Source organism: Psittacula echo, assembly GCF_963264785.1.
Source record: "Psittacula echo genome assembly, chromosome: 20".
In the NCBI taxonomy this organism is placed as follows: domain Eukaryota; kingdom Metazoa; phylum Chordata; class Aves; order Psittaciformes; family Psittacidae; genus Psittacula; species Psittacula echo.
The window spans coordinates 1793956-2082313 of NC_137756.1; the positions used below are offsets into that span (position 1 = coordinate 1793956).

Sequence of the window (288358 nt, forward strand, 5' to 3'; positions counted from 1 at the left end):
GCCTTCTCAGGGCTATAAATATCAGCTAAATTTAAATAATTATCTTAACCTCCGTGCCTTATTTATGCAATGTAGGGGGGGAAAAATGTAGGACCTCCAAAAGACTTCATCTCAAGAACTTTAGCATTTTGGATTGCCTACTGGAATGCTCTCTCTCTGTTAGTCATATGGTAAACTGAGGGAAACTATTCTTCTAATTTAGATGTTTGAGTTGCCAAATGGCAAGAAATATAAATATCCCCATTTTTCTTCCTTTTAAGCGCTTCCCTCAGGATCTCTTTGAAGTTGGGGATAATGTGCTATTTTAAAAGCAGCAGGATTAAGCCTTTGGCAAAAAAAAAAAAAAAGGCAAAATTACAGAAATAATATAAGAAAGAATAAAAAATGGAGCTGGCAAATAATTTAGCCATTTTCCTATGTGTGCATTTCAACCACTTCTTTATATATAATTAAATGGGGACATTTGGTTGCATTTTCTATCAAGCCACTGGTTTTTTGTTTGTTGGTTTTTTTTTAATCTGTCCTTACTGGAATTATCAATTTGGAAAAAAAAACCCATTTTTTTTACACAAAAAAAAATGTGGGTTTCATCCTGAAATTGTCTTCAAGTTAAAATAAAGGTCAGTGAGGGTATCTACAATATAAACTCATCAATTTCAAAGATCATAATTAGTGTCTTTATAATCTAGAAGTTTAGAAATGCTTAGAAAAATTTAGAAACATTTGAATTTACTTGGCTCAAATGAAAAGTGCTGGTTTGGTTCTTGTTTCTGAGATTCAGAAATGGGAAGGGAAGGGAAGGGAAGGGAAGGGAAGGGAAGGGAAGGGAAGGGAAGGGAAGGGGAGGAAAGAAATAAATAAAAAGTCGGGCTCTTATCTAAAGATTCATTGCTACTGTACAAGAAACTGAAAAAAGGTTACTCAGTAGCCTATCCTATCTTAAGTTAGGAAAAGTGTTTTATACTGGCATTCACTGAATAGCATAGTCAGGATCTTAGGGGGCTTCAGAAGAAGAAATGAGGACAATTTTAAATGTTTTTTTAAGAAGTGTATGCTGCAAGGGCTGACAAGCTGATTGGGGTTTTATGGCTTGAGTAGCTCTACATTCTCTGCTGCTGGGACATCACTGAGGTATCATTTTTTATTTTTCATTAAATTGTAGCATTAATTTCTGGGTTGAATTCTCTCATTTTTCTCATACCCAAAGTTTGTTGACTCGCTGGTTTTCACACTGTTGGCTGTCCAAGCTGCACCTGACTTCCCTGAACAAGTCTGGTGTCTTGGCTTCATTGAACTAAGTGGCAATCTGACTTTTCAGTGAGAGCAGGAGTTCCTGTATTCACAGCAGATGTTGTAAATAGCCCTGAGGGCAGTCTCCCTTAAAAATACAAACAGACTTCTGTTTCTAACATGCATACCAATAGCCTGGAAGCTTATCAGAGTTTGAATGGGCTGTGGAGGGATCTCGCAAGGCAACAATGTCAGAACTTGCTAGTTCAACACTTCCTCTAGTGATTTCCAAAGAAAGAGATGTACAAGCCAGGAAAATACACGGGTTAAGCACTGTGCAAACTGTGTGTGTTCTGACATCAGCCAACCCCTTTGAAGTGTTAGTTCACAGAACTTGTTTCTTTACTCTGTAAGTTTAAGCATCATTTCTGGTTAATAGGCAGCTTAAGCACTCTGATGGTGATAGATTTTTGAGATAGTTGACAACAGTTCTGCAACAGAATAGTCCTCTTCTTATTTTATTTTAGGCAACTGTATAGCATTGATTCGGAGAAAACTCCAGGAACAAACCCGCCAACGCAGTTTTCAAGTTGACAAGCAGGTATTCTTTATTGCGGCGCCAGGAGACACGGGGGAATAGCTGCTCCTAACGGGTGTCCCCGTATTGCTACACAGGCCATCCTTCCATAGGCACTGGGCAAACATACATATTCATGAGGCTACACATGAATTACATCATTTTCCAGAAAGTTTCCCGCATGCGCACAAAAATGTGGTGGTGGTCTTTGAGAGTCGTTTACTTCTTCCAACAACCTTCATAAATTCTGGCAGTCTTTGAAGCACCAGCTTAATTAACATTACAGACATAGCAATCATCCTATCCTTCTTCTTATCAGTTAGTTTAACTACTCATATCCTGGACATCTGCTAGTCCCCCATACTCCCCAGGAGATGTTTACCCCAGCTTAATGGGTTCATTAACACCACAAACATAGCAATCATCCTGTCCTTCTACCTATCAGTTACTTTAACTGCGCCCATCCTGGACATCTGCTAGTCCCAGATACCCCCCATCCCCAGGTCCTGTTTTTCTAGTCTCTTTCTTACACTTTTTGTACTAAGGTCCTAAGGACCTAAAACTATGTCAACTACCTTCAAGCACCTCAGTTATTTTCCATTACAAAGCCATCAAACTTGACTTAGAACTGATTACGTTTTATGCTTTTGTGCCTCCTTGTCTCAGCATAAATGTCTTTTCAGGAAGACTTGGAGAGCATCAAGAAAAATTAATTTCCTTATCAGGAAGATAATATTTAAAAAGTGTTGTTTCTAAAAGGGCAGACGACTCAATTAATGGCTGTTATGGCCAAAATACTTTGTATTTGCCTCCATCAAAACAGTGGAAGAAATTCAAGGGGGGAGTGGGAAGGAGATTTGGAAAGGATAGAAGGAGCCAGGCTGGATGTGGTTCTAGGAAACCTAATCAAGTTGAAGATGTCCCTGTTCATTGCAGGGGGGGTTGGAATTAGATGAGCTTTGAAGGTCCCTTCCAACCTAAACCGTACAATGATTCTATTTTTTCACATCTCTAACAGTACTACATGTATTGCTTTTTAACTTTTTCCTGACTACAGTATTATCTCTTCAAAGAAGCAGAGTTACTTAAATCTTTCCTGTATGTGATTTTTCTATTCATACCACTTGCAAGCAGATTTCCTACTCAGCTTGATTCTCTTTCCTCAGCCACATCTGTTGAGTATATGTAAGATTAGTGACATTGGTTTTGTTCAGAGCATTAACCAACATGTGTACAAGGCCTTCCAGAAAGTTGAGATACTGAACATTGCTGCAGTGATATTACATTTATATTGGGTTGTAGTAAAAGCAACAGAGAGAGATTGTTTTAACAAGCTCTGTATCAAAACCAAACACCTGCTCTTGATTTCCTGGGTTTGAGTTTGGTTTTTTTTGATAATTATTAACAATTAATAAGAGGTTCAGTATTATCTCATTATCTCATAAATAGTTTTTTCAGAAGTTCATAATTTTGTTAGACATTGGCATTGTGCCCATGAACATAGAAATTCAGAAGACATTTTGGTGACTTAAAATTGTTAAGCTAACGTCTGAAAGAGTCCTCTGGGAGATGTCTGATTGTTTGGCATGTGCTTATAGTGGTGGATACCTACTTCAGGTATTAGGCCTTCAACAGTGAATTATCACTTCGGAGAAGTCTCAGAGCGTGGAAAGTGGACAAGCTCAGCCTTGCTCCTGCATGAAAGTACAGCTACCCATCCCAGAGTGGGAGCCCTGTCCTACCTGCTAGGGCCTTCCTTCAGAGAAGGGCTTTTTGCCTTGACCTTACCTGGTGCTGATCTGGTACCTAAGACATCAAAAAGGGCAGAGGTTTTTAGGCTTATATGGTTAATCCTACCAGCCACACGCTCCTAACTGTTGCTGAGCTGGCTGTGTATTGAGTGGATGTGACACTGAACAGGTCCGCCTGTTCTGGAAGGTATATAGGCTGATACTTGTTTTTCTTAGTTTAACAAGAAACAAGATTGTTATAAAAATTCCATCTTAGCCTTGTGGAAAATGTAGGAATGATTGTGTCAACAATCGGGAACTCCTTGTGACCATTGTACTTTGTGTGAGATATATAGAAATGATCCTGATATTTGTTTATGTCAGCACAATGATGAAAGGAAAGAAGAAACAAAGGAATAATCCATTTACTCAACTGCTTAAGTGCTAGCATGGTTGAGTGACCAAGAGACACATCCTGTTACAGGATGTTGTGAAACTTAAGTACTGAGCAAATAGACATACAAGGTGTGGAACAAATAAAGCTAAGACTGTGGTTAAGCTTGTAACAAACGTCTCCCGGTTAATACATTACCAAGAAGGTCGGCAACCTCCTCTAAGAAGTTTCTTCACCAAAAGGAAGACCTCAGCAACAATGAAAAGAAGCCACGTCGGTATCCGGGTGAAGAAGACAAGGAGATTGGTTGAGACCCAGGACCAAGAAGTATAGAAGACTAAACCCCAAAGATCCCGGTGTGCCCCTTGGGTGGAGCGGAGGCTCCCCAGCGCACCGAGCGCTGCTTGCTTATTGCCTCTTACCCTTAATCAATCTGAATAAAATATTTGGAATCAGTCGTGGCTAAGACTGAATTTTTATAACAGCCTTAATTTGGTTTAATTAGTTTATTTACAATCGATTAATATTTAGAGGCAATAAGCGAGCAGCACTGGGTGCGCTGGGGTGTCTCTGCTCCACCAAAGACGCACACCCACAATCTTTGGGGAATAGTCTCTTATACATCTCGGTCTTGGGTTTCAGCCAATCCTGTTGTCTTCTTTACCCGGATGTCCACGTGGCTCTTTACCATTGTTCTCCTCCTGTTTCTGGGGTCTTATCTCCGGGTGAAGAGACATCTTGGTAATGCATTAACAGGAAGATGTCTATCATGGGCCTAACCACCATCTTAGCCCCCACACATTCCACTCCTTATATGGTTATTTGCTTAGTGCATAGAGTTTGCAACATTTCCTGGTTATCTAAACCCCCCTAAAGCAATCAAGCGATAAAACGAAGGACAAGGCCTCTCTTTATACAATAGCATGATGGACCAAAGGACTTATTCTCTGGTTTCTTCTTCCCCCTCACTGTGATATTGGCAGGGACACATAGTACAAAAATCACAAAAGGTTTCAATTCCACACGAAGCACAATGATCCCTACGATTTCTAAATTGTTGACACGAATCACTCCTGTGTAACTCACAAGATTGCTTTGGAAAAAAAGAAAAAAAGAAAAACTTACACATTAACATTGTTTTCAATCATTTAAGTTGCATAGTTCCCACTCCAGAAGCTTTGATCATGTATAATCCTGTTGAGAGGCTGAATTGTAATCAGCCTCACATACATTATATTGCAATGCTGTGGCACTAGTGCATAACAGAATTTTATTTTCCATTAATTCATTCTTTGCTGGAAATATAAACACTCTATATGCTTAATAGTAAAAAAATTAATGTTATTGCTTTTTAAAATTGCTTGCTAATGAGAATTTTTCTTGCTGTTAAAAAAAAAACTGAGTGATTGAGGACCATCTTTCAAATGCTGACATACCTATTTTCAACACCAACAGTGTTGAACAATCAAAACAAAATCACCCCAGACACTGCTTTTAGTAAAAGCAACCATGTTTTTAAACTGATCAAAATGGATGTTTATAGCATCTCTGGAACCAGGACTGAATTTAAAACAGCTTCTTGCTGAATGTAGGAACAATTTTGTATCTATTCCAGTGCAGCAGAGATGGCTGTGCAAAAACATTGGTGGAACAAAGTCATTTTCTAAGGAAAAAGCCTGTCATTCTAAAAGAACTGTTTTTAAGTAGGGAAAAAGAAAAAAAAAAAAGATGGTAGGAAATTTTGCGTTGACCTGATATCACTTTGCTTTCTCTTCTGGGTCTGATTTTCTATAGCACCCACAGACTTCAGTTGAATAAAGAAGAATGGCTGTCATCTCTAAGACTCGGGACCATGCATTGTAACTCCCATCACGGGCCTGTTGAAAGAGCATGATCTCATTGCCTGACAGCCTGTATCAATAGGAGAGACCATCAGTGGAAGAAGAACACAGTGAAGAGAAAGATGGTTGGAAAAACTTCCAGCACACTGCATGTGCATTTGGTGGTCTGCATCCTGGTGGGCCATGGATAGGGCCTGGCAGAGCCCTGGTATACCCATCCCTTGCAGTGTGTAAGGCCAGGCTGGACAGAGCCTTGGGCAACACAGTCTAGAGTGAAGCATCCCTGTCCATGGCAGGGGGGTTGGAACTGGATGATCTTAAGGTCCTTTCCAACCCAAACCATTCTATGATTCTTTGAAGGGGCACTCCTGACTGCTGCTGTATGGGACACCCAACCTACCTGGCTCTGCCAGCACAGAGGGGGTATTTGTAAAAGCTTCTATATACTAAGATGAACCACTTAATTAGAAAGATCTACCAGTGCAACTGTATACTCCAAAGAAAGAACTGAATTAATTCTGTTACAGGTTTTACAGAACATGAACTAAATCTTGATTATCCTACCTGCAGCTTTCATGTAATGAAAAAAATATTTACTAAACTAATGATTCTGTTTTCCATCATATTGGAGAAAAGAGATCAGATATGCATATGTGCGCATATGTACAAGTATGACTAAATAATCTTCATCAGAAACTATCTTTCCATTACATTCTGGTAGGGTACAGAAATACCACATCTAAAAATATTTCATTTTATCCTTCTGATGTCCTGTGGTGGTGTTCTGAGAGGGAGATAGAGAGCTACAGACAGCCATGGGTATATTTGTTATAATTATGTTCTAATTCTATGTTAAAATCACAGAATCACAGACTGGTTTGGGTTGGAAGGGACCTTAAAGCTCATCCAGTTCCAACTCCCTGCCATGGGCAGGGACAGCTTCCACTAGTTGTTCCAAGCCCATCCAACCTGGCCTTGAACACTGCCAGGGATGGGGCAGCCACAAAAACATGGACAAATAAAAGGAACAGAAATTCAATTTAGAAAAAAGTTTACCTCCACTTAGTTGTAAATAACAATACATTCACATCACCAAACCTTCTTTGATGGCAGCAGACACAGTAACTGATAGAAAGGTGTCCTTGTCGGACCACTCAGAAGGGAAGTCATGGGCCGAGTGTGTCTGATTAATGGCTTGAGGTGACATACTTCCAAAATGATCACTTCTGTTCCTAGTTGAAGCACCTTAACAGGAAGGTATCTAATACTGATTTGGTCCATGCACTGTTACATTTTGTCTCCAGGGCTGTCAACCTGACAATGCTTCGTAAGTAGTTAATTGTGATGAGGGAGGCAGGGGAGAGAGAAGTCTCTGAGAAAAGAAAATCTCCTGCATTTATCAGCTGATAATGCATTTTATTTCTTTGGCAGCATATTGGGATGTTTTTCCTCCTCTTCCTCCCAGCCATTTAGATTTTTTTTGTAGCAAGGCTTTTTTTCACTTAAACCAATACTGGGCATAAGAGCAGGAAAAAAAACCCAAAAACCAAAAACCAACAACAAAAACAAACAAACAAACAGAACACCAACCAAAAAAAAACACCAAACCCAGTATTTAGTTTGCAGGCAAAGGTATCATCTACTTTCCTTCTACACAAACCTGCTGAAGGTATTGTACATAGCTAACAGCGTGCTTACAAGGACTAATGTTTTGAATTAGTTAACTCCTGTTCCCACGATGCTGCCTTGGCTGCCTGTCTGAAGGGGGAAGCAAACAAAAGAGAAGTGATGTTAAAGAAAACAACATTTTGTTCATTATTATTTATACTGAAAACTGAAAATAAATTGAAAATATTGCAACACAAAACTGTGCCTTTAAAAAAAAAAAAAAAAATCAGTGAATTTGTAGTGAAATTGTAGTGCTACATCCTGAGTTTTTGCACAGCCAGTGAAGTTTTATATGAGACATCTAATTAATATACCTATTGGAGATGCCCGGGTGTAATTTAGGAAACCATATATTCCCAGCACACCACTGAGAACAGTATAAGGAATTACCTTCTCTCCTGGTTTGATTTCCAGCATATCTGCTTGTATGTACTGTGCACTACTTCATTATGCATAAATATATATTTTTTCCCTACAAGCAATCACCACATAATACATACAGGGTGCAGACCTTAACCATACATAAATAAATATCCCCAAAGGGCTTGCTACTGAGACTGTATTTTATGATATTCAGAAATACATTCTCATGCTCTTTTGTTAGATCTCTAATTTCATTATGCATCTAAAACATATGGGAGAAGGAAACAAGTCAGATCCTCACACAGTAAGAAACCCATACATGCCCACAGCACATGGAATTAAGGGCACAGAAAGTCACTAGAAAGGTGTCCAGTCACTAACAGTTCACTCGTCGTACCAGCATTTCCTAGCAATCGATCAGGCATGAATTGTAACTTCAGAGCAACCTTCTTTACTGCACTGCTTAGCATTTTGTCCTCAGTACCACAAAGTTGGTTCAAAAACTGAATCATAAATTATATCAGTTCAATCTGAAACAAATATATTTGTGGGGCTGTCCAGCCTGGAGAAGAGCATCTGAGTGGAGAACTCAGAGCAGCCTTCCAGTATCTGAAGGGGGCTACAAGGATGCTTAAGAGGGGCTCTTCATCAGGGACTGTAGTGACAGGACAAGGGGTTTAAACTGAAACAGGAGAGGTTCAGTTTGATATAAGGAAGAAGTTCTTTACTGTGAGGGTGGTCAGGCACTGGAACAAGCTGCCCAAAGAAGTGGTAAATGCTCCATCCCTGGCAGTGTTGAAGGCCAGGTTGGACAGAGTCGTAGGCGACATGGTCTAGTGGAAGGTGTCCCTGCCCATGGTAGGGAATTGGAACTGGATGATCTTAAGGTCCTTTCCAACCCAAATCATTCTATGATTTTATGATATTTAATCCGTTTTCCTTGCTTAAGCAAAAAGGTCATTTGCACATAAGATATTTTGGTTGATCTGGACTGCTCTCAAAGCAAACCAGACTGCTCTCAAAGACTGAAAACTGAAGTGGATTATTAGATCTCACAAACTAGCAGAAGGAGGAACTGCTACCACCTCTTTTATCCTTTGATAGCTCACACTATAAATCTCATCTCCTACAAGAAAGTACTTATCTACAATTCCAGGAATTGTGGCTTAAAAGGCACTCTGGCATGCGGATGGTGAAGGAACTAGGAAGAAGAAGGGCTCTGAAGCTTTTCTGTAGTAATGGATGAATAGCGTGAAAAGTTGTGAATAGTTTACTGCTTTCACCAGGACAAGTGGAGCAGAGGGCTCTAGTCAGTTCACTGTGGTTGGTAGCTTTCACCCTTTGCCCCTGTCAGTGCACATGTGGTAGAGTGTTGCTGCAGGGTGGGAATGCTCTAGCCCTTCATTCTGAACCCTATCTGGGTGTCTGGTCCATCACACAACCAACCTCCCCCCTGAAATGCAGAAAGGGCAAAACACAGTCCTGTCATATATGGGGTGCCTATAGCTTATGAACCCAAGAAGTGTGTTTGAGCTCTGCTGTGAACCAAGTCAAGAATTTTATCTTATTTCAGCAGAAAACTGTTGTTTTGTGCATTGTACAATTATGACCACACATTGATGTATGCTATAAACTGCAGATATCAAGGAGGGAAGAGAAGCCCTGTATAAAAAGACTTTACAATTACCTTGCTCATCTGCTATACTGGTGTTTGGAATAAAGATGAAGTACCAAGCATAAAAGACTTAGAGTCTGAAAGAATGAGGAGAAACAAGTCTCCCTGGTACCCAGAGCCTTGTTTCTAAGGGTAAGGAAATTGAAATATGTCTGCTAAATTCTGTCCTTGTAACCTGGAGGTCTAATACAATCCTGAAGCACTGTGAAGTGGTACAGCTGTTAATAAGGTGGAACCTCAGATTGAAAATACGTATAATATGAGGACAGGCTATACAAATTGAAACTACATCATCTTAAAATGAGCTGAGAAGGAAGGCAGTGGTGTAATTAATGTACTCACATTCTTTGAATAGAATAAGTGAGGTCGACTCAAGTTGCTATGTTAACCACCAAAAAAGTAAGCATTTAATTGTTAATTAAATAAAAAAACAGAGCAGATGTTTCTAAGTACTTTTTTCATGTGCAGACTTACAGTGAAATAGTAGCCTTACCAAACACGGGAAAAATTACTAGCTCATTCAGGAAAAAACTAAAAACAAAACACAGAAACAACAGGCTATAGAAAGAACCTGCATAAATGCTTTTTAGATGCCTGAATTACAGTCATTATAAAAAGGCTTTTCCAGATCTCATTTTGCCTTTAGCTTCCATAAATTAATAACATACATTCTGTCAGAAATAAAACTATATTGAACACTTGCCTCAGAAAACATAGGTAAAACATGTTTCCTCAGCCACAAAGATACAGGCTTTCAATGTACTGGCTCTAAAATAAGTCTGTGAAAGTATATTTTGTTTCAAGCATTCCTGTGTATTTTACATTAAAATCTCATAATGCCATTAATTTCCACTTCTGGAAAAGATAGATACATTCTTCTCTAGGAGTGATTGTAGTTTCATGGAACAGTGTCATTTTCAGGACAGAAGAAAGAACATATTGGTGCTTTGATGACAGAGTAGATATTGAGTTTAAACACAGCAGGTTAGCAAAACCTCTTGGGCTCCAAAAGAACAGTGAAGATGAGATTTTAAGGGTGGAGTGGAATTTCCCTGACTTCTCCACTGTCCCTGCATGAAGCATCAGAAAATGTTCCTTTTGGCTCACATAACCTACTTGTACATCTGAACAGCAACAATAAACAATAAAACCAGCAAATACTAAACATCAAACGCTGTTTGACAACTGTCTTCCAGTTTTACCTAACTGCAGGTAAAACAGTTTTTCCATGCAATTAGGTCATGTAGGAAAGGAAGAATGCCAGTGGCATCTCCTTCATGTAACTCACTCCGATGACAGCAATTTTTGTCAGTCATACTTCACAGAATGGACAGTGGTGCTTCTTCCAAGAGTTTGAGTCCTATGGTCCCATACTGTAGCACTGCCTCTGTCATTGTTGGCCTTCCATATCATACCCAACACCACTGAAATACAGAGAATTTTCAAATGGCAACTAACTTCCTAGAGTCTTCTCTGAAAAGGAGTCCTCCCTTCCAAGATTAGTCATGATATTCTGACATGCAGAATACTTGGCATACACATAGTGCATATATTAGTATCAATGCCAAAAGAACAATTCAAACTAGTCATTTGAAAAATTAAGTTCTTAAACTTTCCATTTTTCCCCAAGATGCAAGCCAAAATGTTCTGTTGCCTGAAGGGGATGAAGAACATCGCTGTGATTATTTTATTTCTCCAAACAAATACTATCTGTCAAGTATTAAAAGTAATTTCAAACAGAACCTGAATACCCAAAGGCACAGCTTTATTACTGTGCCAGAGAGCTCTGCTCAGGCCATGCCCTTGTATGCTACTAACTAGACTTTTTTGGCAGCAAAAAGTGAGTGTATCTTCAATATGTGATTGACACTTGGCTCAAAAAGCCTCATCATAATGTAACCATGATGGAGTCTCCATCCGTGAAGATACTCAAAAGTGGTCTGGACACAAGCCTGAGCAATGTGCTCTAGGTGACCCTGCTTGAGCAGAAGGGCTGGACAGGGTGACTTTCAGAGGTGCCTCAACCATTTTGTGATTCAGTAAGGGCCCACAGTAAAATTATTAAAGGCTGAATAGGCTTTAGTACATCACAATAAGTACTTCCTAACACATTTTTCCCCTATAGGCTGCATGCTTCTTCATTTACCAGACCTTAACCTGTGTCTTTCTTCTCCAATGAATCTTCATGATTGCACCAGGGCTGTCTGCAGGGCACATTTAGGTTGTATGAAAGAAACTATTTAGTAGATGGAGGCCATTTCAAACTTGAGACTCCCCATATGGAGTTTAGTACCTTGACTCCTTGACTGATAATTTTAAAGTAATTATTCTGATGGATAATATTTTTCAGGTTTCTCTGTAATAGTTTTTCTATGTGTAAGTGATTTCCCTGACTCCCTTTTGAATGAAGGTCCAGTGGTACCTTTACCTACAATTACAAGAGTTGGTTATGTGCCACCTGACCCTTAAATGGGATCTATTTCTAGCTCTCCAGGGAAACCAGAAAAACTCTCCTTTGCCTTTCACCAAAGCAACTTGGAAAACAAGGATTTCCAGACTAAGATTCGATTAAAAAAAATAATCTAAATTCATACAATCATCAACTATGCAAAGTCTATATCCTGATTCTTTATGTGAATACCTGCTAATTAAAGATGAAAGGCTCATAATATGGCTTTCAAGTAGGCATTGAAAACATAATTTGCTTTCTTAGAAATCCATCAAGAAAACATCAAGTTCACATTTGCTGATGCACCTGTCAAATGTGCCATAGATATAAACCACTCACTTCTGATAGCTTTCATCACATTGTGTTTCAGGAATGCAATGCAATGTGATGTTTCTGATGCTGTATGGAAGAGCAATAGTCACTTCAACACACTTCTAGCAAGCAGCTATTGAGAACAGGAAAGTGAAGATCCAGGCTGAAGGAAAGCCATGAGCCTGTGATTCTTTTAGAGGGTCCGGAATGTTTCAGTTCAGATGAAATCTGCAGCATTGCCACTGTTTTCTTGCCCAGAAGTAACTGATTTCATATAAACAGAAGGCAGCTTCACAAAAGAAAAGATTTAGGATTTTCAGGATAGGGTTTATCACTTTGTTCCATGCCATTAATTATATATATATCACACATCTGATCTGACAGTTTGATAGTGCTTTATATCTTTGGTGAATCCTTTCCCTGGGAGGAAGGAAAGAGAAATTAAAATCTTGCCAGTTAAAATTTAGGAGGAGAACTCACTTGCCAGGATAATGGGGGTTTTGGTGGTTTTGGGGTTTTTTTTTAAGTCTGTACACTTGCTGACCACAATTTCCAAAGTGAAAATCTGTGTCTAAAACTAGGATCCTAACCTCACACTTCAGAAATTTCAATAAGAAGCTTGTGAGGCATTCCAGCCCATGGAAGGGGAGTTGGAACTAGATGATCGTAAGGTCCTTTCCAACCGAAACCATTCTACGATTCTATGTGATGCCAAGCAGGGAGCAATCCCAGAACATCAGAGCGCTGCTAAATGCCATGCAGTTTGAAAAATCAAGCTAGCAAATTGCACATAATACATTTTCATGAAGATATAGTAGTCAGAGAATAGAGTTGTGGTTATCTTAGAGGAGGATTTTGATTTAGATGCCAAAATTGAGACACAGGAAAACTTGCTTCCCACCTCACTTTCCATCTGTCTACAGTTTGAAACTTCACCTGTAAAATGGTAATAACATATTTTCCTACCATTTCTGCTAAGCTCAGAAGGTCTCTAAAGACTTAGTGACTATGAAAAACTCATGCGCTCAGACATTGCTTCAGTGTACACTGTAATAATATAACACCAGGCTAGGGAACAGATACTAGTGCGAAATGCCGGCTTCTTAAAAATCAGACCTCATTATCAGAACAAAAATCCATGTTCGTTCATCATCTCCTAAGCCCTTCCTCTGCCCCTCCCTGCACTTTGTGTTTGTTGAGTGCTCAGTGCTTAGAACTGGACCTGCAGGCTCCAGTACATTATCATACTGCCTTCTTCCACCCATACAAACAGTAAGTGAAAGAATGTGATTTTGGTGAAAGGATGGCTTTAGCTCCTTCAGTTGTATTAGGACCTTAAAACTGAGGAGAATTTAACATTAGGACTTGGCCGAGCGCCTTCCTAGCATGTCACAGAAAGATCCTCTGTCGCAGCCAATTTCAATCTTACTGATTTAAGGGAGAGTTTTTAGGCTTCTTAACTCATCTCCCAAGAGTACCATCTACCAATAGTAAGCTTGACGATCAGCAGTCTCCTGCCCTGTCATTCTGATTGAAGTACATCTCCCTGGCCTGTGCTCCACCTCTCCTGAAGAACAGCATGGAAGCTGCTCAGTACCATTGCCAAATTCCTGCTTTGCGAAGCATGCAAGTTAGCACAGGCGGCAGTCACTCCTAATAAAAGTTTGCACTTCTTCTGTGCACCTTGAAGCCTTCTTTTTGCCGCATCTAGCATCAGCCTTCTGTACCTGACCCCTGCTGTAGTTAACCAGTATCTTTTGTTTCAGCAGCTTCTCCGCTAATCTCAGGTTTATGTGGAATTGTTGTTGACAAGGTGAGACCCTTTGTGGAGCTGACTGCTGCAGAGGACCTTTAGCTTAAATGAAAGTGACAGCACTTCAGCAGGACCTAAAATAAATTCTTTGGCAGAATATAGATTCAGAAAGAGAAGTAATTCTTGCTGCTGTCATAAAACATTGCTTTTTTTCAAATCTCAAGACTATGAGGCACCATCATGACTAAAGCAATTGCTAGCACCATCTACCGGTACACACACTGAAGTGAAACAATAAAGGGGGGTTTATTTTCTTAGGGTGGAACTCGAAAGAAATTAAAGAAAAGAAAAAAGTCTGTGATCATCTTTAGACGTGCACTAGTTAAGGCCATGCTAATGACAGCTCCCTACCAGCGCTGGCGGTGAAGGAGCCTGAGGAGTGAACGACAAGGTAAAGTCAATTCATTCCCTCCAACCAAGGGATGATACTTTACTTTCAGTTCTGCCTGCAGTAACAGAAAGTGTGGCTCTTCTGCTCTCCACTTTTCCTCTTACTGGAAAAACTGCACTAGGACATGGTTCCACAGGAGGGTAGGAAGAGCATCACATTTGAGTGCTGGAAATACAGAATCCTGACGGAGGACTTGTTTATCTGAGAGGAACTCGGAATAGGTTGAGTTCTGTCAACATCACAAAGGAACTGGGAAATAGAAAAAAAAAGAAAAAACCAGACTGTGATTCACTTTAAGTCTGATACAAATATTATCAAATAGGAACACCTTATTTTACTCTGTTGGGAATTAAAGCAAGCACTAGGCAAAGTGTATTGACAGGGAAGTTTGATATTTCATAAAACCTTTTCTGATTTAACTGTAAAACTGCCTTTACTCAGAGGGATGGTGGCCTGGTTGATTTAGAGATATTAAGCACAGACTCCTGGGTTTTTTTGAGCTTTAATGTTATTTGAGTCAAAGGAACATGCAGATAAATAGCATATTACTTTAAGAAATCACCGTGTATTCCCCCATTTGTCATTGGTACTGATTGAAAGATAATTGGATTAGGTTCTAACATCTGAGGAATAGATTAACACCATCATACCAAATCAATTTTGGTTGTGTTCTCAGCATAAATGAAGTTCAGAAGAGGGCTTTTAGCTAGACATTTAATTCTGATTCTTCCACCTGACAGTTAAAACAGAGCCAGATCAAGATGACTTTATGCTCATTTACAGATTATCACAGGGGATCATATAGAAGTCTATCAATACTTATGTAAGAACACGGATGAAGTATTCAGACTCACAATCAGACATGTCAGGAAATGCTGAAGTCACAAAGCCCTTGCCTCACATTTCTTCCCAAACATCTCTACTTTAACCTACTAAACGAATGACAGACTGAATCTGGTCTTCTACCTACACATGAAGACGTCTGACAACCAGCCCCTTTCTTGAAGAGACTATCCCGTTTCAGGCAATGGTTAACAACTTTCAAGCTTCCAGACAATGATGCTGATTCATGATCACTTACATCTTCAGAATTTCCTGCTCTCCTTTAACGGATAGAGGACAGAAACTACAGCTAAAAGCCAAAAAAGCAAGAGCTGGTACAAATGTGATATAATACAGTAAAGTCATGAGCCAATATCTGCTGAACCAGCCAAATTGCATTGCGGTGAACTATTTGAAACCATAAAACCATCAGTTCTGAGAATGTGTTCTCTACATCAGTGCCCAACACCAAATACTGCCAAGAAGTCTTACCATATTTCACTTTAAGTAGCCCAAATACTTGGGAAGCTTTCTCAGACAGCATGGACCCCCTCTGCCTATTTTCGTCAGCTGAGATCCCAACTTTGCTCCCACAATTCATTGCATTCACTCATTATGACATTATGATACTTCAAAGAAATTTTAACCAAAAAGTGGTGGTCCAGTCCATGGTTCTGTACAGCCTTAAGAAACAGTCCTGGGAATCACCATTCTGCTTTATTCAAGAGACAATTCTCCTTCCCTCAAGTGATATGACGTTTGTAGAAGAAACCCACCTTTCAGATGACAGTTTTAACAGATGTTGATTTAGGACTTGTGATGAAATGACTACTCAGATCTAAGATTGTAAAATATCCCATCCTTCCTTTTATGTGCAGAGTATGTATCAGTGCCATTGTCCTAAAATGGAGTCCTGACTGCTGAGATACTAATGTCAGCAAGATCCAGGCTTAAATTTGGAGAGTATATCAGTAAATCCATTTAAACTGCTACAGAACTTGTGTTGTGAAGGCACTGCCTATGCCTCACTCTTTTTTGCACCACTAGCACCTCTTGGCTTGCTGATCACTCTTGAACCTAGTCCTGAAAGCTCTGTTACCAGTTTGTGCTTGGTCAGTGCTCCTACACATAGGTAAAACAACCTTGCTCCACATCAATCCTTTCACTTAATCCTTTTTCCCTTCACCAAGTACCATCAGACCTCTGTTACCTTCTAGGTTGCCCTTCCCTGGCATGCAGTGGGGCTTTGCCTTTGTTTTAGGCCACAGCCACTGGGCTTATAGATTCAAGGCCAGGCTGGAAGTGGCTCTGGCAGCCTGATCTAGTTGAAGATGTCCCTGCTCATTGCAAGGGGATTGGACTAGATGAGCTTTGAAGGTCCCTTCCAAACTAAACTATTCTGTGGCTCTATGAATTTTCATTTAAAACAAAATCTTTAAACTTTCTTTGATGAACACATACAACTGACCCATTTCTTCCCATGCAGGAGGGCAAAAGACCATCTCATGATGGTGACAGTTCTCAGCAGGTTTATGTTGGCTGTAACAGCTCCCACTTGGGTGAGAGAACAGAATCAAGTAAATTTACATAAAGTAAATTAGGAGGCATTGAAAGCATCTTAATGCTTATAAAGTCGTCAAAATTCAGGTGCTGAAGTCTCCTTTTCTAAGGTGACTTGGTTATTAGATGCCTAGTTATTACACTGCATCAGTAGGACTTACATACTCCTGAGAATTTCATGGAATAACTTTCTTCTGTTACAGCAGCACAGGAATGTTTATAAATTGCTCCAAGAGCCTTAAATAAAAGGACCTGTAAATATAGAATACATTATTAACTCTCATTAATTCATCTCATAAACTACCTCTGACCCCCTCCTGATGTCCTTCTTAAGTTGCTGCTGCATCTAGAGCTGTTTTTAGTTACAGTTGGGATTGGTGTTAGAGAAAGTGCAAATTTGAATTGCCTGGCTCTGAAAGGAAAAGAACAGGCTGTTCACAGGATTTTTATTTGTGGTGTTATGTATTTTTATATATCCTATAAACATCAATGAACAAGCAACTGTTGACTGTCAGTCTACCTTCTGGTTAATGAATTTGCTCATTTTAAGCTATGATCCTTTACATTTTCCCTCAAACCCTGTTGCCTGAACTATTAATTAATTTTGCAACTAAAAAAATTCTTCAATTAACTCATCTGCATCTTTATTCTTCTTTAACTATGCAAAGAGTGCTGGACACATACCAGAGAAACAATCTGCATTTCAGAAACAGAAAATTCATATTTCTTTGCTGTGAAGTGGAATAGGTCACATTAAAATTAACTGATTAAGTAAATCCAACAAAAGCAATGACATAGGGTTCAAGTGTGTTTGATTAATTGTAGCTGCTTTAAAAACAGTCTTCTTCAAAACATGATTTTTCTTCAAGAAGAAAAAACCCACAAAACCTTGAGGGGAAGATTATCCCTTATTTGATGTAAAAGAAAATATTTCACAGTAATCAGTTTTCATCATCTTACTAATGAATAAGTCAAATTCATTTCAGGAACAGATTAGACTGTCCTATGATGTGACATACTATGGAATGCTATTAATGTTTTGCATTGCAGTGTTCATTTTGAACTACCGATACACTGTTGGCAGCACTTTAAATGATTACATAGTAGGGATGTGTTTATATATAGTATGTAATCACCTCAAATGCTAGGATTGCAATATGAATAGGTAATAATAAACCTTCCTTTTGATTACATAGGTCTGCTTAATTGTCTGAACTTTAGTAAATGAAAAAAGAAAACCTCTTGAAAATGGGCTGTTATTATTTAAGGTTAATATATTTTTTATGGGTTTTATGTGCATAGTATAGCACTTTTGGGGTGTTTGTTTCATTTTGTTATTCAATTTGGTTTACTATTTTATTCATTGATTTCCCATAGGAATGTTTGTGCTTATATACTGCCTTTCAGCCAAGGCTCATAAAGTACTTAACAAACATTAATATATTCTTCTCATCACTTTTATTTACATTTCCCTTCTAATGAAACTATCATAGACTAGCTGTACAGAAATTACACTAAGGTAGTAACAGAAGTAGAAGACAGAACATGCACCAGAAGAAAAAAATCAAAATGACTGTAATGAAAGCCCAAAATACCACAAACCAGGTAGCTTTTAGTTTGCCCTTCCAACAAGAAGTAGGACTGAGAACAATATGGATGATTTAGGGCTGAGCCAACTATGAAACAATCAATCAGACATTAGTCTAACCTGTTCTGAAAAATTTCCAGTTATGGAGACTGTCTAGGGAGAGTGCAGAACCTGTGCCTTCACTGAAATACTCGTACTGTTAGAAACCTTTTCTCCATGTCTAATCTAAATGACTTGCTTTGGGTTTAGCTCATGACTTCATGTCTCATTCACTCGGATATGGAGAAAAATTATTCGCTACCTCTGAGGCAGTCTCTTCTGAATTTGAAGGCAATTATCATGTAGCACCCATATCTTTTCTTTTAGATGAAATAACACAAGTTCACTAAATCTTCACCACTAGTCCTTCTCATTGTCTTCACTTGCCATTCTCCAGCCTCATCCCCAGTGAAGCACAATGTTGGAAATAGACATAGGATTTGACCAGGTACCTTCACTTGTCCTGCAGGGCATGTTTCTCCTTGTGCATCCAGTGGATGCTTGTACTTTGCACAAGAGCTTGACAGTGTTTCCACTAGTGATGCTCACTCAGGCCTCAGTTTCTTCGCTTGCAGATCTGCCACCCAACTTACTCTGAACTGACACAGCTGGCAATCATTGTACACATTCAGCATCTCATATTTGACCTTATTCAACCCCACTCTATGCTTCAGACCATTTCTCCAAATTATCAAGTTTTTGCATTTTTGGCTTTTTGCAACAAGCCTGAAGCCGCTTGGGGTGGCATTGCCTGTGTATTTACTAAGCATAGCCTTTGCCCCAACATCCAAATTCTCAGTGAAAACAATGAGTGCTGCTGCAACCAGTGTACATGGAATCCTGCTTGATAGTTTGGCAGTGAATCATTGATAATCTCTCTGTAAACATGGCTTTCCAGACAGCCTTGTATCAATCTTAGGGCACTTTCAATTACTGGGCACTTTTCCCAGTTTACTTTTGAAGCTGCCATGTAGTACATGAACATGTGCATGTACATGCAGAAGGAAAGAACACTGGTTACTTCTGCTATAGCTGCTCTATTCTTTCATAGAAAAAAGTTGATTTGAAACTTAGGTAATCTGCTTTTCTGCTTTTGACACATTTGTTGTTTCATACTTTATTGGCTCTTTTTTTGTTCAGTTTCATTTTCTTTCCCTTACAAGTGATTTGAATGTTTTGTCAGTATTTTTTTCCTGGGAAGGTTGATTGGTCTTTAATTCGTTTGATTCTCCTTTTTTTTTTTTTCTCTTTTAGAGATAAAGATTGCATGTGCCCTTTTCCAGGCGTCTGGCACTTCATAAATCCTCCACACTTTCTCAAAGATAACCTTTAATGGTTCCATTTGATTCACCTCGTTCTTAGATTCCCAGTTGTTCTGGTTCAGCAGTAGCAGTCATTTTTTCTACTTCTTAGTAGCTGGTGCAGCGCTGTGGTTTTGACTTTCGACCTGGGGACAGCGCTGATAAAGCCGATGTTTTCAGTTGCTGGTCAGAATGTTTACCCTGACCAAGGACTTTGTGAGTCTCATGCTCTGCCAGGGAGGAGGGGAAGCCAGGAGGAAGCAGGGACAGGACACCTGACCCAAACTAGCCAAAGAGGTATTCCATACCACGGCACGTCATGCTCAGGGATGTAGAACTGAGAATACCCAAAAGGGCTAGAACACTGCGGGGTGGGGGCAAGATATCGGTCGGTGAGGTGTTGTATTCTCTTTGCTTGTTATTTCCTTTATAATTATTATTATTGGTGTTAGCAGTAGTGATTTGTGTTATACCTTAGTTATTAAACTGTTCTTATCTCAACCCGTGGGAGTTGCATTCTTTTGATTCTCCTCCCCGTCCCTCCAGGAGCGGAGGGAAGAAAGGTGGGGGGGGGAAAGTAGACCGCGTGGTTCTAATTTACGGCCTGGGCTTAAACCACGACACCAGTGAAGAGACCAAGTCCAACCAGTTTGAAAAATCAAACCTTACATGGTTCTGTCTGATGACTTCTTCTCCTGCTACAGCCCCAAATGCTGCCTTTTTGCTACAGGTAATGTGTAGCTGATCCTTCCACTGACAGTTGAACTCTGATCCATAAAAAACGAAGTGGTATGAAGCTTTCTCAGTGGTACCTATCAATAAAATTGCTATCTAAAACAGTAGACCAGCACTCTTCATCATCATTGATACTCTCTCTGTTCCTTCCTGGCATGTCTTATTTTGTGACCTAATGAAAAGGCTGACTACTGCAATAACCAGGATAAACTCCTGCAGAAGCCCACTTGATGTGTTCTTCACATCTTATATGATATGATATATCATTATTAAACCAGACTTATCATCTTAAAGGGCTATTTGTAAGATACAGAAAACCTCTGGGCATCTTCATAGTCCTTCCACTTCTTGTATGTGACTGTTGCAGAGATACAGATTTGACAGGAGGCTCAAGCAGTTTCCAGAAAAGGTTCTTTAACCAGGGGCACTCACCACTTTCTTTCTTGACATTTAATAGAGTTCACCTACGTGATTGCAATATATACGGTAGTGTGATAACACTTGACATCAGAGGAATTCAAGGCACTTTCCACATGGAACTTTTTAATAAGGCAAAAGTAAGTAAAGTGACTTTCCTGAGGTCATCAGGCAAGTTATTGGCTGAGCCAAGAATGCAGTCCAAACCTCCCAAATCCCACGCCAATGCTCCATCATTATGTCATCCAGCTTCCCATATTATTAATGCTCAGCCTAAATATATTCTTGTAGCAATTGATTTAATGCCATTAGTTTCAGACAGCTAATCCAAAGCTCCTTTAGTTATCCAGCCTCCAGGGATTTACTGGAACAGAGAACTTCAGAACTTCAGGACAGAGATCCAGAAAATAACATCATAACTTTTTCAGTAGCCTTTTTCAGGCTACTCTTTTTTTAGTTGAAAAGTCATTTCAAAGGGAAATGATCACCTGCAATTCTAAATCCACCACAAAGCAAATCAAAAGATCAACACTGAACTGAGTACGTTTGGATCAGGCCCACAATGGTTTTCTATGTTTCATTTTCAGACTGTAATATTCAGTAAAGATATATGATAGTAATTAATGGGATGAAGTCAAGATAATGATCGCAATACATGAAAAGAGAATTAAGTAAAAAATCCTTAGAGTCTTAGAGACATAACAGGAGTAGGTGGAATTGGAAGCTGCAGAAAAATTACATTCATCTACCCCCTCTTGGGCACAAGAGCAGATAAAGTTTCCGTGTGAATAATAGAAATAGACCAGATTAGAAGAATGAGAGGGAGATAAAGTATCTTCACATAAAGATATTAAAAGGACTTTGGAGTGCCTATGTCCTTTGAGAATGTCTGCAAGGGTTCAGTTCAAAGATCTCTGAAGATGGCAGAAAAGTTAGAGAGCTCAAAGAAAGTTACATCTTCATTAATGGTGTGTGTGAGAACATAGGGGAATCAGGACAGTGACAGAAATACCTGCTAAGAGAAAGAGCAAGAGGAGGAATAGAAATCTTCTTATCAAGCCACACAGTCTTCTATGCTTTCGACTTTCATAATCCATCATGTTGAACTAAGTGGAAGAGCTGAAGGCAAATATGCTCCTCAATCTACTATCTCAGATCTGTATAGAGATTACCCCACTCAGCTGAATTTCTTCATGGTGTAGTTTCAAATTGCTGTAGCTTGCAGAAAGCTCTGCTTTTGCTGAGTGTCCTCAAGGATTGTATATCAAATAGTGGAATATTCTCTTCTTTCCTTTTACGTTGCATCTTTTCTTCATAGAAATCTGGTTTCTCATCCAGTTAGACTTGTTGGTAGTCTTTGAATCAGACCTCATTCCTTATAGTGCTTTTTAATTGTCATGATGTAACAATGGCAGTTACGGGGGGTTATATCAATGAAATCTACCATGTTTTTTTTACAATTTAGAATAAATTATTTTTATTATCTTTGCTCCAATAAGGATGTCAGATTGCTTTACGGCAAATCTAGGAACATAACAGAGAACAGCAGGAGAATGCCTTGTGCTTCAAATACTCATGTACACAGATAACATATAGAATGAAAATACAAAATACGAAATCAGTGATTTAAAGAGAAAAGTCAAAAATTGCAATAACATAGAATGGAAAAATAGTACTTTATCAGTTCTAAGCAGAAATAGACCTGAACAAAAGAAAAAAAAAATCATCCTACCAAATTTGCATCAGGTTGATGGCACAGTTTTACACGGATATAGAAAGACTCTACATCTGAATTTTCCTTTATATTCAAGTTCAGTGTCCACCAAGCATAATGCATTATACCGTCCAAATAGTCTCAGAAGATCTCAGGTTTGAAACGGTACATCTTAGAGATGTAATATTAGAGAAACAGCAGATTTAACAAAAAAAATTTCTCATTAATCATGTTTTGTACACTATAGCTACCTATGCACCCAGCTGAGATTTAAATGTGCACATAAGCACGTATATACAAGCATATTTAACATATACTTTTCATGACAAAGCAGAAAAGAAAAGCCAGTGACTCACATTCGGGCTGCAGAGCAGGTTTACATGCAACTCTCTGAAATCATTCACAGGGGATTTTCATCTGTAGGCAGAAGGCAAATACCTGTCAGTACAAACCTCATGTGATTGATATCTCAGTGCCTGAACTCAAGCTCTGAATCTCCAATAAATTGCTCATCCCACATATAATACACTACTGTATATATACGTGCCACGAACCCTGTTTGAATCCACTGCTGCTTATCAACATCCTGGTCTCAAATCACAGGAGCAAACATTCGCTTCATGCACCCAACTGCCAGGTCTGAACTTTGAGTATTTCAAGAAAACCCTTATAAATCTCACAGTAATCTGCAGCAGGCACTGATCATATTGCAACAGTCCACAGTCCTTCAGGCCTTAATCCTTGCCATTTCTACTGTCAGCCCATCACCAGCCTAACCTGCAACATCACCCTTATGGCCCATCCAAGAAAAGATAAATATTTTAAGAAACCTACTTATTCCTTTCTAAAACAATATGGTATCTGCTAACTTTATTCATGTCTCCCAGTTCTCTGTAGCTGTATTTTCCAAATCAGATTGCAGTAAAATTGTCCAATGAAATACTTCTATCAGACTTGACAGTATAAACTTCTAACCATTTGGTTTGTTTGCTTTGTCATTTTTCACCTTCAATAATGAGAAGCAAAAGCTAGGGAAAGTCACTTATGTTACCTTTTTGGACAAAAGTAGAAAATCAGCTGGAGTTCCTCACTCACTAAGCTATATTGCCTATGCTAAGTTCTGATTATAGAAGGGGGCACTCTAAGAGGTTTAAGAGTTTCTTCAACTGTTCTTTGTTAATAGAAAATTAATACTACAACAGGCTTATGTTTCCCATTAGATGAGTTGAGTCTAGTGATCATGGAATTAAAAACATAAAACAGACAGGAAGTATTTCTTTTCTTTGTGAATATGTTTTTTTCTGTGATTCAAGTTTATTTTTGACTCACAGAAAAGGACCATTTAATAAATTGGGTTCTCTCAAGACCAAATTTATTAAATGATCCTGAGAGAACTCAGTGCATCTGCTGAATAGATCCTTTCAAACAGCAAGCCACTGCATATCTAAAGATACCTACACTTTCTACATGTAGGACTATGTTACATGAACACAAACTGCTTATTTCTACCAAGCTGAAAAAATTGTAGCATCAGCACTTTGACTTGTGTTCATGAAAGGAAAATTACAGGGACAAACTTCTAATGGAATTATCTAAACTGGGATCTAACTGGGGGGAAAAAAAGAAAAAAAAGCTGAAGCAACCTTTCTCTTTTGCAAGTGGCATTTCTAAACACCATGAGTCTTTTCAGCAATAGAAAATGGAATCATAGCTAAAAGCTTCCTTTATGAATTACCACAGCACTTTTTCCTACTGGAACATCTTTATCAGGCAAAGCTGCAGAAATGTTCTGATTATACTAGTTCACAAATCTTTATCATTTTCCAAAAAAAACATGACTCTCCGTTACCTTTGGCTGAACACAGTGAAAGGACACTTAAACAGGGAAATTTAGGTTAGATATAAAGCAGAATTTCTTCCCTGTGAGGGTGCTGAGGCACTGACACAGATTACCCAGAGAATGTCATGTGGCTGCCCCATCCCCGGCAGTGTTCAAGGCCAGGTTGGACAGGGCTTTTAGCAGCCTGCTCTATGGAAGGTGTCCCTGTCCATGGCAGGGGATTTGAACTGCATGAGCCCTTTCCAATCCAAACCAGTCTGTGTTTCTATAACTTACACACCAGGAGAACAACATGATGACATTTGATGATATTTCAGATATGCTTACTATAACAGCCAGCTGGGTGGGATTTGTTTCTTTAGATAAACTTTCACAACACGCACACTTTCTAATACTAAGTCTGAAGCCTATAAATCTGTGAGAAAAATCATAAGGCATGTACACTTTCTAAAAAAAACCCCACCGAAACCAAAAAAAAAGCCAAAATCAACAAAAAACTAAACAAAAACCAAACAAAAAATCAACACACATACAACCCCCCTAAACTTTAAAGAATTTTCCATATTATTGCTACACTCTTCATTGGCAGCTTCTGATAGCCCAACAGTAATCTTATTCAACCAGAATGGATTTGTTCATAAAATCCAGGACAGTCCCATCACACAGCTAACAAAGCAGCTGATGCTTATTGTAGTACAAACAGAAGTTTTTACATGGGGCATCGTGAAAAAGTTTAACTTTCAGTTCATTAAAAGTTGAAGAGAATAGAAGAGAACAAAGAGATAAACATTAAAACTTACATATATTACATCAGGTTTTCTCATGTTTCCAAGGAGGTAACTGCCTGAGGACTTTCAGATCTGCTTCACAGCATTAGCACTTCATAAGTAGTCCTAGAATTCTTTGTTTCCATTTAACTTCAAAATGCATCCCCTGATGGAGCATCTCCTCTGGTAAACAACATCCTGATTTTATTAGTAAAACATACCAACCAAAAAAGTCTCTGAACTTTTCCACTGACATCTGTACAATTTGTTTCATGTTGGAAGGACAAATACTTTACAATGACAGGTATTTTTAAAGCTAAGTTAAGGCCTGACCTTAGTATATGCCAATGTAATACACATTTGCAAACTAAATTATGAAAGCAAAATTCAGTAACTGCATCTCCAAGTGCCTGATTCACTCTTTGATGTTTAGAAACAAAGATTTGTAAACACAAGTGCAGAACTGTGGCCAAAACATTGGCTCACATCAAGAAAGTCTTTATTCTTCTGAGTATTTACTCCTTGCCTAACAAGTCAGTCCAAGGATTTAATGTTCAAACAATATGTCATCTGCAGTATAACTACTTCTGCGTTAATAGCAAAGTATGTCACGTCGTGATAGATTTAAGAACTTAATATATTCATCCCTTTTTGTTTAAACAATAGACTGGAGCATACAAGGTTCTGACACTTGTTATTTCTGGCAAAACACAAAGGTTTACAAATGTTAGTTATGTGCAGTGAATTAAAATGCAACAAAGTGCTGAAAATTTACCCAAAGTATACAAGAATATGTGAATAAATGGTTGCATTCTTTTATCTATTCACTGACTTTTAATCCTCTGATTTTTCTCATCCATGCTGTTACTGAAGGAGTCATTTATTGAAAGCTCATTTCATAGTGAAGACCAAAACTATTAAGAAAGTAAGTGATTCCTTCCACTACTTTGAAAGACAACAACTTGACATGTCATGTACACTGCCTGAATTTAAAGACAGTCAGTTTGCCTTTCAAAGGAAGGCTGTGACAAAGCTGTCTTGACATAACGTATCTTTTAATTGCCAGTTATAATAATCATGAGATTAAATATTCCTGGCCTGGTTCTACTGACTGTATTTAACATAAAATGCATCAGTCAGACACATTAGAAAAATCAGACTCCCAACTGCCATTTATCTGGAATACCAAATCATCTGGTAATGCAAATAAAAACACAACACATCACAACTTGTAGCTCAAGCTTCAGATGCATTATAATGGGATGAAATAACAACTGACACATTTAAGTTTGGGATAGTTCTAAAAATAGTTAATGCTGCATACTGTAAAGAAATATTAATAGAACAGACCACTTAAGTAAAGTACCTGTGCTTTTGATCACTATAATTTGGCATGGTATACTTGTATATCGATATATGTCACCTATGACACATTGGTTTTCTCACATGGAAGCAGTCTTTTTCATTTAAACTGCAGTTCAACTCTTAAGGGGGTCCTGATAAAAAATGCTTCCTTTTCTACAGATTTATTTCTACGTCCAGTTATAGCTTATCTTTTACACTGTTGAATCCCTTCTTTTTCCCTCCTCACTGTCATGGTTTAAGCCTGGTCAGCAACCCGGAACCACGCAGCCGCTTGCTCACTCCCCCTCCCTTCCTGCCCCTGCTCCCGGAGGGATGGAGAGGAGAATCGAAAGAATGTAACTCACACGGGCTGAGATAAGAACAGTCCAGTAACTAAGGTATAACACAAATCACTGCTGCTACCAACAATAATAATAATGATAAGGGAAATAACAAGAGAAGAAAATACAACCGCTCACCACCCGCCAACCCATACCCAGCCTGACCCGACCAGTGATCTGGGCTTTCTGGGTAACTGCCTCCAGTTTATATACTGGGCATGACGTGCTGTGGTATGGAATACCCCTTTGGTTAGTTTGGGTCAGGCATCCTGTCTCTGCTTCCTCCCGACTTCCCCTTCTCCCTGGCAGAGCATGAAATGGAGAAAGTCCTTGGTCAGATTAAACATCACTGAGCAACAATTAAAAACATCGGTGTTATCAGCGTTGTTCCCAGGCTGAAAATCAAAAACACAGCACTGCACCAGCTACTAAGAAGAAGAAAAATGACTGCTACTGCTGAACCCAGGACACTCCCCCCATTTTTACTCTTACAGCAAGCACAGAACCAGTAGAGCAAGGAGCATGGAAGCAGGTTACTTGTCACCAAAGCCATCAAACCTGTTTATTATGATCAGAGTAATTATATTATTATCCATGTTAGTGTATTAATGAATGATGCAAAAGGAGACAATGACTAAGTTGGGCTCTCAGATCTTCACTTAAATTTCCATGAAATAAGCAAACAGTTCTGTGAACAGTAAAACTGTCAAAAGCATGTCCCTGTGGATTTATTACAACTATAAGTTGTGCAAAAGTTCAAGCTCTCATTGAGCTCCTCAGGGGTAAGAGTATTTCTGTGTGGATGGTCCGGTGTCTAATAAGACTTGAACTGCCAATAAGCTCTCTCCTGTATTTGGATGCCCATTTTCATTGAACATGATGCATTTTGGAGGCAACATCAAAGTTACGGAACTGTAACATGCCTTACAAATTATCTTTCAATAGCTGCTACTACATAAAAGAACAAGCTTTACTAATAAAGCATCCATACACTGCGGATCCCCCACCCCTGCCATTTCTTTCCCAAATAACATTTAATTTAAGACAAGTCAAATGCTTTCACAGACAGTTGGGAATTTGAAGAAGACATTTTAAACTTATAAAAGCGTAACAGCACGGAATTACAAATCACAACATACACCTTGGGCATTCAGATATTCAACAAATTAGTTTGATCAATTCCTTATGCATTTCAATAAAACTTAATTTCCTGCAACTACTGTACATGATTTTAATTCTCACACACTATAAAACACAGTCCAGGCAAAGCTACTGTTGTCTACATGATTTCCCAGTAATTCATGATAAGACTGATACAATAATTGAATGTTTTCTAAGCAATTACGTTTAAGCTACAAGCATATGAGACTACTGCAATGAAGTGTAAGAACTCATAATCAATTCTTTTCCATAGAAACACGAAAAATAGATCTTTTTTGAGAAATAAAATCCAAGGAGAAGAAACCCAAGCAGTGCAGGTCCTCACTGAAAGCTGACCACATGTATGTAATTTTACCACCAAAAAAAAAAAATCCTTTCAATCATTCAGAACACTGAATAGCATATTCTCATCATTTCAACTACCAAACTGCAGGAGTTGAAATGCAGGTGAGGCATCAAAAAGCTGATGCCCTGGTGATGACCATGTCAAATCTACAACTTTGAGTAATTTCTAACTTTTTGGTGCTACTTTACATAACATCAGCACAAAAACATTTTCCAACAGTTACTTAGACCGAAATGCCTCAGTGGAGTTATTCCTAACATGTACCTCTGAGACTCCTGCTTCACACAAAGTGTGATGTGGATTCTGATGATACGATATGAGCTTTTCTAGCTGATTTCATTTCCAACATGTTGTCACTGTTGTCAGAATGAAAATAATTTCCCACTGAATCCATGCTAGGCCCTTCTTTTGTCTTCAGAACTTAAAAACAACTAGATAACATTTTATACATTGGAAGTGACATTTCACTGATTTAGGAATATTAGTAACAATATTGACTTAAAATTTCAAATAATATATATATGAAAGTATGTGTATACCTATTTTAAAGTGTAGAATTTACACTCCTACAAGGGTGAATGACAGAAAATTACATGCCTACGCATATAAATATATTGACCTCACAGCTATAGTTTTTCTCCACAGCTAGAACACCCAAATGCAATAAATCCATTTATAATCATCCTCCAAGCAAGAGAAAAGTTTCCCATAAATGTTGTCATTTGACCTTTTCAGAAAAGGTCAACAAAAGGCCATTGATCTCTCATTGGATTTCGATTACACACACTCTGAACCAAGGATCTGTACATTTACTGCTCTCATTCATCACACAGTGTTGATTACAGGAAACATCCAAATTCTGACATTTCAAAGGTCAGTTTGCAAGTTTTAAAAATTCCCCTCCATTATTCATTTTACTGCATGCTCTGTTCCCCAAGTAATCAGTTAGAAACACAAGTTTACTACTTGAACTAAATAATTTATATCAGAAGCTCAGATTTGAGTGAAATTAAAACATACTAAAATGAAAGATAACTGATTACGCTAGTTACTCATCAGGGAAAATATTTTGCTTAAGATAAATATCTTTAAGTTTACACAGCTGTAGGGATGGTTGCAGTTTTTTGGGGGGAGAGGGGTTTGGTCTTCTTGGCTTTATTAATAATATTCTAGATAAAGGTGTGACACCAAACTTGAAAACAAGTGGTGGATACAGTTTTAACTTCTGAGTTACCACACTGCCATGTATAATGTCAGTAGCATTACAGGTCCCCAAATTCCTCGGGTTCAAGTTCACACTCAGGTGACGCAGCAGGCACATCTAATCAGCTCCTACATTCCGTTTCAACTTTCCAGTGAAACACATACTCTTTTCAAATGCTCATAGATGTCTTCTCCCATATGTTTTAGTCATTTGAACTAGAAAAATTGTCATAATTGCACATCATCGTATTACATACAAATAAAGAACGTATCCAAAATCTTAATTTGGTGTTCCATTGTGATAATAAAGTGAAATTGTTAGTTCTGAGCATTAACATGATGCTCAATTTATTAGAAAAGGGGAACACTCACCTGCAATTTATTTCTTTTTTAACGAGTCTCAAAGGTACTTGCTTCCCTTACCAAGAGTAATCCTGGTATCTTTGTACAAAGGTATTTCTAACCGAGCTTGAAAAACTCACAGGTGCGCATTTTCATATAGACACAGCTACTGCATTAACCTATAAAATGAACATTAGTGGCTTTTTATGAGATTATCAACAATTTGATATGTGCAGATACCATTCAGTACATTTGCAAGATCACCTCCAGGTTTTCTTTTACCCTCACCTGTCCTGCCCGCTCTGGGGTTTTGCCACAAAATTATACTGCCCTTTTAATTACTTATGGATATTTAACTCCAAGAGAAAGACTGAACATCTGAAATGATAGGTCCCTTGCTCTACAACTACTTCACATAGATGAATGCTGTACAACTGTTCACTTCAGTGGCACTCTTTGTGCTTTTTCACATCAGTGGTCTATACAAACCCTGGTGAGCTTCACTGACTTACATTAACCAGGCATTTATATGGATCTCAGGGGGAATTTTTCTGTTAGAAGAAAAGCTATGGGCTGGGGTAGAAATAAACCTTTCTTAAACTTTGAGAGTAACAAACATGAAACCTAATATACTCACAATATTGTGTTCAGGAATCCTAAAGCATTTTGTTGGTGCACATTTTAATAGGCTGAACTGACCTGTGTCATTACATCTTGACTTTATTTTCAGCATATTACTATTCACTGAGGTATATTTTGGTAGAGTATATGGGGCATCAGGGGTTCGTATTTTGCAGTGTTGCAGAGTAATGATACGCTTAATCCAGAATAGCTGAATAAATACCAAACCTCATAACTCTGGTGTTGTCCCAGGACTGCAATAACATTTGCCCTTTCCCTTTGGAATATTTGGTCAGTACACTTCAAAATGCATAACATAGATACGCTCAGGAGTGGTGTTATGACTTTTTATGTAGGAAACAGTTTCTATATCAACATTTCATATTGGCTGCCATTCCTGAAAGCCATTTTGATTTGATTGGAAAGCACACAGTTGAGGTCCAGAATCACTAAAATCTCTCAACTGTTTTAATGTCACAGAAGACGGTAAGAACCACAAAGTGCCTCAACTGAAATGGCACGTATAAAAGGTTGCATCTGAACATATGGACTCACAGATACAGGATTAGACCTTTGATGTGCGCATGTAACTTGTCCACTATAAGGCATGGAAGAAATGTCCCTGCATTAGTAAATTCCTACATGTTAGAGATCAAAATAAAGTAAATCATGTGCTTTCTATTCCCACAGCCCAGACTTTTTTGACTTGTATTTTTTGGAGAGCTACTGCGTGTCAAATGGCTGTGCTTGTTTAAACCAAGAACAGAACTGGTCCCTCAGGTTCTTCAATTTAAGAAGTGAAAAAACACTTTTAAATTACTTCCTTCTCCATCGTTTCCATGCCCTGCACTGATGATGTTTTTTCCTGCTTCGTAATTCAAATGAAAGAAGGGAGAATTCTAAGCCACAGCTGGCAGGATATCATACTCCATCAGTCTTTTTCATACAGATTAGTAATATTCTCTCATGTTTTGATGGGATGATCACACTTCCTTATGCATCGTGAGAAGCACTTTCACTAGACTGAATTTCGACTAGTGCTGTATGATCATTCAGGAAATGCTATTAGGAGTTCTTTCATTTCTCTGTGCTTCACACATACAGTAAGGATACAACAACACAGTAAGGAGACCATGTGCTCTTCTTTCCTCCCATGAACTGTCCTTTGCTTTCCTCCTGCACCGATGCATACAGCCCAGCTCAGCGCACGAAGATACAGGGAAAAAAGAACAGATTAGAAAGGAGAGAAAATGAAAGAAGCTATATTTTCTACTTGCAGATACCATTTTATCCACAGATTATCCAGGATATACATACAATATTTTCTCGATCCTCATTTAGAAATATTTGGGATTTTGTAGTGTTTGCAATGTTGTCTAGATTGCTGCTAATCTTTACAATATACACAAAGTTAGGCAAACGCTAATAAGCTATACCTTTGTTACGGTATACATTTCAGCAGTTTATTTATTCATAGCATTACAACTCTTAATTATGCATTAGATTAAGCAGTACCTCAATACTCTTTGAAAAGTTAACTTCAGAATTGAATGGGGCAGCTATATTTTGCCTGAACTAATTTGGCACATTAAATGTAACTGAGCAATAGAAACACTTCCTACTTCTAGTATTCTAAGAAGAATCACAAATGCAAACAACCTGAAAGGGCTGTTTTATACTCACTGCAGTAGCATGATGCATTTCTTTTTATGACTTAACTCAGTCCACTTCATAAAGTGAATTAATTTGTGCTGTAGATCTATCAACTGTCTTGCATTGTATTCTACATGAAAACTACTGCTGTTAGCTGAGTAACATTTTTCTCATGCTAAAATGTACTTATGTACTAAACTGTTTTTAAGGTGTTTTCGTTAGCATGTTTAATAGGTATTTGCTTTGATCTCAATTATCTACAGCAGAAGGAGTTCTTTGGAACACCATGCCTCAGAGGATGTATTACAGACGAAAACAGAACAGGCACTTTAGTGTCAGCTATAGAGAAAAGAAAAGAAAGCAGGCAATGTTATAAAAAGGATAAAATGCTCCGAAAATACAAAGCTGTCTGAGCTATCTGTTATCCTTGTTCTGTTTCACAGAGTTCCATTTCACTGTTATTACAATTAGGACAATTTGAAAGCCACGTAAGTACTTTCAAGATACACAGCTGTAAGATGCAACCAAATAAAGATGGAACAAAAATCCCAGTTCTCCAAATAGATACAGTGCAGGTCTCAGCTGAAGTACAGGTCGTTACTGGTTGTATAAACCTCAAATCTGAGTTCTGCTAAACAGTGGAATGTCTGGATCTGGACCTATGTCTGAAAGTCTAATTAACCACCATTTCCCTCTCTTGCATGTCATGCAGTGAAACTAGCTACCCTGAAAACTGACTATAGGAAAAGACATTTTCATATTCAATGGGGTGTCCCCCATGTCTCTATACAGAACTGAATTTCTGATGATTTATGAAAAACACATCTTATTTTCAAACAGCAGTAAGTACCACTGAGATGATATCCTCAGGAAGGAATGGGCTAGACCCTCAGGAATACAATTTATTTTTACTATTTTCAAAATCCTTACTGGTCTAATAAAATCCCTGCTTTAAAGCATATATATAAACATCGGCACTTCAGAAAGCTTTATTAAAATCCATGATGCACCAAAGCTCTCAGAAAACTTTAATTCCCTTATATAAGCAGAGAATTTAGCCTAATATCATCACAAAGAGGAATTTACCACAATTCAGTATTATAGAAGTTGCTGGCAGTTTATAAACACATCTATGTATTGTAAATCCAGAGTTGCTTTGTGTTGGAAAAAGCCTAACTTCTTTCAACCATTCCAACACCATTTGTTTCAGAATGGCCTTTATTTAGAATAGCACAACAAAATGTGTGCTATTAGAGAAGAAAAAAAGTTCTTATTTTTTAAATTCCTCTTTGCCATAAATGAAGTCCTCATAAGAACTTCCTGATCAGAAATCGTATGCCGAAAATCCATTCTTCATAGCCAGAAGGCTGTACACAATTCTCTAATTGCATTTATGCACTGATTCAGGACATGACAGCTGTATCCAGCAGTTATAGTCGGCAAGAATCCTACATGCCACTTAAGTTCAGTTCAAAATTTCTGTTTGGTTTGTTGTTTATTTTTTGTTTGGGTTTTTTGTGTGTGTTTTTTCTGTTTATTATTTTCTTCCTTTTTTTTTTTTTTTCTTTTTTTTTTTTTAGTTTGAGAATAGGAACTTTTTGGATTCCTTCAATATTGCAATCCCAGGCACAGCTATAGGTTGGGCAGAGAAGAGATTCAGAGCAGCCCTGCAGAGAAGGACTTGGGGTGTTGGTCGATGAGAAAATGAACATGAGCCGGCTGCAGTGTGCGCTCGCAGCCCAGAAAGCAACCGTATCCTGGGCTGCATCAAGAGGAGCGTGACCAGCAGGTCGAAGGAGGTGATCCTGCCCCTCTACTCTGCTCTCCTGAGACCTCACTTGGAGCATTGTGTGCAGTTCTGGTGTCCTCAACATAAAAAGGACATGGAACTGTTGGAACAAGTCCAGAGGAGGCCACGAGGATGATCAGGGGACTGGAGCACCTCCCGAATGAAGATAGGCTGAGAAAGTTGGGGCTGTTCAGCCTGGAGAAGAGAAGGCTGCATGGAGACCTCATAGCAGCCTTCCAGTATCTGAAGGGGGCTACAAGGATGCTGGGGATGGACTCTTCATCAGGGACTGTAGTGACAGGACAAGGGGTAACGGGTTCAAACTTAAACAGGGGAAGTTTAGATTGGATCTAAGGAAGAAATTCTTTCCTGAGAGGGTGGTGAGGCACTGGAATGGGTTGCCCAGGGAGGTTGTGAATGCTCCATCCCTGGCAGTGTTCAAGGTCAGGTTGGACAAAGCCTTGGGTGCCATGGTTTAGTGTGGGGTGTCCCTGCCCATGGCAGGGGGTTGAAACTGGATGATCTTAAGGCCCTTTCCAACCGTAACTATTCTATGATTCTATGAATAAGCAATTTTGAGGCAGGTACACCCTCCACTCTACTCTATATACAACAGAGAACTCTCAAGCGTAACAGAACTTGCCAGCTATCAGTTTAGCCAAGGTATTAGCACTCTTTACCAGCAAACCAAGTGTCAGCACGAGCTAAAGCACTTCAGAGATTATTGCGCAGGATAGTCTTTCACAATGCTGACAGCAGATAGATTAAAAAAGACTCAGCATATCTTTCAAACTCAACTACTGTGTAACTCTATCTATTGTACACTCTCCTTATGCATTTTCTTGTTACAGCTTTTCATCTTGTGAATCAGACTTAAAAAGCTTTGAAAAACAGAATCAAGCTGAGGCCAAAGGTGATTGAGCTTTGAAAGATGAGAAGATTTTGGTTCCAGTGAGGGAAATTCCAAAATTGTCTTTAATGGAACTATGATTTCAGAGTTTAAGTACCTACAACATTGGAAACACCAGTAGACTTAATGTGAACTTTAGGGTGGGATTTGAATCTGTGCTGGAAGGTTTTTTGAGAACATAATCTATCTGCCCTCCTGCTTCTTAGTAAGCCAGAAACATTGTCAGAATTGCTTTTTTAGTGATCCTTAAGAAACTGTTCTTTCAATAAAACTCTAAGTTCTAGGGTCTAGTAGCGCAAGTGTATATTCAGCTGACTATTTTGCACTATGTGACTCGATTTCAGCATCAAACCAGGATAGTTATAATTGCTTTGTCACTGAATCAGGGTTTACATCTGTAAGAGTTTCATAACCAATTTCAGAAGACTACGAAGAGAAAGATCAGATTGTGCTGAAAGACAAAATTGCCAACAAGCTTTTTGTGTTGTGCTTGTGGTCTTCAAGTGAGAGGACAAGTAAAAGGAACTCAAACCACAGAAAATTATATGGTCATGCAACACAATCATACGATTACAGACTTGCAGGCAGGCAGCAGTACCTGTGCCTCACATATGCCTGTCAATACCGGTGTCATTTCTGAGCTATGAAGAATTGTTTAATGGCAGGTTAATTTCATTTATTCTTATGCTGCCTGCTATTGTAAAGGAATAGCAGAAGGTCTGAAGTCAGAACGGTGAGTTACATTGCCTGGGTTTTATGCATTTTGTATATTTTTTGCTGGCTGGAGAACTGTGGTGTTTCTTATGTTTCAGCCTTGTTACACTCGTCACCGAATGTAGTAGTCTATATTCAGCTATTCCAAGAACAAGGCATACTGTTCACTTTCATCATATGGCCATATCTGATACAAGGTGTCTATATACTTTGGCTTTCAATTCTATTAAAGTTAAGAATAAACAACCCTCTATAACATCCCCTCACAGTGGGAAGAAAATTACAGAGCTCTGCAGAGCCGTTTTCGGGAGATGGTGTGCATCCTTAAACCAGCCGTGCTCAGCAGAGCCTTTGACATTTGCAGGTCTTGACCATTTCAAGGGTACTCATGGACTGCAGTACCACTGTTTTCCATTTTTATTAAAGTAATTGACACAAGCATAGATTCACGTCCTGTCACTTGCTGTTCTCACAGCCTTTGACTGAAAAAGAAAGACTCAGGAGTACAGCATCTCATTTGCCAGGAAACTTGTAGAATGGCAGCTTACTTTCAGCTTTTCCCATATTCTGTAGTTTGATTGTCATCACTTCAGTTTTATTTTTCAGCTTGCTTAGGGATAGACTCTTCACTAAAACCAAAACCATTCTGTAATCAAGGAATCTGACTCTAAAACAGTGGTTTACATTTAATGCTTGGTCTTTAAATGCTCTCAAATCAAGATAGGAATGTAGTCCATTAACTTATGAATCATTAGCAAAATAAAGACCAAGGTACAAGTAACTAACATTCAAAATTAATAGCTAGTATGTTTTTAAGCAATTTATGCTATGCTAATCTAAGAAAAAATAATTTCAAATTTTTCAGATTTTATGCCCTGAATGAAACAAATTGTTGAAGAGCAGAGAAATGCAAATTTCTCATGGACTAAGACCACACAGAAACTTTAGCCAAAATAAATGAGAGACATGCATTCATGAAGAGGGTTTTAGGACGGAAGGATGGGCATGGCCTTAGGACATTGACACCATAACAAGTAGAGCTCAGGATGACACTGATGCATTTTAATTGCAAGAGTTGCTGCCTGCTGGCATGAAACATTTGCTCTTGTGGAGCAAGAAACTGGCACACTTTTGTTTTGCCTTCTATCTAAAAGGCCCACCACACCCCGAGCTCACATTGTACAGAAGTATACTTAAAACTCCTACACCATCTTACCTGAAATCCACAAAACCAACTGCACCTCTCATCACTTTTTCTAATCATTCCCACTGCTTGCTTGTCTCTAACTGTAGATGTTTCTGTTTTCTTACTTCACTGGCTCTCAGAATAATCAAGACTGCTTGGCAGCCTCCAAATATTTGCTTTCAAAGTAACCTTGAGGAGTTAAAAAGTAAAAGCACTGACATTTTACAGACAAAGGACTTTTAAAACTTTCTACAATGATTTGCACTGAGCTTACCGAATCCACTGTCTCATATGATTGACTCATTGTTTCCCTCCAGCTCCATCAGTAAAAATGATTTCCAATATCTTTCAGAACAGAATACCATGTCAGTAGGACGCAGTCAAACACAATGACTGTGAATAACTCAATACACTAAATTGTTCTTGCACAATACTCTTTGCCCTGCAAAAAAAGAGGCGTTAGAGTATCAATGTAATAGTGCAACCAGAAAGGGAGAAATGGTCTGGAAAACTCATTTACCTAAGAAATTGTAACAGGTGACCTTTTGTTAGATCTAATCCTGTAAGAGCTATCACTACATGCATTCATAATTCTCATTAGCAATTCCTCATCTGAATAAGGGCTATCTTCAGTAAATTATTGCACTAGGCTCAATGACTCCCTAGAAAGTGTGAGTGAGAACAGAAATGATAAATACAATGGACAAGCCTTGAACACGTCCAGGAGTCAGGCATGTCCAGATGTCACAGGACTCTCAGTGATTTTTATTAGGAGCATTTATGTGCAGCTTTCCAAGAAAATTTAAGTAGGGAAGATGAATGACATGGTAACAGATACGTGCAAGGTTGGCATTGTCAATCTTTAGCAATTGGAAGGAATAGCACAGACATACAGAAAGAAACAAAGGTAGGTAAATTGGGGAAAAATTAAGGGGAAATCATGAGCTGAAGAGAGAAAGCTCAAGAAGCATGGTAGCGACAAACAGTAATTTGAAACATACAGATTCAAGGATAGAAGATGCATGTCATGAAGTTACTGGGGAACAAGAGCACCCTGTAACAGTGCAAGGGAAAATGAAGATTCCCTCTTTCCAAAATTGTCAAAGTATACCTTTTTGCAGTCATTTCCTCAGGGCTTTTTAGCATGTTATGTTGTAACATATACAGATATTACTTCTGTGATTTCAGTGCAACCCTCAGTAGCCTCCCAATGAAATCATTTTCTCTATACAACAGCAGCATCACTCACTCAGTGACTGCGCCAACAACTTCAGCTGGAAACAGTTTTCATACATAGCCAAATCCAAAATTCCATTGTCAATATAGGATTAAACCAGCTAGCACTGTTTTGTTTCTCCAAGAGCTTGGTGTTACATCAAAGGGCTTCCTAGTAAGTGTGCCAACTTCTAAGAAAAATAGATTTCCATTCTTCAAAACAATTGCATGTTATAAATTCATCTTGTCCCAAGTCAGCTTATATTATTTTTACAGTGAGTCATAGTCATTATTGATTATTTCTCCAAAAGCTTTGAACATTTGTTTATAATACAGCACATACAGATAGATACATACAAATATTATTTGCTTTTGTTTTTAATTTTTAGATTTCAGAGTATTTGGTAAGAGAAAACATCATTAGTGCTGAGGACCTTCTTGCTTTGCAGCTTTCTGGGAAACTGTGTATCAAGCCTTTCTTTCCTTTGGATTTTTTTGAGGGGAAGGAGAGACTGAAGAAAGTTTTGCTTGTGCAGGAATAAAGGCATTTTTCTATTATGTTTCCAGCATAGAACACTCCTAGTAAGATTTCATGGAGATACAGTATTGTATTTTCTAAATTGACTATTCAGGCTCCTTCCAAAAATCATGATATTATTTGCTACTTTCCTTTAGTTTGACTGTATACTGTCTAAATTAAATCATGTCACTGATGATCTTCCAGCCCATCCTGGTATTTTATACATACTTGAGAAGCAATTTCCGTGGAGTTTAATAAAAGCATCTGCACATAGAATCATAGAATAGTTAGGGTTGGAAAGGACCTGAAGATCATCCAGTTCCAACCCCCCTGCCATGGGCAGGGACACCTCACACTAAACCATGGCACCCAAGGCCTCATCCAACCTGGCCTTGAACACCGCCAAGGATGGAGCATTCACAACCTCCCTGGGCAACCCATTCCAGTGCCTCAGCACCCTCTCAGTAAAGAATTTCTTCCTTAGATCCAATCTAAACTTCCCCTGTGTAAGTTTTAACTCATTACCTCTTGTCCTGTCACTACAGTTCCTGATGAAGAGTCCATCCCCAGCATCCTTGTAGCCCCCTTCAGATACTGGAAGCTGCTATGAGGTCTATTATTTAAGTTTATAACAGTATTTCTATATATTATGTATTCACTCTTTGCTATGTGTCCTTTTTAGCATTCAAATGAATGCCTAAGTGGCAGATCGGTTATCCTGCAAACTCATACAGACCAGTTTTCTGCCTTCAGCAGCGAACATTAGCAAACTATGCATTAATGGACTAATATCTCAGGTACCATACCTAAAAGTACCTCCTGCAGCTGCTTTATATAGTATTACTGAAGTGACAGAAAAAGCACAAATTATTATGCTTTTGAAAATAAGATGCTATTGACACACACAGCCCACCAAAACATCGACAAATCTCAGACTCCAGATGTCTGCGTATGTTGGACCTGAATATAATCAGTTGGCATGGTTAGGCACAGGGAGAGCAACTCAGAAAAGCTTTGGGGGTAGCAGATAAGAAATACAGTAATTCCACAGAAAACTTAGGGAAGCTTAGTAATACTGAATACTGGCAATCTGAATACACCCACACATAGAATCACAGGATGGTTTGGGTTAGAAGGGACCTTAAAGCTCATCCAGCTCCAATCCGCTGCCACAGGCAGGGACACCTTCCATTAGACCAGGTTGCCCTGTCTAACCTGGCACATGTATACACACTCCCCCCAATATATGTATAGGCACATATATCTTATAGCATCTTGAAACAAAAGAAAAGCATTGAATCCTACAATCACATGAACCAGCGCTGTTATTCCAGTTAGTGGAATAACATAGGCATAAGCCCACTGTTTGACTACAGTTTCCACTAATAAAACTGCTCCCAATGCAGATGCCAGAGTGCTCAGAGCTGTTAATAAATACACCAAATTAGAAAATGTCTCTATATGCACAATGCATCTGAGCTAGCCAGATTAGAGGATTAAGTTTCCCACTGCAGCAGTTCATATTATGGTGACACAGAAATGTCAAGGATAACAGAAGTTACTGCTGAGGCATTTGAAAAACTGACATTAAAAACCCGTGACTTTAAAACAAAACAAAAAGTAATAGAAAGAGTCACAAATCAAATCAAGCAAGACACTGCAGAAGTAAATAGACCCTGAGTAGGAATTATTCAACTGAATTGAAAAAAGCTATTAAAAGATGAGGTCTTCCACCGTTCTGTGTGACACACCAAAAACAGCAGCTCCATTTTCCAACCTGCAGAAAGGGACATTTAAGATCATTTTCTACAATTTACCTCTTAGTAATTCAAGGGTTTCCACCAGTTACTTGCATCTGAAGAAAGCTGCAGCATGTGTCTTTGTGAGAAAACTCGTTACTCATTTTGCTTTCGAAAGACTGGGGGGGAAGTGTCCTCAGAAAGAAGATCCTGGTGTAAAACAAGTCAAATCGTCGAAGCACAGAAGCCTCTCGCTTTGAAACCTTACCTCATTTCCTAAGAATATCTTCCTGTTTGTTTTCATTGTGGTTACCATAAAACCAGTATTTGTTCCACCTTGCAATTATTTTTAGCAATAACTGTGCAATATATTGCACACTAAGTAACCACATCAGCAGTAAAGAAGCCAAGACTGCAAGTTTTGGCATTTTACTGCTGCCAGCCACAATTAAAAACATGCAGAAGGAGAAATGCAATTACAATTACAAAAAAAAAAAAGGCAAACAAACCAAAGAAAGCTCTGTCATTGCTTCTTAACTCTTCAATTTTATGTCACATCGTTCTTGCTAGTGCCCTGGAGGATTCTTCTTGTTTCCTATTACCTCCTCACTGTGTCTCCATCTCCTAATCGACTAATGCCCAGCAATAATCTCCTTCCTTTATATTCCATTTCACATTACGTCTCTTCTTGCTTTATTTCTTATGCCACCATCTCCAACTGCGTTAATTTTCTGCTCGCATAATATCATGGTTTAACCCCAGCCGACAGCTCAGGCCCATGCAGCTATTTGTGTGAGGAGCAGAAAACACCTTGGTTCTGTGTAAGCACTGCTCAGCTATGACTAAAACACTCCTGGTTATCAACGCTGTTTCCAGCTCAAATCCAAAACACCAGCTACTAGGAAAAAAACTAATTCTATCCCAGCTAAAACCAGCACAGTAAGTTAACTGATTGATAAATCCTACCCTCCCTTTTCCTTCCGAAGTTAGTATTTATCTAACCAAGTTACACCTAAACCTTTTGTTTAAGGTTGGAAGTAGAGATTATGACAGCAGTCTGCGTTACATCTCTGGTAGATACTTCGTTTGCCCTTTAGCTATTGCTCTGTTCTACGTTAGCTAGATGGTGACTTTCATTTAATATTGGGATTAGAAAACATAAGATAAAACTAAAAGAATTACTAGAAGTTCACATTCAAAAAATAGATCTGTCTATCCCACAATTTATGGAGAGGTTTTCAGTTCAAAAAAGTGGGAATTTATGTCTTTTAGTAAGTTAATAAGAGAGTATAAACAAGATAACTGATGTCTTTCAACTGCTATAGCCTACTCTGAATTTAATATTTGCTTTCGGTTTAGAGCTGGTGTTTCAACAGCTCCTTTTGCATTGCTGAAAATAGCTTTTGCAAAAAAACATTATGCTTGAACGGTTATTAGCACCGTAAGTGATATAAAAAACCCTATATGAACACTATAATGCTATATAAACTATTATCGTGTGATTTAAACTAACATTGGAGACTATTTACCATATTTCTATAACTAATTTCCTTCAGACTCCTGATACAAGCAGCTTCTCTGCCTCATCTCTCTCCCCAGTCTCTATTGCTGCTCTTTTCGCTGTAACTTGCACAGTATCATTCTTTTATTTCAAATCAAAACCAATTTTGCTACTCTAATTCCACATACACAATAACCATCACATTTTTTCTCTTTTACAACTTTGTATACTCACCGGGTAGTGCCATATTATAACAAAGATTCAGGCAGCACTGTTCTGTCCTTTTTATCATTTCTCTGCAATGAAATATACTATTAACAGTCTCACTAGTCTTTTGTGGCCATATAATAAGGTGGGATTTCCCAGCGAATTATAACTAAATAACGTGCTCTTCTGGGTTTCAATCTATGACTCAAACGCTTATATTTTAACCATGTTTGCTAGGTGTGATTTTAAGTTGTCCCATATTGTTTTATATGCTTGGGTTTGGGGTTTTTTTAGCTTTTGTGTAAGTTAGATGTATTTTGTCAGTTGAGCTGTCCCTCAGCAGGACACCCATTGCTTAAAATGAAACAACATCAGGCTCTATGTTAGAAGTTCATTTTAACCCACAATTTGAATTGCTTTCTTTTATTCTACTGAATAAATGGGTTTTTTTTCCATTCTATACCAAGGCTTTAGAAATTTTCCTGCAGACATGGCAAATTGCTGTAGGATTTTTGTGGCAGCCTGATTAAGGCTCTTTCCTCCCTTGCAGCCTGGTGCATCAGAGCTGTATTTTAACTCTTGTACATGAAGAGTCACAGCTGGGGATGCAAGCTGTATGGGCCAGATGCCTCTTGGCCTTACTCAGCAGAATGACTGCCGACTTCAATGAGGTTTTTGCTCAGTTAATGAATGTAAAATGCAACTCGATTTTACTATGGTTTCCGTTAGGGCCCTGAATATGCAGGCACTTACACATACACTTTATTTTATGCATATAGACCCTGATTTGTTAAGGTAATTAAGCACATGCTCAACTTTAAATACACAAGCATTCTCAGTGAAGTCAGTGAAACAAAGAATGCATACAATTAAGTGAAGACATGAGTGTTTTCAAGGTTGAAGCTGATTTTCTTTGTGTAGGTAACAGAGAACAGAGGTAGGCTTTTAGGACCTTTTCTCTGTGCCACTACAACCTATAGGCAAAGCAAAAGGGAAATCCAGGACTTGACAGGTAAAGGCTGAAAACAACTCAGCACTGTCTGAAAACTGTCTGAAATATATCCAGATGATCAAAGAAAGAGTAGAACACACTCCTAAAAAGGGAGTTATACTTGCCTATTCCCAGTTATTGCTCATAAGCCATACATCAAACTGTTTGACCTTAAAAATACTTGACAAGGACAGCAGAGAGCTATCTGTCCAAAACTTATCTTCTACAGTTTTCTTAGTTTGCTGCTAGAGATTTCCTGGACTTGGACAACCAGCTTTGAAGGCTCATGGCCAAAATTGTGTCCCTGTGAACAATACAGGGTAGAGGGATATTAGTGGGAGCAGAGGATATAGCTTTGCCAAGCTGTCTTTGTCAAGGCAGGCTTATCTGAAAGACTGGGGAGAGCAAGCTCAAAACCACTTCTACACAATTAAACCAAGAGCTGCGAGCACTTTTCACCCCACATTCACTGTCATAAGGACCTGGTGACCATGCCCTTCCAACTGCCAACCTCACTGCTGCCTGCCATCTCACCTGCCCACTAGGCTCTCCAGTCAGGGAGGCATTCATGATGCCTTCCAGCATTTTACTCTGCAAGTATGTGGCAGTTTACAAGCAGGAGTTGCCTTTACTGCAAGTCCATCCAGACAGGGTAGGGCACAACAGAACCTTGTCCTTTATATCAAAAGTATATATTTCATAACTACTTTGTAAGCTTTTTCACTCTCACCACACATACAAGCAGGATCTGATATTAACAGGGTATTAGGCTGGTCTATAGACATCTTTGTATGAGTTTGTGTGAGCTAAGGAACACCCGAGTTACTCTGGATATCCACTGATAGAAACTATCTGATTGCAGATAATTTTGCTCAGCTTAGTCCTCGGAGATAACCTTCTACCACTGCTATCCTATTCAATCTTTCATGGACAAGGTATATCATTACTTTCCTCACCTGAAAAGATTCCAGCTAGAAATATCTTCCAATCAAAACCAGCTTATTTTTCCAGCATGATGTCATCTCAGAATCCTTTGTTTTCAGAAAGATACAGACAAAGGATTTAGATACAGGGATACTGGGACAGATTCTCCCTGAACTCAGAAAAACAATCCTAAGAGAGAAATCCACCTATAGAAGGAATGAGCATCAGAAGATCACAAGCAACACACAATTGGTATAACCTTTACCATAGTCATCACCTTTATGGCTGATATAAGGACATGGTTGAGATGACAGGGACCTCCGTAGGACTTCTGAAAGCCTGGTAGCCAAACTTTGTCCTCACAGCCCTGTAGGATGTATGCCATTTAAAGCAACATTTAAGCTGCTCTAACAGCAGAATCCAAGTGGCTGGGGCAAGGAACTCTGCTCAGCTCCTTTTGTTTCCATTCTTTTGCAGTTGCATATAAATACTGCTCTGGAAACCACGCCATTACTGTCCAGTAATCACACCTTACTATGTGCGTCACAGAGACCTTCTCAGCCTGACAGGACCAAATAGACCTACTTTTTCTTCTGTTCTCAAGTTTGACATACTCTTCCAATTAACGCCCTGCCCTGGTCATGACCTGCTTACAAGTAAATCTGGTCAGAAGCTACGCCAGCATAGTTTCATACACTCCAGAAAAGTTACTTTTCATTGTCTGGCATGAGAGCCCTGTGGTCACTGAAATTACACTAATTTCAAAAAAGAATCAACCTCCAAGTGGAAGTCATTACAGAAAGCCTAGGAAATGTAAAAATGGATACGAGTAATAGGAATTAAGTTCTCTACATGTCACGTAGGTGGTTACAGTTTGTAATGATCCACTCCTAAAACAAATTCCAACTAGGATGCAAATACAGTGAAAAAAAAGTCAACTTATTCATGCAATTATTCATCAGTCTAGAGGAAGCCTCTCTTCCCAGGCAAGGTTGTTGGAGAAAAACTACTAGAATCCTTCAGCAAACAATTAGATAATCCTGTGGGGAATGATGCACAACAAAGGTAATGAGCCACCTAGTTCTTACTGTCATAATATAATTTTCCTGTTGTCCTTACAGAAAGACTCTGGGGAATGTAATACATAGCAGGCACACAGAGACTCAAAATATACTCTACAGAAAGCTAGCTGGCCTTTTGATACCACAGGTCCCTAATGTATAAAATAAACCATGTGTATTTAGAAAGCATAGACTTCATTACGGCCATCACTTAAAGTTCCATTTGAATTTTTAGAGACAGGTATACACTAAATGCTTTTCTTCACACTGGCACTCTTGGGAGTTGAAGAAAAAGCTTCATACAACCAAACAGAGACAACACCTTACCAGCAGCTGGCCGGGAGGTGTCTGTGTTCCCACTATGGGCACACTCGTCCCTGGCAGAAGGGGTCTGGAAGAAAGGGAAGCATTAGCCTCAAACTCTGGACCCTTTAGTGGGAGTCTTACTCGACCCACCTAAACCTTGTGCTATCATGAATTTGGGAAAAGCCTGGCTAAGTGAGAAGGAGCAAAGGGGTTCGGTGCCTCAAGGCAATGCTCAAGGAGGGAACAGCCACAAAAAGAGTTTAGTCTGCTAGTATGTTTGCTTATTGCTAGTTTGCTTGTTCCTTCCTCACACAGTGCAAATAATATACATTTTAAGACACCTTCTACTAAGTCTGAACATAAATGATTTACTCCATCGCAGCATTTATTTTTCCATGTACAACAAACCCATATGGCAAGTGATTTGTTGTGATAAAGTGGAATTTGAAGAATGTACCTTCAAAATTCAGGGTCTGTTATAAACAGGCATCAGTACCTAAGGGACAAGAAGCAACAAAATCGTTAGTGAAGCACATCAAATATTTTATGTACGGCATAAATCAAAACCTAATGACAAGAATGAATTCTGGATCCATCTTTTCCTGTGATTGGTTAACCATCACTGTAACTTTCATGGCTTCAGGATATGACTACAGTACTCTGCCTTATTATTTAGACAGTTTTAGTAAGGAAAAATACAATACATTACATTTTAAAAGACAGTATAACTGCAACATAAATATGCATAGATATTCGTATTTTAAGTAAACCCAGAGAGGAGTTTTAAAGATATACCAAAATCACATCTCTAATGGTTATATGTGAGAAATGACAGAGTAAAAAGGTAATTGGTAGTCACCCCTTTATTTCATTTTATGTAAAATAATTATGTATTTTCTGTGACTATCATTTGTCATGAGGGATAAAAAGGGAAAAGAAAGCAAATTTTATTTCTGAACTTACAAGACAAATATTTTTGATGAGCAAAACAAACACCTGCATTTCACTGATGTGTATAGCTCATCAGGATTTGATTCAGTCTAAATAGAAACATTTATTAACTTTACTGCTTGCCAGTATCTTTTCATTGCAATTGCAGCACTGCTAAAGTCATCCAAGCTCTGAGAAAGCTTGTTCTATGTCTCTAGGTCACTAAGCACACCATGGGTCTATATTTCTTATAATGGTACCAGTGCATCTCAGTACATTTTTCATGAAGCAAGTTGCTTAGAAGTTATCTGTACTAACACTGGTCTGCTGTGCTTGGAGAGGAAGGCTGAAGACTGACTGTCTCTAATGGAGAAAAAAAGAATTCCCAAAGAGGGAAGAACTCCACCGTTCCTGTTATGGATGGACATATGTAGCACTACTCATCTGTACTGATTGGATTTTGTATCCTTCTAATGTTTGAGACATGTTCAGCTCTAGTGGAGAGTGGAATTCGGATTTAATGTTCTGACCCAGATTCATTTGCACATGTGTTACCCACTGCCTTCAATGAGCACATGTGGGCATATGAAATTTTATGTAAAACAAGCTTGCAAGATTCAAACCTGACATTTGATTATTTTGCAGCTGCCAGTACAAAGCAGGCATTTTTGTGCACTAGAAATGCAGTAAAAATGACCTAGCTTTAAGCTTAAAGAGATTAATTCATTATTTAGGTACTGCTTAAAAAATACCTCATGTTTGAAAGATGATTAGCCTCTGAAATAAGCAAGTTCTCTTACATAAACATTATTATGTGCTATTTGTAGGAGGTTTGGGGGGGTAAATCTTTTGTTGACAGGAAACTGTCTGAAAAATTAAGTGGCTCACCACCATAAGGCAACAGGGACTCAAAGCTCTTATTCACATTATTGCCAAATACAGTGGAAAAGAAAGCCCCCTGATTGCAGTACATAGGCTCACAGAGTTATTATCTTTGACCTGTCTAAGTTAGATTTGAAATGGCATGGAAGAATAGTTCAAGGAAATGGAAGCATAATTGTTCTGTCAATTATATTTCTGACTCTGACAATCACACAAACATTGTGAGAAGCAAGTTCTTCAGCCCATCCCATTATTTTTCTGTTTTGTTTTCTTTCTGGGAAGCAATAATTATGTCTTATTTGCATAATTCACTATAAGGAAGAAAACCACATTTTTAATAGAACTGGTAATTTCTGATTTAGTTCACTTCATAAATGCTCATCATCAGTTGCTACAGCATTAGGAATGAGGAGGTCTTGAGGGCTATCTGGCAGACCACTGCCTATGAGATGCTTCAGCGTTATTCTCCACATAACTACATCTATGACAGTGACAATGCTCTCAGGATAACCCAGCACTTAACTGACATTCCATAAAAATGAAGCATGCATTTCAAATTAATAATGGGGTTTGATCTAAGGAAGAACAAAGCTCAAAACACTTAAAAAGAGAGTGCTTATTGAAGCATTATTTGGGAAAATGTTTTCCTTCACTGACAATTAGGTTTTAAGTAAAGCAATATCAAACTTTCTTTGCAACAGAATACGTTCCCTTTCCAGTATTTCCCTTTTCTAACAGAATCTGGCTTTGCTGCCTTAAAAAAGCCCAACAGTTTGAACTCTGCAAAACAAACAATTCTGAAATGCTTTTCAGCTGTCTCTAACCACATGTAGATACTAGAAGACACAATCAAAATAGTTAAATAACAGCTAAATGAAAATATTTTATACTTTCTCCCATGTCCTTATTTTCTGCTTGCTCTTCAAAGGCATTATCTAAATATCCACTAGTTCAGATACTCTCAAACAGTAACATGATTTAAGACTATATAGCCCAATGTAGATTGACTGCCGAGTTCATTAGTGAATTATTTTAACTGGCAATGAACAATATTTTAAACAAGTAATTCCTAAAATTAGTAGCAGGCAAATTGAATACGTACAATATCAGAAGAACTTCAAGTTCTTAAACTTGGAAGTACCACTTACTTCTTCCCCCTCATCAGCTGCACATGCCAAGGGCCTCATTTGGATCAACTTCAGGTCTATAATGCATCTGCAGCATTAGCTGCCTCAGCCAGACCCAAGAACCACTTGGCTTTATGGAGTTTCTTAGCCATTTTGAAAAGCTTGCTACTTAGTTTTCTGACAACTATTCTGATTGCTGTAAGAATAGGTCACACAATTTGTTAATACATAATATTCCCTGCTTATTTTCGATTCAGCACTCTTGGGATTCACAGGTGAGCCTATGTTACATATCACTAACATTACTACGATGGAACCCTCCATGCAGCAAGAGACCATGCATAGAGATCAATGTGCAGGACTCCTGAAAATTTCATTAGACAACACTATAGGAAGAACTATTGCAGTTCAGAATAATTCTGACTTTTGCAGTTGTAATTTGTGTCCAGTTTCATAAGCCTGACATCAGATACAGCTACACTGTTACTACCAGCAATGTTTTGTGGGTAAGAGGGAGCTCTCTATGTATTGTTTTTGTTTTACTAATTTTCATCTCCCGTGGAAAACAGTCATGAACAGGAAAATCCTGTATTATAGAATTATAGAATGGTTTGGGTTGGAAAGGACCTTAAGATCATCTAGTTCCAACCCCCGCAGGGACAGCACACACTCGACTATGTCACTCAAGACTCCATCCAGTCTGGCCTTGAACACTGCCAGGGATGGAGCATTTATCATCTCTCTGGGCAACCTGCTCCAGTGCCTCACCACCCTTACAGTAAAGAATTTCTTCCTTATATCCAATCTAAACTTCCTCTGTTTCAGTTTGAACCCGTTACCCCTTGTCCTGTCACTACAGTCCCTAATGAAGAGTCCCTCCCCAGCATCCTTGTAGGCCCCCTTCAGATACTGGAAGGCTGCTATGAGGTCTCCATGCAGCTTCTCTTCTCCAGGCTGAACAGCCCCAACTTTCTCAGCCTATCTTCATACGGGAGGTGCTCCAGCCCCTGATCGTCCTCGTGGCCTCCTCTGGACTTGTTCCAACAGTTCCATGTCCTTTTTATGTTGAGGACACCAGAACTGCACACAATGCTCCAAGGGAGGTCTCATGAGAGCAGAGTAGAGGGGCAGGATCACCTCCTTCGACCTGCTGGTCACGCTCCTCTTGATGCAGCCCAGGATACGGTTGCTTTCTGGGCTGTGAGCGCGCACTGAAGCCAGCTCATGTTCATTTTCTCATTGACCAACACCCCCAAGTCCTTCTCTGCAGGGCTGCTCTGAATCTCTTCTCTGCCCAACCTGTAGCTGTGCCTGGGATTGCTCTGACCCAGGTGTAGGACCTTGCACTTGGCATGGTTAAACTTCATAAGGTTGGCATCAGCCCACCTCACAAGTGTGTCGAGGTCCCTCTGGATGGCATCCCTTCCCTCCGGCGTATCAACCGAACCACACAGCTTGGTGTCATCGGCAAACTTGCTGAGGGCGCACTCAATCCCACTGTCCATGTCACCGACAAAGATGAGAAGATCAAAAACCCTACTGAAAATGTCCCTTTTTCATGCCCTTCATACTCGTACTGATTAGACAGAATTTACTGAGGTTTTTGTCTTGTGATGCCTAACATCTTTATGTTCTCAAAAAAAATCTGTGGGAAGGCAGAAAGAAATCCACAGAGAACAGGTGAAATACTGTTGAAAACGTTTTCCAGCTCACCAGGTCTCATTTATTTCTTTTCTCATTGTTTGGGACAACTTTGCTCATTGCATGAAAAATTTAAGGGCTCACTTTGACCTTAGCAGCAACTTTCTTAAAGATTTCTTATTGCTCCTGTTATTTTAAATCTTAACAAGTAGCTGAACTCTAATGCCTTTCTCTCCACTAATATAAAACCCAGAATTATCTGCCAGTTGGTTTAAGGATTTGAAATTCTTAAAGGATTTGCTGTCAATATTTCATAATACTTTTGGGAACTAAATCCCTTAAAAAAAATATAGACTATCCCCTTCCGCAATGAAATCAAATAATATAAATACTTTGCTTGCCATCCTTTTTGCACAACTAAATAAATAGACTGGAGTTCACAGCTCTGTTTCCAGCTCTCCTTTGACACAAGCAGTGCCTGAGACTTGAAGTTGGAAGTCTGCCAGAGCTTTGAACTGCTCCTTTTTCTCCTGGCTGGGTGATTCAGCACTTACTATTGAAGGTAAAGAATTACAGAGAAGTGGTTTGCTTCAAAGGCTGAAAAGAGGGAGGGTGTAGGTATTTGGCTGGTTTGGGGGGGTGTTGTTTCTTTGTTGTGGGTTTTGATTGTTTCTTTCTTTGGTGTTTTATTGAGGTTTTCCTGTTTGGTTGGTTTGGTTTGCTTGGTTTTAACACACTATAAGAAAATGAATCTTTATCCCTTGAAGGCATGTCTCTGCCCTCCTTTGGGCTCCTCGGGCTTTTTGGTTTTTACCTTTATTTAAAGAGTATATGTAGCATCAGATAAGAAATGGGAGACTGGAACTTACAAAAATGGAAACTTTTCCAAGGAAATCCAATAAACAGGCATTTATGATGCAGACAGTTCTAAGCCACCTTGTTGAGCACCATTAAATTCACCTTTACGCTGCTAATCCACCATACCAAAACAGCTGAGACATGCCAGCAAACTGAACCACAAAGGAGTTTCTGCCAATATACCCAAGCCTCTAAAAACTAGCTTAGTGCCTTATTTTTATTTTACATCTTTGACAGACATAAACCAAACTTATTTGGTGCAGTATATGCAAATGCGTTAGCAAATACTGGCGCCTTTCAGATTTCAAAGCACGTATTTTCTTGTGCTGTTTTTCACATAGTCTAGCCTCAGATAAAGGCATCAGTAATTTTGACTTGATTACACTATAATTATTCAAATATCTTTAATTTTATACTCTGGACTAATTCCCATATCCATTGTTAAAATTAAAAGTGATTGTTATAGATAATGTATCTCATGTATTTCGCCTAATTGTAAAATGCAGCTCTTGAACAACAAGAGCTATGACAACAACAACAATCCCGTTTAAAGGCAACTTTGGCAATATAGCAGTAATTATTGCCAATATAAACTACGGCAAGCCACCATAATTAACAGCAGAGCAGAAGAACAAGCTGGCAAGAGTTAACTTTGCCCTTTTTGCCTAGTTTCTGTTTCTTCCCCATGATCCAATAGACAATGTTGAAACTTTGCCAGGGAGCTCACAAAGGAAGCCTCTAATTTATAAAGCTCTGCAAAATTCAGGCTATCTTCCAAGTAAACATAGTGTGGTTGTCTTGTACTGAAGATCCTGCAGCAACTGGGGCACCCAGCACTGCCGTGCCTCATGCTGCAGCATCATCTTCTCTACTAAAGGTATGCTTTCCTTAAAGAACCTTTCTTGTTGGTAGAGTCTGGCTGGATACAGAAATTGAGGACAGGGTGGAGGGTAGAACAACACACCAGAAAAAGCACAGCTAGGATGAATGAAGATGAGTGACTTCTTCCTAGATCTATCCCCCCTCCCCAAATTGGAAAGAGAACCAAGAGACAAAATGTCAGACAAAAAGAGTACATGGAAAAGATGAGAGAAGCGTGAGAATGGTCCAAAAAATCAAAAAGTGGAGACCGAGACAATAGAAGAAATGGCAGAAAAGGAGACAAGAAAATACAAGAGGGGAAAAGTTAAATGTGGGAAAAGGAACCCCATGCTGAGACGAGGAAAACCAAAGGACAGGCAGAGACATAAAAAAGGATGCATGGATTTAATATTTGTCAAACACCAACAGAGCTCTGAGTAAGAGCTTCAGGTGCAATGTACCAGAATGAAAGAGAGGATGGAAATACTAAATTAAGTGATGAAAATGAGAATCAAAACCAGTGTGAATAAAGAGCGCCATTAAGTTTAAAAGATCTTTGGGGGAAGATTGCTTTTTATTGCGTGCTCTTGCAGAAGCCAGTAGAATAGGATTTTTAGTATAAACTCCTCTGACTGCTCTTTCAGTTCAAATAATTAACAACAATAGCAGTCGAAATAACTCATAAGACTAATGACTTTACAAATGATTTTGTGCAGTTCCCAAGGGTAAGTGTTCCTTTCCCTCAACTCGCTACTCAAAAACCACCAGAGAATTTAGCTGCTTCCCTTAACAGCTCATCTCATCTTTCTCCTTTCTTTATTTCAGCTTGAATTAGGGACCAATTAATATACTTTCTACCTTATAAGTAGAGCCAAAGAAACACTCTACAGTCAGCTCTGTGCTGAAGTTGACTGTGTGTTCTGTTAAATTTGCAATGAACGCCCTTCTGCTAGCACTCAGTGCTGCTTTTTCAAAGCCAAGTATTTTAGATAGGTAAATAACAAATGCTGGATTGTCAGATATCTGGAACATTGGCGTTTTACGAGGGATATTGCAGTGTCTGATTACCACACTACAGTGTTAATATCTCTTTTTAAATGTATGCCCTCAAGAAAATAAGTTTCCCTACAATCACATTGGATCGCTAACTTATACTTATGGACCAGTTACAGCAAAGCATACTCACTCGTCCTTCATCCTGATGGAAGGAACACACATAAAGAGGGATGATTTTTTTATCAAGAACAAAACCCCAGAGAATGAAAGCCCAGAGGGTGTTACATGGTCTGGTTGCAGACACAAGCCATGCTCCGAGTTGTCTTGATGTGAATCCACTCCAGTCTAGAAGCATGCATCCATGCTTTCAGCACATGCCAGAGGCCCTACCTTCATCAGATGCACCAGTGTCTGCAGTGGTCCACCCAGTAGTACTGCACTTCTACCAGCGAACTGTCAGTTGAACATAGGAACGCTCCTATACATCTGCTATCCACTGCATTTGTCCATGCTCCAGCTAACCAATAGCACTATATGTTGAGAGAAAAGGGAGAGCTGGATAACCTTAGTGTTGAAAGCATTCTGCTATCCTTCTGTAAGCTCCTTTGAGTTTCTTACTTTCTTGATTTCTAAGCAAAAATATTCTTCAGGTGCAATTTCTAAAAAAAAACCCACCAAAACCAAACCAACAACCAACCAACTAACATACAAGGCAAACAAAAAATGTATCATCACTTTCTCTTACAGCCCATCCAAACTAAAATCAGTGGACTAGCCAGGATTTCTTTCCTTACACTTGTGCCCCTATTGTGCATGTGACTATCTTCCCAAATGCCGGTTTCAAGATGGCACTGTTGTACTTGATCGGTGCAATTTTAATTTCTGTAGCTGAAATAACTGCAGTTGAAATAAAATCAATAAAGAGTAAAAAACGGGCAGGGAGGCTGCTGGACTGATCTTCTCCAGGATCATTCTCCACAGTTCCCTCCATCCTTCCTCCGAGATTATGGGATTACCTATTGACCAATATTCAGCGGGAAAAGATTTTCCAACATTGCGGTATCTCAATTCTTGAAAAACTGGTGGGCATATTTTAAGAGAATCAGGGGAGAAAACTAATTCATATCCCCTTTGTAGTGATGGCCTGCTACTGAAATTCTACCCTTCTGCTAACTGTGACACCAGCACACATACATTGTAGAGGGGGTTATTTGCTGGCAGAGGTAAAAAAGGGTCTGAAATTTCACCAACCCTGTTTATAAGCAGAAGCTGAAACAGTAGATAGGATATCAATCTGTAGACAATTTCCTTCACTTAGACATGAAGAAATTTAGAGGAATGCCACTGTGGTGAAGGTCAGTGCCACCTTCACTGTTCTGGGGCCCCTGCCACCACAAGCGCTTCTTGGAACTTAATGCATGCACTTTTAAGTCACAGATTCATTATTTCTAAATAAAACCTCACCACTATCTCTAATGAACACATGTTTGTGCTAGCAGCAGCTACATTGCAACGATATGAACTCTTGCTAGTGTGCATGCTGATCAGGTCTCATCACATTTCCGTGAGCAAGGCCCCTCTGTAATTGCAGTTTTGTTGTAAATCCAATAAATAATAATGCAACATGAAATTACATTTGCTCTTTATGCTGTCATATTGCATCATAAATTCATCTGGAATGATTTGTCTAGTCTCAAATTAAAGGACCCACTCAGCAAGCTGTTCTCCAGTTTTTGCCTTCTGTATTCTGAATAGTATGCCCTAATACTGTTGGAAGAGCTAAAACTGAGCTGGGGAAGGGAGGGGAAGGGAGTGTGTTGCCTAGGAGGTAAAATATCCTCACATGTTCATAAAAAAAATAAGTGAAAACAACAAATCTGCGTCAACTTTCCTTAAATAACAGCAAATCACACAAAGGCAGGCAGCAGAGACAGCTGGTCCTTATGGAAATAAGGAGGAGAAAGATTAAAAAACCAGAAATCAGCATTCTTGAGTACTGATATGGTTCATTTTGTAAATTGTAAATGTCTCTAAATAGCTCCTACAATGTTGGACACTGCTTTAGACAAACCTATGACAGAAAAACATATCCATTTCCTACATCAAGAGAAATACGACTCGTAGCAGCTTCTGGCAGTACTAACATGAGCTAGTACCACTTACAACCCAGCAAGTAATTTATAGCTAATCCGGACTGACATTTCAAGGAGCACCTTTCAGCAAGAGGGAGGAATTGCTCAGTTTGAAAAATATTCTCAATACTGGATCTGCTTCCTCACTTGCAAAACTACTTTCTGATGCAAGCCTCCAGTGCACAATTGATGTGACACTGAGTCCCAACAGCTCCTGACAGCTCCCCACATCTACCGCAGGCAGTAAGGAAGCAGCCTGTTGTCTGCTCGACAGAGGTTCAGCAATTAACAATTCATTTTATCATGCAATATTAACAGCTTGTAATGACAAAAACCAAGCTGAGCAGCAGCAATGTGCATAGCAACAAAGCAAAAACCAAACCTGCAACACTCAGAGGACTGATTCTGGTTCAGTCTTCTGATTCTCAGAAGACTTAAGCTGGTTTCTTTGGAAAAGTGGAAGATGTTTACTGAGAGATGAAAATAGGGAGAGGGACGTAGAAAGGCTGGAGCCACAGGAGCTGCCTCTCCACATCTCTTCTGGGATGAAAAGATGCAACTGGTTTGAATTCTTTGAAACCAAACACCAAAACACATCTGCACACAAGACAAAACTGGTGCAGGCACCAATCCAGCAGCTCCCTGCACATACCACATGGCCCAGCCATGGTAAAGGTACCATGCACAGGGAACACCACCATTTCTCAGCCCCTAGGGCTCCCCCCCTGGCAGAGAGGTTGCCAAAGGGACCTGCTGGGGGAAAATAAATAAAGTGGGAGTAAAAGAGCTTAGCTAGTTGGCTCACTAGGTGGCATCACTTGACCCTTAAGCAGAAAATCACAAGAAGGAAGGGACTGAATATGCTACAGATCACAGAATCACAGAATAGTCAGGGTTGGAAAGGACCTTCAGATCATCCAGTTCCAACCCCCCTGCCATGGGCAGGGACACCTCACACTAAACCATGGCACCCAAGGCCTCATCCAACCTGACCTTGAACACCACCAAGGATGGAGCATTCACAACCTCCCTGGGCAACCCATTCCAGTGCCTCACCACCCTCTCAGTAAAGAATTTCTTCCTTAGATCCAATCTAAACTTCCCCTCTTTAAGTTTGAACCCGTTACCCCTTGTCCTGTCACTGCAGTCCCTGATGAAGAGTCCATCCCCAGCATCCTTGTAGCCCCCTTCAGATAGTGGAAGGCTGCTCTGAGGTCTCCACGCAGCCTTCTCTTCTCCAGGCTGAACAGCCCCAACTTTCTCAGCCTGTCTCCATACGGGAGGTGCTCCAGTCCCCTGATCATCCTCGTGGCCTCCTCTGGACTTGTTCCAACAGTTCCATGTCCTTTTCATGTTGAGGACACCAGAACTGCACACAATGCTCCAAGTGAGGCCTCACGAGAGCAGAGTAGAGGGGCAGGATCACCTCCTTCGACCTGCTGGTCACGCTCCTTTGGATGCAGCCCAGGATACGGTTGCTTTCTGGGCTGCGAGCGCACACTGCAGCCGGCTCATGTTCATTTTCTCATCGACCAACACCCCCAAGTCCTTCTCTGCAGGGCTGCTCTGAATCTCTTCTCTGTCCAACCTATAGCTGTGCTTGGCATTGCTCTGACCCAGATGGTCGTAAAGGCTTCACTTGTCTCTTGGTTTCTATCACAACTACTTTTTCTTTCTGAGTTTGGCAAAGGTTTTAATAAACTATTGATAGGGGAAGATGTTTCTGGGAGTTCTCTCTTCAAGCTGAAACAGCCAGAGGCCTGAAATGGGGAAGAAGTGGCCAACCATCCTCCAATCCAACAAACACCAGCAACAGGTGAGGTCAGCTCCTCAGTGGAACAAAATACACATACAGGGGGTTAACATTTACATATAGCTATCCATATAGGATCACTGCAGGTACAGAAGCGCCCTTTTTCAACACACAGATGCCGATTTCCTCAGCCCACTCTAAAGCCCTATGAGCATTCTCACCTCATTTCACATACTGAACTCTTACTGTAAATTATTCATGCAAACCAAACTGAATGCAAGTGATCTCCCCTGCAGGTAAGGGAGGTGAAAGACATGCTTGGGAAGGAAAAGTTTAACTGATAGACTAAACTACTTGATGTAAACACTTGTCTCCATAGATTATATTATTTAATCCTGTTGATATTTGCATGGTGATAGCTGAGGTTTACGCTTTAATCTGCCTGAATTAGAGTGAATAAACTGGGTGATAAATCCTAAAAAAAAAAATCAAATCAAGCTGGATCTCCAATACCTCCAACATCACTGAATTTATTTTTTTTTTTTAGCACTGAATGCTATTTTGATTAGATACTTGCCCTTTTCTCTGAATTCCATATTATACCAAATTCATTACGATGATTGCTATAACCTGCATAGCCCTAATTGCAAAAGCTTCTTCAATAAAACTCTTCAGCTGTGTTTCTGCCAGGTTCTGTAATAGCATCTCAAGCAAGACCCAGAATGGGAGATCACTTTGCCCATCCGATCCCTGCTCCACTTCTAGTTGAGTCAAGGCCACACTACCATACCTGGTGAAGGCCATACAAATGATATAAAGGAAAAGACCCTGACTCAAGAGAGAAGAGAGCAATAATCTTTGAAAAACCTACGGAGATCATTAATAACTTATTGCTATAAGATATATGGAAAATGTCTATTTTCTGTTGCCTGGGAAGGAAGAAAAAGGTGGTGGGGGGGAAGGATTCTGTGAATACAGTAGATATTTCAGTTGGAAGAAATCAGAGATATAAATAAAATACACTTTCAGAAGGAAAAATCTTAAAATATTTTCCCTGCAAGTTAGGTCAGATTTATTTAAACAATTTCTAGGCTAACTCAGCTGCCATCAGAAAAGTTACTTAAAATTAGCATTCTAAATCAAATCCTGAAAAAGAGACAGAAGGCGGCCTAGTCCTGCAGCAGTGCTGCTTAGCAAAGCATTCAAAATTAAAATCAGACTATCAAATGCAAAAAGATAAAGAATAATGCACAGTGATTACTTTTGTTCACTGCTTCCAGCTTTGCTCTACAGATATCTACAGATATAAAACATACTTAAAATTCTGGCACTCTAATATCTTTTACATTACTTCCTGTGTATAGTGAAATCTTGGGTATGTTTTCCTAAGCGTAACTGGAGTGTGGTAGAAAGTTGAGCTTGAGTGACAGTGACAGGCTTAAAATTATAAATGTAAGATGCTTTATATACAACCAGTGCATGAATTTTATCAGGAAATAGTAGGCTGTATACACCTCTCTCCTTTGCTGCACAGATAAATCAGCAGTGCTCTTCCTAAATCTTAAAATCAAATAGCTAAATAATCCGTTTAATTTAGTAATGCCTGAGGCTTTAATATGTGAGATTAAGAGACATGATTTCTGAATATTAGAAGAGCTCCTAACAAAAACCACAATTCTGCATGCCTCTGACTTGGTTTTACTCACCATCACGTTATTTAACTTTGTCCTTTTATACTGTGTGAGAGGAAGATGCTTACCTGTTTAAATATTGCTAAAGCTCCAGCTATACTGAATATCTATTTGCAGGTCTCCCAAGGGATTAGAAACAAGATGCTCGGACGACGGGAGCACTTCTCTCTGTTCACAAAGACCACACAGATCAGCCACATGTCATTCTCTTTGACACAAATTCTAGTGTTGCTTCTAGCATAGGAGATAAAATAGAAGGAAAGAAAATGGTGACTTGTCTTTTATTAAAGAAGTACTAACTTAAGACTTCTCAATTTCTGTTTACTAGGGGCGCTGGGTATTGATTCTACTGTAGGCAAGGCAGAGTCAATGGGCTTCAGGATTTGACTCAGCAACAATTACACATTGAGAAGCACATCAGTTGGGTTTTTAAAGTATTTTTATAGTTTTGGTAAGAATTCCAGCATTCCACCCTATTGACTTTTGGCCACAATTGTGAAAGAGCTTATCCTCCAAATCAAGCAGGCTCTCAACATCTTCAGTCAAAAACCCATTCAACTGTATTGCTGTAGCACTCTTGCTTCTCACCAAGGCTTGTTAGTTTAGACAAAGCTTGTGCTGATGTACTACAGTTTGCAGTTTGGATCAGGTCTGCATCTGAATAGCTTAAAATGGAAGCCCCGCAGCAGCCTAAAAAGTTAGTGTTTGAACTCCGGATGTGAACTTGGATCCCGGTACCTACGTCTGTTAAAATAAATACTAAGTGGCCTATGGCTGTTTTACCACCAAAATCCAACAGGCACAAGAATGTAGGTAGGTTGGGATTAAATTGAATCTGATAGCATTTCATTCACATTAACACTGCATTCAGGAGCCCACAAAAGGGAGAGTTAGAAACACAATTTTCAGAGATGTAAAATATTTATAGACTGTGGTTTCATGATTACAATAAAGCCTATTGCACTTTCAGTGCATCTCCATTGTTCAGGTCTTCAGCTCTATGAGGACTTTTCCATTATTAACAGGAGGTTGACAAATAACTTAAACACTGTGAGCAAATTGCTGAAGTGAGCCTATATAACCCTGGGAGGAATTTGTGCGTGCTCTTCTAGATACAGTTTGACTCTGCCTCTAAAGACTACATTATTTCCTCCTTACTCATCACGTCTGGCTCTAAAGCTAAGTCTGTGTAGCTTACTCAGAAATGGAGTAAAAGAGAATATTGAAGCAGGATCTGCTGCAAGGGATTTAAGCCTCTGTAGAACTTCAACAACTTCTCTCAATTCCTCAGTGTGCATTTTTCCACATCACAGCTTCTCAGAAGTTTTGACAAATTGGTGAGCACATTTTAAGAGAATCAGAGGGGGAAAATAAGTTCATGCCATCTTTGCACTGCTCTGTTACTAAGATTTTCTCTTACTGTGATTTCTGCTAATTTTAACCTCAAAATATATACACGTAGATTTGCAGGGGGTTTTTGTTTGCCTGCTTAGGGCTTTTTTTGCGTAAGAATTACAAAGTGTATGTCATCAACTCTGCTCAAAACCAGTAGCAATATCTTGGGCTATTCCACAGAAAGCTGGCCAACAGCATTTTGACCTTCAATTTTCAGCATCAAATTAAACCCTTTGATTTTGTATGTGAAGGGCAACATCAAGAACAAATAGGCTGACCTTTTATCTATCTGTGCAAAAAGCAGTCTTCTATTTAATTGTAATTAATCATTATTAAGTGGAAAAATAGCGATGTCTTGTCTGACACCAATTATTAACATGAAGAAATTGCTGTCTAGAGGTAGAAAGTAACTGGGTTTAAACTACGAACTGCAAACATACTATACTGGGAACCGACCTACCTTCTGTAGACACAGCTTCAAGCAACTCTTGCTCCTTACAAGAGGCACAGGTGCTATATCCCACTTTGTCAGATGCTGCAATAAAGACTGCACTTCTCCATTTACAGGGATTAAGCAAAGTCATGGCTTCCCTAAGTATTTGTTTCTGTTTTCAGAAGTATTTACAAGGACAGGGGAGCTATTATACAAATGTGTATCAAATTTAACTGATTTCTTCAGAAAAAAAATACAGAATCTGTATATTTCTAAAATCCATTTCTTTTGAAATGTTACCTTCAGATCAGAGCATACAAATCACTTTATTTCAACCCAAAGGAAACCTCGAGATTCTGTAGCCAAAAAAAAAAAGCCACACCCAACAAAAAAGCCCATTGCACCACCTGCTGGACACTTAAACCACAGCTGTCCGCAGGGACAGGCTGCTTACTTAACACTCTGCTCTTGGGCAGAAGCACTGTATGCAGTAATAGCCAGCTACCAACCGGCAGTGTATCGTGCAGACAGCAGGTATAAACCATTTGTACACAGGTTTTTAAAGTCTGAATGTGTCCAAATTAGGGCTTAGGAAATGGATTTTACAAGTTCACTGGAAGGTCTGGGACAATTTAGATACATTTTTAGTGCGATTATGTCACAAAAAATGCTGGGTCCTAAAACCAAGAAAATATTAACCCTCGAAACCTTCGGGTAAGTTGAATCTCAACAGGATCCTCAATGTGAATCCTAAATAGGCCATTTGGCTATACAGCCTGAGTAAAACCCCTACTGACAGGGAGTTTATTTGGGTTTTCCCATTTGAAAACTTCGGCTGATTTCTAGTCCACATTTTGATGCTGGCTTTAACTACAAAAGCCATATATGCCTCAGAAATGACGCAGTGATGCACCGCATCAATCTATCACAAACACCCAAACATCTTTTCAAAATGACAGCAGGGAAGAATGAGGAATATTATTCTTTTACATTTAAATTTACCTGTCTTATATTTTGGTTAGCAGCTCATTTCAATAGCTGTGTAAACTCCTGGCTAAATAATTCATTGAATGGTGCTAAGTAGTGTCTTGCACCATTTTTCACTGTCAATAGTACCCCAAAACTACATGTCCTTTGCTCTTGGTGAGAGGGGCTCTGAACAGGGAGAAGAACACCCTACCTGGCAATCCCAGACTATTCTAGGTATCACTGAAAATAACCTTTTCCAGCCACAGCCTGTAATTTTACCCACTCACAATGCAGCTGACACTGTTGCCCTGGATTCCTCCTCCTTGATAGAGAATAAAATGGCTGAAGTCAAACACGAAATACTATGCTATTTCAAAAATCTGCCTGGTAATTCAAAACCCAGGGACAATTGGACTCTGCAATAGCTCTTCTGCCCTAATGACACTTTAAAATCCTTTCCTCCCTCCAGCCTCAGCAGCAAAACCAGCTTTAAAACATTTCTGCAGTTTTAAAACAACAATTCTGCAGTTTTCAGTAGTTGACTGATTCCTGCTGAGCATCTCCTCCTTCAGTTGCATAAAGTTCACAGGCAGAGAAAGAGAAGGTAAAGCAAGAACCATGCAGGGAAAATTAAAATCCTGGCTCACTTTGCCACATGCAGACAAGGCAGTCATGAAAATCAGCCCGAAAATTCAAGTTTCCATAATTTTTCAAATGCACCCTTGAGAAACTCCATAGTAACTAAATTGTTCATAGATCTGCTGGAGCTTATTAAGAAAACCTATGTAAGCAGAAACAAGACCTCTCTGTCAACTGCTTTATCTCAGCAGAGAATTTGTTGGGTATGGGTCCTAATTGCCTTCTCCGTAATTTAGTCCTGACACCAGCTACGTATATGGAGAGGTCTCCAAAGGCAGAAAGACTACTGCTGCTGCAAGTTCTGCAGCTTCCAGGGCTTACAGGACTGAAGGCACTCAGGAGGGATTTAAACATTCAACCAGAATTGTACAGCAATTAATCAGCAGTCAGGAAGTGCAGGACCTTTAGGAAATAAACTGCATAGAAATATGAGTGGATATGAGGCGCTGGCACAGGGTGCCCAGAGAAGCTGTGGCTGCCCCATCCCTGGCAGTGTTCAAGGCCAGGTTGGACACAGGGGCTTGGAGCAAGCTGTTCTAGTGGAAGGTGTCCCTGCCTGTGGCAGGGGGCTGGAACTGTGTGAGCTTTAACGTCCCTTCCAACCCAAACCATTCTAGGATTCTATGAGTGATTATCATTTAAAGCACCTTCTATCTTGACATCCCTTACATGTAGATCAGAATCCTTGGGTACAGCTTAGACACTAATATGATCCAGGTAGAAATCGTAGCCGGACAGAATAAAATACAAAGGAGTTTTGGCTGCTCTGAGCTGACAAAGGATCAGTTTGGGCTTATCAAGTACTCAGCTGGGAGGCGGGAGAACTGGGCTCCCCATTCCTGCTACTGACTTAATGCCCTAACCCAAAGTATTAGGTCCACAATGAATTTCATTAGAAGTCACATCGCTGTGGATACAGGTGTGAAACGCCCCACTTGGCTCTCAACATGTGGCACTGTTGGTGGAAGACAAACTTAGAGCTAAGAACAATGGGGAAACACACAGAATTACAGCTCTACTGCACGCAAGTGCATCCCGAACTGCCCAGGAGAGACTTGAGTGCCAAACACTGCCCAGCTATGTGATATTAATTTTCTCACATATTATGGGATATTAATTTTCTCACAGATTTGCCCTGGCTGCTTGCCAGCAGTTCACACACAATTTCCACATGGGTTTCCAGACTTTCCAGTCTTCCTGTGTTTATCTATCTATACATATGTGTCTAATCTCAATACACTCAGTAAGTGCGATCAGCAAAGACCTGGAGGAAAAGCCAGCTTCCAGAGGCTGCAATACACACAAAGGAGATCCATGCCATTTAAAGATGAAGTCCATCGTAAGATACGGCTGCATTTAGCTGTAATTCTCCATTGGACTTATATATTTTATGTATGTACCATACATGTGTGTACATTATGTATATATTTGTTTTTAAACACAGAACTGGTATTCTCAGCGGCAGCACAAGAATTGCTCATCAGCTGACTTCTTCCAAAGGAAAAGTTATACTCAACGGCACTCAAAGACCACTGAAATAATGCGAATTAACCAAGTGGTTCCAGAAGGTAATTTACCAAGTGCTTGGTCCACATGAGGGAACGGCAGGTTTGGACCCTGTTTCATTGCCGGGGCAAGCGTACACTGCCACACTCGACAGATGGCCAGCAACCAGAACTACTGTTAGAACCCTTTCAGTTATGCCTTGGCTGTCTCTAACCTAGGGAAAGCAGGTTTATAAACGTGCAGTTACAATAAATCACCTACTGTTTCATGAGGGAACCTCTACACAAATTGGCTGAAGAATGATGCGGAGAGGAGGTCATATCACTAGAGCAGTGTCAGTGATGCAATGCCATCTTCCACGCATCAAATCACAGAATCATAGAATAGTTAGGGTTGGAAAGGACCCCAAGATCATCTAGGTCCAACCCCTCTGCCATGGGCAGGGACACCTCACACTAAACCATGTCACCAACCCACAGACATTCGGATAAGCACCTTATTCTGTTTTGGGATATAAAGCCATTTCTAATCACCCACTAAAGTATGGCAAAACAATCACGGCAATTAAGATTAATTACTCTGTTAGTGTGAAAAACGCTGCCCTAGACATTTATGTAAAAGCTTAAAAACATCGAAGATAAAAAGCTACTCAAGAATCCTCTCCAGACAACAAAAACTTCCCTTTTCTCATCCAGCAAATCAACTGACTTTCTTCCAGAAATGGCTTCCCATGCTGCCATTATTTAATCCTCAAGGTTACATGATTTAGGTTAAAAGTACCAACAGATCACCAGAAGGAAGGAATAAAAATAGCACAGAAATGGTATGTGCTGTTCTCCTGAGACTCAAGAACACAAAGGAAAAGGACAGAACCTTGCTGTCAATTGAAGCAAATATATATATATATAAAAGAAGGAAAAGAGTGGCAGAATCCAACCCTCTCCACTCTCCAAAGTATAAACTTCCATCCTCACAAAAAAACAGTTCTTGTAAACAGATAGGCTTTTCTTTAACAGAAACCCTGGCAGAATTAACCTGCAGATTTAAGACAGTGTAATTTTCATCGTTTCGGTGAAGAGTGGGAAAGAATTATGAATCATTGCACAAAACGGTTAGTATAGTCTGATTGTCCCATATTTAGATCAGGAAACAACCATAATAAAAACCGCCCCGAAGTAATCCCTCCCACAGAAGCCCTTTCTGTTGATGCTTACCATTTGTTCCTCTTGGAACACCCAGCACCCGATTTACACATAACATTTTTAATATACATTAGAGGTGGTCGCGCACCCCTCCAGGTGTTTGTAACATCTTAAGCAACACAACATCCATAGTGGCTACCACTCGTTCAAAGTCTCTTTTCTACTCAAACCACTGATATCAAAGAGGCAACAACTGTGACTCCGTCAGTAGTTTAATATCTGGTTTGTTCTGATTTCCAGAAGGCTGCCTCTCCTCTAGTCTCACAGAGAGGGAGAAGACAATAGGAAGCCCAAAAGAGACAGCAGCTGGAAACAGACCCTTTCTGCTCTTCAAATGTAAGGTGTATAGTAAACAAAGGAAATCTTCTTGTTGTTTCTACAAGGTAGGTCAGAACACAAAGGCACTGTGTTAAGATCTGGTTTTCACTCTAATTTTTCACAAGCAGGAGCTTGCCTCACCTTCCTGTGCACAATGAGCTTCAGGAAAGGCATATGGTGTTCTTGATCTCCAGCAGTGAGAGTCCATGTTGTAAGCTATTGCTCCCACCAGTCACCTTAAATTACACAATGAGCATAGAAGAATTTGATGATGTCTTCAATATGTTCATGCATGTGTAGAGGATTCTGAGCATAAGGAGCAGCCTGCTGTAAATCCCCCAGAGAAAGTCCTATAGAGAATTACAGGCAAACGCAGCCTTAACTGAAGTAGCTGGGCTTTGACCTTCACCTTTAAACACCATGAGCCTCCTGACCATGCAGTAGGACCTTGGGAAATTGGCTGCCCTGCAAAACAAGTCTGTGCTGATCACACTCCAAACACCAGAAGGCTGTGCTGCCATCCAGTGGGACCTGGACAGGCTGGAGAGTTGGGCAGGGAGAAACTTGATGAAATATAACAAGGGAAAGTGTAGAGTCCTGCATCTGGGCAGGAACAACCCCAGGTTCCAGTATAGGTTGGGGAACGACCTGTTAGAGAGTAGTGTAGGGGAGAGGGACCTGGGGGTCCTAGTGGACGGCAGGATGACCATGAGCCAACACTGTGCCCTTGTGGCCAAGAAGGCCAATGGCATCCTGGGGTGTATTGGAAGGGGGGTGGTCAGTAGGTCGAGAGAGGTCCTCCTTCCCCTCTACTCGGCCCTGGTGAGACCGCATCTGGAATATTGTGTCCAGTTCTGGGCCCCTCAGTTCAAGGACAGGGACCTGCTGGAGAGAGTCCAGCGCAGGGCAACTAAGATGGTGAAGGGAGTGGAGCATCTCCCTTATGAGGAAAGGCTGAGGGAGCTGGGTCTCTATAGTTTGGAGAAGAGGAGACTGCGGGGGGACCTTATTAGTGTATATAAATATATAAAGGGGGAGTGTCATGAGGATGGAGCCAGGCTCTTCTCAATGGCAAACAATGATAGGACAAGGGGTAATGGGTATAAACTGGAACACAAGAGGTTCCACTTAAACTTGAGAAGAAACTTCTTCTCAGTGAGGGTGACGGAACACTGGAACAGGCTGCCCAGGGAGGTTGTGGAGTCTCCTTCTCTGGAGACATTCAAAACCCGCCTGGACACATTCCTGTGTAACCTTATCTAGGTGTTCCTGCTCTGGCAGGGGGATTGGACTAGATGATCTTTTGAGGTCCCTTCCAATCTCTAACATACTGTGATACTGTGATACCTTACTGAGCACCCTGCTTTGGTCCGCATCTAACTATGCCTCACTGCTGGGTACAGCACTTTCAGTGCAGAGGAAACAGACTGATAACAAGTTTCTGTATATGAACAGGGCTTCGCCCACTTTCTGTTTGATTTTGATTTAAAAAAAATACTTGCCATAGCTACACCAACAAAACAGGATTCACAAAATGCAGACGAGTGCAGGTACTTACTTGCATATGATTGCACTGAAAAACACTTTGCTTTGTGTGTTGAATGCATTTAAAGATTACAGGCTTGCATTCAGGGATAGTGCAGAGCTTGCTAGCAAGCACGATCATTCAAGAAGAAGCCTGGAAGGAAATAGTAGGAAATGCTATCTTTTCTTTTCTTTTTTTTGCAGTATTTTTACAAAACAGAAGACAATCCTTTGGGAACATCCTGAAATCCAAAACTGGATGGAACTTCCCTAAAGATTAAATCAGCTTTTAGATGCATACACACTGCTGGCTCTGGCAGCTCTTCACAAACACCTAGAAGGATAACAGCCCTCACTGAGGGGTTTTAACCATGTTCAGACCAGATTTTACAAAACAGAGTGCAAGTTCAGAGCAAAATCTGTTCTGAGATATAACCCTCCAGATAGCAGGTTTGACTGTTGTCTTATTTGCAGCAATAATTCACAAAAGCCATTTTGCTCCACTGATTCGTGGAACAAGGTCAGAGACTTCAGAACAGGTTTTCAAATAGATGAATATGACCCCTGCACGCTCCCCCATGGCGATACTGAGTGGAGGATTTCTCTGCTAGTTACAAGTCATTGGTGAGTCAAAGCAGGTGAAAGTTGTGCTACTGAGGAAATGATACTTGCAGGAAGCTTTTCATTTGTTGGTGGTATTTCACAGATATCCAGATCACAGATATTTTCAAGACAGATGCGCACATCGGCAGCAGGAAGGATGAGCCTCAAAGATGTGTTTGCAGCTGGTGCACACTGACACTTCGATGCTGCTGCGGTCTTCTACCCTCCTCGCTTAAATCATCAACGTCAGAAGGCAAGCAAGCAGCACACAAAATGGAACCCTTCCAAATTGCCACTTCTTTAAGAACAACTGCAGTGGATGAAGCCTAATCCAAATGACCATTTAAAATTAAAACCTAAGTTCAGAGTGACAGACCAACCTCTGCATGCCACAGGTAAGATACACGTAGGTAACTTTCATTTTTCCATTTATCATTATGCCCCACTTCAGTTTACCATTAAAAAAATAAAACAGAACACCCACAGCGTGTATCATCAGCATTTTTCCATCACAAAAATAAGTGCATACTCAGGAGAGCGAAAAATGCGATCAAAGGCAAGGCAAGCTGTGGTGAACACTGCTGTGGTAGGTCAAGCTGGTCCACTCCAGCTACCCACCGTGTGCGCTGCAGTGCCCCCCAGGCAGAGGCTGTGCAGTCCCTTTCCCGCAGCAGAGCTTTTGCACATCCCTGATGAAGCAGCTCACATCAAAATGCAGAACTCCGAGGTAGATCATGTCTGCTGTGGGGATGAAAACACTGCTTAAAGGGCAGTAATGTCTCAAACGGCTATAGCTGTTCAGTCAGTGAGCATGAGTCCTAGATCTTCAGACTGTATCTTGAGGATTAGCCCAGCTTTACCACTATATTGTCTGAGACAGGTTAATTCACCTATTTATATGATTTTCTTTCCCCCATCCCTTCTGTTCCTCTCATCCATTCTTGATTTTTGCCACGGGCAGAGGGATGGTGCATCCCTCGGTCTGCTTTGGCCTATAACTAAAAATTCTTCATGGCAGTTGTCACAGAAGCAGATTTGGAGGCAGCAAAATGAGTGATTATCCCAATATGAATATTTGTTTGGTGCTTTTAAGTATAAAAAACTGCTTAGAAATTACAGTGGTCACAGCCAAAAATCAGAAAGTATACGTATTTGTAACCTGGTTGCCAGGATTGCTACTAGGAGTCAGTGGACATTAAGTGATCCTCAGACCCTCTGCTTACGGTACCTCCTGCCATAAGTGGATTTGTACCACAAGAAGCCTCCTGAGAGCAGGAGCAGCCTTCTAAGCCAGTCTTTTTCTTACTTTACTGTTCCAAGATTACTAAAAATGTAGTTTAGTGCCTTCTGAGTCAATCCTCTGGTACCCAACATGAATGGTATCCACTTCATTTACTTCCAGTTTTCTCTGTAGAAGGGAGGAAATTTGGTCAAAAAGCTACCTATGAACTCCTGCGGCTGAGTTCCAGAGCGTGTTAAAGAAACAGCTAACAGAGAAATTCAACCATGAATCTGTTATTTCACTGAGTTACCTGCATCCAGTTCCTTGGTGGTTACAAACAGTTAACATTTTAGCTGAAAGGGCAACAAAATTCAGAAAAGCATAGTTAACAATATCACCATGGGTATTTGTTCTCTGAATCGGGGCCGGGGGGGAGAGGCAATGCAAACTCAACTACTCATTTTGATCCAGGCAACATCCACTGTGTTTCTCTCTCCCTAAATACACAGAAACAAAAATAAATGGCCCTACTGGCCAGTGCTTTGCCTATTTTCTAAGGAACTCTGAGACTAATAAGTCACTTTCAGACAAAAGAGACTTGGGCTGCAGGCTTTTTCAGCACACACAAAATTACCCTGTTACTTCTGGGATTTGGTTAAGGCAGCAGCCTGCCTCTTTCTATTTCTCTCTTCATTTTGTTGTTCCACAACAAACAAGCAAGCACCTAGCTCAAAGGGCTACTACCGATCACAGTCTCTTTGGAAGGAGTGAAGCATGAGTTGGAGAATGATGGATCTAAAACCTCTGATAAATACCAAAAAAGAACGGGAAATACCATCAACAGCCCTCTCCTGAGGTCTTTCTGTAGCTAGTAGCTCTACCTCAAGAAGGCTTACAAACACAAAATCCTTGTGGCAAGTCTCCCCTTCACATATAGGAAGTTTCATTGTGGTTAGAAATATACAGCAAAATATCTTTTTGCCTCCACCGCCATGCCCACCATTTAGTGCCAGTTTTAACCAGGCAGCCAAAATGGTTTCAAAAGTCATTCTTTGAGCTTTTCCACTGCTGTTGGAGAAATTTCTCTTGCCTGATTGCTGTGCTGCTTCAGGGCTTCTCTCCAGTTTGACTGAGGCCATAGACCAAGCACTCACCCTCTGCTTCAGGGCTCTAACAAGCTCATGGTTTCACAGTGTGACCACAGATGCAGCCAGCGCCATATCCCTTTTGAATGCTGTTTGGAAAATAACAGTGTCCACACTGAGGTCTTATCCACTCTCTCTTAGTTTAAAGGAACCCCATAACAGCAGCAAACTACAGATCCAGCAATGAATAGCATTTTCATAGAACATCAAGGATGAAACGCATTACAACATGTCATGGAGAACAGATGAAACTGCTATAGATCTCTGATCTATCTATATATATATTAAAAGACTGAAATACCTTCAGTTTGCCCAAGAAACAAGCAGCACCCAAGTTCTTATTTATCTACATTGACTGGAGAAAAAGCAAGCTGGATTTTGTGTTTCTGCCTCTTGAGAATTCAGGGATTAAGCTACACTGTGAAGAAGAAACTCAGCCATCTCAAAGTTTAAAACTAAGGAAGGTTCCACCTTTTCCAGGGTAAGCTTATGCCAAAATATTTCAAGTCTTAGAATCAGAACACTGGGTTTTGCTGTGGATTAGTACAGTGAAGGAAAGATGCCCACCACAGGAGCTTTAATCTCTTTTGCAAACTGCTATCCCTACACATCCCACCTGTCCCAGTTCCTGTACAGCCTGGTGGGAGAGTCTGCATGGAACGGAGTTCACTCCATCTTCACGCACTACACAGGCTCCTTACTAAGCAAATTAACACCACAAACCATTTGGCCAGTTTAGCTAATGGGAAAGCTACAGAGGTCATAAAGTGAGGAAGAATGATCCTAGTGCGTCTACTTGGTAACAGGCCACAGCAGATTCGATTTCAGTAATAGCAAGAGTATTTTAGACTTAGATTAAGAGGCTTTCATAGCCTCTATATTTGCAGCACAGAACATGGGGTGAATTGATTCATCTTCATCAAATTGTAGGTAGTACAGTGAGCAAAAGAGCAGATAACCTCAATTTAAAAGCTGATTGTTTTTCCTGGCCTTATTATAAACTAGTTACTCCTACTCTGAAAAAAACATGAGATCATTAGCTGTCAAACTTTAACAAGAATGCCTTATAGTACTCATCTACTTAAACATTTAATAAAGTTCAATTAAAATCTGTCTGCCTGTTTCCTGTACCTGTGCTAATGCAGAGCAAGCATTTGGATGTCTGCTCACACATGCAAGACGGAAAACGAGCTTTGGGAAGAACGGCTGTGGTATTGCATCTACAAGCATTACAAATAAATTCCAAGTAGCTGGAATTTACTACCCTCCAGATTAAGTGGGCAGAAACTACGTAGTGCGAGTTCCATCCTTATTGGGAAAAACATCTCTCCAGCTTCACTATTCTTGATAACCCTTGATACTCTCTGACACAACACTGACTGAACTGGCTATATGTATTCTGCTCTTTACTAGTGATCCAAGCAAAGACTAGAGGCACTTCACCACAGGTAGACCAGGAAGCTCAGTTTTGTTGCTCTTACTTGCTCTATAAGCAAGCCATACAAGTATGACTGTTTATCAGTTTAGTACATCATAATTCCTGGCGAGGCTTTTGCAAGGCTTTGGTCTTCTCAAACACATGAGCACTTACAGCTGTTGAGCTTAGATACTCTGCTGTAACTTGTTTTGTTTCCACAGCTCGTCAGGGTACAGCATTCATAAAAACGGGCAACCACATTACATCAGAACAGGGAAGTTCTGCAGCACACAGACTAGTCTTTGGTAACATTCAGCATCTCTGGCCCACTACACTTATATATAAAGCACTTATATATATAAAGCGCTTATTTCACTATAAGGTCTAGGAAAATCATCCTGAAGGTCACTACCCCTACAGTGCTGAAGTTCAGGTATCATTGGCCAACAGCAGCTAAACGGTAATCACAGCGCAGTGCAATTATCAGTAACATTCATCATAACCCAATCAAGCCTTTGATTCCTTCTCAAACAAAAGGAGGAAGGAAGCTGACCAGCTTCAAACTCAGAGCAAAAGCTGCAGAACTGTTTCTGAAAACTCTCAAACGGTGATTCAGGCACAGACTTCATGCAGGATGCAGGTTCTGTTAACACTTCTAGAAGTTTGTCTGAATTGCACAGAATCAGATCTTCAAGCAAAGGCATAGGGCAAAAGCTAAGCGACTTCTTTCCTCCATTGTAAATAAATTCACATTGTTGCCTAGGCCCCTGTAGAGATGTTGCAATCAGCATTGTTTAGTTTCTATTTCTAGTTTTCACAGCCATGTTTAGTTCCTATTTCTAGTTTTGACAGTTCTCCCCGCAGCTTTGCTGACAAGCTTGTCACATTTCCAAGAAACACCTCAAAGGTAAGCCTTATTTATTACAAGTTACCAAAATTCCATTTAATGAAACGGAACTGCCTTGAGTGGCACAGATAAAAATTCTCCAGTTTCATCATGTCTGCTTTCCTATTCCATTTTATGCTACATTTACACTGTAAGTTATACCATTGTCTTTAGCATGCCACGTGTAAAAGCCTAAGTTGTCTTTTATACAGTTTCTTTGATCCTTTTCTACCAAAGCAGAACATAAAATCTGAAAGCTGTATTGCTCTAATTTTTTCAAGCCTACAATGCAGACAAGTTTGTTTCTTACCTGTTAACAACAAGATCCTTAGGAATTACATAACCAATTTACTATCATTAGTGCCATAAAATAGTGACACAAACTCCAACCTGAACGAATAGTTCTGCAAGGTCATCCCCACCATACATCTCAAAACGGAAGAGAGAAACCCTGGACTACGAGACAGAATAATGCAGATATTCATATCAGAATTCACTTCCCCCCCAAGACAGAGTCAAAGTACCAAACTGCAACTATAAAGATCTAAATATAGCTAGTTTTATAGCTCTGACAACAGCCTCTGCTCACTCTGTTGTATCACTCTCTACTGTAATCTGCATGTTCTTTAATATGATTTCCACCTATTACATTTTTGTACATCAGTCGGTTTTAGTCAAGCTGGCAATAGAAGTGGAATTTGAAGTAAATTGTTTTTCAAAGTCACTATGGCACCCCAAGAATAGGAGGGGAAAAATGCAGAGCGCAACCCTGTAAGATTTCGCTTCATTAGAAATAAAGAAAAATAGTGGTTGATCATAAAAATACCAAGTGAATTGACATCTCATTGAAGCAAAATTGCCAGAAACATGAAAGACTAATTTAAGTGTTAACATACCACATATACACTGTTTACTATTACTACAGGTAAGAGTTAAAGGATGTTCACAGTCTGGTTGTCTGTATTAAACCTAAGGCAGCTACTTTGGGATGTCAGTGTCCTTCAGAAAACAGCTACAGTGAAAACAACTGCCCTATTTTAAATCAAAGTTACTTGAAACCAAGAAGCATAGTAAATAAAATCCTTCATAGCCCATAATCTTGACCAGCAGACAAGTAATTTTGGAAATTAAAGACGTTTACCTTGAGTATTTCCTTCATTCAGAGACGTTGTTCATGAAGTATGGATTCTCAATTTACCCACAATATATTTTTGCATTGCTTGAAAGACCCTGGAAAACAGAATAATAGTTTCAGAAAAAGACACCACGCCTAAGAAAGAAAAAAGGGCATAGGATAGGATAAAATACTACATTACATTGCTCTAATTCTGGGCTACAAAGTAGCATACAGAAGTGCTGAAGGGCAGTATTTTAATAGTGTTAAAAACAACAGCTATAGCTTTCCTTGACATGTTTCCGGGCTGCTCAGCATGGTCTGTTCTTTATTCATGAAGCAGGTCACCTTTTTGTCCAGTGCGATAAAGGTTATAGGACAATTTCTGGACTCCTACGAAAGCTTTCTTTACCAGTAGTTTTGCATCTAGAAACTTCTAGATATCTAGAAAGGGACATCCTTCCAGAGCCATAAGACCTTTTGATCTCCTAGATTTATGTATTTGGTTGGTGAACTGTTAACTCTAAACTACTACTATAGCAGTCAGGAATGTCATCACTGCCTTCTGAAAAACAAGACAGAAAACAAAAGTCAAGTAAACTCCATTGTGCTAGGAAGATATGGTAGACAGCGAGATGTACCATAGGCACAGAACATCACAAATTCTTTCTCCACATAGTCCATCACCTTTCCACTCTAGCTTTCCGTTTTCTTCTGGAGTTTTGGATTAGGACTAACCCTTCCACAAGAAATACTCATAAAACAGCAACAATGATATGAAAAGGGAAAGCAGGAAATTAAAATTTGCAGTCACATCTTGATAGCTCAGCTCTTCAATTTGTAATTCCTACTTCTCCCCCCATCCTTGTCTACACATAAATTATACACATATTATGCATGTAATTATGCACATAAATTATAATCATTAAATATTTTTAATTGCTGTATCTGCTTCAAAGAGACAGATATGCTATTAAGTATGCATGACCTCTCTCCATGTAAGCAAAGTATTTCTCTGCTCTGGAATTAGCTATAAACACTTCGAAATTGTACTGCCGAGTGAGAGAATGGCAAGTGCATGAGGAAAAAATTGAATAGGTTTGAGGACGATTTCACCTGCACAGAGCAAACAATATGATTGCCACACAGCATGATTTGTTCTAGATACTTCCCAACTAAAGCTCCGTATCAAATATTCTGGAAACAGATCCACTCACTTCTGTGCCACCCCGTTTTACAGCTCACTGTGTGATCTTTAATCCATCCTGGATCTCCCTAGTTATTCACAAAGCTATTTAGCAAGAACAACGATAAATCTTTCCTTTTAGAGTTTGCAGATGCCATTTCCCCGTAGGGCACCATCAGCAGTGTACAAGGACCTCAGGGGTCAAACCCTGCTCGCACAGGAACCAGTGTTTTACCAATTATAAGTTTCAGTGGCAGCAGAATTTCTTCTGTATTTAAAAAGCTCTGTAAGAGTTTGAATAAAGCCAGTATTCCAGGAAATATTACCGGAACAGCTGAAATTAAAACTCTTTTTCCTCTCCCTTTACATTTGGTGCCTTTTACTTGTTACAATGGTACCCCCTTTATGCTACATCACAAGTGCTTTTGTCAAACAGCATTGGTATAACCAGTAGGACTTATGTGGGGCCATAACTTTGCTGGTAAGCATAAGAAAAAGTTGGTCTTCCGAATAGAAGTTAAAAAAAACCCAACTAACATTTTATTCCTTAGTGCTGCATTATAGAGCACAAATTATTCTTTGAGTTGTTTTTAACCTCATGGAATATATTTTAGAGGTATCACTTTATATTTTAAGCAACACGAGATTTTTGTTTAAAGTTCATTTTCTTTACATCACAAATGAAGACTGCCACTTTTCTAAATGGGTAACTGTTGACAAGAACCATTTAAGCTGTCACACATGCTAATAAATAGCCACGCACTCTGCAGGCATTTGGAAAAGAAAAAGAAAGAAAAAGATAGATGAAAATGCTCTTAAGTGATAGAAGCTGAGCTGCATAAATAGGAATAACTTGTTTCCAAGAGCAGGGCAGCGCTCTAAATAAGAGTACAGCCAGCTCACAAACACAGTGGGACAATCACATACTGCGGTGAAAGCAAGGAGTTCAGAACTGGTATAAAGCTCTCAAGGACAACTGGAACTCTGCTGACGCAACTTTCTTACCTTGAAGGCATAGTCTGAAGAACTGACCTACAAGAGTTCTTGAAGCAGCTCATGGTACTGAAAATTTCTGTCCATTTTTATTGTCTGCTGCTGCCAAGGAGTGCATCACCTCAAAAGAAAAGTGCTGCACAATATGTCCTTCACCATAAAATCAGTACTTGTTAGTAGTAACAAGTACCTTTATTATTCACAGGAATTTTCCTTCCGATGCTTTTAAACTGCAGAGGATTAACTTGCCAAGCAGTGTCTTCAGTTTCTTTTTTTAGATTTCAATTCTTAAAGCTCACAGTGGTTGTAGCTGATGAATATACAGTAACAGTTTTCATTTTCAGAACTAACATCAGTTTGCTGCACCACTGGTTGAAATCCAAGCATTCAGTCAAGCTTGTTTCCCCTGCTGCCTGGCTTAGCACATGTAATGAGAATTATGTCGTTCACTTTCATGCCAACTTAAATACATTAGATGCAAGAATAACAGAGTCAGCACTATATCAAGACAGACAGCACTGCAGAAAGTAATCCGATGCGTTCTTACCCAAGTGGCATTCCAACTCCAAATGTTAAAACTAATGAACTAGAAAGAGCTAATGATAGAATAGAGTTTGCTTCCGCAGTTTAGTTTTTTGCTTAGTTTAAACTGTTGCTGGATGCATTTAAGAAAGTATTTCCTTGAGAACACATCCTGTTCCATACAGTTTCGGTATTGTCGTAGCATTGCTTAAGGAGGCTTTGTCACCTTACAGTCAGATTGCAAAAACACTTGAATTCCAACAGAAAACACTATCTTTTCACTATTTTTCATTAAAAACTGCAATCAAATCTCTGCTTTGCGTACATCATTTTGCAAACATTTTCATATCTGGAAACTACAAAATAGGTCATCTTTGCACATGAATGCACGTAAGTATATGCAAGTTTTGCATTGCATTACTAGCACAGTGCAGCAAGAACAAAAAATGAAAAACATTTTATGTACTTTCTAGTTATAAAAATATATTTCAGTTTATCTAATATTTGATATTTTTTTCTGTTCAGCAAAGCATTGATGCATAGCGTAAGGTCGAGGTATCCTGTGAAGCCTACACTTAAGCCAACACTATTTAAACACATCTTCTAAATGGAACATATCCCCAAATAATTTCCTCAATAGAGATATCATAAAAACTTGCATACTCCTTCCTTGAATTGGGACCCTTATCCTCAGACTGGCTGAACATGAACCCGAACTGATCATTGCCAAGAAAAAGTATTACCCAGGACCTGCTGTCAGGCTGTTCTTCCGTACATGTTTAAACAAGAAATAAAGAAATAGTTGAGCAGTACTCAACATATTTTTTCAATAGTCTTAAGGTATAAAATGCCCTAAAGATTTTATTAGTATGAGAATATATCAGAAGAAAACCCACAATGAAGTGACATAGCAAGACAACACTGCATTTTAATAACTGAAAGCATTCAGCGAGTGTAACAAACAGTGCTAGGTGGTCAGTTTGCTGCCTCCCCAAGACGCTCTTCCTTGTGAATCACCATAGTCCCAAGTGCCACCTTCCTCCTCTTTCTTTTTTGTAACTTTTTTCTCTTCGATTTGCTTTGATTCTTCTGCTCTAAGTTTTCTTAGGACATAAAGCAGGGCATAAGCACCCATATGTGGATGAATGACAACTTTATATTATAGGTCGGTGTGGAATATATATATTTTATGTATTATAAAATATTACTTACCTTACCTATATGATTAGTTTTCCATTACGAAGGGTAGCAGGCAACTGGGATAAATCAAATCTAGATAGTTTCACTGCTCACACAGGAACGGGTGCCTCTGTGCCTTGCTCCCCTGCAAGCCCAGTAAGTGGAACTTACTACTTTCAGCACAGCATGAACATGTGAAGCCAATGCTATCCTCAAATGTTATTAACATGACACTGGAGAGAATAATCCCTGGTGGACAAAGGTACCCCCACAAAACCAGCCTGATACTCCCAGTACTTGCAAACCGGTTAAACCAGGTATGAGACAGCAGAACATAAATCCTATTTTGAATTACAGATTTTCTGTTTTCTTGAACATAAAGACATTTTAAAATATAATAACTTAAAACTTTGTTTTGATAAACTTACCTTGTATTTCCATGAACAGAAGGGTTCTCTTTCCGGTACAGAAGGATGGCAAATTAAAGAATGAGCTGTTCAACTGCATTACGAGATGTGGGACAACCTGACAGACCATTAGGTAAGTACTACTTTACTTTTCTCGAGTAAGACTGTTTCTGGTAGGGAAGGATTTACAAGTGGAAATTACAATCAATTATGAATTAATTAAATACCTGACTTCTGATTTGTGCCAAAAGGAGACTTTCCATTTTAAAACAGCATAATACATTTTGTATTTCAAACACTAATAATTCTGTTAAAGTTTCCTTGATTTAACAAGAGCAATTAGAGATGTGCACGTGGTTACAGGGATATGACATCATTGGTATCACAGAAACATGGTGGGATGGCTCCTACGACTGGAGTGTTGGAATGGAAGGTTACAGGCTCTTTAGAAAAGACAGGCCTGGCAGGCGGGGAGGGGGAGTTGCTATTTATGTTAGGGATAGGCTGGAGAGTATGGAACTCTGTCTGGGGACGGGTGAGCAGTCGACAGAGAGTTTGTGGGTCAAGGTTAAAGGGAGAACAGCTATAGGGGACATTACTGTGGGGATCTGTTATAGACCACCTGATCAAGAGGAATCTGTGGATGGAGCTCTCTACAGACAGATAGGAACAGCCTCACGCTCGCAGGCCCTTGTTCTCATGGGGGACTTCAACCACCCTGACATCTGTTGGAGCAATGGTACGGCCCAGCACAAGCAATCCAGGAGGTTCCTCGATTGTGTGGAAGATAACTTCCTTCTGCAAGTAATAGAGGAGCCGACAAGGAGAGGTGCCATGCTTGACCTCGTGCTCACCAACAGGGAAGGGCTGGTTGGAAATGTGACGCTCCAGGGCAGCCTTGGTTGCAGTGATCATGAGATGGTTGAATTTGAGATCCTCAGCACAGTGAGAAGAGCGTGCAGCGAGCTCACTGCCCTGGACTTCCAGAGAGCAGACTTTGGCCTCTTCAGGAACCTGCTTAGTAAGGTTCCATGGGATATAGCCCTAGAGGGCAGGGAGGCCCAAGACTGTTGGTTGATATTCAAGGATCACCTGCTCCAAGCTCAGGAGTGTTGCATCCCAACAAGAAGGCAGTGCAGCAGGAGGGCCAGCAGACCTCCTTGGATGGATAAGGAGCTGCTGAGGAAACTTAGAGGGAAAAAAGAGGCTTATAAAAAGTGGAAGCAAGGACAGGCGACATGGGAAGAATACAGGAGTGTTGTTTAGGAAGCTAGGGACCAGGTTAGGAAAGCTAAGGAACCCAGGGAATTACAGACCAGGCAGTCTGTCCTCTGTGCATGGCAAAACCTTGGAGCAGATTCTCCTGGAAGGCATGCTAAGGCACATGAAAAACAAGGAGGAGGTTGGTGACAGCCAGCATGGCTTCACTAAGGGGAAATCCTGCCTGACCAATTTGGTGGCCTTCTATGATGGAGCTGCAGAACTGATGGACAGGGGCAGAGCAGTTGACGTCATCTCCCTGGAGTTGTGCAAAGCCTTTGACACTGTCCCACATGACATCCTTGTCTCTAAATTGGAGAGACATCAATTTGATGGGTGGACCACTGGGTGGATAAAGAACTGGCTGGATGGCCGCACGCAAAGAGTTGTGGTCAATGGCTCGATGTCCGGCTGGAGACCGGTAACGAGTGGTGTCCCTCAGGGATCGGTGTTGGGACCGGTCTTGTTCAACATCTTTGTCGGTGACATGGACGGTGGGACTGAGTGCGCCCTCAGCAAGTTTGCCGATGACACCAAGCTGTGTGGTTCGGTTGATACGCCGGAGGGAAGGGATGCCATCCAGAGGGACCTCGACACGCTTGTGAGGGGGGCTGATGCCAACCTGATGAAGTTTAACCATGCCAAGTGCAAGGTCCTACACCTGGGTCGGAGCAATCCCAGGCACAGCTACAGGTTGGGCAGAGAAGAGATTCAGAGCAGCCCTGCAGAGAAGGACTTGGGGGTGTTGGTCCATGAGAAAATGAACATGAGCCGGCTGCAGTGTGCGCTCGCAGCCCAGAAAGCAACCGTATCCTGGGCTGCATCAAGAGGAGCGTGACCAGCAGGTTGAAGGAGGTGATCCTGCCCCTCTACTCTGCTCTCGTGAGACCTCACTTGGAGCATTGTGTGCAGTTCTGGTGTCCTCAACATAAAAAGGACATGGAACTGTTAGAACAAGTCCAGAGAAGGCCACGAGGATGATCAGGGGACTGGAGCACCTCGCGTATGGAGACAGGCTGAGAAAGTTGGGGCTGTTCAGCCTGGAGAAGAGAAGGCTGCATGGAGACCTCAGAGCAGCTTTCCAGTGTCTGAAGCCAACCTCAGAGAACCCATCTGTTGCTCTCTTTACGGTTTTGTATTTGTCCCCCCCATTTTTTTTTCTTTTAGCTGACACCTTGCCCAAGAAGCAATCCTGTAAGAGTACTCAGTCCATTGAGTAATGAGGTTCTGTGTGCCCTCATGGTGATGTAGAAGCAAAAAAGAAGCTTGCACCACCAGCACCTGATGAAAGTCAATATAAATCAAAATTACATCACTAAATTTATCACGGTGTAAAGGGGTAAATGCACACACAGTTTAATTACTTGGCTGAATTTGGTAAAAAGTTCCTTTATTTCAACATCTGATATCCTAATTATCACTCTCACTCTATTTCCAACTTTTTTTAAGCACAATGTGAATTTCAGTTTGATTCCATTTTTTCTCTCTGCTAAGGGATACAGGTAGGTCCTGTAGTCCAAAAATCAATCTAATATCACCGCTATTAATAGAACCTAAATCTTGAAGTCAATACAGCAATTTTAGAGTACAGTGAATTAGATTTTTGAAGCCACTATGACAGACAAATTGACACTCTTTCCTCCCTCATATTTCTAGTGGATAGAAGCAAGATTAATGTGTCTGTCCAGAAAATCCCAGGGAGAAAAATGTGCAACTGCAGGCACTCAGTTGGTAAGACTACCCCCAACTGCACTGGTCACTCAAGCCCTAGCGTCCTTTTTACATTTCACAAAGTTCTCTCACCCTGGGAATTTTCTGGAGATCTTCGCTCAAAACCAAGTTGCCAGTAGAGACCACATGAAGTCTAGCAAAGATCTTTGCTGCAGACACTACTTTTGAGGTAATGGGTCTAAATGGAAACAGGGGAAGTTCAGGTTAGATGTAAGGAAGAAGCTCTTCCCTGTGAGGGTGCTGAGGCGCTGGCACAGGGTGCCCAGAGAAGCTGTGGCTGCCCCATCCCTGGCAGTGCTCAAGGCCAGGTTGGACACAGGGGCTTGGAGCAAGCTGCTCCAGTGGAAGGGGTCCCTGCCTGTGGCAGGGGTTGGAACTGGATGAGCTTTAAGGTCCTTTCCAACCCAAACCACTCTGTGACTCTACAATTATAATTAGACACATTTGGATCAATACCTGATAAAGTCTCTTGCACTGTTTCAAAGCACCAGGACACCAGCCTATTATATTTTGCAATCATCTCTACCAACTTCCAAACCCATGTGGCCTCTTTAGAGGTCAAGGCCTGCAAAGCTCCTGATACACATGCATACTTTGCCTTTGAGGCTATACAGAAGATAAGTTTTTTCCTACTGCCAAAATGCTGACTTTAAGCTTACACTCCTTATCCTTGGGAAGAAAATATATATAGTGATTTATACACATTATTAAAAACTGAGGAAAAACGAATGGAAATTTTGATGTATTACCTCTATTTGTCACTGAAATCTCAATCCACCAAAACATTCCTACCAAACTTATGTTTTCAGAACATTACTAAATCTTTTATGCAAATATTGGGATATGTATCAATTTTGTCAGGTAACATGGGCATTTAAGTCTTAATCTGATAGTCTGTTAGGAGGGAAAAAGTAAGCTTTCTTTCCCCTCACTTACAGAAGCTGTATTATGCACTTAATATTTCAGACACAGGAGTATTTTTCCCCTCCTTTGTGTAACACAAGATTTCTTTGTTCTCTTATTGAGAGATTTCTATTGTTTCTGCATGAGAGTAGGACTTAACCTTGATGTACCTAATATCTGCTACTGCTCTGGGACATACTAACCCCCCTTTGATGTCACTATTCTCTTCTTTGCTATTATTCCACAAAAAACAGCTGCACTGCAGTGACACTTGTGTACAGCTCTCAATTTTGAGCTGGTAAGAGATGTTACAGCATTTTAAGATGACAAGGTAAAAAAGTAGCACAAGAGCGTTATTTCTGCTCCTCTCAACAATCTTGGCTCTTTGCAGATACAGAGCAAGTACAAAACCTGGGGGGAGAGCAGGACCTTCCATATCTGTTTATGCAGCAAAAGAGAAGATGCACTAATACAGCCTTAACCACAGGTTTCTAGCAGAAGCTACCCAGCACTGAGTTCTCTCAAAAAAGGAAATTACTAGTTTCATAGCAACATAGTAGAAAGTGAAGAACTCTTTCTTTTACATGTTATCTGGCCTCCATAAGTTCTGCTGCTCCAGATCTACCACACAACTCTGGAATCAGTCATTTAATCTTCCAGTTTATCCATTTCCATTTGGATAAAATGAAGACCCCATTTTCCATCAATCTCACATTTCCAGTTGTGCAGGGCAGTACCTACCTTCTTCCAAAGTGCATATATAGTGCTTACAAAAGGCATTATGACAAGAATGGGAGTTTAAAAATCAGTACAATCCTGGGTTCTAGACAAAATTCTCCTGCAAGAGCAAGATGCTTTCCACATAATAGAGAAACTCTGGAAACATACACTTCTGTGGTAACCTAAAGCTTCGAGGCCATCATCTTTTACGATTCGCTATTCCAATACTTTCTCTTCCCACATGGTAACGATCATGTGGCTTTTTGCCTACCTGGAATGTTGGCAGTTAAGACATATAAAAAGAATGTACTGGTTTATCATATGAATCGCCAGGTATTGGTGTCTCTTTATATTGATGAAGGCTTTTCCCACTGTGCCAAGGTCAATCTGGGATATAATGAGAACAGCTGTGATCAGTGACTCTGAACACTGACACAGCACAAAAGGAAAAGGCTTTACAAGCCCATTGAAGTACCCTTAAGAAAGGGATAAATGCAACGCAACAGTGTGCTACATTTTTCACTCCAGAACATTTATTTGTATTCCACAGAAAGCAAAAGTATTCCTTTTGAACTTCAGCATGAAATAAATTGGGAAGGAAACTGTTAGACAAAAATAATGGATAGGATAGAAAACTGATCAATAGAATCATAATCAGCCATTCATAATAACAGCATGCAAGTTAATAAATGTTCTTTTATTTTGCAACTAGCTGAAGGAAAATATGTTCCTATTTAATCCCAATATACGTGGAACTCTAGATCCTGTCTAAGCAAGCACTCTGACCTCATATGCCTGATCAGGTTGCTGTTTGAATTTGCTGCAGTAACCCGTAGTAATTTATATTCCTTTGAAAATGGCTAGGTTCATATTCTCCTTGTATTACTAAACACAAAGTCTGTAACACCAGCTCTAACAGTGCTGGGCTAGAGTTGGGAAGTTAAAAAAAAAGGCAAAGCAACAAAACACCAACCAACCAACAAAAGCCCAACCAACTCCCTCACCCCCCCAAGCATTTCATGTAAATGTTAAGACAGTTTCAGAAGTAGTTCTGAAAACTTGAGGCCTCTTCCATTAGCCTGTGAACTTCACAGAAGTTTACCCTGCTTACCCTGAATTTTCTTTTATGTCACTAGTACGTTTGTTTCTATGAAGTTACTAAACTAGTAAAATACTTAAATATATCCAAAATTCTTTTAACATGCTGCCAAATTCACCAACTAGTTAAGTCCTGTCATTACACAGCTGGAGATTTCAACTTTAAGATGCCCACTAACTTTAGGAGACAAAAGTTTGAGAAAACATTATTATATAAAACATAACAACACTTCAGAAAAAATATAATAAGACTTCAGAAAATAACAATTAGATTTATAGTTGAAGTAAAATGATTTTTAGGCTCTTAGGGGCTTCTGAGAATGATTACAATACACTCTGTAACTGAAATTTCAAATGCAGTTAACAGGAAATGATCAGTTAACAGGTCAATGATCAGTTCTACCCAAAAATCAAAGTCTCTATAGACTACTTGGAATAAGTTTTGGGGTTTGGGTTTATTTTTAAGAATAACAGTTTTCTACTCCTATTGACTGACTTGTGTGGTAGTGTTCCTCAGGTTTTTAATACTGTATCTTCAATAACTCATTCCTGCCATCAGACTGCATCTTCAGGTTTTTCTGCCCTTCATGCATTACAAAAAATATCATGTAAATTGCATCCATAAATTATTGCACAAGTTCACAACAATATAGCATTTAAATAGAGAGGAAAATCTCATCATCTTATGGGGATCATCATTCATGTTCAGTAACAATATTTGACCTGAAGCCAACAAAGCAACTGCCAGATGTTATTTACACTGGTAGCTCAAATTTCAGTGGGCTAAAGTACTGATGCAGCAATACTGCTGCAAGGAAACTTGTAGAGCTTCAGTATATGTTTGTCTTTAGGAGAGAAATAGTGGGGTTTATGTCTAAAGAACAGGTACCACAGTCCCCTTTCTTTTAGTTCTCCAACAACATTGGCACAGCTTTCAGTGGAACCAGCCTCTTCCAATTCACAATGGAGAATTCTTGAGAAAGATGAAAAAAATCTAACAGAACCTAGCACAGAAATTGTGGAATCAAATCCCTACACAGATTTTTTTTTCCAGCTCAAAGAGTTCACACAAACTGTATGTGTGGTGGTTCCAAATCCATCCTACAGGGACTCAAATGTCAGCAATTCCAGATGGTTGGAGGATACTCACCAAACCGCTTCCAGCTATTAAAAAGAAATCCTTCATCCAGCAAATAAAGACCTAGCACAGAATGCCAATCAAAATCATGCTAGGTGAAGAAAACACTATTTTTTTTCACTACAGGCATTTACAGCATTGACCGTATTTCATGCACTTCCCACTTAACACAGTTCAGAGGTGGTAGATTTTTCAGAAACAAAGGTGGCAATTTTTATCATGCACTTTCATTGTACCGAATAAGGTCAGAGGAAAAATACTGAGAAAACGCTCCTAAACCATTTCTTACTCTCTTCATGCTGTGATAGGTTTGAAAGCAAAGGACAAATCTACTTAACCTCGTTTTTGTTCATGCAGGGTGTTAGAGTTCAGAGATGAGATAAGTGCACTGTTGTTATAGTTGTATGTCAAAGTTACATTTAAGTCAGTTTTAAAGTTTTCAAATGCATCTGCAATGGCAGAACATATCAGAGCATAAGCTTCCAATATCTGGTGCACTTTACAGTATCCAGTGATAAAACATTTGTACAGTAGAAAAGTTTCCCAATCACTTTTTCAGACAATTCTTCATGCCTTACAAATTTTGTTACCCATTTTTGAATAAATTACAATGCTTGACCTAGTCTGTCACATTACGTATTCAGCTGACGACACCCCCAGTATCTGGCATACACAAATAACATTTCTCAAGGTTCCTATAGAGTCAGATGCCACAAAGTCTTCTTGAAATGAAGAAGCCATGCAGCTGTTCCTGCATCAGATTTTGATATGCTATTACAGAGCTTTAATTCATCCAAATAAACTTCTTTTCATCTCCTGGGGCCCAGAATGCCAGCTGCCGTAACTGTACCGTGACTAGTAAAAAGTTTAACACGTACTAATGTCATTCTTGTAGTGTCAGGACTTGGACTCTATGATCCTTAGAGGTCCCTTCCAGTGAGATATTCTATGATTTTATACCTTTCAGGATCTTTTCCAGTGGCAACTCCATCCACAGCTTGGAAAAAGCACAAAACAAAAGTGAAACACATTTCAGAACTCAACTAGTAAAATGCTCAGGGAGGACTAAATGGTTAAAGCTGAAAAGACAATCATTACCATCACCTACTCCATTAAAGTAGTAATTTTGCAGTTAATCATTGTATATTACAAGGATAGTTGTCTCTAACAAAATAATTAAAAGTGCATTTTAAACAATTATGCAAGTGTCTGTGAACAACATCAAATTAATTGTTAGAAAGATGCTTTAAGCCTTTATAGTCAAGATGTACATTCATCCTACCCCCCTCCTACAATGTACCTGGAGTGAAAGCTGTTAGAAACTTGTCATTCTAAAGAGCCCCCACATTCACTAGAAACTGGAAAGCTGGCAAGCCCAAGTAAGTGCAGAGGAATAACAATGTCACTCTTCTCCAATTTATCATTAGCAAGAACAAAACCTATACTATGCAAGTTCTGTTGTTAACTCAGTCATCTGAAAAAGATAAAATAATACTAGTCTGTTTTCCAGCCTGTGTATAAGGTTGACCTCTACACAAATCTTACTTTATGACCTTCAATCAGCAAATGAACATTCTCGTATGTTCACAAGCACAATTCAATTACAAAGAATGAGAAACTGTGGCACCTAAAAATCAATAGCCCATTATAGTATCCTATGATAGGTAATTTAATCTATTGAATTATGATACTACATGCTATCATATAGCATGTTTGGAAAATACTGCAGGCGTTCGTCCTATTTCACTGAAGTCAGCAGCATGATCTTATCCACCAATGCAATCCTACACAGCAAACACATTTAAAAGGAGAGCTAAGAGCACTCAGTGAGAAAGCCCAGTAAGTCAAACTACTTGCCAGCTGAGAAAGCATTTTGTGCAAGTAAAGTTTTATAACTTCATGGAAGCAAGATCTGACTTCTGCTGCAGTCTGGACTGCTGAGCAGGAGGCTGGAAACTGACACTAGCTGAATTTTATAGTGCTTTGTCATGACAGCGGCTGCTGCAACCATGATTCCTTCAAACCAGCTACATACTTAGTTGCCAGGAGAACAAAGGAGTTTTGGCAAAAAACCAACTGCCAGTTAAGCAAGCAAACTGGCACTCAAAACCTGGGTTTAAAACTAAAACAAAAAAACCTCGGTTACAACTAAGATTTTCAGCTACTCTGATAATCAGTTTGGACTATCTTGAGGCTTGCTCTAGTGGGAGGTGTCTCTGCCCACTGCAGGAGGTTGAAACTAGATGAGCTTTAAGGTCCCTTACAACCCATTCTGTGATTCTACGAAATAGTCTATTAATAACTACTGGATAAACCACACTACAGAACTAACATTTCCAAGATCTCCAGAGATATTGTCAGGTTATCCCTACTTCATGTATTCAAGGTTATCTTGTTAACACCAGCAGGCTGAAATATCCTTGAAAAGTTAAGAGTATTTTTTGGAACTTAATTCTGCTTCAAGGGACAGATTCCTACAGGATACACAGGGTTCCAAAGGCAGTGGAACAAGATGCTGACTACATAATTTGACATACAAAACAAAGTAAAAAATAATTGAAAACCCCTGGTTTTCATACTGAAGATTCAGTTCATCCCTACAATGACAGATACGCTCATAAACTGATTTCTGCAGTAAACTATACCAAAATCTGATGCGATAAACAATTGAGCAAAATAAAACAATGACTGTTCAGAGCAATTCCTTACTTTCATGCTGTTTCTAATCAGAAGATTCTCCAACTAAACATACAAAAGGACTCTAATGAACAAAAACCAGCACTTCATTAGAGAAATCAGAGTTCTGAGGTCACTTTAACTGCATCTGCTTATATCAGAAAAACTCTTTACAATGAAAGTTCACCTGCAGAACTGAAAACCTTGAAGAATCAAGATATCCACTATACAGGACATAAGAATTTACAGCTTCTCAGACACTCATGATTTCAGTACAAGTTTTACTTGCAGAAAATTGGAAAATATTACTCTGTTGATAGCATAGCTTATATACATTGCACAAAAAGACTTGAGTCAAATGATTCCTTATTAGGAGGCTAAAAATGTTTTACAAAGTTTTTAATTACACATTTATTTTTCAAGGCATCTTCAACTGAACTCTAATTTATAAACTCTAACAGAAGTTTGACAGTCATTACTGCTTGCACTTTGGTACTTGCCAAGAGACGCACCACATTAACAGAACACCTTTTATTCTTGTCCAAACAATTAAAAAAAGGCCTTACCACATAGACATAAAGTTGCTGGAGGACTGATGTTACAAGAAATGTAGAATATTTATTCTAGAGCCTTCTCACCTGCAGTCTGAATTGCAGTAAACCAACCCCTGATTTCAAGTTGTGTGTAAGCAAGTTTGTTTTCTCTCACTCAACAACCAAACAGCTTTAAGCAGTACATTTTTGCAGGCTCAGTGGTCTAGTCACCTACAGTCAAACTAAAGAAAATTGATGCAAGTCTTGTTTTTTTAACCCATGTACTCAGACAATCAGAAAAGGCAATTGAGTTCATCCAAAATGGATATTGTGGTATTATCTGCTAAAATATCACTTGATCGATTTCCCCATCTCAAGATGATACTTTAAACAAGTATAAGAACTATAATTGAAGGAATATTAAGAATTCTGCATTACTCCCAATTCAGATATTTAGTAAACTCATCTTCATCTTTTCTTCTTTTATTACAAGAACACTTCAACTAGGAGACATTTGCGCACTGCTTTTTTCTCACTGTTCATGAACTTCTTGAAGTATAATTAAGTTACTATATTCCATTCAGTATCAGTTAAACCTCCCACTAAAAATCTGAAGAACTGCCACACGGTGGAGGTAGATACCTACAACTTGCAATGAGAAGCACACCATGACACACTAACATTCAATCTTTGCCTTATGTCAGTGTACATGAATTACCCAAATAAATATAATTTTGAAAATTACTAGAAAGCTAAATTGAGGATAGGTGGGAGGGAAAAATGAGGACAAAAATATTCCCCATCTCCAAGTTTAAAAGTCTCAAAAAAAAAACCAAACCCAACAACAAACCCTATTAAAATTGTAGTGGAATTACCATTGAAACAATAAAACAAGTCCTTCTCAAATTTAAAATTGTGCATACCAAGTGAATTAGATCCCTGAGTAAAATGCTTGTGATTAAGACAACAGCAAAAAAAGTATTTGTGTTTTAACTAAAGCTATAATCCTATGAAAAATGTTGTCCACAGTCTTACAAGAAACCCCATACATCTGAAACCACAACAGTTTCATGAGTTCATTACTTCACTAGCTGAAGTCCTCAACTTTGGTTTTAATGTAGATCACATCTAGTTACAGCTAGAGGGGAATCCTTCCTTATTGCAAAGCAACAGGTACATAGTTAACCATTAGGAAGAACTGGATTTTTAAACGCAATGCTAACTAACAACAGTAGCTAGCCTTGAAAAGGTTTAGCTGAACAGCTTCCAAGTGTTTCAGAGATTCTTCACATATCCTCCTCAATATCCTCTGTCCTTTCACACATGGCCCCTGTACGTTCATATAATAACAGGTTGTTATAAATCACAGGAATACATTGCAACAAAGCTGGGCAGTGGTTTGTGCAGTGTGGGACTGTAATATTCTCATACTTTGTAAACTCAAACCATCAATACCAGGGTTTAACTAGTGCTCAGCACTAAGACAAGATACGAAGTCCTAACAGCAGTCTTTACCAGCAGAAGCCATATGAAGATAATTGCTTAATGATACTACCCAGAAGTAAAGTTTTATTTGTTCTAAACTTTCTTCTCCTTCTACTACCTCCAGAGCAAAATAAATATTCATTACTCTCGAGTGCTTCTACTCTACAGGAAGCTGCAATGACCTATTAGTAAAATCATTCCTAAAGCTAAAAGAAACAAGAGACCAAAGTAAACATTGGAAAAAACCCACAACTTAGCACAGTTGTGGTACGTACTGGTAAAACAGGTCAGCTAAACTACTAACTTGGCTCCAATTCCTTCCTTATGTAGTTAGCTTCAGACTTGCATGATCCAACTTCAATCAATCTTCATCACTGAATTAAATCCAACACACATCATTACAAGTCTGAAGCACACCAGAAGTGTATTTTGCAAAGCAACTAAGCAAAAAAAATTTAGCTGAACTACTTATTTTCTTTCTGAAGTCTTCTGCATGAGAAATATTTTTCACCAAGAAAAAGCCAAATGTATTCTGAGAAAAGACATTCAGGTATTCATTAGGTCTGGGTAGTTCCCTTTGATCAAAAGCAAATGGATGAGTAGCAAGCAGTATTTCAATAGCATCGGTCAGCAAATACAGTAAAACACATCTCAAGTCTCTGAATCTGCCTGTACATAGGTTACTTCTAAAGCATACAATTAAGCCAACTGCCCTGATGCAGCAACCTGACTTCTAAGTGCTTCAGGGATTTTTCTCAGGACCATCTCTAGCCTAATTCTGTAAACTGGATGTTCATTAGCACGTGAGGACATTAGGTATGCTCCTGGAGTAATCTCTCACTTTCATCACAGTAGTGCAGTTGAGGAACCTTGAGAGAACCATGGTTTGCTTCACACTGCAGTGATATGACTACTACTGAATTCACCTGACCAACATACCACTGACCCCAACTAAAATGCCGATGTTGACCCACACTAACACAGTCACAAAAAAAGTAATAGCTGCATGTAGTTTCCCAAGTATTGGAGAAAAAATTGCTCTCTTACCAGATCACAAAGAAACCTTTATCTCAAAGGGTATGAGCTTCAGACAAGACCTTGGAGAAAATTTCTTAGAAGTCTTGAAATGAAAGTAGCTCTTGTCACTGACATGTTGAATCTTTCTATTCACCTATTTCAATATGTCAATGTTTTCTGTCTTAACTTGTAACAAACTGTAGCATTCTAAGTACACACTGCTATAAAATACACATGAAGGTGACATTTAAATATCAGCTAGTTTTAACACCGGTTGGTATTACTTCAGGAAAAATCAGCAGCGTCTGCTGTGCTGATAACACTTTAACATTAGGCAGCTTCATACTTAAGAGTACGGTGAATAGTTTTCCTAATAGAATTCATACTAGTTTAAAAAACAACCTAAGAAAAACTTAACTTTATTCAGCTTTATTAATAAAACAGAGTGAAAAGGTTGCTATGACATTTAGAACATTATGCCAGAGATAATTATAAACCAGCAATGAATCCAAATAAAAATATTTAAATCACATGTACTAAGAACAGTCCCTGTCCCTGGGAGCCAGTTGTGCACAGTGTTCATCCTGTAAGTAGCCCATTGTCTTTCCAGAAAGAAAACCCCAACAAAATTACAGGTGTCAGTAAACAGAGCTGCCATTTTAACATTTCCAACTTCCTGGGAAGTTATTTACAGAAAGTAATCACAGAGGAGAAGTCAGTGCTGACATTTGTTTCTAAAATCATGCAATCAAAGCACAGATGGGAAAAAAGCACTTATATTTACACTTACTTGGTGTTTAAAACCATGTGTACATTGCCATCATTTAAAGTGCAAGCTACATGTCTGCTGAATCAACTGAAGGCATATCAGGTGAGACGTATGTTAAGATACTGCCACCAACAGTTATACAACTAACCATGGATGCCAGTAGCATATTTGAAACCCTGACCAACTTAGTGTGTTACTTCCTCTTGTTTATTACCAGCCGAACACATATTCCATTGCTTTAGATACAATACTTTCATCTTTCCTAGGAGTTTGTCTGTCAGAAACCACCTAGAAGACAGGGGGGGAAAAACGAAGAGAGAAAGAGGGGGTGGGGAAAAACAAACAAACAAACAAACAAAATCAGTCAACATATAGTTAATTCTTTTTATACTATCCTACTACCCAGGTTGGTTTTTTTTCTTTTCCCAAGTGCTTCTCTATTTTGACAAAATACGTTCGAAAGATTTTCAAAACCAGCACTTAAGCACTGGAAAACTGACCAGTCATTAATGTATAGAGTTTTATTATTTTAGAGACTGAACAGACTGAGTTTGTACTTGAACCACATCTTTAAGGAAATGACAGGAGAAGGCTAAGGTCACGTGTGTACAGCCTCATACAACTAAGAGGAGATAGCACAAAACCACATGCTTCCATTTCCCTTAAAATACCTGATAGTCACTAGTGGAAGCTTTATATGCTGTTGCAAGAGGTCTCATTGTAGAAATCCTTGTAGTATTATTTGCAAGTTGTACCGGTGTGCCGACAGATTTTGTAGGTGAAGTGAAAACTGAAGATGTTGAGGATATAGAGCTTCTTTCAAAGTTTTCCATCACACTCTTAAAAGAGAGGGATAACTTAATATAAACAAATACTAAAAAAAAAAAACCCCACAAAAAAACCCCACCAAAAACGCCCCACACTATTTCATGTTCATTATCTAGAGTTATCTATTCTGTCAAATTGTTTGACAGAATACGTTCACATCTCAAACCAAGCAAAACCACAGGTAAATTGCCTGTCAGTACAGAGCACACAAGTATACACCACCACTAAGCATTTTCCTTGCTGCAATCGTTTATATGTTGGATTATGCCATTGCAAAGTAGTGAAAGTTTGTAATCTGTTCACTTCCTGTACTAAATGTCAGTCAAGTTTGAAAGAGTTTAGAGAAAATAAATTGCAAGACTTGCAACAAACTTCAAGTAGTAACATTTTTCAGGCCCAGTTTAACTAAGTAACATAACACCATCTTTCTAAATACTCCCAAAATATTTCATCTGATGCACACAGGACAGTCTCCAAGCCTTTACCAACTTACAGTTTTTTGTTCAGATTCAACTCGCCAACAACTGTCACCCAGTCCCCTTATCAACTGCTAGAAAAGGAGTCAAAATGCTTCATTTTGTAAACTTATGTTTAGAAAAGAATGCATGTAGAATGAGAGAGGCAGCAAGCAACTTCATGGGAACCAAAAGTTCCATAAGAACCCAGAGAAAACAAGGTGGGAAATGACAACCAGCCTGAGGAGACCCTATTCACTACATTTTGACTCAGTGGAGTACAGCATTCAGCCTAAAGACAGCAGAAATTCAGAAGTACATCTGGTAGGAGACAGCTATTAAAAATATAGCATAGGACACCATATAATCTGAGAACTATAAATGACTGTCACTTGCTTAAGATCATGTACATTATCCAATATAAAGTGCTTGCAAGAATTAACAGTCAGGGCATTATTAGAACTAATAACTCATGATAAAATTAGACTGACACACAGACATGTCTACCCCAACCACTACTTGCAAAAAAAGGACATTTTTTGTGGGGGCAGGTGGGAGAACAGGATCAGAACTGTCTTGCTAACAAAGTTTCAGTCTGATGTACTAAGATAAACTGAAAAGCCAGAATCAGATAGTCACATAAAAGCAGAGGGACAGTTAGGAGCAATAACAATCTTAATCTGCCATCACCTATCTATTGCAGCCCCTAAATGATATAAATTCCAGTCTGGAAAACTCTCTCAATTGTCTCCTATGTTACATTTTCACTTCATCTCTTCTACAACAATATAATAATGAGCACTGTAATTAAGGAACACAGAGATTTAGAATAATGATTCTTCTCAGCAGCAAATCTTGCCAAATACTTCAGAAAAACCTCATGTAAGGTATAACAGAGTATACCCATATAAAACTGAAATACCTATTTTTGCAGTTCAAAAATTAAAAAAGGCCAGGAAAAAAACCAAAGAGGAAGTCCAAAAGGAGAGTGCTTTATTTTTAAATACAGGCAGATGTTAACTTACTTTATCTATACACGGCTTGACCCCAATCATGATAGATTCACCAAAAATTCTTCCATCTTTGCTTAAGGCTTTCCGGGCTTGAAGCTTAGACTGGTATCGAATATGCATCCAGTTTCCTGTGTTGGACATCTGCATGAGATTAAGTGAAAATTGTCAAATTTAGCTTTTTAAAGAATGAGCCAGAATGGTTTCAGAAATAAGTCCCAAACTAAGACATACCACGTGCTTTAATATGTTTCCATACTGAGCAAACTGTAGAAGAATATATGAAGCTGATGCTTGAGGAAATCTGAAAGACAAAAAATAGTCAAAACCCAATAGTTAAAGAATTCTGGTTCTAAACTGTAACCTTATGAAGGGTTTTAGAAATCCAAAAAAGACCAGTGTTAATGCCATTTTAGAAGCAGTAACTTCAGGAATATCATCTTCCAGGAATTTTCACTTCACCACACACCTCAACAGTAGAATGGTGCCTTTCTAACTTGAAAAAACTAACCTGTAGTTTAAGTTAGAGTGCTTCACTAAAACATATGCATTTGCTGGCTTTAACCACAGCTGTATTCCATGCAGAACCTAGGAATGCCAGACAACAGCAACATCCCTGTACTTTCCATATGTTATAAAGACTTCACTCATGTTTTTTCTAACACTTTAGAAATCAACTTACCCAAACACAGTTACCCATGTGTCATCAAGTTGATCTTCTGAAGTCAGGGAATCACCCTGAGTGTAAAAAGGATCTAGCTGAGCAGGAGATAGAGTAGTCTTCCTAGGCTGCCCAATACTTGCAGGACTGAACACACTTGAAGCTGTTACATTGAAATGGTATTAACAAATTATTTTTGCAAGACAGATAGACTCAAGAGACTACAGTGAAGGAATAAATTTAGCATCAAGCACTTTTCTTGTATACGAAAGAGTTTGGTGGAGATAAATTGCAGACAGACAAACAGTAAGTCAGCCAAACTTCACATCTGCAGGCATGCTAGTCAGTTTTATGACCAGCACCATAGCTTTTCCTTGACCTCTGAACACTAGCAACTTAATACATAAGCCAAATAGGAACAAACCAGCACAATTAAGCTTACAAGAAGCCACAGTTTCATGTACAAGGAAGGAAATCTTACGAAGACGGAAGACAACCCATCAATTTCAGCTGCTTCACTCAAGTACAACCACCTCTAGGCTCAGTCCAACGACAAATTTAGAATAAGGAATAAAATGACTGAAACTTAGTCACATGCATATTCCTTTTGAAAAGTTAATAAATATGCAGCTCCTTCACAAATTAGCAAGGAGTTGATGTCCTAGAACAGTGATGATTTTTGTGTATGAAGGAAAGCATTACAACAGTAGATGGTACATCGTGACAGGACATCTACCTGTTCCAGGAGTTGATGGCATAGCTCCAACCAATGGGCTCTGTGTTAGAGAAAAGCCAGCCTGTATTAAAATACATAAAGTAACAAATCATTCTTACAGGTACACGTATCAGATCAGAAAAGACCATTTTCAGGTAACTTAAGCATCAGGCAAGAATATGAACTTTTTGCTTTAAGTTAGGAGTAACTTTTAAGGTAAGAACAGCCATTTACATGTATATTTAATACAAGATTATTAAGTTATTGATGAAAAGTTACTTGACAACGTTTTTACATCCTAGCTTAAATAGGCTTAAATGCAAGTATGTGAGACAGCATGGGAGTGTAAACCAAACTACAGAAGGGAAGCACCACAAGCAAAAGGATTCAGGGTCTGTCTGTAACATTTATTACCTCACAAGAAAGAGCTATGGTATACAAGAAGAAAGCTTGTTTAGGCTTAGGGCAAGCTTTAGGAACTGAAAAATCCATTACCTAACACCAACCACAAATACTTCATGAAACCAAGTAGCTTTAGGTATCAATACCTAGAAACTTGATAGTTTAATCTTTTCAAAATAGATATCTCATTATTGCAGTAATACAGCAATTCACACATTCACATGCATCCTGACGGAAAGCATGCCACTATCATTAGTTACCAGTGTCTGATTTTCAATTGCCTAAAGGACTTACAAATCATAGGAGTATATTTCCCACTTGTATTCCTCATCACTAGACTTACTTTCCCTCTCATCCACTTAGTGAGTGCACTGAAGGAAAGTATGCTTTCAGGTTTAGCTACTAGTGGTTATTTTGTTTTTAAGATAGGATTTCAATATTCAAAATACTTTCAGTGTATTTTTAGCCCGAATCATGGCATTTCCTAGATATAAGATCAAACTGGAGCACCTGTAGACATAGCAACAGGCATTCTGATAGCTGCTCTTTTTTTCCTTTTCAAGTATCCAGTCCTTTAAGACAGTAGTGCATCCTGTCCTTCACAGAGGACTTGAACTTTCAGAATAAACTTCTCAGAAGGCAACAGTCAATAAAAAGACTGCTCATTCAGTGAAAGGCCTCCTCCTTGCATCAAAAGAATCATATTCACTGAAAAAGAACCTACTAACAGTTGTTTGACTTCTCGGCTGAAGTAAGTTATTATTAGACTGACCTTTTAGAAATCTTACTGTTACAATTTCAAAATTAACCCCACCTCTCTACCCAAACTTTTATTAGATATTTTACTCAGCACAAAATTACTTCTATTTCAGTAAATGCCTCTATTGCCCAATAAACAAAAAGATAACACATATTTGGATCCTTCTGGTAATTAGCAGCCCAATAAATTTGTAAGAATGCAAAAAGCTGCAACAAGTCTGCATTTGCTATGTAGAAAACACAGCAGAGGCATGATTCGCATTTTCCATTAACAACAGGAGATAGCTTCACGACTGCAGTTCTCATTCAGACTGCACAGAACAGGCACACCAAACACCCAGACTAAGCAATTTCATGATTTGAAGACTCACCAGTCATTTTGCTACAGCAGTTTATACAACTGAGTTAAAGAATTCTCTGAAGCATTAAGATATGTCACATCTTCTGCTAAGAATAGGCCACTACTGAACCCACTTACTGTTCTTCTTGAGGTCAGAGGTGTTGATCCAAGTCCAGGACTAGATAATTCATCATATATACTTCTAACTGGTGGAGCACCACTTTTATCTTTATGCGTAGGTACCACTGGGTGTGGGGGAGATCCTCCTGCAGTCAAAAGAAACAAATTCAGAGCATGAGAAAACTTGTAATCTTACTCCACTGCTACTTGCTTTGAAACTTCAAAAGTAAGTTCAACTGAAAGCTGTTAGTTGTTTCACTGGGGGTTTGCAAAACTATCTGGCATACCAAATTGTTCAGGTTTGAATGTTCTACATAAGAACATCATGTTTGTGTCAAACTGCCTCCTTACTCAGTATCATCTAAAATTTTTATACCTCTTATTAACCCAGCACATTTATAGCAGTAGTAAATGCACTTGTTATTACTTACACGCACTTGCTATTTTTACAAAGCTCTGAGCATAGCTACATCTTCCTATTTCAAGGCGGGTTAGTAATCCATTTTAATTGTTTCAGAGACTAACTACTCCGTAGCAGAGAGGCAAAAGCAAGGTTTTTCAGACCTGAGACCTTCTACATGCTGAAGAACCATATCAAAACGCACACACACATTGCACATGCTGTCACATTCCCACTGTCCAAATCCCTCACCTTCCCATGTGATTTCATGTTAAATAAAAACGTAAGATCTTAAGAGCAGTGACAGGATGAAGTTAAACCAGCTCTCCCATTTTGTAAACTTAGGGACTTCCAATATAACAGAGAATTAAACTGACTGAAAGATCGTGACATACCTCTGAACTCCTTGTGTGGGTTCCCCCAGGAAAAAAAGAAGGGCAGAGGGAGAGGAAGTAGTCTGGCTTAAAAGTTTCCACTTGCAAAACATTTGAAATTAAACTTTTCCACAGTACTTCTCAATTCTAAATTCTGAGCTTCAAGACTCCCCTTGGATGTTTTAACACATCCAGAAACTGCTACAGCATATCATAAAGCACACACTCATCGAGGTTTTCAGTTTAAGTGACATACTTAATCACTCATTTTGGGAGACTTGTGTTAGTATCGTACTGGTTCTCCCTTTTCTAGAACTGATACTCTGAGGCTGTAATGAAGCCTTTCAAAAACAGGTGAAATTCACATGACTATTTTCAATTTCATAAATATTTACTTAAGAGGCTTGTGGAGGGGGGGAGGAGGAGGAAGTGGAGTGGAGCAAACAACAACAGGGGACAACAGGGGAAATTAACAAGAACAAAAAGCAGGAAACCAACACCACCAATCATAGAATAGTTCAGGCTGAAAAGGACCCAGAAAGATCAGCAAGTCCAATTCTGCTTGAAATTGAACGAAAATATCTAAATTATCTTGCAATACTTTAAACTTCAATTTCTCCTTTAAAATTACTAGCACACTAACACCACGAGATATATAGATTATACCAACTGATTCAATACAAAAGCCAAGATCACCCATCACATGAAATAAATCAGTGAAGCTGTTACCTATTGTCATGGTTTAAGCCCAGCTCAACCTAGGACACCTACTCACTCATAGTTCTCAGAGAAGAAAAAAAAAAAGACATGTAATTCCACAATTCAGAAACATGGATAAGAACTTTTTCTGTTTGGATCAGTTGGGTGGTTTGAAAGAGATAAGCATCTCCACCTAGGAAATGTCACTGCTCCAGCCCAATTACAGCAGACATCAAGATTGCAAATACAACCACTAGACAGTAATTAGTGAATAGTTTTAGCTTTTCTCCATCTGGTTTTTAGAAGTCTGACAACCTTACTGACTTGTTAGAATTCACTGCAAATAAATCTGCAGCTGGCACAAGGTGCATTTAGTTTGCCAGCAGACATCCCCCTTTTAACCTAAGAGAAAACACTGATGGTTGCATGTACAATCAACTTGTCAAGAGCTGTATAAACCGATTTCATATTAGGCGAGATACATATTGCCTGTAAAAGTAACTTTTCTTGATACCCAAAATGCCACGTTTAAAAAAGTTATTAAACTTAAGCCTACTTTGAAAAATTTTGCCAAACTCCACTGAATACACTTGAGTTTATCACTTTTTTAACGAGGTCATTGACAGCAAGTTATAAGCCTACAATAATTCAGGTCCACAACAGTCACATAGAGCAATAAGACAAACCAAATTTTACTTTCAGGACAGGACAATTTCTCAGGCATCAGCAAATTCTGACCTGTAAGTAGCGGAGACCTCATTTCCATCACGCCGGCTGAAGGGCCGGTTAAAGCGCGCGGCTGCGGAGTCACTGGCGCAGGTAAATCACCCATCAGGAATCCAGGAAGAAACTGAGCACTAGCTCCAGGTTTTGGAGATGTCGGGGAGCCGAGAGTCATCGGCTCAGCTCCTGTGTTAATGAAAACAAAGCTGAGAAGCATGGAAGGCGCCAAGTCACTTAGCCTTTTCCATTGCTTCAACAATGGTCTTATTAAAGAAATGTAAACCAATAAGCAGTAAATGACTAAGTTCTAAACATTCATTTTCCAAGCGAGCAAAGTTTATCACAATCCTACGCTGTTTCCAAATACAAAAACTCATACGGCGAGAGCTCTGTTCTTAAAATATGCTACTTTGGTTACGGCTGGATTTCTGGGCCTGAGAAAAATTGCGGGTTTGGCGTTGTTCAGGAGTGCTTTCAATGTGAAAGCAATGAGGGCACGGCCGGGTCCTACTCCGTCCCCGCCCGGCAAACGTGCTCCACACGGCACCGCGGCCCTGCCGCCACCCGGCACCGGCCGCATAGTTAAGCCACACGTCCCCTTTTCGCGTTCCCTTCGAGGAGGAAGAGCACCCTGGTCCCGAGCCCCATGACCCACTTCAGCCCGGCAGCGTCTGGCCCTCACCACCTCACCAGGCCGCAGGAGCGCAGGCAGCCCTGGCAGGAAGACACGGGCAACGGCTACCTGAGGCGCCTCGCGCCGCCCAACAGCCGAAGGCAGGGCACGGCAGCGGGAAGGTGGACCGGAGGGGCGGCCCCACTCACCTGCGGGCGGCGGCTCCATGGTGAAGGAAACCACCGTAGACCCGAAAGACGGGAAGAGAGTAGCGGCGGCTCCGCCAGGCGCTTTCAAACGCTACGGAACTTCCGCCCGCCGGCACTTCCGACCCGCCCCCCGCCATCTTGTGAGTGGCGCCGCGGGAGGGGAGGATTTTACCTCTCTCTGGGTAGGCGCCTGGCGGCCGGCGCTGGGCCGTACGGGGGTAGTTACACACACAGCTGAACGCAACCGTAGCAGTCGTTACGAGTGTTGTAAAAATCCAGTCTTAGCCACGACTGATCCCAGACATTTTATTCACATTGTCTAAGGGTAAGAGGCAATAAGCAAGCAGCGCTCGGTGCGCAGGGCAGTCTCCGCTCCACCAAAGACGCCCCTCAGTGTTGTTTCCCGCTACATTTACCCTCTAACGTTACACCCCTATACATATTCATGACCTATCCCCGCTTCGTATTATAATGAGCTAAAAGGCCCTTTGCACATGCGCAGTGCCTCCCCGTGGTCACCGGCGAGGGTCTCACGGTGAAGTAAATGAGTCTTCCTCTTGTGAGTAGGGGTCTTCAAGATGAAGTAAACGAGTCTTCCTCTTAAACTTTTCACCTCTGGCACAGTTGGACGCCCCAGTGGTTACACAATTGGCTGAAACCAGCCATATCTGTAATTCTTCTGTTAACTAGCAAAGATTTAGAACAGGGTGACCTTCTGGTCAGGGGCAGGCAAGGAGCATCTCAAGCTAGCAAATGTTTGCAAGGCTCTGTCTGATCAGTAGAAAGGATGGTGGGAAATGCTATACTTTAGAAAAACAATTAACTCCTGTTTAGTGGGGGCCCCTAAATTCCACAGACTTAAAGTGCTTTCACTCTATTTTTCCCAGGCACTAGCGTTTCTTCTATCAAGCCCTCCGTATCAGTTTGACACTTACACAAAACTCAAATTCATTCACTCAATATCAACATTACAAAACCTACAGCCATACAATACACAAACTTTACTTGATCAGCAAATTGAACATTTAAGTTTATTACACGAGTGCTTGTCCTTGGTTATTCCTACGGGCTGAGAACTCACAAACCTGCCGCTGAGGCGAGGCGGGAAAGCTTACAGGCCAGGGAAAGGACCGTCAGCCATTTCCATGGTGTGGACAGCACAGAGCCATGCATGCCTGCAATGGAAACGCAATGACCAGTCCCCGTGGAAATGGTGACCACAGTACAGTAATCAGCCACCCTGTAACCTAAACCTTGCATTAGCATTTATTAAGAGCAATTTATGATCATATACAATGATAAGCTGCAGTTCCAACTAGTGCTAAAAGGAGAGAACACTACCAGTTAATGAAACCATGCCTAACAAATCCCTTCAGTACAAAAAAAAAATCCAAACACGGTGTTCTTTTTAATTTATTGCATATTAATATGTCAAATAATTTGGAACTGGCATAAAGGCCAAAATATTAGCATCTTTTACAGATACATTAAAACCAAACCAAACCATGCCATCTTAATACAGTCATTCCAGCCAAAGACCTGTCAGGAGGGTCAACAGTACCAATGCTATGATGTCTGTGCTTTATATTTGATATAAAATGGAGGGGACAGCAAATTAATCACAGCATTACGGAATTCCAGACTAGTTTGGGTTGAAAGGGACCTTAAAGCTCATCCAGTTCCAATCCCCTGCCACAGAAAGGGACACCTTCCACTAGAGCAGGTTGCTCCAAGCCCGTCCAACCTGGCATGAAGATCAAATGCAAAGAAAAGGCAGTAGCAGTGAGTCAGAGATAGGTCATTATAAACGTATTTTGTATCTCCACCAAAATAATCTACTAAAAATCCCTGACAGCCTGGTGCAGGCACTTTGGAAACACCATGTTACTACATTTCAAATCACTACTTAATGAGAAATAGTAAAGACATGAAGCATTAAAGCATCCTACACATTTTGGGCATCCTCAAAAGACCATCTGTTTTAATTTCCAAAAACATTTAATGGTTACACAAAATTCAATTAAATATTCTTTAGTTGCAATATAAATTTAAAATCCAATATCAAGGTACTTTATTGTATCAAGATTTTATTTTCTAGCTTTTACAACCAACTACAGTGGAGACATTTGGTTTAGTATTAAAGTGAACAGGACAACTTATCTCAGTTATTTTATTTCCTTTCTCTATTTCCTGCATTTTCTGATGGGGTTGGAACTAGATGATCTTAAGGTCCTTTCCAACCCAAACTGCTCTATGATTCTATGGTCAAATAAAAAACCAAAAAAACAAAACCAAAAAACCAACCAAAACCATAATTCTGGGTTTTTTCTCTAATATTTCAAGGAAAATTTAACTTTGTCTTTTTATTAGTCCTCAAGGCAGAGCTTGTTCTTGGCCAAAATCACCTCTGAAGTCAGTGGAATACCATTTGGCCTTCAGACTACATGGTGAAAAAAAAGGGGTCAAAGTGGGGTAAGAAAAAAACCTAAATACGTAAAGGCTTTAAAATGCGTATGTGAAAGGGAACTGCAAAATGACATATTAAAGTACATCCAACATCTGTTACTGTATAGTCAAAGCAGATTGTTTTGCTTCTCCCTTTTGATCAGTTGTGATCATTTATGCTTCCATTGGCCTTTATATTCTGTTCCTGGTACTTGTGAAGCTGCTCCATGAAGCCGGGATTTGGACAAGCCGCAGGTCTTGCACTTTTCACCAAGGAAAAGGCTCTAGCAAAACTCAGTCTTTCGGAATTCATTAGAAAACCAATGACTACTGCCGCTGCACGGGAGACTCCTGCATTACAGTGGACCAGCACCACACCATCCTTCGAGAAACAAATGAAACATAAGCTGGAATATTCATTAAGCAGACAGCAACAAGTATTAGAAACAATATTTAAAGGTCTATTTAGACCTACTAAAAGCTCCTAGCTGAGCTCAGCGCAAATATTTACACACACCAAACACAAATATACAAGCCCCAAAATAAGTATTTTTCTAACCAAAGCCACTTTATAATCACCCAATACTTCAAATCTAATTCATAACTTAGAACTAAAAAAACATTCCTCTGTGCCTTTCCCCAAGACCTTGCAGCAGCCCCTTCATGTAAAAGGCAAACTGCAGACAGCTGGGATACTAAGATACCTGATCTAACTGGCTGCCAATTTTAAAATAGATTCCATTAGCAATAAGGAAAGAAACTTGACTGGTTTTGTTACCAGATTAAAAACATGGCAAGGCAGCAAACAGCTAGGAACAGAGACAGGTTTTAGAACATCTTGTAGTTTCATGCTTCTTGAATACTCTGAAGTTCTTCAGTGAAGGCGCTGGATAAACAGGATCATGCATGGGAACAGAAAAATCAGAAAAGATAGGGTGTAACTTGCAACAAATCTCTACCCCCCCGTCACACCGCTGGTACACTGTAGCAGCTGGTACAACTAGGGTCCTTTAACCGAGGGCCAAGGTGCAGAATCCAAAACTACTGAATCTCCCACAAATTCACAAATGTTTCTCCTGGGGTTCTCATGAATTATCATGAATTATTCAGGCTTCTCATGAATTATCTATAAAATTAATGGATTTCTCTTCAGCATTTCTCATGCAGTCTTTGAGACATCTGAATGACTCTAAAAAGACACTGCAAGCGTCTTCATTAAGAAATAATGGGTGTGAGTTAACCCAAAGACAGTGAGACTGACCTAGTGTGGTTTAGGTGACATTTCCAAGGCCCAGGCTTCCTGTTTGTACATCAGATTGTGTCCTGGAAAAGGCCTGGCCCAAACTCTCTGCAACTGCCTCTCTCACAATAAAAGTCCCCCAAGCCCCTAGCACATTCATATTCTGAAGAAAGATACCGAAACATGACAAAATGTGCTCAGACACTTGAGGCTAAACGTATATATTCAAGATACAAATAGCCTGCTCTGTCTGCCCTAACAGGCACAAATTATTCATAGGGCATTTTACCCAGAGGTAAAAGAGACCTTATAACCACCAGGGTTTCTCTCCAGGAACTTGATGGGTTATGTTACAGACTGAGGAGTTGCAATTATCTAGTATATTAACAAACACACGGAGCAGAAAATGGTTCCTGCTCCAAAAATTTTTCCATTTACATAATAACACAAAAAAGTAAGAAATTGAGTGTTAATCTCCTTGTTGAAGAAATGCCAAGCTGAGACTAGAATGACTTGCTCAAGTTAACACTGTAAGATTATGGCAGAGCTAGGAGCTGAATCTAAGCTCCTGCACCCCAGCACAATGAATGACAATACCACCCTTTTTGCAATGGAAATCACATCCCCCCCCATTTGCACTGCCTGCTGGAAATTGTTACCCTCATTCCCTTTCTTACATTCACAGGGGCATGCTTCCCAGTCACACAGACTACAGCAGAGCAGACAGCAGACTCATACATGTTATTTCAACTACCTGAGGAAGTGCCAGTGGTGACGTGTAAATCTACTATCTCCTTTATAATAAGGACATGAAAATGATGACATTAGAGATTATATTTATGCCACTGCTAATGAAGCAAATTATGAGGCTTATCCACTGTAGGTCTGGAGTAGTTTTTAGTGATCTAATGGAAGTTATTTCAGACATGCTATAATCAAAATCAATTATCTACCAGTGGCACTCAGGGTAAAAAATAAGCACTGAAAGTAATTATTTTTCTTTTCACAGTTAATGCTCTATTCTCCTCTATCACATTTCTTTTAAGGTTGTTCCGTTTGTTTGTTTTACTGTTCTGTTGTACATTGCTGTCCTGGGTTCAGCAGTAGCAGTCAATTTTCTCCTTAGTAGCTGGTGCAGTGCTCTGTTTTTCAACTTTAGCCTGAGAACAACGCTGATAAATACACTGATGTTTTTACTTGTTGCTAAGTAATGTTTACCCCAATCAAGGACTTTTCAGGCTCATGTTCTGCCAGTGAGGAGGGGCACAGGAAGCCAGGAGGAAGCAAAGACCCGACACCTGACCCAAACTAGCCAAAGGGGTATTCCATACCACAGCACGTCAAGCTCAGTATATAAACTGGGGGGAGTTACCGGAAGGCTCAGATCGCTGTGGGGGTCGGGCTGGGTATCGGTCAGCAGGTGGTGAGCAACTGTATTGTGCATCACTTGTGTTTATTGGTTTCTTTTCCTTTTCTCCTTTTAGTTTTATATTCTCTCCCCTTGTTATTCCCCTTGTCATTATTATTATAGGTGGCAGCAGTAGTAGATTTTTATTATACCTTAGTTACTGGACTGTTCTTATCTCAACCAGTGGGATTTACATTCTTTCGATTCTTCTCCCCATCCCTCTGGGAGCGGGAGGGGGAAAAAGGAGGGAATGAGCAGGCAGCTGCGTGGTTCTGAGTTACCGGCTTCGCTTAAACCATGAAAATTGCCAACAATTATATAGTGATATCCATGCAACAGACCTCAAAACTACTGAACATGAATGAACATGGGCAGTAACATAAAATCAAATTTAATACTGAGAACATTTATCTTCCTTTGATAAACTCTGTTGTTTCTTTATACAAAGATTGATTTGGCATGTAATTCTTAACTAATTTTGCATTAGATATTAATACAAAATAAAAGTGAGAAACAGATTGCAAATATGTCATTTATCTATTTACTGGGAACTCCTTGCTCTGATCCATGTAGCCCAATCTTTGCTTACCCAGAAATTGTCCATGGTCTTGCAAGAACCTCTGAAGATTCAAGACCAAGGGTTTTTTTTTAACAATTTTTATATAGAAGGAAGCAAAATTGCCTTCCACCAGAGAAAAGTTGATTATACAGTGGTTATACACAGTGAACAAAAAGCCTCACCAAAGAAAGAAATTAAAAAGAAGGATAAAGCCTTTGGTGAAGAGCCATAAACTAATGTAGTTCCTTAGGGATCCACTTTACAGTGGTGCTAGGGCTTTTTCTTTAGGAGGGAGAGACGGAGCAATAAGGAGAGATGTTCATGAATGAGCCAAGATCTCTTCCCTGGAAGAACAAGATTTTAGAGGTTTTATAATTTGATATTAAACAGAAAGATAAAAAAGAAATCCTTTATTCACAGCACTGTGATCTGACATGGGTAATGGAAAATCTGCCTGCCAGTTGGGAGCCTAGAAGGTGAGCTCTGATCAATATCAGAATTTTACCATGATGTGTACAGACTTGAGCAGTTACCATTTTAGTAAAGTCAATCCTATTACAACTACCAGCTGGCAGTGACTTACTGAACAGTACAGGCTATATTTGCATTCTCAAATTCAAGTGCTCACATACTCCTTCAGTAAGTTAATGATGTTCTAGTAATGATTTCTCATATATCGTGTTCTCTCATCAGTGAGCACCTCTCCCTCCCCCATATAAGGAAATGAAACAGTAGTAGCTCTTCATGATTACTTGAAAAGCACTTCATGATATAATTTATCATAAAGTCTTTTAACACTATTTTAAGAAAGCAAATAAAGTGATTCAAACCATCCAGAGATCTGTCCCCACATACTACTATTACATGCTTTGTGAAGTGATCCTGGAGGCCATCTATTCCATCAATTACCTGCTCTTTCACCCAACTCTCCCATTAGAAAACTATTAACATTGCTATAAAACTTCTTAGGAAAACTCCACAGCTTACTAAATAGTAACTGGAAAACAAACATCAGAGGCAGAAGGCAACGCTACGCAGTTATGAATGGCAAGTCTCATTTTGAAATGAAGTTGAAACCGTAACTAGAAACCTTGAAGAGGTCATTAAGTGACAATGTGGATCACATAGCTTGTAAATAATAAATGAGAGAAGGAAAGAACATTGTGTGACACCAAGAAAGCTGGGGCAAGATTATCTGCTTTTATCCACACCTACATGAATAATGAATATGGTAGATATGGTGGAATAACATGCAATAAGGTTTGGTTGTCAAGTCATAGTTTTGATACCAAAGCAACATTTGTCACAAATTACACAGTAAGCTGGAAGAATAGAAGTCAGGGATGGTCTTAGTAATAGACAAGTCTGCCAAGCAATCCCAGGAGTGCCTTCACCCCATTCCCTAGAGGTCATGTCTTTTGTTAGCAGTTAAATCCTAGGTTGGCTCCAAGACCACTTAACGTTCTCTGACAGTCTTGGTACGTAATTGTATGTGGATTCACAACTCAATGGATGATCCAGGGGAAAGCACAAGAATGGCAGACTACTGCTGACAAACCACACAGATCTGTAAAAGCCCTGTTAGGCTTGCTTCTAATTCAAAACAACATCCCCAATGGACAAATCATAGAAAGTCAAGTTTAATCTTTTTCCTCTGTCAGATGCAGTAACTTGGACTTAGGATGTGATTTCTTTATCTAAAGTCAGCCATTGGTCTTACTGTATTAAGGAAGCATTTCTCTAAAACATGTAAGACAGTCATCCAGCACAAAACAGTGCTGGAGAGAATGGGGATTAAAGCAGTACCACATCTCTACAAAAGCTTAGAAATTGCTTGGATTCTCAATTTAAAATTTAAAAAGGCAGTGGCAAAACTATGATTTTGGTACCACACTTTCTTTTGACAAAAGAAGCTGCTTTAGCTTTCAAACAGCGTAATACATAATCCAAACAGGATAACTACTAACATCAATAATTGATATACCATACCTGTACCTTGGCTTTCTCAATAAACTCAAAACACTCTGGGAAATAAGAGATAATATCAGTTTCTGGGAGGTCCAGAATAGAAATGGTCTTGTATATAAAGTCATCAAGGAAGGCATTTTGGACTCCATATGCCACATTTAGAACATGAGTAACCTGAGTCAAAAAAGGGAAAAAAAAAAAAAAGAGAAATAGGCATTTTCTGACAATAGCAGGCAAAATGAGCAATAGCAAAGATGAATTCTTCTTTAGGCATACACAGACTGTACCTTACGCAACTGCAATGTTCAGTTTTACATACATATGCTGTCTATGGTATGCTTTTCTCCATGCAAAGTTTTAAGGCATGTTAACATTCCTGTAATAAATTTCAGTTTCTTTGGGTTTTTTTGAGAGGAAATTAAAAGATTTGCGCTCAGCCAAACACAGACTAAAGTATGGATTTTCAACAGAAAAGGGAGTTCTCAGCACACAGGTGAAAAATAAAAGAGAAAGCAACAGGAATGAGAGCACAGACCACCCAGCAATCCCCCAGATCTCAAGCCTGCCCTAACCCATGAGCTTTCACACTCTTTCTGCTGAGGAACTAACCAGTACTTGCCAGTGCAGCAGAAGGATTTCAGAGTAAACTATATCTGCGCTTGTCAGGTGAGACCACCTCTGGCCTCCTGTCATCTTTGCCCTGTTCAGGCTACGGCCAGGTCGTGGGTTATTTTAACTTACAGTGAAGTGACACTTAGATGGCACCAGATGCCAGACTGGTGCACTCCCTGTCCTGCAGCAGCACCGCTGTCCGAAGGACTTATCACCCCGTTACTGTAACACAGAAGAGTAAGAAGACCAAAGTTCGGGACAGACTTAGAGCTGCTGCTTTGTTTTCCTTGTTTCACCCCTCCCCACAAGGCAGGGAGGCCTGACACTGCTCGGTGTCCCGAGCTGAAACGCCTGCCCTTAAACATCTCTGAACGGCCAATACTCTTACAGCAAAGTATTCCAGCTTCTGGTGAAGCTCGCAGGCATCCATCTCCCTGCAAGCCAGCAGCCTTTAACAAATTAAAATGTGATACAATTTTTCTTAAGGATATTTCAAGACTTTCTAACTTAAACGCACCAACAAGCACTACGCGAGAGGCATTTCGACTTCCGTGTTAACGTTACCTTATGCTTTTTCATCGTCTCCAGGTCGTGAGCAGCATCCTGCGACCCTGGGAAGAAAGCGCGCCGGTCGCTACGCCGAACCACACTGGCAGGCCCCCGGGCTCGCTCCCCGCAGCGAGCGCTGGCTCTCCGGGGCAAACGAGCGGCGGGCCCGGGCCCGGGGCCCGGTCAGGAGGGACGAGGCGCGCAGCCGCCGCCCCCCGGCCGCACTCACCCAGCAGCAGCCAGGGCTTTACGACGCCGACCTGCAGGTCGGCGCTGAGGTCCTGCACATAGCCGCTACCGCCGGGCGCCGCCGCCGCCTCCTCCTCCTCCACCTGTAAGCAGGCTCCGCGCCACGTCTCGATGATCCTCCTGCCGGTCAGCGTCGTTACGCGGGTGCGTTGCTTCCGCAGGTTGTCTCTGGAGAAGCTGCGGATCTCCTGGGCGAGGGAGTGCATCGCCCAACCACAGCCGCTCGGCCACGACTGACCGCACGGTGCCGCCTAGGCCGAGCAACACCAACCTCCGGCCCCCGCGCCAGGCGAGCCGCGATTGGCAGAGCGCGGGCAGTCCCCATTGGCTGCCGGCCTCTCGGGGGCGGTGCCTCGGCGCGCCGTGGCTGGGAGCGCGGGGAAGGGGTCCTTCCGTGGTGGCGGTGCGGTGGTGTTGATCTCGTCTTCGTCCCCATCCCGTCCGCATTTGCTCATGCTCTCAGAGCTGCCGCTGTGCACAGAACCCCCTGCGAGGCGCTGGGGCCGGTCTTGTTTGTGGTGGGGTCAGTCGCAGATTTGTCACTGATTTTTGCTTAGCACTTACAAGCCCGGGGGAAAGTTTTGGGTTCAACTAAAGCTTTGGGAGGGGGTGAATTTATATTTTTAAATTATTATTTCTGGGGGTTTGGTGTGCCAGCGAAGAGCGTAGCAGATATCATTAAAGCAGCATAGGAATGAAAAGGAGGCAAGGTGAGCCTGTTTTTCCTTTATTCCCCAGCCACTGAATCTTTACATTTACATGTGTTCTCTATCAAGTGCTGTTTGTGGTGTTACACAGCTAGCATATGAGTATGGGAATTTTTTGTTCGTGGAGTGGAAAGGTAATGCTGTTAAATCGTGCCTTATATATAATCAGAATTAAATACAAATTATGTGTTGGGGGTTTTAGATTCCTTCATGCTGGTTTTGGAATAAAGATGTGTTACTACAGCACATCCCCTCTGATGTTATAATATCTCTCAAAGCTATGCTGGCAGGGTATGATGACTGTGAAAGGATCTTGTGATAGTTGCTAGAATGCAGTACAGAACAAAGGCACCTTAGTTCCGTGTAAAGAGGTCTGCAGATGCATTGTCAATTTGAGAAGCAGAGGATAGTGTTAAGAACGGCAAGAGCAAAAGTTTTTTCAGGAATGCCAGAGACAATCTTCTGATGGGAATTAGACATAAAATCAAGTTCAAATGAAAAAGGCAGAATACCCTACACACTGCCTGGAAAAGCAGGAGTCTAAACCAAGAGATAAAGTCAAGGAAGATGCTTAGGGCAGGGGGAGGAACAGAACAGAGATGTTGGCTGAATCAGAGATCAAGGTAACAAAGGTGCAAAACAGAAGCTCCAGGACAAAACATAATTCTCAGTAATCACTTTGTGCAACGAAAATGAAATTTTAAATGCAAGTAGGCATTCTTGTAACTTTCTTTATGGTACGTGTGTACTCAGTAGCCTCTCAAAGTGGACTGTGGCTCATAGCAGTTAAAACAATGTAGAAGTTAAACCAAGTTTAAGAAGTTTTTGGAAATGTCTAATCAATAGTTTTGGTGTAATGGATCCAAAGAATGCAACGGAGACCTTTAGGTCCATGTTAAGACAGCAATTGCATAGAATTTCATGGCTGGTTTTCAGGCTGCCTTGGCTTGCTACCACTGCCCATGAGAAAAGCCAAGAAAAGCAGGGTATCCTGCAGGAATGCAGGGAGCTTCACGTGCCAGGAAATTGGCAAGGCCTGAGCAGAACTGGCTTGCAATCCAGGCCCAGAAGGCTGCCATTAGAGTAGCAAGGCTGTGGGATGTGCTTTTTAACCACCTTCTGTCCTGTACAAGAATGGGGGGTATGTGTGAGCATTTACAAGACTAAGCTGTGACAGATCTGTAAGCTACTTACCATTGAACGTAATAATACAACTATCTGTTGTTCCTTAACCTCTGAGGAAGAGTCTGCAATATGTGTGGACACAGAAAGGCAGCTGATCCCAAGGTAATGGATTATTCTCTGTTAGGAATGTTTATCATTGTTATAACTACCTTAAACACCAGGGGTCCCTGCTGGACATGAAATCTGTACTACTGTTATCTCTGAAATCCAAATATTCTGTAGATGTTTATATGCAGAGTTAATACATTATTATTAGTGTGTCCATATCATGAGTATTAGATCCAGCCTGAATATTCAGCCACTATTTTTTTGTGATACAGGCGTTAATATGCTACTGTTAAATTGTTCATACTTTCCATCACAAGATGGAAGAGAAGATAATAATGAGAGTAGAGTTTGAAACTGGGATCTCAGTTCACAGATAAATGCTTCCTCTTGCATGCTTTGCTGAGGGTAGAAGATACTTCTAAAGATACAGCAGGAGCGAGATGCTGCCTCCTCTTCATTAGCTGAATGCATTTATGGTATTGCTGGATCTTCAGGGTTTGAATAAGCTATCTACCAATGCAAACGCAGTAGAGTTTAAGTAATTTTTAAGTTCAAGGTTCTTCTGTTTCGTCTGCCAAGAAATTCAGCAGAACCTGTTCTAGTGGGCAAAAACTGTAACATGGGCACTAATTATTACAGAAAGCAGCTCATACACACTTAGCTCATATGATGATACATTATCTTTCTGTTGCCTTTTGTTTCCTTCCACTATTCATTTTGGTCCAGGTACTGCCTGTAATCATCTCTGCAAAAGAGCTAGCTTTTATGAGAGAAATGGTAACCAGACATTGCAGACAGCTGACTTAGAGAAACCAGCCTTGCACTCTGAAAAATGCATGTTGAAGGGTTGAACTTGATAGGAAAATGCACCAAAAATTGAGTCGATGGCTTATGTCAGTAATTTGACTGAAGCAGAGACTCAAACCCTAATTAGTACGCTAATTACTTCACGTTTCAAACTGAAGTAACCAGATGACTTTGAGGAATGAGAGAAATGGGGTAAAAATCAAAATACTGTCAGCTAATATCTAACTAATAATACAAGCCTCTGCTGCAGACTGTATGTTCATTAGCTGAAAATAACTGAGAAGGTTAAAATAACTGTGTGCAGCAATTGGTCACAGGGTGACAGTGAATCACGAATATAGTGTTGGTGATGAGAAAGGCAAGCGTGACCATAGCATGCATCAAGAGGTATTTAAAATAGAAATAATGCTATTGTATAAAATTCCAGTAAGCCTTTTCGGAAGTGCATTGTGCTATTTGGGGATGATAGTATCTAAGGAAGATGATGTCATACTTGAAACAAGTGCAAAGAATAGCTTAAAGCTTAAATTGTTCGACTCTTCTCAAAGCACTCCGTGGTACTTGGACCCCTTGGGACAGGCGGCTCCTGTCCATACTGACGTGAGTGGGAGCAGCCTCCTGACTTAGTAACTAATTCTCCACCATTTGTGCCAACACACATAAAAGCACTTCTAGCAATGACTAGTCTGCCTTATACAATCCAGAATGTGCCCCACACAGCACGGAGGCCCCTACCTGACAGAGTCTAAGCTCCAGCTTTGCAAAGCTGTCAAGATGTGGTGCCTACTCCTGCTGTCTTTCCTGTTTCTGAAAAAGCAAGCAGTTTGGAGGCACAAGCTCAGGATCATTCACACCCTAAGCAGCAGAGCAAGATGGTACACAGAAGCATGGCTGGAGCCTGACATGCTCACATTTCCCTTCACAGGCATTTTCTTGGCATGTGCCTGTGCTCCATGCCGTTTCTCTCATGTAGAGAGGTTTTGGCTGAAAGACAACCATGCGTTTGTTCTCATCCTTGTGTTTTCCACCCTTTAGGCTTGTCTGCTTGTCTTTAGGCTTCTGGTGGGCACGGAAGGAATGTTCTAGAGTCAAAGCAAAGTGAGAGTTACATTGATGGAGAATGACTTGTCCTCTTTTCCGCTTGGTTATGTACCTTCATCCCATATCCTCAACAAGACTGCAGATACTATCTCTTTCATCCTGATACCCAGTAACGTGCCTGGAGAATCTTTCCTAAGTGGCCCCCTAACTGGGAAGTGAAACATATGACCTTAAAAAGCTACCAAAGTCTGGACAAAATCTTGGAATATCTTTTTTATGGGTAAGGATGAGTTTGTAGCAAGGCCTCTTCTGGAACTGAATATGAAAAATCCACAAGGGTTCTCAGTTATGTGTGCTGAAATCACTACATCCCTGAGGTTTTTGTCCCCTAGGATAGCAGGAAGTAGGGGTGAAGGCAGGGGCAAATTGTTAAGCGCATGGCATTTAAAAAGTGTTGGCATAGTAGCTGGTCCAAATGGAGACAGTTATGGGAAGCAGGATCATGCTGAAGGCTGTGTACAGAAGTTATCAAAACAAAAAGTTGACAGGGCATTCCTGTACATACTGCTGTAGTTACACGTACTGTGACCTGTTTGTCAGTGAGCCCAGCTTCAGTGTAAGGTGTTGGTCTGTTTCTGGGTTTCTGTCACTGCCAGTTTGTAACACACGAGATGCTCTAGACACATTCGCTAAACAACGCACCTTTACTTGTGTGTGAGAACAGGATGAGGCCAGAGGTAGTAGGAGTCACCTTGATTTTTTTGGTGTGCTTTAGTTCTGCATAATTGGGGTGCTCATTTACTGCTGCAGAGGATTTTCCATTGTAAGAAGTAGTATATATGCTAAGCACACATTTACATATTCTCTCTTCCCATACCTCTTTAACATACAAATCGAAACATCCATTAAAGCTACGCTTCTAATATGTATGCTTCTAACATATGTATAATATTCTAATGTATGCTGCATCATTCTTACCGGTTTTACCTATGCAGTGTTTCTTCAGCTAAGAGCAAAGGATGCATCTTGACCAAGCCTGGAAATAAAGACAGTTCCTCAAACCTTTGAGTCTATCGCTTGAGAGACTGAGTTGGTGATCTGCCTCTGACAACATGCGTAAGAAAACTCAGTCCATGCTGCAAAAGGCATGTGCAAGAGGCCCAGTGGTTGCTCCTAATAATATTGGTAAGTGCGTGGACCTCTTCCAAACACTACCTTCTATCCCTGGCCTGAAGGGTAGGCAGCTTCTCTTTATTTTATTTATTTATTTATTTCAGGCAGCATTGTTAGCTTGCTCTTACAAAGCTAGCCTGAGCCAGTGGTATTTCCACTGGCATGTCTTCTCATATTGCTGCAGGGAAATCTCCCCAGAGGCCAAGCACAGCCATGGCCCTATAAACACTTATCAGGACGTTCCTGTCTGCTCTCACCACACTTCGTGAGTAATCCATGCAAATGAGCAGGCTGATTCACTGATCTAAAGATGTATAGTTTTATAGTGTGTCACAGATCATGCTGAATAATGAGCAGTGAGGAACAGGGTAGAAGGCAAACCTGAAATGTTTACTAAATAGCCATAGGGAGTATCCCTGGGGATCTGTTGGTGTGAGGAAGATCTGGCACAACTGATGTTTGTGTTATGTAAATAGGATGTGAATTCCACTGCTATTTGCACTCAGGTTTCTCTTCTCCAGGAGCGCTTCGACTTGCTTCAGTGCAGTCATGTCTGAGTGAATATATATATATATATAATAATATATATATATGCATAATGTTAATGTGCTCATGAAACTCGGTGTAAAACCAGGTATGTTAGCTCAGTAGTAGGAACACAGGCAAAGTTATTCAGGGAAAGGAACAGTCTAGTAAGAGACTACAAAAATGTGACCCATTTTAACACAAATGTACACATCCAGAACACCTTCCACTCAGGCTAGCTGCTCTGTGAAGGAGTGATGGGTAGTTCAACAGCTAGCATAGACCATCAGTCACCCAGGCAGTTGTTCTCCACCATTTCTGTGTTATTTCATTTTCAGGTTACCTTCACTTCAGAAAAAAAAACTACTTCAGATGAACTTCACAGTAAGGCCTGAAAAGAACCTGTAAGGGTCAGGACCTTTAAAAAGATAAGAGAAAAATCTGAGCTTTTCAAGAGAAATAGGTGAGCTTCTATTATCCCTTCAAGTCCTTTGAAACCCAAAGTATGTTTTTCTTTCTCCTTTTTAAGGGGCAGGGGTGAAGTAAAAGGTAAAATTATGATTTTTCAATGGCTCACCGTTATGACTGCTCACGATTTGGCTTTTTATCGGAACACTCAAAAGAGCAATTTCCATTTTGCAGTGCAGCTTCTAGAAGCCTACTTCTGCACAAATGAAATTAATCTGTCCCCCAGACTTCCTGTTTCTCTATAGATTTATTTCAGTGGTCAAAGACATGAAAGCTACTTTAGAACAAAAGTCCCCAGAAGTTTCTCTTGCAGCAAAGACCAAGCCTACAACCTTGAAAGTTAAAGAAGGTAAAGTCAAAGTTTGTTTCAGAGTTCTCGTAGCATCTTATGTGTAGCTTTTGCTTATGTGTGGCTTCCACAGGCATAACAAAATATTGTTACAATTTGTACCAGGATGCATAGTAAGTTTTTCTAGCTTCACAAAGTTCCAGAAGGAAACCATTAGACCACCTAGTCAGGATCATGAACCCAAGGCAGTAGGAGAATTATTTTGTATATGAGCCTAGCCTGACATGGAAGTAGGACCTATTCTTACTGCTTACCATGAAGAGATGCCTTCTGTAAGTAGGGATTAAGTTGAAGTGGAACAAGCATCAGCATAGCACCTCATTTCCCAAAAAAAATAATAATATTGGAGAATACAGTTCCTCTGCATGCCCTTTTCTTGCCTTAGCATACTGCTAGTATTGCATTCATTTGCTTGCTTGTGTGTGGGAAGAAATTCCCTGCAGGCAGAGAAGGAAAATTAAGCCATTTGTGCCCTATCTCATTCTGCGTCTATAGCCTGATGCAGCCAGCCCACGGCTCTCTAATAACTTCCGTCTCACTAACAAGGAGAGATCTAATTTTCCTTTGCCTCTCAAAATACCAATCTATCAGGCAGGAGCTGACCTATGTTAGTTCTTAAAATTCCTATATATAAGACACAGTTAAGCTTGAGTGAGCCTTTGCTTACAGAATCCTAAAAGCTTTAATGGGTTCAAAAGGCAATGGACATATTCACAGAAGAGATCAACAGGTATTAAATGCAAGACAGTGTCTCTGGCTCATAAAGTCCCTGAGCCACAACTGTTGGTGTCTGGGAATACATTCTGCAGAAGCAGTGGAATGTGCTTCCCTGTTCTGACGTTCTTCCTTAGTGTTCCATTCTTTGGCCACTGGATAGAGACACGGTGCTGAGCTGGATGGGCTTTTGGTCTGACCAAGTTCCTCTGTTTTTATTTTCTTTCTGGTCTAGTGAATAATAAAAATGAGTAAGCGTAGCATTATAAACTTCAAAAGTTCCATAAAATCACTTCATATTTAATGACATAAAATCCCTGACCAAAGAGGCTGTACCTGTGAACTGTAAGAGAATACAAATTAGAGGTGACGGAGTAAAGCCTTATTGGTCAATATTACTCATGATACTACCATCATAACTAAATTTGTGATGCTGCATGTGTCAACAAAGAAAGTGATACTGCTGGCATTTATTTTTGCTGTGAGGACTGAGATAGATGCATCTATCATTATTTGAGGGATACTTTGTCTATAAAAATCTACAGTTGGCCTGTTCTGTCGAATGTAAACCTCAGACTTTTAAAGGGAACATTTTAGCTTAATTTTTACTGTAATTACTATTCAGGATCCCCACTGACTGGTAAATTAATTCCTAGAAACAGTGCAGGGGAAAACCTTTTATTCTTTGGGTGTTCCTTGGATAAAATTTTCCTCCCCTAAATATAGGGTAAGTTTAAGGCAGAGGACTTCTTTCCTAATCTTTGCTGGATGGACTGTAAAGGCTATTGCATTTAAAGAGGTACATGCTATTCCCCTGGTTTCTGCTGAGAGGAAGAGAGGAGACAAAGAAACCTCTAATAGGTTATTTTTGTACATTCATAACTGTAGCAAATCATTAGTCCATGGTGCTACTCCATTTATCTATGAGAAGTTTAACAAAGGCTAAAGTAGAGAACACATGAGCTTGTATGTGACTGCCAGAGAAGGCTCTGTAGATAGATGAAGACACGTGGCCAACAGAAGCCCCACAATTTTTCTGTGTGCAGGACCGCCTTGATAGCTCTTGTTTGACTAGCTGGCATCTTTATTCCAGCATCAACACACAAGTTTCTGACCACATCCCACTTTCAAAGAGAGCAGAGGTCATTCTTTGCACACTGATCACTCATGATTTAGCCTAGTGAGGGGGCAGTTAGCATAGGCTAACTCATCTGTATGTTAAAGATTTGTAACCACATTAGGCATCCTGTCTCTATCTAGGGGCCTCACAGACGTCTTGAAGATCACTGTTGGTTCTTCTTGACTCTTCAGCCTGTAAGGAAATTGCAATTAAAATGTGCTTTCTAATCTAGGTGGACTCCTAATCCAGTGCCTTTTCTGATTTCAGGATTTATCAGGATGTTTTTAAAGCTGGCGATGTAACCTCTGCCTAGAAACCTAACTTAAGGTCAACACCCATACCAGATCAAGACCTTAATTTGGTTGAGTGACTCATTCTGCCAGCCCTCCTAAGCTTTGTTTCATAGCCAACAAGAAAACTCTTTAATCCATTTGCTTAATGGTCTTTGCAAGAGTTAACTGCAATCCTAACTCTGAAACTACACAATTGGATATAATCTGCTATCTTGCTTCCACCTCTGTGTGAAAAGTAATCACTGCTCCAGGCTGAAAAAAAGACAACTCTTAGCCCACCAGGACTTTTCTAAGTTTAATCTCTTTACCCATGCTGATAGCTCACAGGTAACCAACTTTCTTCCTGCTGTCACAAACTTCCGTAGCCACCAGGCTGACATTTGATTACTGGTTAGTCATGAACCTGGGACACACCGAGAAAGCTAGCTCTTAAGTGTTGCTAGCAGCCTCCTTCTCCAGTGATCAAGGCTCATTTGCACAGTGTCAGACTAGAAGTTCTGGAGCATGCTCATCATACTGGTCCCTCCAGTATGAGCAAAAGTGCTCATGCATTCTCAGATGAGCAGGTTTCTGCAGCGAATGAGAAAATCACTGCTGTAGTAGTCACCTTCTGTTTCAGACTCGCTTTGCATAGCTCTTTGATGTTACCCTATCCAATGTTCAGGTTCTCTCAAGTTCAAAGGCCTGGTATCTCTGAGCAACTGCTGTATGTCGTATACAGCCTCAGCTAGAAGGACTTAGAGACATGCACAAAATTGAACAGGGAGGTGGCACACAGGTGAACTTGCATGCTAATGAGACAATAGATTAAAATACCTTTAGAGAGGGAAAAAGGAGAACATGGGAAATGGCAGACCTACTGGCTTCATGACAGATTAAATAACGAAAAAGGTTTGGATTAATCAAGACAATTATAGATTAAAATATAATGAATCTGTCAGCTAGGTTTAGTGGGGATAATAGGTCTTTTGAACCTGTTGTTGCTTCAGATAAAACTAAAAGTCTGCCTGATAAAGGCAACTGTGTTTGTTCAATGCTATTTATTATTTTTACAGGTGATCTAAACAATATTACAAACTTTGTGTGGTAAAGTTTTCAGATTCTGTGCCTTTACCTACAAGTTTAACAATGTAAAAAATATTTATGAATTCTTAACAAATAAATACTATGGCATGACCCAAATAATTGTGATTATGATGACCATTTAAAAAGTCAGATCTGTGCAAGTAACAGTTTGGCTTTGTGTTTTGAATTGTTTCTACCTGAAAGGGAAATATTAAACAAAATGAGTCTGTAAAAATTGCTTCTTGGCTTCTGCTGGCCAAAGGGGCAGAAGTTATGCAGTGGACTGTGCTACATCACTTACGGAGAGTGCAGCTCCTGATAGCTGCCTTTCCACTGACTGGTCATGGAGTTTTGCATAGTCCCCAGAGCAGAAGAAGTTAAACCAATGCAGAAAAAAATGCACACAGGAAAAGTAATGTGTGTAAGAGAAATACTTCTACAGAAATGTAAGCTTGATGTGTGGTAAATACTTAGGATGCAATACAGTCTACTCTGCAGAAGTAAATTGTTCATTACACAAGGTAGCAATGCTAAAAAACTTTATATCCCATTTGTGTCCTTCACTGAACACTGAGTAGTGTTGATACATGTGTAGCAACTTGGTGATTATTCTAATGAAGCTTCTCAAATAGCATTTTCATTACTGTCTGAAAGCCCCATAGCACATAGCACGATTAAACCCCAAAGGGACCAGAAAGTTTTTAAAAGGACCAGACCTGAGCTCCACCCCAATCTAAGTGCTGTTTGAAACTTGCCCTAAACTCTTACGTCTGGAATAAATATAGAAAGCTGTTTAAATGTTAATCATTAATAAATCATCAAGCCAATAGTAGTCGTGTCTTTTAAAAGTAATTGTCAGCCTAATTCTTCCCTTCGTTTAATTTTGCCACACCTATAAGAGCTAAGCTGTTACTGACAAAGCTTGTATTTCCACTTGGTTGTTATGCCTGCTGCTAGACTGGTGAGCCCAGATTGTACAATGCAGACGTTTTTACAATCTAAATTAATCTTCCTGCCAAAAACCTATATGTCCTCCTGCAGTTTCTACATAAAGTTGTAGCAGCAAAAGTAGTACGACAGCATGGGCTTTACCCAGCCACCATCAAAATGATGACGAAACTGTTGACTGCTTAATTACATGCATTCATGTTAACAAAGTTTGCCTGGGTGATGTCTGTTTTCTGTTACTGAGATTTCTCCTTTCACATTTAGCAAAGGTTTCCAAGTGTTTTTGATGTGGTTTCTATGGAACCTAACTTTTCAGCTATACCATATCTTCTCTAGATGTGCACATTTTCTCCTTCTAATAAGCAGTAAGTGTTTAAAAGCAAGAGGAAAAAAACCACATGCTTTGTAGTTCCAAGCTTGACACCAGTCCTTACTCTTAGATGTGCAAGATGCTACCAGTTAGTTCATCAGCAGTATCTTGTGTCTGCATGGGCAGTAAAATCTTCTGTTGCTGAGTTTTGATCTCTCTTTCCATGTCCTTATTGGAGTTGAGATGTGGTGCGCCTTCCATTCCTAATCAGGTCTTGGTACTTTGCTGATACCTTTGCTGAAAAGCCCTCACTTCGTAAAGGGTGGTAGGGGAAACTCTGTACTTGAAAACATCTGGTCTACTGGTCAGGCTCTACATAAACAGATCATTTTTTGGCTTAATGTATCTGCTTGCATGTTAGAAGATACTCTGCCTAATCACATTACAGTGGTGATTCAGATAACCTATTTAGTATTAGGCCTGTATGGCTGCATAGGAACAAAAATTGCTAGCATCAGAAGTTCTTGTTTACTGATATTGATCCTTTCCCTATTCCAATATTCAATATGTTTTCAAGAAAGGCAGCTAACTGAGCACCCACCATTTGCATTAAAAAATTATAGCAACCAGAGGGGCTCCTTATAATAAGATCTTGTAAACAGCCTCATGAATAGTGTGGGAGTTAAAAACAGGATGCTTTGTCGTTACTACAAAAGAGAGAGTAGTTTTTCCCTTCTGTGCCTCAACCTGTTACCTGTGCAGTGCAGAGAGCAACTGTGATTGTTTTCACATTGAAAACTGTATTAGTAGCTACAGAGAGCTTGAAGGGCCTCCAGTGAGCTCTGTAAGGCCAAACTTAATCAAAACCAAGTTATTTTGACTCCACTGTAATCCATAGTCTTTCTACTAAATCCAGAGGAAGGAAGATTGGGATATTAGATCATAGATGATTTAATATGATGCACAAAAATACCCAACACAATGTCACAATGCTGATATTCCACTTGCTTGGCTCTATGTAAATTACAAATTCTGTGATCATTAATGTCTGAAACTTCCAGAAGGCTCAATATGGCTAAAGAAATAATTGGATGTGGAATTTAGAATTGGCTGCTGTTGTTTTAGCTGTAAGTGAGAAACAAAATAATTGCTCTCAATAGTAGTATTTGTTCTTATTTTGCAGTGCAACTCCATGGGAAACATCTAAATTGCAACTAGAAAGAGTATATTTGATATTTAAAAAATATAATAATGGAAGATGTTTTGTGTAAAAGATATTACTATAGATATTATACATTAAATACTGTGAAATTACATAGCATTTTATGCTTTATAAATTTAAATAGCTATCTGAATGCTTCTAATGTTTTCCATTGACTCCAGTAGTGAAAGGTCAGGTCTAACCTAATTAAAACATTACAGCATTGTTGCCAGGTATTCCTGACTCTTGGACACAAAGCTGAGGCAGAAAATCATCTGATAAAGGCCAAAGAATGAGTCAATAGCAGACTTCAGATTGAAACTCCAAGTTCTCGCTTCTTGGTTTCATTCTGAATCATAAATTATCTTGTAACTGCCAAAATGGAGGAGGCCAGTAACAATTTAATTACAGTTCGGCTTCTCACATTCATTTCTATGCTTTCTAAAAATCTATTATTTTAAAAACACTAAAGGATGGATATCCTCTGATTCTGACTTCTAATGTGAAAATGCAACCTGAAAATTAAATGAAAGTATTAATATGCAAAAAAAGGCACAGATGGTGGTGCCACTATAGAAAAAAAAAAAGGAGATTAGAAGGTTGATTCTGAAGCCTATCTCCCAGTAACTGCAGTCAGGAGCCCTGCATGCCAGCTGGCTGTGCTGGCCGCTTAGCAATGCAACTGTTTCAGTACCAGGTTGTGGTGAGGGATAGCTCTCATGGAAGCCTCTCACTGACATTCAGAGCATGGAAGTATCACTGTTCCTTAAAGATCTATGCTTTTGCTCATGTGGCTTCAAGAGAAAAAAGAAGTGACTCATCTAATTGATGAAATGGTGTTTCATAGAACCACAGACTGCATTGGGTTGGAAGGGACCTTAAAGCTCATCCAGCTCCAACCCCTGCCACGGGCAGGGACACCTTCCACTGGAGCAGCTTGCTCCAAGCCCCATCCAACCTGGCCTTGAACACTGCCAGGGATGGGGCAGCCACAGCTTCTCTGGGCACCCTGGGCCAGCGCCTCAGCACCCTCACAGGGAAGAGCTTCTGCCTAAGAGCTCACCGGAACTTCCCCTGTTCCAGTTTGAACCCATTACCCCTTGTCCTATCGCTACAGCCCCGTGATGAAGAGCCCCTGTCTGGCTGCGCAAGTGGTGGGAGGTCGCTGGATGATGATAGTTACGCAATGCTTTTCTGAGCTTCAGATCTCGATTGCAGTTGATTAAAAAAAACCCCAACAGGCTCTGTAATTAACCTGGCAGAAAAACGGGTATTCTTCACACACACCTTGGGGCTCCACCTGCAACGCAGCTCAATGGGTCCGCTGTTACAAACCACAGCTAAAGCAGCCAGCCGTGCACCTTAGGACAAGCAGGTAATGGCTTTAAGCTGCACCAGGGCAGGTTTAGATGGAGCTGAGGAACAATTCCTGCCCCAAAGGGCGCTCAGGCATTGGAACAGGCTGCCCAGGGCAGGGCTGCAGGCACCGTCCCTGTGAGTGTTCACACACCGTGGAGACGAGGCCTCATTGCCACGGGTCAGTGGTGGCCTTGGCAGTGCTGGGGCACGGTTGCACTTGATCTGAAAGGTCTTTTCCAACCCGGTTGATTCCATGGATCTACGATCCTGGAGGGGACCCCCGCGGCTGCCCGCTGCGGAGGCGCTTCCGGCCACACGGAGCGCTGACACCCCGGGCGGCGCCGGCAGGGGGCGCCCGAGAACCGCTCCACGTGACTTTGCACCGCCCCGCCGTGGCCACGCCCCGCGGAGGCAGCAGCGAGCGAGGCCGGTGGCGGCGCACGGCAGGGAGGCGGTTGCGCCGGGCCGGCGGCCGCGCTACGGCGGGGCTGGGGCTGGCTGCGGCGCGGGGTGCCCCGGGTCACGATGTCGCGGTCCGTGCTGCAGCCGAGCCAGCAGAAGCTGGCGGAGAAGCTCACCATCCTGAACGACCGGGGCGTCGGCATGCTCACCCGGCTCTACAACATCAAGAAGGTGCGGGGGCCCCGGCGGGGAGGCGGGGGGTGGAACCGCTCCGGCGCGATCACCGCCGCCGCTGCCTCCCCGCCGGGCCCCAGGCAGCCCGGCTCTCCGCCGGCATTGCGCGGCTTGCGGCTGACCCGGCCGCGCTGCGGCCTAGCGGCGGGGCAGGGCGGGGAGCTGCCGTGGCGGTCGGGCGCTCCGACCCGGCCCGACGCTGCTCAGTCTGCAGGGCAGCGGGGGGCGCGGCCGGGGCTTCGCTACCTGGCGGGCGGGAGGGAGAAAGGGAGGCCCGGTGCTGTGGAGCGCTCGCAGGCCCGGCGCCCCCCGCTGCGGGGCCTAGGCCCGGCCTGTCCCTCGCGGCAGCCGGTGCCGCCCGGAGCCGCTCCCGCTCCGCCAAGCGTGAGTCACGGGATCCGGGAGTGGGCTGCTCGGCACGGGCTTTCCCACGCCGCGTTGAGAAACCGAAGGGAAGGATTTGGGGTAAAATTAGTAAGTTTAATTTCAATAAGTTCGAGGCGCGCGGTTGCTTAGCAGCTCCCGGCGTGAGATGGAGCAGATGTTTGAAGCTGCCGTGGGTGCCAGAGCTGCCCCCCCCCTTCCCGAAATGGAGAACATCGGAGGTAGCCTAGGTGAGGTGGCTCGGCGGTGCGGGGCGGCAGGTCTCGGTAGTGACGAGGAGGACGGGGTACGCCTCCCAGCTTGGTTAATTTCTCTTCCGGAGGGTAATCGGTGTGCTTTCTCATAGGGAAGAACGTAGTTCATGGCCATCCCCTGCTCCGGGTCCTTCATATATCCTTACAGGCCTAATTTTCCTAACGTGCTATCCGTCATCTGAATGTGTACGGCTGCTCAGTCCACTTGCAGCAATGGATAGGTTAGGATTTTATTGCTTTGATTCGAACGCAGTTATTTCTGAGAGGTTGTTTATTATTTTAAAGAAAATGTTAGTTATTCCACTGAAGCAGTGAGCAGGTTTAGCCTGTTACTATTTTTGTTCCATTCGCATGCTGTACTGTAGCAATAGCAGAGTTTGGGATGTTTAGGTGCTTACCTGGTTACTTCTGAAGCCAGGCTTCTGCCAGAGGTGATCCTGCCTAACAGATCTGAGCTCAAGGATGTGCTTTGTCAGGTTGCTTTGCTCATATGGGAGACTGGCACTCCAGAAGCAGTAAGAGCTACTTAGCTCTACCAAGTGCAGGGTTGATTTTAATTAAGGCGGTGTTTACCGGAAATAAAAGAAATGATTGAAGTATTCAGAAGTCAGTGTTGATCCAAAGCAGTGGCAGTAGTTCATGTGGATTTTTCTTGCAAATCTTCACTGACAGAAATAAAGAATTTAAACTAAATTATTTCTAATTCCTGTCTTTCTGAAACAGAAGCGAGGTTCCTTTAGTTTGTGGTTTTGTATGCTTTATAATTGTTAAAAGTGAGATTCTCTTGTTACACAAACCAGAAATTTCTTATTTATGGGGGAAGTAAAATCAGTAAAGTCATTTGTGTGTGCACTCGTTCTGCTTTGAGGAAAATACCCCAGATGAAGAACAGGCTGAGCACAGCAGTGTTTTGGGGGGAGAAGGCAGGAAACAAGACAGGAAGAATGAAACCTCATCTTGATATACAGCCATATGTCACCCATTGTGAGTCTGGGCTCTATTTTCATGACCAGTGTTTTGATTTGGGAACACTTGTGTTGAGCGGTCAAGTGCCTACATACGCATTTCTGCTGGCATGCTTAGATGGCAGAGTCCTGGGCAGATTTGCCCATATGGTGATAGCTGCTTCTGCTCTGACTTGTGCCAGTGAAGTGTTGCAGATGGATAGGTTCTCAGTAGGGGAGCATCAGCACTGGAGGTGTTACCAATATTCCTGCAAATGCTATGACCTGAATCCGAAATTGCATAGGTCTTACAGAGAGAAAAGAGGCATGGCTGAGCAGCTTGATTATTGTGTGGCATATAGTTTTACAAATCTAGAGGTGTCCCAGCCACAGCTCTGTGTATCCATGTAGTGGTTTGTGATTCAAATAGTTGTTTTCTGACAGTGGTAACTGGCTAGGTCTGATGGTAAACCCTAGAAGTCTTGCAATTGATCACTGTGTTTTATTGGGAATCTCTTTTCAGCCAAGCAGCAGCATCATAGCTGGCTGCTTGGAACACTTTGGTTTGCTTTGTTTCCCCATTTACATACTTCTTCCCTCTCTAAAAAGTCAATTCCAAAACTGCTGTTGAAGGTTCTCATAGCTTCCTCCGTTGAAGATGATCTTGAAACTCAAGTTGCTGGACATAATCGCACAATATGTGGTATTGCGGTTAAAGGAAATGGTTAAGACTATTTTTAATAAGGGGAAGTGAGAGGTGAAGTATTCGTTAGGCTGCCTTACAGATTGCTCTACATACTGTCTAGGGAGTAGAGATTTTAAAGGAGCAAGAATTTTCTTGACTGTTAGAACCCAAACAGGAAAACATTACTGCCCAAGAAATTGCTGAAGTTGTTAAAAGCAGTTAGAAACTTATACTTTGTCTTCCTATATAAGTTTGAGGTTTGATGTCATTGTGTTTATAGCTGTTCATTGTTCGTCATTTCCTATTTACTGACCTTCTGTGCTGTTGCTGCCTTCTGAAATAGTTTAAAGCTTGTTGGCTTAAAGATAAGAGTATCTGAATGGATGGAGTTTTTCCTGTGAGAGTGACACGGAAAACGTGAAAAGTAGAGTTAGTAAGGTAACGGTGAATGTTGAGACAAAATTCATGTTTGCTCTATCAGAGGTAGAATTTTTGTTGCTGCTGTTGTTTTGAAGGATGAGCCTTTGCTGTCGCTTTCGTCTGTCTTTTGTACTGTATTAGTCCCAAACTTGGGAATCCTCGCATTGTGGTTTCTCTCCTGGTTTGTGCCTTCTACTTCTAAAGAATTCATCCTCGGTTACCCAGGCTAGCAACTGCATTATAATTTACCATGTAACTCTTCTGTCATCACTTGCCTACAACTAAACCTGTATAAATCAAAGACAGCAGGATCTTTTCATGCTATCCTGGCTCAGATGAAGGTCGGATTTTGTGGTTACCTTTCAGAGCAGACCGAGGTTGTGTTGGTAAGCTTTGTGTAACGTTGCCGATAAGGTCAAATAAGTATTGTTCAAGAGTGGTGGCAGAGAAATAATCTTGTTTTCTGCGGGCCTGTCTTCTGTTTGTTTATAAAGCACTTGCATACCGGGAAGTATTTACAATAAAAGATTTCATCTTAAAATACCAGAAGTAGAGATTTAGCTGGAGCAAATCAAGAGAGCGTGCTTTTGCTGAATGTCATAGTAGTGCTATTGTAAACACAACTGCTGGGGGTGCAAGTTGAAGTTTTGAATTATTTAGATTATATGTTATTCAGATATGATGAGTCTGTATTTAGCATTAATTGCTTTGTTAGCAATGTTCTGCTGTTTTTCACGGTGCAGGTTTTATGGGTTTGTGTAAAATTTTTTTCTTAGAATGTCATTAATTCTTTTGACTTTCAAGATTCTGATGATTACATGGTATCTGGAGAATGAGAATCTTAAACTAATCCTTAGATATAAACTGCATAACCAAACAGAAGTCATAGATGAGGAGCAGAATAAGTGTTTGCAGGGGCTTTAGTTGACTTGATCTTTATCTTTCCAGACAAAAAAATGTCATCCCAAAACCTATTGTGAGCACCACATAACTCGGTATGAAGCCACATTTAAAATCATTTAGCAGGTGATTAGTTGCCAGTTAGTTCTTCAAAGATGCAGTAGTGGGAATATTGGATTTTTACATGTATTGAGTATGTTACTGTTGGCCATTGTGAAGACTGAGCACTTCTCCTTTTCCCTGTTTACTTCTGCAGCAGGTAAAGTATGTGCTCTTTTCAAAAGAACAAGGGAGGGCATATGCTGTGAGGGGAAAAAGGGCCTGCATCAAGTTTGCTGTGGTAAAATGATGACAAGTTGACCAGCCAAGGCTGAATAGAAGTCACATCTTAATTCACCAGTCTTTTATGCTGCTTCTGAGATAGGGATGAAGAAAAAGCTTCCAAAGGTTCTGATACTGGGCTGGAGAAGACTTGGCAAAGCCTAAACATTGCAGGGACAGTTGTAAAAGCTGGTTGGTGGTTTGATTAGTGGTTTGAATAGAACCAGTGGATGAAATGTGCTGTTCTGCTCAGCCACCAGAGTGGTTCTTCTGAAGAAAGTAGGAGAGATTTTAGGTGGCTGGCAGAACGAGGGGAAGCTTCCGATCTGCAGAGCTCTGAAGTTTGGGAGGGTGTAGGATTAGATCACCCTGTTGACACTGAGCTCTGAGCTGGAGTGCAGAGCTTTGAGCTGGGAGGAAAAGCTCACAGATTAATACCTTTTGAATTGGATGGTTGGTATTGGAAAGAACAGATGATGTCTTCAGGTTATCAGGAAGCATCTCAGGGTGGGGCAGTATCGCTTCCAGTGCTTGATAAATGTCAGCAGTTCTTGAAAGATTAAGATGACAGACTATGTTCATCTGTTTGTGCCTGTGATCTTGGAGGAATGGCTCAGAATAGTGTCCCACTTGTAGGAGGAGGAAGTCCTAAACAAAGTGACAGTCAGTGCTGTCAACTAAAAACAAAACAAATTCCTTGACTCAGGAAGCGAACACAAATACCATGTCACATTGATGATACCTAGTCACATTGTATTTTTAACTCGGAAGAGAAACTATTGTAAAGAAACAATATGGCTTTTTCATACAATATAAAAGTGTCCCATGATACCTTCTAAAATACACAGAGAGAAAACCAGGTGGATTTATCCTTTTGCATCAAGTGTAGATGACCAGAATTCTTTTGCATTATTTCTTCATTTACAAATAGGCATTACCTCCTCCCTACCCCCCCGTTACTACTCTTTGCCCTGCCTTATGTTGACACAAAACTAAATCCAGTTTTAGGTTTTTAAGATCATGTGCACAGGAGATGCACCTGAATTCAGTTCCCATTTTAGATTCAGACTAGAGAGGGCATTGCCTTGCTTTATTTTATTAAGGAGTTTCTTTATGCTTTAGGGAAAGCTTTGTGGTGGTGAAACCTTAATTTTTCCTTTTGTCATGGTTTAAGCCCAGCCTGTCACTCAGAAACCCTGCAGCTGTTTGCTCACTCCACCCCTTCCTCCCCCTGCTCCTGAAGGGATGGGGAGGAGAATCGAAAGAATGTAACTCACACGGGCTGAGATAAGAACAGTCCAGTAACTAAGGTATAACACAAATCACTGCTGCTACCACCAATAATAATAATGATAAGGGAAATAACAAGGGAAGAGAATACAACCGCTCACGACCCACCAACCGATACGCAGCCCGACCAAGTAGTGATCTAACCCTTCTGGGTAACTGGCCCCAGTTCTACATCCTGGGCATGACGTGCTGTGGTATGGAATATCTCTTTGGTCAGTTTGGGTCAGGTGTCCTGTTTCTGCGTCCTCCTGGCTTCCCCTCCTCCCTGGCAGAGCATGAGACTCAGAAAGTCCTTGGGCAGACTAAACATTACTAAGCAGTATCAGTGTTATCAGCACTGTTCCCAGGCTAAAAGTCAAAACCACAGCACTGTACCAGCTACTAAGAAGGAGAAAAATGCCTGCTACTGCTGAACCCAGGACACCTTTGCATTTCACCTGTCAGCACAAAGGTGAGCCCGCTAAGTGTCACTGCAAAATATCAGGGATGACATGAAGTTTTATAGATGTGTGAGCAAGGTAGTCTGAAGATAGAGGAGAGTAATCCTTTTCTTCTGTATGGTATGTGTTGAGACTCATCCGCAATGAAACTGATTTGATGCACTTTTCAAGAGAGATATGCAGAAAGTCCAGAGCATAATAATAAGAAAGACCAGTGGAGCAGAAAATTTTACCCGTTAAGAATATGGAAGACTTTTTTTAAACTAAATTAATAAGTGATACAAGTTCTTAAGTATTTAAGGACTGCTGTATAGTTTTTGCAATTCCTTATGGCCACAGAGGTAAAGAAGTGATGGATTAAATTGTAGTGGAAAAAGTTGGTTAGATCTGAGAACTTTCTAATGAAAAAGACTTTTAGATACAGGACAAGACTGTGAGAATGTTTTTGAATGTAGCCTATTGGAGACCTGCAAGTAAAGATTTGGCCCACATCTCCCAGGAGTGACACAGATACAGTCAAGACTGCCTTGGAACAGGAAAGTAGGGTAGGCAGTTTCTCAAGGTTCTTTCTATCATTATCTTCTGATTTCATGTGAATTTACGTTGTAATGGGTTTGATCTTGGAGTAGAGATACACTAGGATTTAAAATAAAGCATATACTTTGGGGTTCAAGACACACCAAATAACGAGTAATGGTGGGGAAAGATGTCTTGCTTAGCTCTAGGAGACACTGGACTAACTTTTAACACTTTTAATTGTAATTTTGAATTAGTATGAAATCTTTCAAACTTTTGAACCTTAGTGCATGTAAAATGCGGTAGCCATTAAATTTATAGTAATTTTGAGCTATATTTTTGATATGTCCAGTGCCTATAGAGACTGTATGAAAATTAGTTAGAGACTTTCTTATCATTCCAGATCCTTGTTGGATCATGAGAGCAATACAGTTCTGGTTGAATCTTAGTATTACAGTTTATCTATCAAAATATAGGTTTACCTTTTGTACAAGTATTGTTTATGTAACTGCATGCATCAGTAAAGTTATGTACTTAGTACAAGATTATCCAAGTGATACTGGTATAGGAAAGTTAGATTTTAGCCATCAAAACTATTAAACTGTACTCTAATAATTTGTCCATGTGTGACCACCTGAGTCTTGCATCTACTTGCATAGCTATTAAGAGGGACAAGGCTTCATTCACAAAGCTTATCCGGGACTAGCCTGTTAATAATAAACGTAGGCTTCCACAAAACCTAAAATACAGCAAAGCAGTTACTCTAGGCTTGATCAGAAATATTAAGACAAATACAGTGTGAACAGTTTCCTTACATATTCACCATTCAAAGCGTTCAGTCTTCATTGATTACTCGCCTTTCTCTCTCCTTCTCTATAGTTTTTGCTTTTTAAAAATTAGAGATTGTCAATTGGTAATCTCAGTATTTTAAATGCACAATGGAAACAGAATAAATAATGCTTATCCTACAGAAATCTAGAGTTAATAATGAACCTGTCTCTTTGAATGTTTGTTTGCCATGTATTATTTAGTATAATTTATAGGATGCATACCCTCAAACCGGGCATTCAAACTTACAGCTGCATTTTAGGGTGAAGTCTTTTATGCCAGCAGCTACTACAAGAGAAGAAGAGCAGTTTTACTGTGTGTGTCTTTTTTGGGTGTCAAGAGAATATGCTGTAGTAAACTATAAATGGTACATACAGAAGCTTTTCCCATTTTTTTTGATCTGAGAAATCTCAGTGTATTTCCATTTACAGCTGAAAATTACCAGCTCGGGGATGGCATATGTTTTGCTGTTGTTGAACTTGTATCAATTTACTGGTTAAATTCATGGTTTTTTTAGTGCAGACTCATTTGTAAATGAAACTTGAAGGTGAGGGGATTTGTTGACTATTTCAGTATATGTTGCCACTGTCCAGTGGAACTGTACTCAGCAGTGTTTTATCTTGACTCTGCAGTAACAGTAAATCAAGTTAAATTGCTGCAAAATATGACATGTTTTGTGATCATCTTCTGATGTAGGAGTTTTGGAAGATGAAAATAGGACATTATTGATTCAAGTGGCCTTGTCTCCCCTTTATTGGGAAACAGCCCTGCTAATAATTTGGAATAGGTTGGACTTATTATATTACTGTATTTCCATAATATAGTAACATATTTAGGTTGTTATTTTGTTGGTGGTTTTGGTTTTTTTACTATACCATGTAACTTGGCCAATACTTTCCAGTGTTCTTATTCAAGGATATGTGTCAGGTTTAAGTAAAAGAAGGAAGTTTAGGTGTTGTAAAGGCAAGTTTGCACCCTGTATGCTGTACCATGGTGCTGACTTTTGACAGCAACTGTACCTGGACGTAAGCTCGCTTTTTATTCACGTCACATCAGCTGGATGTATGTAGTAATTCTGCTGATGGATTTTTTGGTGGTGGTGGTTCTCTTCCAACATCCTTTGCCCTCAAGTAGGGAGTAAAATGTTAAATGTTTTATTTAATGTAGTTATCTAGATTATTAGGGTAGGTAGGAAAATGCTGCTTTAGTTCAAAACATATGGGATAGTGAAGCATCTCTAAACAGTACATGTAGTCTGATCTCTCTGAAGTTTGATGACCTGTGCATATGATCGCAAGTGAGTATTCTGGACAACGAATCTCTTAGCCATAGAAATTGTACTGTTCTTGTTAAGAGTTGAATACACAGAATTATATATGCTCACTTAGTTGAGAGCTTATTCAACTTCCATTCTAAAGTGCTGTGGGAAGAAATGCTGTGTAACCTGATAGAAATCTTTTTGAGTCTTTTTTTTTATTATTTTAATTACTTAGGTTAGTCTCCAACAGTAGCTTTGCATCATCAGCATAACTGGTTGACAACTGTTTAGTAATGTACAAAGGAATTTAGAGATGACTGCTGAGAGATTCTTCCAGTATAATATTTCAGGGCTGAAGCAGCTGGAATTCCATAGCTTCAGAGCTGTATTCCGTGAATGCTGCATTAATAAGAGCATTGATTTTCTTCCTAATGCTCAAAAAATATAGCCATTCTGGTTTTATTTTAAAAAGGTAAGAAATGAAGAAAAGTTACTGCAGCCCACTTAGGGGAAGCAGTGATATTTGAGGCTGATTGAGAAAGGGCTACTGCATTTGGCTAATTCTCGAAGACTTATGTGAATGCTAGGGAGCTGTATATGGCAAAGTGATCTTCGTATGCTGTACCACAATGTATTACATTATATTATATATATACATATATATTACAGTAGTGACAAGAGGGTTTTTTTAATTGACTAATACAGCTATTAAAAGCAAAAGCTACCTTTCTTGCCTGTGTTCTAAGACCATTGCCCTCAATGTCTTTGTTCTTTCTACAGTACAAAATTTGGTTATGTGCCTTACCACGTTTGTGTGAAAGTGCAAGGGTTGGGGTTTTTATTTTCATTCTTTTATGCTTTCTGGAGTAAGCCATAGTGAGCTAGAGCTTCATAGGTCTGTTTGCCTTTTAGGAAAGGTTTAGCTTATGTAGAGTGTTTTACGTGTTATACTGAATGCAGGTAACAGCATGGATGAAAATGGTACTGATGCTGCAACAGCTGGTAATCAAATAATATTGGTTCTTAGAAAGGAGCTGAGCTGCTGTCGTATATGGGAGAGGAATGGAAAAAGAATTAATCCACTAATTTAGTGGTGACTTCTTTCTATTCATTCCACATAGGTAGGCTTGTACAGCTTTCTTTGAAGTGTATGAAGGATAACTTTAACCTTTTACATCTTGCAGCAGTTTTCTTATCTATGGATCAACATGTAGTAGTTTATTAGCAGGAAGAATTACAGTTGCTTTGAGGGTGATGTTAACAAACAAACAAGGGGAAGGAGCAAAGCGCTGTCTTGCATATTCAGATGTATTGAGGGGATTGCCAGTTAGACTGATAATAATATTCATCACCTATGGGAAGTAAGCCCCTGAAGGCACAGGAGGATGTGCATGTTTGTGTTTTCGGGTGTCCTTGGGAATGATCTATGTGGAAGGGCTTGGGGAGAACATAATTTTTAGTAAACATATTGAAAAGCTGATTTATAGGAGGAAAACCATCCGTTGCTAGGAAGAATAAGGAGTTTATTTGCTAGTGTTTGAATTCAGCCTGAAAAATTCAGGAAGTCAGCAGTGACAGATTTCTTGCCTCCTAACAGCAACCATTTTGGAATTTAACAGGCCACAAATCCATGTTTTTTATTAAGGTGTTTTCTTAGTTTGTGATCCTTCTTTTAGTACAGAAAGCTAGTTATTCTGTGGCAAGGGCAACAAATGAAAATAATCTGACAGATTCTGACAAACCCATGACATCTGGTTAAATGAAGACTCCATCAGTTTGAAGCACACTGTTTAGTTTTCTGATGCCTATTTACAATATAACTTTTTTAGTTTTGGAACTGTGTGAAGACTTTAAAGTGTGTAAAGAACAGACCTTTGATGGCACATGTTGTTTGCTGCTGTAAGAATATCAAAGCAACTATTTACTATCTAACTGATACTGTGGATGTTGCTGCATTGATTTTCATTATAAATACAGTAATTTTTTTTGTGGGGAAATTAGCAAACGGGGACGTTCTGCTGTTAGAGTAGTACATGAGCATACATCATGATGGTCATGTACTGCCAGTAGGAATTTTAGAAAATTAAAATAATGACTCTTTTGTTTTTTTTTTCTTGGCTACCGTTTCTTTTTCAGGTATGTAAAACTTCACTGAGTTTCTCTCCGTTTTTCCCCCCTGTAGTTGCATGTGGTGTTTGTTAAGACATTATTTTATTTTTTTCCTCTTCCTACGTGAACTTAGTTCGGAAGTACTATTAGAAGTTCCGTGTCTCGGTATATACATAGCACTTTATGTGTACTTACTAGAATTTTACTGTTGTGCAGAGTTGATTTTGAGTGTTAGAATAATCACCCCCCTGTAGAAAGCATTCTGCTTAGGTAACAGATGGTTGTAATGTTCTCTTGGATGTAGGTAGTAGTGTATTAGTTCACTTAAATGTAACGTATTTTAGAAGTTAAGAGTAATTTGTTTATATGTAATTTTTCTCTCTTTTTATTACACTGCTTTCCCAGCAAGGACAAGTTTGGAAGGTTTGCAAAGCTTTTCACCTTCCCTTTGCCCGCTTGCCCGCTTTCAGAATCGGTCTCATACTCCATGACTTCTGTCTCTACGGTCCACAACTCGGTCATAGAAATCAATGTGGAAAAGTTCTTAAACGAGCTGTCATTTGAGTTCACTATGTTGCGTAGAAGTGCCTAGCATGTAATTTAGTTTTGCATGAGACACTTAACTCTTTTGCAAATCCCTGAGGACTATAAAACTAAATGAATCCTTGAGAGAAAATACGAAATGAGCACAAATCTTGTCATGTAAGTAGCACTGCTTTTAATATGTTTCTCCAAACTAAATGGCATAGCATGGCTCGCTGGTCAGCGTAGTTGAGAAGTAGTGTGTCTGACACCATGCACTATAGCTGGAAAAGTAGGTGCTTCCTCAGTCCTTTGTCCACAGCAGCTGTTCTGATGTGTCTATGTAAGTTATTTAAGAGTCCTGACACCTAGTTGTGACTTCTGTTAAAATCAGAATTTAATGAAATTTATGGATTGCTGCTTTTAAAGCGCAGCCTATGCTACCGTAGGATTAAAGAAAGTGAGCAAAACCTGACTTCTGAATCTAAGGAACTAGGATACGTTAGGCAAGTACTGGTGGTTTTATTGTGAGATGGAAAATTGTCTTGCAGTTAACAATTTAAAGAGAAACTAAATGCAGATTGGTGGTGGGGCTTTTAGCTTTGTTTCACAAAGGATATTTGAATCACTTAATGTGCCCAGCACTGTCCTGCACAGATGATGACATGATTGAATTTTCTAACAGTTTAACTCCCGATGAATACAACACTACCTCAAACCAGGAATAGCGTTAAAAGGAAACCATTTTTTTTCCTCCTTCTTTTAGGATTGAGTGTTTTCCCTCACTGCTGTTCTGCACTAACTGCTTTGATACTTCCATGCATCTTTTCCAGTAGAAGAGCATCTCTGTACTGTTTCCCATTGCATATTTCAGCTGTGACAGTCCCTGCACTTTGCCTTTCATTTTATCACCTGCTCACTAAAAACAAACAAAAAAAGAATCTTTCTAGTTTGTCTTCAGACTTGCAACTTTCAGTTAGCTGTAGTTGGTTGACTCTGGTTTTACTTCATTTTTTTTATTGTATTTTTTTATAGGCATGCGGTGACCCCAAAGCCAAACCATCCTATCTTATCGACAAAAACCTGGAATCTGCTGTCAAATTCATAGTCAGGAAGTTCCCAGCAGTAGAAACACGCAACAACAATGTAAGTAACCAAATGGCTATATACGTATTTTTCTCAATATCCTTTGGCACTTGGTGCTCAAATCTGTGAGGGTTTCTGTGTTCTTATGAAGTATCTGATGTCGACGGTTGCGTTTGGAGTATAGTAGTTGAATCAAATGTCTGACAGGGTACTTCAGAAAGAGCTATCTCCAAAGAGAGTGTAGTATACTGTAATTCTGAGTAATTTTCTTTTAGCTTAAGACACTTTCTGGTTTTCTGTTTGCCTACTCTCTTCTGTTCCATGTCAAAGAACCGTGAAATGAATTTAATCCTTGCAAAAAGTCATGCCTCACTTGAATAGCAGAAATTCTTGGTGACCAGACTGATTGCAGAAGAGGGAAGTGGCATAACTTGATTAGTGATGAGACCTGTCCAGCAGATCAATAAAAGACACCTGACTGCAAAGTGGAAAAATGTGTTAGAACTTCAGAGGCGCATGTGCCTTACAGGTGCCCTTGTGTATGGGGTCAGTCCCTGTGGGAATAAAGAATGCTTTAGTACATAAGGATAAACCTTGTTGAATTACAACCATACGGGAATATAATTGTTTCTTCTTCAGGTGTAGTGAGTTCAGTTGCAATAGGAAATCATTTTTCACCCTCTGAGGGATTCAGTATTGCTGAATTTGACATGTATCCTTTAGCGGCAATTACTGGATTACAGGCAGGCATTTTGGCAGGTGATACATGCTTGTTTCTCTATTTCAATTTGGAAGTCAAGGGGGAAAGATCTTTGTTTTACCTGCTTACGTTTTTTTCCAAAGGTGGAAAGTGGAGGTAGGTGTTGGGTTTGCATGTTCCCTGCATGCAGCTGCTTGCATGTGTGCTTGAGAGGTTTAGGCATGCTTTAAGCATTCAGGTTTCTGCGGAATGGTAGCTGGAATAATCAGTTTATTTTACAATACCAACTAGAATTTTTATGAAATGCCTTCAGTAATGCCAATGGGGGAAAAAAAAGAAAGAAAAACCTTCCCTTATGGAGGAAACAGTTTCAGTAACAATGTGCTCTCTCACTTTAAAACTGGTACATGTGTGATATTGCCCATCTTTGTATTGAATTTGATTGTGTTAGTAAACAAAGATGGCAAATTCTTTATAAAATTTATGTAAAAATAGTAAATCCTTAGCATTTGGTAAATGCTTCTGTATTCTGTAAGCTTCAGTGGCAGATCTATTACTAAAAGATTATGGACATAGAATTTATTTAATGCAGTTGCATGTATGCTCTGTATGTCTTTTGGTTGTCGATTATGAATTTGGAGCTAAACTAATGACAGATACTTAAGGATTTGGTACTATGAAGTTTATGGAAAAGCTCAAAGCTAACTTGACACATTTTGACAATCACAGTTTCTAAAATAGGACATGCTCATAATGTTTTGTCATTCCTTTGTGTTTGTTTACCATGAGCCAGCCAGGCCTGCGTTTTATTAAAGTTGTCAAAACCCTACCCTCCTCATCACAGCTTAAAGTAGGGATTTTGAGTTCTATCAATAAGCAGCTGGGGTTTCCCTCTGTGCAGTGAGAGCTGGCGGCAGTTCACTTGCCTTAGTTCTATCTCCCAAAAGAAACCTTCACCCAGAACATACTCCTAATGAGACAAGCGATATCATGTGCAGTTTGATGTCAGATCGATTTTTGTTTGTAAACCTTAGCTTCAAGAAGGCATAAGCATCTAGCTCCTGGTCAGGAAGATGTTCCCCTCCTTGCCCTTCCCTTGTCTTCCTCCTACCACTTGCAAACAAGCAGCTCTCCATATATTAGGGCACACCAAGGGGTTCCTTCAGTAAGGAAGGAGTGGATCAGAGACTTAAAAGGGCAAGAAGCTTACTGGGACAGGGGCACATCAATTAATGAACTATTATGGCAGATTACAGATGGGGAAGTTGTTGAGAAATCATAACCTGTTTCCTCCTGGCAGTAAAAATTCCAGGACAGCCTTTCTGGGAGACATTTTGGCTTTTGTGCGTTCAGCTGCAGCAGTCATCATTGCTTAGCATTGTGCATCTATGCAGTTAGTAGGACCTATTAACGTGTCCGTAGGTGATGTTGCCAAACAAGCTTGCATTCAGTTAGAGAATAGGCTGTGCCTGCTTTCTTGATTTTTACTTTTAACCCACTTTTAGCTGTTTGGTTTTTTTCTCAGGTATGGGCATTTACAGTTTTTTGTCTCGGAGGTGAATAACGTGTTTTATCGAAGAGTATGAGCAGTGTTTTCTGTAATCAGTTGATCTTGAAAAGCCTGCATTTTTATTCCTTTAAAACAAGTGATTTTGTGATGTTTGCTATTGATAGCTTTTACATTTTTATTAAAAAAAAATACAGCTCCTGCTTTTGTTCCTCCTTCAGAATTTAACATGCTGAGGCAAACTAGAGCAATGTCTGACAGTCGCTGGGTTTCACAATTGTACCAAGAGTTCAAGTTTCTGAGCAGTTCAAACAATGATGTGCCTGATGAATCCTTGTTGATGAGGCTGAAAAATAATATGGAGTAGTTCATCTTCCAAAGAGTTGATTGTAGATAACTCTGGACCTCATCAGTTCATAACTCGCTCTCTCTTGTTGTCTGAGAGCAGTCCCTGTGATCTTACACTTGCCCTTTCTTCTCCAATCACCATTATGGACCATATAACCTTGAAAATGTGCAGTTTGATGACTGAGCTCTTAAATCAACTGTTAACAGTGTTGGCCAGCAATACAGTATTGCTTAATAGTGTATGAAATAACCTGCAGAGGGTATGGTATGCATGTATAGAAAAATAACGGTAGGACTGACAAAGTGAGAAACAAACATTTTAAAGTCCTATTTGGAAAAGATAACTTTGTATTATTATGCAGTTCCCATCTTCAGTGTTTGGGAAACTTAGTATTTCTAATTATTTTAAATTGACTAAAGCTTTGTTTTGAAAAAGCCTTCCAAGCTGGAAAAGCCTTCCAAAAACCTTTATAGTGCCTTCATTCTTGGTCAGATCAGTGATCTGATTGTGCTAGTATTGGCTCAGGGTAACATTTATTTTTACTGAGTTTCCTTCACTATCTTCAGAAGTAAAGTTCCAAAGTAAGGGATGTGGAATCAGCCTGATTTTTCTGAAGAATTTTTAGACCTCATCCACCTTTAAGGCATCCAGGCAAGGTTCGCACCACAGAAATCTGCCGAGCACATACCAAACTCCAAAAAAAAGGTGTGAGCTGAAAGGTTCTCTCTTCTTAGTCAATCCCACTGTTTAATGCCATTGCAAAACCAGAATAGTACTTCACAATGGGGCATTGGAGATGCTGGGAGAAAAGCAGTAGATTGTGTGTTGATAGTGGATAGGGTCCTGAAAATCTGCTGCATGCACAGGTCAAGCTCTGTGTCTTTGTGTTTCTAAAACACCACAGATGGGAAGTAGTGAGAATATCTGCCGTCTTTCTTGAACATATGTTTTTCTTTCACTCAGATTGCTCCTCAGCAATTTTCCTGTAGGAAAACTTGCTATATTTTTAAATGTCTCTTGGAGAAGTTGAGGCTTAGTCATTGCTTGGTGGTAAGCAGACCAGTGAAACGTCACTCAGACGTTTCTAAGTCTGTGCTTAGTGGGAGAAATATCCGTGTTTTCCAGATACTACTAATCTTCATCTTCTTTCTAGTAGCTGTCTTCCCAGGACTTTTGTGTTAATGCATTGGCAGTTTCTTAGGAGTAAATATTTTGAGGGTTTAGTTACCTGATGTAACTGCAACATTTTTCTGCTATATTGTGTCAGTGGGGACTGGAAATAAGATCATATGAGAGTAAAGTACATAGAAGCAGTGCAAGCATCTCCAGCCTGCCTGAGTTATATCTGTAGATATGAATTAGTTCACTTTGACATTTCTACTTCATGGGAGTGTTAGCTTTTTCCTTTAAGATGCCAGTATGTCTGCCTGGTCTGCTTACCGTGTCTTTCGCAGTGAGCTGGTTGCATAGTGAATGATCTGAATGTGAGAGAGGTATTGTGGGCACAGAGTGGCTGGACCTCCTTGGGCAAAGCTTATCAGAAGACATTAAAGCATGCTTTTATTAAACGCTTTCTTTTGTAATAAGATGTCTGAAATACGCACTTTATAACCAATCTTGATTTTAATTTGTGATAGGTGCTTCCAGTAATCAGTCTTTTTCAAAGCACTCAACTAAATACAAGTAATTTATTCACTTTTCAAAGTACTCCTTTCAGCCCCTGCAAGGGATCCAGTGCCTAAAGGAAAATGCTCTTCCTTTGCTTGTTTCTAATGAAGCTTTTAATATTGGAATTTGCTCAGTGTTTGTAAAAATATAGAAATTCTCTTCAGAGGAAAAATAACATTGGAGTCTTGGCTGCTCTGCCTCATGTTGTATTGGTAAACCTTTTTCACTAGGACACGATCATTTTATTTTTGAGCAAATTATGTGGTCATTGCTACTGTGGTAGCTGGTTTCTTAAGAGTAACTTAAGTCACTTAAATCCCCCAAATCAGTGAACTGTAGTATTTTTCTCCGGATTTCTCGAGTGCTAGGTTTCTTACATGGGAGACTTGATCTTTCAGATAACACTGCTTGCTTAAGCAATAAAAACCCACGTTCCGCCATAAAAAAGACTGGCCTCCTGGCCATGAAGACTAAAATCCTGATCAGGTAAGAGGATGCCATGCTTTTTGTGCACAGCTGCCTATTCAACTCTGCTACTGCTCAAGGAACTTACAGTGCTGAAGGAACCACAAATGAGATTGATTTTTCCAAAACTTACTAGGGCACTGATTTAGGTTATGGGAGTTAACCCCCTACATAAGTAAAGCCATCCGATGAGAAACTAGTCCCTGTTCAGCTTGTACAAGCAGTTGTGCCTGAGAAGAAACGGCAAGATATCTGCAATAAATAAATTTTTATCTGCATTTTTACTAAGAAGTCACTCAGAATTGAAATTGCTCTGTTAATGCTGTGTCCTGATACAACCACACCTGCTGTTTTGATTTCCTATGCAGTAGCACATATGTCTTCAGTAATTTGCATGAGAATGACTTTGCAGCTTAAAATGACTTACACTATAATATAATCAGAGAATAGTATGTAAAATTTTGCAGCCTAAAGTCATTTGAAAGTGAGCATTTTTGCACTGTGATTCCAAATGGTAATGTGAAGCCATGAGACCTCTTTAAAATGTTTTGCCAAACAAAACTCATAATGTAACTTATGAGTAATTAATGTAACTTATATTTTTTCAAAATCCTAAATGCTGTCAGCAGTGATGTTTTTATTCATGGCTTAACCCATGATTGTGTATGAATGTGAGATGGAGTAGCATCCAAATACCATTTAATTTTCATCATTATTTGTAGTAAATCATTGTAGTACACCTCTATAAATCAGATCAGCTCATGTGAGTCACTTGCCAAGGCATACCAGTCATGTACTCACTTTTGTTGCTTAATAGTATAAGCAATACCTACAAAGGAATGAATGCGTGTAATACTTAACCTCTTTGCTTCATCCATTAAGACTTTTTGATTTGATGGTTGACAGCTTTAGGCCATTAAAAAACAAAGAAACAAACCCTGCTCATTAATACCTGAACAGTGTTTTAGTTAAGCAATGTTTCTGAGGTGGCATTCCAAAGTTAGTTTTTGTGCATTTTAAATGAATGGTTCTTTCATGATTTTATGACAGAAGTGTAAGAATGCAGGCAGCTACAGAAGTATGTCCAGAACATTTTTATCTATAGAATAGCACAGATGAGACTTTCGTTCTCTGAATAGGTGCCTGGAAGATGTCAAGACCTGTGACCAAAGCTTCTACGATATGATCATATGTGATGAGCCTAATGTACAAATTGCTGTATGAATTTATGTAAAAGAAAGAGAATGGAGGAGCTGTTGCTTATGACTGACAGGTCGATTAGTGCTCCAGTTGTCTGCCATGATTAATAACCTGGACCACCCCAGGAACAGTTGTGGAGGGACCTGAATAGTTAACTTAGTGCTAGAAACCTGAAAACAAACCCGAAGTAGATCGTGCTGTAGAAATGTATCAGTGAGTAAACATGTTAAATATTCTATTACATCTTTTCATATGCAGCATGTCACTTCAGAAGCTGCTTTTAATTGGAAATAAGAAACCAAGGACATCATTGTACAGTTACTTTACTGAATTTCAACCTAATTCTCTTTCTTTGATTGGACCCATCTCTCTCTCCCCGCTGTTCTGCTATGGATTTTGTAGACACAGAACTTTGTTCAAATGAGTTGAATGTAAAAAAATCTTCATCTGAAGAATCTACAGGTGGCAAGCATAGTGAGGTTAATAACTGACAGTAAGAATACTTGGCAGTGATCATTTACCCCTATTCCCAGAATTTTAAGTCAGTTTGTAATACTGCTTTTTTGGTCTTATATTACAGCTAGTAAGATGAAGTTGATGGTGTCTTCTCCGAGGACAGTGTGATATATATGATGTTGGTTTGTAGAAATCAAATGCAAGTGTTTAATAATCATATACTTGCTGGAAAAAAAATCACACTGATACAAGGAGAAAATTCCTATATCTACAGTCTATTCGTGGACCATTAAATAAGACATTTGTTCACATACTACTGCTACCAGTCTAATAATTCTGATAAAATAGTTATGCAACTGCAGTTATTATCTGGTTTCCCACACATTAAAATCCTCTGAACAACCATTTCTATTTATCTCGTACTTTTCCTGAACATTCATATTAAGTGTTGATTAACATTGGTAATATTTTTATTGTTTTCTTGTCTTTGAGCCATTGCTTTTTTGTCTCTGAACCATTGTGTTCATGCTTTAAGTTGAGGCTGTCTTGCATTTTCTTACTTGGTTTGGGCTTCTATTAATGTACTTCCAACCAGTTGTGTAAAAATTTTGGGGACTTCTTATGAAGAAGATAGGGCACAAGACAGCTTAGTAAAAATCAGTTCCTTCTCTTGTAGAGAACCTGCTTGGCAAAGTAGCAGCTTTGCTCTCTGGTATTTAAAGTCCTTATTTATAGATAGTATATATGTGATCAGAGATGTGGTATTTAATAGCCAAAATAAATTATTATTTTTTTTAATCTTGCACTGTTATGCTGAAATTTCTACAGCTTTTCATATGTCTTAAATCTGATTCACTTCATTCAACAGAAATAGCATTGAAGTACAATTATACCCAGAAGGCCAGTTTCTTTAAGAATAATTAAAATACTTTGGTCTGACCCATCAGCAAGGCATGGTTAGCTACAGGGAAAATAATTTTTTGATGCTGGTAATGTTGTAAGAGTTGCTTCTTCAGCTTATCCTAGTTTAAAACTTTTGTTGGGTACTGGAAGCAGAAATGTTTGCTGATAATGAATTGCCAGCTAAGGAAAAAAGCCTCAATAACACCAGCTATTTCTAAACAGCTGTTAGGAAATTAGTAATGGAAAGTTTTGTTGCAGTGGGTGTGGAAAGAGCTACACCCACATTCTTGAGTGATAAAAATGCAAACAAACATCCAAGACACTACATGCTGTAAGCTGCACTTTTAAACATCACTAATTAGGGTGTCTTGTATCAATTCAGCTATTCGTGCCATGCTGATTTGTCATGAGAATTGATGTGGTTTACTTTTATTGAAAATATTAATATCAAAGTTCACTGACACCTTAGCACCCAAAGAATGACCACCTTAATTCTATACATAAGTTTTAGCATCACTTAATTATAAACCTTTCTGGGAATACAGGTAACTAATGAACAGTGCACAGCAGTGATTCCTTGATTCTTGGTTTAGTGTAATGAGTTCCTCCCTATAGTCTCTTATTTAACGTACCGCTTCACAGAATTTCTGAAGAAAAAAAATGACTCTTTTATTTTTGCAGTCATAGTACCCAGCACCCCCACTGGGGTGTCTCCCCATCTCATGTACCGTGGCTTTGACATTGTTGTGTCATCTAGAAGTGGACGCTAAGTTTTGATTTGTTGTACCAAAAATAGATGCAGTGTACAACTTAGAGATTCACAGCCTGGTTTGGGTTTGAAGGGTCCTTAAAGCTCCTCCAGTTCCAACCCCTGCCACGGGCAGGGACCCCTTCCACTAGAGCAGCTTGCTCCAAGCCCCTGTGTCCAACCTGGCCTTGAACACTGCCAGGGATGGGGCAGCCACAGCTTCTCTGGGCACCCTGGGCCAGCGCCTCAGCACCCTCACAGGGAAGAATTTCTTCCTTAAATCTAACCTAAATCTACCCTCTTTGAGTTTAAAGCCATTCTTCTTTGTCCTGTTCCTACAGGCCCTTGTCCAAAGCCCCTCTCCAGGTTTCTTGTAGCCCCTTTAGGCACTGGGAGCTGCTCTAAGGTCTCCCTGAAGCCTTCTCTTCTCCAGGCTGAACAAGCCCAGCTCTCTCAGCCTGGCTCCAGAGCAGAAGCAGTCTTAATAGTCTCACGTAGCATTACACCTTGCTTAGTATGAGTTAGGATTGCAGTAGGAAAAAAGTTAAGACATATGTGCAGTTGTAATGAGCTTTGGTTTTGTCTTCTACTCTACACTAGAATTAGTGCTATTTCTGAGTAATGCCATGTGGTCTGCTCCTAAAAATTTGTGAAATGACTTCTGAAATTCATCCCATTCCCACTGGTTGTTGCACAGAAATAAACTGTTATTTCTGCTCAATTGTTCTGAAAACAAACCAGCTGCAAGAAACCCTTTAAGCTATAGGACCAGGGTGAAGATTAAAACCAAGCATCTTGGTTGATGAATGTTCATTGTGTAAGAACTGTTGACTGCTGAAGCAGCTCTGAAGGTACAAAACACTCTTCGCTTTGGGGAGCTCCCGAGTGTAGACACCAGTTCACGTGGAGGTGTACCAGAGCTGGGCAGAGATGCAGGAGCTCCAGGCTCTGCATATGATGATGCTGGGTGCACAGCTGATGACTGTGTGAGGGAACCTTAAATATTACATAGGGTAGGCATTGAAGTCAGCCTTGAAAGTAAAATCCTTTGCACTGGTTTAAGACTAGGCAGGAGTATTTCGTAATGTGGTCATTCTAATTTGCTTGTAACTCTGTATGCCGGTCTTCCTTGACTATAATGGAAATCGTATGGCTCAAGGCTTCTAAAAATCATTATCACCTTTAAAAAATCAGAAGAAATAAGCCAGCCCAGGCAGGTTTTTTTTAATTTAGAGGCATTTTAGTGCTTCACCGAAAAGCAAGAGCACAGCTTACAGGAGTAAGAGATGAAGAAGCGTATTCCCTTCTCACCTCTCATGAAAATAAGCTAACCAATTTGAAACATCTTAATTTTAATTGTAATTGATTTCTCACTGAGAAGGAAATCCTATTTAGCTTGATTGGTCTTTAATTTAAAGTCTTGCTGCTTTTTGGAGAGCACTTTTTCTTGCCAGTGTTATGACTGCTTTAACTCAGTTCATGCATCAGGAAAGAGACTTAATTTGTAGTTGGGTATTGCAAGTTAAGTAACTGTGTTCTTGCAGTGCCGCGAGACTAATACATAGATAACCAGAATGGCTGTTGAGTAACAGCTGCTTTTTGTGTGTTATTAGGTGTGATTAAGCGATCTCTGGTTCCTGCAGCAAATTTGGAAAAATACGGAAATTCAATGATATTTCGTTGTCTGTTTGAAAAATAAAAAAATCCACGTGAGCTATCTTATGCCTTTGTATTCACGTTTGCCTTTTCCATTTTATCCACCAATGTCTAATGCTAGTGTTTTGCTTCTTCTTTTGTTTCTTTATTTTGTTGCTTTTGTTTGAATGTATTATTGTGTTTATATGGAACTGGTCAAAGAACCGTTACTGTATTTTATGTTTGTATCTACATTTTATTTTGCATGCTTAACGTGGCTTTGCCTGGATATTCTTTTTGGTAAGTTCAGAATTTAAAAGCATAATGTTTTTCTGTAGTCACGTTTGTAACCTGCCACCTTTTCTTCCACCTCAAGTAATGTCACTTTTTTTTGCCATGCTGATTTGTGCTCATGTAGTGTTCTGCTTTGGCTAATTCTACATACGGTAACACTGTTTTCCTAACGATCCATTTTCATCTCTAGCAGAGATAAACAGTATGACTTTGGTACTAATGTGTACTAATTTGACTTTTATCTCCAAAGCATAGTTGGCAGCTGTTAAAATGATCTGTTCTGAGAACTGTGTGGATTTGAGACACAGAACCTCAGCCTTAGAAAACCATGTTAAGGCTTCTTTGCATAGCCTGGTGGTTACTCTGCGCTTCACAGGTATTATTTTTCAGCAGGCCTCTCCAGGTCTTCTAAGAACAGTGTGCATGTTTATGTTTCTCTTTTAGCAACAGCTTGCTCAGCTCCAGAAAGAAAAATCAGAGATCCTGAAAAACCTGGCGTTATACTACTTCACCTTTGTTGATGTTATGGAATTTAAGGTAAGGTGTTAGAAATACAACCGGTCTTCTGTCACATCAGTTTTCTGTCTTTTTATTGGTGAAATAGCTGAACGTGTAGCTCAGTTCTTAAAATAAAACAAATCAGTCTCCATCACTAAGCCTAGTAAAGTGATTTACTTAGATTGTTTTAAACTGAGGTTATTCCTTTGTTTTTCAAGGACCATGTTTGTGAGCTGCTGAACACTATTGATGCTTGCCAGGTCTTCTTTGATATTGTAAGTTTCTGGGTTTAAACTTTCAAACGTCTCTTAAAACACTTCTAGTCAGAGCCCCGTGTGGAGAATTGAATGGACTTAGTTTCTTGGGCTAACATAAACATCTCTAATTATAAATGCAGGAGAAATAAAACCACAGTAATCGTTACATCTCTAACTTGTATAATAGCTTGAAATCAGAAGATACTGTTTGAAACAAGCTGCTTAGGGACGCTAGTAACAGCATTGTCTGTTACCAGACATACATATCTTTCTGTAATTTTTGCTTTGTTGCATCTGCAAGTTAATTTTGGGGGTTTACTGTCATATGTATGTTTAAGCCATGCGAGGCTCACAAGGCTATAATATTGCTGGTGTCCACCTAAGCTGTGTGAGGATGTCACTTCTGGCATTGGCTAAAACACGTACAAGAGCAGCTATATACATTAAAAAAAACCCCAAACAAACCACTAAACCAAAAAACCACCAAACCTCAAACACCTTTTCCTCACGGGTTTAGCTTTCTTATTGTGTATAATGTCACCTTGTTACTTTTAGCCATTACTCTTAATTTGGCTGACTTAGGTTCATAATATGGAAGAGAAGCGAGTATATATCCTGTGGGATGATGTTACCATGCTGGTGGGATATATGCTAGCTTTTTATGTTATCAAGTCATATTTAAATATAATTCATAGGCAAGGCACTTTATGACTGTTCAGTTGCATCCAGAAGAAGTTTTAGTATCTGTCAGCTAACCTGTGACATGTAAGCCTGGAAGGATTTATGTGCATGCTTGCTTTCATGAGTGCAAACAGTTCTGGAGATCTGAGTGAATAAATGAGGACTATATGAAGGTCTGCATGCAACCAGGAAAAAAATTTTGTCCAGGACAGTCCATTGTATTTAAAAAATGCTGAAAATAAATGATACGGTAAAGAACAAGTTTTGTGCTTGTTTCTAAAAGTTTGAGAGTTATGATCCACTGTTTTTTATCTCTAGACTGTAAACTTTGATTTAACAAAGAACTACCTAGATTTGATTATAACCTACACAACTCTGATGATATTGCTGTCTCGAATCGAAGAAAGGAAGGCTATAATTGGATTGTATAACTATGCCCATGAAATGACACATGGAGCAAGGTAAAAATCTGTTGCAGAAGTAATGTGTATAGTGATAGTAATAATAGTAACAGCTACACCTGAGTGAATTGTTTTTTGTTGCTTTTAGTGACAGAGAATATCCACGCCTTGGCCAGATGATTGTGGATTATGAAAATCCTTTAAAGAAAATGATGGAGGAATTTGTACCTCACAGTAAAGTATGTAACAACTTTTCACAGGCACTTAACCTTAACTGAGAGAAGCAGAGATAAAAAAAACAAATAAGCAAGATAATAACCCTTTGTTTTGTCAAAGGCCATTAGGTATAAATTTTAAATTTTTATTTATAATGGATGTCTGAGGCTGGGGATTGATACCCTGTTAAATAACAGAACCTATAGAAACACAGGAATGCTAAGACCCATTAGTAAGGTTCCATTTTATTTACTAAGGATTAACAATTGATTAAAGATCAGTTCTGGATCATCTGTGAATACCTGTATTTATGTTCTGTTTTGGTTTGTAGCTTGAAATGAAGGAGATTCCAAATGTTTCTATGAAACCAGGTTTTTGCTAGCTTACCATCCTAGATGAATGTGTTTTTCTGCTTTTTAACCTGAGGGCTTTTGCTTTGGCTTTCCTTGAACTGGGGATCTTGGATTATCACCACTGCCTCTGGAATTATAGCTCCTACACTGAAAAGCTTAGCTGAATATCATGCTCAGTTGACTTCACTAAGTTAAATGAACCCAATTCCTTTGGCCTTTACTTTACAAATGCTTTTAAGCTTGCACTCTTGCGCAGCTGGTTGTGCTGCAGTTCTGTGATGATTTGTCTACACTGTATCTTCGTATGAGAATACCTTGGAAAAGAGACTGATCCCTTGACTTTGACAAGGCTTATCCTGCTTATCACTTCCCGTTTGCCTACCAGGCTTGCTACTCTGTCTGTCAGAGGAAACTAGGTTGGTTTGTTCAGTACTGACTGACTGTTACTTATAGTGGTATTATTTTCTAGATGCTTGCAAATTGATTCCCTAACACCTTATTTTGGAATCTTTGGCAGGAATTGAATTTAAATGCTAAGTTATTGCCTAAAGATTTTAAGGTTTGTGTTTGTTTGTTCCTGTTTTGAAGTCTAGGTACTGGTGGTTTTTCTGTCTCTAGTCTTGAGATTTTTTCTTAATTTCCTTAAATTTTTTAAGATAGTAACTAGAAGTTCAGAGAGATTCCCAGCTACTTCTCTCAGTGCTCTGAAGTCAAACAGTTTGGAATATGTCTCATTTGTCTAAATAATCAGAATTGGTTTTACTTTCCTCTGCATGATTCCTGCCTTAAAACTTACTCAGCTAAGGATCTCATTTGCAATTAATCTTTTCTTTTGCACTGTTAGGAAAGATGCTTTACTTTTTAGCTTTTTATTTGTTTATGCTCTTGTTTAATAGTGGACCAGTCCGTTCCCTTGAAATGTTTTGTAAAGCTGTTCTTCAGTCATTTTCATTTGCTTTTCTGCTTATTCTGTGCTAGAGGTATAAATTGGGGTCAGGGATACCTTCAGGCACTGTGCTATAAAAACACATTCTTAGGTTGTACTCTCATGGAACTGCACACTGAAGTTGTTCTTTCATCCATCTCACTAGTTTGCAGAAGAAATTACTGTTGTTTAGTCTTTAAATTAGCTTCAGCAGATGAATCCCTCACCTCCCTGAGTGATCTTTTCTGCTGGCTTAACACTTAGACCTGGCTCCCTGAGGACTCAAACATGCACCAGTATTGATGCAAAAAGCAGGGGAGAGGGGTAGGACCACACTTAACTCATATAAGAAGCTTGATCTGCTGTGAAGGTGCTCCGGTAAGCAGTATCTGCTCAAAATAATTCTAATTTGCTAGCAAAGAGGAAAGGACATACTAAATGAAGTGGCAAAGAAGTGAATAACACAGTAATTGGGATGCTTGAATAAATAATGAACAACTTGCAATTGTATATCACAGATTTGTTGTCCCTAATTGATTCCTCATGCCCTCCCATGTCCTTTGGATCTCAACTCAACATTGATCTTATTTTTAGTCCCTTTCAGATGCTCTGATTTCACTCCAGATGGTTTACCCTCGAAGAAATCTCTCAGCTGACCAGTGGAGAAACGCACAACTACTGAGCCTCATCAGTGCCCCCAGTACAATGCTTAATCCTGCACAGTCTGACACAGTATGGCCTTTTAATTTGCGCTGTATGATAAAGTTGGGCAAAGTTTTCCATGAAATAATGTGGGGGTATTTTAATTTTCTGTTTTATTACCTTTATCTGTAAACCACGAACAGCCAAAACCCAGATCCATTATTTTCTTCTGTTATGAGAATAACATCCATTATTCTCTTCTGAATAACATCCGTTATTCTCTTCTGTTATGAGAATAACATAAGATTAATCTTATGCAGATACTGATTTACCATGTAATGGTATTTCTAGAGCTCCATATGGATAAAATGATAGATGTGTTAGAAACACTACAATAGTAAAGGACAGTGTTCTTTATAGTGACATGGTTTAGTGGTGGACTTGGCAGTCCTGGGGGAATGGCTGGACTTGCTGATCTTAAAGGTCTTTTCCAACCTTGTTGATCCTATGATTCTATGTGGGTTCTAATCAGAGAAGTAAATAGGCTGTTTTGGAGAATACAGACAAAAGTTTTTCTTGCATTAATTAAAGCTTCTGTTGCTTTAGCTCATGCCTTCCGTTTCCAGTATTTGATGATCAAAAGATGAAGGGAAACAATGTTAACTTCTGCAGTTGTGAAGGAAGGGATCCTGTGTGCTGTCACAGATGTCTGTGGACCAACAGATGAAAATGGAACTAATTCTTTTAAATTTTGACTGTTTGCATTTGCTGCCTCAGCTGTGATATGAATCATCTTAAGGTCCTTTCCACCCCTAACCATTCTATATTTGTATGATCTATGTGAAAGAATTCAAGCATTAATAGCTGTAAGGTTGTGATTAGTATACATCACAAGCCTTCTGCTCTTAAATACAGTGTTTGTCGAAACTAAACTTTTGTCAAGATCAGTTCACTGTCTTCTTCAAGGTATGGAAGCTCATTTAATGTTCAAACCCTCAGTTCTAAAGAGATGAAACAGAGCCTTGTTAGTAATCAGCAGCAGTCTTTCATGATTACTTAGCATTTAAGGATTTATTTGTCCCTTTTTTCTAAGAAGTACTTCTCGTGAAATGTATTGTCTTTTACATCATTAGTTTGCTACAAATTGCTGCTTTTCCAACAGATGCCATGTGAATACCTCTCTCTGGATGCAATGGAAAAATGGATCATTTGTGAGTAACATTCTGAAACAGCTCATGGTTGTTTTTTAAGAAAACAGTTAACATTGAGAAGATAACTTGCTTTTCTGTACTGTACAAAAGCTGTTTTACTCAGATTCTAGAGAACTTGATCAAATCTCATTTATATGTAGCAAACTTTAACCTGCAGTAAAGTTTAGAATTCAGCAAATGCTGCTGAAACTGAGTTTGTCATCAGTTTAGTCCAGGCGTTCACTGGAAGGGAGTGCTTTAATAAATCTGATGAAAATAGCCAAGTCGAATCAGCATGGAGTAATTCATATTATAAAAACATTACAAAAATACCTTCACTAGAACAGTGTGGGGTGTTTTTTTAATAGATAAAACAATGTTACCCATTAAACTGATTATTAATTAGCACATAACAATCTCTTTTCTCTTACTGTCTTGTGCATCTGGTTTGTGACATACATCAACGTGACTTCTGAAGTTGGATTTATTTTGTGCCATGGAATCCTCAATAGTGATGCTACAGCTTTGAACCTTTGGAAACTTGCACTTCAAAGCAGCTCTTGTTTGGCTCTGTTTAGAGATGAAGTATTCCACATTCACAAAGCTGCAGAAGACCTGTTTGTGAACATACGAGGGTACGTTGGTTTTTTCCCCCCACCTTTCAGAACTTCTGTTGAAAATTAAAAATTCCTTGAAGAACTGTTTTGAAAATGTCGCTTTGACTTCATGTAAAGTCTGCTTAAGGATAGTTAGCACGCAAATGTTTTTGCTTAATATCCTGATTGTTTCTTCAATGTATAACTTTCAGGAGCCTGATTTCATAACGATCATGTCTTCATTTTTTTTATCTCAGTTATGAGGCAGTCTGAAGAATCAGTCTGAAATGGCAAAAGCGGGCTCTTGGCCCACAGATCTTAATCTAGTGACGAGAAATGAATGTACAGTTTGCTTGAAAAATTGCATGTTGCTGTAATATATGAAAACTTGGAAACAAAGCGTGAGACTTCTACCAGTGCGCTCTGTTCAGGGAAATAAGCCTCCTGTGAGCTTTTTGCTGTATCTTGCTTGCTATAGCATTGCAGCTCATCCCGGTTGGCCCTTGCTAAATTGTGCTACTTGTACTTACTACAGTATTGGATTGTTTTTCACTTGCAGCTACAACAAACGTATTAATGACATCAGAGAATGCAAAGAAGCTGCTGTTTCACATGCGTAAGTGTCTGTATACAAAGTTTTCCTGTCAGATTCTAGTGTTGATTTTCTTAAAGCTATAAAGAATGTCTGAAGCTATACAGAATGATTTCTTGAGTGCTTAGTTGTCCATTTTCAAATGATATAATGTACTGATGTTTTAAATCTGGATATGCTTAATGATGTTACTGATTTAACTTACAAAGTTTTAGATTATTTTTGGAATTATCAGGATGGATACATTTAGTTTTCTCTCCGGTTTCTTTTTGTCTAATTACTTAATGCAATTAAAACAGAAATGTTTTAGTGGAGTCAAATGCACATCACAGAGCAGGGCCAGAGAACTTGGGTTTTAAAGTTAACCAGACTTCAGGAATATACAGTCTTGGGGATGGGGATGCCAATTTTAATTGAGCCACATCCTTTAAATAGTGAACTTTAGAAGTTGGTATGGTATGAGTTGCCTATGCTTGGGCTTACATGTTTGGAAAAAATCAAACGTTCTCTTGTTAGCACAGTGGATGATGTCTCGGTTTGCTCTTTTGATGCAGCGGTTCAATGCATAGAGAGAGACGCAAGTTTTTACGTTCTGCGCTCAAAGAACTGGCTACTGTCCTGTCTGATCAGCCAGGCTTGTTGGGTCCCAAGGTAATCGTGGTTTTTACTTTGGCGTTTATGCAATCCTACAGTCTGTGTCTCAGTGATAATACACCATGTAGTCTGTATGGGGGCAGGGGAAAACATGCACTTTACTCTGAGAAACCTACCTAGGTTTTAAGATACTTGGGCTTAGAGTCTGGTTGACTCTTAGTGTACACAAGCTGTCCAACTGTTGCATGCATCTATAAACTTCTGAACAATTTCTATTTTTCAGGCACTTTTTGTATTTATGGCATTATCCTTTGCTCGTGATGAAATTATTTGGCTTCTTCGTCATGCCGATAATATGCCAAAGAAGAGCGCAGATGATTTCATAGATAAGTATGTTAATTTTTAGTGTGATACCTTAAATTTTTGAGAATTTCACAGAAAAAATGCATTTGAAGAGAAGGGAATCTCAGAGAAGGTTGCCTGTATGGAAGAGTTGGGACTGGTCAAAAAATCCTAACCTGGAAATATTAAGCTTCCCACCAAACCAGCAAACTTAAAAGTATTTTATTAGAAAATGCAGCACTTCAGTGAAAATTAATTCTCTGCAGAAAATTGAATTATGAAATAAAAATATTGGATAAAAGGTGAATGTGCTTTTTCCCCTGAATAAGCAAAAATAAAGCTTTTATCATGTGTCTTCAGTGATTTTTGCTTTGAGCAAGTCTATGGTGGAGGGAAGGAAACTGTCAAAAAGCTTGATTTGTCGATTTGTAAAGTGTCTCTTGTAGTAAAACTGTCTTTTAAATCAGGTAAGATTTATGTAATACAGCATTAGTGTCATCATAAACAAGCTAAAAATGAAAAATGGGATGATGAGATCTTACAAATGTGGATAGGCAGAAGGCCTGTTTGGTTGTCTTTGAGTTCTCAAGGTTATTGAACACAAGATCAGACTGAATGTCTGTATTGATGGCAGGAATTTAAACAAGTGACAATCACAAGGCTATTTGTGATTGTAATAATGTTGGGTTTCTTCACTGGACTTTAGGTGCTAGGAAGGGATGAAGATCCCAAACCTGCTCTGAAACAACCTGTGCAAGTACTTAACCATCCTCATGGTTAAAAAAACCAAAACAAAAACCAAAAAAACCCCTGAAAAGTGGCTATTACAGTAGTATTTTTCAGATTTAGCTGCTTTTTGAGGAAAAACCCCACATTTTTTCAAACTGAGTGTTATAAATCCACTTCTTATTCAAAATATGAAGTGAATAGTTATACAAACCTTTGAGGATTATCATGATAGCATCCTGCTAACTTACCTCCTGTTGAGTGGATTTTACCTTGCAGAGAAAATTATCTATGAAAACTCATTTTGCAATGTGAAAAGGTATTTTCATACAGCAGTTACCTGTTAACAATAGTTTTAAAAGCAAGGTATAGAGAAAATCCTCTTGAGAAGTATTCCAATGATAGAAATAGGTTTTCATATTTTGGGTGTTTCCTATTTGTAAGCTTTTCCTCGTCTTCTTGCCTAGACACATAGCCGAGCTAATATTCTACATGGAGGAGCTCAGAGCACATGTGCGAAAATACGGACCAGTGATGCAGAGATACTATGTGCAGTATCTCTCTGGCTTTGATGCAGTGGTCTTGAATGAGCTTGTTCAGGTATGACAAGACTGTGGGTTTGGGTTCTCAGAAGCAGACTTTAAAGGTTTTTTTTTTGTCCAGAATGACTTTATGAAACACAGTCTGGTTTGTGGATTTTGATGAACACTATGGAATATGGCGAATTAACTTGTGTTTAATTCTGGAATTGAGAGTTGTACCTTGGTTGCTGTAAGCATAACACAAGAGGGACACAGACCTGCTTGAGCAAGTCCAGAGGGCTGAGGCACCTCTGCTCTGGAGACAGGCAGAGAGAGCTGGGCTTGTTCAGCCTGAAGAAGAGAAGGCTCTGGGAGGACCTTAGGGCAGCTCCCAGTGCCTAAAGGTGCTACAAGAAACCTGGAGAGGGGCTTTGGACAAGGGCCTGTAGGGACAGGCCAAGGGGAATGGCTTTAACCTGCCAGAGGGGAGATTGAGGTGAGCTCTTAGGCAGAAGCTCTTCCCTGTGAGGGTGCTGAGGCGCTGGCACAGGGTGCCCAGAGAAGCTGTGGCTGCCCCATCCCTGGCAGTGTTCAAGGCCAGGTTGGATGGGGCTTGTCTAGAGGCAGGTGTCTCTGCCCTTTGGCAGGGTGTTAGAACTGGATGATCTTTAAGGTCCCTTCAAACCGAAACTATGTATGTATGTTTAGAGACAATGAAACAGGTACGGCCACTAAAGGAACATGAAAACTTTCTTGCTTAGCCTGACGAATGTATGATGGGCTTTCTGAACTTAGTTTTAATCTGTAGTGACCACCAGATGGAGCCCAAATTTCCTGCCTAGCTCAGCTACTCAAACTTGCCAAGTGTGTCCTGTAAGCTTTTTCTGATCGTTCAGAAATCAATTTCACACCTTAGGCATTCCATCAGTTACTAGAAGGTGGAACTAAATTACTGTTCCGTTAAATAAGCTATTTAAACAGCTGAGATACCAGTTGGTATCACTGTATAAATTACTAAATGTAGCTGAATCCTTGGGTTTACTTTCAATACCAAAAAAATGTGTTTTGGTATTTTTTCCTTATAACTCTTAATACTTGCATATTAATAGATTTTTGAGTGACAGAATTAAGTAGTTTTTACACTTGTCATTGATTCCTGGGGATATTACTTTCTGGATTTAGTCAATGACTTCTAAAAGCTTACAAGTGACAAAGCATTCTGCGTTTAGATAGGATAATCCTTAGGATCACACTGAAATGAGGGGAAAAGATGGCTTGAATTTTAGTTGTAATTAATTCATAACATGTATCAAACACAAGACTAGACAGATTATTATGAGTGATGACTTGGATGGTTTTTTTCAGCCTTTAGGTTAAAGTATTGGTCATAGCTGGAATTATGAGAAATCTTGGTATCATTTAATAGCAATATGATATTGCTAGTTGCTGAAAGTGCTTTTTTGTGACCTGTTGCATTTTGTAAAAGCGGTAAACTTTGACAAAATCTTTCAGGTGGTATCAATCACTGAAGTCAAGGTTAGTAATAAAACCGCTGAGAGGGGGCTTTGTGGGAAGCAAAGCAATGCTGATTTGGGCTCCGCTGTATCCTGCCACAGCCAGTTTTCTTTGCAGACAGATCAGGTGCCTGTAGAAGTCAGAAAAATGTTTGGTGTCTGCTGTGCGACAGGAAAATACTTGGTGTCCCGTTTGTAAGTGACAGCAATGTAAAAGTGCATGGGCACGTTTGCTGACAGATGTTTCAGTTTTGAGCAGAGACTGGTTTGGAAGCAAGCTTTGCTGTCATCAACCAATGAGTTGAAAAGTGAAAGCTGTTAAATAGCACCATGTGAAATATTCTGTGGATTAAGTTAATTGTGTAAATTTTTGTACATTTCCGAGCATAGCTGATAAATAGGCATGGCTATTGACATCGTTCCATAAGCCAAGCTTGAAATAATAATAACACCACCATTTATTTTAGAATCTTTCAGTGTGCCCGGAGGATGAATCAATTATCATGTCCTCTTTTGTGAACACAATGACTTCACTAAGCGTGAAACAAGGTAAGTTTAAATTAACTTGGCAAAATGGTAACAGAATAGCGGATTCTTCTGGGAAGCTTCATCTCTTTTTGTCTCATGCCACCAGTAGAAGGAGATAACTTGCATAAACTGAACTTGTTCCCATGCTTCTCGTTCATGACAATATCTGCTGATTGTTGTGTCCCTTTCCCAGGGCAGTTCTGTATAGGTAGACCTTCTGAAGAATGCTACTAGGAAGCAATCCTACCTTTAATTTAGAAAGCATGTCACATACATTTTCATCTAAGTATTTTGACTCCTGTTAGCATGGCTGTGCTGGGCTGAAATTTGTGGGTAAAAGCATGAGGTTCAGTACCCAAGTAATTATTGAGTACTTTGGGGTTTCCTAGAAGGTCTGATACAGTGTATGTGAATTTGTAGTTTGTTTTTCTAAAGTCTGTATGTTCTGTATTTTTTTCCGTGATGCAGTTGAAGATGGAGAGGTGTTTGACTTCAGAGGAATGAGACTAGATTGGTTTAGATTGCAGGTAAGACTTTGTAAATATGTGTGACACTTTCCTAACTTAAAACTAAAATGTTTAATAAATTACTGCTCTTCTAGATTACTCTCACTGCAAGTGGATGACAGGCTAAGAACCCATTTATTTAAAATCAAGCAGTTACTTAAGCAGATAATTTGCTACATTTTGTAACTGTCTGCACTGCATGCTTTTTATAAGTCATTCTATGAGGTGTTTGTAACAGTTCAGAAATACTGTGTTGAGGATGAGCGCTTGATGACTGCGCACTGTACAGGCTGTGCCCAGCCAGGGGAAGATAGAGGCTGTTCAGTGAGATCACTCCTGTGCATTGCAGTAACAGTATCTTCACTTTATAGAGGGGATAGGTGTATGTGTACTGTTTAGAGTGTAAAGCAATTGTATCAAGGTTCGGTAGACACGTTATTTTTATGTTTTCAAAATACACATTCTCTTGCCTCTCAAAACCTGGTGGTTAAAGTGGGGGCTCACAAGTGCATGTTTGTGCTTTGTCAATAAATTTGTTCCACAGTTTATCTGTGAATTGGTGTCCTATTCGGGTGACGTTTAGAGACTCAACTGAAAGGCAGTTTGCTCTGCTTAAGCTGTAGTGGAAAGATAAAATAGTCTATCCATGGTCTTGAAGTACACAGGTGTCCTATGCGTAGCATAGTCAGTATTTAACATTTGTATTGGGCAATAGCAAGGAATTTGCAAAAAAGGCAGCTGTAGATGCAATCTTAACATTTTTCTTGTGTCTCTCTAGGCCTACACCAGTGTTTCTAAAGCTTCACTTGGTCTTGCAGACCATAGAGAACTAGGAAAGATGATGAACACAATCATCTTCCACACAAAAATGGTGGATTCTTTGGTGGAGATGTTGGTCGAAACCTCAGATCTTTCTATATTTTGGTATGTTACTAATCTGATTGTAGGAGGTTTTTATTATTTATTGTTTGGTTTGTCCTTGCAAGTGTAATTTTTAAATGGCAGACTTGGTAGGAAGATAGGCCAGTGGGAGAATCAATGAGGCTTTCTAGTTTCCATCAGAATTAATTTTATCAAATGAATTCTGTCAAATTAAGCTGTTTCTGAAGAACTGTCACAGAGATTCTCCAAGCAGTCACATAATTCGTCTGAGGTCATTTGCAGATTGTTCCTTAGGATGTTTTTGCAAAATGTGCAAGTTTTTTTGTAGTCCTTGTGTGGCAACTACCAGAGTAAAAATATGATGGTAATAGAGAAATGCAAGTAAAATATGTAAGAAGCAAAAGCAGGTAACAAACCACTTCAAAAGCATGATGTGGCTTCTGATATAACCACAAATCAGACACAAATAGTACGTTTGCATGTGAAGCAGACTTTGTTTGCAGCAAAAGTGTGTATCTATTCCATTTAAATGTCTCTTTCTGATCAGTTTTTATAGTCGTGCTTTTGAGAAGATGTTTCAGCAGTGTTTGGAGCTTCCATCTCAGTCAAGATACTCAATTGCATTCCCACTGCTTTGTACTCATTTTATGAGCTGTACCCATGAGCTGTGCCCAGAAGAGGTAATTTTTAAATATATTGTCTTAGTTATTTTAATCTCTTTCGAAAGTAGAGGACCAGAGCTGAACACTGCAAGAAGGTATTTGTTTCAGTATTATAAGGTTCAAGGGAGGAGAGTGGTAAAAAGGGAGGTAAAATAAGTCGATACTTTCTTATGTGGTTCTCCATCCACTGACCTCAAAATCCTTTTCTGAAGTGAGTAAGCGTTATTATCTTTGCTCTAAAGAGAAATTAAGCTAAGGTCCAAAGGTTAGATGACTTTTCTGGGGTCATTCAGGCTGAGATGCTAATAAATCCCATATGCCTATTGAAAGTTATAAGCAGCAGTTTTGGTTTCAAGTGGTTTATAAACTCCTAGTCAGAAAAAGGAAATAGGAAGTTGGGAGTGCTGTATGGCTTGTTCTAAACAGCGTTTCTTTAGTAAGATTAAAAAAATGATAATAAAAAAGAATAATGCCAAGTGATATATGGTATAATCAAGCACTTGTTTTGGTAAGAACTGGGTAACGCAAACCCTCCTTGGTTAGAACTACAAAGGAAAAAATGCAGAGAGTTGCTGAAAGAAATGGATCCTTTGTTAAAGGGAGTAGTTTAATTCTGAGGAAATTCTTTCTATTTCTGTTGTAATGAAATTTGTCCTTTAGTACATTTCGTGTATGCCCATTGACTTTGGAATTACTCTGGGCGTTAACTTCACCAGTTTTGTGCAGTGCTCATGAAAGTGTGGTTTCATTCTTGGCAGTGCTCATCTCAATTAGATGAATAAAATCTATTGTAATATGCATGATGTAGTTTTTTGTACTAAAACATTAAATCCTCTTCTGTTAAACTCCATCTCAGTATATGACTAGATCATTATTTTCTCTGTATACTTTGCTTTAAACAGCTGCAAACTATTTATACTAGAGAACCCCTAAAAAGTTTCCAGGAAAGCTTCCCTTCAGGACAAGAAATGTCTTTCAGAACAATTCTAATAACAGTAAGGAATCAGTAGCCAAAATCCCCTGTACACCAATTACTGTGAATTCAGCTGCAGCAAGCACATTCTGCCACAGCCAGCAGAACTTTGAATTCAATATCTCAATTGTATAACTTGGTAATGATTATCATTTCGAAAAAATAATCTTTGCTGTAGTGTGTACCATGTGTGGTGGTGTGGCTGTTAGCAAACATGGGTGGTGAAAGAAGGATTTCAGTGAGACACAGACTGCTTGTGCAGATCCAGTGACGAAGAACTGTATCCAGAAATGAATGCAGCAGGGCTTCATTATTGGTATTTTTATTTATTTATTTATTTTTCAATGGTGTGAAGGACACTGTGCTTTTTCTACAGCTTGAGTTTCCTGTTCGTTTTCTTCTGGATTTAGTACTGGTACAAATTAATGAAGAGGAGATTAAAGAGAAGCCTTGAGGATGGAATATGTTAAACTAGATTGGGTCCGAAATTAAACAGGAAAATCTACTTTTTAAATTTTACTTGCCTCCTTTTCCAGAAAGTGTTTTGCAAAATACAGTAATCAGATTATTTTTAATGATAATATGCCATGTCCATGACTTTGAAAATGCTATGGTTACTTCAAAGGATCCTGGAGCTGAGATTATTGAGGGCTAATAAGCTTATAATTTCTCATAACATTGTCATGTGATTTAGTGAACTGTTATTTTCAGTCTAGGACTAATGGGAAACCGACCATCAGACTCCCTTTTGTTTCCTTTAACAGCGACATCATATTGGAGATCGTAGTCTGTCGTTGTGCAACATGTTCTTGGATGAAATGGCTAAGCAAGCGCGGAATCTTATCACAGACATTTGCACAGAACAGTGTACACTGAGTGATCAGGTGAGTGGTTGTGTCTCCTTTTAAGGTTTTTCTCTGTGCAACTTTCTGAATTTTTATGGTTCTACTTCCTGCTTGCCTTCCCCCTCCCCCCCATTTTGGGGAAGTTTTTCTGTATATAAAATAGGTGATTTGAGGAATACTTTAATATTAGAATTGTGTGGTTAGTACTCCAAGGAAGAATGTGCCACCTGTGTGATGAGATCTCCACCTGTACCATAAGCTTATTTTCTATCTCATGGTTGCTGAAAAGTTGGATTTTAATTTGGAGGGGCTGTTTCTTTTTGTTTGCTAGTTGCTGCCAAAGCATTGTGCCAAAACCATCAGTCAAGCAGTGAACAAAAAGTCAAAAAAACAGACTGGAAAGAAAGGAGAACCCGAAAGGGAGAAACCGGGAGTAGAAAGCATGAGGAAAAATAGATTGGTTGTGACAAAGTAAGCTGCCTCTTCAGTTCCTTTCACCTTGAATACCAAGTCAAAATATGTGTGTTCTGCATACTGAACTTGCTTAATGTATTTGTGTGAGTTTAATTGTCTGTAAATACAACAACTTCAGGATGCTGGGGAGCGACTCTTCATCAGGGACTGTAGTGACAGGACAAGGGGTAACGGGTTCAAACTGAAACAGGGGAAGTTTAGATTGGATCTAAGGAAGAAATTCTTTACTGTGAGGGTGGTGAGGCACTGGAATGGGTTGCCCAGGGAGGTTGTGAATGCTCCATCCCTGGCGGTGTTCAAGGCCAGGTTGGATGAGGCCTTGGGTGACATGGTTTAGTGTGGGGTGTCCCTGCCCATGGCAGGGGGGTTGGAACTGGATGATCTCAAGGTCCTTTCCAACCTTAACTATTCTATGATTCTATGTATAGAGACTGCATTCTGTTATGCATAGCAATAGGAATGTGTATTTCTTGAATTTATCCCTTGTCTGTTTCCTTTCCTGAGCAGAAAGGATCCCAGTGCTGTAGCTAGGTTTCCTGTGTAGTCATACTAATTTTTGTGAGAGTCCAAGGAGTGGATGATGTCTTGGTTTCTGCCTTGCTTTAACTAGGTTAACCAGGTAAAGCACAGTCTGGGCTGGAAGTGCTGCCAAAAGGCTGTTCGCTGCCTTCAGCTGCTGGGATGCATTTGGGCTCCAGTGCCTGTACCAGCTGGAGGTTTCCTTGTTAGTGGCTAGAGAAGAATTGAAAACACCAGCAAATTGTAACAGAACCAGAAAAAAAAAACACCTGGAAGAGATGAAAGATTAATTACTACAGTTCGGGGTGTAAGAGATGATTGGGGACGAAAAGGTAGAAGATAATTTTTAGGAGAGATCAGAGGACCGACCAGATGGGAGAGTGATAAAAGTATGAAGAGGAAGGAATCTAAGAAAAGGAAACAATAAATATTTAGTGCTGTGGCTGGCAGTGCCTAAACACACACACTGCTGAAAAGGAAGTGGTTTTGCTGCAGTTGCAACAGCCAAACATCAGTGAACTGTGAAGATTGGAGAAGTTGAGGGAAAAGAACTTACTGTAGCTTAGGATTCCTTCCCTGATAATTTTTACGTTCTTAGTAGCTAGTAGCAATAATTGCTGTATTGCTTAGCTCAGTTAGGAAAAAACACCTTTGCAGACTGTTGTTTTTGAGGGGAAAAATATGTATATATATCTGGCATCCCTGTACATGGTGCAGATCAGTATGCAGCTGTAAGATGCATTCTTACCCAAAATGCTGGTTTTTAAGTAAGCTAGAAAAGTGTCTGAAAGCAGAAAAAGATAATGAGGAGTTAGAGCTGTACCTGCTCTTGGTGTCCTACATCCAGCATGTAGTTTCCATAATGTTTCTTTAAATATTTAATTTCTTGTTGCCTGTTCTTAAAGCCTGGACAAACTGCACACTGCACTTTCGGAGCTCTGCTTCTCCATCAATTATGTACCCAACATGGTGGTTTGGGAACACACGTTTACACCAAGGGAATATTTAACATCTCACCTGGAAATCCGCTTTACCAAGTAAGAAATATTGTGAAGTATTCCTGCACAAGATAAGTCTTTACTGATTTGCTGTTGGAAGTGTTGTGTACTTAACTACATAAAACTAGTTTTTAAAGGTGGAGTGTGAAACTCGTAAGTGAAATTCCAACTATATGACAGTTAAGTTGTATGCGCACACATGCAATAGTTCCTATTGTAAAACAAAATACATTGAAATACATGTCACCTGTTTAACAGCCTGATCTTGCGTTCCTAGTCCTGAGTATTTTGTAGGATTTGGTGATGCCTATTTTTAGGCATATATAAGGACTCTCTTCCGGCTATTCTTTTGCACAGTGCTGGGTTGTCTTAAGTGTTTGAGTTTACTGGCTTGCAGAAAGGATATCTAAAAATCAGAACCCAAGACCTGGCAAAGACAAATTAGAGGATATTTTAATTACTTTTTCCTTAAAATAAAAAAGTGTTGCCACTTGATACCCCCCTGTGTGTTTTTACCTTGATCTTCCCATTGTTACTTACAGAAATAGACAAATAGCAATTTCTGGAGAGGATTTCATATTGAAACAGCCAGCTATCCTAGTTGTATTTTATGCCCAGGATTGCTAGGCGTGTATTTTTCAAGCAGAGTATGAGACATAAGTTTTAATTATCAAGACATAGTATTGGGTCATTAGAGCACTTCATCTTTCACATAAGACAGGGTGGCATAAAATGAAGATAACTTCATGGCTTTAGAAGAAGTCAGCTGTAATCTTCGTATTTGTGAGCTTAGACCAGTGGTGGTCACTTGTGCTTATCTTTTTAATTCTGGGGGGAGGTTGGTTTGTGAGTCAGGGCTGAAGCCACAGGCTTCAGATTTTCAGAGGCTGCTTTCCTTTTCCTTGCCTCATGAACAAAATGAGATTTGTTAGCCAGAGTAAATGTTCCTTTATAATTATTTTCAGCTATTTAAGTGGCATTTCTTCCAGAGGTTTACAGTTGACTTTTGAATAAATTGTGGTTTAGTGTTAGGAGGTTTTTTTGTTTCCTGTTTTAACTTGCTCTTTTATGTATGATCGGACTAGAGCTTATTGTTACGCTACTTAATCTTGTAATAATACCAATTTTGAATTGATCTTAAAACAAGAGAAACTTGTGAAAATAGACTTACGCATTTCCAAACAAAAATTTAATTAAATAAGCTGATCTCCTCCTCTAGAATAACTCTTCTGTTCACCTCTGATGAAGGTATTGATTTCTTTTTGTTGTTGTAGTTGCTGTTCTGCTCTAGAGAAGTACACACCACTCAAGAGCTTAGTGCTGAAAGTCTGAGACCATTATAACCCTAAGATGAATGCTACAAGTATTGTTTCCAAAAAGTTACTTAGAAAAGTTAAAATGTAATTAAAATGAGGAAAAAGGATGCTCTAGGAAAGCTTATCTGTATTGCAGAAGGGATCTTTGAAGGGTTTTTGGTTTTGTTTTGTTTTTTAATACTGAGTGAGCTGAGGCAGAAAGGAGATTCAGTGATACGGTCTGTGCCTTTGTTTAGGTGCCTAAATACAGTAGGCATAGTTATTATTACAAGATAGTAAGACATGTCTCTAAATACTTATGCAAAGCAACACAAGACAGATTTGCTTTGAATGTTTTCAGGACTTAATTATAGCTATATGATTTTTTGACAGATATTTTAAACTAAAACTATGACAGCAACTGTGGTCAAAGAAGTTTTGCGTTAGTTACTATGCTTTGAACACTTTAATACATCATTGCTTTTACATTTCCTAGAAGGTCTGCATTTAAAAAGACCTTAACTATATTAACAGCTACTTTGATACATAGGTCTTCCATGTTGTGGATTGCTCTTGTATATATGGGGGAAAGTTTGGTTTTAAAAATGCTTGGTGAATATCTCAGTGTCATGAAATTTTTGCTGGAACCACAAACACACTTGTCTTTGGCATCCAGAACTACTTTTAGAAGTGCTGGTGTAGTATGTTTTCAGGTAAAAGCTTTGAATACAGAATCATTTTTATGGCTGCATCTTTGTCTCTGAATTTTAATCAATGCAATTTGTTTCTGTAAGGTCAATTGTTGGAATGACTATGTATAATCAAGCAACACAAGAGATTGCAAAGCCTTCAGAACTGTTAACCAGTGTAAGAGCCTATATGACAGTCCTCCAGTCAATAGAAAATTATGTACAGATCGACATCACGCGAGTATTTAACAATGTTCTGCTTCAGCAAACTCAGCATTTAGATAGTCATGGTGAGCCAACCATTACCAGTCTGTACACAAATTGGTAAGTAATTATATGAACACTTGTAACAATTTTTTTTACATTATTTTTATTTAATAAAATATCTGCAATTGGAGAAGTGGAGTTTGGAAGGTTCTTAAGTTTCCGACTTGAGTTTACTTGTCCCATTACCTTATAAAGCACTTCAGGGTTTGCATGTTGTGACATGCATGTTTTATAGGGGGGAAATGTAGAGTAAGATACAGATAACAGTTGAACTATGAAAGTAAAACTTTAGTCTACAGGCTTTGCTGTCCGTTGTCACACAAATACACTTCACCTCTATACAGTATCTGTGCACATGTGTCTTTTCATCTAAAACTTCTTCCCTTTCTGCCAAGGTATTTGGAAACTTTGCTACGGCAAGTCAGCAATGGTCACATAGCCTATTTTCCAGCCATGAAAGCATTTGTGAATTTGCCTACAGAAAATGAACTGACATTTAATGCTGAGGAGTACTCTGACATATCAGGTAAACTTTGATATTTCTACTGAATGTGAGGGATACTTACCCTGTGCCTGAGTATTTGGAGTAACAGCTACTGTTAGAGCATTCTATTACAGGGAGCATTTCTTAACCTTCAGTAGTATTTTGAATACTTTTTATTCGTGCTGCCTCGATGTCTCGAGGGAGTTTGCTTTTCCTGTTTTTGGTCAAAGTATGGTTGTTGCATTTATTTTACAGAGATAGGCCTACGATGTGTTGTTGGCTGCTGCTTCAGTTCTATTATGATACAAGTTCTCATATCTGAAGCTCTATTTTGTGGTAAAATACTTTTGCAGTTAAAATATCAGTGCTAGATAAATAATGAGCATCAAATAATTGAAGGAATGTTTGAAGTAGAACATTTTGTTTTATTTCTCAGAAATGAGAGCCCTTTCTGAACTTCTGGGACCATACGGCATGAAGTTCCTCAGTGAAAGTCTGATGTGGCACATTTCTTCACAGGTTGCTGAGCTTAAGGTAACCTTGGGAAGGTGGTGGGTGGGAAGGCAAGTAGTTGTCTGGTTAAGCTTCCTTTAGGATATTCCATAGCTGTGTTTATGCAGTCCATCTTTGTGAAATGACTGCATCAAGCAAACAGATAAAGCTGTGAATTTTACTCTTACTTTGTAGTACACTTGCATGCGTGTGTGTGTATCCCACAGTCTTCAACAGTTGAATGGACAGGACATCATGCAGGCTCTGTTGATTTCTACCTTGGATACCCTAAGTGAGGAGTCAAGTCTCTTTGTATCACCAGTGGGAGGAGATAGGCTTTTCAAGATCTCCAGGCACTTGTGAAGCACCTACTCAAGTCTGTTGATTCTCAAAAATCAGCATGAAAATCTCACGTGTCAGTCATCTATAAGGACTTACTTTCTTTACCATGCGTGTTAGCATCTGCTGTTCAGTTTGCGTGAATGGGAGACTTCAGGTCTTTTTTCTTTCTTATTTTCCCTTGGGTTTAGATATACCTTTCGCTCTGGCTGAGCTGTATCCATTTATTGTAATGGTCTGTATTCTGATAAATAATAACCTGATTATTGCAGCAGCACCAACAAATGATAACGTTGGTGCTATGAAAAAATATGGGAGGTATGGACATGTCAGGGAAGCTAGTTGCATGTATACTAGAACAGCAAACAATGACAGAGGAAGCACTTGGTGCCTCTTTAATTAACTTCTTTTGGAAAGAGGTTTTAATAGATTTAATAACATGTACTACTATCCCCGGATAGTCATACTATAAAAATGTCACTAAGCATGTATTTGCTTTTGGCTGACTTTAGTGCCATTTCTGAATTAAATTCCAAGATGTTATTACAGCTCATAATTTTAAATGTATTTAAACCCTTATTACAGTAAGGGCGTTTTTGTAATGATTCATACACACCGTTTTAAAAATACACATAGATCATAGAATGGTCGGGTTGGAAGGGACCATTCACAGCTTCCTTGGGCAACCCATTCCAGTGCCTCACCACCCTTACAGTGAAGAGCTTCTGCCTTATATCTAACCTGAATTTCCTCTATTTAAGTTTAAACCCCTTGTCTTATCGCTACAGTTGCTGATGAAGAGTCCCTTTCCAGCATCCTTGTAGGCCCCCTTCGGATACTGGAAGGCTGCTATGAGGTCTCCATGCAGCCTTCCCTCCTTCAGGCTGAACAGCTCCAATTCTTTCAGCCTGTCTTCATATGGGAGGTGCTTGAGCCCCGTTACCATGCTCATGGCCTCCACTGGACTTGCTGCAACAGTTCCATGTCCTTCTTATGGTGAGGACACCAGAACTGCACACAATGCTCCAAGTGAGGTCTCACGAGAGCAGAGCAGAGGGGCAGGATCACCTCCTTCGACCTGCTGGTCACGCTCCTCTTGATGCAGCCCAGGATACGGTTGCTTTCTGGGCTGCGAGCGCACACTGCCGGCTCATGTTCAGTTCAGAATGCCTAAGAGATCTAATGAACCTTCTTTTTCTTTTTTTTTCTTCAACAATCTATTATTACTAGCACACTGGGCCTTTAAAAGTGTGTGATTTTAATATATTCCCATTTTATAGTTTCAAAGATCTTGTTTTCTCCGTAAACACTGTGAATTTCAGTGCTGTGGAGTCACTAGGATGTAGGATGCCCTAGATGATTTGAAGCCTTTATTCAGTGTCACAGCTCAAGGAAAGGGGCTGCTCATGTTTTCCAAGCCACTGCAGAAGAGTGTGCAGATACCTGACCTCAATGACCAGCCAGCCAGGGCAGTTGATTCCAGTGCAATTTTTGAGTTTTGGGATAAGACTTTCCAGGTGACAACACTGTTTTTACAGTTAAATTCTGTAACCCCTGGTCTTACATAAATTCATATCTGTCGCATTTCAAGTAGAACACAAAGCCATTGGGTAGCTGTTAGTTGGCTGCTGCTGTGTTTCATAGAATCCCAGACTGGTTTGAGTCAGAAGGGACCTTAAAGCTCCTCCAGCTCCAACCCCTGCCACGGGCAGGGACACCTTCCACTGGAGCAGCTTGCTCCAAGCCCCTGTGTCCAACCTGGCCTTGAGCACTGCCAGGGATGGGGCAGCCACAGCTTCTCTGGGCACCCTGTGCCAGCGCCTCAGCACCCTCACAGGGAAGAGCTTCTGCCTTACATCTAACCTAAATCTCCCCTGTTTACTTTTGAAGGTAAATGTTTGTCCACTCCTTACGGAGTTGTCATACGTCCTCAAAACCAGCACGACTGATGCTGTAGATCCATTATTTTTTTTAAAAGCAACTTTAAGTATTTTTTTTGTGCTTTTTTTCTGGTGCTGCTAAGGATAAGCAGAACATAATGTAGATCCCCATGCACACGACTACGTATTTGGAGAGAAAAAAATCAAGTAATAAAATGTTCGTCTGTTTGGCTGAGATGCATTTGGCTTAGCAAAAGAGCACTGAGAAACATCTGTGTTTGGGAGAAGGAAGCAACAAGAGGATAGAATAGGGAATTTATTAAGAGTAGGGTTCAACATGCTTGCTTTGCTTCCTGCCATGGGACCAGGTATTGGTTTTATTTCTGAAGTTTAAGACTGAGGCAAGGAGAGGAAGTTTGCCTCATCTAAGTAACTACTCAAACTGTATTCCAGCCCGTTCCTTTTAAACCTTAAACTAATATGCTGGTAAAGCTGAAAGCTTGACTCAGTAACAATGCGCGTGGGCTGTTGCCTTCAGTCTTGCATTCTGGAGAGCTTTGTGGAATTTAAATGTGACACATCTGCCAACTTCTGCTACATCAGTTGCTTTGAAATTGCCCATCTTTATTTCAGTGCACACCAGTCTCACTTTGGCTTTCAGCATAGAAGTACATCTTCTGTGTCTGCATGCACATGTGCACACGTTCTTGGAGGTGGCTAGTTTGCTACATCTTGCATAGGTTACTTCTATCCTTGCTTTTCTTACTGAAGACAAGAAAGATGAAAGTGGGAAGACAGGGTGGATTATGAATACATTGGAGCATGTGGAAATCGCATGACCATGACACAATGAATCTGAGAGGTCTGTGCTGTTGGACAGATTTGTTTTGCACAGGCTGCTTGACTGGGAGGTGGGGGTAAACACAAAACACCACTACTTTCATAGCAGCATTGTAATTGAAGTTGCATTGTGTTTTACTCTTTCTGTAGTCATAGGAATACTTGATATGAAATTGTTTTCCCTGCTTGCCAGTTGCTATGTTCTGCCCTGTTTTGAGTGTGGGTTGAAGTGAAATAAAACTATTAAAGCAGGGAGAACTATCACAGATCAGACACTCTTGGATCCTTAGCAGTAGGTTCGTGCAGCTATGTCTTCTGTTAGATTTTTATATGATGTATCTTCTGTTCCATGTTCATAGTGGCCGATGTATTTGATGTACATTAGATTTTTCCTGATCCCTCTTCATTGCTCCCTTTGTGCTGCCTGGCAGTTAAGATGTATGGGAATCCACCTACTTGAAAAAGAAAACTATTAATAATCACTTTGGAGGATCACCCCCAATCAGAATATTTTCTTTTCTTCCTCCATCTTTCAGTTTTTTTCTGTTGACACTGTTTAGTATACAAAGCACTAAAATGAAAGGAAAGGAAACACTTCTTTTAATGTTCAAAAACACGCAAGATACCTACATTTTCTTGACTGCTGGTTGTCCTCTGCCTAAACAGAGATAATGTTTTCCATTTCTGAAATAGAATACTTTGCATTCAAACTCAAAAATATTTTTTTGTAAGAATAAAGTACCATTTCTTGCTTCAAGAGGTTTAAAAATACTACTTGGCACAACGTAAGTTCCTCAGCTAGCAAGAAACCCGTTTTGGATCTGACATTTTATAGATGTGTTTATGCAATCTCTGTAATTTAAATTTAAATCTGATACATATTTGGAGAAGGATCTTAGGAAAGTTACTGCATTTACCCCAAGTGGCGTGAATGAGAGCAGTTACAAATTGGAAACAGCCATGCATTTTCTTTTGGTCAAACTGACATGAAGAACACTGCACTTGAATTTAACTGTTTCAGGCTAAGGTGTTGGAACTTGAATGAATGTCTTTGTTTTCATTTTACATTATAGTGAAAGAAAATTTCAAGTAAACGGCACTAAGATGTAACAATCTGACTCTTACATTCTTAATGCCAGTTTTCAACTTTACCACCATTAAATTTCTAATCCTTACAGCATAACTAGTGAAAAGAGCAACCTAGAAGAATGGATTATTTTGTGAATCTGTATATTTATTGACGTACGTATACTTTTCTTATAAAAAGCTGAATAGCATGAGGAGATGTAGGCTCGTTTCACTGAGCTGCAATCCCTTGCTTTAAGAAGTTCTACTCATTGTTGAATATAAATATCATGTTCCAAGGGGTATCTAATCCTCTGTATTTAGTTTCAGAGCTTGCTTTTGTGTCGAGTAGTGCCTGGTGATAATACTGATGTTGTAGTCCCATTAGAAAACATCTGTATTCCATGAGTTTGGTTGTCTATGTGCCAGACTGAAATATCCCGCACCATTTATTTATCCTTTTAACATGCTGAAATGTATAGCTGACCTGAATCCTTTCTTCTTTTTAGAAACTTGTGGTGGAGAATGTTGAAGTTCTCACACAAATGAGGACCAGCTTCGACAAGCCAGACCAGATGGCAGCACTCTTTAAAAGATTATCATGTGGGTAACTAGCAAGGTCCTAATAAGGATACAGAATTGGGGTTTTATCTTGCTCTTTGTAAAGAAAACAAGAAAAATTGCTCTCTCTGTATCAGGTATACAAAAACAGCAAAAAAAAAAAAGAAAAGCAGTCATATAAACAAGTGCATCTTTTAAAAATTTTCTAGTCTTTTCATGTACAGACAAAATGAGATTTAGTGTTAGTTAGTGTTAATTTAGTTAATGAGATTTAGTGTTAATGAGGGCATTATAGTAGTGGTGAGCTTTGAGTGTCTTTTCAGGGATGGTAACGCATAGCTGTAACAGCAGTAATCTGCAAACCAGGTGCATGGCTGTAGAAAACAAATACAAAACACAGGCTTTTTTGACACAGGCTTCTGTTCTGATTGCAACACAGTGTAAATTACTGCATTCTTTTGAAGGGCTTTAACAGGTAATTAACATAAACATTTTAAATGAAAATAATTATTGTAGACATTTTTGGCCTCAAGAAAGCACAGAACTAATGTTACCATCCAGTATTGTCAGCTGTGTGTAAGGAGGCTCATTCCAAGAAGTGGTTAACAGTGGTCTTCTGAAAATCCCATTGTCAACTCAGCTACAAAAACTTACTTTAGCACTGTTTATTTTGATTCTTCTAAGGAATGCCATTGTTTCAGTACCTTTTTCAGTATTTTGGTGAATGTTTTCTTTCTGGTTTTTGAATTATTGAGCTTGTAAAGATCAACATGTTCACTGTTGTTCTCTTTTCAGCTGTTGACAGTGTTCTGAAGAGAATGACGATTATTGGTGTCATCTTGTCTTTTCGGTCCCTGGCACAGGAAGCACTTAGAGATGTAAGAAATAACTGAATATGTTCTGAATAAGTTTCATTGGGTTTAATGGAATTATAGGGTATTTGAAGCTTCACTGTTTAGAAATTCTACCTCTTAAGAGGTTGGCATGTGGGTAAAATGGCAATACTCAGTCATAACTGAACTCTAAACTGGAAGTTGGGGGTGGGAGAATCTATTTTTTGAGTACTGTTCAGAGAAATGTTACATTAAAACATACAGGTTTTAGTTTGAGCATGCCTCAGTGTTTTCTGTGTTTAGTACCTTTTAAAAGCTTTCATTTCCCTTTGTTTGCAAACAGCTTGATTTTGTCTTTATTACGCTTAAATCTAAAACCAAATTAATGTGTAAAATAAAAACTCATTAAAAATATTCTAGTCCAGTAAGATAATGGTAGTGTCTCATTGATCATTAACATGGGAAGTATTTTTTCTCGTTTTGTTTGTCTCTCTTAGGTCCTATCGTACCACATTCCTTTCCTTGTAAGTTCCATCGAGGACTTTAAAGATCACATTCCAAGAGAGACTGACATGAAGGTAATGTTTGGCCTAGAGGGTGATGGAGTCATTTTTGGAGCTTACTGAAAATACTTAAGGGGCAAGACTTCCATACTTAGTGTGAAAAACCAAGAAACAAAGAACACCCTTTTGTTCAAACTGCTAAGTAGTCCTGCATCTGCAGCCCCTGGTGTTCTGGGGAATAAAAACCCAACAAATAACTGATAGGGTAAGCACGAGTCTCTGGTTGTGATCACATTTGAAAACTTTGATGGAAAGAGCTAAGAACAGAATTTATTATGATATAAGTGATATAAGAGAGCAACGCTGAGCTGCTTCCTGCTGTGAGAAGCATAACTAGTAAAACTAGATGTTTCAAGGCCTCTGTGGTTGGAGCTCTATGCGTGTAATAGCTGCAAGTCTGATTTTGACATTGAATTAAAAATGTGGGTGAACTCACTGTGTAAAATGTTTGGAAAAAAAAATAGCAGCCTAAATCAGGTGCTTTGCTGCTGAATGGTAGCATGTTTCCATCCAGAAACCCGGGCCAGTACATCACATGGCTCTTGGAGAGGTAAGCACAGTACCTGCAACCTAGCTTATTTTTAATCTGTTATTGTCATTTAGGGCCTATGAAGGTTTGCAGGGTTCTTAATGGTAATGGTATCATGGCAGTTTGATTTGCAGGAAATGGATAGTGGGATATACATTGTGCAACTCTTGATTCACTTCTACAGAAACAAGTTTTACAAGTCTGCTCTTGAACAAAGTATGGGTTTTGAGCAATGGAATATATTGTTATTCCTGAAGTTCAGGTTTACATGTTGCAGTTTACTCTTGAGGAAAGAAACTGCAGTTCTGTTGGGTATGAAGATTCACTAAATAGAAAACATCTTCCCCCTTTTTAAAAGTTCAAGTCCATTATCGTAGGCCTCATGATTTCAGAAGAGGGTTTGGCAGTCTGTCTGAAAATGAGTCAGAGGTTGCATGAAGAATATAAGTTACTGAAACTTCATGTGTGCTGTTTCATTCCAAAATATTATCATGTGCTCTTTGAAATTCACAATGCTGATAAATCAGCCATAAATGTTTGATGTCCCAGAAAAGATTGGAATTCATATAATAGTAGAGGGATTCTGTAGAAATGCAATGGAAAAGTAAACTTAAAGGATACTGGCTCATGATAAAAATTGTATCAAAATTATGTAAGTTCCTTTCCCTTCTCAACCTTTCTGTAATTCTCCCCTTTAGTTAAAGGGAAAATCACTGATCACCAAAGCATCATGTTCCATTATTGAACTTGAGGAATCAGTATGCAAAAGAAATGAGAAGGGGAATTCACTGCTTGCTTTGCTTGATATTTTTGGAAAGACCTCCACACCTCCTACTAGACACCCTCTGGTATCAAAGGGGTGCTGAAAGATATTGGTGGGGTAAAGGCTGCAACACTAGTTATTGAAGGCAGGATTTTACCATTGATATTTTTAAGCTGATGATAACTGATCACTTGAAACATCTCAGTGGATCTCTAAAGACACCACTGACCTCATTTGTGTCAGCAGATACGAGAAAGTATAGTACTTGCTGCTTCTCTTCTGGAAGTCACTGGAACAACTGGGTGGAAAAAAAAGCTGTCTAATTGTAAATGAAACCATGCTCAGGACTGTTCTCTGCTTCGTAGCACCACCTAGTTGCCTCTGCTTCATGTAGTATCTGGCTGTTGGCCTTCTCTGGGTCTGCTGTAGTTGTGCTGTGATTTCTGAATATACTTATTTTGTGTGTGTATGTTTCCTAGTTCCAAGTGTCTCAAATAAATGAGTGCTGTGGTACAGTCCACCAGGCTGGTCGCATGATACCAACCACAGATGTCATTGTCTTGTGGTGTGGCATGATGCCATGTAAGCTTGTTTGAGAGTACGTAGCTCGCTGGATAACATTGGAGGACTATGCATGGAGAAGGAGCCAAACCTATGTAATCTTGTCCATAGTGCCTGCTGGGAATACTGGGAACTCTGACATGTGCTACCCAGCCACTCTGCCCAAGCTTTGTCTTGAAAACACCCTGTTGGAAGGGCCAGAGCTGTGCTATGAGCTTGCTAACAGTTAAGCCCGGTGGACAATCAGCAGCTCATTGAGCTTTCTCCTGGCCTTGTCTCATACAGCAGTACAATTGTAGGCAACAAAGGCTTCTTTTGGGACAATAAGTCAGGGTTGGGTTTTTTTCCCTTAAATGAAAGCATGTCAACAAACACATCTTTACAAGGCTTTGTACAGTGTACAACTTACTGGGATAATTGCCCAATAAGTTGTAATTGGGCATATTTTAGGACTTAATAACAGTAATTTCCTATCTACTGTATTTACCAAGCAGAGCGTAAATAGCTTTAAAGCTGTTGATGGAATAAATACTTGGTATGAAATGTTATTTTTATTTTCATATCGAATGAATATATCTGATGAAATCTTATTCTTATTTTAGTGTCCCTGAAACTTACGATTTGTGGTAACTGGTGAAATGGGGGTTGATTCTCCTTTTGTTTACTTGGGGGTTTTAATATTAAATTGTTGGGGTGTCTACACAGGCTTTTATAAAGAGACTTGCATTTGTTCCACTCTTGCTCGTTGTGAATTAGGTCCTGTCCAGACGCTCTGTAATTCTTTTAATGCAGGACTGTACCCAGGCTAATACTATACGCCCTGCTGATGGCATAGCATTTACTAAACAGTGCTGTGTGCTTTCCATATCAGAACTTGTCTTTGAGTAGCCAGGCTAAAGCACACAGATAAGGTTAGTCTGCATGATATCTCCTATGTGCAGCTGATAGAGCTATATGTGAGGATTTATGGGCCAAGTGTAACACGTCTCAAATATATGACCCATTGCTTACGTTCCCTGTAGTCCTTTGTAATTGGCGTAAAGTTATTTTTTCAGAGATTCTGCTGAACTACATCTTCAGATGCATTGTCCAAGATGTAAATTGGGAAAAGAGAACTGTGTGGAGCATTTGTTAATGGCAATAAAAGATACAGCCTGGGATGCGCTGTGGAAAATGGAATACATTTCAAGATGTTATTGTTAGGGCCACGTAGAGTGTAATTCTTGGCACTTGGAATTCCTGGACACTGAATCTATATGAAATTTGCATGTTGTAAGATTCCTTTTCTGCCTCACTTTTTCACCAGATTGACTTTTGGCTTTTGCCTAAAAATGCTGTATTTGCAGATGTTAGCTGGTACTTTAGATCTAGTAAAGAAAATATGTTAGTTTCTTTTGAACAGTAAAGAAAGATGTAGAAATGGCTGATTCAAAGTCAGGATGTTTGCTTTGGAGGTAATGTTGAGAATTATACAAGCTTTGTTTGGCTTGACAAAAAGAAAATCTAATGCAGTGCTCAAAGTACTGACCCAGCTGTTCAATGTAAGTTAGAAACAACCAAAGCCTCTTTACCTTCATATAGCCAAGTCTCTGCAATTCCTCCGTGCCTCAGACTCTAACATGAACGTTTTAAACATGACAGATTCATCACATTTCCACAAAAGCATGCAGTGTTGTACTTATCTTTCTTCTGGTCCTCAGGTGGCAATGAATGTATATGAACTGTCATCAGCTGCTGGATTGCCTTGTGAGATTGATCCTGCCTTGGTCGTAGCACTGTCTTCCCAAAAATCAGGTAAGAAGTTCCAAATTAAAAACTGTGTTAGAATAGAGGGAGAAAAAAAACCCAGAAATAATGCACTGAGGCACAGAAGTTTCAGATGCTGGGAGGAGACGTCTGTATCTTGAGTCCTTTCTATTCCTTTAGACTTTTTAAATGGCAGAAGAACATGATTTGTGCCTGCTGCTTACTGATGTGTTAGCTTGAGGATCTTCTCAACCACATCCAAATTAACTTGTTGACCTAGAAATACATAATGGGTACATGTTGAAGTTGTTCGTGGAACCTGCTTTAATCTAAGGACATTGAAAATAGGACGCTATTGTGAATAGTTATGGACATGATTAGTTTTGTTATAGATGTGTAATAGGTCTGTGTCAGGTAAGATGCCAGAATGCTGTTCTTCATGAACTTCACAACACTGTGTTATGCAAGTGTTAACATGGAGCTGACAAGGGGAAACATGGTAAAATAAACATATTAATGTTCTAACATGTATAGTGCTTCCTCTCACTCACTTTAAAGCACCACTGTCTGAACTTCTCAGTTTTGTTTAATCTGGCAGGTTTGAAGTCATGAATTAAGGCTCTTAAGTGCTCTTTGACAGTCTTCAGCTTTTTTTACTTTATTGCTTTTTTTTTTTCCCACTGGGTGTAATGGAAACTTAATGTTATTATCAGATCATGAATGTTTTAAATGCTAAGTTGTTTTTTCTTGGTTTAATAGTAGTTCTTTTGGGAGCAGAAAACCCTGCTAATTTCAAGCAGCATTTTAATATTCAAACTTAAGTGTCAAGCACAATTTCTTTGTGTATCTCAAAAAAAAAAGTGTATTTTATATGCATTATGTGCATAATATAAGTAGGTGTCTGTTTGTAAGATAACTAGAATCTGAAATGGCGTTTGAAATAGATTATTTTCACTGTGGTTTAGCTGTGACATGTTTAAGATGGGTGAAAAAGACAGGGAATTTCTGCGTATTTTCATGATGGGTTATGATCTCATATTTTGATTCTTACCTTTGCAGTTTGAGGTATTTGGTTTTTAGTAATTCAGTTTACACAGATAAGAGTACTGTGTTTCACCAACTGTTGACTTAATCTCATGCTTGTGCATGGTAATGCTGCTGTTCTTGAAAACACAAGGTTTTAGTGGGAATTAAGGTGAGTGCATATCACCTTCTGCTCATTTACCAAAGAGAGAATGCCAGAGTAATGCTCACCTCAGAGCACATGAAAAAATACCATCCCGCTCAGCCTATTTAAATCTTAGTAACTAAATGGTTAGAAGTGCTAGTGTGGCAGCAGCTTGCCTTCATTCTTATAGATAACAAACTGGAAACTTTTTACAGGTCCACCCTGTGTCTTTTGGCAAGACTGACATGATATTCCTCCTTTCACACCACAAACACCGAGTTTGTTGTTCTTGAGTTTAAATTTCAGTTTTGTCAAAATTTGACTTCCTGCACTTCCTGCAGTTGAAAGGAAATACGGCAAGATTACTTTTGTCATTAAAGAGCTTTATTGGTTTTGGTTTTTTAGAAAACATTAGTCCGGAAGAAGAATATAAGATTGCTTGCCTTCTCATGGTCTTCGTGGCGGTCTCCTTGCCGACTTTGGCTAGTAATGTGATGTCTCAGTATAGCCCTGCCATTGAAGGTAATGTGGAGTCAGCTGCGTATTTGCTGTGATGGTTCCTTCGTAATAGTCCTGGTAGTTTCTTGAATATGTTTGCTTTAAATATTGAATTATGTTTTGTAGTGAATAAAATGTAACAGCCAGTTAAATTAGCCCTAACCTAGGAAAGTTCTTCTGAAAGTTACTTTAAAAAGCATTTACTCAGCTCTCATTTAAGGTAACTTTATATGGAAAACAAGTCTTCCACTTGAAATTATAAGAACAGTCAAAAAACTGTAGGGGGCAGACTCATCCTAGTGTGTGGAATTGTTAGACTATACATTCCACACAAATCAGTGTGAGACTTACTGTGTAATAGTGTAGGTGTTTGAGTAATCTTTACATTGGCTTTGGGCCAGTCAGACAAGGAATCTTTTCTATTTAATACACTGTTCATATTAGTAAGCATAAATTTTTTGAAACAGAATCTGGAAGGTGCAAGCTGTCTATAACAGAATTATATCCTAAGAGTAGGTCAACTTCCTTATTAAAAATAAAATCTTTGCCTCAAGGAAATTCTTTGCATGTAATCCACAAGAAAAAGTTCCCTTTCAGACAAAATTAAGTTGAAAAAAAAAGACTGACAAAGCTGTTCCAACACATACAAAAGTCACCTTTCAGATGTCCAAGCTATTTTCTTTGTGATGTGTATCATGGCTTGCATAAAAGACCATGTTTATTCTGCATCCATTTACTGGGTGCAGTATGTTTTTCCTACCACTTTTTTTTTTCCTTCAGGATGCATTATTTTTAATTCAGTCAAAATTTAGCTCTCAAAGAATGTCTGAACTTCTGAAAATTTAAAGGACCAGAACTTCTGAAAGCCTTCTATGTCACTTAGTGTAATATGCGAAACCTATTTTTTGAGAGACCCAAGATTGTTTTCTTAAATGGGGATTAATTGTATTCTTCACTTTGAGAGATTAGGGATCTGTTAATTCCGAATGAACTTGGTTTAAGACCATATCTCTTAAATGCTACTACTTCATAGTTTCGTAAAATAAATCCCTTGGAAGCACTTCGTGGCACCAGTTTCTCCTTCAAAGGCATCTTACCTACTGTAGAGTCTTAAAACTGGCCAGGGGGGGACAGTACTAAAGGTTTTTAACAATGATTACATTTTCACATTCAGCCCTCTGCACCTCACATGAGTGAGGCTCTCCAGCAGGTAAGAACTCATGCAGGCTCGTCTTCCTCAAGCTCCTCTCTCTTCCAAAGACCGTCTTAGTCCTCAGGTTCTTAGCAGGCTGAAACAACATACAGTTCTTATCTTCTGTTTTGTATCATGTAGCTTAAATATTCCAGTTTCTGTGATTTTATTTACGTGCAGTAACTTAACATGAAGTCAGGTAAAGCCTTGTTTTCGAGTGGGTTCTTAAAGTAAGTACAGTTGTTAGATCTCAAAACTGTGACTGGAAAGAACATCTAGAACTCAAATAAGCCTGTGTTAGGAGTTGCTACTGGTTTTATGACATGTGGCCTCTGTATTATGGAATTCTTTCCTGAGAGGGCTCTTTTCTATTGAGAGGAAAGAGTCTGGCAAAAGGAATACATAAAATCTGCCGCTCTACAAAACTAACTGAACAAATGGGATAGACCTTGTCAGTCCTGCCTGCCTTGCTTAAGACTGCTTTTTCTTGTGTTCTGCCCTTATTGTAGAATACTTGGCTTTAGATGCTTAATACAGATGCTGTTTCCAGAATGAGAACTTCATAAATGCTGCTTTTTATGAAGTAAATTCCCTGGAGAAATCCTGAATTTATACATGAACAAGTCACAGATTTGAAGGAGTTTCAGCCTTCTAATCTGGCAAGCATACCTGCCAAATACAAGCAGTTCTTGGACAGCTTCAGCAATGTCTGTGTTCTCTCTGCCTACTTCAAGATTAAGCCTGTTTCTTCTACTAATTCCAGATAAAGGCTCAGGCTCTTGTTCCCAGTAAGAAATCTGAACTGCTAGTCAAATGTCAGGCTAGAGGACTAATTTGTCTTAGAGGCTAGAATATAACCCTGGTCTGCAAGAGACATAGTCATTTCTAAATACTTGAAACCTGTTGGAAGACAACAGTTGCTCAGCTGAATTCCCTTGCAAACTACAGTCTGAGACATAAAAATGAAGTCACTTAAAAAAAGCCAGCCACTTCAAAAACAAATTCAAATTTACATCAGCAGAATTAAGCACTACAGGTGTTCTTGACTCATGTAGAAGGAAGGGGATTCTGTGATTCTTTTCTGAACTAGCATATTCATGCAGCAATATTTAATTAGAAATAGGAGATGGAATAAGAGTATCAAGCAGGGGGGTTGGGACAAGGGGGACTGCTGGTCGAGATCCACAGGGATCTTCATTAGGACCTACTAATCAGCATATTCATAGGCAGCCAGAACAGGGGCTGAACAGTGAGGTGAGAAAATTTTGGTGTCATATAAAGTTATTGAGGGTATTAGAGGAGTGACGAGCTGCAGCTAGATATTACGATGCTGAGTAAATTGGGCAATAAAATTACAGCAAAAATCCATTTCCAGTAACAATAGTGATCATTTCTCATGTGTAGAGTGATGGGGTCTAGCTGACCTTGTTGTTCAAGTGGGATTTTGGAGTTAAGATAAATGACTGAATGAAAAAGAGTTCCGTGCTCAGCAGTGGTCAGAAAGAACTGGTAAGAACCAGCAGTGCTTGTGTGCGTGAATACTTGTTAGCTCTTTCAGAGACCACCTTTTTTCCATATGCTAGTACTATCGCAAGGTGCTTGCCCAGGTATTTATTAGTTTTGTCTTAAAGTGGTAGATTTGACTTAACTTTGCCCAGAAGAGATACCTCCTGCGGAGCAGTTGTTCTGCTCTCTTTGAAAGCTGGTATAATCTAATCATCTTCCAGGCCTCTGAAGCCTGTGTGAATTTTAGGCAAGATGTTATGCATGGCAGTGAGCAAGTCAATAATTTTGCTCTCCAGTTCCTGTAGGTGTCTTGGGTGAATGCTGTCCGGGCATCATGCCATGTTCATCTACACAGAGGGAAGAAAAATAGCCAATTTAGCTTGAAAGAGCCCTGCTTGCCACATGGCTTTTTTAGCCTGGTCAAGTGGTAATACTCTCGAGTTTTGCAGAAAACAAATAAACCTCCTAATTCCTAAAAACCACAGGGATCTTTGTCAGGTTGTTGTGACCATTACAGCATTCAGAAGGGAGATCTGTACTTCTGGTAGTTTAACTGTTGCCAAGTTCAGTGTGAAAGAATACTTTGCTCCCGTTGTGCAAGATGCTAAACATTTATCTTCCATTGTGACAAGTTCATTTACTTTTGAGTGATGTTTTCCAAAGCATACTGTTACTTTCAAGCATAATGCTGAGGTAATTTGTATATGTTTTTGTTCAGGGCATTGCAACAACATTCATTGCTTGGCAAAAGCTATCAACCAGATTGCTGCAGCATTATTTACCATCCACAAGGGAAGCATTGAAGACCGTCTGAAAGAATTTTTGGCCGTATGTATAACTTCATTTCTAGAGTGACCCTGTCCAAAAAGAGGAGAATGAACTCTCGCCCCCTAATGCCCCTCAATCCATACATAATCTGTCCTTAAATTATCCATCCGTTTGTCATGGCAAATGTTAGCTTTACAGTGGCAATCAGCCATGAGTAATCTTAATCACAAAGGCATACTATAAAGGTTTGGATTAGCATGAATGATTATTAATTAACCAGCATTTGCTCCAATAACAGTACTGTTTCATAATGTTTGTCATGTTACTTAGTTTCCTGTTGTTATAGATGGCAGAGAAACTAAAGTTATTGTATAATAAAGTGTTGATTTTTGACTAGGAGAAAATCAGGTGTGGGTAACCTTTTGGTCTGGCAATAGGGCAAAATTAAGATCTTAACAAGAAAAGTATCTGTTGACTTCAGGAAGTTTTTGAAATTCAACTAGAAAATGTAATGCTAATTTAGGACACAATGCAGATGATTTCATATAAATCTGGGTTTGGTGCACAAGAGAGAAGCATATTATTAATGCAGGTCAATATGTAGATTAAATTGAGTAGCAGTCCTTTAGCAATAGTCAGCTGTGTGCGATGTTGGAAGGTAACAGCAGCAAATTAGTACTAGCGTCATAATTTTTATTTTAATATAATCTTTAGTATTTTAGCACATCCTGTCTCTTACGTTATTGATTGGAAAAAGAAATGTACAGTGCATATAAAATCAAGATTCTGTCTAGCAGACTTTTTCACATGATAGGTCGGACTCTTTAGTTCACCTCCCTCTTCATTTTAGATGCCTTCCACACTTACGAGGGTGGGATAATGGCAACTTTCTGACCCTAGAAGCCCACAGAAAGACATTTTTCTTTTTTCCTTTTATTTTTCTTCTACTTAAAAGGCTCTTTCACTCATTGCATTTTGTAAAAAAGAAAAAACCTTTTGCCGTTGACCTTGTCTAATGCAACTGCTGGCTGTAAAGGATGAAAGAGAAATGGTTGTGTCAAGTTGCATGCATTTGACAAGTGAAGGAAACCAGTATAGTTCCATGTGATTTAAACACTTTTGGTATGAGGTTTGCATTTTTTCAGTGTTTACGAACTGGTTTCAGACCACTGCTTTTACTGCACAGGCCATGACTTGATCCTTCGGATATTTTGTTAATCTTTCTTTTCGAACACCTTTTATATATCGCTTACTGTTAGCCTGAAAGAAAAACGTGTCTCCGGAGGAAAACGTACTGCAGGAGATGATCCGCCTTCCTGTCAAAGTTAATTAAATAGAGAAAAAAACTTGTATCTGCAAATGACCTCAGTTACCATATTCTGTCAGCCTGAACTTGTAAATACCTAAGTACGTGTTAGAAGTTTCTAGGATATCTTCTAAAACTAGTATTTGTAGGGTTGCTCATGGTCTGATGAAATACTATTCATGTACATTTAGGATGACATTTCCTCAATTGAAAATACAGCTTAGGAGTAGAACTCAATCTTCTACTGCAAAATGAGTTTAACTTCAAACAGTTAGAAACTTCAGTCTCTTCAAAACTTATGAAAATGCAGTAAGTTTACCTGCGTATTGGGAATGACAGAAGAAGCGAGATCTAGATCCTATGGGAGTTCTGTCATTGATTTCAGTAGACTTTGTAATGGTCAACCAGTGATAACAGTGAGCAGTTCTTTACAATTAATTCTGTCACTTTTTCTATTAGAATAGCATATACTTGTAATGATAGCAGTACTAGAAATCAACAAAAATGGCTCACTGAGACTAAAGCCTGGTGATTGTTCGTGTGCTCAGGCTTGCTCTCCTTGGTTGTTGCTAGTACAACTCGGCGTCCACTGGCTGGGATATTGGTTTCTTTAGAAAGGTAATATGTGTGTGCGTGTAACAAAACAACAGAAACTGATCAACACATTATTTTATTTACTCCTTTAAAATATGCATTTCATATAGCTTGCATCATCTAGTCTACTGAAGATTGGCCAGGAGACGGACAAAACTACTACGAGGAACAGAGAATCTGTTTACCTACTACTAGATATGGTAAGTGTTTGTTTTACGTGTGTTACTAACTGAAGGAGCAGGCTCTGCATTGCATCATTTAATAAGGGGGGATTGGGTGTCACCTTGGTGGTTGTAGCTCATGAACCAGTAGAAGTAATTATTTATGTCGTTCTTCCCAACATTCTGATGTCAGGAATTAATATTTTTCATTCCCCCAACACAGGCACACATTTGTACCTTTGTTGCCAGAACATCGTATCACATTGTTCAGTTCATTCCCATTGTTCACTTACTACATACAATATTAAAATGAAATTTCACATACAGGAAGCACTGTTCAGAGTGTGTGGGAGAGAAACCTCTCTGCTCACAGGTTTTCCTTTCAGTATTCTGTATCTTCTGGAAATGGCTGAAGTGCTGTATATGCAAGAAAGCTAGATGACTAGCTTGGAGAAGCACTGAGTTTGTAGCACTGTGTTTTTCTCCCCAGCATTTAAACTTTGTGTTATTTCTTTTTGCTGTGAAACATGAGTGGTGGTGTGGTGCAGACCAGAAGTATCTACGTGAAATAGATTATCAGCAGCAGGCAGTGGAAGGTGTTTTGCAAAACCTTGTATTTCTGGTGTGTTTCAGATTGTGCAGGAGTCTCCCTTCCTGACAATGGATCTCCTGGAGTCTTGTTTCCCTTACGTCTTGCTGAGAAATGCATACCATGCTGTCTACAAACAAAGTGTCACATCCTCTGCCTAAGGATCTACTTAGTGGAGATAAGACATAGCACGCGTCTGTGTGGCCTCAGTTTTATCTGTAAACTGTGGAGCTATTTTACTTCATGGCCTGATGAACAGTTTTGTGGATTATAAACTTTTTTCCATAAAGTTGTATTTCTGATCAGTGGTTTCTTATTATGGTTGTACTGCAATATAAGCTTGGTTGATTTTAGGTTGCACATTCATGGAAAAAATCTCTTTTCTCACTACTTTTTCTTTTTTTTTTCTTTTTTTTTTAATTTTAGAGCATCAGTTATGTTTGAAAGATACTACTTCTGCTATATGTTTTTTGATATTGATCATGCAAAACAAAAATTGCTTGTTTATTTCCCAGAAGAAAAATGTATTTAGTGATTATTTTAGATAGTGTAGCTTTCATCTGTGTGTAAATTATTTCATATAGGGAGAGTTATAATCTTGTACCTATTGTTCTTATTGAAAACAAATATTGGATGTGCATTTCTGTGAAGTAATTACAGCATTTCTAGCTTTATTTTGAAACATTCACCAGTCTACATCCTGACACTATCTAACATTACAAATGCTCTAGGACTGCTTATCCTCCTGACAGATCCTCTCCCAATACTCTTAAACAACAGCAAGTGGTGTTGTTTGTATAAAGCATAGTGGAATTTTTTTTTTAACTAACTTCTGTGGTGCCCTGTTGGCATTAACACTACCATTGTACCCTGCTGTATAATAAACATTCTTACAGTTATCACATGTTGATAAAATGTTAGCCCTTAACCACTTTTTATATGTTTTAAATTTTTGAAATTCAAGTGTACCTTCCATAACATACAATAAACACTAGACTGTATTATCTGTAGGTGAATTATTTTTAATATAAATGTTATCCTAGTATTTTAAGCTTAAACTGTACTGTTCACTGATTTATATCTCACAGTTCATTAAATATCAATCCTCAGAGCTTTTATGCGAAGGCTTCGTTTAATCCTTCCCCTTTTGGCTTCTGCGATAGTGAATCTTGTAAAAAGTTGGAAGAAGGAACTAAAAACAATGTAAAAAGTGTCAGTTTAGTGCCATTGTTCCTTGAATCTTAATTTTGCATAATAAAGCGAGAAAAGGCATTTATACAGGACGTAGTGATGCCAGTTGTACCCATAGAAATAAGTGTATTGTTAAAGTATAAAACTTGAAGCGATCATAAAACAGGAGAGTGTTGCTAAAAGTGTTAACATCAGGCATTCCTGAAGCAGATGTACAATAGGCCTTTTTCTGTCAGCGGTGCAGATTGGCACGCAGGAGAGCATTGGCTCATTTAGCCTGAAAGCTGACCAGATGGTTGTGCTCTTTAATCCCCAGCATATAAAAGCAATGTGTTTCTCAACAGGCTCTGGACATTGTATAAAGCTCCTGTTCTTGATGCAACTTCTGTGCTTGCTGGTAACTTTTTCCTGTTATGAAAGAGCTGTAGTGTGCTCAGTTACAATAGCTTCCTCTGTCCAGAGGAAGAAAGCACTGGAATAAAATTGTCCTAAGGAAGTAAGACAGTACATCTATATTTTTCCTAATTAATGCATTTCATGTTATAACCATGGAGTTGTTTTTAAATTGATAATTTTGTACCATAACAAATAAGTTTGCTCATAAAGAAGTTAGGTCAAAAGCAAGATTTGAGAGTTCTGTAATATTTATGATCTAATACGTTCAAATGTCTTGACTTTAATTAAGATTTTGATTGTAATGTATCCTTTTGTGGAAAAATAATGCCTATTTCAGGACTGACTCTGGAAAAACTCAGCTTTAAGAAAGAGCCTACTTTGTGTCTTTAATCTAAGTACAAAGCAGTTGTGTTTGGTCATTGACCTTGGGGCCCTGTCAGCTTTCCACTGTCTGAGGTATCACTGAACTAAGCCTAGAATAGAGGTGATCTCTGACAAACAGGTAACGAGTGCATAATCTCTGCGAGAAGCTGCTTCTAACACAGATGAGAGTAGTCATGAACCTTTTAGATTCAGTAGTTCCTGCGGGATCTCTGACATGATTTTTGCTGTGCTGCCTGGCACACAAATGCCTAAGATGATGCCTTTCTAAACCACCCTTCCTGCAAGAACTCGGAGCATGCTCAGCACCGAACCAGGAAATGGGGAGGGAAACTGGGGGAGAATTGTGTAGACTTCTCCATGTCTTGGTTGGGTTTTAGAAGGGGGTTCGGGTAGAGGTGGAAGGGTGTCCTTGCTGCTTGTTCTCTGCTGTATTTCTGTCGTTTCTGGTTTCAGCTGAGCTATACTACAAAGCTATTTAGGGTTCAGCCCATCAAGCATAGTCCTCAAGTCAAACCTGTGTCCATGCACTACACAAACTGTACTAAGTCTTCTAAACCAAGTTTGTTGGGGAAGAAGGTAGAGAAGGAATTCTTCCTCCAGAGCCAGCAACACCACGTCCACAACTTGGTAAGTTCAACTGCTGGCATGGTACATTTGAGTCATCTCAGGTGGCCTTTGGTGCCTTTCCAGAAGTGTTTGTAATTCCTGGAGCATGAAGCACAGAAAGCTGAGCTGGGCCCATATGGAGACACTTTGGATCGAATGTCTACCCATGGGGGAGAGCTCTGCCTCATCTGAGAGAGAGCATGGAAGAAGAATGCCCTGTTGCTGCCCAGAAAGCTAATTTTATAACTTAAAAAGATGTGTGCATCAGGGCAAAATATTACCAATGAAAACAAGGGCTACTCTTAATACTTCATTGTCATAGCTATTTGTTCTCTAGATATGAAAAGGAGTTGGTAACCAGACTGGAGACACTTGGATTAGACTGGCTTTGATGCACTGGGGAATGGCATTCTCCCCAGAAAACGCTGGCATGAGGCTGGTGATTTGAGGAAAGATAGGAGCCTTCTTCAGCAGGTCATCGTGGACTTGTATGACTTCAGAGCTTATCCATTCCAGAGTCAAGAATTCTTGACCGTAAGAATGCCTTGCCTCTGAACTGTATTTTTGCCAAGTTTCCCTGGTCCTGGGATGCAGCGTTTGTGTTTCAGACTAAAATGCTCTGTTACTTACCAGTAACTATTAAAACTCTGTCAGTTTGGCTATGTCCGAACTAACGCTATAATGTTTTTTGGTGAGTGGCTCCGTCAAGCAGTAGCAAACTCAGAGCAAACACCTTTTAACTGTAATACACTTCAGATACTACAGAAGTCATTTAAGGCAGTTGCATTCACTTAAGGACTGAACGAATACAGGGAAACAGCTTTCATGTCGGTCCTCGTGGCTAGCCCTGAAACACCAACACAGCTGGCTGTGCAGAGCAAGGTAATTAAAAGACAGCCACATGTTTGGTGTCATGGATAAGGACCACACTTTCCAGTGTTGTCAAATAACCAGTTTTCAAAAACACCAAAGTTCTGTTTTCCTTTGTTTCAAGTACAATTTTTGAATAATTTCTAATAAAGGTAAATCCTCTCCTGAAATAACAAGTTTTCACTTGAATTGACCCATTCTTGTAAGCTTTTTTCCTTGGTCATGCTATAAAGTCTCTAAGTATTTGTACTATCACAGAACAAAATGAAAATGGCCTCCTGACCTGTGTCCAAAACCATATTCATTTGCTGTTAGTCGTGCTGTTCCTAGTGCTGCTAGGTCAAAATGACCTGCTCCCTGGATACAGTGTCGGTGTGTCTTACACAGTTCCGTAACAGAGAATATCGGTATTAAAATGAGAATGAAAAGCCTGTGTTGAACTTACCATAACACAAAGGGATTTGAGGAGTTTGAGGTGAACTCGATGGAGCCAGTGCAGAGGACAGAAGACTTGGGAAGAGCAGCATCATTTCTAAATAAAAATTGAATGATAATGTATGTAATTAGGACACAACAGACCAACAAGGAAGCCATTCCTTGCACAGGAGAAGTAAAACCAAGAATGTACTGTAAATTACTTTTGTGCTAATTATGGCAACAGAAAACAGGAGTGAAAAGGGAAGTAAGGGGGGAGTTGAAAGTGATGCTCAGAAAAGTTGGGGAGGATGCTCAGTGACTCTTGGTCCATTTAGTAATGTTGAAGTTGCCTTTGACACGTCATGGATTCAGTCTAGATTGAAATCCCAGATGTCAGAATTGCATTTAAAATTCTCAGGTGTCATCTGTTTTCCACTCTGTACAAAAGGCATTCAGCTTTAGGATCATTTAAATAAAGACAAAGGATGCCCAAAAGTGTAAAACTTTGAGTAAGGCACCTTAGTGTGAGCATGTGTTTGCTAAAATGGAGTCAGCAGGGCTGGGCATGAACACCTCGTGCCTGGTACTGTGAAATACTGAAGATGGTCTGTGCTGTTTGGATTTGGTTCTGTTTATGTCTTTGAAATGGAAGATGCCGAGAATGATGTTAGGTGTTACAATGAGACCAAGGTGGGTGAAATAGTTCATCTCGGCAGTTTATTTGGATAACAAAGTACGTCAAATAGCCAAAAAGCAGCTGAGAAAAGGGGCTGAGCGTCTGACACTTGCTTTAGAGGTGACTTTCTTCAGGAAATAATTGTACCTCTATTCTCAGAACAACTTTGTTTTGAATGCCAAGAAAAGAGATGAATTTGCATCTAGTTAAAGTTCAGAGGGAAACCATAGTGACAAGACTGGGTGGCATGGTTTAGTGTGAGGTGTCCCTGTCCATGGCAGGGGGTTGGAACTGGATGATCTCAAGGTCCTTTCCAACCCTAGCTATTCTATGATTCTATGACTGTAATAATGCATTTGTCATATAATACTACTTGTTTGCTGGCTAACCTGTGGTGGCACAGGCACTGGTTGGAAGTTGTCACAACCATTTGCTAAGGGCTGCGTGGGATCAGAGTTGATCTGGGTTTAATTGGTCACTTCAGCTGGTGGAAATGGACACCACCCCATGGGGATTGTACTGGCCGAGCTGGCACTGGCATAGCTGCAGTAGGTATCAGATGCCTTTGAAGAAGGATCCTGGAGCATTTCAAACCAACATCGCCTTAGAGCTGCTCAAAATCCCAGATCCAAGCAGCAAAAGGAAGAAGTTGTGTCTTGATGTTCTGATTTTTCAGGAAGGTGATGGGGGTGGAGAACAGTGAGTAAAGACACAGCCTCTGGCATGGTGCTTAGGTTACCTGGACCTCGACTTCTAGGTCTGCATGAAACTAAAGCCACTGATAACCCCTGAGGACCATTTTTAAACCATGATACATGATGCTGGAGCATGTGGGTAGTTGCAAAAGCACTGGAGCTGAGAAGCAAAGCAGGAAAAACGTGCTGCCTTCTCCCTGGGGAAAGCTACCAACAAACCATCCTGTGGTAGTGGAAAACGTCTTCCTCTAAGCTTGTGTTCTAATGATCCCAGCGTGGTGACAGACACCCCTGCCATCAGAGGATGAACTCACCAGGTGTTTAATGAGTTCTTGGCATGCAGGTAAAATAAGTAAGCTTTTTCTAAGTTACAAAAGGCTGTGAATGCTCCATCCTTGGCGGTGTTCAAGGCCAGGTTGGATGAGGCCTTGGGTGACATGGTTTAGTGTGAGGTGTCCCTGCCAATGGCAGGGGGGTTGGAACTGGATGATCTTAAGGTCCTTTCCAACCCTAACTATTCTATGATTCTATGTACTTATAGACCGTCAGCTCTTCCTTAATTTTGGGGAGTCTTTCTATATCTATTTTTATATATATACATTTCTATACCTACACCTTACAGAAGTAAGAATGAAGTGGCAAAATACAAAGTCACAGCTGCAGCCTCAGCAACTCTGCCCAAATCTAAAGCTTTCCAGTAAATCAGAAACATGGCACAAACCTGAGCTGTGAGGTTAAAAACTAGCATTGAGGAGCTCCTCGTCTGCAAAGCATCGCTGGCTGTGTGTGGTTCCTGCTGCATGGGTCTGATGGAGCGAGTGAGGCTTGCACCTCGAGCAGCTGGGAATCCGGGCTGGGAGGAGTTAAAACCTTCTGTCTGTGTTGACTTCAAGTGGAGTTGTTTCTACAGGATTGGATTTCAGAGTTTTCTGCTGCTTGTGTGGCTCGCAGGTGGGAGCAAAAGCCCTCAGGAAAGGTGATGTTTCTCTTCCTGAACTTGCTGAGGTTCCCCCTTTGTGATCTCACCAGTAACTGCTGAAAACAGGAGTAAAAAACACATGAACCGTGTTGGCTTCTATTTATAGGTAATGCTTGATCCTAGGGCATGTCAAACCTAATCAGCTGCCGCCACAATCAGGGGTGAGACTGAGGTTTCAGCACCGGGCAATATTAGGTGTTCCTGGAAAACTCAGCTGTTTGTGCAGGGCTTATTTTCAGGCACGGGTGTGATCTGGTGCTTAATACTGCTAATAAATCTGGGTGAGTGGGAGCAAGGGCAGACTTGGGCCATGCAGTGGGAGAGGCTGTAAATCTGAAATAGTCGATTTATGGTTTAACAAAATTAAACTTGCAGTGGTTATAGCCTCTAAGCTGGGCATCTCAAATTATTCCTGCAGGGGTCAGACTAGAAATGCTACGTAATGTATATGGTATTATAGAGCTTTGCAGGGGTTGTGGGTTTATTTTGCCTTAAATGCTCCATCTGGAGGCAATTATAACTCAGAGAGGGTTCAGTGGATTCTGTTGTGCCTGAATGGCCCACAGTGAGAGCGAAAGTTGTCATTTTCATTATCTGCATGGTCACCGCAATACAGTGTTGTGATTTGTCGCATTAGAAAAACGAACCGAATGCCTGCTTAAATTGAACACCTGTACATAGTACTACCGTGGAGGCTAGCTCCCAGTCAGCAATACTTGATCATCGATACTTGAGCATCAGCAATACTTGAGCATCTTGATGAAATTCAACAAGGGCAAGCGTAGAGTCTTGCATCTGGGCAGGAACAACCCCATGGGCCAGTACAGGTTGGGGGTTGACTTGCTGGAAAGCAGTGTAGGGGAGAGGGACCTGGGGGTCCTAGTGGACGGCAGGATGACCATGAGCCAACACTGTGCCCTTGTGGCCAGGAAGGCCAATGGCATCCTGGGGTGTATCAGAAGGGGGGTGGTCAGTAGGTCGAGAGAGGTCCTCCTTCCCCTCTACTCTGCCCTGGTGAGACCGCATCTGGAATATTGTGTCCAGTTCTCGGCCCCTCAGTTCAAGAAGGACAGGGACCTGCTGGAGAGAGTCCAGCGCAGGGCAACTAAGATGATGAAGGGAGTGGAGCATCTCCCTTATGAGGAAAGGCTGAGGGAGCTGGGTCTCTTTAGCTTGGAGAAGAGGAGACCGAGAGGTGACCTCATCAATGGTTACAAATATGTAAAGGGTGAGTGTCAGGATGATGGAGCTAGGCTTTTCTCAGTGATGTCCAGTGATAGGACAAGGGGTAATGGGTGTAAACTGGAGCATAAGAGGTTCCATGTGAACATCAGGAAAAACTTCTTTATTGTGAGAGTGACAGAGCACTGGAACAGGTTGCCCAGGGGGGTTGTGGAGTCTCCTACATTGGAGATATTCAAGGCCCGCCTGGACAAGTTCCTGTGTGATGTACTCGAGGTTACCCTGCTCTTGCAGGGGGGTTGGACTAGATGAGCTTTTGAGGTCCCTTCCAACCCTCGGGATTCTGTGATTCTGTGATACTGCGATGCAGCAGCAGGTCCGCCCCTACAAGCACCAGAACTGCCATCAGGACATCAATTACATCTCAGTCAGGACAGTTGAGTGGCTGTAGATGGTTGTTCTTCATCTCTGCACTGTGGGGAACTGCTGTATTAACACAGAGGAAAGGTGGAATTAAGTGGAAATGGAGCTACTTTGCTCTGAAACACAGGCAAATGCTTCCCCAGTCTTAGGTCCTGCTCTCTCATGGGCTCAACCGTGGTCGCACGCGTGGCTCCAGCATGGCTTCATGTACAGCTTCTGACTTAAATGGAAACAGAGCTGCATAGATGATGCTATGCAGAAGTACTTCTGCTTTTCTGCGTTTTGAACTGTGAAAACGTAGTTCTGAATGGGATCACAGGCTGTAGGTAATTCCTCTACAAAGAAGAGAGAAATACAGGGGACATGATAATCAGATGAATTAAAGATTAGAAACAATAAAAAGCTGATATGAATTCTGACTTCGGTGTAATGCTCATGGATTTAGCAACTATAGATTATAGACAGAAATATTTCCTCGGAATTTAAGATGTGCTCTCCCAAAGGAAAAGATGGAAGTTCCATCCATGGCTTTTGCTTGACTGCACACTAAATGCATGTGAAACCAAGGGATGAGGAAAGTTGTGGACATTCTGATCTCAGCTAAACAGGAGCATTTCTCTTCCCCCATCATCACTTGTGCTCAGATTTGCACAATATATTGCACTGAAAATGAGCTGGGAGGACTCAGAGGAGAATTGCAAAGGCATGTCAGGAAATTCAGCTTTTTGTCCTCTGCTTTAACTGTGCTGAGTACTTTGAGAAGCACAAACAGCTTCCGATAAACAGGGCTGTGCTTTCCTGCAGGATCACCAATACGAGTTCCAACATCCGGGTGGAAAATCAGCATTGCAGGTACCAACTTCAGTATCGAGATGCTGTAAACCCTGACATAGCCTCAAAAACCTGGGAGAAACCCAAGCAGCAAACAAATTCACCTTGCAAAATGAGGCTGCCGTGGGAGACGTGTACAAGCGAAACACAAGTGAGTTTGTGTTGGCAGACTGAATGCCTACAACAGGTAATATTAAATGGAATTGCTATTGGCATCATTTTGTCTTTGAAATGCACCTGAGTTGGGCTTCTTGGTGCTTAAAGGTAAAGCAACGTATTTTCCTAGCCATACTATTAGTTTTACATAGGATGCAAAATACTGGGGGAATAGGGTTGGCTTGTTTTTTGCTGGGACTTCAAGAGTAGGTAATGTGAGCAATATAATATGAATGTATCATTCTAGGAGGCATGCAGCCCCTGAGGGCATGGGCTAGTTAATAATGAGCTGTCCAATCAAAACAGCCCCCAAAAATTACAAGTCTGAAAGGCTGCATTTAAAGAACCTCTTCTTCTTCCTCGCTACTTCCAAGTCCTCCACAGAGAAGCCTGAAAGATGACTAAATAAGTTAATAGTCCCATGTGTTTTGTCTACCTGAGGGAGCTGGAACAAGACCTGGGCTGGAACAGGAAATGTACAATAAATCCCATTTTTATGACTCTGTAAGTCAATGATTTTACGGTTTTAGTAACAGCTGTGCACGAAGTATTTTAGGGGTTGGTTTTGGTGAGTTTCTTGGGGTTTGTTTTGTTTGTGGCTTTGTGTTTGTTTTTTCAAGGCGCTGCATGTAAGCGAATTAAACTGTATGTAATCCTGAGATTGCTATAGGAAGGTTCAGGAAAGCACAAACCTGTTCTGAAGAAGTATTTTTATCTCAGCTAGTTTTCTCCTTAGAAACAGCCTGAATAGCTATGGTCATGCTTGCATTTCTTTTTTCCATTTGGAATGGGCAGGAGCAGACCATAAAACACAGTGCCTGGTTTATAAACAGCAGCCCCCTGCGCAGCCCGAAGCAGGAAGATGACAGGAAGCCCACCAAACACAGGATGAGCTCTGGGTCTGGTTGCTGGTCTGAAGGGTCTGGCAGAACAAGAAACTGAAAGGGAAAAGGTGACTGACAATCATGTCACCTAGAGCTTACAGCCTATCGCAAGCTCTGCCCTATGGTGCCAGTGGGGTTTAGGGCATCTACAGTATCTACTAAACATCATTCCTCTTCGAAATGTACCTGCAGATTTGTTGATCTGCTGAACTGTGCCCCAAGCCAGAGCAGATGCTGGGCTCTTGTCACTCCTGTGCCTTCTCTGGCCTATGAACTCTTGTCACTCCTGTGCCTTCTCTAGCCTATGAACACCTCCTGCCCCACAGAATAAGCGGCTGGGGTGTATATATGGGGATGTTTTATATACCTGAAGGGATACTGCAGCACTTGAAGACAGAACTTATGCCAACAAACACATACAGGTGCATGCCCTGGCTACAACCCATTTGTCTTGGCCAAACCTGTATGTGTTTCTTACTGTTACAAGGCAGGGTTTGAATTTCAGTTTTAACAAGGTAATATTTCTGTTCAGAATGTCGTTCTTCCAGCTTCAATTTGAAATACGCGCATTTCTGTATTTTAAGTGGTGACGCTTTGGTAACGCACAGTTCTACCAGCTGAGCTGGGCATCAGAGCATCTCATAAAACCAGCTCTCGCTTCTTAAGCCCCTGGCTGTTTACCTGACTTCCCCGAGAGAAAAACAAGTGGGTGGGGAGACAGTAGACATTCCTCAAGGAAAAAACAGTGAAGGAATGAATTAATGACAGCTGTCTGGAAGCAGCTCCTTACTCAGCCTCCTTCTGGGGAAGAGTGCAAAGAACAAAGTCCTCAGTCCCATTATATGTTCTCTGCAGCCCTCCTCGTGCTGCCCTGTTTCTGTACTCAAAGAAAGTCGCTTGGACATCCCCATTGCTGTGAGGGTTATCCAGCCACGTCCCACAGAAATCCATCCTTGTGCCACTGCAAAGCCACTGAGTTGTTTTTCCAATGGGTTATAGATGAGCAACTGGGGCAGCGTGGCCCTGGCCTGTCGTCTGCACTGCCGTGGGTTACTGTGATTCCTGTGGGGCATGACATCAATAATAAACTCTTTCTGTAACTTTTGTATGAGGGATAAATCCTTGCCTGTTTCCTCAGCTCCACCAAGGACTTGTTTGTTCTAGGAAATGAGTTTGTGTGATAGGATCGGTTATATTATTCTTCTTTAAATGTATAGGTCTGTACCACCCCCTCAGAGCCCACCAACAAACTCACAGGCAGGCAGCGCTCATCCCAAACTGCTGCCTGGGCACGCTTTCATTAAGACATTCTTGCTAGTCTTACAGGACATCAAGCTTATACAATGATAATACAATAATTTGACTAACGCCTGTTGGAGGGGTACCAGGTTAGGGATCTGATCGTTGTCACCCCCAGAAGTTTAACGCAACTGCAAGCTGTAGAAAGAGATTTTGTTTTCCTCCTAAATCGCAGAACCACAGAATGGTTTGGGCTGGAAAGGACCTTAAGATTACCCAGTTTCAACCCCCGGCCATGGGCAGGGACATCTCACACCACACCATGTTGCCCAAGGCTCTGTCCAACCTGGCCTTGAGCACTGCCAGGGATTTACCACTACTTTGGGTAGCCTGTTCCAAGGGGATACAATTCCCATCAGCAGTGTGGGGCATCCACAGTAAAAGCTACTTTCCTGCCCAACCTTTCCACTTGTGTATGAATGTCGGGTGCAAACCTGCGCACCACCTCTGGTCATCTGGATAGTGTGCACCCCCAGCACTGCATGGTGCAGGAGCAGACAGCCTGGGCAGGGGGGAGCAAAGCTTTTCCCCTCTCCCTCTGCCAAATGGGGGTGGTGGGTTTGGCCTCTCCCATACAGTATTTTGAGGCTGATGCCAAACACGAAATGCTGCAGCACACACCTCAGCTATCAAATGAACTCCATGCTCCTCATGTATTTCAGCTCCGGTTAAAAGTTCCAGTGTTTTTGCAGCAACTGCATGTGAAGGCAGAGAGCAGGTTCTTTGCTCTTTTGCTCCAGCCACTTCATTTTCCCTAAGGTAACCTCTCCAAAGCACTACAACCATGTATTTATAGCATGGAACCACAGGCTCTCCTCTTCACTGCCTCTTTTGTTTCTTTACCAGCCTTCTCACCAGTTTAAAGAGGTGTCGAGGCTGACTATAGTGCTTCCGTGTAACAGCAGATAACCCAGCAGACACTGAAGTATAGGTATTTGGGAAAAATAACAGTGTTCCAGGTCGGTAGCCAGATTGCACTTGCCAAGTTTCAGCCAGAGGTGGGTGATAATTTGCCAGCTAAATGCATAGGAGGTACATTCACACTGATGCTGAAAGATTTAAAGGCGATCTCATAGGAACATCCATTAGTGCTTGTGAGTTTGTGGGATGTCATCATTTGCTGTACTGAGAAAGTATTTGCAGTTGTAGATATAGACTAGATATAAGGAAGAAACTCTTCCTGTGATGGGGGTGAGGCACTGGCACAGATTGCCCAGAGAAACCATGGCTGCCCTACCCCTTGCCCCATCTCTCATGCCCATAGGCTGCTATGAAGTCTCCATGCAGCTTCTCTTCTCCAGGCTGAACAGCCCCAATGTTCTCAGCCGGTCTTTGTATGGGAGCTGTTCCAACCCCTGATCATCCTCGTGGCCTCCTCTGGACATGCCCCAACAGCTCCATGTGCTTCTTATGTTGGTGACACCAGAACTGTATGCGGCACTTCCAAATAATCACAGTATCCCAGTATGCTAGAGATCGGAGGGGACCTCAAAAGATCATCCACTCCAATCCCCCTGCCAGAGCAGGAACACCCAGATGAGGTTACACAGGAATGTGTCCAGGCGGGTTTTGAATGTCTCCAGAGAAGGAGACTCCACAACCCCCCTGGGCAGCCTGTTCCAGTGTTCCGTCACCCTCACTGAGAAGAAGTTTCTTCTCAAGTTTAAGTGGAACCTCTTGTGTTCCAGTTTGTACCCATTACCCCTTGTCCTATCATTGTTTGCCACTGAGAAGAGCCTGGCTCCATCCTTGTGACACTCCCCCTTGATATATTTATATACACTAATAAGGTCACCCCTCAGCCTCCTCTTCTCCAAACTATAGAGACCCAGCTCCCTCAGCCTTTCCTCATAAGGGAGATGCTCCACTCCCTTCATCATCTTTGTTGCCCTGCGCTGGACTCTCTCCAGCAGGTCCCTGTCCTTGAACTGAGGGGCCCAGAACTGGACACAATATTCCAGATGCGGTCTCACCAGGGCAGAGTAGAGGGGAAGGAGGACCTCTCTCGACCTACTGACCACCCCCCTTCTAATACACCCCAGGATGCCATTGGCCTTCTTGGCCACAAGGGCACAGTGTTGGCTCATGCTCATCCTGCCGTCCACTAGGACCCCCAGGTCCCTCTCCCCTACACTACTCTCTAACAGGTCGTTCCCCAATAGAATCATAGAACAGTTAAGGTTGGAAAGGACCTTAAGATCATCCAGTTCCAACCCCCCTGCCATGGGCAGGGACACCCCACACTAAACCATGGCACCCAAGGCCTCCTCCAACCTGGCCTTGAACACTGCCAGGGATGGAGCATTCACAACCTCCCTGGGCAACCCATTCCAGTGCCTCACCACCCTCTCAGTAAAGAATTTCTTCCTTAGATCCAATCTAAACTTCCCCTGTTTCAGTTTGAACCCGTTACCCCTTGTCCTGTCACTACAGTCCCTGATGAAGAGTCCCTCCCCAGCATCCTTGTAGGCCCCCTTCAGATACTGGAAGGCTGCTATGATCTCCACGCAGCTTCTCTTCTCCAGGCTGTATGTGGATATACCTCTGGGAGACTGATCTGAAATCACTGCGTTTGTGTCTATGTTCTCAGCAACGTTTTTAGCGTTTTCTTGAAGCAAGTGATTGCTGTTCCCAGAGGATGGGAGGTATCTGTGCCTTAGAGGGATGTATGACCGTAAATGTTTAGGGTTGGAAAAAACGATCATCCAGTTCCAACCCCCCTGCCATGAGCAGGGACACCCCACACTGAACCATGGCACCCAAGGCCTCATCCAACCTGGCCTTGAACACCGCCAAGGATGGAGCATTCACAACTTCCTTTGGCAACCCACTCCAGTGCCTCAGCACCCTCACGGTAAAGCACTTCTTCCTCATACCTACCCCGAGCTTCCCCTGTTTCAGTGCAAACCCGCTAGCCCACTCACACCGCACAGGCAGCCTCTCCCGTCCGCGGCGGCCTCCGAGCAGCTCTCCTTTGTTCGGTGCCAGGCCGCGGGCCGGCGCAGGGCTCCCCGGCACGGCCGCAGGGCAGAGGCGGGCCCGGCGGCCCCCCCGCCCCGTCCCGTCCCGCCCGGCGCGGAGGGGCCGGTCTGCGGGCGGGGCCCGGGGGGCAGCGCGGGCGCCGCGGCCTGAGGAGCCGCCCCCCGCGCCGAGGTCTGGGCGCTCGGCCCCTCGGCTGCGCTGGGCGCGGCGCGGCGCGGCGGGGGCATGTGGCAGGGTGTGCCGGTGCTGGCCCTGGCCGGGCTGCTGGTGCTGGGCCGGGCGCCGGCGGGGCGGGCGGCGGCCTGCGAGCCGGTGCGCATCCCGCTGTGCAAGCCGCTGCCCTGGAACATGACCAAGATGCCGAACCACCTGCACCACAGCACGCAGGCCAATGCCGTGCTGGCCATGGAGCAGTTCGAGGGGCTGCTGGGCACCAACTGCAGCCCCGACCTGCTCTTCTTCCTCTGCGCCATGTACGCGCCCATCTGCACCATCGACTTCCAACACGAGCCCATCAAGCCCTGCAAGTCCGTGTGCGAGCGCGCCCGCGCCGGCTGCGAGCCCGTCCTCGTCCGGTACCGCCACGCCTGGCCCGAGAGCCTGGCCTGCGACGAGCTCCCGCTCTACGACCGCGGCGTCTGCATCTCCCCTGAGGCCATCGTCACCGCCGAGGGCGCCGGTGAGTGCGCGGGACCGCTCCGTGCCCGCCCGTCCGGACAATGGGCGCCGGCGAGCGGGAGGGAGGGAGGGGAGCCCGCCGGGGGGGTCCTGCCCTTTCCCCGCTCTTTCGGACTTTCTCTGAGCCTGTGTTCTGCCCGCACGCTTCTCTTTGCTCTTTTTCTCTCCGCTTTCACCAGCCGCATCGCTGCTGGAAAAGTTTCGCTCTTGGCATGGAGGGTGTGTGTCAAGTGACAGCCCTGCCGTCGTGGCGGGGAACCCTTACTAGTGCGGGAGCGGCAGCCCTCGTTCCGTGCAAACGGGAGGTGTCCCGATGCCCCGTGCTGCTGCTCCGCCGGCAGCGGTGCCCGTTCGGAAGGCAGAGCTGCCCGGGAGCGGTGTGCTCGCCCTCACAGCAGCCCCTGGCGCATCCCCGGCCGCTCACCACCCCAGAGGGGCTGCTCCCCTCCGGCCATCGCGCCCTGGGCGCAGCCAGCGGGTTGTTGGAAGGAGCCGTGTCCAGTGGAGGACGTGGTCCCCTCAGCCTCCGCCCGTGCCGGTGCTGGAGGTGCACAGCTGATGGGCAGAAAACAAGCGCGTCTTTGGGGCCGGCGTCGGAGGCACAGTTACAGCGCAGGGCCCCCGTTAGGTCCCTGGGCTCACAAGTTACAGCCTAAAGAGGAGCCCAGCTGAGGTGCAGCCTTCCACTGCTGCTCATTCTCAGCTGCCTCCAGCACTGAGGCAGCTCTGGTGGTACCTGACCCCTGCAGCCTCCAAGGGGCTGTTGGAGCCCTATGGCTTTTCTACTGCGTCTGTCTCACTGGCTGCACTCATCGTGGTCCCACAGGCTGGCTGGTACCAGCTGCCATCCATGGGTACTAGGAGGCAGGAGCATCTGCTGTTATCCCGAGCGAGCTTTGACCTTTACGAAATGACCACAGTTCCTGTCTTGCTTGAGGAAAGCATTTGCTGCTGGCCGAACCAAGCTCCATTTCCTTGCTGCAAAGCTGTAGTGTTGGTGGCTCTGCTGGACCTCTCCATCACGGGAGTGGGTGGGCAGAGCTGGCGCAGGGTAGCACCCAAGAGGGGCCGGAGGCTGAGGCAGAGCAGCACCCGCACACCCTGCAGGCTCCTTGTGCTGCCAGGCTGTGGGAACTCTGGGCAGTGGATCCCACCATCCCACCTCTCCATCCTTCCGCAGCAGTGGCCTGTGAATGAAAGGGGTGTTTTACCATGTTATGCTCAGCACAGTATTTGACTGTGCTTCTGTCCCATTACCAAATGCTGTATGTATCCCACTGCCAGCAGTGCCAAACACTGTAATTCCTGTTTTCCTCTCCTAACGAAACCTCACGCTTCGGTTTCCTGACCATGCTCCCCAGCTGAGCCTTCCCAGGTAAGCTGCTCTTTCCACACCTCCCCATTTATTTGTAGGCCAGACTAACCCCGCTCCTCTGACTCTATCAAGTTCACCTCTCTACCTCTTGAGAGTTCATCTCAGTGAGTATACACGCTGGTATCTCCAGTGGTTACTACTGTTTCTGTCTAACCCTTCTAACTACTCCCCTCACACCTTTCCATCCTTCCTTCCCCCACAGTTGTCCCCAGCCTGTGAACCCAACCAGCTATTTTTGCCTGCAGCTCCCTCACTGCTGCTGCTGCTCTCTGGGGGCCGCAGACCTGCTGTGATGTTTTGGGGCAGTGTGGCTTTGAACACGGAGCACCTTTCTCCACAACACTGAGCTGCTTTCAAAGCCACCTTAAAAATGGCTGCAGGCTGTGCGAGGCTTGGCAGGTCTTCAGCGATCTGAAAGCAATCACATTCAAATCTGGAGGGAGGAAGTTTGGCTAAAATTGCCCCCGAGTTACCTATTTCAGAGGACCTCAGCAGTACAATGACCTCTTTGAGGGATTCCAGGGCTGGATCCATGAAAACTCTCTTTCAGTGAATGAGAACCTGATGACATTCTCATTTCTGGGCTGAAAATTTTGAACTGTTGCATTATGCACCAGACTGAAAGAATCCTTCTTGAGGGACTAAAACTGCACCTTAGAAAGCAGAGTGAAGGATTCCTGTTCTAGGAAGAAGTAAGGTGAACACTTCCAAATTCCATTCTGCAAATAAAGGATTGCAGCCAAGTAGAAGACACGAATAACCAGCTGCCTAATGGGGAGCGTACAGAATACCTGCTCTTGTTTTATCTCCTGATCACTCCTGATCCTCGTGCTGTCTGTAAACTCCATCTCATAGAGCAGGCAGAAATACAAATCCATTGTTTCATGGGTTGCCGTTGTAGAAGAGGGTCCTTTTATTCTTCAGGAGTGAAATCTCAATTTTTCTTCCATTTTTAGCTACCTGGAAAGTTAACCTCCTTTTGAGGTCTGTGCATTAGTGCTGGTGAGAGTTAATGCGTTTATCTAGTCCCTTCCATAAGGCAGCAGCCTGAAGGGCAACGATGTTTGTCCTTGTTGGAGCAGGTGCAGGGTTTTGGGAAGCCCAGTTTCCATTCCCTTTCCAATATTAGACCATACGTCTTTCCAAGTGCATGGTTCAGCTGGAGGCAGCGGCAGGCTGAGTGGCCTGCAGGAAGCTGCAATGGGTGAACATCATGCTGGATCAGTTGCCATCTGCTCTCCTGTGCCCAGGAAGATGTTGGACAGACGCTCATGAAAATTAAAGTAATTGTTCTTGACTCTTATTTCAGTGATGCCAAGTTGAAGATCGTTTGACGTTCATTTGACTTTTTTGGCTGACGTTGCAGTAAAAGATGAGAAGCTCCCCTCTGGTGAGGAGCATTCCCTGTGCCAAATAGATTGTTGCGAAATATGGAGAAACCGTGGGTTATAAAATCTGTGGCAAATCCCAGCAAGAGATTCCCTTTTGGCTATTGGGGCACAGGTTGTGATTCCTCCACAAACATCCTCTGGAACCTCTTCCCAAGTGCAGCCTGGGTGTTAAGATCTAAGACTTCCTCTTTGCAGGAACGAATGACATTCTGTAGTGTTCTTAAGGGCTGCTCGCACGTTGAAAGGGATGAGTAGCCTCTGCTGTGTCTAAACAAGCCACTGCCTGTTTAGGGCTTGGTTAGAGGGATAGCTTGTGCTGGTTTCCAAAACGAGTGTGGGCTGGTGTACTGCAGCGGGGATTGGAGGGGCTGAAGTTCCTCAAGTTACAGAGACCACCTTCAAACAAATGTCATGTGGGAAGCTTGCCTTTTCATTATCTTTGGGAAACACCCAGGTTCCTTTACAGCCAGACAGCAGAGGGATGCTCCAGGTTTGGTATGAATGTGCTGGAGGCAGGTGTGACACTGATTGTTGTGGCTTTTTGTGGAGGACCCAACAAATCATAGGCCAGGACGGAGGCTGAAAATGTCTCTTAACGATACGTTAACATCCCAAGGGTCAGATTGCTGCATGCTGATGTCTGATGTCTCCTATAGCTTTGCTCCTGCATCTCTCTCCCGTGCTTTTGGGGATGAAAGCAGTTCTGCTAGCAGACACTGGTTCAAGCTGTCTTCCTCTGCAGGATGTCCCATTTGCTTGCTCCATATATTTCAGCCTCTGTGTGTGTATGCTGACTCCTCCTTACATCTATCAGGTTATCTGCTTCCTTTGTTCAGGGTCCCGTCAAATATTTAGTCTGTAAAGCAGCAAGAAGTGCAGATAGAAATACTGTCTTGAATCTAAAATTTCAGCATTGGGACCTGCTGTGATTTTACACATAATAAATGACCAGCCTGACCACAGCCATCATTGGTGTTGGAATGCTGATTCAGAAAAGCACTTCAGCACGTGTGCTTGGCTATTACCGTCTAGCAGAGTGTTTATAACTCAAGGGACATGTTTATTTCTGTTCTGAAGAGGCAACTATCAGTAAGACTAGAGCAGTGTGATCGGTACCATGTATATTGGAGAACAGATCTGTCTGTTGGGTCTGTCCCACCACGTCTTATTCAGGTAGAAAAATAGCTTGAAGACACATTAATGAGATGTTGGAGAAAGGAGAAGCAGCATCACAAGGTAGCAACCATGTATAGATAGTGTCTGAGCCATTTAGGGAGACTGTCATAAGATGGCTGAGGAGAACTCTGAATTTCTTGAAAGAAAGAATAAAAGCCACCCTTAAACATTAAAGAAAAAGAAATATTATTCAAATGATGGAAACGTTTTTTCTTAAATCTTATTTTAAGGTAAAATAAACCTATATAAACCCATGATCATATAAATATTTATAGAATCATATTAATCCATGATTTCTCCATGTAGTCCAAGTCCTCCGTACCTGTCTGTCTGCCTGGATGAATAGTAACCCATACTTGAATTTGGCATTGTATGTTTAAAAGAAAAGTGAAAGAGCTGTTTCTCTTGCTTATTTTTCAGGTGTTACTAACTTCATTTCCAAAACAGTGGTTTCCAAACTCCAGATCAAATTCGCTCTGGTTTTTGCATAGCTCTACTCATGGTAGCTGAAATGCACAGTGGTGCTAGGGGGCTCTACTGAGGATGAGCAGTTGTGCCCAGGTTGTAATTTATAAAGTTGAGATTTGTTCAGGCATTTGCTGAAAACCTAGAAGCAGCCTCATTTCTCAGTTAAAGAACAAAGTCAGTGCAAGCTCTAAGCCCAAAAGAAGACAGGAAAAACAAATAAGGGAATTTAAACCTTACTAATGATGAAACCATTGACGCTGCCATTCATTGTCGCTACAGTTCGTCTGCCTTTGTGGGCTGAGTCCCCTTGAGTGGCTTTTGCAATCTAAGCATCAAGTCAATTCCTAGGCCATTAAATGTCATCAAAACCTAGTGGGATTTGATACCTGGAGTAATTCATTGTGCGGAGCAGCTGTATTGCCATGTTGCAGGCTACTCTGTGACCTGGAGTTGCAGGGGTCTATGTTAAACTTTAACCAGGATGGATTTTCCTATTTCTGCTTCGCTTTTAAGAGCTGAAGTTGGTTACAAGGTCTGAATTAATGCATTTTGGAAGGGTTCCTTAATCCATGAAGATTTATCCATCTGAAGAAAGTCCCCAAGCAGCCGCTCACTGTGGTTTTGTTCTTGGGAGCAGGGTGCCTGGAATGTCTTCAGTGATAGCTGGGACATATTCTTCAACTGTGGCGATATCAGGATTGTGCTACTTTTGGCTCTTTCGCTGTTGTTCTTTCTTTGATTGTTTGTGGGTTTTTTTAGCTTATTTAAACTCTGACGTAAGTAAGATGTTTGCTCAAAACTTTAGTTTTACTAAGTTGTTTCCTTTTCACAAACCTCTTATCCAAATCTGTGGTCCCAGGCATTGTTATTTTGTACACTTACTATGCAAGTGGCTTTTATTCAGCTGTCCTTGTTAGTGGTTTCTTTGGTATTTTTGCTTGGTTGGTTGGGGTTTTCTTTTTTACACAGCATCCCTCTGAAAAGCAGTTAATGAAAATGGCTTATTGGAAAAAAACAGTTTGGATTTTTTCCCCTCCTCTTAAACAACATTTGATAGGAAGCCTTTGGATTGCAACTCTGGATAATACTTCCTCTTTGGCAACCCTGCTGATCATCAGTGACAGATACTTCTTTCAAAAAGATTGTTTTGCACAGACAAGACTTGGCACAGAGGTCGCCTCTGAGGAGAAGTGGAACAATAGGAAATCAGTGGTTTATCTTTAAAAATAGCTTTCTTTCCTACCCCCTACCCCCATCTGCATTACAACTGGAAGAATGAGCAGTGTGCATCATTGGAGATGGAGAGAGGTCTCTGCCCCTTAGCCTGCTGGGGTCATGGAGTGGGATTTTGTGGTGGCGGTACTGGCCCAAGACCCTTTTCCCATCTGTTCCCTATGAAAAGGGACCAGCCTTTGTGAGCTTGACTAGGGGAGGGATCAGGGAGATGGGAAGCCTTTCCCAAGAGGTGTTGTACAGTGGTGGAGGTGACCGGTCCCCTCCACAAGCCCACTCTTTTATCAGCAGAGTAACCTTCATGATTACTCCCTAAATAAGAATGAATGTGCCAGGAAAGGTAAGCATCAAGGCAAGGTCAGTGCTTGACTCGCCCAAGCCCTCGGAAGGAGAGAAATGAATCATGACATGACATATCAATACCTATTTCCTCCTTCTTTTGTCATTGGCAGACCCTGTGCCCTGACCACAGTTGCAGAGCACAGCATCTTGTACACCATAGCCTACATACAGGCTCTGAAGTGGGAGCTGTTTCCATCAAATGCTGTACTGCACACCATGTCTGAATTGCTCCTGTTGCACAGCCAGCTGCTTCATCAGATACCTGCAACCTCTGGTTTGGGGCAGGATGAGCGACCTGGTGAATGAATGAATTATCGCAGAATTAGGAATGGGTTGAGGTTGTGGCATGTTGTAATTTGGTACGAGTATAATGAGTGGTGTACCTAGGAGTGGAAGGGAGCTTCTGGTGGAAAGCAATTTAGTTCAGTGTTTGTTTGCAGGACCAGGTTTATATTGCGCGTGCTGAGGGTTTACCAGTCCTCCTTGCATTGGTGTGAGTTTGAAGGACAGTTCTTCAGCCAAGACACATGAGCATCGTACATCCAGGTGTGGCCAGGGAAGGCTGTGAACCCCTTACTGGGCTCTGGTTGATTTTGAGTTGTACTTCCAGAGTGGCTTGACGTGGTTTGCTTGAATATCACAAAGCCATGACTGCTTGGATCAGCCATGATTCAGGAGGGGAGAGTTCACTTCAGGGCTCCTTTATCCTTCCGTGTTCCCTCTGTGGAGGTAAAGATTTAAAACATTTCATATGATACTTTCCCATGGCTCCTCTGCTGATGAAGACTTTTTCTGCCCCCTTGTATCCCAGCCGAAGCCAGGACACCCCAGTAACCATTTTATTTGCATTGGGAATATGCCTTGAAGGTGTGAACAAGCCATCCCTTTGTTCATAACTGAAGTATCTGGTTTGGTAGGAATTGTAGCTTGCTGGGCCACATGAAGCACCAGAAAGGGTCACCTTGTCCACATGCAAAGTCAGGCAGCCTTGAAAGGCAGCCTGAGAAAGCTGGCCAAGACAATCGAATGAGGCGAGCAGTGAATGTGGAGAGCTTTCTCTGCAGGGGTCTTGAATGCCCAGGGAGTGATGAAACATCTCAGGCCAGTCTTAGGCACGGGGAGAGGTAGAGCCACCTCTCCTGGTTGGTGGCTTGGAGGTTTTACAGACTTCTGTCTGCAGTGGGAGCAGATGGAAGGATGATCAGCGTATGGACCCAAGCGCTCTCTGTGCTTTTACTATGTCAAAAGGAATTGCAGGTTTAAAGCTACAATTTGTCTAAATGAACAGGGCAACAGAGGATTGGTCCAGGAGAGGAAGAATGAGAATAAATGTGGTCGTCCTTTTACTTAGCGAGAGGAAAACCATTTAAATTCCACTTTCTTCATGTCCTGGAATACAAGAAAGCACCTGTTGCAGCATAGAAAACATTTAAATTTGATGAAGACCTCTTTTTTTCAATCTTATACTAATGGTAGAGGTCACAGTCTTTAAATACCACTGATAACAACAGGGATATTTTTAATGTGAGAATAGCTTAGGTGCAGTAAGTAGGAATTAACGTGTGCGATTTGGTTTGGTACAAGGCAGCATGGGGAAGCCTTACAGCTGCCATGGAAGTACCTGCTAACCAAAGACCAGACTGGCTCCATGAAAATGTTAGGTTTGTTCTATACACTAAGATCCTGTGGTAGTTTGGAACTTTCTTTGGAAGAAAACTGATGTGTTTTTTTTTATTGGCAACAGATAACAGATAAGAGCAACGATTCTATGTTATTTATATCCTTTGTTCTTTATGTTGGTAGGAATACTTATTCCTGAGGTCTCAATTTTTTTGAAGTTAGTTATTATGTTAGTGAGGGAATTAGTTGTTTTTCAGATTTCTCTTGCCCTGTCATTTAGTCATATCCCCATTTATGTAAAGGAAGTTTCATGACACCGTGAGTAGTATGAATATGTAGGAAGGTGGAGGGTTTTAATATTTATTTTAAAAGAAGTATGGCCAAATTAGAAGATTAACTAAGTAATAGTAGATTTCTGGTAAGCAGGTATTTTAAATATATATATAATTCTATATTTAGAATATAGAATAAATAAATATTCAATAAATATTTATAGAATTTGTGATTAAATAACGGCCTCAGCCCTTAAAATTTAGCTCACACATCTAAACCTATACCTTCACCTATACCAAGTATCCTCAGTGTCGTGGGCTGTCTTATGGCCAGATCCTTACAGCTCAAGCTGCAAGAGAGGAGCTTTTGTTACATGGTCAGGTTTTCATTTGTCCTATATTGTAAAAGCAGTGCTGTTGCGGGAGGGATAATATAAGGGTATAATAAAGATGATGTTTGTATGATACCAGCTTCCAGAATTGCAAAAAACTGCATAAACATTTGGGCATGCAAACTTAAAGAAATGCTTTTCCTTCGCAAGCTCATTTGGTTTTCCATTTTATGTATCATTTTAATAAAGTATACTGGCTCTCTCAAATCTTGTTTCTCTTGAATTTTTTTCCCCTTAACTTGTACAACATTCTAGGCATTAACATACGTGGTTTTTATCATTAAGTGTATGTATAAATCCATTAAATTGTGTGATTTAATAAACAGTAGGTTTGAAATTGGGCGTTTTACTAATGTGGGACACATTCCACTTATGAATGTGTCTAAAAGAAGTGCTTCGGACATAGTGCCTTTTTTTCCTTCTGTTCCTTATCTGTCCTTCAAACTAATCAGCATGTTTTTAAACTGAGGGGAAGGGAAAGGTCTGAAACATTTGCCTTGGCAGTTGCTTCAATGATGTGATTGTGGTTGGTTGGTTTGATTTCCTCAGTAACCCAAAAAACAAACCAAAAGTAATTTCTCTTTCATCATCTAATTAAATGCAAACAGTACAAGTACTTTTTGTAGACACTCTTAAGTTCATGCTATAATTTTCCGTCCTCATCCTAAACCTGCCAGTCTGTGCACTAGTAGAAATGGGGTATTTAATTTGCTAAAGCATTTAACATCATGTGCTGGATTTGGGTGAAGTTCAGATAAGATACCATGTCAACTTTAACAGGCTGGTCTGTAGACCGTTACAATCTGTTTATTGATGAAGTGATGAAGTTTTAATATACGAAATATTGGAGAATAAGAAAACATAGCGATGTGGGTATATTGAAATAATACCAAATTAAAAATGCTAACATTTCTTTATATATTTTACAAATCCATGCCAGATTTCCCTATGGATTCCAATAATGGCAATTGTAGAGGCGCCGGCATTGGTAAGTAGACATTAATAAAGCTGTATAACAAGCTATAGTCTTTCAATCCGTTTAATATTTGATTAAGTAAGAGGAGTATTGGGTGTTGTTTAAATACTCTATCTTGTCTGGGAATCCTGTAGATTGTGCTTTTGTGTATCCCATGGGCAGGTGAGATTTGGGGCTTGTCAGCCTGTGGACCGAGAGGTCCACAACTCAGTTAACTCTTTAGACCACCATTTAGTGCTTGTCTCTTCTGCTTTTGTCAGGGCAAAATCTCCAACAAATCAAGAGGGCTGTGCTGATTTCATGAGACATTTTGTGCTGAACAGTAAGAATAATCACTAAATGGATTTTCACTGGACAAAACCAGAGAAGATAATGGCTAATTCGGACTTAAAACTTGGGGGTTAAATTTGACACTCTTTGTAGCTAATGGCAAAACTCCCATTAACCTGAGGAGGTTGAGACCTTCTGAGACTGGTTTTATTCCAGCAGGTTCCCTGTTACTTTTTGTTTTGCTTTTGCTGGAACTGAATCAAACCTCTTGAGTGTTACCACTAGGCAAGGAAGCAAGGCCGAGGCTGGTAGATAGCAGGTTACAGAAATTGGGATTTGTTGCTCAAGTAAGCCAATGACTATAGGTTGCCTTGAATTTTATTACAATTCCTTCACAAATTTTCCTCTTAGGCCCTTGTCAAGAAGATGACACTTTGAAACCTAGTGTTGGCCATCGTGTCTTTCCTTTTCCAGAGGTGCTGATGAGCAATAGTGCACACTGATGCTCAGTTTGTTAATATAAACGCCTAAGGATAGTTGCGGAACATAAAATGAGATATCTACATAAAATTGGATAATGTCAGCATTAATCTCTGTGACCAAATTGTAAAAAGGTATTAATAATGCCCATCTTATAATACAGTTTTAAAATGTGACCAGTAGTTGCCAGTGTGAAAGTAGCTGCCATGTAGGTGCAAAAAGCTCCTTAAATGACAGTGTACATCCTTTAGAAAGCCAGCTACAGTTAGAAAAACCCAATAAGATAAGCCCCTTACCAACTTCCACTTCAGATTGCCTTGTGCATGGGGCCGTGTCTGAAAGACTTCCTAAAGGTTTTTATTACTAATCTTATTATCTTAGTTTTAAGTCGTTTCCAAGTGTGGCTTTCATTGTCTGTACAAAGGGCATTCTAGCTCCACTTTCAGTACGAAAGTAAAGTGGATACTTTCAGCGTCGCCTTACAGAAAAAGTACCACAAATATCTTTAGTGCTCTCTGTTCTTAGGGATGTAGATGGCATGTAATACCGATAAGTGATGCTGCAGTGGAATTTCTACTGTTGCTGTTGTGACTTTTTGACTAGTAAAAGCAAAACCAGATCTAAGAAAACCCATCCAAAAATTAAGGTGAAGATGGGCAGAAGAATTGCTGATGAAAAGGAAGGGCACTGCCTGTCATGGTACAAAGACCATTTCTGCTGGAGTGAGCAGCACTCATGGGTAGCCTCTGTTCAAAGCGCCTTTTAGCCCTGGCAAAACTTTCCCTCTGAGTCTGCATGGGGATTTGGTGGAGGAGAGCTTTTGTACCTTTGTGGTGAACTACATTGCTTCATCAGATTCTTTCTGAGTCACATAGAAATTTGTCAAGATTTTGGGTGGTTCTTATCTTTCATTTGTCAGGGAAACATTTGCCAGGTTTGAGTGCTTGTACTGGTCAGTATTACAGACAGGTTTTATGTTGTGCACGCACATATATTTAAGATGGCACATTTCTTGGTACCCTCTCTCGGCGTAGTTTTGGCATTTACAAGGAGAAGTTTTCAAAGATAGAGATTCTGAGCTTTTATTAGTCCTATATTGACTTGTATTAAAAATGACTATTTAATAGAAAAGTTAGCTGAGATCTCAAACCTGGTGTGAGCCTCTACTCCTTGGGATATGACATTGTGGTTCTAGGGCTCTCCTGGTAGTTTTGGCAGCTTCAGAGGAGGCTGTCGTGCAGGATGGGACTTCCCCTCAGCATCAAGAGATACAGTACATTTTATAGCCACCTTCTGTAGGTGTTCCCACTCCATGAGAAAACGTCAGCTTTGCCAGAAACAGGCGTCGATCAAATGCATGTTCTCTAATACTTACATTGTGCTTTCTTTGAACGTCACTGAAACAGAAATTGGGAGAGAGGAGTTGGTTCTACCTCTAAAATCGACTTTATAACTGACCTTGGCAAGTGACTCTGTGTTAGTTTCTGTATCTCTAGATAGTAATTAGGAATAATGCAGCGTTTTGTAAAGAATGTAAATTTGAAAAGCATTGGGGCAGCTAGGAGTTATCCTTTGAAAACATGGGCAGGTCTATTGTTTCTATAACAAGACTAAAAATAATAATACAATTAAATAATCCAATGCCATCTTAAAATTAAGGGAAATTTCAGGCTATGTATTCTTGTCTTGTAATTTAGGCTATTTCATTCTACTTGTGCCATAGAGCAAAGTCCTGTAGAGTGTACAACTTGTTGGACTTGAATGCTGAGATGCCTGTGCAAGTGTAGGTCCTAGGAGCACATCATTTATGGTCTGTTTTGAGGCAGCTTATAAAACAGGGCATAATTTGGCCTAAAGTATGCATGAGCTCCCACGGGCAGAAGGGAAGCCAAAAATCACTTCCCTTCCTTGCTTTTATTATTGTAATAAAGACTCATACAAAAGCTGAAGTCTGTAGGACTCTATGTATAGATTCCTGAGGATGTGTTTGAAATTCAAGGAAACAATATACTCTTCTTCAGAAATGGGCTTCTCTTCTCCTGGCTTGTTTTCTTCTTTTTGTATTTTCAACTACAAAAATGCTTTCAATAGAAAATAATGATTTGAGAATTGGTCCCTAACCAAGATTCATTTATTTTTTTTTTTAATATGCAGAAATCTTATATAGCAAAAGAAAAAAAGTTCTTTTTCAGACTCTTCATATTAGATTTAACTAAATCACTAGCTTATATGCATTGGTATTTTAGCATAATGGTGTATAGAAATAGGCTGCATTAAGCCTACTTCCAATTAAAGGTTAAGTCAAATGCCAAAATAGACGATCATGTAATACTGGGGCCTGCTGTTTGAAATGTCTCCACCAAACTCCACTTAGACACTAGGTTGAAATAAGTAAATATTTGCTTTAGAACAACAGCCATGCAGTTTCGGTGGTGTTAATGAACACATGAGTCTGGAGCTTCAGCATGAGCACTCCCTGGGCGCTAATGAAAATGTTTTTACCTCCCTTATTGTTCCCAGCTGCCTGGAAGCTGCACCACTGGAAATGCTGCTCCAACAGTGCTCATTTGTATTATCTTTTGAAGGCTATCCTTACCACCATAGGGATGGCCTAATAATGCTTCTATTTTAATTCAACCTGAGGTTCTGGGTGATAATAAACTTGTGTAAAATTGACACAAAAATTGAGGAAGAGGCCAGAGCAGGATCAAAGGTGACACCAAACACCTGAAGTAGTCAAGTGAAGCTGTTCAGCCTCTTAAACTCAGTCTCTCTTGAACCTCCTGCCAGACACTGCTGAAGGGACATGCTTGAGGTTCCATTTAGTTGGGACCATCCCAGAAGCTTTCGGAGCAGGGAGCCAGTTGGTCCCACTACACTCCAGCATGCTTCATCTGCTGACTGTAGCTCTTGGACAGCTTACAAAGGGGCTGTGACACTGTAGGAAATCTTACAGTACGACTCCAAAGATGAACTGTATGTTGAGAATTAGCCACAAAAATCCTGTTCCTTACAGTGAAGGCTTGCTGGCCAGAATATCCCAGTTTGCTAAACTGAGCTGAGCTGTGTAGTCTCCAATCAAATGTCGAGTCGTGCTTTGTCATAGTATTTGCTTTCTGTGTCTGTATTACAGCCTGTACAATCAAAAATGCAGAAAGGAGGGCATTCAGTAAGTGCAATACTGAAGAGAGAAGGATGTAGAGCTGCAGTGCCTGCAAGCACAGAAGAGACCCAGATTGAACCTTGAATTGCCCTAAAATGGAAGATTTTATCCCTTCACACTCCCAAGTCATTTTGTCTTTGTTGTTGCAGGGTTAGTTGGTTGGAGTAGTTTGGTTTGGTTTCTTAAATTTCAGCGTGTCAAGTTTTCTCCTAGAAACCTTTGAGGTCCATGAGACCTCAACATCTTCCACCCACGAGTTCCACAACATCTTCCAACAGAGCAGCTCAGGAATGCCCTGTGGTTTTTAATATTTCACTTGCCTGTAATAAAGAAGTTGTTTCGTTAGGAGTGAGCTTGCGAGAGAGATGGTCACTGACCATGTGCTCTTCTCATGCTAAACAAAACTGTCTGGTTTTACAGAGCGCTGCAAATGCAAGCCTATAAAAGCGACCCAGAAGACCTACCTACGCAACAACTATAACTACGGTAAGAACAGCTGCATGGCCGGCTCCCAACGTTTTTAAGGCTACAGTAAGGGGAAGATTCTCATTAAAAAAGCCTCAGATGGCAAATCCAATGGCACTTATTACAGATGGAAGATGTGGCCCGAAACATGCCCAAATAAGAAGGTTGGAGGGGATTAGCTTAATGTTAGTGAAAGAGTGTCTTTGTTGACGTTGAGTGTTATTTCAGCGTCAGCACAGGCAGCTGGGATTCACGCACTTCTTCAGTGTGAAAGGGGATATGGCAAAAATGACGTTGTGGGCTGCTGTGTCTGAGCTGTCTCTGATTTCCAGCTCCCATATGCTCTGCTTGTGCAGGAAAGGATGTTTTTACTAACTTTCATGCCTGCAAACTCACCATGGGATCTAACAGGCATACAAGGTTCTTTCCTTCTCGCATATCAGAGCCAGCAGCAAGCATCTGTTATGCTGTCAGGAACATCTGTAAAGTGCATATTATGTCTTTTGTTGTCCAGATTGTGCTGGTCTTCAGGCATATGAAAGGTCCAGGCTGCTACTTTTCTTCATACTGTTTGTTTTAAGTCAATTAAGTCAATGAAGCCAGTGAATACATATCACAGGAGCTGAACAACCAGGCCCATCCTTTTTCCCAATAATGATGTCAATAGCCTTAAGCTCAGTGAACTTAAAGACTTCATTTAAATGATAGAGATTATGTAATATTTATTAAGATTATGTATTTATGCAACTATGGTAAGATAAACTTCTTTTAAAAATAGATCCTACTAAAAGCTAAAAATATGGTATTATTCAGACATCGCTGTTTTTTCTAGGTGACTGGTTGGTTTTATGTTGTTTTATTACAAAGTGACTAGTACCTGCACGTGGTAGAAAGTCACTGATAATGCTACTGCCCATCTTGTCAAGCTCTTGAAATTAAAGAGGCTTCAAAATGCATTTGAAATAACTCTGAACCAAAGCAAGATTTTGTTTCGAAATCTTAAAAGGCTTTAAGGAAGTGAATCACTTGGGATAAATTGTGTATATTAAATGCACAACTTATTAATTGTTGACAGCTATATTTAATGTGGTTGCAATACATGGTGGTTGATGGTCTTTATGGGCAATGCATGTGAAGAGAGAAGATGTGTAAGTCCATGGTTTTCTCCCATAATACCTTTTTCACGTAGGTTGGAAGAAATTTGGCATCCAGGGAATCTGCTATTTGTAATGGAAAGGGACTCTTTGCAAGCTGTGAAAGATGTGGCATTCTCTAGAGCATGACCTCTGGGTTGGCTTTGCATCTGCATGTGGTATCAGTTCACTTGGTCACCATGAGAGAAATGAAAAGTGTTGCCTGTGAAAGGCAACTTTCTTCCTATGCAACTTAAGGCAAAAAGAAAGGGTGAGGGAGGAAACAATTGGACAGGTCATCGGGTCAAGATCAGGAGCATTTGGAGTTCATAAAGAGCAGAGCAGATTGGTGCTGGGTCACTGGAGAGAGAAAAAAAGGTAAAGGCTTGTCATCCAGCAGTAGTTGGATGAGATATGTGAAGTTTTAATGCACATTCATGTTTCATGAAAGGCTGAGAGTGACAAATTAAGTTTGGTCCCTTCTATTGCAAGCAGTCAAGAAGGAGCAGTCAGTGACAGCCTGAGGGAGAAGGAGATCGTATAAGGAATGAATAAAATATATTTAAAGGGGAAATGGCAAAGAAGAAGGGATACTAAAGTTAAAGCCCAACTTAAACAGGACATAAATTCAACTGGTATGTAACTCCTGCTAATGGCCATACTATTATGAGATATACTAAGCTACCTGGACTCTATTAGTAGAGGGTGAAGTAATGAAGTGATGGGGGCAGGGACATTGCTGGAGTTCAGCTGAGCTTTAGAGCATGGACCATGCAAAAGACTAATCCTAGAGGTCACCAAGAATGGCTTGGGGGTGACCTGCATTATCTGCCGCTGCTAACTACACTCTTTGTGACTTATTCCCAGTCATTCGGGCTAAAGTGAAGGAGGTGAAGACTAAATGTCACGACGTCACTGCAGTAGTGGAAGTAAAGGAGATCCTAAAATCTTCCCTGGTGAACATCCCAAAGGACACTGTAAACCTTCACACGAACTCCGGCTGCCTGTGCCCACCACTCAGTGCCAACGAAGAGTACATCATTATGGGCTATGAAGATGAGGAGCGCTCCAGGTAACTTTCTGATTGTCCTTGGAGCATATTTGTTGTTGTTTGTTTCCTTGCCAATAAAGCTGAACTTCAGAGCCACCAGGAAAGGGAAACTTGGTGAGACTCTGTACATCTCCTTAATGGTATTCAGTGGGGCACAGGGGTCTCTGCAGGTACACAGATCTTAGTCTTGCATATATTGGGTTGTATAGCTTGTGTGTGCCTGTTGATGGAGTAACTGGTTGTCTCTGTTGTGTAGGTTACTGTTGGTGGAAGGCTCCATAGCTGAGAAATGGAAGGATCGTCTTGGTAAAAAAGTAAAGGTAAGAAAATACCTCACCGAAGTCAATTGTTGCAGATACCGTGAGCCATCTACCTAATCTTTTCAAAATGAGGGACCAAAGTACACGTGCTGACCCCAAATTAAAAGTTAATGTGGTGTGTTATTTGCTATGTTACGTAGAAATGCGTGCTGACTGAACTGAAGAGATACACTGAATCATCCAAAATACACTAGTGCATCAGCAATCAAAACCTCTGTCTCAAAAAGCAAACTGTGGGAGTGTTTTATCTCTGTAGGCAAGCTGTGAATTCTGCAACACAGGCCTATTTCACTGGGATTGTGATACTGATTAATTGAAAAAGGGCTTTATAAGTGTTTTCCAGAACAAGACGAAATTACACTTTTTAGATTTAATATTATTTAAATATAGTACATTTACCAAATTGTTAGGATTAGCAACTATTTTAAATTGACTTTCCTGGCTTAGATGAATGAGGTTCATGATAAGAAAGTCACGTCATGGCGAATTGGAAGCAATGAGTTCAAATGCAAGCAATATATGCAAATGTATTTTAATGTTTTCTAATTTAAATGTATTCTAATGCCTTGCAAGTTCTGGAAGGATTTCCTTTTTATGTTTCAATGCACAGCAAAGTGTCAGGTGACTTCAGTGTTGTTAGGATTGTCACTTTACACAGAATATTCTTACTTTGACATAACTGCTCTGCTGTTGATTTGACATAATGGTTGTGCCAGTGCAAACCAGTCTCCTCTTCCACTCAACACTTTCTTCAAGAGCATTAATGGTGACTGGCAGGAAAATCCAGGGCTGCAGAGTACCACGTTACCACTGTGGCCTGACTTCTGCTTAGTTTTAGTTCTCAAGTGGCAGTGTCATTTGTTGGTTGGGTTTTTTTTCCTGGAACTCAGTTACTTTCTCACTTGGAGAATCCCAGACCGGTTTGGCTTGGAAGGGTCCTTAAGATCATCCAGTTCCAACCCCCTGCCACGGGCAGGGACCCCTTCCACTGGAGCAGCTTGCTCCAAGCCCCTGTGTCCAACCTGGCCTTGAACACTGCCAGGGATGGGGCAGCCACAGCTTCTCTGGGCACCCTGGGCCAGCGCCTCAGCACCCTCACAGGGAAGAGCTTCTTTCCTTATATCTAACCTAAATCTCCCCTGCTTAAGTTTGAACCTATCACCCCTTGTCCGATTGCTACAGTTCCTGATGAAGAGTCCACCTCTGATATCTTTGTAGCCCCTCGTCAGATACTGGAAGGCTGCTATGAGGTCTCCACGCAGCCTTCTCTTCTCCAGGCTGAACAGCCCCAACTTTCTCAGCCTATCTTCATACGGGAGGTGCTCCAGTCCCCTGATCATCATCGTGGCCTCCTCTGGACTTGTTCCAACAGCTCCATGTTCTTCTTATGTTGGGGACACCAGAACCTTTCATTCACAGAGGCTACAAGAAAGCCAGGAGTTGGTTTTTCTCTTTACCAGTAACCTCGCATTCCACCAGGCTAACACAGTGGAAACATCAAAGGTTTATGTTTTGTTGCTGCTGTTTGTAAAGACATGCAGTTGATTTACATACAACTTACTTTTGTAATCTCTTTGCCTTTCAATATGCAGCGCTGGGATCAGAAACTCCGCCACGTCGGGAAGGGGAAGGGAGAGCCTGGACACAGTGACTCGGCTCCAAAGCCTGGCAAACCCAGCAGTGCCCGACAAGCACGTAGTTAGATGTGGAATGCCGTACCTTGACTTGCAGTGGACTATCTACCAAGACTTCGTTGTTGGAGCAGCAAAGGAGAAATTGCACTATTGCACGTTATATTCTATTGTTTACTACAAAATAATGTTTTAGGTTATATTAGTTTTTATTCTCCCTCTTGTTTTCTGCATTTTTATTTTTTTTTGGATTTGTGCAAGCTCTAGAAATATATATTTTTTTTCGCTGTTACTAAGAACTGTAGAAAACTGCCCTTATGAGATGGGGAAAGACAAGGACCATGTCCAATTTACCATTTTATTTCTGAGTCTTCTTAATGAGAAAATCCAGATGTAAGCAGGAATGAAATCTAGCAAAGACCATTGCTTAAAGTCATGGCTTGCACTCGCTTCCGCTTTCACTCATTCTCAAGCACTATTTACCAAGACATTTTGTTGGGGGGAGGTTGTTTGAGTGCATAATTTTCTATTCGGAAATATATAAAGAAATTACGTAAAGAGAACTGTTTAAATCAATACCCCTTTAAGTTTTCATATAAAGGAACCACTTGTGTAAGTCAGAGTCTCAAGATATTTCCTGCAGCAAACTCAGCGTGCGTATACACAGGGGACTTGAGTTTTCCAGTGCTGTGGTACCCCACAGGAAAGGTTGTATAGTTCTGCTACCACAGAGTGTAATTTATAATATGCTTCTCTTATAATGGCAGTTTTTTCCCCCTTTTCTTTCTTTTCTCTGCTGAGTTGAAAGAGTAGACTGACTTTACCAGGCCTGCTTCTCAGTACAGGTCTGCACTTTATCCTTTCGATTTTGTGGTTTATTCTTAAATCTGTGCCTACATAAACAAGTGTTCAATGCTCAGTAAAATATGTCCAATAAAAGAATTGTAGTTACCAACATGGACCTTCTCTGACTTTTGAACCAACGTCGTATTTTTATATTACAGTTGAAAATATAAAAAAGCGGAAAAAAACCCCTTAATTTTTGTGCTTGTATGGATTTTTTTTGCAGAGTCAACATATTGGAAATAATCTTCTGTTTTCCTATTTTCCTATGTTTAAAAGAAATTAAGATCGGGTAAGTAAAAGAACAGTCCTCTTTGCTGCAGTCTATCTACAGAGGGGAACCCACTCTAAGATGTAAATGGCGGTTGGGTTCTACCTGTCAGTATTGTCTCAGGTGCATTAGGGCTGCCTTTCGTTAAGAAAATAGTGTTGAATTATTAGGTATTTTGAAAATATGATGATAATAAGTAAAAACAAATATTTGGGAATACTTATAATCATGCTGGTTTAATATTTCAGTTAATAACCACAAGTTTCAGGGTAAGTTTTCCATTGGGCTGGCTACCAAACAAGTTGAAGCATAGAACTGGTTCCTGCAATACTGATTTTTTAATTCTATTTTATTTTTGGTAATTAAAAATGAGGGGGTAACTTAGGGGAAAGATGGCTCTTTCCATCTTAATTAATTAATATTAATTAATCCTCCAGCTAGTTCAATGTTTGCTCAGGGTACCGCAACAGGCTGGCTTGGAAGCAGCGGAAGGACTTCAAAGCAGAAGCTGAATTAGAAGGCTGAAAGTTATTTAAACGACAACAACAAAGCTATTGGCATTTGAAAACATCCCTGTGGTGTGTCTTGGGCTTTGTGGCTTGGTGCTTCTGTTAAGCAGGCCTGTGATGGTCATAGTAGGCATGGCAAGGTCAGCACTATCCCTGAAGCGGCAAGTCCTATGAAGCCAATAGTCAAGGATATTTAATTCTTGAGCTTTGGACTTGGTTTTTCTCTTTTTGAGACATCAGTGAATAGCAGGCATTTAATGAGAGAAGGAAAATCTGCTGAACAAAAAGCCAAGAAAACCAAACTTCTGATTAATCTTGTTTACTGCTGTCCTCCTGTCCCCATTTCCTGATCCTTCTGAAGAAAGCAGTTTGTATTTTACATCTCGCTTAATCAGGTTTTAGATCGAGACTCAATTCTCGACCCGAGACCTAATTTGAATTGGAGTCTATGATGTAAATTTTATCCTTTTTATCTTCCCCAAGTTGTGCTGAGCTTTGCTTTGTGCCTCCCCTCGCTGTCACCCCAGTCCTGCACTCAAGGCACATCAGTGTCTGCTAACAGGTAATGTTTTACTCAAATTATCTGTAAAGGTCCTGCTTCCCATTCAGAATCTGCTTCAGTCCTCTCTTAAAGTAAAATACTCTTGCTTCGTATTTTATTTCCCCTTGCTAGGGTTAAAGGAAAGAAATAGATCTACTTTATTCCCTGATGAGAACCGGTTTCTGATCATTTGCAAGTCCTTAATGTTTTATTTGCTAGGCTGAAACTCATGCTCATTCTTCATGTAATCAACAAGCTGCTGACCAGAAGATGAAGCAGGTGTTTTTGATGTCATTGACTGCTGCTGTTTTGCATCTCCGGTGAGGAGGAGAAGGTGATGTGGCTTCCTCTGAAGGAGAGCAGTTGTGCTAGTGGTGGGTTTGCTCTTCTCTGCACTATGTCAGCCAGGAGGCTTGGTTACCTGTCTCTTCCCTCAGCTAAGGGAGCAGTTGAAGAGGTAAGGGTAGCGTGTTGAGATGCTCTGTAAGAGCAAGGTCTTGGCAGCAATCGCCTGAGATGGATGGTGGGTGAAGAGCATCTTGTCTGGGGCTGTTACATCTAGGGATTTCCCACGCAGCAAGTGCTGGACTGGCTGGGAATCCATGTGAACCCATGTGTATTGAGCTGTTTCCTTTAACTTCCTGGATCTGAGTTTGATACTGAGAGTACTCTGGGAGCAAACCTGCCTCTGCTCCCTGCAGCAAAAACATCATCTGGCCATGGGTGTCACCAGGGAGGAGAAGCAGCTGTGATTCCTGTGCTGTTCAGTGTGGTGCTAGTAAGTGACCCTGCAGTTCATGGAGGGCTCTGTTCTGCCTAGAATCTGGCTTCATCCCTGGCTTTGGGAAAAAAAGACCCTGGATGGTTATAGAGCAGTTCTAATATGGGCTCTGATGGTGTGTCTCCCTTAAATGACTGTCCAAGTGCTGGAAGAACACTGGTTTACCTGCTTCCCAAGCTCTTATATGCTGTCTGCATACTTTTATATAGCTTTTAACCTTCCCTTCTTACCTGCAGTGAAACTACTTGAGGGTCATAGTTAATCTATTAGGAAAACTTTTGTAGCTGTGGAAAGAGCACTCTATAATCATTAGGAGTATTTACTTGTTTCATTGCAGAACTAATTTGTTCAAAGGCAGCACTAAACTCCTGCAAAAGAAGGGCAAACTAAATGGTGTGTGACAGCCAGCTTGTTAATTGTGTACAATGTAGTTATTTTACTGGGTGATGCAAATACCTACATGTGCACATGTGACCAAGTGTCATGGGATGTATGGAAGGACTGATTAAAGCCATGCCTTTCCCACATCTGGGTTATATTAGCCCAGAGGGAGAAAAATATGCAGCTTAAAATCTCTGCGGATAATGACCCTGGCAAGTTGCTTATCAGAAGGCAGCTCAGCAGAGGAGAAGGCAGGAGGAACAAACACCAAAGCTGCCTATTCACAGGCAATGTCTCCAGTTTCTCCAGGGGTTGACTCCTGGTTTTAATAAATCTGCTCTGGACACGTTAGCAATAGGAAGCAAGCAACAGAGCTTGATTTTAGGCCAGGTGTTGTTATTTAGGTTACAATTCCTTCTGTTAAAGCCAATAATAAACGGAGTCTATAGGGTGAGAACAACTTTCACATTAATGCTAATGAGAAGAGCAGTTTAGTTGAGCAGGGTTGCAGGGGGAGCCAGTAGCAGGAGGCAGCCGGGGGGCCTCCTGCTTTCAGAAAGCCTTTGTTCAGAGAAAAATGCAAGATCAACATCCTTGGGGAAGGGACAGGGAGTGAGGGCAAGGGAAGGATGTCAGCAGTTTTAAAGGGAGGATATCAAACAGCTCGTGTAATAGGACTCAACTGGAATTGAGGAGGGCTATAAGATTCTAGTGTACCAAGCCTGAGAAAAGTGTTAGTCAAACATAAAACATTGATGATGGGATGAAATATGTCTGCTCTGAGCTACACCCTGGGTGAATCCAGTGCCTGCTGGAAAAAAGCAGGCTGCAAGGGTCCTCATCTCTGCGGGGCTGCCAGTGCCATTGTCTGGTTCCGCTGCTCATTGCTGCTGTGCTGTAAGATGCCAAAATACACTCCTTAAAGGGTTTGTATATTATAAATTAGGCAGGTAAGTCAACGACATAGTAAGAATGAATGAATAAATGAACATTATGCGCTGCGGAAGTAATACAGCTGGTGACACTTAAATCCAGCTGTGTGGGAGAGGTTTACTGGCTATTACTGTTTCCCTTCCCTCACATGAAATAAATGTCATGCCAGCTGGTCGTGTCTGCTCATGGTGCAGTCCTGATTGTCTGTGGAGCACATAGAGTTGGGACCCCTGGCTTTCCTCCCCACTCTGGCCGTGCTGCTGTGTAACTTAAAGAAGTCCTTTGCTTCATCTGTATGACAGCACGACAGCTCCCGGTCCTGCAGGAGAGAGCTTTGTAATCCATGGAGGGGGATTTTCATTCCCACCATAATATGGTACAGGTTACTTGATTATTATTTGCTTTGGACAAGGATGCTGAAGCACGGGTAGATGCAGGCTCTGGTGACAATTGCTGTCCTGCTGCATACCATGTCTACCTTTTTCTTCACACTTCCATGCTTTGCAAGCCTTCAGCAGTAAAATAAATGAACAGAGGAAGAAGAACAAAGTGATACCATCCCTGCAATACAGTTGCCCTTTCCTGAGGATATAGAATAGAGATAACGCACAAGAGGCATTCCTGAATGGTTACTGCACCAGAGTATTAACAAGGACACCACCAAATAGTAACACATCCAGAAAGCTGTTTGTAACTGCATTGTCTGCAGCAGCGCTGACCAGGCACTGCTCATACCAAGGCTGGCAGCAAAACTGCTTGGACTTGACTCTCCTTGTCAAAATGTTCTTGTTCTCTCTACTTCAGGGGAAAAAAAGGTAGCTTTGCTCTCTGTAGGGTTCTTGGGTGAGATGCAGTTGACAGCCCCTCTGACCTGTCACCCTGGGGATGGCAAACCCCCTCCCCTGAGCACTGGATTAATCACTGTCTAGTTCTTTCCATGCTTCCCAACCTCTGAAGAGCATCAGCCCATGCTCCAAACCTGGAGCTGCCTTGCACAGTTCTTCCCGGACGTGCAGTACACCTCGATTTTGCAGCTCATCCTGGTGCAATGTGTATAGATGCAGAATTAGCTGCACCACGTGAGGAGCCATAGCTGTTCTGATGGGCAGCTTCTCTATGGCTATGAAATAGGGCAGGTGAGGATGCAGGAAATTCTGAGGCTGGATGACTCCCTCAGCAATGAGCCCAGGTTATGCAGTAAAACCCAGGGGAAAGACTCCATGTCAGCACCAACTAAGCCCGCTGTTGCAATCCGAGGTTGGCCATGGAAAACCGAATAACTACTTCACAGAGCAGCTCTTAATGCCTACACAAGGCCCAAATTAGCCTTGTCATGCAGGAGAGATTATTCATTTAGAGTAATCCTGTGCTGGCAGATACGGTGCTTCAGGCCAGTCAGCTGCCCTCTCACCTACTGCAGGGCTTTAAAGCTTTGATGAGCGATGCTGAAGGGAGATGGGGGTGAGTGATGGAAAAGGACTGTCAGGATGAAGGCAGCAGAAAGAACCTGTGGCTCTGCTCTTGAGCACCTTTCCCAAGCAATGCACTGTGAAAAGCAAGGGATGCACCCCATTGTTCATTCCTGGGCAGGAGATACCATATGCTTGCAAGCATAAAGGAGTAACCTTCCACATCCTATGTGTGAAATGCAGCACAAATGCGAGACACAGAAACATTCTGCCTCAGATTGGGTCCCTGCAGCTATGGGGTATTTCTGGTGGGTTCAGTTTAGCTTTCTGGATGATAATTTCTCATGGAAGATAAAGTTGTTCGTTCCTGTGAGTAATTTGGTCACTGAGAATGTCACCAAAATGCTGTGCAATGGGTGGCTTTTCAGCAGCCTTGGGAGGTGCCAAGTACTTAAAAAATTCAGGTTTCCACAGATGAGACAACATGTTACTGTAAGACAGCATCATGCCATCACAGGTGAATAGTGGGACTGAATGCACCGATCAATAGCTCCAACATTAGGACTTCCCGAATGTTGAACACTGAACATAGCAAATGTGACCTCCCCATATAAAGATTTGTGTGAGGTTATCTAGGGTTTAAAATAGGAGACTTGGAGAGATTTTGATCATGTGATCCTATATGGTCCACTGGGAAGGCTGAACCTCTTTGTCCTCAATATGGACCTGTTTCTGGCTCGGGTGGTGTGTCTTCTTATGGCCCTTTCTTTGCTGAGATAGGCAAATCTGCACGACCAATTTTTATTTGTCCCAGTCTGAGTGTCCCTAAATGGACACCGGTCAGCAGGCCTTCATCCATAATCTCAGCTTGTTCCAGCTCTTCCTTCTGGGAGGTTGTCTGAGTGAAGGGATAACCAGGCTTCTCCATCCCATGCTCCAGGGACTTCACAGAGAGGCTTCTAGTCCCTCTGCTCCCCTTTCCCAGTGTTGTTTTCCTGCTCTCCCTGGCCTCCTGGAGCCTTTATCCCAGCAGCCTCGCTCCGACATCCCATCTGATGTTTCCTGAGGGCTTCCTCTCTGATGTGGGCTTCCCTCCTGTTCACCGCTGGATGCTTTTCCTCTCCCACCTCTCCCTTTCTGCATTCTTGTGTCTTTCTGCCTCGCTGTTCCCTGCCTGTTTCCTGGCTGCTTATCTCCCTTTCTTCCGCTCATTGTCCCCCATTCCTGCAGCTGGAGTCAAGCCTCCTGCCGCAGGCTGATGAGTTCCAGGGACATTTGCTTCCTTCCATTGCCTTCTGTCTCCTCTCAAGGTGGTTTGAAAGGGTATCAGTTACAGGGGAAATTTGCCTGATCTTTGGACAATTTAAACAAAAATGCCCAGCAGCTCTTGGTGTATCACTGACCTTGCAGCAGCCCTAAGGATTTAATGTCAGATTGCTCCCCCCACTCCAGACTGCAAAGGAATGAAAGGGCTGGAGCTGCCGAGAGAGGTCTGGCTTCTCCTTGCCTGTGTGGGTGGACAAAGCATTCTTCCCTAGCTTTGCCCCTGGAAATGACTGTGTCTGAAACCAGAGCAAAACAAAACAACCCCAGCCCAAAACCAGATGATATTTAATGTTTCAGGCTGTGCAGCTATTCAGTTTGCTAAATATTTCAACTCAGGGCTTACATCTTGGCAATGGAGAGCTGGGTGTTATTAGAAGTATTGGGCAGCCTGAAATACCACAGGGTGAGAAGAAGCCTTTCGGCTGATGTGTAAGTACTGAGTAACCCATTGCTCAGCATGGACAGTTTCTTCTTGAGTGCAAAACACGGCACAGGATGTTCCTAACAGACCACTAAGGAAAAAGAAAAAAGACAAAAGAAAAAAGATGCTAGTGTTTGCCAGTTGAATTTCAGTCCATGGTTTTAGCACATTCATTCTCGTTTAATGTCACCAAGCATCTGCAGCTGGCAGGAGGACCGACTGTGGATGGGGCTGGGGAGGCTCTTCAGGCTACAAGTTCTGCTGCGAAGAAGTTCCCATCCATCCAGCACGTGGCTGCTGTGACAACTGCTTGGTAATCAGCTGGAGCCCAAAATGTTCTCATGCCTCCCATGTGCAGCCAAAAAGTGCTGTTTTACCTTAAATGGCCCTGAAGATCAGTCAGGCTTTTGGTTCTTCCCCTACTTAAAATCACACAGTGAATGGGAAGCAAGTGCTGATGCCCACATTCCTGAAAACAGGTTAACTCAAAGTTCTTTAATCCTTGACTTTTCATGTTGAATCCCTGGTAACCCTCTCTTATCCATTGTAAAGTCTCTGTTAATTCCCAGAAGGCTGTTTGTCTCCCTTAAGCTGGAATTCTTTTGCACTTTTGATGTCCTTCCTCATGATTTGCATTCCCATCTTTCTGAGAGTTTAGATTTACGTTGGTAATTAAAGCTTTATGAGGGCTCCTGTAGAATATGCAGGATGAAACCCAATGGTGAATAGGTTTCACACTGCTTTGCCCATGTGCTTGGAGGTAGGGGCTTTCCTGCCATTCCCTGTCCCTCTGGGACCAGTCAGATGTTTGGCTCCAGGAGAGTTCATTTGTTTTCCTCAGGCACCGCTTGTCAGAGAGGAGGAAGTTTCTCCAGTGATCTGTGATGGGGATGAATAGAAATAATGGGAAATATCCAAGCATCAGCCACACAAGACAGATGGGCATCCTATGCGATTTCAGGCATTTGCAAGAAATAAAGGATGGAATTTGTTTCTTGTTTGAGCCACCACTTGGGCATGTCTGTAACCACCCTTTATTATAGAGGAAACTCTTCCTCCCCTACTGCTGTAGAATAGTTTACAAGTGATACCAAGTCCTGCAGCATTCTGTGTCGCCAGCAAGTAACTTTGAAGAGCTCCTCTGTTCCAAAAATCAAATTCAACACATGCCTTAAAGTCTGTCCAAAGCTTTTTTTCCTGCTCCTGCTGATTGGCCTGAATCTATCTGAAACTCAGTGTGGGTTTTTAAAGGTTGCAGTTTCAGCAAGGAAGGAGTTAACCTTTTCTGCCTGGGAGCAAGGAAATTCTTAGTTTTAGTGCAGGCATTTTTGCAGGGTTAGAGGGTTGAATCAACCATGGGGAATTAATTCATAGCCTCCATGTGCTAGGAGAAGGATACACGTCGTTGCTAACAGATTTGCCATCCAGAGGAGACAGGAGACACGTCTCTGCCTTCAGCTGGATTTCAGAGTACTTTGTTCCTGGAAGGCTGAGAAGGTAAATGTCAGGTTATTTCTGTCTTTGCTGGTATGTTCATGGAAAACCTATTTAACAAACAGCTTGCCCCGTCACTGCCCTTAGTTGGTGCTCCCTCCCCAGTCAAGGATCTCATTCAACCCCCTGGGGCTCTGTTAATGCACTGTTCACCAAAGCATGGCAGGCTTTGAAGCAGTTTTCCCTCTCCTTTTTTGCCCTCCCTACCTTCCACCACCACTTCATATCTCCCCCCTTAGTTCCATGGGCTCCACTACATTATTTTTTTGGCAATGCATCTTCCATATTGCACCTCTCATCCTCTCCTGGGCAATTCTCTCTATGGTTATTCCTAGGCCATGCAGGAATCCTCCTCTGCCCCGCACAGCTGCAACCCACAGCTGGATCCTGGCTTCTGCTCCTCTGCTCCGTTCATGGCCATTAGCAGCTGCAGGAGTAACACCCCAGGCTGCGTCTGCAAGCCAGGGTGAAGATGTGGTGGGGAGGGGACTAAAAGCTGGGGACTAGATACATAAACCCAATTGTGCTGTGTGATGTCCTGTCTTTCCAAGGTTGTTCAGCCCAGTAAATGCTGCACTGAATGGAGCTGAATGGTGCAAATGTGTCAGGGGGGCAGAGGCAGGCATGTCCTCAGGCTTGGAATATCATCTGTGGCTCGGAGGAAAAGCCTGGTAGCATACTCTCTTCTAGAAGAGCTGAAGGGCATATTGCCTTCCTCTGTAACTCAACTAAGAGGTATTTGTGTGTTGCCATTAAGAAGATGAATAAATATTTCCTTTCATTTTTCTGATTAGGAAAAAAAAATCATCCCGGGGTGGACATTTTGCGTGGGCATCAAAGGAATCATCTCATTGAGCATCAGACCCTACAGAGGAGGTCATCATCAGTGTTGTGTTTCTAATCACCTTAAACTAATCTATTACAAATATTTTTATGGCCTAAATGTTTCTAAATTTCTTCCCCTTGCAACTTCTTAAGAGGTGCAGGGTATGCCTGTGAAAGGTATTCACTTTTTCTATTATCCACAGGTATCCTCAAATATCACATTGGCACTCAAGGAAAACACATCTAATTAAATTTCTGTAGGAAGAGAAATGTGCATCATTGTCAAAGACATGCTTTTGCCTAGCATTCTCTCCAGCAAAATGCTAGAGGTCCTTTTGGGTCTGCTGGCATGCTTGTAGTAGGCTTTCCATGCTGACCTATTCTGTTGAGTCTCACGTATGTTTTAGGGCTGATTTGTGTGTGACAGTGGGGTTTTTTCCTACTTGCATTGTTCTTTTTGAAGGAGCCACCCTAGTATATGTCAAAATAATACAAATAGTTTGACAACACTTTTTAGAACCCTTTTGGATGTCTATGACACTTTTTAAAAGCATTTTGCTAAATCATTTCAGAGCAGGAAACAGCCCAGAAAAGTTGCTGATCTTACACTAAGACCTACCCTGTGTTCCGCTCTTTCAGAAGAGAAGCCTGATTTCCATCTGATGTCAGTGTTTGATGACTTCCACATGCCCCGTATTTTAAACAACTTAATCTGATCATATTCTAAGATTGTTTGTTTGGACTGTGGCTGATTCTGAGACTGTTTCATGTCAGGGGTTATTTGATATGCTTTGGTGGTATGTGGAAGACACTTCCACCTATAAACTCAACTGATGTAGATTCGCTTCATGCTGTTGTAAATTACGTGGTTCGGGTTAATCTCCCCTTAAATTCCATACTTTTGAGGATAGATTTCAGCTTTTTAGACAAAAAAATTATGCAAAACCTTGAAAGACCTATCTCCAGCAGTCAAAGGACAAACTGCGAATCGTTCTGTGAAAGAAATGTGCATTAGCCACAGAGCTTTGAGAATAAAGCATATATTCCAGATGAAAAGTCCATTAATTTTGGAAAACGTGCTTTTTTTTGGAGACAGGAGAAAATTGTGATGGGCTTGAAATGGTGTAGCCCAGTCTGAAACTGGAGTAAGAAATGATACAGTAATACATTAATCCAGGGATGTGTGCAACTCCAACAAATCCAATTCAGACCTGCGAGGTAAGTTTTAATTTTGCCAATCTATTGCTTACACTGATGTTGTCTCTTAAAACCATCTGTAATAAGAAGTAAGTTTCATCATTGAAGCACATCCCAAACTGGCCCCAATGCTGCTGTATGTCAGGTGTGTGTTTTATAAGGACTTTGACATGCGGTAAAGCTGTTGGGTTTTATGTTTTGTGGAAAGGGAAGGGTTAATGTTTAGCACAGGTCTCCTTTGGGACTTCAAGGCTCACAAAGGCTGATGGCTGGGGGACTAAGGGAGTTGGGAAGGAGGGGGATATATAACTCAGGGGCAGAATCACTTAGCGTGAGTGATGCACTATGCAGGCAACTTGAAGATAAATGGCAGCCAGCTCTGGGTGGGATAAAATCCCAGCCATAATAAGGGAGGGATTTGTTACATCAGTGTCTCACTGTATCACGCTCCTTTTCAGGAAGGCAAAGTAAATCAACAAGATAATCAACGCTGGCACCGCAGCCAAACCTCACTGCCTCAGACTTTGCTTAGATTCTGCAAGGACTGTTGCCAGAAGTCCTAATATCCTTGATAAACTACTGGCAGGGGTCCGAGAAGCTTCCATAAGAAAGCAGTTAGAGTATGAGCACAGCCTCTGCTGGAAGGAGAAGGAAATGACCTCCCTATTTCCAGATCCCTTTACTATGAACTGTTTGGTTTTTTCCACATTCAGGTGTCAAACCAATATAGAGAAGACATTTATTTATCAAACCTCTTACTTACCTTGCAGTGGACCCCAGACAACATCCTGTAGTACCAGGCACAGTTAAAGCGACACCTTCAGCATCAAAGACTTTACAGTCAAATACCAACCTACATTCAAAATTCAGTTGTAGCAGTTGTAGTTTTATAGGAAACTAATGGAGCAATCCGAACAAACCTATCTGGTTTAAGTAAGAAAGCTAGTTTTAAATAGCAGAACTTAATGAATTCTAGTTGACTTTTTGACTGGTGCATCCAGCTAATGGTGTGTTGGGGCTTGTCTTGTGTAATGAGCTGTATCTATAGAAGAATATGAGGTTTAGTAGGACCCCGCAATACTTCTGAAATATCCTAGTTAGTCCTATCCATATGCACACCTGCTCCTCTACTACTAAGCCACTTCCATCTTGCAGGCTTTCTGTGCTTGGACATTGCACAGTCAATGCTAACCAAAGCAAAGCAGACACCTGAAACTATCCCTTCAAGCTATACAAACTTAGTTGTGGGCTATCTGCTGTTTCTTCCTAGGATGCCAGAGAACCAGTTAGGAAAATGCCTTCATAACCCTGCAGGCAGCAAAATCCAGGAAAAACCAAGCTTGTGAATCACCCAAAGACGCGCATCTTTGCAGAGATTCTGGGGAGAAACCACAGGGTTATTCCTGTAACAGTGCCTGGTGCCGAGAATGGAAAATCACTTGCTAGAGAGTTAAACTGTCCCTTTACGTTCTGCTGCATGAGCTGATGGCTCATCTTGGGAATCTCATGTCTGACTGCTTGTTTAACCAAGACAGAAAGCTAACAGGGGTTGCTATTGCTGTGCCAGGTATTAAGGGTATGTATTAAATCAGTGCATGTGTCTCTGAGGTATTGCTTACCTGGGTAAGTAAAAAAGTTTATTACATTCCCACATGACATGTTACAGACTGGTCAAGCTGCTTGGGTTGTACATTGCTCACAGGTACAATGGTTCATTTCATGGCAAAAAGGTTGGATAAATTAAAATAAAAATAAAAATCTTGATACAGGTATCGCTGGTTGTCTGTGGCCTCCTTTGAATTTGCTGGATGCTGAGCAAAATGAAGGCAAATGTGAAACTGGAGTAACAGGGATCAAGCTTTAAGCTATATACACTCAGGGGTTTTTACGCATACATATGTATATATAAAATTTGCACTGTCTGCAAGTGAAGAGTTTCTGTTTTCAGTGGAAAAGTTAATAAATATTAGCTGAATGTCACTTTGAATGAAGAAGAGAGATGTCAGACAGTTCAAAAGTGGCATTTGGAAGTGTAAAGCAGCTGAGCTCTGACGAGGACTATGCCTTCATGATGAAGACTGGATTTATCATCTAAAAAATGTGATTTTTTAAAAATCGATTTCTGTGGTAATGATGTGATATGACAAAAAATGCCTAACATAACGTAGCTACCAGCCTCATAATGAGGCAGTGCTGATTCCAGTTAGTAATGTCACTTGGGCATTCAAAGTGAAAAATAGAAGCAGAAGCTAGTAGTGTTGTTAGATGCTAATGCCAGTTTATCACAATGGAACTGCTTGCATCTGAAGAAGCCGCATGCTAACAAGTCTCCCTATAAAGAGAAATGATTTCTCTTCCTAATCCTGTTTTTACAATATCTACAACCATTTATGATATTAAAGGTCACTTCCAACCTAAACGATTCTATGACTTCTAGCAAAAATGTTGACCAAATGGAAGTGTGTCCAAGCAGTAAAGTTTTCACAATGAGCTATTGTCAGGGAAGATTGTCTCAAAATAAAGTATAATCGGATAATGAGAGAGCATTACATTGAAATGCCAATAAACTGCACGCTTCTTCTGGGTGGAGGTGAGCTTTCTGGTTGGCAAACTTCACCCACTGTCTCCCAGATGAACTGGCAGCCTGGAAATAGGTATTTCAGACAGTGGCTTCCCAGATGTCTATTTAGGAACCTCAGGGTTCAGTGTTATTTATTAATATTAGTAAATATTAATTTTAGTGATTATTAATTAACAGTTTGCTTCACAAAAAAAAGCTTGTTTTTCAGCTTAAATGAATTAAAAATACCAAGACACCATTTTGCTGAAATATTCATGTCAGGTTTTGATTATAATGTGGATTTTAGGATGTGTGCTAGCTTGTGCCAGCATTGTGCTGTTAACTGGGACTCTTAGCAGCTGTCAGTAAAATAAGGAACAGCTCATTCCCTCTCAAGAGTTTCATTTATCCATGCCAAACAATGGGGATTTGTGACTTCAGGGTAGGCAACAGTGTTTTCTGCTCCGTCCACAAAAGCCAGAGCAATAATAAGGTGGGAGGTTTTCCTGTACACTGATATATTTAGTCATAGAAGGATGTGTCCTCAGAGATAGCAGTCACTCTGCCTAAAGGAAGAGGTTAGGGTGCAATATCTTCAGCATACTTGAAATTCTCAGTTAAATAGCAAAGTGCTTTGAATGGTGAGGATTATTCAGCGTGGGAAGTGTTTTCCATACCTCTGCAATGATAACAGAGCCACTGAAACGCTATTTTTCAGTATTTTCAGGCTGTCTTGAAAATTACAAGCATGATCTTTTTAAAGTGATGACCAGTACTGTGCATTTCCTTGTCTTGCAAGCCTGTAAACCAAAGGGATATGGAGAACTCCAACTCTGGATTTACACTGGGGGCCTCCAGGCTTGTGTCTTACTGCTTGCACCGTTCCCCAAGGAAGGGACAAACCCCACTGAGCTTACTGGGGGTATCTGCCTGCATAGCATCATATGATGATGCATCTTCCTGAAGTATAGGCTTTCTTTAGGTTACCAGTGTACCCTTTTTAATGAATCACAGAATCAACTAGGCTGGAAAAGACCTTTAAGATCATCAAGTCCAACTGTTCCCCCAGGACTGCCAAGTCCACCACTAAACCATGTCACTAAGGGCCTCATCTACACTTCTTATAAATACCCCCAGGGATGGAAGTCTACCACTACCCCGGGCAGCCTGTTCAATGCTTGACAGCCCTTTCAGCAAAGAAATTTTTCCTAGTCTCCAGTTTAAACCTGGTGCAGCTTGAGGCTGTTTCTTCTTGTCCCATCACATGTTTCTTGGGAGAAGAGACCAGGCACCTCCTGGCTCCATCCTTCTCGTAGAGAGCAATAAGGTCCCCCCCAAGCCTTCTCTTCTCCAGACTCAACAACTTTAATATTCACATCTCTTTGCACAGTGAGAGACAGAGGATTTGTTAATTGTTAAGAATCCCTTAAAAAACCCCAGAAAAATCAACCGCAAGCTGTAATTACACACAAAGCATCACAGCTAATTGAAGTTGTGCCCAAAGTGAAGCAAGGGCTGCAGCCCCCCGCTTATGCCAGAAGCAGCAGAACATTAAATGCCACAAGCTGTGGCCCATTACTGGCCCTCCCAGTAGTTCAGGGAACGAAAAAGGGGAAAGTAGTAGACCTTGGTAAAATGGAGCTGTTAGGGCATGGCTGTGTTTTGCCTCCTGCAATAACACAAAGTGACTACCTTAGAATGGAATATACTGATTAGTTTTTGTTTGTTTGCTTTATGATGGTGTGTTTGGGCCATGTGCTTTAATCAGTGGTAAAGGTCTGTAGGAATGAGAATCCTCGGCTAGAGGAACTGTAAATGTTTTTATCAAGCATGCAAATGTTGTTCCTGAAAGTGACCCAGAAATTGCTGCCAGTTCTAGTCTCGTAAAGCGGCATCAGGTTTGGCTCACAGCTATGTCACTTCTTGTTTGGTTTGGGTTTTTTCACAGAGACATGGAGTGGTTATGTATTTTTAACTATATTTCTGCAATTCTCACCTTCTGCAGTGAGAGCAGTATTCAGTGTTGGAGGGTCTGTGTATGAGCACCAGGAACAGGGAAACTTAACAGGGCGAATTGAAGGTTTTGCTCTAATTTCATCATGATGATGATGATTTTTGCAACTGTGGCTATGAAGTTCTGAATACGCTGAATTTGCATGTTACTTGCACCTTTTCAGATGTGCAGGGACATATCTCTGCTTGGGGTAGGGGTCTACAGGCTGGAAATGCAAGCCGAAGTTCTGGTAGGAGCCACAAATACTGATACAGTGCAAATACTGATGTTATACCGAATGCCATGTGAAGCTGTAAGGCGGACAGCTAGCAGCTTTCAAACCCAGCTCTGCGTTAACACATGCCAACATAATCACAGTGTGCTCCTGGGTTTAAGTCTGCACTCAGCATTGGGGTTGAGTTAGCTTTTATTGGTACAGTGGATCTTTGTTTCCAGGTATTTTTCGAGTGGGAATCTTTGTGGTAATGTGAAGTTTTCTGATAAGAATGTGTTGATGGTAGGGAATTATGCTGGAGGTTTTCATGTAGAAGCTTGCTGATAGTAGAATATTTTTGTGGAAATTTTCACACCGGAATTTGTTGGTTGGGTGGTTTTATTTCAAGAGGAAGGATGAGTTTTAAGGTGTAGGGTGGAAAGCGGGACGCACTGAAGTGTGAATTGATGAAAACGGGACACTTTGTAAGGTGCATTTTGGAGGGCAACATTCAAGACGGCTGTGCAGTGAAACTGGTGTGCAAAGTTAATGCAAAGTAGGCTGAGCAAGACTATATCTAACTCATACTGATACATGGTATATATGGTATAGTTCATATAAGTCATACCTAACTCCCAGCATCTCAGATGCTTATAAGCTAGAACCTCAAAAACTTAAAGACAATATGAAATAATTGTAGAAAAATCTGGTCTTGAGCCATAGCTTCTATTAAACAATAGCAAGTTCTTCTTTTCTCTCTCCAGAGAGAACACGGGTAAATAGTATTGAAAGTGGTTAATTACTGTGAGGATTCATTATGGGAAGTGATGGGAATATTTAATTCTCTAACACGCTTTTAGTGTGAATTGTCCCTGCCCATGGCAGGAGGGTTGGAACTAGATGATCTTAAGGTCCTTTCCAACCCTAACTGTTCTATGATGCTATGGTTGGCATCGCACTACCACAACTGGTACCAACATTGTGCTCCAGAGGATGCAGCTTAAGGTTCTTTAAGACTCTCATTACTGAGGTGGGTTTCAGACCAGGGTCTAAAGGACCTAAGTAAGTGCTAGGAGCTCTTGATATAATTGTAGCTTAATTTACAGTTGCTTTCTATTTAATTTGGAAGTGGTACATCCTAGTGATACGATAAATACAGTGACAGCACTGTGGTAAAATACATTGATTTATTGGAAAAAGTAAAGTTGTGGGTAAGGAGCCATGCCAAAACTAATGATAACGACTGTCTGGTGAAATAGAGTAGAAAACTTTACTCTCGGTTCACAGTTATGTCTGTAAAGGCAAAAAAGTCTTTATGCTGTCTGTAGGCTCTTTAAGATTCAGAGCAGAGTAGGAAATGGTAATGTGAGGAAGTTAAGAATGCCTTAGCTGTTTCATGGTGAGTCTTGGTGCCTAGCACTGAGAATTTTATTTTATTTATCTGTTTAACACAAAGCATCAGTAATAACATTCAGAATTTAGTGAACGAAAGGGGACAACACAAGGTCTCCAATTCTACCCAGTGTCACCTTGTTCACATTTCTCAGGATGCCTAATGTCCATGTTACATTTAATGTAGATACTACATGGTGAATAAGGTCCATATAAGCCAAGAAGATGACATTTCTGTTAATAATAATAATCTTCTTGTTTACCGTTGCCACTTATTAACATTCTTGATATTCTTGGAATAGGAGGGGTTGGGGTTGTTGGTGTGTTTTTCCTAGTAAGGTTTTTTTGTTGTTGTTTCTTTGGGGTTTTTAATACAGTGCCCCATGTGTGTTGTGGTGTGATCTTTGGAGTGGGTTTTGGTTTAGTTTTATTGTTGATGTTGGGGTTTGGTGGTGGTTTTTTGTGTTTTGATGGTGGTGTTTGTTAGTGGGTTTTTTCCTTCTTTAATAAAGTTGGGGAGAATGAGAATATCCAGACTCTTAGATGCACAGAAAGGACAAAAGGACACACGTTCACCCTTCCCTAACTCCCACAAACATTCCTGCATTCTGCCTGCTTGAAATTTGTCAGCAAGATACATCATAATAGAAATTGAACCTTTTAAACACTGAGTATTATATGGGTTAAGAATGCATATTAACCATTCTGTGTTGTAATCTCTTCAGAGGGAAGTAAGTGCATAAACCAGAAGTGCATCATATTTTCCAAAGACTTGGGAGATGCTGTTTATCTTACTTCTGTTAACCGTATTTTGGAAGATTACTGGGGCCTTGATCTAACTTGTGTAGAGACTGTCCCTGACTCAAAGTGGGTTTGAAAATAGGCCAGCCTGTATGGCTCTAGCACATCAGGTTGATGAAAGAGCACTTGTTAAGAAAACAAATCTACTTTTAAGCACAGAGATTAAAAAATATGCTAACTATGCATTCCCAAATGACCTCATTAGAAGTTCTGCCCTTTAGACAGCTGGGGAAGAGTGTGGGATATGCTAGAAGTTAAAGGCTTAGTTGGGAGGCAAATTTCTTCCTTTTAACCTGAATTTTCAAGGCAAATGCCTAGCTTTGTGTTTCATTTTACATGTCTGAATGGCTGCCTGTTCCTACACGTGTGATTCTTTCTCCAGAGAAGACGTCATATTTTTTGACTAACTCAACGGGAGTACAGCCAGATCATCTTACCTGGGCCATCCAAATGGTAATATTTCATTGGGCAGACAGACTTCTGGCTCACAACTTGAACGAGGTAGGGAAGTGAGAAGAAAGACCCAAGCTGAATGCTCTTCACCTCGTTGGCCCTGCTATGAACCTTCAGGAAGGTCTTCCCTGCCTTTGCTGCTTGCCATGGAATAAAAAAGTCACAATAGGGGATTGTTCCAACATGGAAAAAGGGAATTTTTGTAGTTTTGAGGAAATCTATTGGCTAATAAGTGTTTCCTGCCAAGTTACAGTATTGTTCTAGTGCTGCAACATTATTGATAAGTTACTGATGGAGACAAACCACAAAATAGCCTTTCTCAAGGGAATTAGGAGTCCAGAAGATCAGTGTTTCAGAGCAACACTACGAAAATATAGCCAAGTGCCTTTTTCTATTAGAACTTTCTTTCCTTTTTTTTGTTTGTTTGGGTTTTGGTTGGTTTGTTTTTTTTTTTTGTTACATCTGTGTTAGAAATCAGTTTTAAAATTTTACTTTCTTGGTTTCACCATAAGAGTAGGAATTGACTGGAAGCCAAGGATTTTTGAGCAGTCCCAAGAACAGGGAAATTCCAAGCCCCAAAACCTTCTCATTCTTAATTCCCTTCATTCCTTCAAAAATAATGCAGATAAGTTCCCACTGGTAGCTTGTAAACAGTGCAGAAAAACCACTCTCAAGTACATAAATAGGATGAATTTAGAAATCTGGAGACACCTTGCCATACAAAGCATCTTCTTTTCCAACGTGTTCTACTAGGTAGGCTCAGGTATCTGAATTAGCAGTTATGACGTCTTTTATGCCTAATTATCCTCTTAGTGTAGTAACAGTATTCACATGATAGTGTCCAAACAGAGATGCGGGAACTATCCTTGTGCATGAGAACATCTATGATTATGATCTGCTTTCCTGCAGGAAGTGTGGTACATAAAGGACTAAGTGCCAGCACTTAGTTCATCTTCTAACAGAGTGGAGCCTCCTAGTAACTAAGTGCCATCCCATATTTTGGCTTTTTCTTACTCTCAGGAAGTTATCAATGAGCTAATCCTTTGTGAAACTTTCTCTTATGGTTTTTGGAAACTCCTACCAATGTCTGAAATGAACAGAAATGTAGAAAAATAGGAACGAAGGGACCACTGGAAGTCATCTAAATGTGGTGAGATCAGGTTGGTCAAGAGTTTGTCCACTCGAGTTTTGCACATTTCCAAGGATGGAGATTCTGCAGTCTGCTACAGTGTCTGACCATCCTCATGGTGACAACAGTTTATTGGATCTGTCATCTGTGGTCTTTGAAAGCCTGCCAAATGCTATATCTCTTCTTAATGTTATGGTGCAACTGGATTTGTAATAAACAGTGCAGGTAAAATATATCTGTGAATATCTTTGTATAACAAGTGAAGTTGAAAGAAATACTCTATTTCAGGCTAAAAGTCACATGAAAAAAAATTCTTTCATTTCTAGTGTTGCATTCAAACCTTAATGCTGTCCTCCCCCCCCAAAAAAAGTAAAGCAAACATGAAACTGGATTGATCTTCCAAAGCAGTGGGGTGATGGGGTCCATCGCTACGATTCAATATAAGAGGTTACTTTCAGTGCACTACAGAGCTGTGAAAGCATCACGTCTGCTCCTCCTCCTGCTTTATCCTAAAATACAGCCTGAGATAACATGTGATGGCTCGAGGGCAGCAGCAGCCAATGCAGCCTTATTCTGTGTTTTCCTTAGCGCTGAGAAATGACATGCGGCAGGGGTTTGACACTGTGCAGTTGCTGAAGATCAACAGTTTTCCTTATTTACCCAGGCAAGAAAGAGGCAAACTATCCGATATGACCATTGTCTGGAATTCCAGTTATTTAAGCAGCAATAGAAGATACAATGGGGTTGTTAATACTTTTAAGATAAATTAAGACCCAATTCTGCAGGCAAGTAACAGGAACTAAAGAGGATGGGTTAACAAAAATACTTGCAATCTTAGACTTCCCTCCAGCATTTCCCAGATGAATTCTGTACCAGACTGCTGGAACAGATTCACCCTTGAAGTAGGATACAGATACAGGAAAAAAGCGCTACATACTGAGCACAGGCTACTCAGAGGTTTGCTTGAAATATCTACTTCTGTTGTTGATGTTACAAATTTCCTTTACTTGCTTACCCTTAGCTACATCTATAATCTAAGGTGGTGGATATAAATGAAGAGACGTAAGTAAATGTGATGCTATTTAATTAATAAGTTTGTAGTAGCTTTAAATGGGAACATTTCCTGTACCTCCACAAACCCAATTCTCTTTCAAGTACTCTGCCTGCCCTGGTGTGCTAATGCTCCGAACTTCCTTATTTATAGTTCTCCTAATTGTGGGAAAACAGACCTTCAGTTCCTGCCCACTATTCAAGTCAGACCACTACAACTTACTGCTATTTTGTCCCCTTTTGAGATGTCCCCTCTCTCTTTGTAGTGGGCTATGTATCCCTTTCCATGATGTTATTCTCACAACCCAGGAAACATCCCTGCAAGCTCACGCTTTCCTGTTGCTCAAGAAGATGATGCAGGGAAACTTCTAGTCCCACTGTAGTTTATCTATAGCCAACAGATGCTTAGGTCTATGTGTGTAAATGATCATTTTCTTGTTTGTTCAAGTGCAAGATTGTTTCCTGAACATGAAATAGCAGATACTTGCTCTATTCCCATTGAAATATTAAAATACTACTTGATGGGGTTTGTTTTGGTTTGTTTTCTGTGAAGTTCTTATTAGTCTGGTAAATTGTGGAAATTTCATTAAGTCCCCCCGTTCCCTCTTTTTCTCTAACACTCAAACACTGGTTGCCCTTTAGTCCTCAATATTATCGATTCCTTTGCAGGAACTGTATTTTCCCCATCCTTTGAAGGCAACAGAACTGGCTCCATTAATCCAAAGTGAGAGTAGCAGGCTACTTGCTATCGAGTTGCAGAGTTTACCTGGGGGTCTTCTAGGGAAAGGTTAGATATATGCAGCAATAAGATGCATGTAACTGCAACCTGTAGCCTGCCAGATGGAACACACAAGCCTAAAAAAAACCTGTAAGGAGCCCATGAAGTTTGGGATGTTCACATAATTCACAGTGAGTTGTGCAGACTCATGAAGAACAGCACCAGTTGCAAAAGGACACAACAACTGATCACTTGCAATTGGGATCAGGTTGGAGTTTGTGGATGTTGACCTGTGTAAAGGGTGCAGAACTCCCAAAGTGCAAACGTCCAGCCCCTGCCTAAGGTGCCTGTATCTGGAAAGAAAGCGGGTGTGGGGCATCACCTACACGTGGTGACCACCAGAACAGTGCCATCAACATGGCAATCCACCCTTGCTTAGGCACATTAAAGTCCATCTGTGTACTGCCTACACTGAGTGCACTCAGGTGCCCCAGAAACCAGCTCCCTAAGTGTGAATGTCCAGCCTAAGGTGCCAGGACAGAAACCTGGTGCTGGGCATGCCCTACACATGCTGCCTTCCAGAACAGCACCACCAACATGGCAATCCACCCTTGCTTGGTCACCTAAAATTCCATGGCAGGAGGCAGAGGGTGAAAGAACAGTCTGCATGGCCCAGGTTAAACTAGGTGTAGGTGGCTTTTGTAGCTGGGATGGCAGGTTTTGCCTTTCCTGTTCCTGCCTCCCTAAAATCCAGATCCCATAGCAGAGTTGGTAATAGTCATGCCACCATTATCACTGCCTGCTTTCTCCCTCCTCATACAGATTAAGGGTAGAGGAAAGGAATCTCAGGAATGACAGTGAGTGCTCCAGACCTTACTTACATCTCCACATCCAGAGCAAGAACACAAGCTTCAACTTTGACTTCAACTGGAAAAAGTGTCCTTACTCTCAGGAGGTCTCCTATGGTCCCCTCCACAGGTACAGGTCACCAGAAGAGCCCCTTTAATCTGATCTAGGCTTAAAAAGATAAGTAGCTTGCCAGAGATAGGATAACAAGAAGCTCTGCCATTGTGCTGTGAGCAGACTGAGCATTTCGAGGTGTAACCAGCAGGGGAAAAGTTAACCAGCATGCGTTAAACAGAACATGCTCCAGCCTTCTTTTATTAGGCAATAGAAGCAAAAACCCCATGAAGTCACATACTGGTACCAGCTCAGCAACGCAGGCAAATGGCAACGAAATCAGAAAACAAAAAACCCCTAAACTAAAGGACAGCAGGAAAACAGAGACTGTCCCCCATATTCACAACCCCACAGTACCTAAACAGAGGCTAAAGGCAGCCCAACAGCACTCTTGCAATAAAGACAGAAAATGAATACACCAATTAAACAGAAAAACGAAAGATGCACAACACAACTCCCAGGGAAGTGAAAAGCAGCCCCTGACCTGAGCTTAAATACAGAGGTGGGTCCAACGGAGAAGGGTGTGTGGCTGGGGAGGCTTCAGGTGATACCTTCGGGGTGGTAAGGACCTGCTGGGCACCCTGAAACCCACGCTCAGCTGCAGCGGAACTAAGCAACCCTGACATCTCCACTGCCATCCCCAGGGCTGCCTTCCCAGCCAGGCCCTGAGCACCCTTGGAGCGAAAGGGAGCAGAAACAGCATGTCAAAGTGTTTCCTTGGCAGTGATACACAGGGAGGGCAGGCAGTGAGCAGCGTCTGTGAGGTGCCAAGAGTCACCCCACACACCGTAGTCTTTGGGATTTGAGGCATCAGATCTGAGTGTGTGTGTGCGGAGTTCACACCTTCGTGTTCTCATTAGAACAGGCAAATGATGGGCACAGACTATGAACTGAACATTCACTACTTGATTTGCTACTGCCCTTCCAATCGACTCAAAACAGCCGAAACAAGAAAGACCCATTTAAAATAATCCCTGTGGGAACAAGGGAGAAACATCCCCAGATCCCAGACCCATCCCGAGCGCATCAAGGGCAGCACCAGGCTGTCACCATTCCCGGCCAGCAGCACGGGTGGCTCTAAGAAGCCAGGAGGTCCCTGTGGATTCTGTACAGGGACAGGAGCATCGATCCCACGCTTGGATCAGGCATTTACATTTTGTGACAGTCCCGTCTGGCCTGACGAAGAGAAAGAATCATCTGGAAAGCGAAACACCTCCTTCCAAAGCTGCCTGTTCTCCTGGGAGAGAATAGGACTGTCCCTGTGGAGCTGGAAATGCTGTTTGTGTGTGATGTGCTGCTGCTGTGGGGGCAGAGCCTGCGGCCAGTAGAGCAGGACACAGATTTGTGTCCCGGGTGAATTGCTGGTGGGTGTGATGGGTGAATATTTGCTTTTCCCCCTCAGAATGGCTCACAAGATGTTGATGTATTGCAGGGCTGACTTGTGCTCTGATTTCTCCTCCTAATTTGAAAGTCTTGTAGCAGTTTGAGGGGAAGTTGCTGTGCAGGATGTGAGCTATAGACTTGGTTTTGTTCTTGCAGGGCCTGTGACACTGCTGTCGTGTGGGACGTTACCGCAGATGCTTGTGATCCCTCAGAGGACAACGATCCCCTCTGCTTTGTACCCTGGTGCAATCCTTAACTAAATAGTTAGTTAATAGATCCACCTCAGGGTGAGTGCTCTTGGGTTTCTGTTCAATAACGTGCATGTGTGTGTGTGTGTGTGAGTTGCGGCTTGCCTGCTCTCTGCACTGCTCCAGCACAGTGTCACTGTCACGCGTGCCATAGTGACACACAATGGCTGAGAGGGCAATGATAACCTGGGCAGGCCAGCGAGTAAACCCGGTATCAAAATCTATCCTGAGCATCAAGCCAGGATTTATGTCGCAGCAAGGATTTCTGGCTCTGAATTCTGGGAGCTCATCCATCAGGAATACCAGGGAAGAAGGAAGCTCAGGGTTATTTACACCTGGGTCAGAGCAATCCCAGGCACAGCTACAGGTTGGGCAGAGAAGAGATTCAGAGCAGCCCTGCGGAGAAGGACTTGGGGGTGTTGGTCAATGAGAAAATGAACATGAGCTGGCTTCAGTGTGTGCTCGCAGCCCAGAAAGCAACCGTATCCTGGGCTGCATCAAGAGGAGCGTGACCAGCAGGTCGAAGGAGGTGATCCTGCCCCTCTACTCTGCTCTCGTGAGACCTCACTTGGAGCATTGTGTGCAGTTCTGGTGTCCTCAACATCAAAAGGACATGGAACTGTTGGAACAAGTCCAGAGGAGGCCACAAGGATGATCAGGGGACTGGAGCACCTCCCGTATGGAGACAGGCTGAGAAAGTTGGGGCTGTTCAGCCTGGAGAAGAGAAGGCTGCGTGGAGACCTCAGAGCAGCTTCCAGTATCTGAAGGGGGGCTACAAGGATGCTGGAGAGGGACTCTTCATCAGGGACTGTAGTGACAGGACAAGGGGTAACGGGTTCAAACTGAAACAGGGGAAGTTTAGATTGGATCTAAGGAAGAAATTCTTTACTGTGAGGGTGGTGAGGCACTGGAATGGGTTGCCCAGGGAGGTTGTGAATGCTCCATCCTTGGTGGTGTTCAAGGCCAGGTTGGACAGAGCCTTGGGTGACATGGTTTAGTGTGAGGTGTCCCTGCCCATGGCAGGGGGGTTGGAACTGGATGATCTTAAGATCCTTTCCAACCCAAACCATTCTATGATTCTGTGACTCTATTCCCCCACGGAAAGTAGGAGTGAGTGAGTACCTCGGTGGGTAGTTAGGACAGCACAAGGTAAAGTGTTTCTGACGGAGGTGGTGTGCTTCTGAAATGCCCCGAGCACTAAGGGAGCCCTCACCTGGCACAGTCTGTGTCAGTCACAGCCACACGCTCAGGAAAGGCCAATGTAAACTGCATCCACAGAGGTGCTGCTGACGGATTGGCAGAATGTGCCTTTGGAGGAGAGGAACTGCAAAGAGGTCCCCGCTGTGTAGCCCCTGGGGCATGTGCTGAGGCAGGATCTGGTTTTGCCACCCCATTTGTCACTGTTCTTGGATCTCAGAAGTAAACACCAGCACACAGAACCGGCATGTTTAGCTCCAGGAAAGTACTGGAAGGACACCCAGTGGGTATAAGGGGGCACTTTGTGCTCTCCTTTCTCCTGTGTGGCTTAACTGCCTTTCTCTATCGTTTATTAGATTAGTAGGTGACATGAAAAGGGTTTTGGCCATGGTCATTTCCTGCAGCCAGCAGCGTTGGATTGGTCACTAATAGGGAACGTGAGCTGGGTTTAGACCGTCGTGAGACAGGTTAGTTTTACCCTACTGATGATGTGTTGTTGCAATAGTAATCCTGCTATGTATGAGAGTATGAGAGTACCCCTGGTGTGTGCGCTTGACTGAGGAGCCACTGGCGCGAGGCTACCATCTGCGGGCTTATGACTGAACGCCTCTAAGTCCGAATCCCACCTAGACGCTTGATGTTGTGCTATTGCGTCATCGGCCACTTGAGATTGACCCAGGTGGTGCCAGTCTTGTTCAGAACGCAAGGGTAAAACCCTTTCCAGATCTCCGTTAGCGAAGACATGCCATCCTCATAGGAGAAGGAAAACTCCTATCTTCAAACCGGGGCTGATGGAGCTCGTCTAGCCTTGTAAGGTCTTCCATCTAAGAGAAGGACACTTACAAAACCTACGACCTGAGGACTTTGCTGTCACCGTCCTAGCTATCTAGGCCGTGGCAGGTAAACCTCAGGTGTAAAGGTGGGGCCAGTTCTGCGCACGCTGCGCCTCACCTAAAACATCCATTGCGCAGGCTGGAAGGGTTTACTCACCCTTGCAAAGCCCCGTAGCGACAGGCGAGGGTCGAAACGGCAGGTGACGAGGTGCACTGGAAGCTGCAGGTCCAACCTTGCCTGCGGGCGGTTCAGGACGTTGGTCGCTCCAGCTTGATCCAGGAGATGACGGTCCCGTGCGGAATCTTCCTGATTGCCTATGCAGCTTTTCTCCAATCAGTTTTGCCTATTCCACTTGCCCTTAGTCATCGTGCTCGTAGTGAGTGTGGGTAATGCCCTTCCCAAATCTTCGTTTGCGAAGCCAAGCCATCAATGCTTTTAAGGTCCCGTGTGAGGCGAGTTCTGGTGGATTGGCCACATCCCACAAGGAGGCACGCTCTCTAGCTGCACACAGAGCATTTCCAGCCCCGCAAAGGCCAGCACGGTTTGGGCTGTGCGGGCTGGACATCCCCGCACACCTGGGCATGACCTTGGCATCAGAACCCCCAGCCTGGAAGAGTGAGTGACTGCCTGAGATTCCTGGGGGTTCTCCAAAGAGCAGGAGCAGAGATCAGGCGAGCTGCAGCTCCTTAGTGCCTGATGCTGGTGAGTGGCCAAAGGCACTCAGAACTGCTTCCCCCTGCCTTCTGCTGCTGGGTTTCTCTGCAGCTGCCTCTGGTTCCCTGCCCTGGCTGTGTGCTCCCAGCTCCTGGTGTAGGCCCTGGCTGCTTTCTGCTGCCCAGCTCTTGCAGCAACTACCTGGAGGACAGAACCCTGCATCCTGGTGCTGGCTCTGGTGGAGCCCTGAAACTGGCTGAGTGACCCCAGGTTCACACTCCAAAACCATAGCACTTAATCTCTTTATGAGCCCTAAATCCAGTCTTTTGACCCCCAAACCTCAGTATTCTACTGGTTTTTTTTTTCTGTTAGTGATAAAGCTGGCCAAGGACTCTGGTGTCAAGCACCCAAAACTCAGGACTTGGTCTCTATGAACCCCAAAGCTGGTCAAGGGAGTGTGGTTTTGAGCGCCCAAAGCGCAGGACTTGGTCTGTGTTTCTGAGCCCCAGCATCAGCCCAATGAGTCACCTCATGTCAAGACTTCCATACATGGGACTTTGTTTCTAAGCTCTGAACCTGGCTTTTCGGTAGCAAAACACAGGACTTGGGCTCTCTTTGAGCCCCGCAACTGACCACATGAGCCGGGCTCCAGACTCCAACACGTGGGGCTTGGTCTCCATTTCTGAGCTTCCTTGACCCCGGTTTCGAGCCCCCAAACCGCAGAACTCGGTCTCTGTGTCTGAACCCGAAGTGGCCCCAGCAGCCGCTTGGTTTCCAGACTCCAACGCTCAGGACTTTATTGCTCAGCTCCGAGCCCGGTTCCAGGCCAGGCTCAGCCCCCAGTCTCCGCTCCCAGGACCCGGCCGCGTGTGGCAGAGCCCAGGTGCCCTCCCCGCGAGCGAGCCCCACGCTCTCGGGAAGCCCCGGGCAGGCCCGGAGCCAGTTCCAGCCCCGCAGGGCTCGGCTTTCTCGGGGAGCGCGGCCCGGAGCCCCCGGCAGCCACGTCCCGGGAGCACGGGGCTCCCGGACCCGGCTCTGCTGAGCCGCAGCCCCCGCTGGAGCACTAAAGGCCCCAGTCGCCGAGCCCGAGAGGGGCTCAGGAAAGGGCCAGTGACCTGCAGACGGCGAGGGCAAGAGCGCCAGCTTCCGCCCGTCCGTCCGCGCTTCATTCCCCGGGACGCGGAGAACCGGCAGCCCCAGCTCCGCAGTTTGTACGAGAACTAGCGGCCCCGGTAGCGGCCCCACCCGCACTAGCCCCGCCCCCCGCCTCCTTTTATAGACATCGCCCCGCCCTCCCTCTCCTTTTATGGATGTAGCTCCGCCCCCCGCCGTCCTCGCCCCGCCCGATAATTTCACAGGTCCCGCTCCCCCGCCGGTGTCGTCCCGGGTCCTACCGCCAGCCTGCTCGCTCGTCCCGCCTTCCCCTGGCCTCCCTGCAGCCCCGTCCCTGCAGCCGCGGTCCCCGTACCCGGCTCACTCCTCTTCCTTCCTTCATTCCCGGGCAGAGCACGCGGAGCTGGGCTGAAAGCTCCAGCCGAAGCCCCGGCGACGCCAGCTCCACACCGGTTTCCACCACGACCGCTGCTCTCTTCCAGTTTAACCCCGGCTGTGGCTCTCGGCAGCGGCTTCTCCTGCGCCGCACGGCCACGACACCTTCCACCGGGACCCATCCTCGTGTCAGCCGGAGCCCCACGGGGCCGGTTCTGGGCAATGACCCTCGTACGGAGCGCCCCGAGCAGCAAAGCCGGGGGCAGCCCCAGCCCCGGCACCGACGGACTCCCCGAGGCTCCCGGCTCCCGGGTGGGCTTTGCGTGCCCGGAGCTGATGCCGCTGCAGACCGGCCCCGGCTGAGCGTGGACAGCCTGGAAACGCGATCCCTACTCCCAGGAAGGATCGGGCCAGGCTTCATCCCCTGGGGAGGGCTCAGCGCGCTCCCGCCTCGGTCCCCCATACACCACCCGTATGTCCCCGGACACAGGTCACACAAACACCAGTGAACCTCAGAACCGCTCTGCAGCACCAGCTCCGCTGCCCCGCGTGTCCCGAGTCCCGCAGCTCCTCGGCGCAGTGCCCGGGGTTCCGCAGCAGGGTCCCGGAGAGCCGTGTGACGAACCAGCGTCCCTGTGTTAGCGACAGGACAAACACATACCCATCGGAATGGTTATATGAGGTGCTTTATTAAGGCGCCGAGAACCAGGGGTACGCATCCAAATCTGGTTCTAACCCCGTCACATCGCGTTCGCAATTTATACGTTACAAGTTTCGCAATAGGTATCAGGGATTACTTCATCAGTCCTTTACATCAGCCTCTCCTGCGCTTGCACAGCCCCCTCTGGTGGTCGTCTAGTGGTCGTCCTGATGAAGTAAGGAGTCTTCCTCACTCTGTCCTCTTTTTACCTTGTTCTTTGGACAAATCCCAACCATTATGTGGATACAGCATTCTTTTATCTTCCTTTGGTATGTGGTTCAGGCTTAATCTTAGGTTCTGCTAAGCTGGAGTTTCTCAGTACATTCTTTTCTACATTCCCTTTACTTTACAAGGTTATATTTGTTTCTATTCCTAAAGTCACCATTGTAGTGTTTAGTTATAAAGTAGCTAAGATACAAACCAACACAATTGCAGCATTCAGTGTATGAAGCTTCTCTATTGATTTATGATTTCTAGACACAATCGCCTACTGGAACAGTACCTAAAATACAGAACAGCAAAGTTACAAAACTTTAACATATGTACAAAGGCTTTCTTTGCAAACTGCAAACTTTTCAAGTATAATCACTGCTAGAATAGTTCCAGAAAATTTCACTCTCCTCTAACACCTGGGCCGGAGCACAGCCCACGGCGGCTCCTTGGGGATGGTGGGCACGAGGCGACTCTTTCCATGGCCATATCCAGCAGTGAGGAGCCGGCTCAGCTCAGGCTGCTCCTGCAGCCCCGGCACCAGTACCTTACTTTGCTACCTAAACCTCCATCTCTGGTTTACCTCACTGAACAGCACTCTCAGGTGGCCCACAAACCAGCTCCCTAAGTCCCAATGTCCAGCCCCTTCTCCTAAGCCTAGTGTGTTAGGAGAAACCAGGAGCTGGGCATGTCCTACACATAGTGCCCTTCGGAACAGTGCCACCAACATGGACATCCTCACCACCTAAAACTCCATCTGTGTGAAACCTCACTGGACAGCACTCTCTGGCGACTGAGAAACCAGCTTACAAAGCATGAACGTCCAGACCCCGATCCTAAGTGTAAGGTGCCAGGACAGAAAGCTGGTGCTGGGCATGTCCTACACATGGTACTCTCTGGAACAATGCCACCAACATGGCAATCCACTCCTGCTTGGACACCTAAAACTGTATCTGCTTACTCCTCCTCTGTAGAGTGCTATCAGGTGTCCTGGAGAACAGCTCTCAAACTGCAAACGTCTCCAGCCCCTGCTCGCACACCTAAGGTGTCAGATGAATATCCTGGTGCTGGACATCACCTACACATGGTGAGATCCGGAAGAGTGCCACCAACATGGTAATCCACCTTAGATGAACTGGGCTGGAGTGGGTTGGGCTGGGCTGGGCTGGGCACTTTCTCCGCTATCAGTTAAGAGGAAGTTCTTCCAAATGTGCTCTTCTTATGTCTCCTGCGAGATAATTTCTTAGTTGTTTTTGTGTTCAATATAAATTCTTTTCATTGGGAAATTAAGACAAATCTTTTCTTTGCCAGCTTGTCAGAGAAGATCCAAATTTGTTATTCATTCACATGACATATCATGGTCTGAATTTTAACACACTGAAAATTATTTCAGCCATCAAGGCTGTGTGAAAAATGAAGAAGGGAACGAAGATCGGTTTGATGCTAAACAGAACTTGACAGTAGCAAATTCTTCAGTAATAGCAGAAGACACAAAAAAGCAACAGGAATGAGACACAGTTGATTTAAGAGGTGAGGTTGTGTGCTTTAACCTGTTGTACCTAATAATGGTGTGTGTTTGTTATTTGAGTACTCTGATCTTTCCATAAGTAAACTTGGAAAAAATGCTAGCTGGGTTTTCAGATTCTTTTTCATTGACTTGCCATGAATCCTTGTACAGACAGTCAGCTCCCTTCATCCACAGTTTTCCTTGGAAACTTCACCTACAGTGGTTAAACTCAATTTAGAAAATGTCCAGCCAGTCACCTAGCTGGATATCTTCCTTTTTTTCCCCTATTCCTCCTCTTTCTGCTCCCTTCTCCACACTGACTTCTGAAGAGGGAATGGTCTGTGTTTGGATGCTTGGGTCCCAGTGATGGGCATGGTTAGAAGTCCCAGGCTGTTGAAAGCAGAGAGCTTGTGGGGGCTCGGAGTACATTGCCCATGCTTTAGCACTGGTACCTGTTAGTTCAGACTAGCGTTTTCTCTGGTTGTACCTCTTCTGCTCTTCAAGCCTCAGAGAATACTCAGGAAAAGCAGATTTCACAAACTGAACTATCCTGCTTCTCAGGATTCTTGTTTTCTGTAAGAAGATACTCTTTACTCTTACAAGTTTTTAACAGGTTTTTCATCTATGCTTTCTGAAATCTACTGAGATGTTAGCTTGAACTGGAACAAAAATAGTAACACTTTGCTTTCTTACATTCATTGTTAGAAGCAAGGAGTGGAAATGAGTGTTCTTTTATTTGTGTTGATGACCTAAATTCCTCAGTGTCAGAGGTATGTCTGTTCTTATTTACACAGTGCAGTAATGTCTTGCCTCTTTCTGAATTTTTTCACATCATACATGTGCAACTGAATATTCTTCTATATTGTAGGCTGATCTAAGATCACATTTCCAGAAGTACCGTATTTGTGACATGCGTATCTCTGCGGAATCTAATAACTGCAGCTATATTAATGGAAGTTTTACTTGTTTCAGATTAGTTTTTTTCTGTCAAAGTAAGCAAATCATGGGAGAGAGGACATAGTTGTTCATTCATTTCAGTAATTAATAGAGATACAGATAGGTTTACAAAAGCTTGTCATTCCAGACAGCTTCTCACCTTAGAAGTTGACCCTGAAATTTTCTGTTGAGTTTAATGGAGATACAGTTAACACTCAAAAGCTGAGAACCATCATGGGTTATTACCGAGAGTAATTTAATGTGCTTTACTTAGTTTCTTTTTTCTTTTTTTCTTAAATTTTATGCCTTGCATGTGCATTTCTTTCCTTTAAAGACATCAGTAAAGCCAAGTTAGCTGTAGAGGAAATGAACCAGAAAAAGACAAAAGGAAAAGCTGTAAGTGTTGAATTTGTAAATACTGTATCAGAGAGTAAATATGTGGTTTCCCAAGTGCCTAAAAATAAGCTTTCGCATTGTTGTGGTTTAAGCCCAGGCTGTAAATCAGAACCACGAAGTCCACTTCCCCCCCCACCTTTCTTCCCTCCGCTTCTGGACGGACGGGGAGGAGAATCAAAAGAATGCAACTCCCACGGGTTGAGATAAGAACAGTTTAATAACTAAGGTATAACACAAATCACTACTGCTACCACTAATAGTAATAATGATAAAGGAAATAACAAGCAAGAGAATACAACCGCTCACCAACCGGTACCTCACCCCCACCCAGCAGTGATCCAGCCCTTCTGGGAACTCTCAGTTCTACATCCTGGGCATGACGTGCTGTGGTATGGAATACCTCTTTGGCTAGTTTGGGTCAGGTGTCCTGTCCCTGCTTCATCCCAGCTTCTCCTCCTCCCTGGCAGAGCATGAGACTCACAAAGTCCTTGGTCAGTCTAAACATCAGTGTTATCAGCCCTGTTCCCAGGCTGAAAGTCAAAACCACAGCGCTACAACAGCTACTAAGAAGGAGAAAAACTGACTGCTACTGCTGAACCCAGGACACGCATGAAATCCAACCTCTTGAGAAGAGTCAAAGAAATGATCAAAGTAACACGCTCGCTTCAGCCTCCAATCCTGTGGAAGCCCCTGTCACTGCTTCTGCTTCTGAGAAAATAACTTCCTCAAAAACCTCTTGCTCTACACATGTACCTTCAGAAACAAAGCGCTCTGATCGGAAACCATCTACTGAAGATCCTTATTTGCTTGAAGTTAAACAAAAGGTAATTAATTATTACTAAGGATCCTTTATATGGCAAATCAAGAGCTTTAAAACTTCTTATCTTGTAACACATTGCATTTAATATATAGAGAATGATGTTAGGATAGGAAAACACACTATGTGTCAGCAACAAATTCCTGGCATGCTGCTGCAGAAGAGTGAGAGCACCAGTCATTTGCTTCTGCATCAAACTGTGATACTCCATGTAGGTTTTCTTAATCCTAAACCAGCTGGGAACTAGTAATCTGCACTGAGTTTTCATCTTGCTTCTCTCCTCTTTTGAGTTTCCACTTGTAAGACCTTTTAAAAGTGAACATCTTATAAAGTTATACAAGAAAGATTTTGGGATACTGGAGGGGCAGCTTTTGGGGGTTTTAATATAAATCTAAGAAACATCTCTGTTTAAGTTTAATATTTTATATTCACTCAGCTTGGTCCTTGGAGGATAAGGCAGTTAGTAATTGCTGGTGTTGCTTTCATAAACTAGATAGATGTGCTACCTTTGGGGATTTAGCTTTTAAATTTGCTAGTCCCCTGGAAAATGTACATCATATCTAATTCAAAGTAGTGGAAATGTCAGTTACACATAAATGCATGTAGTAATTTTATTTCTAATACAGCATCTATCCAACCCAACCCCTTCTATGATTTACAGATTGGATAACGTGACTGGTTGTATTAGAATAACTTATTGAGCTGAATCTGTATCTGTCGGTTTTTTCTTTCTTCATAACAGGAATATTTATTAGTAGTAAAGAGATGTATTACTTGCAAAAATGAGTTAAATATTGTACTTAGTTGATGCAATTCCAGGATACTGGAGAAGACTTCCTGTTTAAACCATCTCCTTACTCCAGTAAGTCATATGACGTCTTTATTTTACCTGTTAATTTGAACTTGAGCAGTTTTACCTAATAATTAACAAACTTAGAGGACTTCATCCACAGGCTAGCAGGTGAGAGGATTTGGATTTCCTTTCTGCCCTGATTTCTAATGGATCAAATATCCATGATAACTAAGTCCTAAACATATTGCACAATGTGTTATGTAAAAAGTTCTTTCCTTTTTTCATCTAGAGGCACAATTTTGGCTGCTTTGCTGGAGGTGAGGAAAAACAACAATGGTATCCTAAGGGGCTTGTCCATCAGTACCATTGTGGCAAGGACCTCTGCCATTCTAAGGAAATCCAGTCAGAAGTGAGAAAAGGCATGTAAATAAGTGGGTATTCTAGCCTACAGAAATACATTGAAATACCTCCCCTCTCCCCCTGAATTTGTGTATCTGTACAGCCCGACTAGATTAGTAAGTAACATAGTATAAAGCTCTGAAAGAAGGATGTGAATGAATCCACGGAAGCAATAGCTTCTCAGCATTGCTAGCTGTTTAGCAGAACATCTGTAACAGACTGGCCTGCTAGCTCTGTGCGCTCTTTAAGTATACTGCTGGGTTTATTATGTCAACTACGGTACTGATTAACTTAGTGGAGACTGTCAAACATTCTGTACAAAGCTGACACCTAACGGCCAGTCCTTGTGTAATAATAAATTGTGTAAATCCTTGTTCATAAAGAAATCCCCGCACAGGCTCGATTTTGGTTTAAAACTTGAGGACTTCTCTGTGATGGATAAGTTCTGGAGTAGAAATCTTAACATAATAAGATTGTATTTCTTTTAGGTTTTTTTCATGCTAAAGGACACCTTGTATGATGACACAGCACGAGATGCTGCAGGAAACTGCAGCAAGCTGAACATGCTAAAAACACAGCCAGGGATATTCTCCTGTAGGAGGCATCTTGGAGTTGATGCTTGTTTCAGTCTCCTAATAAGCCTGGAATTCTGCTTACTTTAGGGCTGCTAGCAGTGCCACTGTCAGGTTTCCTGCACTGTCCCAGATGTTCTTAGTAATGCTGCAGCTTCACTTTTGCCTACAAACACAATCTGTACAATATTTATTCTTCCATGTTGTTTCCTCCCCAGACTGCACCAAATTCTTGATGCTTTGATTTTGGTCTCAAAGCCCCTGTTTCAAAGATGTCAAGGAGTCAGTTTGGTTTTAATCAATACCACCTCTTCCAAGATGAGAGGTATTAATGCTGATAGTTTTACATATCTAAGTATCTTTGCCACCCATTCAATGTAGCTTTTCAGGCTGAATTCTCTAATCAGATGCTTGTGCACATGTTACTGTAGTGCACGAGCAAATCACAACACAGCCTTAACTTGAACAGAACTGCTGTACATTGGATACTAGAACTGTACTAAGAGTAGAGTGGTTCTGCCCAGTAAGACAAAACAAGAGCCTGGGCTAGGAAAGTTTCCATAGATGCATTAAATATACAAATAGATGCTTACAAGACATTAACCTCAGTCCTTGTCATAAAAAAATGACTGTAGATTGTGTTGAACATGCAGAGGCATAGGATAGGATTTTACATACGTAGCGACGAAGAGCATGAAGGAATCTCAGCCAAGATGCAGGTTTGTCTGAGTTCCTTTTGAAAGGATTAGTGTGGCATAAGTTTGTTACTTTGGCCTTTGACTGCCCTGTGAGCTTGTTACAGATGCCTCTCTGAATCAACATAAATTCGACAAAAGAGAACTCTTTGTATCAATCCACTGACTTGTCCAGGGCTGCAGATATGGATGTACACTCATAAAATAAAATCTTACACTTGGAAATATTTTTAGTTACTAAGGTTTTAACGGCCTCGAATGTGTCATTCTTTCCCTGTCAAATGATTTATTTGGTATTTTTTAAATGGTGTGTGGGCTTTACAGTCATTATTCCTATGATAGCATTTTGTTCTCTGTTGCTTTGCTAAAGAGATGCTGACCTATAACAATTTTTACTTTCATCATGAGGAAGCTGTGAAAAAGGCAAGTTGTTAGTAAGTAATGGGGAAAAGAATTCTCATCTTTCCATAGTAAGAAACACGTAATATGTTTAAGAAAAGATTCTGCTCCAAGCTCATCTGTCCTAATTCTGGTATGCATATAGCTTCAGGCATTCCTGAAGGGTAAGTGTCCACTGAGAAGCACCACCTCAGAGCCTTATGTTCTTGCAAGCTGATGAAATGTCCAGAGTTGTACAGATAATAGTTTCATATCAAGCTGTATTACACAGTATTTAACGTATAACAACTTCAGCTTTGAAGTTAAGCATGGTAGAATTTTGCTTTTTTATCTGGCTGACTTAGCCTAGAGTTGGATCTCCATGTTTCTATATCTTGTATATTTGTTAAGTTGGAAAGAGGAACTTCATTGGAAGTTGTGTTTTGGACTGGAAAGTCCTTTTATTCCCATTAGGGAGGGGCTGTCACATTTACTTGAACAGCTCGCTCTAACCTTCTTCTGCTTTCTGAACCTAATGGTCGGCAGCAGTTAACAGGAGTTGTGGTGCTATTAAAGTGTTCAGTGCAGCATTAAAAATGGCTTTTGCCTTAAATATTACCGAACGTCCAAAGCACATCGAAAACAGTGCTTTGAGGAACGTGAAACACATTGAGTCTATGTACTCCTAAATGATGGTTTGGGAACCCAATTTTGAATTAATTGAATCAATAAAAAAATGCCCCCAAGTATGATTTGTCGCACAAAGACGATATACTTTATTGTACTTACTTCTTTCTTGTGGTTGTTGAAGCTAGGAAACCTAATTCTGCTGGGTACTTCTGCAGTGCCTAGCAAAACTTAAAGGTTCTAGTGTTTCTTCTGGGGTATTAAAACTGCTGATGTTCCTTTTAGTTCAGTTTGAGGGTGTACAAACAGAATTCACCTGCTGGTGTGCTTTATTAGTATTTCTTGTTTTCTTTTTAAGTAGATGGCTTTCCAACTATGAAGAATTGATCATCTCCCATAGGAAGATGAAGATTTTGCAATTTCCATACTTCAGCTTGTTCTGGGATCGTATTGTATTTCTTGTTTGGTTTATTTCAGCAGATCTTATTGAAAACTCAGGTGGCATCACTGTTTCATGTTCAGTTTTATCCAAGAGAATATAACCTGAAGGTCAGTTTGAGGTGTTTTTCTGTTCACGCAGACAGTAAATTATTCATCCCAGTTTTGTTGTTCCCCATAGTTGGTTCAAGCATTTCAGAAGGTTTCTCTAAGGCAGACAGATCACACTTCAGTGGAACGAGACTCCTAATATTGGCAGGGCTTTTCTAGGCTGCAGTACACAACAACCAGCTCTGGCACGCCACTTCATTTTTGACAGGGTAGTAGCTTCTAAGACGTTAACAAATAGCCAACATGCTTGTGCTTTCCAGATAATCTGGTTCTGAATAGTCTTGTGGAAATTCCCTATATCCTTTGAACATCAGGGAAGCACAGAGGAGCAGCAGGGGCTTTACTGGAGAAAACCAGGCTTTGGAGTTGGCAGTGCTGGTGCATTGGTTACCCAACGCAGCGCTGCAGCAGAGTCCTCTCATGCCCCATTTTTGACTCAGGAGTGTGTTGCATGCTGCAGAGCAGTGGTAGGGCTTAAACAGCTCCTTCGGGATGCAGCCTGGATTCCCCCGCTCTTAACCCTCCTGCCCCAAAGAGGGTATTTTCTTATCTCATATTCCACTTGTGTTGTTGCAAGCAGAGAATGAGCTTCTAAATCCTTCTGTGTGTGTCCCATGGTCCAATATAGTGGGAAGCACACACCCCTTGAAAATTTTGGGTTGGGTTGATAGAAGGATATATTGTATAGAAGAGGTCTAGATTTTAAATCCTCTTCTGACCAAGAAAGGCAGCTTCAGTGTATGTGTCTAGTCTGGGGGTGAGGAGAATTATCCTTGCCTGACACAGGCTCATGCTGTGATATTGCAGGAAAGACGGTATGCTGCTATTGTACATCTCTGTTTCTTCGTTATACTTAGTTCTAGATCCCAGATGCATTTGCTGTTGAAAATAGCAGCAAATGTGAATAAAGGCTAAAATTCCTTCTTCAAAAAGTGGTGCTGGTGTTCTGCTGTTTCCAGCTCTCACCCCTTCCCCTCAGCAGCCCCAGTGTAAGTAATGCTTTCAGAGCCCCTGCCTTGTCTTCAGCAGCCAGTACCGTAAGCTTGGTTCTGAAGCTGCAGCTGAGATCCTCAGTTTCTTCCCTGTCCATATCAAGCTGAAAGCAGCCAAAGGCTTTGCTCTACATTTCTAACAGCCCATGCTGCTGGTTGGGTTCCCCAGACATGCTTCTTTCATTAGGCAGGAGGTGTTATTAACAGTTTAGGACAGAACTGGCTTTCTGGTATGCAAGCTGTTTTGTTTCTGTTGGGAAAGCAGAAACATGGGTGGATGATGTGAAACACTCAAGTTAGCACCCTGCCCTGGTCATTCCCGCTTCCTTGTTTCTTGTTTGTCTCCCTTTGAAAGGGAGAGCTAACTTAAAATGTTAGAGAACAGATTTAGGGGGCAAAAACCTCCTGCAGCTGGAGGCCTCACCCTCTATCCGAATTGTATCTTAAGTGAACACACTGTGTTACCAGCTGCAGGTGGGGTTGTACAAGCTCTGTCAGGATTTTCCACTCAGTTAAAGCAACCCAAAAAAACCCAACCGCCGAACCACAAAACGTTCCCTTTTAAAATTGCATCGCTTCCTCTATGTTCATATTCAACACTGTAAAAAGAAGGAAGGTCGGATTTTGAGCCTGAGGTTACAGAGAAATTCCTATGGTGGAAGTGCACAGAGGGCTAAGGAAGATGGGTGAGAAAAAAGGGTTTCTGGGTGCTTTGTTTTGTTCCCTGTCCCATGTGTCTGGACAAGCAACTGCCCGTTCCACCAGGAGGAGATGGAGCTAATGCTGCCTTCCCCTGAGGTGGACTGGGCTGACCTACACATGGTGAGCTCTGGAACAGTGCCACCAACATGGCAATCCACCCTTGCTTGGTCACCTAAAATTCCATGGCAGGAGGCAGAGGGTGAAAGAACAGTCTGCATGGCCCAGGTTAAACTAGGTGTAGGTGGCTTTTGTAGCTGGGATGGCAGGTTTTGCCTTTCCTGTTCCTGCCTCCCTAAAATCCAGATCCCATAGCAGAGTTGGTAATAGTCATGCCACCATTATCACTGCCTGCTTTCTCCCTCCTCATACAGATTAAGGGTAGAGGAAAGGAATCTCAGGAATGACAGTGAGTGCTCCAGACCTTACTTACATCTCCACATCCAGAGCAAGAACACAAGCTTCAACTTTGACTTCAACTGGAAAAAGTGTCCTTACTCTCAGGAGGTCTCCTATGGTCCCCTCCACAGGTACAGGTCACCAGAAGAGCCCCTTTAATCTGATCTAGGCTTAAAAAGATAAGTAGCTTGCCAGAGATAGGATAACAAGAAGCTCTGCCATTGTGCTGTGAGCAGACTGAGCATTTCGAGGTGTAACCAGCAGGGGAAAAGTTAACCAGCATGCGTTAAACAGAACATGCTCCAGCCTTCTTTTATTAGGCAATAGAAACAGTGAGAAAAGTGCCCTTCGCGCCAGAGACTATCACCTCGCACCTCATTCGGCCTGGTGCATACCTGCGTCCCAAAGCGACCGGACTGCCCGCTGCTCCGGAAGGGGTCCCCGCACCACCCACCCAGCCCGGCCCCACCTCTGACCTCAGAAACCCCCAACGGGGGCTCGTTTCGGAGCCCGAAGGCGCGGGACTGTTGTAAAAATCCAGTCTTAGCCACGACTGATCCCAGACATTTTATTCACATTGTCTAAGGGTAAGAGGCAATAAGCAAGCAGCGCTCGGTGCGCAGGGCAGTCTCCGCTCCACCAAAGACGCCCCTCAGTGTTGTTTCCCGCTACATTTACCCTCTAACGTTACACCCCTATACATATTCATGACCTATCCCCGCTTCGTATTATAATGAGCTAAAAGGCCCTTTGCACATGCGCAGTGCCTCCCCGTGGTCACCGGCGAGGGTCTCACGGTGAAGTAAATGAGTCTTCCTCTTGTGAGTAGGGGTCTTCAAGATGAAGTAAACGAGTCTTCCTCTTAAACTTTTCACCTCTGGCACAGTTGGACGCCCCAGTGGTTACACAATTGGCTGAAACCAGCCATATCTGTAATTCTTCTGTTAACTAGCAAAGATTTAGAACAGGGTGACCTTCTGGTCAGGGGCAGGCAAGGAGCATCTCAAGCTAGCAAATGTTTGCAAGGCTCTGTCTGATCAGTAGAAAGGATGGTGGGAAATGCTATACTTTAGAAAAACAATTAACTCCTGTTTAGTGGGGGCCCCTAAATTCCACAGACTTAAAGTACTTCAACTCTGTATTTCCCAGGCACTAGCGTTTCTTATATCAAGCCCTCCGTATCAGTTTGACACTTACACAAAACTTAAATTCATTCACTCAATATCAACATTACAAAACCTACAGCCATACAATACACAAACTTTACTTGATCAGCAAATTGAACATTTAAGTTTATTACAGGACTCAGGCTCTGGTCCAGCTCCATTTTCCGTCCTGCTGCCAGGAAATGCCCCCTGGGTCCGTGCTGCAGAGCCCCGGGTCCCGAGCACCCAAACACCCTCCTGAGATCTCAAAACACTCCCCCAAGTCCCAGAGCTCCCTCCTGAGCCCCCAACCCCCGTGTGCTGTGGATGGCCCCGTGGGGCCGGCCGCTGCTTCGGAACTGTGTGGAGGGACCCGCGGGGCGCGCCCTTCCCCGGGGGGCCGCGGGCGGGCTCGGTCGAGGACGCTGGGCGCAGGCTCCGGCCCTCCGGGCTTTATTCCCCAGCGCTCCGAGCCCCGCCGCTCCTCCGTTCACTCCCCACCGGCCCTCGGCCACCCCGCTGTGCCCCGGCTCCTGCTGCCGGCCGCAGGCCGAGCTGCCCCAACGCCTCACCTGGGCCAAGCCGGGTGAGCCAGGACCAGGCCCTGCGACACGGGCGAGGACAGAGACAACGCAGAGGCGGACGGCGGCCGCCAGGGCTCAAATCCCTTCGGCCCCGCCTCTTCCGCTGGTGAAGGAAGCGGGGCCGTAGGGAGCGTTGTCAGGGTCGGGGTCGCTGCTGAGCCTGGCGCTGCGCGGAGCCGGGCCTCGCTGGTGCGGCCACCGCGGCTGCGGAGCTGTTCACGGGCCCGACATCGTCGCATCCGTCCTGGCGCCGCGGAGCTGACCCTGGGGCCCCAAAGCTGGTCAAGGGAGTGTGGTTTTGAGCGCCCAAAGCGCAGGACTTGGTCTGTGTTTCTGAGCCCCAGCATCAGCCCAATGAGTCACCTCATGTCAAGACTTCCATACATGGGACTTTGTTTCTAAGCTCTGAACCTGGCTTTTCGGCAGCAAAACACAGGACTTGGGCTCTCTTTGAGCCCCGCAACTGACCACATGAGCCGGGCTCCAGACTCCAACACGTGGGGCTTGGTCTCCATTTCTGAGCTTCCTTGACCCCGGTTTCGAGCCCCCAAACCGCAGAACTCGGTCTCTGTGTCTGAACCCGAAGTGGCCCCAGCAGCCGCTTGGTTTCCAGACTCCAACGCTCAGGACTTTATTGCTCAGCTCCGAGCCCGGTTCCAGGCCAGGCTCAGCCCCTGGTCTCCGCTCCCAGGACTCGGCCGCGTGTGGCAGAGCCCAGGTGCCCTCCCCGCGAGCGAGCCCCACGCTCTCGGGAAGCCCCGGGCAGGCCCGGAGCCAGTTCCAGCCCCGCAGGGCTCGGCTTTCTCGGGGAGCGCGGCCCGGAGCCCCCGGCAGCCACGTCCCGGGAGCACGGGGCTCGTCCCGGCTCCGCAGCACCGACCGGGGCCAGTCCCCGCTCCCGGGCCTGGCTCTGCTGAGCCGCGGCCGCCGCTGGAGCCCCAAACTGGCCTCAGTCCCCGAGCCCGGGCAGCGCTCGGAGAAGGGCTCCGACCCTCCAGGCTTTATTCCCCCGGACCCGAGAACCGGCTCCCCGGCCTCCAGCACACACTGCTGTCCCGGTATCGGCGCCGCCCGCACGCACCGCGCAGGAGGAGCCGTCGGAGCCGCGCCCCACCTGGCCCCGCCCTCCAGCTCCTTGTTTGGACATAGCTCCGCCCTCCCCGTGCCTCTTCCTCCTATTATAGGCATCGCTCCGCCCTCCACCTCCTTTTATAGATGTAACTCCGCCCCCATTGCTCCGCCCCCTAGTTTCTCAGGCCACCCACTTCCCGCCGGGGCCGCCCCGTGTCCTATCGCCCGCCCGCCCGCCCACCTCCAGCCTGTGTCGTCACCTGCAGCCGCGGTCCCCGTACCCGGCTCACTCCTCTTCCTTCCTTCGTTCCCAGGCAGAGCACGCGGAGCTGGGCTGAAAGCTCCAGCCAAAGCCCCGGCAACGCCAGCTCCACACCGGTTTCCACCACGACCGCTCCTGTCTTCCTTCCCGTTTAATCCTGGCTGTGGCTCTAGGGAGCGGCCGCTGGCCTCGCACTGCCCAGGGCCCTGCCACCGGAACCCATAACCACAGCCTCTGTTAGGACAGAAAGCAGGAGCTGGGCATGTCCTTCCCATGGTGCCCTCTGGAACAGTGCCACCAACATGGACATCCTCACTTAGAATCATAGAATAGTTAGAGTTGGAAAGGACCCTGAGATCATCCAGTTCCAAGCCCCCTGCCATGGGCAGGGACACCCCACACTAAACCATGGCACCCAAGGCTTCGTCCAACCTGGCCTTGAACACTGCCAAGGATGGAGCATTCACAACCTCCCTGGGCAACCCATTCCAGTGCCTCACCACCCTTACAGGAAAGAATTTCTTCCTTAGATCCAATCTAAACTTCCCCTGTTTCAGTTTGAACCCGTTACCCCTTGTCCTGTCACTACAGTCCCTGATGAAGAGTCCATCCCCAGCATCCTTGTAGGCCCCCTTCAGATACTGGAAGCTGCTCTGAGGTCTCCACGCAGCTTCTCTTCTCCAGGCTGAACAGCCCCAACTTTCTCAGCCTGTCTCCATACGGGAGGTGCTCCAGTCCCCTGATCATCCTCGTGGCCCTCCTCTGGACTTGTTCCAACAGTTCCATGTCCTTTTTATGTTGAGGACACCAGAACTGCACACAATGCTCCAAGTGAGGTCTCACGAGAGCAGAGTAGAGGGGCAGGATCACCTCCTTCGACCTGCTGGTCATGCTCCTCTTGATGCAGCCCAGGATACGGTTGCTTTCTGGGCTGCGAGCGCACACTGCAGCCGGCTCATGTTCATTTTCTCATCGACCAACACCCCCAAGTCCTTCTCTGCAGGGCTGCTCTGAATCTCTTCTCTGCCCAACCTGTAGCTGTGCCTGGGATTGCTCCGACCCAGGTGTAGGACCTTGCACTTGGCATGGTTAAACTTCATCAGGTTGGCATCAGCCCACCTCACAAGCGTGTCGAGGATGGCATTCCTTCCCTCCAGCGTATCAACCGAACCACATCGATGGCTGAGGGCGTACTTACTTACCTAAAACTCCGTCTGTGTAAAGCCTCACTGCACAGCACTCTCCGGTGACCAAGGAACCACCTCCCTAAATGTGAATGTCCAGACTCTGATGCTAAGCCTAAGGTGCCAGGACAGAAAGCTGCTGCTGGGCATCTCCTACGCATGATGCCCTCCTGAGCAGTGTCACCACCATGGCAATCCACCCTTGCTTTGCCACCTAAAAGTCCATCTGTGTACTGCCTACATAGAGTGACATAGATAACTTGAACAAACTCAGTCTTTTCCAACAGCAAAATATTTCATGGGAAGCTGTCTTCACTGCCATCCTACCCATGCCTGGCTAGGCTTTATGTCAGAAGGACACTGAAGTAGCATGGTGCTGTTACGAACTCCATACCAGTGAATTTATTACTAGCAAAATATAGGGGGATTGGGGGAATTATCTAATCTCCAGCACTTTTCCTTCCAAGCTACCACAGCAAGACTGTCTTGCGTGAAAAAAGAAGGATTTGCCAGGATAAGCCTTTCCTTGTGTCAGCCAAGGAAAATATTGCAGGATATCAGATGCTGAAGAATCCCTTGAGAGGGCGAGGCTGTAGCACATGGTGTTCTTCTCTGCATCCTCTCCAGTCCTTGTGGGTGGTTTGGTGGGGAGGAAGATGAGGAAGGGGAAAGGGAAGGGGAAAGGGAAGGGGAAAGGGAAGGGGAAAGGGAAGGGGAAAGGGAAGGGGAAAGGGAAGGGGAAAGGGAAGGGGAAAGGGAAGGGGAAAGGGAAGGGGAAAGGGAAGGGGAAAGGGAAGGGGAAAGCAGAGTTGAAACTAGGGTCTGTCAGTCTGATAATGGAAGGACAAATTCATCTTCAGGCTTTTCATCTCCTGTCTAAAGAAATTACTAAAAAGCCAAGAGTGAAGCCAAAAGCCAATGTGAGATTTACTGACACCATTTCTATTGATGGAAAGTGGGTGAAACACCATTGGAGATAATTGAGTGTGGCTCTTTTTTTGGCAAGACAAAAATCTGGCTCATTTATTTCATGTTCATATTCTCAGCTGAAATGCCACCTCAACACGTTAGCAATCTACTTTCATGATATTCATCTTCATTTTTGATGCAGGTTAGGAATGTATAATCTAAGTCATAACATAAAGGTTTCTCAATGTTAGTAAGAGGTGACATTAGACGGCATTACACTACAGTTTATAATGCCACTGGAACAATTCTGAATGCAGGATTACAACAAAAGTCTTGATGGAGAAAGATGTTATGGGAAGTAACTATCTCCCACCCCAAGCTATTAAACTTCAGTAACTCAGATACGAGTTCAGGTTTCCTAAAAGGCTGGCTGACACAGAAGGTTTCTGTCATTCCTATATTTCAGGAGCCAGAACAAAAGTATCTAGAACATATTTGCTATTTCATTTAGACAACAAGAGATGCAAAATAAATACAAAATGGGTTATTTGTGGCAGACTGAAAGAAATCCTTGCTCCTGAGCTTAGATTCCTCATCAGTCTGCCTGCTGCCCAATCCCTTAAATATACTCCTTTAGAATAGAAACTGTAAATGACATAGCAGAAATAGGGAGATAAATCAAGGATATACTTAATGGATTATATAGAAAATGAGCAAGAAATGCCCTGTAATTATTCCAGGCTGTTGAGCTGGTTTCCTAGCTGATTTTAAAGACTTAGCTACCTCCTTTGCAGCAATAAGTATAGGCAACTAGTGGTATATATACTTTTTTAAATAGCCAACTCAGCGTGGCTCCCAGCACATGCTCCATTCTTGCCTTTCTGCTTCTGCCAGCTCAGCACCATACAGCATGGGCAAGGCTTCTGTAGCGCTGCCTCTGAGAAGCCCGATAAACCTCTTTTAGGAAAGCATCTCCACCAAAGCCATTTGTCTTCATTCATTATTGGACCTGGAAACACCAGAGTTGCCTGTAGAAGTAACACGTGAGTTCACGTTTGCCTTGATGGCTTCGGCCCATGGAACGGTTTTTGTCTGTTTGGGCTCTTCGTGTTTAAAGACACTTAGGTCGATACAACTTAATGTAGATTTCACATGCTCTGTTATGATGTGGGGGTTTGCAGGGGCAGGAGAACTTATGTTTTTATGTAGTTTAGCCACTAAAGTCCGACCTACAAGAAAAGGCCTTGCAAACCCCTCTGCATTTCTCTGCTCCCTTGGTGGACTGAGCTGTGCGTGTCTGCACTATTCATCTTGCACAACGACTACAAATAGTGATCATGTCAAGCATCAAGAAAAGGGGAAGGGAGTGAAGGCATGAAGTGGTACCAAAGCCAACCAGAGATTACTTCTGCCATTTCCACAATGGCCTTGAGATGCCCATTAGATAATAACGTTATTAAAATATCAGTTAAAAATCAGTAGGCAGCCCTGCTTTAAAAGCTATTTGCACACAGGCTGCCAGAAGGGCTCTTGGTGCCTGAGGCTCAGAGGAGTTAAATGAGCACTGGTTACAGCGAGGGAAGGAGCACAGGAGGAAGAACTGGCTCTGGAGGAAAAGGCAAACTCGTACCCACTTCAGAGAGAGCACCTGAGCTCCCTCTTCCTATTGATTGTCTCAACAGGACTCTCCTGTTCTGAACAATCAAACAATGAAGGCAAAGCAAAAAGTAATAAACAGCAGCATGGGAATCAGGAAAGGAAAGCATTGTAATGATTCACTTGACAAGGAGAGCATCCTCCCAGGGTTAGGGTTCCAGCTCTCAGATGTGGCCCTCAATAGCCACTTCATGGACTATAGCCATTTCTTGGTTGACAGCTTTACCTTCACACGTCTGATGAACAACCTGACCCTGCAGTTCTCTTCCGTGTGCATCAGTAAGGATCATACTCACAACCGTGGAAAAAACCTGCCTTCCCCCCCCGCCTTTATAGTCTGTATTTAAATGTGCTATATCACTATATATTAACATATTCTTCTTTAAAATCCTCATATATTCAACACAATAAGAGATAGTGCATAGATCTGTTTTTCCTGGTGTTTGACCACCCCTACTCCAGCATCCCAGTACAACCAGCTCCTACTAGACAAGGACCTTCATCTCCCACCCTGTCTCATCAGCTGCATACTGTAACATTAAGTGCACAAACCAGCAGCTTCCTTTCATTGATCTGGAGTTAAACCATAATATTAATATCCATAACACACTCGGGTCTGTAATATTAGTGGACTGTCAACATCCAGCCTAGAGGCCCAAGACTGGAATCCCATGAGGCCACATTTGGATGCTCTGTTTTAGGCACTAGATGTCAGTGTTTTACCGACTCTTACAGAAATTGCCAGTCAGGGTGAATGAAGTTACCAATAAGTAAATAAAGATGTAAAGCATCTTCGGTAGCAAGGCCTCATCAAAACAGCAGCAAACTTCCCTTCCTCTCTGCTGGTCTAAAGGTTTCCAAAAGGAAGTCAGACTTTCCCCACTCCCAAATTGGTTTATCATGGAAATTATAGTTTAAAGAAGAGGAACTAGTCAAACTGATGCATGACACCAAAGGTACCTGCCAGTGTTATCTAGGGTAGATAAATACCCCTATGTTTGCCAAGAGCTGCTTAACCGGCCTAGCCAGGGATTTTTAATAGAAGGAAGGAAACATACACGTTTCTTCAAAACCTATTTTCTACATTGCACAGCATTCGTTGGGGTTCTGACCTGGAAAAAGAAACTGGAGCTTTTGAGCTCTATGGAAAAGTTTCACAATTCTGTTGGAAGCAGTTTTCCTAAGAACTTTCATTGGTTTTAAGTCCAGGTGATAAAATGGGTTCAAATACATGGACAGCATTAACTGAAGCTGGTACCTTCAATGTGGTTCATGTACCTACGGCTGCCACCTTCCGTTTAGGTTTGAATTAGAAAATAGAAGAATTCTCAAATCAAGTTAAATGAAACTAAAACAGTTTTACCCAGGTATATTGTATCCCATCGTCACCTCGATATCAGATTAGCAATACGTGACATGGTTTAAAATACAATCCTACCCCTTCTCCTCACGCGTACAGTCTGTCTTTGCAAAACTTCTTTTAAAAGAACATGGATGTTAAATATTTGAGGGGAAAATAGGCAAATAGCTCATAAATAAGCTTTCTGCTTCTGTCCCAACACAAAGGAAAACACTCCAGCATTTCTGAGCTTGCAGCATGAATTCCAATACTAATGACTCCTTATCCTTTTTAACTGATATATCAGCGTACCTGCTACTGTGCCTCCCATATACTTGGTGGCATGAACCGCCTTCACTTGGCTAAGGTGTTGGCTAAGATTTATAGCCATTACAGCTAGGAGAGGGACTGCATTAACCCTGCTGCCTGCCTGCCTAGAGCTATGGCCTCAGCCTACCTAAAAACCTGTTGAAAGGAAATACCTTCTCCAGTTTTCTGGAAGTTCAGGCAGGGATTTGAAGCTGATGTGAGCTTGTGCTCACAAAGCAAGCAGCAGCCTGTGCAACCGCGAGCCATGCAGAGCTGAGATGTGGATCTACAGAGGCTTTTCCCATACAGCAAGAGGGAAGAGACTTGCACAGCCTTGTGTTTCTTGCTAAGCACGTTGCTGTTAGCCACCGTCAGAGATGATGTGTAGGGCCCCAAAAATGGGATGATGTATATATTTGGATTATGGGTTTTTAAGTCCAAAACTGAAAAATCTTACTAAGGAGAAGCTGTCAGCTACTGATGCACGCTCACCATGAGGTTACTACTTCATTACAGCTTTGTTGCAGATCGCTTCATGCACGGCTCCCCCTGCACCAGTTAAAGTTATAACCTCCTGAAATCAAGTTTTCCAGTCCTTGAAGAAGAGCGTTTCTGAAATAAAGCCTATAGCAAGTTACCATGAGGACTATTGACTTGACTGGGGATGGACTTCAGCACAAACACAGCTCAAATTAACCTGTGCAACCTCCCAAAACACCAACACCTGCAGGAATTAGCAGATCTCCTTACCTTCCAAGTGGTGCTGTCTCTGGTGTGTCACATTCCTGCTCCTCTCACCAAATCCTGGTTGTTCCCACTCTTCCCATGACACAGGACAGAAGGAGTGTGACCTCTCAGCTCCCTTTTTGACCATCAGAGGCGCTCCATGCTGGACAGCCACAAGAGAACTCTGTTTGCCCTTCAGAGCCCTTGTATATTAGAACAAAGAAGCAGCTGTAATGACTTGCAAACAAAAACCACTGCAAGACGGACACCATCTGCAAGCGTTCAAGGTAGTTTTTGTGTTACCTTTCGCTCATCGATATACCTGTGCTCTATCTTACTGTGCATGTCTACATAGAATGAGAAGTTGTGCACCATCAAACAGATACAACAAAATAAGTAAATCCACCCCCCTCTTTTTTATTTCTTTTTTTCCAGACTACTTATGCATGAAGCTTGATATGGAATTTCAAATATGTGGTGCTAGTTGTACTCAACAGCAGCCTATGGGCCTTGGGGGAAAGGTACGGAGTACCTTTACTGCAGAAAGGTCAATGTTAATCTTGTTATGCCACTACTCATAAATGAGGTGTTGCAAAGGTCGTACAGATTCCCAACAAGAAGGGAATATTGTAAAACTTCACTGAAAGGACAGGGATATGCCCATATTTGAAATTAAATCTAAGGCTAAGCTGCCCTCTAGAAGACTCAGTCTAGGACCTTTGCACTTCAGATAATGATACAGCCAAATACATTACTACATTTGCAGCTTATTTTTAGATAGGAAAAAAAGAATTAAAAATCCAATTTTCTGGTCTACTTCCTGAAGAGTAAGGGGGCAAAAAAGAACAAAAACCAGAATGAAACTATCGGTGACCATCTAATGATCCATCCCATCTCAAACGCTGAAAAGTCATTGGTGTTTCTCCAGCCTAATGAATCTGGGCAATGAATCAGCGTGGTGTGAACAAGTCAAAGCAAACCTAATCACTCTGGGCTGCATTATATCCTGACAGATGCTGAGGAAGATTGGCATCTATTACTTACACTTAGTAGAAGGGGGTTTCAGGGAGGAAAGCATATGCCAGGCAGACCCATGACCAGCATGACAGGACATGAGCAAGGAAACAGACATTGCTTCCCTTTTGAACATGGTTTTTGGCTTAAAAAAGCTTTTGACACAATGAAGAGGTTTCTGCAAAGGAATAGATGGAAAGCATGCGGGATCATGGCTTTTGGAGCCCCATGTCTCCACTTTCACAGCAGGTGACTGGAGATCTCTCCTGCCTGCCTTCTGGTCTTCTGCTTTAACAGTTGCTCAGTGGATCACTATTGATACAGGTTTGAAGGAAAGATAATATAAATTGACATTGCAACTTTATATTGTCTGGAAGCAATAAATCCAACAATTAACCATAAATGAACCATTCTTCTCATAGGCCAAAATATCAATTTCTTTTGCAATCCAGTCTCCATTGAAAAGCCAAGTCAGCTTACCGGGAGAGAAAGGAGTGCTAGCAGATGCATACTGCAAGAGTTGAACAGTCCACAGTGAACTTCCTTTTAAACCACATCAGGAACCACTTGACAGAACCTCACGTGTGATTTGCTACCACCACAACTCCCATTGACATCAAGAAAATGCCCTATGGGAACTAAGTGTTGCTGAAGGAAAACTGCGACTATGTCAGCCTTTCACTTTCCAAAGCAAAGCACCCAAACCTCTGAAGTCTTATGAATAAGCCATCAGCCATGCACCTTCAGTTTCTCAGGCACTGCTACCAGGCAATGCAGAGCTAAACCACATACTGCAGGCTACTCACTCTTCATAAGCTTTTCCTTAAAGTCAGGCTAGTTTGGACAAGATAAAATTGATCAAAAGCCCTCAGCCACCCCACTACTGCCTTAAGATGTTCATACAAAGATCTCCTAGTTTAGAAATCACTAAAGCATAAAAGATATGGGCTGATGAGCCCTTAGTATCGGTGGCAGGTAGAAATCAGTGTTGCTGTCTGCAACTCCAGTCATGGTTGTGTAAAAACATATGTAGATCAGCCCCAGGGGGTTATTTCCTCCTTTTAAAGCATTGCTCACAATTCAGCTAAAGTCTGCAACAAATAGGAAGCATTTGTGTTCTTGCTTGGTCCCCCCGAAATCAGTGACAGCTTTGTCATTGATTTCAATGCCAGAACAAGTACTGTGAGACTCAAGGGGCTGGTTGAGCAACAGATTCTCAATCATTTCATAGGGCCATTAACAGCTGTAATTTCAGCCACCTGCCACATATTTATTTGCAAGTGGTTTGTGTTTATGTTTTAACTTTAAAGGTTCTCCCCCTCTCGATCACATTCAACAGCATCTCTACAGTGGTTCTTCAGAAAAGGGCCACTTGCCAGATAGTCACATCTAATTACCATTGGATGAGCAGCTAATTTTACATCTGCACAACAGCAAGAAGAAGAAATTGGTGTGTCATTACACACTTCTGCTGAAGTACCTCCACCAACAGCACAGAGAAGACAGCAGAGGTAAAAGATGCAGAGTTGGGAATGGTTGGCATGGGCTTAAAGTAGGGTGGAAGTGGGACAGCTTTCAAGGCTGAGCTGAAAGCCACTGTTTGGAAAGTTGTTTTGATTTCATATTCAGTCACAGGTTTACTGCAGTGGTCTGAGATTTTGCTATTGATTGGGCTGGGTGAGTTTCTGTTCACTCTTTTATCACGCATCCACTATTGAACCTTCAACATGCAGTCACCTACATTTTAAGACTTCTTGGGTGTAGACAGTTTTACTCTGAAGCAGTTCTGGGTTTGGACAGACTACCAACTATTTGAATGGGACAAAATGTGAGGATGAAGACACACAAGTCTGTTCAGTACTTGCAGCAATATCATTGTCCCATTCTCATATCTGTGTGCCTAAAACAGCCCAGGAACCTACCCACCAAGCTTTCTTTCCTAGGAAGAATTAACAACAGCTCCTTAAAGCATCGTGTTGTCATCCATCTGCTCTGAGAAAGCTGTGAAGTTTCTCATTCCCAACGTCATTAGTGATGGACAATTCCCAGTGGGAATTAGTGATTTCTCCATCTGGATCTGTAACTCTTCTGCTGACCAGGGAGCATCTCCTCCCACTTGCACACAGCTGCCCTAATGCACATGCAGCAAATCATTCCACAGCCCCTTGCAGACAACCCATGTGCTCTGATAAAAATGGCACTGCCACTAAGGTCAATAAAGAAGAAAAAGAAGTTATAAGAGAATAACCAGGTGAGTTTTGCCAGGGTCCCTTTTGGTGTCCAGGGCTGATAATCTGCTAGCAGTCCTCAGAGCTACATTAAGGCAAGTGTTTTTGGGTTGCTTGCATGGGTGACTCTGATGGGGTTTCATCAGCCATGGCAGATTAGATTGTGAACTAAGATTAAATTTGTAGAAAACAGAAAGGGTCATTTCATGCCCTGTTAAACTAATAATTTCTTTCTGCATTGCTGGACCTGGGCAACGTTGTTCTCATCCCTGCTCAGCTTTCCATAGCTTCGCACCCATTACTGTAGAATAGTATTAATTAAACACAAATGTTCTCCTCATCAAAGCACTGACTAAGGAGGTCAGATCTTGCCTCCTCGGAAGCTGTAAGGGGCCTGTTAAGTTATCCAAACACTTCCAGAAAGCATCATAATGCACCACAAATCACAGCATTACAAACGCTTACTCAAGGTGCTCTTATCCATAAGTTCCCAGCCTTGTTGGAAGCCCCACCATGGTGTCTCTACAAGATGTGATATGGGCTTGCTTCCTCCAACAACATCAAGCAACAACACCCTATTTTGCCCACCTTTGAGGCTGACAAGAAAGAGAAACCTCTAACCCCATAGCATAAGAAAAATACTGTACTGAGTAAGGAGATGTTTCCTCTTCCATGGTTGCACCTTCTGAAATGCGATGAAGTACCTATATTTTAGAAAGTACCCATTCTTAGCTATATAAAGAAACAGAAAGCATTAGATCACAAACAAGAGAACACACAGCCAGGTTACCCAGCTTAAAACTCACACACACAAGAATAAAGGAACAACCCCACCTTTTCCTTTTATCCACACATGACCTTTCCCATTAGGTAATTTCCAATCTGCTTTCACCTGCAACCAGGTCCCAGTCAGGAGTCCTGGCCTTTCCTCCTCTTCTCCTACCAGAAGTCTCCCATTATCTTAGAATCACAGAATCATTTAGGTTGGGAAAGACCCCTGGGGTCATCGGGTCTAACTCTTAAGCTAACACTACCAAGTGCAACACTAACACATGTCCCTAAGTGCCACGTTTACACCTCCCGTTGCATGGCAAGGCAGCAAAGACCACGTGAAGTCTCCTGAAGGCAGGCACACATATCACTGGGGCTTTCACAGTCTCTGAATGGTACTTCAGGAGATTTAACGGGGCAGAGAGCATACCTCAGGGAGTGTAAGAAAATATTGCTCGAAAGAGAAGGCGAAAAGAAGAAACCCTTGAGAGCATCATTCACTGAAATAGCAGAGTTGGTTAGCTGCAAACCAGGCTTCTCAGCATTAAATGTTTCCGTGGGAAGGCTGTCAGCCCTGCTTTGGGCTTCAAGAAGCCATCCAGCAATTCTGCAAGAGGCTCAGGAGCACTCTTGGCAGGAGAACGTGTGAAAGGGAAGGCAGCTGTAACCTATTTAAACCTCATAAGCAGCTCTCAACATCTTCGGTGGGAAGCCAGGAGCGCCTCTCCACCAGGTTACTGCACCTGAGAAGCTTCTCAAGACTTGCAGGGAAGTGCCACAGAAGACCCAGGGTCTCAGTCCCAGGAGAATGAACCAGCCAGAACCATGCACAGTGAAGGGGTTTGCTATAAACCTTTGTTGCTAACAAGTCAGCCCATGTCAGCAGATAGTACCAGCCATTGCTCCTGAGCACACTTTGGGACCTAAACTCAGCCACAGATCTGCCCCAGTCCGACTTTGCACTCAGCTCCCTTGGACAATGGGAGTAAGATTTCTCAAATCTTACAGTTTCTCCCACATTTGCCCTTTTCACTTCATACAAACACTTTAAAATGTGTTTCTGAGCATGTTTATAAGAGCAGACATCACATGTCCTGAGAGCAAAGCCAGTTCCTAAGGTTCACTATTAAAGAGTGATGGCAACAGCTCCCACAGCAAAAAGCACGTGTCAGTTTTTTGCTACTTCATGCCAACCTTTATCGTTTTTGTTTCCTCTTGTAGATGAGCGTGTTATTAAGTGCGTATTTACAGACTTGGGAAGCTCGTCATGGTCTTTTGTCCTGTCACTTGTAATTGAGCTAAGTTTTAGTTGAAAATGCTAATCAAGAAATGCTTCCTCACTGTAGTTTCACACCTGAATAGCAAGTAGTTTCATGCCTGAAGGTTGTTTCAAGTCTCCTTTTCATTTTCAAAGGTAATTTTCTAGTTTTTTGGAATTCTAAAGATAAATAAATTAGTAAGATCTCCCTTCTGGAAAGCTTTTTTAATGGAAAAAGTGATCCCAATGTTATAGATGGGTCAGAGGAGCAGTCGTGCCCACAGAGCAGCGAGGATGCACTGACCCTTTCCTATCCTGGGCTCCCTCTGGCCACTGCAACACGTTGGCATTTCCTTCCCGTTTTTCTGCTTCTCCAGCACCACAACATATCAGGAATGAGCCACCTTCATCTCTCCCCCACACCCCACCACTACGCCTGGGCAGCTCTAGTACTTCTTGTTAGAAAGCTGGAAGTTGTCCTTCCAGGTTGCAATTCCCTCCCTCCAAGCAGCTATGTGATAAGCTTGCTTGTCTCATCCCTGCACCTTCAACCAGAGCTTCGCTTCCCAACCCTGACTGTCAAATGGAAAGCCTCACATACTCTTCCCACTTCCAAAGTCAATGTGCCCCTGTGAAACCTCAGAAGAGTCGAGTTGGCTCGTAGCACAGTCGCAAATGCCCTGGGAAGAGCTTCCAGAAGGAGAGAGGGAAACTGGAAGATAGTTTTCCTTTGAGAGCCTCTCCCTCCATCCGAAGGGGATAACCTATCTTGTCAGAGCCTGAGGACAATCATTTTTCCTTCCAGGAGTGTGGACATTCATTGCCAGTAACAAATATATGGACCTGCTGGCAGGCAACCATATAAATGACTATTATAGCAGCATCCCATACATCCCTTGTAATAGGGGCTCTCGAAAAGGCTTTGTTTTTTACATCATTTCACACCATCTGACATAAGAGTCATTCCTGGTGCTATTTTTAGTAAAGTAATCTGTGGTTGAAGGCAATTTTTCCCCGGGAATATTTCTGGGTGTTTGATAATGGACACTGCCCCCACAAGCGAATCATTTGTTATCCTTCACTACAGAAGGTCACTTAGGACCATTTATAGCACCTCCCTGTACTTAACTGTCATGAAGAAGTGATGGTTCTTACTGAAGTTCAGCAAATAAGTTGGTATTAATTTCCCAAGACCAATTATTCCAGACTATTGGTTTCCTATTAGGTCACACGAAAGCAACAGCTCCTGGTTGAACCTTGGAGCATGCTGAGGTGTCAAGGTGCAGGACAAGCCTGTGGGGAAACCAGGCTTTCCTGGACCTATGGCAGATAAAGCATTCTAGTTTATCTGCTAGGGGCTTTATCACATGCCAGGACTCACGCCTCGAAACAATTCACTTCTGTAGGTGCTACAGTTAACCACAGCAGACTAATGCAGGAATTCAGCAGTTCCAGGTTTATAGCAAGGAAACGGGACACAGCTGAGCTGAGTCCGTGTTTGGTCCTACGTTGGGTCATTAGGTGGCAGTAACTCCCAGGAATATAAGGGAGTATAATAAGCATAAGGGAATATAAGGGTATATATGAGGTATATATACAAGGGAAAATATATATGTAAGGGAATATAAGGTAAATATAAGGGAATATAATAGACACCAAGTTGCATGGTGACCGCAAGGAGCACCTCTCTGGGGGGAGTTCAATAGGTTTGCAACTCTATGTGTTAATGAATGAGAAGTATAGTGCAAAGCTTTCCTGGATGCATGGATTCCTGGATTTCCTGGATTCCGAAGCATTCCTTCACAATGTTAGTGAAGTACCCAGTCACCAGAGGTCAGGCTGTCCCTAGGAGGACTCTGGTGCAGAGCCTATCCTCCTCTCTCACAGAAAACCAGACCCTACTGCAAAACCCTGGCACTGGAGGTGCTTGTAAAGCAAACATGATCAGGCAATGTAGTGGAGGAGAACACACTGATGTGTTTGTAGAGCAAGGTTTATTCATGGTGAGCTCGTTCCTGATCTGGAGAAAATTCACATTGCTACCAAGAGTTCTAGAGCTACTTTGAGACCTACCTGGTGCTGGATAGACAGAATCCAGATGGAGGATTTAGAAGTATGTGACCAAAGGTATGGCTGCCAAGGCAGGTACCAGTGGGACTGGATCCACTTCATACCTGGGTGGACAGGGAATATAGTAGGCCTTGCTGCATCAGCATAGCTCTGCAGTCAGAGCACTGGCATCTGAGTTTGAAAAGCCATGATTTAAACCTCTGCAAAGCTCATGCCACTGTACTTCAGCCAGGCACAGTAACTGGGAAAAGCTCCTAAATTATAGCTCAGCTGCCTCAAAATGATGGCATAGCTCCCCCTGATTTAAAGTCCTGGAGCAAGGAAAGAGCTTACCTGAAAGGCCTGATATTCCTGCAGTCCTTATAACACTCACCATTACAGTCTTCATCTTATTTATCCTATCAGTTTGTCTAGCAATTGAAATAAATACTTGGACTACTTCTGACTACTTCATGTGGTGCAAGAGAAATCAGTCCTGTAACTATAGGAAGATTACTTTTTACCAAGGACCTGGTGTAAAACCTCTATGACATTCTCTTATCGCTAAGAGATGCCCATTTTACTCCTTATCCTGCATCCAAAACCACGGATCCTTTTAAATAACCACGTTTAACTTGTATACATATTTTTTTCAGGATTTTAATAGGATTTCTCATAATCTGTAAAGCACCATGAAATGTAATATTTTCCCCAGAATGGGCTGTGAAATTTGTCTACCTTATCAGCAATTTGTGCAGAACTTGCTTCTTGCATTAAGTGTTCGACTCACTGAATGCCTCCTTCCCACATTCAGTCTATCGAATTGGCATGTTAGAAAATACATGGTTCATCCTCCTCCTTTTTTCTTTCATGCTGGTTGTAGCCTCAGAAGTGATACATGGCATTTTACTGTTGCATGCATATGTTTAATTGCAGGAGCTTAAGGAAGAACATCATGCCTGATTCTCTCTGCTGGAGTGGCTTCATTGCAGTTTATACACAAGCACAGAGCTACAATGCTGAGACGTGTAGAAGCCCTGAATAATCTCAAGATCGTGAAGCTATAGAAACCAGGGGAAGAAATGGTCCCTGCTTGGGGATCTCATGATCAAAGCAATAAATGAGGCACTGATTGGCACAGACTAGTAGTTTTAAACAGGACAACATTGGTATCTGTGACCAGGAGCAATGTTAGAGCTCCGGGGACCTATAAATAGGAGATTTCCCCCACCCAGGCCCCCAGAATGCAAAATACCAGGTTATTTGTAGATTTGGGGCTTATTCCTCTTTTGAAAGAGCAACCTCCAGGAAAAAAAACAAAGAAAAGGGAAAAAAGTGTGTTCTGATGATTGCCCCAGACTATAATTTAGTCTTGTATCTGCAAGTTTCAGGTTTTGTTCAAGTACATAATGGTGCAGAGGAATGCTTCCCAGCGGTCCCCCAATACACGCTCCTTAATAACAGAGAGATCATTTATTGGAGAGAATAAGCAGATTCTTGCATAAGCCTCTTTTGTATGAGAAATTTCAAGGATATGAAGGCAGCAATTATCCTCACCTTGGCTAATACAATTAAGAAATTCTCAAGTACTGAGAAAACTCTGGAGCAATTAGACTCTGAAAATCGCCGAACTATGAATTGTCATTTGCCAGCGAGCTATAGTTAGATCAAATTAAATCAGAGATGTGAGGAATGATCTGAAAGCAGAGGCAGTGGGGTAGGATTTCCACAACAAGTGGGGCTGGATCCAGATCCTGTCAGCTACAGCTATGAGTTATAGGCACTTGGGAGTTTTTAGGGGACTAATCAGACACTTTTTGCTAACATAGGCAGAAACACGACATTATTTTAGTTATAACTGTGGAGATAATTCCACTCCCAGACCAAGGCAAAAATGTCTTTGGTAACAGGAAAAATGCTGCTTAACTTCAATCTCTCGTGCTGACTCCAGCTTTTGTGAAAGGGGTGGGCTGGTCCTAACAACAGGATCAGAATTCAAACCGTTTGTCTTTGATATCAGGTAGAAAAAGCCCTTGCAGGATTGTTGCAGCTTAAATATCATCAGTAAGAAACAAAGCAGTCCTTGGGTAAGTGCTGCATTGAATTTAAGGCAAAGACGTGGACTGCAGAACAGCACAGGCAACAGCAGGCATCCAGAAACTATTATCCAGGAGAAGAGGGTGGAAGATGAGGTCTGAAGAAGAGGAGACGACATAAAAATACTTCCCTGAGAAGGCTGTGATTTCAGCATCCTATTTCCTGTGAGCATTTCAGCTGCGGATGAGGCTGTTCTAGCAGCATCAATGTCACCAAAGGGGAGAAATGTTAATATCAGCATTAAGCTCTGAACTAGAATCCGCGTCTTAACGTACTTTTTCTCTTTGGTATTTAACCTCTTTTCTTCCAAAAAGGGAAGGTAATGGAAATGCATAGGAAAACTTACTTTATGTTTCCAGCTGGTGCTTCCATGAAGCTGACACTCTCTGATAGTATATTAGTGCTTCTAAAAACAGGATTAAGCAGTAAGTTTCCACTTATTTGCCTGAACAAGCTTGTTGACAAGAGCTTTGTGAATGAGTTTCTAAGCCTCACAACCACTGATACCATCTCTCAGAAGCAGGACGCACTGTTAAGACTGAAGAGCGTTCAGTGGGTTTAGTTTCAGTTCCTAAATCTGACCGTCCTTCTGTGCCCCTTGTCCCTTTTGCTCTCCCATAAAGTGGGGCAGTATTTTTATCTCCCTACCTCTGGAACTTTTGCAAGAGGACAAATGTACATAACTTGCATATTGACAGAAAGGGGAATTTCTGCCTGGCTTAGCACCTGAAGTGCAAACCAGCTTTGCTCAACATGTGGGAAAGGCCAGGAGTCTGGTTTAGTCGTCCTAAGCTAAGGCTGGGTGTAATGTGCAGTGCAGCAGGATGCATGGTGGAGGCTGACAGTGCTGTGACACACACCTCACCCACAGCAACAGCAAACACGTCCCCCCTGCTGAAGCAACTGGAAGATAAGAAACCCACTGAAATCCAGAGCTGGACTTTCAGGAGCCCTTCCGCATTAGGCAACTAAAGATCTCCTAAGACTGTGCCTTGAGACACGTACAAAACACACCAGATCTTACGGGACATCAGGGCTTTCCTCACCTTTGCAAATCCTGCAGAGGTCAACGCCAAACACCAAGTTAGTGCCTGAGTGAAATTCCCTTTCCACAGGGAGGATAACCTGCCTTGACTTCCCCAAACCAAACACGCAGGCAACACCTCTTACGTCTCCAAGCTTGACTGTAGTCTTGATAACCTAAGAGCCACTAAAGGGAAACATTTTAGTCCAGGATCAGAGGTCCAGGCCCACATGGCAGCCATGGGCTCTGCTTTAGGACCAGCAAAAGGAGGGTCCAAACTACGCCCCAAAACTGCTTCCCATGAGCTGTGGGTGATGCTAGGCTGCAGGGTCTTGGGAAGCATCACCTAGAGCTTGGTGGGCGTCAGACAACCTCTTCTTCTATCAGAGAAACATGGGTTTACCAGAAGCAGATATAAGCCATGCAAATACGGTATTCAAGCCATTTTTCTTTATTGTGGGAACCCACTCACATGCAGGCTTCCCACCAGGGCATGGGAGCCCCCTGAGCTGGCACGTTACGTGGGCATCGAGAACCGGCTCCGCAGGCACACGTAGGTGTTGTGTTGGGAAGGTTTCTCTGCCATATTGCTAACACCACCCCCTGAATTTGGGCTGGGGAGGAGGGAGGATTTAGCACCAGGGGATGACATTTTGCCTCAGCTCATACGCACTTGGGCCTTAATGATTGTAAGCATCTTTAGTTACCATCATGAGGCCCCCAAATCACAACACGGCTTTAAGAGAATGTGATTCTCTGATTATCCTCAGCAGTGTTTCTGCACCACTGGGACAGCCAATTTGAGCCATAGGGGGACCTCTTGCTGCAGGAATGAAACATGAACCCGCTACTCCCGTAACAGCCTGCTGCTCCCAGTCATTCTCTGTTATCTTTGTTAAGACCTCATTAATACTTGATCCGTCAGAAACATCAGTGACTCCTGCAGCTAGCATTAGACAGCCTTGCACTAGGCAGCCTGAGGGGCTCAACTCTTGCTCTCCTTACTAATAGTTTCCCATTGCTAACTCTTCCTATCACACAGTCAAGCCTTCTCAGGGCTTGATCCCCAAACCATGGGGATAAAACTCTCACCACGCTTCAAGCCGTTTTAAAAAGGATGCATATCCGCTGTGTAAAAAAAACCAGTATTTCCAACTCATTTTGAAAGACAATTCAGTGAAGGATAGGATGAGTCCCGTCTTTCTTTCCCACCTTTGTCTTAGCTATAGTTGGCTGCGTTTGCTATGGTGTGAATGTAATTCCAGCTTTCACCAGGGAGGTTCATGTATGTGGAGCTCACCATGCAAAGGACACCCTGCCTCGGCTCCAGCTCTACTGCTGGCAGAGCCCTGCCAAAGGATTGCTCCTGCTGGCCTCGGGAAAGCTGTCCTCCCGTTCCAAGGTTTGACTCCATTGGACAACTTGATCCAATGCTAATCCCAGTTTATTTTCAATAGAAACTTCCAGCGTGGAGAACTGGATAATACCTGCAGCATGGGGATATCACCCCAGTCAGATCCCACACACTGAGAGCAGCTGATGCTATGTTCCTTCCCCAGCTTCCCCCTTATCTCAGTGATAACAGAACTTGTGAAGAACATTACTTCATCATTAGTAAGAGAGACCCAAGAGGTCTGAAATTTTGTCCTGGATAATCTCCCTCCTTATTAACAGTAGACTTATGCAGGCATCTGTGATTCACCTGTAGTTAAATGGGTAAACTACTTAATTTACAACAAGGGGTTTATCTGGGAAAGAAGGAAAAATCATTTCATGCCTCATGGTTTTCCTGTGATCCCATTAGACCAATGGATGCTGCTTCCTTTACATCAGTCAAACATGAAATAGAAGCTGAGGAGCAGAGAGGGATTGCTCTTGAACCCCTGCCTAGTAAAGGATGGAGCATCTGGCCCGAGCTTAGTTTCAGCACTGAGTATCTTCTTCCCTCCCCCAGAAATCTGATGATTTACAGGCCACAACCACTGCAGCGGACAAAACTGTGGCACCCGGGCCAAATAAGGGCCCCTCCAAGCACCTCCTCCAAAGGTGAGGGCTCCAACATATCTGTGGGGTCCACATCCACCATGGGAGGGACATGCCTGTGCGGGCAGGCAGGAGCTGAGCAGCGCAGAAGACAAAGGAAAGGCACTTCAGTAGCCTGAGGACTACCCACTTGCTAAAGCATCAAAGGCTTGCTGCAGAGTGGAGGTGTGAGAGCTTTTCACAGGAGAGGTTGTCAAGATCTTTTTATAGGCGGCAATCAGCAGCAAGGAGCTTTGAGCGGGTTTTTCCTCCCGTGCAGCTATACAGACAGTTTGGAGCCGAGGACGCAGTTCCACTAGCAGCAGAATGATTGAAGTCTCCTCTGGTTTTGTGTGATGCTGAATCCGTTGGAAACTAATAAAAGGTGAACCTGCGCCAGGTCCCTCTGTGGGGACCCTCTGTGGGGAGTGCTGCTTCGCTCAACCTCTGCTCATAAGGCCTAGAGAAAGAATGAGATATGACAGAAATCAGTCAAACAGCTCAGGTCTTCCCAGGGAGTGACCGAGTGGTTTCAAAAGGACACGAGACTTCTCTTTGTTTACAAAAATCACAGCGTCGGATGCTGCACAAAAGCTGTAGTTCAGTGGGCAATCTCTCCTTTGTATTAGCCGACGTATTATATGTTAATGCACCATCTTGTGCATCAAATAGCAGAAAACCTAGCACGTAGAGATCTATTTTAAGAGACTAAAAATCCACAAGGGGTTTCACACTTCAGTTATCTCTGTGAGACAAACAGCGCCACGACCTTAAAATAGTTCATAGGCACTTCACTCTGCAGGCTTTTTCCACTGCACTCAGATAGGCATCTGCTTGACAAGCCTGCCAGGGTCAGCCAACCACTGTTTCGATCCACGACACCCTGTGCACCAGGGGTGATTCACAGCTTTACTTATTGCTCTCCGGTCTTTACTCATTTATTACTGCTGCCCCCATAGACCTGAGAGCAAGCCTGAGCACTCATGGACCTCTGAGCAATGTTCAGAGTCGCTGCTGTGAGCAATGCCGCCGCAGACATGTCGATCTATGGGCATGAGGGAAAAAGAAGAAAGAAAACCAAATCAAGAAATCACACCTGCCACCCACCTCCACCCTCATCCACACAGGCATTGGAGATGACTAAGAACAATCCAACTGTCCTTCCCAATTTCAATGGAAAGGTTTAAGTCATCAGTGTGGGAAGACACGGGATCCACTGCTTCTCAGTGCAAGAGCTGTTTCCACTATGAATTGCTGTTTCCTGATCCATCAGCAGCTGGGCTTTCAATCTGCATGGATTAAGGAAGAGAAGGCGCCACAGCTAACCTTTGATTCTAACCAGCTCACCTTCTGGGGTGAGCATCCTCTTTGAAAACCAAGAGAGGAAGGAGCAGCCATGGCCATTGCTCTCCCCCTGCTTCAGGCAGAGGAGTGGGTCAGGAGCCTCCAGAAAAGTTTCCAAACCCGGGTCTGATACCTACAGTAACTTATAGCTCCATTACCCAATGTCACCTTCAGGGTCATGACAACAACATTGGTAAAGCCCTGCAAAATGCAATAGTTGTCTCAAAGGAGCCTACAAGGATGCCGGAGAGGGACTCTTCATCAGCGACTGTGGCGATAAGACAAGGGGCAGTGGATTCAAAATTAAACAGGGAGATTTGGGTTGGCTATAAGGAAGAAGCTCTTCCCTGTGAGGGTGCTGAGGCGCTGGCACAGGGTGCCCAGAGAAGCTGTGGCTGCCCCATCCCTGGCAGTGTTCAAGGCCAGGTTGGACACAGGGGCTTGGAGCAAGCTGCTCTAGTGGAAGGGGTCCCTGCCCGTGGCAGGGGTTGGAGCTGGATGGGCTTTAAGGTCCCTTCACACCCAAACCACTCTGCGATTCTATGATCTACAACCTGAGGTGCAGACTGGAGCCCCTCTCTGTAACCATGGCTTTGTCTTCTGCTCAGCACCATTTACTCTGAGCTCCCCTTAGGATATTACAGATGAAATCAGACCTTTTCCAAACCACCAGAGGAAGACTGAGAGCAGCAAACCACCTGGACATACTTTTGAATTCATATTTGCACAGAGAGGACAACCTTGGGTCTTGATTTCGAACCTGCCTGTGGATCTAGCTAGGCAACAAAGGCTTTCCTATGAAATTGCAGCAGAATTGAGGCATGCTGTCACATCACTGCAGGTTGCCTCTGAGAGCTGAACCTTCCCCTCAGACCCAGAGGACAGAGGCAGCTGCGCCTCCTTTCCAATGTAGTGCAACACCAAAGCCCAGCACCACAATGAAAACTGAGGAGTCAGGTGTCCCCATGGGACAGGTTCTGCACAAGCACCCAAATGAAAACACCCATTCTCGCCTATGGTGTGCTGAGATGTGACAATGGTTTCTGGACAAAACCAGTGCCTTTTCTGAGAAAGACTGTTATTGCCCCCGCTCCTCCCCTGTCGGACCTATAGGGCAAGATTATTTAGTCTGCCAGAGGCCAATAGCCTCGGTCAGGCTCACTGGAAGCAACACGCTTTCTCTGATCAGAATAGGTTGGAGCAGCTAGTGATGAAGCAGACAAAACCTTGTCAGGTTTTTATCTCATTTATGGGGGGTACTTCTTCCTGATTATCTGTGAAGAAATGGGAAGGACCCATATTTCCTAAAAAACCCCCTCAAACCAAAGTCAATGAGAAGTCCCCCAGAGGTAGGTAATGGCATAGAATCATAGAATAGTTACGGTTGGAAAGGACCTTAAGATCATCCAGTTCCAGCTCCCTGCCATGGGCAGGGACACCTCACATTAGACCATGTTGCCCAAGGCTCTGCAGGTGGTCTAGTTACAATCCTTGCTGGCATTAATTTCAGTCTGAGTGCAAAAGGGACCTGTTTCCACATGAAAGAGATAAATCGGCATCACAAACCGCGCCAAATTGCAGCCACTCTTGTTTTCCTTGCAGAGATGCCCTGTGAGTAGCTTGGTTTCTCAGCTGGAGTTGGCCTAGAGGACGATCACAGCACAGCCAGATTTACTTTGTCCCCAGCAGCTTGTGTTGGATGAGTTTGAGTTCTTGCGGTGTGAAAGCACTGTCCCAGCTACGGGATGGAGACCTGTCCCTTCAGGCTGGGCAACGGGACACAGGGACACGGGCAACCTTTGTGGCTCTCTCTTGCAGTTGGAGGCAGGAGTCGCTACTCCTGAGCCCTGCCAAACTTTCAATCCAGGCTGACTAGGAGGCCCCAGCGGCAAGATCCTAAGGAGGACAGGAATGTAAACCTGGGCTCTATCAACTAATACACCTAAGCCATAGGAATTAACTATAATTTACAAGTCTTTAAAGAAACCCACAAGAGGGCAAGTCTTTCAAAAGCACCTGAGGCTGTTCTGAACAAAGTCTTATTGACTTTCAGTAGCACTTCTGCTGCTACGTGTTGTAGGTGTCTCCAAAATCCCTACCCAGAGATGTAACACAACATAGATCAGACAGGAATGTGTTTCTGCTCATCATTACCTTCAGCACAGCAGCTGGATGCTGCATGGTTTCATGCAGTCTTTCCTTTACTTCTGCCACCTCAGAGCGTGACCTCTGTCTTGCAGGCTCTGCAAGGAAGCTCTGGTGGGAACAAAGACAATGTCTCAAAAAGAAACTCAGCCGCCACTGTCCCAAAACATGCTGATTTTGCATGAGATCAGTATAAAGTTGGCCATAGTTCAACCCAGCTTACAACTGAAGGGTCTCAGGAAGAGCTGTCCACTGGGTGGGTTGAGCTGGTGCATTGAAGAGGCTGCTCTTTAAAGAGCCAGCTGGGCAATGTTGAGGCAGCAACTTAACCTCCTCTCAGCTGAGAGAAGTTCCACTACAAACCTCGAATTCTGAGCCCCAGGGTGCAAGTCTGGGGTAACTTTTGCCACTGCTCCTTTTTGGTGCAATCAAAGTGGGAAGGGATGGGTACTACTACCCTTGTTTGGTGTGGAACACTCATCTGCACCACGAGAAGTGGGTCTGAAGCCACAGCGATACTCAGATATCAAGCAGAGCATTTGCAATTGCTTACTTCTTGCAAAAAGAAAACGAAATGTTACTGGTGTACCTATTCCAGAAGATACCTGCAGACGGGAGGAGCACAGGTTCCCACAGAGCGCTCGAGAGGGACTTCAGTGCTATGCAGCATTGCCACACTAAGAGAAAAAAGAGAACGCAATAAGCGGGACTTTCCTTTGTAGCCTTTTCACTCCCACCCCTGCTTTGCTGTTGCCAGAACCCTGCTTTGCCTCCAGCTCATCACAGCACGCTGGGGATGATGTCCCTCCCTGTCCTCCCGGTACGGACACTGCGGAGCGCTCCCGCTGGGCACGGGGATCCGGGGTTTCCATGCAGCTGCGCTCGGCTCTCGCAGCAGGCACATGCAGCCGCCACCGCACATCACCAGATGTCGTTGCTGTGCTGCTTTTGTCTCATCCCTGCTTCCCTCGCAGGGAGAAGTGCCACCTTTCCCATCTAAACCCAAACCCACGTCTTCGAGGCCATTTCCTCAGGAGCACCCCATGCCTCTAGTGACATTTATGGACAGGCTTCCCACAGCAAAACAGCACACCCAACGTTGCCCAAGCTACAGACCTGACCCATGCATGCCACTTGCTAAAAGATAAGCCTTGGAGAGACCTACCCGTGCTCTAGCCACTCACCCCAGTGCATGAGCAAGCCTCCACAGGTCTCCTCCTGTGCCATGACCACAGCATGGGCACGCAGGACTTGTAGTAGCACCTTGAGACAGGGGCTGAGTCGCATGTGGGCTTTGTCCTGCCTGGACCTCGACGGCGGGGCTGCCTTGGATGGGCACAGCAAGTGCAGAAAGACTGCTCGGATGGGACTGCTGGGATTGTGTCTTACATGGAAAGGAGGGTTTAGGAATAAAGGCACACCCCCCATTGCTGTAGCATGGAAGCCAATGTTTAATACAGCACCTGTGGAGAAGGGACATGACCACTCTTCCCAACACCACACTACAGACTTTTAGAGCTGTAGCTAGGTCTGGCTTTTTGTCAGCCCCCTGGACTACATTGAGCCAGGCTAGCAAAAGGGAAAGAGGTGCCTGCACAGATTAGCAGCTGGCCAGAGCTCGTAGAAGAGAAAATAGGAATGCTACATGGGCTTCAGCAGACCTTAACCTTTCCTGTAGCTGCCACAGGAACTTTCACATTATACCTCTGGATAACACCATAGAATCCCAGACTGGTTTGTGTTGGAAGGGACCTTAAAGCTCATCCACTTCCAACCCCTGCCACAGGCAGGGACCCCTTCCACTGGAGCAGGTTGCTCCAAGCCCCTGTGTCCAACCTGGCCTTGAACACTGCCAGGAATGGGGCAGCCACAGCTTCTCTGGGCACCCTGTGCCAGCGCCTCAGCACCCTCACAGGGAAGAGCTCCTGCCTAAGAGCTCAGCTCAGTCTCCCCTCTGCAAGTTTAAAGCCATTCCCCTTGTCTTGTTACCACATGCTCTTGTCAGAAGCCCCTCTCCACCTTTCTTCTAGGTCCTATTTAGGTATTGTAAGGCTACTATAAGGTCTCCAAAATCTCCATTCTTTATTCATACTGTAAATTTAAGACATGGAAGTTCTGTTTGGCAATGCCTGATTTAGTGCGGGCTGTTCTGGGGAGGCAGCACTGTGGTATGTATTGAGACAGCTTTAGGCACCTCGATTAAAAGACACAGGTCCTCTTTCAAAATCTACTTGATCCTTGGGGCATTTTGCACACTCCAGAAGAAAACTGCACGGCTGAAGCCACTGCAGGTCTGGCAACATTTGGGATACCTATTACTCAGGTTGATGTTTTCTCCTCTGTAATATTCATACTTTTCCAAAGTCAACTCCTTTGCAAGACGCACCTGGCAGATGGGATTATTTACTCCTAGAAGCACTTGTGTAGCAGCTATGCTAGAGCCCAGCAAGAATTTTCCTATAGAATAAACTTCAATTACAGAAAACCTTGTTTCTTCCTAGGACGTCTCCAGCTTTAACTCTGGTCAGGGAAGTTTTCCTGCGTGGATCTAATCCACAGTCCTTCAACGCCGGCCCGAGGGCTCACCACATGGTTACATTGGGCTTCTACCAAATTCACAGTAGGAGGTTTTAATCACTTCTTTAAAAGCTAAATGCTACTTCTAGGTTGTGGCATTTAGAGCCTTCTCTAAGGGCTTTCATGATGGACAACCCCTAAGGGTCAGTACAGTGTTTGGTTGGTCTTTACATGCTACCTTAACAAATAAGGTATACTGGAGTCAAGATATTCCTTTGACTATCTCAGGCCGCCCTTAGTGAGCTCCCTGCCAAACCTTCAGTGGTGCTGCTGCTCATTTATTTGTAAATCTTAGAATCAGAGAATCACAGAATCAACCGGGTTGGAAAAGACCCTTAAGCTCATCCAGTCCAACCATTCCCAACACTCCCAAGGCCACCACTAACCCATGGCACTGAGGGCCTCGTCTCCATCGTGTGTGAGCACTTGCAGGGACGGTGACTGCAGCCCTGCCCTGGGCAGCCTGTTCCAATGCCTGAGCACCCTTTCAGTGACAACTCTTTCTGGTATCTATTCTAAAGCAGTCTCATCTTGTTTACACCTGGTGAATCACAGTGTGAAACTTAAGCGTGTTCACTTGGTTTCTGGAAACCCAGAAATCCTTTACGCAGCAGGGGGAAGACCCTTTCCCTTCTCACTCCTCTGAACCCCCACTCAAAGGTAATAAGCAGCAGTTCTGCATCCTGTTTTACAACCTGCCAAAACCCTACAGGCACTTCACATCCTGGGCAAAAGGCACGCAATAAACCAGCTCAGAATCGCATGACAAGAAAGCCGGGGTCCCTTGCAGGTTCAGCGTTGCACTGCTGGCAGCAGCAGCCATCTCTGAAAGCTCTTTTGGAAGGAAACGAGAGTCCCTCACTTGCTTTGCCAGAAGCAAGAGGTTGGAGAAGTTGAGCAGCAGAAGCAGTTCTGCAAATCCACCTGAGCCTGCCCAGGGAAACACAGGGGACCGCATTGTGTCCTTCTGGCCTTCTCCTTAAGTCTCATGTAGAAAGATGAAGTCAGCCCAGCGCATGTGTTGCTGTCTCCAGATCAGAGGAGAGCATGTGGCACATCCTGCCACTGCCTATTAAGGGGTTTTGCTCTACTGAATCTGGCAAACACAAATAAGTGTTTGAGAGCTGAACGAGCTCACAGGGCTTTGGCCTTTGGATTACTTACTAATGAACTCCCCATAGCCCAGCTATTTAGTTTCATTAAACTGCCAAGACAGTTCAAGTTAAAGGCCTGGGTCAAGCGATGTACTGCTGTTTTTTCAGAGACCTCACTGGGAAAAAGCACATTCCTCAGTTTAAATAGATACAGTTTTATAAATATCTGCATTGTGCAATAGCCTAACCGGACTGTTTTTCCCCAGGATACCACTGGAAAGCCCAGCAGGAGTCTCAAGCAAGGATCACGCTTTTGGTTTTGGGGATTTTCTGCTTCTGAGGCCAGAAGCAGACCCTGTTGGACCCTGCCAACACGGCAGTGCTCTTCTAGCTCCAGTTAACTGCTCACATTTTCCTCTCCCCAAATGCAGGGACTTCAGCCCACAGAGGGACGATATCATATCAGGGATTTGCCCCCTGGTTGAAAGAGAGACACTTAACCCTGAGGTTGATCCCAGTCCCCTCCCACTGCTTTGAACAAGAAGGTTTGGGCTCTTTGGTCCGTTAGTTCAGTCCTTGTTGAAAGATTTCAGGCCGGGATAGAGAAAAAGGGAACCCAGGCAGGCTCCAGGGAAGCACTGCCTGTCCCATCCCACTCACAGCAGCAGGACAGCCCTGCATCCCACAACATCTAATAGTTTATATGCTGACCTTCACCCACAGATAGCAAAGGAGATCCCCAGTTCCATCCCACTCCTCATGCTCACAGCTGGAGACATGTGAGCTGAAACCCACTCCTGGAGTACCAAGCTCACGCCTCCCTGGGATGCTGGAGCCTTTCTCGCTGATCTCATAGGTTTTGGACTTAGCCCATACTAATGTGCACGCTCAGCAATCCTCCAGCAAGAGAGCGGCGCTGTGAGCCGAGGGCGACCGAGGGGAGTGGAGTTTAATTTCCAGAATGGATGGCTGTCAGCGCTGCGTCCTCCTGCCTGCATCCGAGTGGGACTGCAGAATGCCCTGGCTCCGGGCGAGAGGCTGCCGCAGCGCCGGGTGGCCCCAGCTGGGCACACGGCCCCAAGTCCACTTACTCTTAATAACACTGAGTTGTCTTTTCTCACCTCCAGCTTTAGGACTTTTCCTTGAAACGGATTCATTTCTTCCTGACTTGCTTTGTTGACCACAACACTGCACTGCTTTCCAAAGCAGCAAGATGGCAACAATTCAACAGAGCCACTCTGGCCCCCAGATTCACCCTCAACCAGCAGCGACCCCTTACACTGCTTTGCCTACGAGGTTCAAGCTCATCTTGCTTGGATGCTGTTTCCCCCTGGCAGCTCTCACTGCGGCAACCAGCGTGACTCCAGTAGGAATTGCCCTGAGAAAAGAAACACAGTCGGATTGATGCTGTAGCTTTCAGCAATGCCAGACCAGTGCACGGATATACATAGCAAAGGTGTTTATCCCAGTGCAGTAAAGGAACTGCTAAAAGACATAATCTAATAAAGGTGCAGCTGTTTACCTGATTTCCACGCTGGGACCTGTAGATCTCATAGAAGACCCACTAAAAAGTCAAAGCAACAGCCAGCATCAGCCAGACCTAACCACTGATCCCACTGCCTTCAGCAGCCCCTTTCGGTTAACACTGCTGATTCAGAAGACTGAAGTAGACACCAAAGCTCTCATGCTTGGGTGTAGAAAGATAACCTTTAGAATGGTTTGGTTGGAGGTTTTGGTTGGGTTGGGTTGGGTTTTTTTTCCCCAGACTACAAAAAAGGAGCACTTCAAGCATTGTATATCATGATACCCCAATATTTTGTACCTGGAAATAGATGGTGACCCTTCCCCATATGCACCAGAAAATCAGTGGATTGGGGTATGTGATGTTCAGTGCTGGCTGCCCCAGGGGACGCAGGTCACGTTCACAGCAATGCGCAGAACACAGGTGCCCATCACATCATGGAGATGCAGTATTTATGGTTGGCGCAGGGACTTTTGGGGGCAGTTTTCAGAAGAAAATAGAGGATGAGGTCACTTTGTGCTGCTGTGCCAAGGGAAAAGGCAACAGCAGCGTCCTAGGCAGTTACTATCAGGCATTCATGTCCCGGCTGTCCTGGAGGCTTCTCAGGGGTGAGGACTTTTCTGATGGACATCCATCTTATATGATAACTTCATCTCACATGTTCCTGGGAGAGAGGGAAAAGGAAGGAGCCCTTCTTTTCCCCCTTAACTTGCAGCAGCAACCTTGGCTTCATTTAGAAGAAAAAAACCCCATGAACATCTAAATTTGCAGTAGACATTTCTATTCACTGGGATACGGTTTGGACTGAGGTTCAGAATCAGGACAGCGTCGCTCTCAGAGAACTCTTTGCAGATGTTCATCTTTCTCAGAGCAGTTATTCCTGTGCAGAAGACCACGCGTTGTGGAAATACAGAGAAAATAAAGGATGATCAAGAATAAATTACAGTGAGATTGAGTGTTTTTTTCCCTTGTTCAGCCACAAATTATTGGGTTCTGTGTAGGAATCACTGAGTAAGGCATTATGACCTGTGATATATAGGGAGTGAAACAAGTTGAGCATGGTGTTTCCTTCTCCCCTAACAAGATATAGATGCCATACCAACATGGGGCTGCTGCCAGCAGCTGGAGAAGTCCAGTACATCCACTGTCAAGTGTCCCAGATGGGGATCTGTCCTTTTCGATTACAAACTTAGGGAAAAGAAGTAAATAATAATAAAAACCAATTCACAGCTGTTGCAGATCTGTCTTGAAATGAAAAATCAATAGCTGGCTTTTAAAAAATGAATAGAGGTGAGGTATAGAAGCTGCCACTGTTGCATCCCGCTTCCATCCTAAGCCCCAGCATTGGGATGCTCCTTGATGTAAAGTGTTGCCAGTGATTTCAGCAAAACTTGAAAAGTATAGCTTTGGGCAAAGAGGGCCAGATGAATCCCAGCAAAGGAAATGGCTTGGGCTCATCATTTGTTCAATATATAATGTAAAAATGTGTTTGGGATGATAATACTTTTCAATCCCATTGAGGTGTGTGTCTGCATTGCTTTCTTATTTACAGCTTTCAAGTATTCAGAACAAAAGTGTATGTATTTGATGTCTGAAGATGACCATTCTGCATACATGCTGTGTTTGCAAGAAAACTTACTGAAGCTCTTGTGTCAGGCCCACTTACACAATCCTCCATACAGTAATTTTTAGTCAGTGAAACTTGGAAGGAAAACAGCAAGAAAAGGAGAAGTTTGGACACTGCTGACAATAATTATTTGGACATGGAAAGACTTCCATACAGAGACAGACAGAATCTGGCTTAGTGCAGTTAAAGATGCGATTAATTGCCTGAAAGGGATATAATAAATGATCAACACACTGGAACTTGGCTACTTGCACCAAAGGAAAAAATACCTGCTGTGTTTTTTCCCTCCCTCTCCCCTTTTTCTTCCCGTCAGAGAAGGCAGCATTCTTAGCAGGAGCATCCTGCTCTCTCTGCAGCATCCTGGGGTGCCTGTACCCCAGGATGAAGAACCAAGTGAAAAGCCTGGCTTTGCCACCCCAGCCTAACAGAGCTGTTTAAACAAGGTCTAGCAGGAGTAAGGAGACCTTCCTCCAACACACGTCTATACAGCAAGCAACTGCTGTCCGTGAGTTGTGAGAAGTCCCTAGTCCATTGTTCACTAATCTGGGATTGGATTTGCTTCATCAAAAATAGTTAATGGAATGTTAATGGCATTTAATTGTATTCATTGCACTGGTTTTGCAGTGATTTTTTTTCCTTAATTCACAAAGATGGGATTAAGTGCTAATGTATTGCAGGCTGCTGAAATGTATAACCTGGGGTCATGATTTTAAACACATGTAGAGGTGCTAATTGCATTCAGTTGACACAACTGTAGATGGGAAGATCATTTTTCGCACCTTATCAGCGCTGGGGAGGTGCTAACTGCATTCAGAAGACTCCACTGCTGTTACAAAGGTAATTTCTTGCACTAAATCAGAGCTTAACACATGCTTAGCAGTGCAGCTAGCCAAAACTATCGTACCATCAGAGTTAATGAGGTGCTTGCACATTTTTTAACAAATGGGAATTGTAAAGATTTCCCCCTGCCCCTTTTTTTTTCAGTAAAGAGTATCAGATTCCTGCAGATGCCACATCCTCGGAGTTGGTTGCCTACTGCAGTGCGATTTTTGAGCGTGCTGCTAATGCTTTCTGGTGCATGGACGCCTACACCTATCATAGAATCACAGAATGGTTTGTGTTGGAAGGGACCTTCAAGACCATCCAGTTCCAACCCCCCTCAAGTGCAGTTGTATGTCTGTGAACTGCTCCTCTCTGCTTTTAGAGCCTGTGAGGGCAAAGACTGAGACATCAGGAGATACTTTTGGCCTTCTGTGAACCTCAGCAGAGGTTCAGACAAGGCCACTTTGCTTACCATGTTTAGTTCTATGTTGCTCCCAGACTCTGGGTGATCCCTGAAGGCTGGGCCATCCAGGCAGCACGGTTTTGGTTAATGCTCTTTCCTGGCAGTTCCCTCACTTCCCTGCCATCACGTTTGCTGGGATGCAGGGCAGCCAGCCTGGTGCTAGGCCAAGCAGAGCTCTGCTGCTTTATAGCTTAGGAAAGGGCAATGAAAGTCTCTTGGCCTCACCTGGGTGTACTAAGAAGATACGCGTGCTGTCCAGTATTGCCTCTATGGCAATAGCCCACTCCTTTTTACCTCTTGTCCTCCTGCTCTACTATCTCTAGCTTATCTCCAGGCCATGTTGCTGGTGAAAAAGCTGAAGCTTTTCTTGCCAGGTGCCCTAAGATAGTTTTGAGATCAGAACCCATAATTTTGTGCAATTTCAGTCTATTTTACCATGCTATGAATGGTTCTCTTCCCCTTCTCTTATGCTTTCAAGACCCTTCGACTCTCCTCTGAATCTGCCCACGGTCTCCGACTGGAAATCCTGTTTGCAAGGTGCAACACGATGAGGTCATTAAGCTGTCCCAGGTAATTTGGATATGCAGCAGATGTGGTGCAGGGCTGGTATGAGGCAAAAATTCCTACTGAAAGGAGTTTCTCTCTGCTTTAAATAAAGAGGCCTGTGACAAACCGTTCTGCTGGGAATAAAGCTGGCTGCTAGGAAAGCATCACAAGGCTCCTTTGGCACAGGCAGGTAACTAAATAACATGCCTGGGACCTTGCGCTTCCCCCGTTCCAGCTTGGACAGCACAGGCAATCAAGTTCTTTGGTTCTTTTCCTCACATCACCCCAAAATTAATACCTTGTTATCTGGTCATGGCAAGACACTACTGTTTAGCCTCCAAAGCCAGGGGACCACATACTGCACTCTTTGCTGTCAGGTTCTGAGCAGAAGGATGCATGTCTGAGAGGGCTTGCACAAAGATGAAGGGTGCATTGCCAGCAGTGCTAGCAGAGCAGAGAGCACAGGACAGCAAGCTCACACTTACAGAGGTGGTGCTGAGAGTGAATGTCTACACGTGTCCTTGGATGACTTTCCTGTAGGTACCAGGCTCAGTGGGTTTTAAGCTGTTGCTGCTGAGCAGCACTCCCAAGTAGCAGAAGCCCATGGTCAACCTGAGCTGTACTCATCCAGTGAGCACAGCTGAGAGTTACCCACGGTGGACTCAGTAACTTCATGAGAAGCTATTTAAAAGCAAAGAAATAGAAAAATGCATCTCAAATACCCTAAATACCCACTTTGAGTGCTTGCCGTGGATGACACGCTGTTACGACCTTAACAAAAAGCAGATATGTTAACTAATAGAAGCATGAATATTCCCCCACATTACCTCCAAAATCCTTGAGCAAATACAGCTAATCTGAAGACACAAAGGTAGATTTGCAAAGCAAATTTACCCCAGTAATACACACATGCCACTCCTGGGGAAAAGCAAGGGAGATGTGAGCAATCCAGTGCCAAAGAGCTGCAGCTCAACAGCACTGAACTGGGGTAACAATCACAGCCTCCAGCCTATGTCTCTTTATTTTCCCTCTTAAGACATCCTCAAGCTCTCCCTGCAGAGCCAGTCAGCATGTGTCTTGATCTCTCATTGTTTTCTGTGGTTTGTTTTCTTTTTAATAGCTCTTTTCTTTGCAGAAAGAATCACAGCTTTCCCTTAACATAATAATATGAACAGCACCGGTTGCACATTAAAAGTTGGCTCCCAAACATGTTTTTATAGCTGCCCTACTGCAAACTAGGGGCTGAGCCCCAGTTCACATGGACAATGGCAGGAAATTAGCACTTGGGATGACTTTCACACTCAGAGGCAACTTCATACCAGTTCCTTTCCCTGCCGAAGTTCCCATTTGTCCCTGGTCCTCCCAGAAGACATCTTTGTGGAGCACCAATCCTGCCCTCCAGCCAGAGGATGCCACAGTTTTCTTCCAAACAGCAAAATAAGAAGTAGTCCAACACAAAGCTCCCATTGTTGAAGCAGCTTCTAACATCCCCTCCGTCTCGGCTCCATCTGATGGAAGGGTGTCTTGAATTGTGCCTCACCTGATGAAAGGTTATGCTGAAAAGTGGCTGGGGCTCAACAAACCTGAGCACATTAAGGCTCGAAGTGAAACATGTCCCAGTGCAGGTGGTGCAATTACCTCTGAGTGCATCAGCCTGTCCAACCAGCTGGTTTGGTGGCCAGTGGACCCTCAATATCGCATGTTGGCCACTGTGGCTGCTGTACAGAGCCCAGGTAGAAGACAGTACAAGGCCTGTCTGTTTGCCAGGCTGGATGGGCTGGTGCTTCCCAGACTCGGAGCTGCAATCACAGCTGATAGTGCAGTAGTTGCAGATTTACAAACAGGACAGCAGAAGGTGGGATCCAGCATTTTGCTACAGCTGAGCACAGTGGCTTCAAGAGAAACAAATCTCAGCTTTCCTGAGCTCTGGAAGAAAGATTAACTTCAGGGGTAAAAAGGAAAAGAGGGTGGCCTTCAGAGGCTTCATTTTATCCTTGTCCATGATGAGTTCCCAGCTGGAGCTGGTAGCCAACCCCAGCAAATTTGATGTTTAGGAGCAGCTCACCCTCGTACACGTTCTGCTCTCCCAAGAGTCACCCTGAGCCATTACAGCTAGCAGTAATCTGAGCATCTCTCCTGCACATTTATCTTTGCTTCCTAAGTCTCCAGCACATTATTTGAACTGTCTGTAATATGAAATAAATGGCTCCAAAGACACAGAGGTTTGAGTGTGGCAATGGGTAGGTCAACGTTTTTCTGGTTGTGTAGTTCATTAAGCAGATAGATTTGTTCTGTAGCAGAGATTCACATGATCTCAAGGCAGCGTTCATTTGCATTCAATGACACACCTTCTTAGGGAAACGCTTTCCACGTCAAGCATGTTCTGGGGGGCAAAGCCTGACTAGCACTGCGCTTGTGACTCTCAGTTTCAGATGCAGATGGAGAGATGCCATCATCCCAGGAGTGAGCTGGGAAGCTCGTCACTGAGCCTACCCACAGGGAAACACGTCTTGCTGCTGCTCATTTCTTCGGCACTGTAGGAGAGATCACGCTTATGTGGAACTTGTGAGTAATCAGCTTTGACAGCTGGAGGGGATTCCTCGTCTTCCCAACGGAAAGGTCATTCTTTCATCAGGCAGTTTTCACTTCTGTCAACACAAGACCTGGGAGGACCCCTCACCTCTTCCCTTTGCTACACTTCCTAGGTGATACTGCATTGGTCACACAAGCGCAAAGAGCTTCCCTTCCCTGCCAGCAATTCTCTCTGCAGGTCAGTGCCTTCCCCAGCATTAACCTTGGGAGGAAAGGCGTCTTCTGTGCTGGAGTCTGGGAATTACACATCCAATTCCCTCCTCTCCTGGCAGTTGGGCTCTGGTTTTAGGGCAGTTACACATTTTGATTATGGTTTCCTTCCCCAGCTGTAAAACGGGAAGAAATCTCCTTCTTTCCACTCTGATCTTTAACCACAGCTATATCTTTATATCTATTCTTTATCTATTTACAGTTTAAAGCAGAAAGCAGGATTAGTTCTAAAG

At 41.8% G+C, this 288358-nt stretch overlaps 4 protein-coding genes across 9 annotated transcripts; 2 read left to right on the top strand and 2 right to left on the bottom strand.

The window, feature by feature from the left end:
* Window positions 1-82043: 82043 nt before the first annotated feature.
* NUP35 (nucleoporin 35) lies at window positions 82044-98609 on the bottom strand. Of its 2 annotated transcripts, XR_013958223.1 has the most exons (10): window positions 98470-98609; window positions 97663-97833; window positions 95470-95597; window positions 93852-93912; window positions 93137-93278; window positions 92689-92758; window positions 92470-92598; window positions 90833-91000; window positions 90183-90449; window positions 82044-84678 (listed from the first exon to the last, which is right to left on the bottom strand). XR_013958223.1 is itself a non-coding variant. In XM_080632047.1 (9 exons), the coding sequence occupies exons 1-9, from the start codon at window positions 98486-98488 to the stop codon at window positions 90372-90374; spliced, it is 966 nt and encodes a 321-aa protein (XP_080488173.1). In that variant the 5' UTR covers window positions 98489-98609; the 3' UTR covers window positions 86742-90371. The 2 variants fall into 2 exon arrangements, 1 of the variants encoding a protein (XP_080488173.1); XM_080632047.1 differs by lacking the exon at window positions 82044-84678 and having other exon boundaries at window positions 86742-90449.
* A 140-nt stretch (window positions 98610-98749) lies between these two features.
* On the bottom strand, window positions 98750-107755 carry DUSP19 (dual specificity phosphatase 19). Of its 2 annotated transcripts, none has more exons than XM_080632010.1 (4): window positions 107480-107755; window positions 107266-107312; window positions 106117-106263; window positions 98750-101296 (listed from the first exon to the last, which is right to left on the bottom strand). In XM_080632010.1, exons 1-4 carry the CDS (start codon window positions 107703-107705, stop codon window positions 101075-101077), a joined length of 642 nt encoding a protein of 213 aa, XP_080488136.1. In that variant the 5' UTR covers window positions 107706-107755; the 3' UTR covers window positions 98750-101074. The 2 variants fall into 2 exon arrangements, with proteins under 2 accessions (XP_080488136.1, XP_080488135.1); XM_080632009.1 differs by having other exon boundaries at window positions 106111-106263.
* Window positions 107756-121230: 13475 nt separating this feature from the next.
* On the top strand, window positions 121231-182583 carry NCKAP1 (NCK associated protein 1). 4 transcript variants are annotated; one of them, XM_080632116.1, is made up of 31 exons: window positions 121231-121445; window positions 133355-133465; window positions 143775-143867; window positions 144047-144103; window positions 145085-145227; window positions 145316-145406; window positions 147256-147393; window positions 148466-148514; window positions 148972-149128; window positions 149649-149705; window positions 150236-150332; window positions 150559-150665; window positions 151811-151943; window positions 153846-153927; window positions 154375-154433; window positions 155191-155336; window positions 155842-155974; window positions 157694-157813; window positions 158106-158245; window positions 159673-159804; window positions 161855-162073; window positions 162412-162542; window positions 162937-163034; window positions 167626-167719; window positions 168473-168555; window positions 169008-169088; window positions 172627-172720; window positions 174246-174362; window positions 177755-177864; window positions 179815-179904; window positions 180499-182583. In XM_080632116.1, exons 1-31 carry the CDS (start codon window positions 121338-121340, stop codon window positions 180613-180615), a joined length of 3387 nt encoding a protein of 1128 aa, XP_080488242.1. In that variant the 5' UTR covers window positions 121231-121337; the 3' UTR covers window positions 180616-182583. The 4 variants fall into 4 exon arrangements, with proteins under 4 accessions (XP_080488242.1, XP_080488243.1, XP_080488244.1 ...); XM_080632117.1 differs by having other exon boundaries at window positions 143781-143867; XM_080632118.1 differs by lacking the exon at window positions 174246-174362.
* A 12067-nt stretch (window positions 182584-194650) lies between these two features.
* FRZB (frizzled related protein) lies at window positions 194651-213381 on the top strand (the record flags this gene model as incomplete). The annotated part of the gene is made up of 6 exons (XM_080632045.1): window positions 194651-195104; window positions 204313-204360; window positions 208682-208747; window positions 210727-210931; window positions 211167-211230; window positions 212823-213381. The coding sequence occupies 6 exons, from the start codon at window positions 194651-194653 to the stop codon at window positions 212931-212933; spliced, it is 948 nt and encodes a 315-aa protein (XP_080488171.1). The 3' UTR covers window positions 212934-213381.
* Between the last annotated feature and the right edge of the window lie 74977 nt (window positions 213382-288358).

Excerpts from the sequence above, each read along its gene's own strand:
- NCKAP1 (XM_080632116.1), top strand. The coding sequence starts at position 121,338 with ATGTCGCGGTCCGTGCTGCAGCCGAGCCAGCAGAAGCTGGCGGAGAAG. Across the intron at positions 145,407-147,255 it reads AATTTGTACCTCACAGTAAA|TCCCTTTCAGATGCTCTGAT; the intron begins GTATGTAACAAC and ends TCTTATTTTTAG. Across the intron at positions 151,944-153,845 it reads TCTTGAATGAGCTTGTTCAG|AATCTTTCAGTGTGCCCGGA; the intron begins GTATGACAAGAC and ends CATTTATTTTAG.
- NUP35 (XM_080632047.1), bottom strand. Across the intron at positions 93,279-93,851 it reads GCCATCAACTCCTGGAACAG|CTTCAAGTGTGTTCAGTCCT; the intron begins GTAGATGTCCTG and ends TCAATGTAACAG. Across the intron at positions 91,001-92,469 it reads TCAAGCCGTGTATAGATAAA|AGTGTGATGGAAAACTTTGA; the intron begins GTAAGTTAACAT and ends CTCTCTTTTAAG.
- DUSP19 (XM_080632009.1), bottom strand. The coding sequence starts at position 107,705 with ATGCACTCCCTCGCCCAGGAGATCCGCAGCTTCTCCAGAGACAACCTG. Across the intron at positions 107,313-107,479 it reads AAAGCCCTGGCTGCTGCTGG|GGTCGCAGGATGCTGCTCAC; the intron begins GTGAGTGCGGCC and ends CTTTCTTCCCAG. Across the intron at positions 101,297-106,110 it reads TTGAGAAAGCCAAGGTACAG|GATGGTGTGGTGCTGGTCCA; the intron begins GTATGGTATATC and ends TGTTTCTCGAAG.